At 41.8% G+C, this 288,358-nt stretch overlaps 2 protein-coding genes across 3 annotated transcripts in view; both read right to left on the bottom strand.

The window, feature by feature from the left end:
- PRTG (protogenin) overlaps nucleotides 1–113,570 on the bottom strand; it is a 137,236-nt gene extending 23,666 nt beyond the window's left edge. Inside the window, 11 exon segments of the mRNA XM_075007069.1 lie at nucleotides 30,271–30,459; nucleotides 33,325–33,630; nucleotides 43,403–43,567; nucleotides 52,295–52,542; nucleotides 53,696–53,855; nucleotides 54,441–54,599; nucleotides 55,759–55,896; nucleotides 56,260–56,393; nucleotides 57,767–57,911; nucleotides 111,464–111,766; nucleotides 113,483–113,570. Coding sequence (XP_074863170.1) covers nucleotides 30,271–30,459; nucleotides 33,325–33,630; nucleotides 43,403–43,567; nucleotides 52,295–52,542; nucleotides 53,696–53,855; nucleotides 54,441–54,599; nucleotides 55,759–55,896; nucleotides 56,260–56,393; nucleotides 57,767–57,911; nucleotides 111,464–111,766; nucleotides 113,483–113,570 — 2,035 coding nt within the window.
- A 39,209-nt stretch (nucleotides 113,571–152,779) lies between these two features.
- NEDD4 (NEDD4 E3 ubiquitin protein ligase) lies at nucleotides 152,780–273,556 on the bottom strand. 2 transcript variants are annotated; one of them, XM_075006434.1, is made up of 29 exons: nucleotides 273,435–273,556; nucleotides 253,021–253,094; nucleotides 243,256–243,334; nucleotides 242,156–242,194; nucleotides 231,406–231,459; nucleotides 187,653–187,703; nucleotides 180,578–180,639; nucleotides 179,971–180,073; nucleotides 178,689–178,858; nucleotides 177,230–177,347; nucleotides 176,942–177,109; nucleotides 174,928–174,993; nucleotides 172,846–172,965; nucleotides 170,885–171,091; nucleotides 169,282–169,359; nucleotides 168,509–168,563; nucleotides 168,355–168,413; nucleotides 167,789–167,854; nucleotides 164,417–164,646; nucleotides 163,230–163,351; nucleotides 163,070–163,140; nucleotides 159,825–159,920; nucleotides 158,475–158,548; nucleotides 158,245–158,305; nucleotides 157,268–157,327; nucleotides 157,079–157,186; nucleotides 155,468–155,564; nucleotides 154,552–154,624; nucleotides 152,780–154,474 (listed from the first exon to the last, which is right to left on the bottom strand). In XM_075006434.1, the coding sequence occupies exons 1-29, from the start codon at nucleotides 273,477–273,479 to the stop codon at nucleotides 154,372–154,374; spliced, it is 2,709 nt and encodes a 902-aa protein (XP_074862535.1). In that variant the 5' UTR covers nucleotides 273,480–273,556; the 3' UTR covers nucleotides 152,780–154,371. The 2 variants fall into 2 exon arrangements, with proteins under 2 accessions (XP_074862535.1, XP_074862533.1); XM_075006432.1 differs by lacking the exons at nucleotides 231,406–231,459; nucleotides 242,156–242,194; nucleotides 243,256–243,334; nucleotides 253,021–253,094; nucleotides 273,435–273,556 and adding an exon at nucleotides 220,981–222,862.
- Between the last annotated feature and the right edge of the window lie 14,802 nt (nucleotides 273,557–288,358).

Here is a 288,358-nt window from a genome sequence, read left to right as displayed (position 1 = left end):
TTTTGGCCGCTTCTACGCTAGCAAGTCCTTCCAGAAAATCAGGCCCTCTTCTGAGAGAGCAAGAGGAGCATCCACACACAAAATACGCTCTCTCAAATTCCTTTTACAAGAACGCAGCATTTCTCCCAGAGGCCCCCTTCCTCTCCCAAACAAGGAAGAGCACCTTCTGCCAAAAGAATCTTTTGGAAAAAAGTTTGTGTACCTGCTCCGGGGCCCTTTGTTCAAAGAACGTTTTTCATGATGCCAGATCCCCGGCCCATTCTTTCAAAAAGTGGGGGCTGTGTGGACACTCTCTTTGGAAAGAGCAGATTGCTCTGTTGATCTGCTGTGTTGTGTGTGGATGTGCTCTTTCAAAAAAGATCATCCAAAAGATCATCTTTTGGAGGATCACTGTAGTGTAGACTTGGCTCATGGGTATGGATGCTCCGCTTGTTCTTTCAACAGAGGGCCTGATTTACTGGAAGGACTTGCTAGTGTAGATGTAGCCATGATGTGTATTGATATAGCACTCAGCTGTTTTGAAATAAATCACACAGACGCAACAGAGCCTATTTCGGATTAGAGCCCTTGGACACTATCGCTTATTTCCAAATAGCCCTGATTCCCTGTCTATACAGCCCCTATTCCAAAATATATATTTCATAATAGGGACTCTTCCTCGTAGAATGAGATTTACCAAATTCGAAATAAGCTGGTCGCTATTTCAAAATAATTTGAAAATAGTGGTTACGTTTTGTAGATTCTCACAAAGTTATTTTGGAATAGCAACTGTTATTCCAAAATAACTTTGCTGTGTAGACACACCCAAACGGTACAGCTCAGATAGATCAGCACTGTTGAGACAGTAATATCGATTTGATAAAACTGTTTGACAAATTTTGCTGCAATGGTACGTGTGTAGTACGTAAATTAATGTATCAACTGAGAAAACATTATGGACCAGAGGCTCAGATGATATCATCAGGCATAGCTCCAAAGGTCTCAGGAAAGTTAGGCTGAAGATCTTGTCTATGTATCTGGTACCATCAATAACTGTCAATGTTAAAAGAAAAACATAATCCATATCCCTTCAGTTCACCCTCCGACAAAATTCCTCAGTGAGCCACTAGTGAGATCTGATGCATCCTACAACAACTGGACACTAGGGGGGAGTATTCTCTTTCTTCAGCAGCTGACTGCCAGGTTTCATGTAGCAAAACTACAGAGCTAAATAATATTAACACATTTTAAAATGCATATTTCCAAAATACAGTTAAAATTAAATGCTTCCAATTAAAAGCATACATTATAACCTGACATAACAAAATATTGTGAAAGTGATTAAAATTTCTCATAAGAAGCCTTGGTAACAAAATTTCACTCCTGTACTTTATCTCATGAGATTCCCAAGATAGTGTCATACCCATGCAACTCACAGTTATGTACTAAGCATATACTGTACATAGCTATGGCATATCATTGTTATTGCTATACACCAAGTTTTAAAATCAAGTAAAGGCTATAAGAAAAATCTGACTCTGGGAAGTGTCTATTTTTCCCACTACATGAGCCATATTTGTTCACTATTTCATATAACAGAACAGTCCTGATGTTTTGGCACTGAATGGTGATGGATTATACTGGAGTCCAATGAAAAAGGAACTCTGAAGTTACAGTGCTATTTTCATGTAGAATACATGGAGTCCTAATAATTGCTGAGCATTGTGAAAAGTTAAGGAGACTTGACTTCTCGGCAGTACTGTTACTCTTTAGTATTCTACAGAGTGACTTTTTTAAAGAATAGGTGTTTTGCAATTTACTTAATTTTATCTGTTGACATCTGTTCTGCTACTAGCAAATCTTTCACTTCCATTTTAATGAAGCCCGTTGATGTGAAAATAAGAGTACTTATTGCAAAGTGACAGCCAGCTAAGAATACTTGCTTCCAAAGTATGTCTTTTTAATAACTTTTTAAAAGATTAGATCGAATGGAAACATTTAAAGCTACATAAAATTACTATCTAAATACTATTAAATATACAGAGGCCCAGTTTTCAAACTTAGTCAACTTCTAAATATGGATATTCTAAATGGTACCAGAAAAGCCCTTTATTTTCCACCGATGTAGATGCGTCCCATCTATTAACACAAATAAGAACCAACATGCCAGAACAGACTTCCAGCAATTCCTCAAGATGAACAACATTCTCATTTAATTCCATTGTTTCTAAAACTTTGCGGCAAAGAAAGAAAAAGATACAAGAAGACCTTAGACTGTCCAAAATACAACACTCTTCTGTTGACATTCACTGGCCTCTGAAATGTAAGTTGAAACCCTAGCCAGTTATGGCCATTTTACAGAAGGAAAAAGACTCCCTTTGTTTTGCAGAGGCTTCCGCAAGTGGTAAAGGCAGGAGTCAAGAGGAAGGAATGTCTCCCAGTCCAGCAGGTGGAACCAGCCAGTAAGTTATACCCCTTTATGGCCAGATGGTGTCATCATGCACTCTTTCAATGAATACACTGCTAGAAAGAAGGGTGCAATGAGGGAAATACATGGATGAGAAATCAGAGGATAACAAAAGGCAATTCCTGATATCTTGGCTACTAGTGAAATTGTTAAATTTTGGCTCAAGACTGCACAAACATAAGTCTCAGGAAAGTCATTAAGACTCAAGTTTTGTAACTGTCACTTAATACTTCAGAGACCTTCCACTATATAGATAGATCTTCCATATTATATATAATACATAAAAACATGGAAGGTCTGTGTGTGAGATTGTGCGTGTGTGTATGAAGCATCTATGTATGTACACAAAACCTCTCCCTATATTAAAAAACTACAATAAAGCAACAATAGCAAACAGCATGCCCTGATTACTTTTTAACATTATCCTTTTAATCATTTTTATTCAAATAAAAAAAACTTTCAGGAACTAAATTCATTCTAATGAAATTTTGATAAATTCTCAACTCCTCAACTTTCTTTATTCTAAATATACCCATAGTGTTGAAGATGGAGAGTGAGGAAGAACATTTAATGCACGCTCCCAAGACCAAATGTACTTTGTGTGTTAAATACCCTGCAGGGCAAATGAATGGTTCTAAATCATGAACTTTATAGAGCCATGTTTGCTGAAGTTAACACAGCCAATATTTTGGCTTTCTGGCAAATGCATCATAGAAAGCATGTGTTTACAAACTATTTAGCCGAGGTTAGAAGAGAGTGTAATATTGCAGCCCCTAAAGCCCCTGTCATTGTTTCTTTCAGCTGCTGCATGTTTGTGAAGCTCCAAAGGCCTTGAAAGGAGCCAGAGCAGAGCCAACAGGTCAGGGCTAGATAAAATTAAGAAAGAATCTGAGGTCAGGACCATGAAAGAACTCTCCACCCCCCACCCAGCCTAAGAACAGCGAGTCTACCTCCAGAAGCCTTTCATTCAATATGATAAAGGTTTAAAAGGCGAAAGTGCACTCCAAAAGCTGAATCTGAAATTGAAAAAATAAATCATTCACAGAGACACAACCAGATACAGGAACCTAAAGAAAATAGGGCATTTTTGTACCACTTATTAATGGTTCATCTTAAATCCAAATTCTGGCCACTCCTGTTGATACCTCACAGCTCTGAATGTTTCAGTTCTCGGTAGAAAGGAAAGGCTTTCCTCTCTTCCATCCCCTCTACTCCACAATGAGAATTGTACAGGACTGGTTAAGGACTCAGTCATCATAGTGCTTGAGATTCTGAACATGCCAGCAACTCACAATTTTCAGCTTTTCAGCCCAATAGAGTGATTTAAAAGCTAAGTGAAAGGGGAAGGGAACCATGACAGTGCTGCGTTAGCATGCTAGAACAATTTTAAAACATGTTTTTCTTTCAATTTAAAGGTTTTTGAAAACATTATTTTTCCCTTTAAAGGAGGACAGAACTGATATGTCCTGAGTGTTAAGTTCCAAGGATAAACTTATCTGGCCAAATGTCCATTTTTAAACTTTTGTGCTTTTCCCTTCCTCCCACCTCTCTCTCTCTCCCCTGCACATAGCCCACAGGTCCATTGTTGTGTGGCAGTCCGGCTGGATAGTTCATTGGTCTGGCTTTCCAGGGTGAGTGCACTGCCCCCAAGCCCGTCCTTTCAACACAATAAACTCCAGATAATTATTCAGAGAAGAGGCCAGTAGTATGGGCTGCTGTGACATCTGGGTCATGGCCTTTGACATAGAATCTGGGACTAGCCAAAGTCTGCTCCAAGCAACAGAGGTCCAGGGGAAATATTAAGGGGGAAGGGTGGGAAAAGGAGAGGAGTGAGAAACACTATCCTTAAAAATGCACTTTTGAAGCAAAGCAATGTAAATACAGCAGAAACATATTAGAAAAATAAGCAAATCCATTTGAGATACACAAGGAAAATTCAATGCACAAGGTAGCGGAGGAGACGAGTGCATCAAACACAATAATGAAACACAAATGTTTGAAGTGGTGTATATATTGAGAGCAGTTTCTTTCCAAAATATGCAATTCCCCCTTAAGTTGCCTTCTCATCACTGGATTTCATTTATTTGCATTTTGGAAAAAACTGACTATACATTACTCTAGGTAGCATACTAGATAACATATCTGAGTAAAATCAAGTTATAGCAACCCTATCACATTATATTTTAAACAATCTTCTACGTGTGCCATGTGTGGCTATGTGCAAGTAATTTAACTTATAAATATTTTAATAGTCCAATTTGTGAATTTTAGGGAGGTTTTTCTTTCTTTTTTTCTTTTTAAGAGCATTGGAATCTCCTTCGGTAACTTGAGTAAAACACAGCTCTGTAAATATAAAATGACGTACACTGAAAGATTACAAATTACCAGGATTTCACATCCTAAATAGTTTACATTTCAAATTAAAGACAATTGAAGACGGAACAGAGACTGTCTGTGTTACTCATATTTTCCAAATAACTGAAAAGGAAGTGATACAATTTTTCTTTCTATGACATTGTGAAAGTTTATTTTTGGTAGACTAGACCATATGACAGACCTAAGTCAAATCCACTAAACAGTCTAGCTTTCTGTGGCTTTGGATGGCTCTTGCTTATTTGTCTAAACCTGAAAAGGCTCCATATATCCCTTTTGTAGCTTTGTTCTATCCCCTTGAAGGGCCCCAGGACAAACACCACCACATACCCCCTTCCAGTAAAAACATTACCTCTCCTACTGCCCACAATCAGCAAAGGGGAGAGGGGGCAGAAAAATCCCCTGACTATATTATTTAGGTATCTGGGTTCTGCAGAAATAAGGGATCTGTATCAAGAGTTTCAAAATCTTTATGAAAAGTCTAGACAGAATTAAGAAATTCTAGTTTAGTTTGGTTGTTTTTTTTTTCTTTAGAGCAACATAACATTATTTCTACTAACAACAACCAGTCCTGTAGCACCTTAAAAGACTAACAAATTTAATTTATTTATTAGGTAGTGTGAGGAAGTGGGTCTTATCCACAAAAGCTCATCACCTAATAAATTTGCTAGTCTTTAAGGTGCTACAGGACTGCTTGTTATTTGTGAAGCTACAGACTAAGACACCTACCACTCCGAGTATGTCTACTAGTCATCTGCATATTGTTTTGGATCTATTCCTATGTTTTTATTTTCTATATAAATAAATATAAAAAGAGAAGGGGGAAAGCTCTGTCTCAATACTACTAAATTTTAAAAATTTGAGTAGTCCTAATGCTAACTAGTTTGGGGATCCAGTCTGCAATAAGATTTTGGTTCAGATTCTTAAAAGCCAACTTGAAAGTGATACCACCGGCCAGGACAAATACCTAATTTTGATCTTTTGTACTGGCCTTTTCTTTTGGAAAACCTTTTCTTTTGTTGCTGCCCAGTGGGAGGAACGTAGCTCTGTAAGATGAGAGCCCTGCCTCTAAACCTACCCCCTCAGAGTACAATCAGTTTAATGGAATCATGTAGAAAGAGGCCATCTCTGGAAGAAGAAAGAGGTTAAGAATATCTAGAAGAGTCAAAAGAGCCTTAATTAACCCATATTTCTAACATGGAAACATCTACTGTAGTGAGCCTACTTTGCAATGCTGTGCAATAGTTCAAGCCACATTTAGTGGCTCGAGCAACATTTCATTACGGGATAAAACCAACTAACTAAATGCTTCTATAACCATATTTCAACAGGGACATGACAGAGTAAGGGTTTCCGCTTCTGGATGAGCAGAGACCAACACCACAAATTATTTCCACAACGAAGATCAACCTTTCCCACTAACAAGTAAGGGTTTTGATTATCTGCCCAAACTTCATATTTAGAGAAGACTCTCTCAAAAAAGCACCTGAACAGAAGGGTAAAACTGTGCTACCAAATTTGGTTTAATGTCTGTTTAAGTAAATGTCACGATAACACACTTATACTGATGGTCAAATACACAGCATCATCTTACAAACAATACATTTTTACGCTCTGACAGAGGGAATCTATTCATGGCACCCAAACGTCCCCTGAAGCTATGAAATAAATTTCCTTTCAGAACTAACATTTCTCTGTTGGGCTGTCATGGGCTCCCCATGCCATTTTGACCCTTTTGTGCAGCAAAATGAAAACACCATCTATCATTTCTTGTATTACAGTGACTTCTAGGGGGCGCACAGTTTCATTGCAAAAACATCTGTGTTTAGTGACCCTCACTGCAAATCCTAAGAATTAGGAATTCTGCTATTGCAAGCTTGCTTACAAAATTCAAGAGTTCCAGGTAAACTAATCACAAACAGCACATTTCCCCACCCTCCACTCCTCCTGTTGGGGTGGCACAGACTTTGCCCTTCTGCATGCAGTCCCACTAGCATGACTGGAGCTGCCCCACCAAACGAAGAAGTCACACTGGACCTGTGCTTTCTCCAGTTAAGGGCAAACAGGAATTCCCATGGTTAACTTTCAAACTGCTTAATAAAGCAGGTCGGTAGCAACAGAAAAAGTAGCAATGGATGAAAAACAAACGTATAATCCAATGACCCTTTATTTTACTTATACCAGATATTATTCACACATCTCAGGGCCAACTGCAGATAGCGTTAAATTTTAGTTGTAGGTTTCAATTTGGTGAACGCCTGAAGTCACCTGAAAGTGTTTGTGAAGGGGCCTCTAAGGATGTCACATGCCAACTGGTACTCATGGGTTGAAATTATGTAGCTGGATATCCCATCTGCACATGCAGTATATATGCATATGCAATTTTGTGAACACAGTCACTGACCTGCTCAACTTGCAGATGCAAATTCAGATAATGAAAAATGTGGCCCCTAACTGCACTTAACTTTAGGGTGACCACCTAAACGGTAGCAACAAAAAAGACAAATACTGATCTAATTAAATGTATCTAGGCATTGATAATAGACCAGTCTTGCTTTTAATATAGTTTTCTACTGCAGCTTTAATATTTAATTTCCTCAAGTCAAATCACCTTACATTAAAAATAGCTTAACAGACAGGGGCTGCTTCTATACTAGCAAGTCCTTTCAAAATATTTTTTGAAAGAAGGGGCTCTTTTGAAAAATCCCACAACGCATTTACACACAAAACATGTTCATTTGAAAGTACTTTCGAAAGAACGCGGTGCTCCTTTGGAAGCATTCTTCCACTCCCGTTCCAGGAAGAATGCCCTCTTTCGAAAGACACTTTTGAAATAAAACATGCATAGATGCTCTATGGGCTGCTCTTCCAAAAGAGAAGTCCTCGATGGTGCCTGCCAGCTGGCCCACAGAGACACCTTGGTCAGCGCAAGGGGCGCTCTACGCTCCCTGCATCCAGCTGCATTCAGAGACGCAGGCACCCAGAAATCCAGTGGCATGGCGCTGAGAGCAGGCTAGCAGCACAGCAGGCATGAGCCCATGCAGTACATTCTCTTGCCAACTGTCCAATGCACTGAGCCACTCCACCACCCCTATGGTCAGCAGCCAGGAGCCCCTCAGTGAGCCTGTGGAGAGCTCACAGGAGCCCAGCCAAGGCACAAAAAAGAAAGCCCCGTCTTGGTCAGAGCCAGAGCTGTGGGACCCCCTTGGCCTGAAGGGGGACAAGGAGGCCCTGCTGCAGACGACTGGCTGGCACCAGAACACCACAGCATTCGCCCACCCGCCTGCTGGCCTCACCACCTGGGGGCACCCGCCACCCCTCACCCCAGGCCAAGTGAGGTCCAAAGTAAAAGAAATGAGGCAGGCAAACGTGAGGGCCAGGGATGTGGCCGACCACTTGGAGGCAGCACCCACAAGCTGCCCCCACTACGAGGACGTGGGCTGCCTCCTCAGGGCAAAAGAGGCAGCACCCCACTAATAGTGCTGGACACCACAGGGCATGAGCCGCATCTAGAGGACCAGCCAGAACACTTGGGCCTGACCACCACCCCAGGAGCAGGCACAGGAGCCCACCTCTGAGGACAATGGGTCCCGTGATGGATGCCCATCATCACCTTCCTGTCTGGTTCCTTGAGCCAGGCACCATCCATCAGGCCCTCTGGAGTTCCTCAAGGCACCCTGAGGTAGGTACCGCGCTCTTCAGACACCCTGGGGTGCGGGGAGCTGGCACCCACCTCCACTGGCAGCAAGCCAGCCACACGGCTGCTGTCCCCAGTCTGGATGCACCCCAGAAGACTGTCTCTTCTGGGCTGCGGAGAGAGCTGTGTATGGTACTGAGCACCTGCTCCATGGACAGCACCACAAGCCGCATGCCCGAGGAGGAGCAGTGGGGGCCAGACCATGACTGCCCCCTGACCCATCCACCTGAGAAACCCTCAGCTCCGGAGAACCCCAGGGCCACTTGGCTGCAGGACTGATGGATCATCCCTCACACCGGAAGCATCCACAGGGGGATGTAAGTCCACTCCTCCATCCTGCGCCCGAGCCATGAGTTCCAGAAGACTGAGGCACCATTGGCTTAGCCCGACAAGCCCACACATGTCCATGAAGCATCTTTGGGAGTCCATGAGGGCCTGGAGCACCATAGAGTGGTAGTAGTTCCTGTTGACAAAATAGCCCACGCAGTGGTCTGGGGCCCAGGTGGTGATGTGTGTCCCATCCAGTGCAATAAAACATTTGGGGAACCCCAGCGCAGCAAAAGGCACAAGGCTGGCATCAAGTTCCCTAACACGGACAATCCTCTGCAGGAGGATGGTGTCGATTGCCCTGATGACCTGTGTGGGATGAAGGGCGTATGCACTGACAAGTGTGTGGTGGGGCGCTTCAGGACCCCACCACTTCCCTCCAGGGTCCCTGGGCCCTAAGGGCATCCCTTGCCCAGTAGCCCCGTCCCGCATCCCCATTTTGGGTGTCTGCCCAAGCACACCCTATCTCCATGAGGATGGCCACAAGGGTCACCTTGCCCACCCTGAACTGATGTCCTGTAGACCAGTGGCTGTCTGGGGTGGCCAGGTTCCAGATCGCTATGGTGACCCACTTCTCCAGGGGCAGTCCAGGCTGCATGTGGGTGTCCTGGTGTTGGAGGGCAGAGGCCAGCCAGTGGCACAGCTCTAGAAACGTCCTTGGTCATGTGGAAGTTCCTGAGTCAACGGTCATCTTCCCACTCCACCATCAGAAGCTGGTCCCACCAGTTGGCACTGGTGGAATAACTCCACAAGCGACGGATTGCCCCAGGGAGGGGGCGCAGAGGTTTCTCCATGGAGGCAGCCTGTGGGACTACAGCTAAATGAGTGGCCTCCCAGAGACACTGGAGGATGTTGAGGAGTACCATGGCTAGCAGGCGGACCATGGCCTCCAGGAATTTCTTGCCGGGGAACTGCTGGGGATCCATGGGGGTTTCCACTATGAGTCAGGTCCATGCACGGAGTCTGCTGTGCTGCCGACAGCTTGGCAGCCCTAAGCGCATGCAGGGCGAGGGTGTTGAGGAGGGGCCCTTTAAGAGAGCAGCTGGCTGTGCCCCTGGAAGGCCTTGTCAGCCATGAGACTCCACCCATGGAGTTTCCTGTTCCGTTCTTTCAAAAGAGCGGCAGGGGCTGTGTGGCCACTGACTTTCAAAAGAGCTGATCAAAAGCTCAACCCGCTTTTTGTGTGTAGACGTAGCCAGGGCTGCAAACAACTTGCCTTTATAAGTCTGTTTCAACACAGACTGTTTCAATGCACCCTCCAAAACTTTCACAAATTAATTCTCTTAATTTGCAGAGCAATTTCCACTTACAAGGGTTAATCAAACAGGAAGCAAAGGATCCACACAAGCATTCTTGAACCAGCCATCAGTTATCACCTTCTAAGGATTCCACCCTTGTGCCTCAGGTCAGCAGGTGGTCGTGCATTTGTGTGGTGGGCCCTATGGTATGGAACTCAACCCATCTCGCCCCGGGGATAATCATCTCAATATCTCTCTTCACATACGTATATTGCTAACTCTATTTTTGTTACATTCCTCTTCCCACCTCCTTTCACTTGCCTCTTTTTCTGTAGGAAATACTTTGATGTATTGGCTAGCGTCCCTACCACCTGTACATAATAATTATTAGCCTTTGCTATGTCTCAACAATAATACCCTAACAAAAATACATCACAAAAATAGCCATTTGCCACTAGATTGGAAATAATATCCAAGAAACCAGTAGAATCATCTGTTCTGATGCTATACTCTGCAGCATGTGTTCATATAAGTGCTTCAGGAGGAATATGCACAGGGGAGCTAACAAAGTATGTTAACAAAGAAACTTTATCAGTGCGAAATAAAGTCTGAGATGCAAACACAATTTTGTTTTTGATAGGGCATTTCCAAGCAGTCTTAAATTTGACAGAGATACTTCTCTGGATGGCCAGGGTATTTTTCGCTCTTGATATATAAAAAACATATTAACCTTTCAGAATAAATCAATTAGATCTTAAAACTTGTTTCAAAAACAGGCTTCATCCCTTTGCAAAACCAGGTTCTGCTGTCCTCGGATTATACCCAAGATGAGTTACAGAATTTGTTCTAATTGGTGCAAGAGCTCAAATTTATATTGTTGGTTTTCTGAGTTTTAGTCAAACATGTTGTGTTAGCACACCTTTTCAAAAGTATTTAATTCTGAGCCTTCTGGTCACTCTTCTGGGAAAACTCTGGGCTAAACTTCCTGTGGGTGTAAATTGGCCTAGCTCATTTACACCAGCAATGAAGCTGGCCCTAATATTCTCAGGTGTTCAAATCTTTTCCTCTTCTTTACTGTACAGCAGTTTATCCTCTAAGGCTACATCTGCACTTCTGGGAAGATTACCAGGTGGCATCAGAGATGCGCTAAATAGAACTCAAAATGGAACTCACAGAGCGCCCTGCTGTGACTGATACTCCTACCCCTTGTGAAGAGTCTTGGAGGTTGAAGCAATTGCTCCCATCTACCTCCCACAGTGGAGATAGAGACGAAGCCTAAATTAAGGTATACTGACTCCAACTATGTAATTAACATGGCTAGAATTGTATACATTAATTCACCCTTCCCCTTTGGTGTAGGCCTAACCTAGGCTTTGCTCTAACCATTGATATGCTTCCCCAAATGTTGTGTACATTATTGGATCCAGGGTGTTTCACTGCCTGCATCATCTGGCTTTCCTTCCCTGGTTTCCGAGGAGAAAGATTGCACTTTCTAGTGCAGATAATTAAGCAGCTGTGGAGGAGGTAAGCCCAAGAAAAAGGTGAAAGTGGAGGATTACTGAACTCTGTTTGAATACTATTTAAATAATACCTGCATTTTACATAAGCCAAACGAACAGTTTACCTTTTAGCCCTTCAGCTTGACTACTTTCATGTTTTCTATCAGATACTGCTACTACGCTGATTTGAAAGTATAATTCAGCTCTTCTTATTGTGCATGCTACCCAGGTCCAATTTTTTAAAAAAGTATGTGCATGCTGTTTTGCACTCCTTTACACAGTTGCCAGATGGGTGCACACTACAGGCAGAAAACCTAGGTCAAGGGAGTATGTAGTATGCTACTAAGCACGAGTCAACTAATAGTCCCAGGCTCTCTCTAGATTACAGGAAGTTCTCAACAGACATATTTGTTGGAAGTTCAACACAACTTCTGTTGACAGATCGTGGCCAAGCTGACAACAGGATTGCAGGAGCAACCCGCGCCGTTGACATATAGTAGCCAGACTGCCTGGCCACTGTAACAGAAAATGGTCAACCGGAAGCACAGCAGGCAGCACTGCCTGGTGTCCTAGAAGCCCTCTCTGTCGACAGAAGGCCCCCCCGGAATGTCTAGACTGTCTTTCTATCAACAGAGGTGTTATTCCTCATGGGAAGTGGAGTACAGTTGTCGACAAAAGTGCTGTGTTCCGTTGACTTACTGTCAACAGAACATCTAGGAATCTGAATGCTCCACAAGTTTTGTCAACAAAATGGCTGTTTTGCTGACGAAACCCTCTAGTGTAGGCATAACCTTAGAGGGGGTAGCCCAGCTAGTTTGTAACTTCAAAAACAACAAGCAGTCCTGTTGCACTTTAAAGGCTAACAAATTTATTAGGTAATGACCTTTCGTGCGTCAGGCCACTGCTCACAAAAGCTCATTACCTAATAAATTTGTTAAGTCTTTAAAGTGCTACAGGATTGCTTGCTATCTGTGAATCAAATAATACCTTGTCCTACGTCTCCAAATGTGTTCAACTTCTTTGCTTCGGAAGCAGTTTTGCCAAACACTAAACACAGGATTTTTTGGTGGGGGAAGGTAGGGAGAGAGCACGATGCAAATACTACACTTTTTGTTCAAAACTAAGTTTTCTTGAACCTGTTTCAGGCACAAAAATCAAAGGTTTTGTAGAAAATTGCTGTGAAAATTTTCTACCATCCTCAGCAAAACCACCCTTTCACATTTGCCAAGACTGTTTCCCCTCCCCAATGCAACAGAAGCCAAATTTAAATACATTTTTGTTTTTCCACAAATGCTAAAAACTGCTTCATATAGCATTATTTACACAGTAGATATGATGTAAGAAAGGTATTATTCCAGGCATGCGAACTCCCAGAAAGCATATTTGCTTATCCTTAGAGTGTGTTTGCTTATCACAAAACCTGGGGCTTTTTGCAAACTCAAGGTATTAACTTTCCCATACAATTTTATCACACGTGGTCAAGTATCAATTCCTGGACAACAAAAATCCAGCAGAATTTATCACTGACTAACATTTTGATCACAACATCTGGATTTTAGTTAAACAAATGAAGTTAAAAAAGAGGGGAGAAAATAAGAAATGTAACTAGCTCTATACAGCAAATGTTTTCTTCTGTCCACTCTGAAGTCTCTTTCATGTGCTAATGGTGGCATTTTTTTAAACTCTTCCCCTTTGACTTACTCAGACCTTTGAGGACCTCACACATCTAATGGTTCCTCACATTCACTAAGAACAATGGAGAAAGAGGTCTGGTGGCTGACATGCAGTATGATTAATGGACAATGTTTATTTAATTTCCTACAACAGGAGTTCTCTAAGTCTTCTCCAAGGAGCTGTTGCTTTAAGTATTCTACTAATGAAATCCAATAAATAGTGAATGATATAAATATTTCACAGATATACATGCCCTCCCCTTTAGAAAAACAAATGCACATATTTAAAAGTTTGACTGGAACAAGGAAAGACACTTTTGAAACAGCATTGTAAGAAGTTGCTTCTTTGTAAGAAATGATGAAAAAGTAACTATCATTCACTACCATTTCAATTAGCTTCTTTTAATACGAGGAAGTCAAAGGATGTTAACTATTAAACACTATCACAGGAATGTTTGTTATTTATCAATAGATTAGAGCAGGGAGTTTCAAAATACAGCAATTTAAGAATGCAGTACCAGAGGCGCACACATACATCAACATTCAAGAACTTTTTTAAAAAATCTGTTGAAAAGATATTTAAAATTATTAACTGCTTAAAAATAATCAAGAAATCTCAGTGGTTTCGTTTGAAATGATGATCAGTGTATTTTTTCATGAAATAAATTAATACTCAGCCCAGCAAGTGTGACTGAATAAGATTTGCATAAAGAATAACTGTTACCCTATCAATACAATGCAATATTTCTAGCTGAATTCCCATATGCCTTAATTTTTAAATGTTGGATATCCTAGTATCAGGAATGCTATGTGGCAAAGAGTTTTCTTCAAGATTTTTTGCACTCTCATACTTGCAGAAAATTTTGCATTTAAATACTTGAAGTCAATAGTTTGGCGGCAGTAGAAACCAGTGACTTATCTCCCGGTACAATGCAAGTAACATCCCTTCTCTTCATTTTAAGAGCGAGCCTGTAATCCAGTTCTTCAAACAGTTGCTATACAGTCGGCCTCTCTGTTGTCCCTAAAGAAACAACTGTATCTGATATTTCAGCTGGGATAGCAGCTGGAGGTGTAGGGAAACAAAAAAAACAACAGATCCTCATTGCAGGTAACTTCCCTTCATGCCACTTGAGCAGCTATGTCTCCTGCCTCCTTCACCCATTTTAGTCCCCATGGAATGTACTTTTTGCTGTTGGCATATCAAAGCCTGTATTTCCTCACTGGTATTTTATGGATTGTTGCAAAGCATTGTCACTCGAAATAATGGAACTTCCTTCTTCCTGATAGCTCCCACCATCTGCTCAGGGGGCCTTGCTTAGCTGGATTTAATGCCCTATTTCTTGCTTGAAGTGAAGATGCCCCAGTACAGAAAACTTTTATCCCATGCTGTGGTACAAGTGGTATGTGCTCTGTACACACTTAATGCCAAAGAATTGTGTCCCCTCCCTCCCTCCCTCCCCCCCCTGAAAAATAATCCTTGGAAGTTAAAATGAGTAACAACAAAAATCAGCGCATGTGTAAATGATGACAGTAAAGTTAATCTACAGCTTCAAACTGGAAAAACACATAGACCACTTATTAAATACAAAGAATAAAATCAGAGAATCTCTCCAACACACTGAACTGCCAGTTTTTAAAATAAATTTAAACTGCACAGTTGAGGCGGCAATAAAGCAGCTTTCAACCCCCAAAATAGTGGGTATCATTTACACACACACACAAATCATTTTAGTTAGTTTTTAAGCCGTTCAATGACATTACATTTATTCCAAAGAAGCCTAGAGCTTTCTCATATTTTTAGTGAGAGTTTGTCATGTTTGTCAGATCAACACCCTAATCAATATAAAAAACCCATGATGCTAAATGGAGCTATTACAGTTTTCAGTATTTTATGAATTGGGTAAAATAAAACTTACTTTCAGAAGCAAAATGAAGAATGATGTCTTTGTGGTGCTAGATTTTTCACAAATTCCAAGGTTTAGCATTCTTTACCAATACTAAAATTAATAGCAAGTGTGTAAGAAAGAGTATCTTGTGATTACCCTAATTAAACACTCTTGGGTGATACAAAAACAGAGTAGGTAAAGCACAATATACTTGCTTTTGAGACACATATGCCTAAGTACTCCGAGTATGAGCCAAGTACAGGCACCCAACTAGTCACACAGCAAGGAAAGTGGCCACATCAGTAAAAATCTGGCACTGAGTTGTATAATAAAAATGCCACACTGACAGCTGATGGTTTTCTGGTGTTTGACAGATATGGCTGGAACAAGCTGACATTTAGCCAGGATTCTACCTCCACATCCAGTGGGACAGATAGTCTCACCAGGTCTCCAAGTAAGGTGGGAAGTGGGGGGAAAGAGGTGAGGCCATAGGCAGAAGGGGTGGGGCCCCTGAGCACTGTCCAGACAATAGGGTATCCCACCACACCAGCCCTCTGTGCTTCCCCGAGCATGTTGCATGGCACTCTGACAGAGATCAAAAGGGCCTGGGGCTCCAGCAGTATCAACAAATGGGAGCTCTTGGCCCTGTTGTATTGCAGTTGCCCCCTTTACCCTCTCCTGGCAGCAGGCCTGTCCATGTCATGTAATGGTGGTTAAAGAAACTGGGCCCAATTCAGAACTCATGTAAATGAATGCCATTCCAACAGAGCCCAGCCAAGTGGAACCCAACTACAAGTCTGAATTCAACTCTGTGAGAATGAGACTTAAAGTTCAGACTATATGATTTGTTTTCCCAAGAGAGTGAAGCATTTTAACATTTTAGAGGTTTTTAATTTTGTCATAAGAATGGAACAAAAGAAGTGGTAATTTCGCAAATGACTCATTTGGGAAGTTAAATCTTCCCATGCAGCCTTTTGATACTTAGCACCTGACTTCTGGTGCAAGTCAAATAATAAGTAAAACATGGTGTGAAAGAGAAATTCTTGATCCTTTCCCTTTCCCCACTATCTCAGTTAATGCTTATCCATTCAGGCCTGGTTATGTCCAGTGGCACCAAGAGACTTGCTGGGAAAGACAGGGGGTAGGGATTCTAGCTCCCCCCCTTTTCCCAAGAGGCAGGGCCTTGAGTGGAAGGGGCTGGGACGGGCTAATGACCAGAGCCCTGGACTCTTTCGAATGACTGGGCCCAGAAGCAGCTGCCCTCTTTCCCCCCAACCCCCGTTAGCAGGCTTGGTTATGTCCCAAGAACTCTAGGACGCAACTTCGCATGGACAGCTGGAACCTAACTGGAGTTTTACATATACTGAATGGAAAAATACCGTACAAGTTCGCAAATTCTTGCCACAAAAAAACCACAAAACGAAAAGCTCACCACACCTGATTACTATCTGTATTCAAAACTGCAGCCTCCAAAATGTAATGCAGAAGCATGAAAGGGAGGGAAGAAAGCTTTCCAGAGCACATGTTGCCTCAATGTCTTACAGGCGAAGGAAATATTGTTTTAATAAACCTTTCTCCTTTATATATCTAGTATAGTCTCAAGCTTTTTTTTTTCCCCTTTTTTAAATAAAGTCTGGAGGAAAGTAAAAAAATAAACATATGCAGTGTCTGAGGTTAGAAGACAGGCTCATATTTAAAGTGATGACAGGTCTACAATTTAGGATTATAAAGTAAGGAGTATAATATCTCTTTGCTTGTTGAGGCATAGTATCCTTTTGGGACTAGCTGGATGTTTTATTTTTTTTGTTAATCACACATCTGTATTAAACTACCATAATCTAGGGAGGGAGCAAGAGATCAGAGTCAGCTGAGGCAAAGAGCATCTTTAATGCTCCTTGTCTCCTTTTAGGCTCTCTGTTTTTCTCACAGACTGACTTCTCCCCAACCCCTCCCCTGCCAACCCAGCAAATCCCTTATGTTTTAGCTGATAAGCATAGTAGCAAGCTTGTTACACACAAACAGGAGAATTAATAGATAAGAGGTTTAGTTTAAGGATTTAATCTGGATGAGTCAACAGCAGGCTGACCAGCTGTAAATAGTGGTAATAAATGATAATATTTGTACTGGTCACCTACTGAGCTATTAGCACACTTTCCACTATGCAGCAATGTAAATATGTCTTTTCAATGTCTACACTACAGTATAGACAGTGTGCCAGACCGTCGTTTAGTTACATAACCAACTGAGTAAGTTCTCTTTGTTGATCTTTACTGCAAACCAGTGTCATATGGATAATTTTTTTATTTTTATTTTTGTTAAACAAAGGTGCACTTTGGGCATGTCAATATCTTCACTAGCTATGAAAATCTGGCAATCAGTAGTAGTTACGGTATCAAATTTTAAAGAGTAGCATGTGACATAACTGCCAATACTAGGATGTCATAAATAAGGAAATTCTCTAAGAAATGTAAAGATAGCACTTTCTACTTCATGGAAATATCTCAGACACAAAAATTTTGGGACGGTAAAGAGTGGATTTCACTAACATGAAAGGTATAACCTCTTCTTTTAGCATCTGATTTTCAGATGATCTCTAACTGGTCTGCAACCTGTTCCCTCAAAATTGGACATGAACATTCATTGCTTGGATTTCCAGATGTTTCTAGACACCAAATGGACAATTCTGTGGATGTAAACATACGTGAACATATTTTGATTCCTGCAAAAGTTGGGGTTGCAGTTGAAAATCTGGCCCTAGACTTCAAGAACAATACACTAACAGAGCAAATACTAAGTTCATAAACATGCTATAAAATATTATAGCCATTTCAAGTATTAGTGTCTATGCATATATTTTTATATTGGGGGGGGGCGGGGGTCTGGATTTGAAAAAAAATTCCACTTGTCATCACTTCTTGATTTTTTTCCACTGGGGACAGGTGGGAAAAATAAAAGATGAAAGAAAATTGGGGGAAGGGAAGGTTGTTTCTCACTGAAGTGAACCTTTTTCATTTTTTTGCACCTTTGTTAGCTTTTGTTTTGTGGTTTATTTGGCAATATTATACAGAAAGAGGTCATCAACATATATTTCGGGTCTGGAGACGCCTCCGTTTTAAAGACAATTTTCTCTCATACACAATTTAATAAATGCCAAAACCACATGCCACATTAACTATCACATTGATTTTGTTTAGCTTTCATTTTTTGTTTTGCTTTTATTTACAAGATATTTGATTGCAAAATTGCAGCTGGTTGAACTTCATAAAAATTCAGAACTTTTTTCCTGATCAACACTTACTCCTTTATCTATTCATTCCAGAATGTTTGTACTCCCTTTATCTCCATGAGCAGTGGTACCTTTCTTTCACCAAAAATAAGACTATAAATACGTACAAATACCTTAAGTGAAAATTAAATATTAGAATGTCAAACTTTTGGTAGAATGTGTAATGTAGCAGTTTGGCTGATTCTTTGAAGGGAACCCCTCTCCCTCCAACACAACATGGGCAATCATCATCATGAAGGAAAACTAGCAAATCAATTAAATACTTGGCTAGATCTGATTCTTTTTTTTTAAATACCAAAGAAAGAAAGAAAGAAAAAGTACACCCCTCAAAAAATTCAGGAGAAACTAGTTTTGTTCTCATCACATAAATTTTGTAAAACTTTTAATTTTCATTCTACCTAAAACTTTCTAAATTATTTTTTTTCAATTTTTCTTGTTTGGATTAGAAAAAAAATACATTTGCCATCACTTCTTTATTTTTTTTCCACTGGGAAAGGTGGGGAAAAAATGAAAGATGAAAGAAAATTAAGGGGGAGGGGTCGTTCCTTACTGAGATAAAACTTTTTGCATTATTTTGAAAGAAAGTCTTAAAAATAAATTTAAATTTCTTTGGTCAAAAATCAATTTCTTTTGTCAGAATACAAAATATTTGACAAACATTTTTTATTCTATCCAGACCTTTTTCATCTAAAGAAAGAATGAAACAGTTTTCAACCAGTAATTCTCTGACTGCTATCTTCCATATAGTGTGATGCTGGAACACCTTAAAAAGACTGAAAAGAAAGATTTTGGGGAATCCTCTTTTAAAAAGCCTACATGCACCCAATACAGAAGGAGATTTTTCCAGAAGATTTTCCAGCTCAAGGCTCAGAGACAGCACCAAACAAACACCCAGAGTACAAGATAAATTCCATTTCAAAATCCTCAAATCATGCGGTGGATTCTGTCCGGTTTTAAATCTAAAACCCTTAAAATATGCCCAACTGACAAAACAAATTATGAAGAGTTAATACAGATTAAACAAAGGACAGGAAATACCAAAGGTTCTTCTGGAAATGGGACAGCGTGGTGTTTGGACTCTGCATTGCCCTCAGGGTTTTCAGCAGACCAGTTTTTCTATCTCCTGAGGTCTCTGAGGTGAAAATGATTTTTTACTATATCATCTTGAATGCAGAAGAGACCAGAAAGAACCTAGGACTAGACGTCTTGGCCACTACACATTTGCCTTTGCATTTCTGGTGGTAAGGCCTGCTGATGGGAGGGCCGGTGACAAAGGGGACAGTTCCTCAGGGGCCCAGAGATCTGGCTGCTGCCACTGCTATTTCAGCCATGGTGGCAGCTGGACATCCAGGTCCAGGTCCTGCTGAACTGCTGCAGCAGTGCTGCTCCACGGTTCTGTGAGGCTGTGAGATGGGGGAAGTGGGCCTAGTGCCACGGTTTGAGTGGCACTATTGGCTGACTGCCTTAGAGCCCACCCTTGGCCATGGCCTTTCTGGGGCACAGATCTGGGCTCCCCTCCATTCTTGCCCTGGGGTCCCTGGTGGCTGTTGGCAAAGTTAATATAAAGCCTTCTATCTGCATTTGGTCAACCCAAAGGCCGTGTCTACACTAGCCCCAAACTTCGAAATGGCCACACAAATGGCCATTTCGAAGTTTACTAATGAAGCGCTGAAATGCATATTCAGTGCTTCATTAGCATGCGGGCGGCCGCGGCACTTCGAAATTGACGTGCCTCGCCGCCGCGCGGCTCGTCCCGACGGGGCTCCTGTTCAAAAGGACCCCGCCTACTTCAAAGTCCCCTTATTGAGCTCATGGGAATAAGGGGACTTTGAAGTAGGCGGGGTCCTTTCGAACAGGAGCCCCGTCGGGACGAGCCGCGCGGCGGCGAGGCACGTCAATTTCGAAGTGCCGCGGCCGCCCGCAAGCTAATGAAGCGCTGAATATGCATTTCAGCGCTTCATTAGTAAACTTCGAAATGGCCATTTGTGTGGCCATTTCGAAGTTTGGGGCTAGTGTAGACGTAGCCAAAGACTCTGGCTCTCAAGAGAGTCATTCCTTCCTCTGGTACATCTAGGTAGGGTAATAAGTCAAGAGAAACCATGTAACCCTCTCTGTAGCAAACACTACCCAGGGAAGCTGTTTCATACAACACTGTCAGCCTTACACATAGAAGTTTCAGATAGGCCCTGGTCATACTCTGTACTTAGAACACCAAGCATGTTACAGCTGAATAGTCTTGAAAATAATTTTGAAAGAGTAAACTGAAGATCTTTGATGGGGCGGGGGAAATGAGCTTGTGTGTGTGTCTTTTTCAGTCCATTTCCTTTGTTTTGTTTTCATTGGTTTTCACATTTCACCAGTCCCTTTCCTGGGCTGCATAGCAGAAAGCTTCCCAAATGCCTCTACCTGGAAAACATCTTATCCCCTGACTGCATTTACTCTGAAACCTTATGGAAACAATGGCTGGGGGAGTAAGTTCACAAAGTGTAACAGCCTGAGCTTCTTTAGTACAATTCAGAACTTTCCAAAGCAAGAGGGAGAAAAGGAAGAATTCAAAATAGAGGCAAAAATGCATAGCATGCACCCAAAGTCTGTTCTTGTGGTAAATTCAAACAATAATGTTAATTGTATTTTACGCTGGAAGTAGGAAACAGCCTGCTGCTGAATAATAAATGTCAAGACTTTCAGTATAAGCAAATGTTGACATGAAGCTGGGGAATATTTATTTTTAGAGTGACAGGTGTGGATCTGGTCACAAAGTTTATTTCCATATACATGGTGACTGTCTTGGCAAATTTCCAGTTAGAGGTGATTGGACAGACTTACACGGGGTGGGAGATGTCTGGCAACATATGTAGGAAGCAACGTGAAACTGAGAAAAAAGGAGGAGGGTGAGAGAGGCTTTAATGTGACATTTAATATTCATGAATCCCAACAGGTTTATCATTTAAGTCCTGTTGCTTCTGTTTTGTTGGCATCCCAATTCAAAGTCTTCTTCTGTCCTTCCACCTGGCATGCTTCTGCCACCCACAAAGAACTGACTTTAAAACATTACTCAGTACAGGTTGGACCTCCATGGTCTGGCACCCATTGGACCTGACCCATCGTGAATGAGGGAATTTGCCAGACCAGGGAAAGTCCCCTGTTTCGTACCCTCCAGGTCACAGTCCCTCCCCACTCCCAGCTCTCCTTCCACACCAACTGGCCTCCCTACTAGCAGCTGGCTGGGTTTCCAGCCCTGGTCCTAAACCAGCTGTTGCCAGGCCCGACTCTGGCCCAGTGGGGCTGCCAGGGATAGCTCCAGCTCTGGCCCCAGCCACTTCTGACCCCAGCTGCTCTTGGCCATGCAGACAAACCATCTTGGGCCCCACAGATGCTGGCTCCAGATGGGCTGCGGGACAGCAGTCCCAGCCTCAGGACTAGTGGATGCTGGCTCGGGCCCCACAGATGCCGCTCCAGCCCTGGCCCCAGGATTCTCTGGTCCTGTAATATTTGTGGTACTGCAAGACTATGGATATTACTGGATAAGAGTGTCCGGGATTTGGGAGGTGCAACCTGTAGTCATCATATTACCTCAGCCAACATTCTTCCTGATAAAAGATGGCTCCCTCTGACTTTCCAGTGCAGAATACTCACCTTCACGCACAAAAACAAATTGCTTTCCATGCACTGATAGACTTGGCATCACAGGCAAGGGAGAGGACATGGTTCTTCTATTCTTTGCTCACTTCCAGTGCTTACCCTGCTCCGTGGTACACCCAAACCACAATGGCATGAAGGTGTGTCTGCATTATGGTAACTATACTAACATTGCAACAGTGCCATGCACCATAGTGTAGATGCACCTACACTGATAGAAGATGTTTTTCTGACAGGACAGAAACCCCAGCTCTTTGAGGATTAATAGAAGCATTTTTGTGTCAGCATAGCTCCATCTACATTGGGGGTTAGGTCTCTTGCAGTTGTGCATTTGTTTACTAAAATTTTCAGCGTAGACCAGCGCTGATGTGAAAACAACTCAACTTGGGAATCAAACTCTACTTTTGGAAGAAGAGGAGAGTACCAGGCTGACAAACCCAGCCTCTGCAAAGTGGGGTGGATCACTAACAACCAGGACAACCTCAAGTTAGATTTGTGAAAAATAGGCAGATGAAACTCTAGAGCAAAAAAGAATCAATCAGAAACCACCCTATTCCAGTGGTCTTTAGCGTAATAAGGTGACAGATAATCCACATTCCTGAAAATCTGCATTCCAACTAGGGTCAAAGAAACAAAACAAAACAAAAAACAACCAAAACCCCACCACACTACATCAGTGTTCAACAGTAGCAGGTTTCAAGTTTTGTCCTTAAAAAATAAAACAAAGTCACACCAAATACTGTGTCAGCAAGTTCAGGAAGGTCTTGGAGTTACCTATTTGCATCTGCATTAATATATTGAACCATACACTGTATCAATTGTTAATTAAACAGAAATTTTATGGAAAACATCACAAAAAATTCCCCACTTCAGATTCAAGTAAGCCTTCTAACCTGAAACACTTTCTGCATAGAATTACAAACCAAAAAAGAAGTCATGTAACTCTTTAAAGACTAACAAAATAAATTATTAGGTGAAATTTATTAGGTAAAATGTTGTTAGTCTTTAAAGTGTTGCATGACCGCTTTTTTGTTTTGTGAAGATACGGACTAACAAGGCTGCCTCTCTGTGACCATGCACAGAATTTGTTTTCCTAAAACACTATAAAATCTGGACAATATATCTTCAAATTCCTACATCAATCAGTGTATAAAAAACAGTCCCTCTACAACAGTTGATACTTAAAGGATCTAACTCAGGATTGAAAAACAACCTTCAAGACATATCAGTAACTAGGACGAGACACAGACATAGTTAACATTGTTATTTCAATCCAACAGCCTATTGTTAATGAATCTTAGGTTATTATTTGCTCTACTTTTGTGTTCTAAGTGCACACAATAGGAAAAAGTCAAAAGTTAGAGTTGGAATGAAAGAAGTTTTAACCGTGGTGGGCAACCGGCAGCCTGTGGGCCACATGCGTCCCACTGGGTTCCATGCGGGTTGTGTGAGACATTTTAAACTGTTGCCCACATTCAGGATTGCCAGATTCTTCTGATTTCCATCCACGTAGGTTTTTTCCCCTACTGTGGTTTTACCAAAGTAACATACACAGAAACCCAGGGCATGAGAAGTGAGGTATGTGTTGATTGCACACGATATTTACTGTAAGAGCCATGTCCTCCCTCTGCATCCTATCAAAGTGCTGCTGTGGGTCAATGGGCACATGTATGCAAGCACAATTAGAAAAACTATCCTAGCCCAGGGGACCAAGATTGGTTATAGCAATCTTGCAGCCCACTGAGATGAAGGGAGATCACTCATGCAGCCTGCTCAATAGCCTATGTCGTCCATAACAGAGTTACAATGAAAATTATGTAGCTATTAGAGGTTTTTGAGAGGTTTCCCTCACCTTGTGCCACGAGTCACACTTAATACAGAAAAATTCACAGGAAATTCAGAGGGATGTGCTAAATTTCTAGCATAAGTAACTTTTCCTGTAAATTTTGTGTCATGATCTTCTTGTCTGCAATTGACAAACAAATGTGAGAACAAAATGTATTTGGGATAGAGATCAGTGTGAACTAAAATAAGGAGGCTTATGACAAAGTCATAAGTAACTTCACATGAGTGGCAAATGAAATAGAATTTTATCACCAGACAAAGATGTTTACATGCCAATATAGCTCACATGTGTGGAGATGCACAAACATAATCTGTATGATTTTTCAGTTTTCAAATGCTTTAGGGCATATCAAAGCTGCAAAACTTTACTCACAGCTACAAGTTCTCTATAGGGATACACCCACTGTTTGCCTTATTAGATAATGTCACGGCATCTGATTCCTAAAAAATTCATTGGGTGCTTATTTGCAGGGGGAGGAAAATAAGAAGCAAAGGAAAAATTAAAGTAAGATCTGGGCAGCTGGCAGTCACTCCAAAAAGGGAATCTAGGTGGAGAGAGAGCAAGAAGTTGGGAGTTTGGGGAGCGGGGAGAGTTTGAAAGTCAGCACCTAAACTTCTTAAGAACTGACTGTTGCTCCTGACGTATTAGCAGGCTGCAGAGTTAATTGCCCTTTTATATTCTCTGCTGCTGGTTAAGTACATAATAGCGGGAGATAAATATCACAACATGTATAACCTTCTGTGTGTTCACCTACTTTGGGCATAACCCTTTTATTGACCAATTATGTAATGTACCTGAGACTGCTAACTCTCAATATGCCCTTTTCATGGTCATATACACCTCTAGTTTCCTATCAATGCCTACAGCTCAATTTGAAGATGCTGAAGGTCCTTTAAACTGCTTTTATTTATTGGATCCCACCTTAAAACACATCCTTCAGAGAGACAAATGGTTGAGAGAAAACAGAAGCACTTGCTCAAGCACTGTTGATAGGATAAAAGAAATCATGCACAAAATTGGAGGCATGCAGCTTGTCCATGAGTGCAAACCAAGCGGTTTCGCATCTACAGTAACTACCTGAAATTTGAGCAGAACTATCCTGAGCTTCATCAGCAAGTGTAAAAACTTAAGTGTGAAAAACTGCCTAAGTAAAATTTCACAGGCCAAATGGAAACCCCTTTGAAAATGCAGCAGTCTGTGACTTGGATCTTTCACTTAGATACTAAAGCGGCGAAAAAAAGAAGCATGAAGAGCACGTTCAGTAAGACTTCAGCCACAACTTGCAAAAAATCAACACAGCAGCACTTACGTTGAATCTTCCATGTTGTGGGGTCATAAATTATACATGGGGCATAAAGAGGGAGAGAAAGGATTAATCGATGTGCCCTGAATCTGAGTCACAATGTCACCGATTTTAGATTCTTTTAAGTAAGTTAGAGTGAAGCAGGCCCATGCACTACAGTGACAACATGTACAAATTACAAATGTGAAATTTTTCACCTCTGTAATTTTAAATTTAGGCCACAACCTGGCAAATTACAGACTTCACATGGGCAGATGTGATTTATCTAAGAAGTTTCTTCTCCCTAGATGCTTATTAGTAAATGAAACCATCAGAGATAACACTTTAATGGTTAAAAAATGTGTGTGGGCAAATATTTTGTTTGCATCCATCTACCAAATAAATCTGATCAGAGGAAACTCATTGACTAAGAAATTATATGTGAATAAATGTGCATGTATTTGGAATATGTTTTTGTCAGCTTCATAATGAAATACAAATGAAAAAAAGAATTTCCCTGTTAAGATACAGAAACACCACGTTCTCCTAAATTGTTCCCCATTTTGTGTCACTACTCTGTTAAACAGTCAGCTGCTGTCAGATGCTCTGGCTAGAAGTGTTTGCAGATGGTCAGTTTTCCAGTTAAAGAAGAATGCTTTCCTCAGTCTCTTCCTAAAATAGCGTCTGAGCTGTTCATAGCAGATAAGAAAATCAGGCTATGGTCAAGAGGCTATTTAATCAAGTTAATACCAGTGTCCTCTGGAAGCAGGGCACTTGGGCAGCTGCCCAGGAGAGGCTCAGGTGCAGCCCAACTGATTAGCAGAGTTCTCACACCCACTCTAAGTGGGTAAAATGTGCTTCTACAGTGATTCATGGCCACACAAGCCTTAGTGCACATAACAAAATTTATTCTTCCCATGGATGGAAAAATTAGAGGCAACACTGGTTAAAACTACAAGCAAATTTTGATAATAGAGTCAAGGTTAATTCTCCATCCTGACCAAAGTAAAAGTAAACCATCCTGAAACATTATAAATAGGAAGTGTCAAGCCTTGCAGTGATTTTGCTGATTGCACTAGAGATCACATTTTAAAAGAAAATTTGAATCCCTCTGTCATATCAATCAAAAGGAGGACCTTCAACCTAGGTTTCTACTCAGCTCGTTTGAACTGTATGTTCATGAATGACTGATACCAATTGTACTTATAGGAAGACTGACACTACAGAGATTAGTATTCTGGGGTTTGATTTAGCACATTTAGTAGGAACAGATTAAATCAAACATTCAAGGCAACCCCATCAGGCCTGGTACTCCTCACAGTTGGAAGTAAGGGAAATCGATGGGAGAGTCTCTCCCATCAATCTCCCGCTGTGGGAATGGTGGAGAAAGTCAGAATAAGGTAGGTTGACTCTAGCTATGCTATTCATGTAGCAGGCATTGCATATCGTATGTCAACTTTCTCCCCCGGCACAGACCTGCCCTATAAGTACTATAGGGAAGTAACTGTGGGTCTAATCCAAAGTCCATTAAAGACGACCCATGGGAAGACTAGTTGACGTCAAAAGGCTTTGTGCTGTCTCTGAACCTAATCCTGCAAACGCTTATCAATGCATTTTATGGTACTAATGGGATGGTGTGCGGTATTAAGCAGTGCTCCTCTCTAGTCCGCACCCTCAGGAACTGACTGGTGCTGAACCAGAGAATTTGCCAAACCACAGGAGGTCAATATTTTCTAGCAGCATTACTGCACTTCCATGGCTTATGGGGCTCTCAGAAGACCTTAAGGGGTAAATTACAGCTAAACAAACAGCACGGAACACTGAGAGCCAGGACTGGTGGTTGTAAACAAACTTTATGGAACCACAGGAAACTTGGCCTCATCCAAGATAAGTGGACATCTGGCTAACTAAAATTATGCCACACCAGAGATGTTGCCTGACAAGAGAGAGCCTGACGAGAAGTTCAAGTGCTACAGGACTGCTGGGTTGTTCTGTAGCAAGTATTTACAGGATTTGTCACTAAAACTATACTAGGTTGGGCTAAATGTTAGTAGTGAATACACTGCTAGAAATAGTAAAAAGATAAATCCTACAGCTTTTGTAGTTTCCTCCCCTTGTGCAAGCACCTTGTCTAGGTTGGATAGCATGCATGCTCTGATGATCCCAGGAGCTATGCCATCAGGAGCTTAGTGTTCAACCGAGCCAGAAAGGTCAAGGAGGGAGGAGCCACACTAACCATGCACACTGATCCTCCAGGATTGGGGGTTTGGCTCAGCACTAATAACCTTGACCTAGAAAAGCCCTTTGTTATGGAAACAGCAACAAAGAATTCCTTTTAAACTATGTGTGGCAGCCTTCCAGAGTCACCTATAGCAGCATGTTATGACTGCCAGGGGTGAAAGCAGAAATGAATCTACTGACATGAAGATGGAAATCCTGAGCATCAAGACCAAGACCAGAATTGGGTTCTGGAATGTCCATATGACGTATGAAACAGGTAAGCTGGTCCAGATCACAAAACAAGGTACGTATCATTGGTATTAGTGAGAGCTGAGAGATTGGATCAGGAAAAATGAAGATTAGTACCAGTGAAACCGTCCTTTTTTCTCGAAGGAATGATGACCAACACCAGGAGAAAGTAGCTATCATCCTGAATAAAGCAATAGAGAAATTCTTGCTGGAATGAAGCCAATCAATAGGCAGATGAGAGCGAGAATGAAAGGCAGACATGTAAACATTACATTGATCCAGTGCTATTCCCCAACTAATGAAAGTGAAGAAGAAGAAAAGAAAGATAGATTCTATGAACAGCCTCAAGCTGAAATAAGAAGGACTTGAATGCTAAAGCTGAGAGCGACACTACACACAACAATAGAACCATGGGGAAAAATTGGGTGTGGTATCCTGAATGAGAATGGAGAGAGGGTAGTGGAACTCTATACTTTACACAATCTTGTCATCGGAGGTACGCTCTTTCCTCACTGTGAAATTCACAAGCTAACATGGCATACACCAAATGGTAGATATAGTAATCAGATTGATCACCTGATGATCGATGGAATATGGAGACACTGTTTACTAGATGTCAAGGTGAAAAGAGGGGCTGATGTTGGCAGCAATCACCACCTTGTGACAGCAGTCATAAAGGTTAAGCTAAGAAGCAATGGTTGCAAGTTACCCATGCAGAAATGCTTTGATGTCGAGAAACTATAAGACTCCTAAGTTAAGAATCCTTTTGTCCTTAAGGTGAAAAGTTTCAAGTGTTACAAGATCCTGAAGAAGAAACTTACAGCATAGAAGAAATTAATAAGAAATGGGAACAAATTACAACAATATATGTATGTGTGAGAAGCTAGGACTGTCTAGGTTTCAAACAAAAATAGAAGAAAAAAGTATGGATCATGCCAGAAACATGGAAGGCAATTGATAACAGCCACACCTTAAAGAAGAAACTTACAGATGGCAAATCAGGAATACGTAAAGAAAGATACCATCAGCAATACAAAGAAGCAGACGGGCATATCAAGAAACAGGTGAGAGCTGATAAGAGAGCTTACACAGAAGAACTAGCAGCATAAGCTGAAGTAGCAGCTATTCCAAGAGAACAAAGGAAGATTTTTAAAATCACCAAGCTTATTTGTGGTTAGCAGTAAGTACAATTTAACATGTAGCATGGGAAACAATGATTTGCGCTTTGTAGTTAAGACTGAAGTAAGGCAGGGATGGCTCATGTCCCTGATGCTTTTTAAATTAGTCATAGACTGGGTTATGCAGCATACAACAGACAATGAAGCTAAAGGGCATCAGATGGTCCCTCTTCTCCACACTAGAAAACCTGGATTTTGCTGATGACCTTGTGTTGCTCTCCCATATGCATCGTCATATGCAAGAGAAGACAAATCAACTCTGCACCTTTGGAAAACAGGTCACACTAAGAGCTAGCCAGGAGAAAACAGAAGTCATGACCCTAAACACCGAGACAGGAGAAATCAGTGTTGATCGATGGCCATAACCTACCTACCACAGAGACCTTTACATACTTAGGTAGTATCATCAGACAGGATAGAGGCTTCAGAAACAATATTCAGAGCAGACTCAGTAAAGCCAGAAATGTCTTCATGAGTCTGAATGCTGTATAGAAGTCATCACAGTACAGCATCTACACCAAACTGAAGTTGTATCACAGCTGTCTTATCAACATTTTTAAATGGATCAGAATGCTGGCAGATGAGTGTATGACCTCAGAAAACCGTCAACCTTTCACACCAGAAGCCTTCAGAGGATTCTCTGTATGTTTTGGCGAAGAATAATTTCAAATCAGGGTCTGCTTGCATGGTGCAAACAAAATGACATGGCCACCATCATTATGAAAAGACGCAGGAGATGGAGTGGGCACATGCTCAGGAAAGACAGAAGCTCCATCACAAAGACTGCTGTGTGCTGGACTCCTGAAGGGAAGAGGAAATGAGGACAACTCAAGACAACATGGCGCCAGACTGCTGGAGCAGAAATGAAGAGCATGAATCACACCTGGGGCACTATTGAGAGGCTGTCCAGTGACAAAGAGAAGTCAAGGACCTTTGTTGCTGCCCTACACACTAGTAGGCAAAAAGGACAAACGATGATGATGGTCGTTTCAATTCTAACAGACAGTTACCAAAAAAAAACCCACCACCAATAAAAGTAGGTTATGATTTAGAAAGTAACTTGTATTTCTTATAGGCTGCTGGACAAAATTATTCTTTTAATAATTGTCAGCCTCAAAGGTTCAGATAACCTGGCAAACTTATATTCACAATAATACATGGTGACAAATGTATCTAATTTTGTTTAAAAGGTGGTAATTATACATTTAAGCATTGATTACTTGGACAGCAACATAGTTCAGAGTTACGATTTCTATAACTGGGGAAATCAAGTAGTCTTACCTAATCTTTCTGTCCCATAAGACGCTATCAGTTAAGAAAGCTTTCAGCTCCTATTTCATGTCCTTTGACTTGATTTTGTACCACAACAGTTATGAAGCGTGTCATTTTGCCTGAGAAAGTAGGTGGAAGACAATAAATGCACATACTCACCCAAACCACTGAGAGTATATACGAGGTCACTGGTATCCAGTATAATTGGTCCATTTTCCTGTTGGCCCTCTTCCTTGTAGTACAATTTGTACCCTTCAATAGTCGCTGTGTCTTCTGAGTCCTGATGCCACCTCACTGTAATGGTTGTACAGTTCAGTAGTTCCAAACTCAGCCCAGGAGATTTTGGTGCTAGGGTAAGAAACGATATGTTTGGACACTTTAGAAAGAATTTTTGGAAGCACATTTCTTCAAAATTCAGCATTTTTAGCCCCCAGAGCTCAGAACTAGCGTCCTGGTTCCAGCCCTGCTGTACAATTATGTTGGAAACACATTTCTTTGAAAAATTCAACGTTTTCAGCCCCAAAGCTCAGCTCAGAATGTGGGGGGTCCTACTTCTAGCCCTGCTGTGCAGTTATGTGACTGATCCTGTAAAATGCAGGCCAGCATTAGCTACACCACCCATCTAAAAGTGTACCTATGTGGACTAGCTTGGAGAAAATGTCACTTAGCAGTTTAAAATTTTTATAATGGAGAAATAAACTTTTGGGTACGTCCACACTTATCAGATGATTGACGCACTGGCGGTCAATCTTCTGGGGTTTGATTTACACACCCAGTGGGGCCGCACTAAATGCACTGTCATGGCATCACCATTGACTCCAGTATGCCTGGCAGTTGCGAGGAATGATGGAAGTTACTGGGAGATTTTCTCCCGTCGACCTCCCACTGTAAGGATGGTGGCAAAAATCAATTTTAGCTGGATTTGTGTATCTAAAAATGATTTTACCTCCTACTGTAGACCTGGTCTTTGAGTTAACTTATTTTACTTTTGCTTTCAACTGAAGTCCCCACAAAATGGATTTGGCCAAGCAAAGATTAGGTCCAGATTAAGCTTTGTGCATCTATCTCAAAAGGAGTAAACAGTCACTACTCAAGTTTTAAAATTATTTGGCACTGGAATAACTGATAGATTCCTCAAGAAAGTCAGGCAGAGAAAAAAAAAGGAGGTGGTATTTCATGATACATCAAGATCACATACACTTGCTCTGAGATGCAGAAGGAGAAGAGAGGCAGAGCAGCTTGAAGTCAACAGATAAAGGTGGAAAAATAGAGGTGAAAAGCATGTGAAAGGTTTATTATAGACAACCAGCTGAGGAAGAGGCACTAGAGAAAGCATTTCTAAAACAAATAATAGAAAAAATTCCAAAATACAGACACGGTAATAACGTGGGACTTCAAGTCCCCAGATATCTGTTAGAAAAGTAGAATGGCAAAAAACACAAAACGTCCAATAAGTACTTGTAATATATGAGGACAGCTTTTTTAGACCTGATTCTCACCAACAGGGAAGAATGCCTTGCAAGTCTGAAGGTGAAAGAGATCACAAAATGAGAGATTTCATAATCCTAAGGAAAGGACGGAGAGCAGAAAATGAAAGGACCATGGACTTGCAAAAGAGAAGACTTTAACAAACTCAGAAAACTGGTAGGCCGTCACCAGGGAAGCAAATTTAACAAATAAAGAAGTTCAGAAGAGCTGGCAGTTTCTCAAGAAACAAATACTAAAGGCAAAATTGTAACCTATTGATGTGAAGAATAGAAATGCAAGAAGAATATGGCTCCAGAGGAGCTCTGTAATGACCTACAAAGCAAAACAAAAGTCTTCAAAAAGTGCAAATGTGGGTGACTCGCTACAGTGAAGTACAAAAGAATAACCCTCGCATAAAGGAACAAAAACCAGAAAGGTTAAGACCCAAAATATGTTACTTCTAACAAGGACATAAAAGGCAATAATAAGAATTAAAAACATTAGATGAAAAAGAAGGACATAGGGAAGTGAAAGTCACCTACTCAGTGAGGAAAGAGAGCAAATAACAAGTGACATCAAGAAGCCTGAGGCATTTAATGAAAACTCTACTTCAGTCTTTACTAAAAGGTTTAATGGTGACCAGATTTTGAACAGAAGCAATATTAACAATAGCGGGGGAAGGAATACAAGCTGAAACAGGGAAAGCATGGGTTAAAAATATTTAGATAAGTTAAATGTATTCAGGTCATCCTAGGGCACTTAAGAAACTAGCTGACGCAATCTTGGAACTAGTTGAGTAAGATAGAGGATGTCCCAAAGCATTGGAGAGGGGTAAATAAAGTGTTATCTTTTAAAGAGTGAACAAAGAGGACCCAGGGAATTATAGACCAGTCAGCTTAACTTTGATATCTGGAAATATACTAGAAAAATTATTAAACAATCAATTTGTAAATACCTAGAGGATAACAGACCTATAAGGAACAGCCGGCATTGATTTGACAAGACATCTTGAGGTCCCATCTTGCCCTATATTTCTGTGATTCTAAAATAACATCCTACTTCCCCTCTGCCTCAAACATAATAATTTAATAAATGATTATGTCAGCCAATGCCAAACATGGGGTCTAAGCTATTGCCTCATTAAGTACATTTAAGAAATAAACCTCTACACAAAAGCCTACAAGTTTTTGAATATTGTATTTATGCTTGAGCTGCTTCTGGCTTAGAAACATGGCTTAAAGCCCTTCAAAATGAAGTGTCAAACTTATAAAGATCACATATGAAATGAACGAAGACCAACAGTGGCAGATCAGCTCTCTTCCTTTGACACCATGCAACAGGCCCTACATAGTACTGATTAATTAAAACAGTCATGTACATTTCAAAAATTGTGCCTTAAAAGTAAGACTGATATAAAATTAAGTAATTGATTGAAACACTCAGGAGCTGAGTAGAGATTCCACATACAAAGTGACACTTACCAATATCTGTTGCAGCACTCAAAAACACAAATCAGCACAAAAAATCCCACCTACCCTCTCATGCATCCAGAAAAACACTGTATTTCAAATCTGCACAATGAGGCAGGAAATCATTATCTGAAAGTCTCTAAATAAAAATACATAACTTCTTACAGTGGTCTGGTTCATACTGAAGTCATTTGGACTCTTTCCATTTTCTTTACTAAGATTTGGACCAGGCTCACACTGAACTTTTGTCCAAAGGATTTTAGGAAAAGATAATCACCTTTCACACTTGTGGCTTTGGGGGTCCGATGGGATGTCCACAGAGAGGCTTCTCCCCAGCCTACCCTCGTTGCTGCAGTAATACGAACCAAGTAGACGCTATCGGGTTTCAGGCCTCCCAGAAGATACTCATTTGTGGTCCCTGGAAGCTCTAGAATTTGGATAGTGCTTTCTGCATTGAGGCGAAAAGACAGACGGTACGAGACCACTTGGCCTCTCCTGTATTTGGCTGGGATCGGCAGCCAGGAGATGAGAATATCTGTTGGACTTCGACTTGTCAAACTGATTTCAGGAGCTCTCAAAGGAACTAAAAATAAAAGGGAAGTAAAGTTTTCAAAGCTTAATGTATGTTTGAAAAAAAAAAAACATAGAAGTACAAACCCCTTAAGAAACTGTATTTTTACTGTGCCCTTCAATAAAATTTCCCTGCAATATTATCAGACTGCCAGCCAAAGAAAGTCTGGTGAATCTAATTTATTTTTAAATAACCTGAAGTTGATTATGTTTCTTCCACTTTCTGTGTACAGCAGTAACCAGAATAAACCTGATCCTGGAAAATGTTCCATACCTTCATCTCCTACTAATTTCAATAGGAGAAAATGGCAACAGCATCTTCCAGAATGGGATCAAAAATTAACATATTTTTGTTATGGCAATAAGGTACAGGTTTACTAGTTCACTACATCAGGAATAGGGAGCGTGTCTTTCCGTAACATTTGAGATCTTTGGGGGGAAAAAAAAAACACATTCCACTAAAGCTTAAAACATTTCTCTTCTTTTTTTATATCCTTCTAGTAGGACTAGATTTCCATTCAAAGTTAAAGGACATTCAATGAATTTACAGGTTAGGTCAGGCATGTTAAACTCAAAGCCCACTGAGAGCTGCACAAACAAAAACTGGAGAGCTTTCAGGGCCACCAAAAAATGTACTTTTATCAGAAAGTCATAATTATTTATTATTATAGATGGTGTTTTAGGTATATTTTATAATATTTTTTCAGGCTTTGTTTGAATATAATACAATAATTTTAACTGAGCATTCCTTGTTGTAGTGAGGTGGCTTGTGTCTCTCAACATCCTGGAGAGCTATGCCAGGCAGGAGCTCCAGCTCCTGGAAGAGTCACCCAAACTGGACAGGTCAAAGGTAGAGACCAGACAAATTTAGATCACCTCTTCCTGAGGGTGAAGGGAGTCGGCTTAGGGTTAACAACCTTATCATTAAAAACAAAGTCACAGAAATACCTACAAAGGAACATACAACTACACAAGTCTTGGGACGAGCTGGCAAGCCGCACAGATTGAGTATGAAGCATGGTAGCAAAAGCCAAAAGAAAGCTGCCCTGCAGATGACCCTTCTCTCACCCAGGACAACCACTCAGTTTGATACTTGAAATGTTCGGACAATGTATCAAGTGCGGAAGACAGCACAGATTGCAGTGGAGATGGAACAGTACAAGCTTCCAGGTTTGGGCTTGTGAGAGACAAGATGGACACAATCTGGTCAGCTACACCTGGCAACAGGTGAAACCCTGATCTACTCAGGACATGAAGAAAAAGGTGCACCATACACATTAGGCATCGGCTTGATGTTATCTAGACAGGCACCTGGTGCTTTAACGAAGTGGACGGCAGCATCATCACAAATCATCACAGACAGATTCTACAACAAAATGTGGAAAGTACCGACTGGCCAATGTTATGCACCAACTAATGAAGCAGATAAGGAATGTAAAACAGACTTCTGTGAGGAAGTTCTGTGAACCAGCAAACGAAGACAGATATCTTGATTTTGATGGGCAACTTCAATGTGAAAATTGGAAGCATAAATTCAGGCAGAGAACAGACCATGGGAAAAGAAGACCGAGTAACATAAATGAAAATGGACAGCACTTCAGTGACATTTGTTCTTTCTATGGATTAGTGAGTAGTTCTACTACTCGCCAGAACAGCAATAACAACTGCAGCAATGGCAAAATTAAAACCAATCTGGAAAGACAAAAACATATCCCTAAAGTCAAAAGTAAGGCTCATGCAAGCTCTTGTACACTCCATCTTTTTATATGCTTGTGACACCTGGACTCTGACAGCAGAACTAGAGAGCAAGATCAAGGCCCTTGAAATGAGGCTATACTGTAAGCTTCTTAACATCCCCTACACAGCACATATTAGTAATGAAGAGGTCAGAAACATCATCAACTCAGCAATAGGACCTCATCACGACCAATCCAGAGTGAAAAAGAGCAAACTAAGATGGTATGGACACACAACAAGATCATCAGACCTGTCCAAGACCACACTGCAAGGCACAGTCAATGGCAAAAGAAGAAGTGGCAGACAGAAAAAGCAATGGACAGACAACATTAAAGAAGGGACAGGGATGAACTTTGTCGCAACTCAAAAATTGGCACACGACAACCAAAGATGGAGAGACACTATAAGGAACATTGTCATGAAGGCGCCCCAACGACCTTGGTCAAAGGACTGATGATGATGATGGATTAGTGATAGGTGGTAGTGTTTTTCCCCACACAAAAGGATCTACTTAGGTTTCACCGGACAACCAGTCAGAAAACCAGATGTACCACATCTGTATCAGCAGCTCATTCACGAGATCGATGCAGGACATCTGCACTAGAAGAGGAGTAAATGTAGGTTCAGATCACTACTTGGTCACAATAACACTCAAGTTCATGCTCAAGATGTACACCACAAAAACAGCCAAGCTGGGACTGAGATGCAACATGGAGCTGCTGAAGAATATGGAGACAAGAGCCGTTTCCAAGTGGAGCTGTCCAACAGGTATGCACTTCTGACAAACCTCATCCTGAAAGATGCTCCCGTGGAAGAAACTTGGGAACACACCAAAACAGCCTGGAAAGAGACCTGAGATAGAACATTAGGAAAGAGGACAAGGTGTCACAAAGAATGGATCACAGCAGAAACTCTGAGAAAAGTGAAGGAACAAAAAGGACAGAAAAGCAGCAGTAAACAAGAGCAAAACAAGAGCAGCCAAGGCAGAAGCTCGGAAACTGTATTCAAAAGCCAACAGAGAAGTTAAAAAGGCTGAAAAATGGAACATGAAGGACTTTGTGAAAAACCTTTCACAACAAGCAGAACAAGCCGCAGGATGGAGAAACTTGAAAGAGCTGTATGACATCACATGGAAGCTAACTGGGTCATGACATACAGTAGGTCAGCCACTACAGGATGAGTGTGGGGGTGTTAACAAACACAGGTGCGCAGCTCAGTAGATGGAAGGAACACTCTGAAGAGCTACTGAACCACTTTGTCCACATGAAACCCGCAGAGTTAGCACCTGCAAATATATATCTGCAAATTAACAGCAGCAGACCTACAAAAGAAGACATAAGAAAAGGCATTGCCCGTCTGAAAAGCGGAAAAGTACCTAGTCCAAATAACATCCCTGCAGAAGCAATCAAGGCAGGTAGTGAAACATCAGTCAGCATGATGTATAATGCTGGGCATTCTTGGGTATTGACCCAAGAGTTCTGAAAGAACTCCGATGTGAAATCGCGGAACTAATAACTGTGGTTTGTATTCTATCCTTTAAATCACCTTCTGTACCCAATGACTGGAAGACAGGTAACATAACGCCAATATTTGAAGAGAGTTCTAGAGGAGACCCCAGCTATTACAGACCAGTATGTCTAATGTTGGTACCAGGCAAACTAGTTGAAACCACAGTAAAGATTAAAATTGTCAGATACATAGAAGAACATAATTTGTTGGGCAAAAGTTGACATGGTTTCTGTAAAGGGAAATCATGTCTTACTAATCTGTTAAGAGTTCTTTGAAGAGATCAACAAAGGTGGACAAGGGGATCCAGTAGATATGGTGTACTTAGATTTCCAGAAAGCCTTTGACAAGATCCCTCAGAAAAGGCTCTTATGGAAATTAAGTTGTCATGGGCTAAGAGGGAAGATCCTTTCATGAATTGAGAATTGGTTAAAAGACAGGAAACAACAGATAAGAATAAACAGTAAATTTTCAGAATGGAGAGGGGCAATTAATGGTATTGGCCAAGGGTCAGACCTAGGATTAATCCCATTCAACTTATTCATAAAATTCTGGAGAAAGGGGTAAACTGCGAGGTGGCAAAGTTTGCAGATGATACTAAACTGCTCAGGATAGTTAAGACCAAAGGAGACTGTGAAGAACTTCAAAAGGATCTCACAAAACTGAGGCAATTGGGCAACAAAATGGCAAATGAAATTTAATGCGGATAAATGTAAAGTAATATGCATTGGAAAAAATAACTCCAACTATACAGACAATATGATGGTGGCTAATTTAGCTACAGCTAATCAGGGAAGAGCTCTTGGAATCATTGTGGACAGTTCTCTGAAAACCTCCACACAGGTTGCAGCAGCAGTCAAAAAACCAAACAGGATGTTAGGAATAATTAAAAAAGGGATAGAAAAAAAAAGACAGAATATCTTATTGCTCTTATATAAAACCATGGTACACAGACATCTTGAATACTGCCTACAGATGTGACGGAGAGATAGTTGTGTTAGCTTGTATTCTATCGAAACAAAAAAGCAAGTCATGCAACACTTCAAAAATTAACAGCTATTAGATGATGAGCTTTCGTGGGACAGACCCATGATATGAAGTGGGTCTCTCCCACGAAAGCTCATCACCTAATGAATTATTCTGTTAGTCTTTAAAGTGCTATATGACTTGCTTTTTTGTTTTGATTGCATATGGATGTGGTCACCTCATCTCAAAAAAAATATATTGGCATTAGAAAAGATTCAGAAAAGGGCAACTGAAATGATTAGGGGTTTGGAATGGGTCCCCTATGAGGAGAGACTGAAGAAACTAGGACTTTTCTGCTTAGAAAAGAGATGACTAATGGGCAATATGATAGAGGTATACAAACTTATGAGTGGCATGGAGAAAGTGAACAAAGAAAAATTACTTACTCGTTCCCATAAAATAAGAACCAGGGAACACCAAATGAAATTAATGGGCAGCAGGTTAAAAACCAAATAAAATAAAATTCTTCTTCACAGAGCACACAGTCAAAATGTGGAACTCCTTGCCAGAGGAGGCTGTTAAGGTTAGGACTATAATAGGGTTTAAAAAAAAAGAGTTAGATAAATTATGGAGGTTAGGTCCATTAATGACTGTTAGCCAGGATGGGTAAGGAATGGCATCCCTAGCCTCTGTCAGAAGCTGGAGATGGATGGCAGGAGAGAGATTGTTACCTGTTCTGTTCACTCCCTCTGGGGCACCTGGTACTGGCTACTGTCGGCAGACAGGATACTAGGCTAGATGTACCTTTAGGCTGATCCAGGATGAATGTTCTTATGTTCTTACTTATTTGGGACACCGAGGAGATCCCACAAGACTAGAAACATGACTATTTTATCAAGCTTCCAAAGAAAGGCAACCAGAAGGAACGCAAGAACTGAAGGGGCCTCACGTTACTGTCTATTTCAGGAAAAGTGTTCAATAGGATTCTTTTGGAGAGATGAAGACAGAAATTGATAGCTCAGGGAAGAATAGTCCTGCGTCTAAAGCAAGAGATATTGTACTGACCAAAGAGCAACTCTCTGAGCGATCATAGAACAGTTGCTTGAGTGGAACTCCCCTGCTGTACGTAACCTTCATGGATTTGAAAAAGCCTTTGACAGCATTGATACACTCTCCTCATGGAAACTGCTGCAACATCGTTGCATACCATCCAAAACTGTTAACCTGATCCATTCAATGTATGAACCCTCAATATGCCAAGTTGTTCCCAACTGTGTCTTGACAGAATCCTTTAGCATACTCTCAGGAGTGTGACGAAGGTGCCTACTGTCATCTTTCCTTTTCTTGATCACAATGGATTGGACTATGAGCAGGACAATAGATGGCCATCAACGGGGCATTCAGTGGACACTTCTCAAACAGCTAGAATACATTGATTTTGCTGATGACGTTGCCCTCCTTTCACACCAACATGAATGCACGGAAGAAAAGGTTGCAACACTACACAAAACTGCCTCAGTGATGGGACTGAGCATTAAAAAAGGAAAGACACAAACAACGAGTCTCAACAAGTCTACCACTGCCACCATCATGCTAGAAGGGGATAACCTGGAAGATGTGGAGCTTTGCACGTACTTAGGAAGTATTATGGGCAGAGTCAGCGGAACAAAGAAGGATATCAAAGCTAGGACAGGGAAAGCAACAGAAGCATTCAAGACTCTCATGGAATTCACAAATATCTGCAAAGATGCAGCTGTGGATCTTCAATACAAATATGAAGAGTGTGCTCTTGTGTAGATGTGAGACCCAGTATACAAAAGAGTCTTCAAATCACAAGCTACAGACATTCATAAACAGATGCCTGAGGTACACCTTTCGCGTCAAATGGCGAGACTTTGTCACAGTTGAAGAGCTTTGCATCAGAGCAGGGCAAGCACCACTTCATGTTCAAATCAAGAGAAGAAAGTGGGGATGGCTAGGCCACACTCTCAGAAAATCATCATCCAGCACAGCCTGTCAAGCGCTCACATGGAATCCACAAGGAAAATACAAAAGAGGAAGATCTTGGACAGCGTGCAGAAGATCTAAGGAGACAGAAGGACAACAAATGGGTTACTCCTGGAGTCAGCTAGAATTTCTGTCCCAAGACAGAGTGAAGTGAAGGAGACCTGTAGATGACGTAAGCACCACTCAGAGTATAAGGTTTTAAGTAAGCAAGTCATGAATTGCAAGTTTTTATAATAATTCATAAAATTTGATGTGTAAAATTGTTTGCTTATATATAATTTTTAATTTCAATATAAATGTAAGGTGCTGGAGCAAAAAGGGAAGGAAGAGGTGGTGGAGAAACAGGATCAAGAAGAGAATGAAACTGGTGGAATGTGTTGCTGGACAGATAAAATGGAATAGAATCAGTGGAGATATGGGGAAAATACACTGATGGTATGGAGACACAGTTGTTCAGGTGAAAGGGTTGGAGAGGGTGGAGGAAAAGTAGGATCGTGGTACAAGTGGATGGAGTTGGGTAAGGTGGTAGTGGATGTCAGAGGAGAAAGTGTGGATGAAGGTTTGAGCTAGAAAGTGAAATGAGAGAAAAGATGATTGTACAGTAAGTGGGTAGAAGGGCTGTGGGAGGATGGGGCTGGGTAAAGAGAAATTGAGAAGGGCTGTTGTTGAAGCTGTCCCAGAGGCAGCCGGCCGCACCCAGTCCCAGAGATGGTGAAGCCTGATGCTGAGTAGGAAGAGGTGAGTGGGAGTGCTCAGGCACCGGAAGCAGGCATAGAGCACCAGCAGGTTGTGGCACAAGCCCAGAATGCTGATGGTGGGTGATAAGCAGTGTCCTGAGCTGATAGGTGTTTGGGCTGAAGAGGGGCAGGCTGCTGCCTTTCCAGGAGTACATGGCTCTGGGGCTGGCTGCCCACAGCTCCTTGTGCCCAGCAACAGCTCCCAGTGGATCCTCAGCCCACCACTGTCTGCATCAATGGGAGAAAGGGGAGGAGAAGCTGCCATTGCCCTGGCCAGCCACTTGTGGTTCCCTGTGCAGGCAGGTGGGGGTGGGGCAGCCAGGGTCCCCTGCTGAACACCCAGGGCAGGTGTGCAGGTTGTACTTACTTAATCAATATGTCGTCACGGCCTTGAAAAAATTCAGACGAGCTGCATGTTTGACATGCTTGGTTTAGACTGTATATCTGATGATTTCAGATGCTTGTGAACAATACAGATTCTGTGCAAACAAACAACAAACCTTTTGCTGCTAACAGAATGAGAAAGATACCTATTCCTCTGTTCTTTACTGACAGAAATTCTATCAGGAATTTCAGGAACCTGATGGGTAAAGATCCAATAACTATTTGTGGTTGGGTGACCTGCTCTAATTGCCATCAGGTGAACTTCTTGAAAGCTAAGGAAAAGGCATGTGATGGTCTTGAGCGTAAAATGACATAAGATAGTTCTGCTATTTTGGACTGTCTCTGCATTGGAGTTTTGATTGACTTCTACAGGCCCTGAGAAACTGTGCAAACATGGAGCTAGAGAAGCGACAAGACTGACATTAAGACTTCCAGAAGAAATCTGTTGGTTAGTAGCCAGCCACCATCCAAGTAAAGGAAGATGGTAGAATAGCTTCGTCTAAGCTGAGCTGCTGCTAAAGTGAAGACTGGGAGCTGTAGCTAGCCCAGACAGGAGCACCCCATATTGACATGGGGAGGGATAGCTCAGTGGTTACAGTATTGGCCTTGGAAACCCAGGGTTGTGGGCTCAATAGTCGAGTGGGTCTGTAAAGAGCCTGAGGAGGGTTAAATTAAAAAAAAAGATCTATCAGGAGTATTGATGGGTCCTGCTGTGAAGGCAGGGATACCAGTCAATGGACTCAAACGTTCCTTCTAGCTCTATGATATGTGTATCTCCACAATAGTGGTGGGGACCCTTCACAAATCCCAACAATCATCTGTGAGAGCAGTGAATGGCCACAGGAAAGGATACATCTTCCATGCTGAGAACCATGAACCCTATACTTTTTTCTAGAGATGGTGTTAGTGTAATTAGATGGTATTTCAATTTGTGAATAAAAACATCCAATTGACTCAAGTAAAGAATAGGTCTTGAGTCTTCTTTGCTCTTGGGCAGTAGTAAATAGTTTGAACAGAACCCTCTTCTCATGATAGTCGAAGAGGTATCTGCTGTATTTCTCCTCTCTGAAGAAAAGACTGTATGCCTTGATGCTAGATCCCTTCAATGGTCCCTGAAAAGGTTTGGGGAAAACAGGCTTTGAAGGAGATATGCAGAAACACTTGATCATTCTGATTGGAGGATCCCACTGCCATCCAAGGGTGGGAAAATTCTTCCAGGTATCCCCTGAAATGGAGCTCAGAAAAAAGTGGAGATGGGATCAATATTGATTCGCAACTCCATAGCATCATGTCAACCCTCTTGTTAAGAGTGTGATAGTCGGTAGCTGTGGCTGAAATGGCAGGTGCAGGGTGTCTGCAGCTCAGCATTTTCTGTTATTTGTGAGGTGGCTCATAGGAATGCCAGCTGTGGTAAAGACTTTGTTTTGTAGGCCTGTTTGTTGTACTTTCACTTTGGGGCAGGTGTTGAAGTAGAAGGTGGCCCTAGAGCAGTGGGTCCCATCCTTTTTACTAGTGCAGACCCTTAACCCCACCCCCCGCAAGTGTTTATAGACTCCCATCAAAGCCCATTCCAGCTGCTTGTACACTTGATTAAATGAAAAGGGAAACCATAACATAGGATTTTCAAGCAGCAGTTAATGTTATTGGAAGATATTTAAAACCAATAGATTGTAACTTGGCAATTTATTTAAAACTTATTTTCTGTGATCATTTTTATTCATCTCCCCCCACCCCACGGGCCACCTGAAATACCCTCTCAGACGCCAGATTGGGAACGACTGCCCTAGAGTCTCTCAATGAGTGCAAAAACTCAACCATCTACTCATTCAAATGGATTCGGAGATCAGCACTGCAAGTGCATGCCAACAGACACTACCTGCCCCATACCGCCAGGAGCCACTGCTGGACATGCTGGCTATTTTTAAGAGTGAAACAGGGCCAGGGCAGAGGTGAGCCTGCCTGAGGCCCCATTATGCCACAACCTGGGAGCTACCTGAGGTAAATGGTGCTCATCCAGAGCCCACATACTAAACCCCCTAACCCAGCCGTGAACCCCCTCTTACATGCCAACCACCTGCTCCAGACACAATCTGGAGCACCTCTCACACGCTGAATCCCTTGGCCCAACACTGCACACACTCCCCAGGCTTCTACCAGAGTTGCTGAAAATGAGAGGATGGGGGGCGGTGAGGGTGGATGGAGTTAGTAGGGTTGTGCCTCGGAGGAGGGATGGGAAATGAGGTGGGGGAAAGGATATTTGGGTTTGAAGTAGCTCCTGAATTGCACTTAAATTCAAAAAGTGATCTTGTGTTTGAAAAGGTTGGAAACTATGTATGTACCCAAAATGCCTAATGATGTCAGTGGTGCAGGACTGCCACTTTTACAATCTTTTAAATAAATACATAGATAGATAGGCATGTTTTGCTCTACAATATTTATTTGACTTACCATCTTCAAGGGTGTGCTGAGTCACGTGATCAGACATCTGACTGGCTCCCAGTGGCATGTAGGCCACAATATAAAAGGTGTAATTACTGGCTGGTTCTAAGTCATCAATAATGTAATGAGTTGTGTCATTTCCAATAACCACTTGATACTCCTCATTATTTAAACCTGGAATAAGATACGAGTTAACAGAAACAAAGATTGCCATCAATCTCTTAACACAAAATGATCCATTGCTGCTAGAATTGTGGTAATGCAAGTTAAATGTTTAGAAAGAAAAATGCTACAGTGTCGTTCTTTTCTGAATGAAAGCAACTGTCTTGCAGCAGCACAGGATTTTTTCTGAATAAAAGATGCTGAATACCATTAATCTAACTCTAAACCCTTTCACAAATTAGTCACAACAAACTGCGTCCAATGTACAGTAATACGAGACACGCTCTAATAACCTTATCATCTGTAGCTAATCTTTAATTCTACTTGTTTAGAAGCCAGTGTGTTTTTACAGATCCTTCATATATTACACTGAGGAATGTGAGGGTTCAAGTCTAAAAAAAACCAAACCAAAACAAACAGAAGTCATTTTGCAAAGGATCTCATTTTACCCCTGGGAATTCTATTAATTTTGGATTGACATGAGTTTTTCTTTAATTCAGACAGAAGGCAATGGAACTAGTACAGAATGAACTTCAAAAATGTTTTGCTCCTTAATTAGCTGTAAAAAAATCCTCAGTAATTCATATTAAAATATGCATGGGAATGTATAGAGCAGGCCTTGTCTGTCAGGCTTTATCCTTATACAGAGAAGCTGCAAAGTGGAATAGGCTTGGTGAAAGCTGATGTGCTTAACAAACAATTCACACCAAATGCCTGTCAACTTAATCAAAACTCTGTAAGAGCCAGCCCTCCTCTTTACAACTGAATTTATAAACAAAACGAAAGGCAAATTCCACCATTAAGTTTTCCCACATTTCTGAATTAACTTGATAGCATTTTAATTAGACAAGATTACAACCGTCTCATAACAGACTAGTTAATGGGTTGTTAATTAGGAATTGCATGGAACGATTTCTGACCTTCTAAACAAGATCCTTGAGCTCAAATTAAAAGGACCTGTTCTTTCATTGAATGGATTGCTAGGCCTCATGTGGAGGTCCTAATGAAACAGCCATAATAGAGAACAAGGCTTGCCTTCCACCACAATCAGTATCCCCTTTGTACCTTTTCTAAAGCGCTAACAAGGAATTAACACACTCCAACATGCATTCTCATCAGATTCTTATTCTTCTTGCTACCAGGACACCTGATTTGAATGTAAAATATTCTGCTTTACAAAATACAGAACACACACCTGTTAGTTTCTTCAACCAACTTTATTAAACACTATCCTCTTCAGGCATAAAGTAAGACTGAGGAAGTTTTCAAAGTGCATTTTATAAATGCTAGACTAGTGAAATTAAATGAAGAATGGAGGAATCTTTTGTTTTTAGCCAACTAAAACCTTATGAACAGGAAGAAGGAAATCTTTGGAAATGTATAGGAATAATTGCATTATAAAATATTACTTTTTTGTTAAAAACTAGAATTTGAGATCTTGATTATCTTTCAAATTTAGGACAGATCCATCTGAAAACATTGGATCATTTGGACATTTTAGGACAGGATGACTTGCCTATTTGTATACTAACCATTAATGTGAAATGCCATCTTATCTGTTACACTGAAGGACGCTTAAAAATCTACTACAATATAAACACAAATAAGATAAAAAGATGGTATGCATTATATTGCATGTAAGTGTGGCCCATTTTCCTGTGGGATTTTTATGCCAGTTCACACAACATACAATTTGAGCAAACATAGCAAAAGAAAATCAGAAGAGATTAAAGTGTTTTCATATAATGATTAATTATTTTATGTTAGTTAAGCCTAGAGGCTCCCATGAGCTCAAAGCTGCAAAGAATTTATACAGTAGTGCCCTGATTCTGCAATAATTTACACACATGAGCAACTTCAAGCACATGACTGATCCCACTAAAATCAAGCTTCTGTGAGCCAGTATCAGTACCAAGTTAAGATTCTGTAAGTAAGCATAAGAAACAAGGAGAATGGAGAATGGTAGAATGTGGTAACGGTGATAGTAACACGAACAGACGTAGACTATATATCTAAATGAACAGCATAAAAGTCTTAAGTTTTTATGTTACAAACAAAGAGATGTCAACAGTCTAATCCATGCAGATCAATTCCCTAGCTATATGAGGGTCTAAATGGCTTATCAACCCATCTGATTTTCCTTACCAATAGCCAGCTTATACCTCTGTGTGTGCAGGTTGGGTGCACACAAATATCACAGCTTCCATAAGAACACAAACTACCTAATGTGATACTCATGAGGGCTGAGATTTTCAGAGCAGTTTTTTGGGCTTTGAGTAACATCTGTGATGTGGTGTAACCTGTTCTTAAATGGTTTCATGCACTTTCATGGGGAAGAACAATTGTACGTGAAGCAAGTACAACTCCTAGAAGCCTCTGAAACCTTAACACTTTTCCTATACTAAAAAAAATCTGAATGTGCTTTTTCCGCATATAGCTGCTACCCACTTGGAGCAGAGCTTGTGACTTGAGAGTAAAAGGAACATATTCTACTTCTGTCTTGTTTTCCCATCGCTAAAGTTACCCAGTGTAAATGTCCCAGTGTCAAATTACCCTTAACTGCTAGAGGTTATCTAGTTCAGGGGTGCATAAAGTGCGGTGGGGGGCATGACACTTTGTAACAAGGGTGCAGCGCAATCAGCTCCCCCCACATGGCTTCTGCTGGCTCTGCAGTGCTCTGCTTCCTCATCCACAGCCTCCACCACTGCCATCATCAAGGGGATACACTCTGTCCCCACACCAGGCCAAGAGTCAAGCAGCGGGGCCAAGATGGCAAGTTCCCATTTGGAAAGGTGGCCACATGTCGGCCCCCAGTAGTCCCCTGAGAGGCTGGTGAGGAATGAGTGCTGCCTATGGGGGCACAGGGCTGCTCTCAACCTGGTGACACCGTCACTTTTCAACACTGTGCAACACTGAGTCCCCAGCAAACTCTCTGGGGTCCTCCCTTCAAATAGTCCTCCCCCTTTAGGGCACCCCTGGGAGCACCCCCACTACATGCCTTCCTGTGGTCCTCCCACAGGCTGGGGAGCCCCAGCTAATTGCAAGGCTGAAAAGTGGGGCCCAACGTAAAAAGTTTGCTCACCCCCATCTAGATGAAGGCTAAAGAACAGCCTTCCACGCAACAAGGCCTTAGAGGGCTGAGCAAGCCCTTTGGAAAATTGAACTAAGAGGCTCAGAGGAGCTCAGGGTTCACTAGGATTTCCCAAGGCCACCCAAGTTCTGTGCCATCACAGCAGGTGAGCTTCAAACTCTGGGACATGTTTGACCTCACTGGATAAATAAGAATTTAATTTAACCAGGGGCTGGATAATGGATACACATCTCTTCAAAGAGCTACTCAGCTGGTAGACTTCCTGTACAAATATTCAGTAAGATATTACTCCCCAGTTCCCCGTGACATTACCCAGGCCCTCACAAACTGCAGCAAAGTAGGACATGTAAGTGCCCACAAGATATACAGCACAACTAACATTCATATTTAATTTGAATGAAAGTTGTGTGGCTAGTTCCTCAGAAATTTAGCAAATTTGAAGTAACTTCCCACACTTCATGAATTCTCTCTCGTCGTATCTTTTAAGCATCTTTGCTCCCTAGAAACAAAATCTTATCTCTCGAGAACATCCCATTTTACAAAGGCAACAGCAGTTATTCCTGCATAAGTACCGGAGTAATTATGCTATCCTTCCGGTCTTCAGCCTATCAGATGACAACGATATTCCACAAGGAAAGGCAGGCATCTGCAATAAAGCCCTTTAATAAACTAGTTGCTGAACAGAAGCAGAAAAAGCATTCATTCCATTTCAAAAACTAAGTGACAGAGGGGAAATATATGCAGCCTAGTTCAATCCATGCACCTAATTAATCTGCAAGTCATTTGTTAGACGTTATCATTGTCATGCCCCCATGCTTTATGAAAATTGGCTTATGAATATGAATATGTATAACTCAAAGGTGCTTTATGCAAAACAGTTCATGTAATATACCATACTAAAGTTACAATCTGCTGAATGTGTATATCCTACTTTTGTGCATGTATCATTCTTGTATGTGAAGTTAGAAATATGAACTGTGAATCTGGTTTTAATTCTAAACATGCTCATGGGGGCCTTTAATGATACTTCAAGGAATTTAATGGCTCAGTACTCAAACCAATGAACCACAAATGGTTTTATTTTCCCTGTAACCCTGAACTGTGGTTTGTCCTAGAAAGACATGTGACCATGCTGCCTGGAACTGGAATCCATCCTGAAAATTTGTATTCTTCCATGGGGATAGGAAGACTGAATAAAGGGTTCCTGTGAACCCCACATTTGGCCTTTTCTTCCTCTCCCCCCCACTGGGAGAGACAGAGAGAGAAATAAGCAGGGGAGACAGGTAGCCTTTGATGTCCTGGGAACGCAGGTGTGCTGTCTTGCCCAGCCTCTCTACTATACACAAAAACCAGACAGTGGATGGGCTAGCTAATGGCCGCCCTTCTGGCTGATCTCAGTAATTGACACGCCTTGATCACTTTCCCAGGAAGATTGGGGAATCTCCGCCCATCACCTCCAAAGGTGCCCAATTGTCCACAATTCACAGGTGCGAACTGAGCCTTGCACCTTCCCTGGGAAAACTGGGGTTCAAAACATTCCTCCCATTGGCCACTTAAGACCAGGAAGAAGCGTATGTGACAAAAGCAGTATAAAGGGGCTTGGCAGACCACCCCTCTTTGAGTTTTCAATCACCTACACCTGCTGGTCAGGTCTGGAATTAACTCCCGAGACTGGGGACGCCTGGTTTGTATCTACTTCCTCCCGAGGGATTGAGAGAATCTGGGTCACACTGGATCTAGGAGGCAGGGGTAAGAATTACACCTGTACTAAACTTCTTTCCTATAGGAATTGAGGGAAAGACTCTGGTTCCACCAGGTCTAAGAGGCAGGGGTGAAAAATCACACCTGCAACTTGCCTTTCTTGTGTACACATTAATTGTATTAGTTTAAGCTAGCTAGTTTGTCTAAAACTTTTCTTAAGTTAAATTATGTTGTTTCCCCTTTAAAAACTGTGAGTACTAACTTGTACTTTAATCATTTGTCTTAGTTAAATTGTTTCTATCTTTGTATAAATAAAAAGTAACTGTTAAAGCCTCTCTAAGTGTAATTTTCCTCTTGCTGCTGTACCTGAACCAAACTAAACACAAACCAAAGAACCCAGCCTGCCCTGGCTGCTTAGTGTGGCTGCTGGTGTGGCATCACCCCCTTTGCCCCACCAGACCCTTAGCTGGCACCTGGGCATCGGCTCACATCCTGTCATATGGGAAAGTCTATTTAAAGAATCTAAGTAATCAGGCCTTTGTCTTCAGCTAGTAGTTGAAACTGGCTACCCAGTCTAACAGAATACCCACGAAGAAACCCGGCAACAAAGAACTGCAGTGAGAAGGTGAAAGCAAAGCTGCTGGGAGAAAAAGATCAGTCCTGGCCTGAAATAAGAACAGTTGCTTGTGGTAAAGATTTTCATGTAAAAGGTTTCTTAGTGGATTAGAATCAACTACTTTTAACTACTTTGAGCTGTCTGTTTTCACTTGCAATCACTTAAATCCTATTTTATACTTAAACACTTTTGTTTATTATCAAGACTAGTGTAAATAATTGTTACTGGAGGGACAGGACCATTGTGCTTCTCTCTCTCATTAATAAAGAGGATGAACAACTTCAGGAGCTTTCTGTGTGTAAAACTCTCACACAGGGTGAGATACATTTATTTGGAATTTTTGTCCTTTTTGGGAGGTTGGTTTCCTGGGTGTTGTCAAAGGCCTGATAGTGAAGTTCTTCCAGTGCTGAGCTAGTTTAGTATCTGCTGGGAGAGTGGTTACCCCAACTCTGTGCCTTGGGTGGGAGACTCCTGACCCAGGAAGACAAGATGGTGGCAAGCCCCAGAGGGCAGGCAGGCAGGTGTCAGAGAGTTGATCACCACACTTGGAGTTAACCGCAAGGGAATTTCTGTGATCTAACCCATTGCAATCATCTTACAGTTCATACAAAATCACTTTAAAGTTCTATTGAAAAAAATAAAAACAGGTGACAGTGTCTAGCTATATTCTTCTGCCCTTTTCAATGATCAGTTTTGTATTTAAAATAGAAGGGAGTAACATTCTAGAGACTACAGCAGCCCCTCTACATAATGAGTTATTTTAGCAAATTTTACATCTGAACTCCTATACCAGCTAGTAGAATTGCTGACCTTGACATAGCTTTAGCGCAGATTTTACAAGGGGCAGTGGGCAGTCTGTCTTTTGACAGGAGGGGGTAAAAGGAGAGGAGAACCTGCTCCCATGGGTAAAATCCTATCAAAAGGAAGGGAATTGAGAAAACTGGTCATTAGCTCTCCCACTCTCTATCTAGCCCCTATCGAAGCCCCTTTGCACAAACTCCGTGAGTTTGGGGATCCCCAGTGGAGAGATGCATCCGGAGAAAAGCTACTCACTGTGAAACCACAGGGTCCGCATTATGTTAGGGCATTTTTATATGAACACTTAGCCTATTTCTATACTGCTTCAGAAAGTCGACCTAAGGTATGCAATTCTGGCTATGTGAATAATATAGCTGGAGTCGACATAGCGCAGTTCGAGTTACCACAGGGTCTGCACTGCAAGGGGTCAATAGGAGAAACCTCCCCGCTGACTTACCTTACTCTTCCTGTCAGGGTAGGATAAAGGGGTCAACTGCAGAGCGATCTGTGGTCAATTTAGTGGGTTTTCACTAGACATGCTAAACTGACTGCTGGAAGATCAATCTCAGAGTGTGGATCCCCATTGTAATGTAGTTGAGGCCTTAGCTTGTGGCAAGCTGGGATGTAAATCTACCTTGCACTCACCCTTACAAGCAGTAAGTGCTTGTGTGCACCCTGCTGCAACCTGCACAGAACTTAGGACCTATTTACAATACTGCTTATGTCAGCAAAATTTATGTCATTCAGGGATGTGAACAGTGTGCCCTCTAATTTTTTCCATCCATGAGCAGAATAAAGTTTGTTATGCGCACTAAGGCATGCATGGACGTGCACCACCAACAGAAATGCATGCTGCTGGCTATAGGCTCTCCGCTAGTCAGCTGGGCAGCACCTGAATCTCTCCTGGATGGCTGCCCAAGCTCTCAGTTTACAGAGAGCACAGTGTGAAAATACCACCCTGAGCAACACAAAGTACACTAACCTAAGTGCCAGTGTGCACAGCGCTGTGTCAATAGGATCATTCCTTCCATGCACATAACCTATGCTACCGACAGGAGAGCTATTCCCCATTGGCAACAGTGTCTTCATCACATGCCCTGCAGTCAGAGGTGATGCATGTGGCATGCACAGAGGGTCACATGCACTCCCCCAGCATCACCTCCTCCTCCCCTGCATTCACCATCAACACTTCCTGTGGTGCAAGGCAGTCCTGACTCTTCCCCAAAGCAGCGCAGCCCAAGAGCAGCACATCACTTCCTACCTCTCACTACTCTCAAGCTGTGCCACTCCAGGGAAGTGCGGACTGCCCTGCACCCACTGGAAGCAGTGCAGCATGTTTGTGGGTAGAGGCAGGCAAGGGTGGAGGGCCGTGGGAAGGGAGAAGGAGGAGAGGAGCATGGATGGGGAAGGAAGGGACATGGGTGGAGCAGGGATAGGAAGGGGAAGTGCATGGACAGGGCATGGACAGGGAGGTCACAGGGCAGGGGCACCTGGCCAGTGCTCCCCAAGAATCCCTGCACCAGGCACCTCTGCCTGCAGTAACCCAGTGCTGTAAGTGTAGACATGCCCTTAGTGTTCAGCAAGCTAACAGGAAGCAGATTAGCACTCCAGTATTCATACAGACATGCTCCCATGAGCCCTACTTCTGTGGCGTATACTCCCTAGCACAGGGACCTGTGAGGGAAAGCTGGCAGAGGCTCCTGTTTCCACAGAAGATGAAAAGCCAAAAGGAGAACATGGAGACACCAGGCAACTGTACCAATGCTCCGACCATGAAGGCCAGGCTCTTCATCCAGAAAATGGAGAGGTAAGCCCCATACCCAACCCCAATCTGGCAGAAGTCTGCCATGGTTAAGCAAGCTCAGTTTCCCCACCTTAACCCAGCTGTCCTATGCACTCTCGTGTGGGAGGGCATGATTTATCCCCACAATTAGCATGCAATCTTTGTTCCTAGTAGATGCTTCCTTTGACAAATTACTGGTGAATAGTGATGCTAAAGTTTAACCGGTCAACTGGTAAAAGCCTCACCCTAAACGGATGCGGTTTACCCGTTATGGTTAATCACTACAGGCTGAAGCAGACCTGTGCCCACCATGGGCAAGGGGCTGCTCCAGCCCCACAGGGACACCTTGGGCAGGGGTACTCCAGCTGAGCCAGAGCAGCCCCATCTGTGGCAGCTCCAGAGGGGAAAGAGCAGGTGCTGCTTCAGCCGGGCAGGACTGCCCCTCGCCATGGTGCACTGGGATCGGAGCTGCTCCAGCCTGGCTGGAGCACCCCTGCTCACTGTGCTCCCAGGCCAAGCCTCTACTCCAGCAGTGTTGGAGCACCCCCCACTTGCATCAGCGCCATGAGCCAGGACGCTCCAACTGGATGACGTTGTGCCAGGAGCAGGGTGCTGCAGCCCAACTGGGCTGGAACAGCCTCCCCCTCACCCCCAATTAAACAGTATTTTACATCCCTACTGCTGAAAACCTTGGCGTACACGAAACTGTAACAAACGTTCCACAACCCACTTCAAAGGGACACTGCTTACCTTCAGCCTTCATGTAGTGCACTGAATATGCAATCACTTTGTCTGAATTATAGAGCGGCCTTTCCCAAGCCAGGAGGATTGCTGAACTTGACATAGTTTCAGCATGGACGTTATAGGGAGCACTGGGTCTGTCTTCCGACATAACTACAGTCAGTCTGGCCTGGGACAGGATAGACCCCTTGCTGTTTTCAGCCATGCACTGATAAATGGCATCATCTTCAGGAATGATCTGATTAATCACCAATTTACTAAATTATAAAAGAAAAAGAAAAAATCATGTTCAACGGGAACTTAGTTCAGAGTAATGCAAGCCACAACTTGGCTTTTGTTCCTGCACCATGAATATACTCAAAATAGCTCACACTCCATTTTGTGTTCATTTTTATCAACATTAATTCATGTTTAGTCATAAAAATTTGTTTTTTTAGAGCTCTTCGAAAACTATCATGCCAGCATCCAGACTTGCAATGCTAGTGTTCTACAAAACGAGAGGAGAAAAAGACAAAAGAAAAACAGACAGAAAGAAAGAGGAAAGGGAAAACGAATGGTTCACAAACTTGAATTACTAAAATGCTTCTAAGTAACTTTGTACTCTCTCTTTTGTAACAGAGCATTTTTACCTTTTTTTTTTTAAATAAGAGTTTCTCATGCTAAGTTAATGAAATAGGAGCTCATAGTATTGCACTAGGCTACTACTTTTTGGTAAATTAATAAGCATAAAATAGCTTATACATAAAATACCCCAGCCAAAACCTTGTGTGGATATAGGTGCAGCCAGATTTGTGCTAAACCAATGTACTCTTTCACATCTAGCAGCTCCAGGACCATGACGTTGCCGGATATTCAAATATTCTGCATAATAGGGAAGTATACCTAGCAATGCATAACACTAAAGAAAAACAAGGTTAAATATTAAGAAACAAACAAATGTATACAGAATACTTTATTTACCAATAACAGCAGTATTGTACACTGTAAACTTATACTGTATTTGCTGTTTTTATTTGTATTTACTCTCACTATACTGTACTTTTTGAAAGCGTACCTAAAATTTACTTATGGTTAAAATGCCAGTTATTTGTGTGTTCCAAATGACAGAATCCTGGATATGAAAGAGTCTACTGTAATTCTGAAGTAACTCCAGTAAAGTCAATTAATTCACTCCAGTTTCACAGAGACACAGTAGAGATCAGAATCTGGACCTATGTCGACAGAAGGATTTAGCTGTGGTATTTACACATGAGCTATGTTGTGTTTATTCATTTACCAAGAAATAATTGTCTAGTGTCATCAATAGCCAAAAAAACTTTAATGAACCCAGGAATTCACTTAGCTGAACATGCTTTTTTCCAGTTTAGCAACAATTTATAACTATTAGTTATAATATTATGGCAATCTCACCTGTTGTACATTTTAATTCTGCCATTGGAGTGTATCCTCCTTCCATTTTTCAGCCATGATATTTTGGGTGTCGGAATTCCTTCTGCCTGGCATGCAAAACGGGCAGTACCAGCTCGGGGCCTTGTTAAACTTTCTGGCCATTCCACAAATGAAGGTGGAGCTAAAGTTAAATAATATGCAAAAAATCATAAATACAACAGATCTCAGAGAATAAGCTGCCTCATTATGCTGGCCACATAAAGTACATGTGAATATTGCCACCTGAATAGCAGACGTGTTTCATACGTACATATAGCATGTCTTTTTTAAAGGTGTTTGTGAAGTATAACGTGTAAGTAAAGACTTCCACGTTCATTCACGTATGAGTGCATATAATCAATCATGTTAAGGGCCATATATAAAAAGCTGATCATGAAGCATTCACAAGTTATATATTTATACACGTTATCATTTTTCCCCCTCTTGGAAAATTAATCTTTCAATAGCAAACATAGAAGAAGTTCCATTGCATCTGTCTTTAAGAGCAAACAAGCTTTCATACAATCCTTAAGCTGTGTATGTAGTAACCTGACAAAAGAAGGTGGCCCCAATTCACTCCATTTTGGCTGTGTGACCTTACTACAACCCACACAGACATGTGGGTGTAATGGAGGGAAGAATTTAGCCCAAAAGTATCAAGAACAGAACAAAATTTCACATAGTAGCAGTTTGTTCTGGCACATTACAGTGTTCAAAGAAGGCTCACCTAACACAGTGAGAGTTGCCATTGCAACTGTGAAGTTCCGTGTGCCTGGTATAGTTGCTCGACAGACATACACTCCGGCATGCTGCACTTTCACATCAGAGATCATGAGGTTCCCATTTCCAAGGACACGGGTATTGAAAACATCAATGGACTTGTGGTCTTTTTGAAAGAAAAAGTTCAGTTACAACACTGGTCTACATCAAGTTATATAAATCTGCAGACTGTGCTATCAAAAGCCTCAGGAACTACTCAATGCTCCTGAGAGAGCGAGAGAGAGACTTCACAGATGAGATTTCAGAGATTTCCATTTATTATTTGCTTTGCCTGTGCATATACTTTGTTATTAGCTGGACATCATACACAACCTGTTCTAGCACACATTTGAAATTCTGCCTGTTAGCTGAATTCGGTTTCAGCATCCCATGAAACTTAATGGGTACATTTTTACTTCCTGTCCTTTGGTATTTTTTCATTTCTGTCTTAGCCCAAGGCAGGATTCATCCCAGCTAATGCCCACAAGCTTTTCACAGAGACAAAGAATTCAGCCCGTAGCATGTTATATTGAGAGTGACCCCACGTACTTTCCATAAACTTCTCAGCAGACACACTTTGAAATCCCATTAAATTAACCATCATATTTCCCTTTTTTCCCCTATTTGTTTTCCTGCGTCTCTCCAGACTAATTCAAAAAGACATCTCTACTCATCTATCTTACCCTCTGAAGATGTGAAATACACAAGCACCACTTTTGTTAATTTGTAAACCAAGTCTTCTATGAACATAGTCCTGTACTTCCTGTTTATTAGTAAAATGCATTAGGCATGCATGTGGAAGGAAGAAATAAAACATATTTACAGACAAGTGACACGTGCTTGTGAATATTAATTACAACCAAATCCCACCTCCCCATCCACTTTCTTCACACTCATTCTACTTAGGGACAGATTAAAGCTCAATCAAACTTGAATCCCAAAACCCATCTTGTATATTTCTAAGAGGAAGGTGAGAGAATTTGCAAGACCTTTTGTTTCATAGCACATAACAACTACCCTACCGAGTCTACTCTAGTCACAAATCCACAAAAGGCACCCCATGCTCCACCTTACAATATCATGCCAAGGACAGTGCAGAATTGATTGCAGAAGGCATGAAAATCAAATCCTAAGTGCCAAAAACACCTAGAAGGCTTATTTACAATAATGTAAGAATACTGGACAAAATTATTTTCACTTATTTCACCCATCCTGACCTTTCCCACTAACCTAGGGCATACACAAAGTCCAATCAATAACAAAATTGGTGAAATCTTAATGTCTACCTAAACGACTCCATGAGATGATCGGCTTCGGATTCCCTGTAGCAACACACTCCAAGAGGACAGTCTGATGAAGGGATGCTGTAATGTTCTGAGGACCAGCTATAATGACTGGCTTTTGGAATGGCTTCAAGTCTAAAGCTTTTAAAATCAAAGATGATGCACAGGATCAAATTCAAATCCAATTAAGCAATAAAATACAAAAACTATATGTTAAAAATGAGGCAGCTTAAAGGTTACACATAAAAAGTTAAAATTACGACAAATGCGATGGTGCATTTGCTAGTAATGTGTAGTAAGGAAATGAAAGAGCAAAGTGAGGGAGAGAATTTGTGGGGAAGCAGAGCCATTACTTCCATGGCTCAATAGTTCATTTTCAAAATAAATGCATCAAGGTCAGAGCACTATAGTGCATGCATGTTTGTATCCTTTTGCAGATTATCCTAGGGACACAAGCTATCTAATATGGGGAAAATCTTAAATGAAGGGATATCATCTGGGTACCTGGAATAACACTTAGTGTTGCCTCAACACTCTTCCGTCTATTCACTATAGTTGTAGCAACACATCGATAATTCCCAGCATCCTTCTTTTCCACATTGTAGATCTGCAAAACTCCCGTTGGTAGAGCAGTTATCCTGTCAGGAAAACAAAATACATTATATTTTTCAATGCTCTACTTACGGTGGAAAAAAATAGAAATCACATTTTACTATCTGATTATCTGAATGCAAACACTTAATCCAACTGAAAACGGCTGGCAGGAACCTTACAAAAAAAAAAATATTCTGAATGCATGACTCACCTTTCTGTATTCCTTACTTTCAATGATATATCAGGGAAGTCTGTTCCACTCAGAAACCCCCACTGACGAAAGCCTAGGAATTTACCTGTAAACATCGTTCTGAACCCTTAAATACCAAAACCCTCATTATTCAATCTTTTACTCATAGATTGGTGAGTCTGATGACAAATCATTAAATATTTCCAAAAAATGGACTAGTTTGCAGTGGCAATTTCTGGTTCAAATGAGTATCTGGCATCTAGAAAAAAAAAAACACACTCCATGCTGCCTGTAATTGTATCTATACTTCCAACTCTTCTCCCTCTCTTGGAACTAGGGAAAGGTGAACAGACAACACAAGATAGGTAGTGAAGAAAGTTTGCACGGGGATTACATGCTGCAAAGAAAGAGGTAGGCAGACAAAGGAAAAATGTATCAGGGAGTATGCTGTGAGTTAAGTGATGATCAAGTCAAAGGAAAAGTTCTCCTGAGCAGGAATTTCAACCTAATTTATGCAGATACTATAATCCTTTACCACACTTGTCTGGAAAGGATGCCCAACACCAGCTCTCTCAAAGCAACCCTCATACATACCACTACTGAAAAATTCCTCCAATTCAAAGTGCCTCAACAGCAAATCCTTTCTGCACAGCATCCTATGACCTTTTAGTTTAGTCATCCCCCTAGGCCAATGACTGCTCAAGTCTTTCACTCTACAGACAGTAGCACAAATCTCCTACTACTTTGTTTGATTTAATTAGAAGTCCAATAAATATTTTGAAACTTAAAAGATAAAGACAGGCTTTCTGTTCCTTTGACGACATCTTTGGAATGAGAAAATGATTACATAAGGCCTCAGTTCCGCTGACACTTATTTGTGTGAGTAACTATATGGAAATAAGTAATCTCAATTACTTCAGTGGAACTACTCTCATACATAAAAGCTAGTAACGTGAACAAGTGGTGCCAGGATTAATCAATTACTATGAAAGTGAATTATTCTGGATCGTATGAATTATTCCATATGTCCCAGTTTCTGTTGGACATAACATTATACTGATTGTTAACGATTCTGAGATGTTAACACTGGGGTACAGTGTAGTTAGTGCTTCTTTATAAATAACAGCATTGAAAGGTGAAGATTGTGCATTCATACCACAGATTTAAGCAAGACTCAAAATGAGCACACAGAGTAAACACCATTCTAAAATATAAAAACTGACATACCTGTCCAAGGCCAGAGGTAAGGTTGTTCGATTCACTTCCCATGTGATTATAGCAGGAGGGTTTGCTGTTATTCTACAAGCAAACCGAGCCACTCCACGTTCTTGGACCTCAATTGAAAGTGGCTGGACTTCAAATGCAGAAATGGCTAAAACAAAAGAACGACAACTTAAAATGCTGAAGAAACAAGTTACAAATAAATAAACCATACTAGAATCCAGTGAGGTTATACACCTGATTACTCAATCAATGTATTTGCAGCTTAATTTGAATAAAATACCTAAAATGGTCCACTTCCCTAAATTTCCCTACCCCCATTTTGTATTACTGTACCTAAAAGGTGCACTTTTAGACAAACTTAGTTAAACCAGTGCAAGTTTGCCTCTTGACCCACGTACTATCATTTAAGACTGATTTATTTTGATTTAGCTAATTTATTACAAAAAATACAGTAGAACCCCAAGATATGCGCATTCAAGTCATGCTAATCTTGGGTTAATGTGACACTGAGTGGTGGGGTGCTGGTGCCTCGCCCCTGTCACTCCGATTAGCCAAACTGCAGTAAATTGGAGAGACGGGGGCTGGTGCTGATGGCTGCCTTCCCTCAAGCATGCAGAGTTATACATAGTGACATGTTTCCCCACATCCTCCCTGAGCTGCACCAGTAGGCTTCCCTGGTGGGCTGCATCACTGCCCCTCCCTTCCAGAATCCACACCATCAAGCCCTTCCTGCCCACTTCCTCTTGCCCAAACCACCCACTCCCACTGTGCTCCTGCACCCTCCCCCCTCCTCAGATCCCACACCCCATGCTCACTCCTGCACCCTACCTCCCACCCACACTCTGCATTCCCCTCTAAGCCTACTCGCTGGAAACCCCCTCCCATGCATTAAACTCCTCATTTTTGGCCCCATTTCAGAAGGGCCCCACAAAATTGACTAGCCTGGGTTGGGGCCAACATCTTTGAAGGTGTGGGGGGTTGTATTTTGCTTCTCACATGCATGTGGCCCCTAAACAAGGGTTCTCCACCACTGCCGTAAGTGACGTTTTCTAATCTCTTCATTATTCTTGTGGCTCATCTATGAAAACGTTCCTATTTTTCAACACCCTTCTTCAACTATGGACACCAGAACTGGACACACTATTTCACCAGTAGCAGCACCAGTGTCAAATATAATGGCAAAATAACTACTACTACTTGAGCTTCCCCTGTTTCTGCCCATAAAGGTTGCACGACTCTTTTTGACCACAGCAGCCCACTGGGAGCTTGTCTATTGCTTATTAGCCACAACGACCCCCAAATTTTTGTCAGTCACTACTTCCCAATGTTGCCCCAGTGCAAAAAGCTATATTTATTGTTTCCAGAGGTATTCATTAGCATTTAGCTACACAAAAATGCATATTTTGAATTTTACAGCCAGTTTACCAGCAATAGAGATTGCTTCATTATTTACAGGGTGACCACGGGTCCCATTCTGGCCAGGACTGTCTCTTTTTTAAGCCCTGTCCAGGCCATCCTGACTTTGACAAAACTAGGCCTTTGTCCCATTGGCAACAGTAAACAGGATAAATGCCAAATTTTTCCAAAAAGTACAGTGGGACCCCAGCAGGACACAGAGGAAATTGTGGGAAGAAGGCAGCAGTGCCAGGTTTGAGTGGGATACAGGTTTTGGGAGAGTGGCTCAGGCCAAGTCAGCCCTGAGAGGATGGGCAGCAAGGGGTCTTAGGCCAGTCCCACATGTGGGGGAAAGAGGCAAAGCTTGGGCCAGCCCTGTGGGCAGGCAGCGAGCAGGGGGGCTTGGGCCAGCTCTGTCCAGATGAGGGAGGGGGAAGGGCCCCAGGCTAATGCAGGCAGGCAGTGGGAGTGTTCACATTGACCCCTTGCATTTTATTCTTGGAAACTATGGTCACACTAATTATTTACCAAGGCTCATGACCAAAGCTTGCAGTCACAAATAACTCCTCTCTCTAGGAAATCCATCCATACCTCTAAATACTTGGTTTTTACCAAAGGCAAACGTTCATATTCATAGACAGCAAAAGATTGAGCCCTGGTCAAATACAACACTACCTACAGCCATAAGGATTTGTCCACCAAAATCAGCTTTTTCTGGCTATTCCTTATTGGTGCTCAATGCTGCAATTGTACAACAGAGCAGAGATGAAGAAGAATCCAACATGGCCTCTCCTTTTTCGCACTTCAGTAGTGACAACAGCACACCCAACATGTGAGTAACCTGAGTAGACATACTGCTGTCATGCTAAGAAACGGACTAACCCAGCTACCTCTCTGAAACTCCTAACTGAAGATTTTCAAATGCAAAAGGAAGGTCCTTATTTTAATTTGCATTCATAGCCTTACTGTCTGTGTACTGAAGGCTCTATGTTGTAACAAACGAAAAAATGAATTTGCTTGGTTTCAAAGAATTCAACAGAACAAAGCTATAGATTAAATAACATTACAGATATGACACACCAACAAAATTCAAGGAAGTCTTAAGCTAAATCCATGTTTACATAAGAGTTCATTCATGCAGCTGACGGGTGAGACTGGCCTGATGAAAGAAGAGAGCGAGGCAATCTAAAGTCTCTTTGCTGATAGAACTCCTATTGACTTCAAAGGATGCTTGGGTTGCATAGGAACTGCAGGATTATGCCTACAGTTTCCTGTTGTTTGTTTGTAATATTATTTAAGGAGGGTATTTTCAGGCAACTAAGATTTAGGGTTTTGTTAGAAGTTGTACAATCCACTTGCTCCTAATTTAAAAAATATATTTTCCTAACTTTTTAAAATGCTAGTAACAAATAATGTATTCCTATGCAGCCTGTACATTGTAGCTGGTGCAAGAGAACAGAAAAAGTGAACCTCACAGGAGACACAAGTGAAACTGAGGAAAATGGAAAGCAATGACAAACACAAAGTAAAATGGCATAAATGATGGACTACTAACAGATTTGCCAACTATTTTTTTTAAAATATAATCGAAGGTATGTGTCGGTTACAAAGACATTTTAAGTAATTGTTTTTCTCTAAGTATCTTTTAAAACAAGGCTCTCTGTGAATGAGGTCTTAGGGATTCTAGGTATTATGGCCATACAATAAATTGCACATTTTCACAAGTAGCTTCCTATTTATTAATGTTACAAGGTTGGTTTTAAATTTTTTTTTTTTTTTTTACATCCAATCAATCCAATGCGTTCTTCAGCATTGCTCGATGTCTACTCCTTCCTCTTCTTGCCTCTTTATGCAAATCTCTGATTTCTTCCTAATACTAGACTTATTTGTGCCAGTAAAATCTGTTTTTTTGGAGTCTATTATCTTGTGAAACCTGACCCTTTTGTAACATGCTTGTTTTCATGGCAAGCGCTGATACCAACTCTGAATCCAAGAACAAGTCATTAAAACAATGCTGTTAAGAGAGCTGAGCTCTATAAATTGGACAAAATGTGAAGTCTCAAGATATGTGCATTATTTCTGAAATAACTGGGCAAAATGCAATACATATAAATGCCTTTTTATTTGACATTTCCTCTTCTGCTGTAATGCAATTATTTTGTTCACAGATTTACAGCCAAAAGAAAACTATTACTCCAAGAAGCTTATAACTTCTAAAATGCAGTATCCATCTTACATAGCAAAAATGTACCCGTTAGTAACTGTACTCAGTTTTACAAATTCCAATAGTTTATTTGCTGTGAACTTGTGTTTGTACAACTTCTGTTGAATATGTCTGTTTCTGATGTCAGTCATACTTTGACCTAGGAACCTTATAAAATCATGAATACATACAGGATTAAGAGCGCCATTCTGCAAGGTGCTGATCCCTCTCAAGTCATCACTAAGACAGCTACCAGGAAAATTAGCACCTTGCAAAAAAACAGGCCCTAGAAAAACAAAACAGTACATGGTGTCATGCAGTACGTGGTGTCCAAAAATGTGGATTGGGTTTTTTGTACATGTATAAAGTGGATCCACAAATGGCTGAAGAGCCATTCTCAAAAGAACAGTTATGAATGGTCTGCTCTTAACTTAGAGGGCGTATCTACTGAGGTCATGCAAGGGTCACTCTTGGAGTCCTGGGTCTGGTACTATTCAATACTATCATTAAATTATCTGAATAAATTGGGCAGAGAGCAATTTTATCAAATTTGTGGTTGACACCATGATGACATGGGTTGCAAGCACTTTGCAGGACAGGATTAGAATTCAAAAAGATCTTGACACACTAAAAAATTGTTTCAAATTTAACAAGATGAAAATTCATGAACATGTGCAAAGGTTCACTTAGGAAAATATCAAATGCACACATGGTATAGGACAGTACAACTTGCTCAGGCAGAACAAATGGGGTAAAAAATGAGGGTGATATCATGGTAAGGGTCTACTATAGACCACCAAAAAAGGAAGAAGAGGTCGACGAAGCTTTTTTTAAACAACCACCCAGACATCTGTCAGGAAAATAATACAGCAAGCTACAGGTTTTTCTAACACGTTCTTGGAATACATTGGAGATAAATTTTCGTTTCATAAAGCAGAAAAAGCTATTGGGAAAAGGCTGCTTCAGATCTGAGAATCTGAAAATGGAAGGTAGCACTGGTGAAAGTGACTACAAAATCATAGAGTTCATGATTCTGAGAAATGGCTGGAAAGAAAAGAGCGTAATAAAGATAACGGATTTCAAGAAGGCAGACAATAGCAAACTCAGGGAGTTGGTAGGTAAGTTCTAATGAGAGGCAAGTCTAAGGAAAAAACAGTTCAACAGAATTGGCAGTTCTTTAAAGAGGCATTATTAAGGGCATGAGAAAATTATCCCATTGCAGGAAAGACAGGAAACAAGCAGTTGCATGGCACCTTAAAAGACTAACATTTTATTTATTAGGTAATGTGTTTTCATGGGTAAGACCCACTTCGCCGATTTGGAGATAGGATATATAGGGAGAGACCACCCTTCCTGAACTTGCAGAACTTCAATTATCTGAAACTCCAAAAAAAAGAGAGTCCTATAAACATTGCTTACAAAGGATTAATGTAAACAAATACAAGCATGTAAGGACAAAATTAGAAAACCCAAGTCTCAAAATTAGCTACAGAAAGCTACAGACAAAGGGTAACATTTGTTTTTCTACAAGAACAAGCAAGAAGAAGCTCAAAGACAGCAAAAGCCATTTACTCAATGAGGAAGGAAAAACAACAAAAAATGTAGAAATGGCAGAAATTATAGAGCTTTTTGCTTCAGTTTTCATCAAAAAGTTAGTAACAATTCGATTTCTTATTTAAAGCCAGTGAAAATGACATAAAATCAGAGACTGAAATGGGGAAAGAACAAGCTTAAAATTACATAGACAAATTAGATGTCTTCAAATTACAAAAATCTGATTAAATACATCTTAGAATGCTCAAAGAGATAAAGAGATATCTGAATCATTAGCAATTGTCTTTGAGAAGTCATGCCCTACAGATTTCCTGAATAGGGACATGGGCTAGGAATGTTACTAAGAAGCCTGTCCTCTTGAAGAGGGATCCCTGATCATAGGAGGGGGAAACCCTGCCAAGCTTGTAGCATTTCTCAATACAAGCCACTATCCAGAAAGAAATCCTCTGAGAAGAAATTGGGAGGCCCTTCATCCTGTTTGCTACAGCCACCAAGAGCTGCCGCGACTTTCTGCATGGCTTGGTCCTACCCATGTAAAAAGCCCAGGCTCTTCAGATATCTACAGTACATAAACTGTGCTCCTTCAGGTAGCATGAGGCTTAAGGTAAAAAAACAAGTTCTGAAATATCCTGATTGACATGCAAAAGCGAGACCACCCTTGGCAGGAAAGCCAGATGGGGTCTCAGTCTAACTTGTCCTTGTGGAACACCGTATTTGGTGGGTCCACTGAGAGGGCCCTCAACTCAGACACCCTGTTGGCCAATGTGATGGCCACGAAAAAGGCTGTTTTGTAACTTAGAAACAACAGGAAGCAAGGAGTTCAAAAGGGGGCCCCCGTAAGCCCAGCCAAAACCAAATTATGATCCCAGGAGGGTAAGGAGACCCTCATCAGTGGCCTAACCCTTTCCAAGCCTTTCATGAATCTCTTGACCACGGGGTCTAAAAGAACACCTACAAAAGGCCTGGACCAGGATGAAAGGCAGAAATAGCTCGCAGGTGAGCTTTAACAGAGAACACGGACAGACCTTATTGTCTTAGGTGCCACAAATAATCCAGAATTGCAGGGATTGTGGCCTGCAAGGGAGATAATCCCTTCTCGGACGTCCAAACCACAAACCTCTTCTACTTTGCCAAGTAAATAGCCCTCATAGGTTTCCTAATATTTAAAAGTACCTCCCTCACTGGGTCTGAGCAGGAAAGTTCCATGGCACTCAACCATGAAGCTTCCATGCTGTGAGGTGAAGGGACTGGCGGTTGGGGTGCTGAAGCTGCCCCTCCTCATGCATCAACCAGTCTGGGCATAACGGGAGGGTCATTGGACTGCACACTGACCAATCCAACAGAACCATGTACCAATGCTGCTTGACCTACGCTGGAGCCACCAAGATTGCTGAGACCTGGTTCACTTGAATTTTGAGGAGGAGCTTGTGGAGGAGAGGAACCAGAGGGAACCTATACAGCATACGTCGAATGCATCCACCCAAGACCCTGGACTCCCATTCCTGTAAGAACAAAACATTTGACACTTTGCATTGAGCTGCATTCCACCAGGGGATAGCCCCAAACTCAGAAAATTGATTGCAGCACGTCTGAGTGAATGGAACACTCACGGTTCATGAAATACCTGCTGAGGTGGTCCACTATGGTACTGTGGATTCCAGGTAAATAATGGGCCTGCAAGAGAATTTCGTGCTGAATGCAGAACTCCCATAGCCTGAGGGCCTTGTGACACAGAGGAGAGAAGCGTGCACCCCTGTCTGTTGCTATAATACATTGCTGTCATGTCTGTGCTCACTGACATGCAGTGTCCTGCTAGGTTGTCCCAAAACAGCGTGCATGTCAACCTGATTGCCCTGAGCGCTCTCACAATTGATGTCAAGATCAAGGTCTGAGGCACCCCAGAGAGCCTGAGTCCAGCATTTCCCCAGATGCGCCTCCAGCCCAGCCTAAATCTGACACACTGGTTACCAGGGACATGGAAGGCTGGGGAGGCCAGAAAAGTACCCCTGCACACACTGTCTGAGCATCCAACCACTACCGCATGGTCCGCAACACCTGCTGTGGCAACAGCACTAAGTTGTCAATATCGTCCCTCATAGGGGGGTACTCTGAAGCGAGCCACAACTGGAGGGATATAATCAGAGTCTGGCGTGCTGCACCACAAACATACAAGCTGTCACATGTTCCAGGGGCTTCATGCTACACCTGGCCATCGTGGTGGGGAACTTGATCATGTCATTTATAATGCTGGCCATAGCCTGAAACCTGCGCTCTGGCATGGAGGCCCTGGCGAGCACTGAGTCCAGTTTGGGCCCCCACAAACTCTATTCTTTAAGTGGGGATGAGCATCAACTTCTCCTCATTTACCGGGAGGCCAAGAGTGTCAAAGGTTTGGAGAATGACCCATATGTGCTGATGAACCTGAGCCTGTGAGCTCCCTTTGACTAACCTGTTTTGCAGGTACGGGAACAACTGGATACCATGCCTGCAGAGGAAGGCTGCAACTACCACTGTGCACTTGGCGAAAAACCCTTGGAGCAGTCAACAGGCTGAATGAAAGGAGTGTGAACTGAGAGTGTCCCCCATTCATCACAAACCTGAGGAACCTCCCGTGGGGAGGATAGATGGCGATGTGAAAGTACGCATCCTGTAAGCTGAGAGCAGCAAACCAGTCCCCTGGATACAGAAACAATATCATGAGCCCCAGAGAAACAACGCAAAACCTGATCTTCTTTTACAAAATGGTTCAGGTCTCGCAGGTCCATGATGGGCCTTATTTCCCCCTTTTGGTTTCAGGATTGGGAAATAACAGGAATGAAACCCCTGTCCCCTGAATTGTGGGGGGAATCCTCTCTATCACCCCTCAACTGAGAAGCAACTGAATCTCCTGCCTGAGCAGAGTCTCATGGCCGGGGGGGCGGGGGAGTCTCTGAAGAGGGATGGGAAGAAGGGTTGTAACGAGGATAACAACTGAACTGGATAGCATATCCCCTTTCTACCATGCAAAGGACCCATCGGTCCGATGTTGCATGGCACCAGGCATGGTAGAATGGGGATAGGCAGAACAAAAACATAGGGCATGCTGGATCCCTAATGTGGAGTGGTGTGGCACTCTCGACCACTCCTTCAAATGTTGGACTTAGGCCATGGAGGGAGCTTCTCTTGCCCTTGGCCTTGGAAGAGATGGTGGGAGTGCCTCCTGCTGCACTGACCTCTCTGCCTATTCTGATCCCTAGACTGCTCAGGGAATTGCCTAGTGGGAGGGCAGGAAGTAAAATGCCTACATTGCGTCACAGGGTTTGAAGATCCAGAGACCTCAGGGTGTCTCTGGAGTCTTTAAGGCTATGGAAACTTTTATCACTTTTCTCTGATAACAGGGTTGGTCCTTCAAAGGGCAAATCTTGACTGGTCTTCTGTACTGTGCAGGGGAGGCCAGAGACCTCAAGCCATGCACCCCTTCTCATGACCACACCTGATGCCATGACCCTTGTCACCATGTCAGCAGTGTCCAGGTTGGCCTGCAAAGCTGCACATGAAATCAGCTTGTTCTCCACCAAGGCTATAAATTCAGGTTTGCCATCTGTGGTGGATCAGCTCTGTGAACTTGAAGGAGGAGGCAGCTGTATTATAAAAGTATCTACTCACAGGGGCTTGTTGATTACATATGCCAACTATAGCCCTCCAGTTGAACTCAACTTTTCTACCATACAGGTCCAAGCATTTTGCCACTCTATTTTTAGGCAAGGGCCCCTGGAATTCCCATCCCTCCCTATTGTTGGCTGCATCCACAACCAGAGAGTTGAGTATGGGATGGGTAAAAAGATGTCCATGCCCTGTATTTTTCTTCGCCATGGGCTAGGCCGATTCCGGGGTCTGCCACAGCCCCTTGGCAGTCTCTGTGATGGTCTTAATGAGAGGCAGCACCACCCTAGTGGACCCTGATGAGGACAAAATATCTGTCATTGGGTCAGCTTTGCCCTTCACTTCCTCTGCCTGCACCCCTAAGCACTGGGCCACCCGGTGGTGCAGCTCCACGAGGAACCTACTGTCCTCTAGGACCAGGGAGGCAGAAGACACCCCCACACACAATCGCTTCACCCAGGGAAGACATGGAGGATACTCCTGCCTGCATCAGGCAGCCCACATCCAGGGCTCCTGCGAGGTCCGGTGAATGTACCCTCCGACCCAAGGGGAGCAACTCCAATGCCTGCCTCAGCAACACCAAGCCCACAGTGAGTAGTGCCTAGCCCTGCACTGTGAGAAAAGGAGCCATCTCTGAAGACATCAATGGGAACTCACCAGGCCCCACAGGTGCCAGTGTGGTCTGCGCTATGGCAGACAACACTGAAGTAAAGGGTGTCGAAATCACCTGAGCCAGTGATAACAGTGACAAGGGGGTCTGTGCTGAGGTGACTGATGGTGCCAACGGAGATGGTTCTGTAGGGAGCCGCTGTTTCAATGACTCATCCTGTGGAAGTGCTCCCAGTGAAGCTGACAATGCCAAACACAATACCGAAGGATCTTCTGACACCGACGCCAGCAACAGAGCCTGGGACAGAGGGCGAACAAACTGCCCTCAGCTCTTGGGGCATGCCCACGAAGTCCAGAATGGCCTCTGCAGAGTCAGCTGCCAGTGATGGCCACTGTCTTGGAGAGAAGTGTCGATTCCGCTTGGAGAAAGAGCTGAACAGTTCTACACGAACTGGAGAAGTAGGAGTTGACTCCGTCTCAGAGGCCTCTGATGCAGAAGACCAAGGTGGTGCCAGTCCCAAGGGCGCCTGCGTGAACACCAGATGGGATGGTGTCGGTGCTGGGGGAGCTGGAAGTGTGGTAGATGCACCATCATGAAGGGCTTGCCCCCCAATGGAAGACAACTTGACACATGCCTTGGGGATGTGTTCCTCCTTAACAGGGAAAAAGGCACTGTGATCTGCATGAGGCTTTGTGCCACCCAGACTGCTTCCAGAGTTGATGGTAGTTGTGGAAGGCAGGGCCTGGACCTCCGGACTGATGTCAAAGCCGGACTGTCTCTCCTGCCGTTGCCTGGGAAGTCTCCCTGCACTTGGAAGCCGCAGGAGAATGGTCTGTCATCCCTCTTCTTTTCTTGAGGCAGTGGGGACTGACACTTAAGTCTCCCAGAAGGTTGAGCTACTGGCCCTTGACCATGGCGCCAGGTTCCCTTGTCCTTCGTCAACGCTGTGACCGAGCTTGGTGTTGGCACACTCCACACCGAGGAGGATGTGTTCAGTCCAGGAGAGGGGGATTTCTCAGGCTGAAGAGCTGCCTCCATCAATAGGATTTTGGGGAACTGAGCCCTATCCTTCAAGGTCTGCAGCTTGAAGGACCCTGAAGGTTTTACAGATTGGACAGCAGTTTCGCTGGTGTCTCTCACCCAGGCTATTCAAGAAGACAGAATGAGGGTCACTTTTCTGCATGGCCTTCCCACAGTTAACACAGACTTTGAAGCCTGGTGACCTTGGCATGCCCCGGCACCCAGGCCTCGAAGAGGGGGGAAATGATCACCTTCTTGGGGCCCAATGATCAATACTAACTAATTAACAATTGAACTATTAACTGTTTAAGCTATTAACATCTAATTAGAACTATTTACAGGTAAGATCTAACAGCTACCAGCTAACTAAGAAGATTGCTCACAGGAGTGTTGTGGAGCAACACACACTATGGCAAGAAGGAACAGAGCAGGGAGTGGGACAGGCAGTGCCAATACTGGGTGCTATATCGGTGCCACTCCAGGGGGCAATGACCCAATCTGACAGCTATCAGGAAGAGGAAAAATTTTCCAGCAAGCGCACGTGCGCGCGCACACAAACACACACCCCTACACTGGAATGCACACGAACAAATATTTGAAGAAGAATGTATCATTTTAGTCATGAGAATTGACCCACTTACATGCTAATATTCTGTTTCAGCACAAAGGCCTCCATCTTCCAAGCATTTACACACATACTTACCTGTAAGAACACAGGAATTCCCATTAGCTTTATTGAGACTACTCTCATACTTCAGCTAAGGACATGTAGTGTCTGCAGGATTGATGTCTAAAATTAATTATAAAAGGAATCCTGCCATGGATTTAATGCACTGGTAAACAGACTATAGGGGGTATATTTTCAAAAACAGGTAAAGGATTAAGGAGCACAAATTCCATTAACTGCCAATGAGGTTTACAGTCCTAAATCTTTTACACCTGGAGTCATTGTGCATGTGTGGAAATTGTGACTCCCACAGATTTTCTTTTTCTACCCCATAGAAAAAGAGCTTTCTGACAGGAAAGGAAATGAAAGCTGAGAGAGCAGTCAGGCATCCCCTCTGTGGAGTTTGGGTACTTTATCCTGGGTGCCCAGAGCAGCTGGCAGAGATGTAAATCATTGTCCCAAACAGCTTCATTAGATCCCCTCTGCGGAATCCTATTGCCTCTGTTCATCTAAATTTTCAGAATTTTAAAACATTGTATGCAGAATTGAGGGGAGGGGGTTTTTTAGTGGTTTTGGCACAGAATTCTTTTCAGAGTAAGCTTTCAGGTGCTTTGGAAGATGTCCCCAATATTTATCTGAAATCATTAAATGATCATTTCTCCCAAATATCAAGATATTGAATTTGAAATTATTTTGCTTAACCAAAGTTGGATATACAAAATATCTGTTTAATTACTCAAATAAAACAAGACTGGGTTACTTAGAAAAAGTAAAAAGAGAACATATCAGCCAAAAACCTTAACAAATATTATTAATAAACTGATCCACACACTTGTAAAGAGCTAAAAATGTACTGGTCAGCAAAAGACAGCGTACAAGTATGCATTATCTTTGTACTGTATGACTTGTAGAACAGATTCAAATTAACTAGGAGCCAAATGGCCCTTCAAGACAAAAATCATGCCCAATCTCTGTCATGGTAGATTTGTCCTTGCAGCGGCAGCCTGGAATACTTCCAGAGATTTTATTCAATGTTTTCTTTGCAATTCAATAATAAACTATATGACAGATTTTTATCTCCGGGACACCAACCCTTCAATCAACATGTTAATCCATTTTGTGGTTTACAGATCAAAAGAATCCAAAACATAAAGTTGTTACTTCCTAGAACTGTCAGAGTTTATTACTTCCCCATTCATGAGCACCAGGGTTTCCAGTCTGCAAGCTCTACACACAGCTGGGCACAGCTGCAATGCACCACAGAGTAGAAACAAAATGAAACTGTGTTCCTTTGGTCAAAGTATCAGGGAATAGGGCTTAGATTCAAACAATCCTGCACAGGTGGAAACACCTCACTGCTATGTTTCCTAGAGACCTCTCAACCTGCCAGATTAAGCTTCCTGTCACTAGGTGAACCCTGATCTGTGATTTAATACAAACTGCAGCATTTCCTAGTTGTTTCCCAGTAATTTGCAAATTTAGGTAAACTGAAATATAACTACTGGAAACAGTCATACTCAGTGATATTCCTTGTAAATTGACTTACACAGAAAATGAGGGGGGAAAAGGCGCCATCCCCTCCTTTCCTAAAGGACAACATAAAGGAGATATTCTCTGCAAGTTTATATAGATTGACTCTCTCTAGTCCAGCACTGTATTTTCTGCAACATGACCACTTATCATGGATGTGGTCAAATGTCCTGTGATCCTATAAAGTTTGTTTGCAGCCACCAGTCCTGGTGCTCAGTATTTTGTGCTGTTATTTAACTGTAATTACACCCCTAAACATCTTGTAAGAGCCCAGTAAACAGTGGAAGTATTAGTAATGCTGCTAGACAATAATGACCTTCTGTTGTTTGGCAAAGTCTCTCATTAGGCATCGCTCAGGTCCTGAGGGCCCTGGACTAGAGAGGTTCGACCTGCATTCAGCAACAGGCATGACCAATAAAGTCTGGTGTATGCTTCCACCTGGGGTTTTGAGTGTGCCCAAGTTCTATCTGAATTATAATGGCAATATTTAAATAAGGAAAAGTAACAGAAGTAGCTGTGTTAGTCTGCAATCCAACAAAACAAAGCAGCAGAAATTTAGCACTTTAAAGACTAACAGTGATTTATTCAGTGATGAGCTTTCGTGGGACAGAGGTTCCCAGAGGTTCTGTCCCACAAAAGCTCATCACCGAATAAATCATTTTGTTAGTCTTTAAAGTGCTAAATTTCTGCTGCTTTGTTTTAAATAATGAAAAGTTAATCTCTGCATCAGACATTTGTATTCCTTTGGCATTTAATATCTACCTATATCCTCCACTCCCATGTCAGTCCCTAGGGGTTTCAAACTGTGCTGGTGGTCAGTCTGTTTTCATCTCTTTTTTGAAGCCATTCCAACCCCACTTTAATTATGCCAATTTTATTTCACGTTTAAGTTTTCTTTCTTAAATGTGTGCTGCCCTTCCCAGCAGGTATGCCACAAGCTTCCTTCTCCTTTTCAAAATAAAGACTTTATTAGCAACATGATCAAAACACAGATACAGTATCATATCCCACAACGCACTGCACATATTAAAGGGCGGTGTTATCCAGCATTTCAAGTTCACATATCATTTGCTAGATATGAGTTGCTCAATATTGGGCTCTTGGACTTTCACCATTTAATTAAAATAATCTGGAGGGTTTTTTTTTTTTTTAACCTTTGCAAATATAGCATTGGGAGCCTCAAAGAAGTCCTTTAAAGAGCCACAGTTTGCAGATCCCTGGACTAGAGGAAAGGAGGCTGAGGGGCACAATATTGTCCTCAAAATATGCGCAAGAAATACAGACTGAACAAGTAGTAATGGGCTTTAGCTGCAGCAGGGTAAGTTTAGGTTAAAAGGGAAACATTATAGCCGTAAGAACCATAAGAACATGGAAGAAGCTGGACTTGACACTCATCTATCAGAGAATATTTAAGCATAATAAAATCATTCCTGGCGGGGTGACAGAGAATAGACTAGACACTGGAGATCCTTTCCCGACGAAAATTACTCTGTCTCCAGGAAATCTCCAGAATATTTTTACTAGACTTTTCAAATGTATCAGGGGAAGTATGCTTCCACTGCTGTTACGGCATACTGAGTATATGCATAGTTGGCTTTCCACCCTGCACCCCTCCGTTTTCTTTTACACTATTTTCCTCTGTCTGAAGTCTTATCAGCCTAGTAAGCTGTGCATCAATAAACTCTAAAGTCTCTGTAGATAAGATACTGTGGGTAGCATATAAAGGAAAGGGTCTCTAAGTAAGAAACAAAGAGTAAGAGAAGCAACACTAAGTAGAATATGCAAATATCAGTGGCTGCAGGAGTTCAGTTAGGAAGCATACACCCGCCAAAAAGCGTACACCCGCCAAAATCACCAGGAGCTTAGAATCTTACAATCTTCACTGAGACACATTTTCCCATCTGCAAGGGTGATGCGATTACCTCAGGAAGAAAAGGGTAGTTTTATGGGTGTTCTGCTATATATGTATTCCTTTCAAAGCACAGCAAGTCAAAGTACTTCATTGGTTACTTGAGATAAAAAGCAACAAGAGGATAGAAATCATTAGCTTATATAACTAAAAAAAAAAGAGAAGGGGAGAAGAGGGAAAGAGAGCTGGTAGGACAGTGAGATGCAAACTCCCCCTTTGCCATCTTGCTAACTGTTCAATTTTACAGACCAAAAGAATGTTATCCTTGCTACCTTTTAAAACAATGGATATAGTTTTGTGACAGGTTTACTACTATTTTTAATTTGCCTAAAAATAGCTGAATTCAAAAACACCATATTTATTTTACAAATGTCTGAACTGCATGACCTCAATCATTTCAGAGAAATCTGACTAAATCAAGACACCAGCATTAAAAACAGCTGCGTTTTTTTCAGAAAGCTGATAACTTTGTAGGAAGAGCAACAAAAAAAAAAAAAAAAAAAAAAGATATGAAGAAAGTAAAGGAGGTTTCAAATTAAATGTTCTCTTTTAATCATAAAACAGTTTATAAATCGAGTCAATGGACTCTGTTCCTGTATATAGTTCATGGTATTTATGAAAGTCCCAAGCATACAAATATCCTCATGCCTAGCTGACCCTCCATGCAAGAAAAATCTCTCCAAAAATTGCAAACACTTTTCAAGAATGATTTCCAGTATACTAGCAGATGACAGCTTCTTGAAGCATTTAAAATTCCATGTTTCCCGTAAGCAGCTAAGAGCTCTTCCCTTACACGTCAATTGACTCAGCAGCACATACATAGTAACACATAGTACCCCAAGGGTTTAAGATATTCAGTAATACAGCAGAGGAATACAGCAGATTAGCAGCCTGACTTCAACCAGAATGTACGATCTAGGGAACAAAACAGGCTGCTTTAGTTAATGCAACAGTCCATTCAGATCCAGCCTCCAGGGCCCTAATTGCCTCTAGGGAGAGACTGAATACTTACTCCCATTGAAATTAATGTGAGTGGACAGTGTTTAGTACCCTCAAGTCCTCAGCAAAAAATAAACACTGAGGGTTAAAATTACATTAGAGACCAATGAAAACTCTCACATATAAAACTTGCTTTATGTTTTAAAAATGTGCAATTTTACCTCAAAACATTCGAAAATTCATAAACTAGGAAATTGGATCGTGCCTTCCACTGCCAATATATCATCTTTTCTGCCGTCATCCACACATATTTTACTTTACGGCAGTATTTATTATTCAGTGGAACTACTGTACTGAAAATAAGGTGGATGATAATTCATGAAAGGGGTTAAGAGGCTAATCTTTCCCCACTGGCGTTCTGTTCACAACTAGCTTTACTCGGAAACCAAATCCACGTGATGATTTTAATACAGTCCCTTGTGAACTTTTGCCTGGAATGCAGAACTCCAAGGGATTCAACACAACTGGCAGTATCTGCTCAGCAGGAGCCCAGGGCCAAATTTCTACAGTAGTTGTGTAACCCACATGCCTACTGTGTGCAGATCACTAGAGGCTCATGCACTAAGTTCCAGAAGTCCCAAGTGCAAGTCTGCCAGTGGGTGGTTACAAAAGCAGTGCTGCGGTGCAGTATGAAAATGCACTAATGCCGATATGAGCAAATTTACCAAGTATCTTTCAGCTGTCTCTCACAATGAACACTTTGCCTCTCCCTTTTAAAGCAGAAAGAAAAAGAGTAAACTGAAGCAAGTTTGTGGATGTACTAGCCAGCACACACATTTTGATTATTAATTAGACAACTAGTATACAAAAACACTTTTGCACATAAACCTAATATTTCATCTGGAAACCAGTTAGGAAAGGAGGTGTTTAGTATAGTTCTCCCACAGAGTGGAAGCAGCACTCCAGCTTCAGTGAAAAGAGTACAAGGAGAAACACATCATGCTGGTCTCTAGTGATTTTCACATACCCACAATGAGTAGCTGTGGGAAGCATCACCAACCGGCTCTGATAAAAGGAGGGGAGATCATAACTTCAGGCCCTTTTTTGGGGGGGAGGGGAGGAGAAAACACCCTACTTAGCACTTTACATCAAGCTACGGCACAATCAGAGGCATCCCAGGACATGGAGGCTTTATGAGGCAACCACAGCAGAGATTATCTCATGGACACTTGATCATACTCTTCATTCTGTCATTTCACTAAAGTCCAAGGGAGATGAATGTTTAAGATCTATTGGACCTTGCAACAGGATGCCTTCTCTGAAATGGAACCTGACACCACTATTTAAATCTGGGATCAGCACATTTGGCTCCTTAGGTCTGCTTGACTAAACTGCAGTTTCTTCTGAGGACTGGTCCTCTTAGCAGATCCTAAGCTCTTTCGGGGTGCATTCAGAACTTCATAGGATCCAATTCTTAGTATGTGATGCCAGAACATTAAGCATGATTACAAAACATTTATGCACATTATTTCCTTGCAAGTGAAGATTTTTGAAGCGTATCAATAGAATAGGCTATAGTAAAACCTCAAGTTATAAATCAAATTTTATATACTCAAATTTTCACACAAGTTGGAGTGGGAAGCCAGAAACCAGGCTGCCGGTTGGTTCCCAGCTCCCCACTCCTTGCAGGACCTGGAAAACTAAACAGCCCACTAGGCCTGATCAGTTTCCTAGCTGCTTCTCCCTTCCTTCCCCCAGCAGCACAGCTGTCAGCCTGACAGCCACAGAGCAGCTTCAAGCTGTGCTTAACTCACGTTAAAGCAAAACAAAAAGCAGTCAAGTAGCACTTTAAAGACTAGCAAAATAGTTTATTAGGTGAGCTTTCGTGGGACAGACCCACTTCTTCAGACCAGATGGTCTGAAGAAGTGGTTCTGTCCCACGAAAGCTCACCTAATAAACTATTTTGCTAGTCTTTAAAGTGCTACTTGACTGCTTTTTGTTTTGATAGTGTACAGACTAGCACGGCTTACTCTCTGTTACGTTAAAGCAAGTTACACACAACTTGAAGCCGTGCATTTCAGGGGTTTACTGTACTGTATAGAGGTAAACAATGAATGACTTTGTAGAAGGAAAAAAACTGAAGGAATGGAGGAGAAAAAGAAGTGGCAAAATGAAGAAAAGAGTAGTGTTTGTAAAAGCACAATGTGAAGATTCCTCTAAATACAGTATCTCATCAGCCTGGAGGTGTCAATATTTTGAGAGGTATGCTTGATCTGGGAAATTTTTGCTAGGTGGGGTAATGATGTCTACTCCTGTCGCTTTTGATTTTTTGGACATGGATATGCTTTTTGGTTCCTAATTGTGGATTTTCTTATCACAGAGCAAGACTTTGTTGGCACTTCAGTAAGCCTTTCTAGTACAGGCTGAACCTCTCCAATTCGGCACTTTCTAGTCCAGCAGCTTGATTTTAGTTAGCCAGATGTCCACTTATAATAGGTGTGGCCAAGTTTCCTGTGGTCCTATAAAATGTGTTTACAGCCACCAGTCCTGGCTGTCAGTGTTCTGTGCTGTTATTTAGCTCTAATTTACCTCTACAGGTCTTCTAAGAGCCGAGTATGCAGTGGAAATGTTGGTCATGTGCTAGACAATATTGGTATCCTGTTGTCTGGCACCAGCCAGGTCCCCAGGGTGCCCAACTATAGAGGTTCAACCTTCATTAGTAAAGGTTTAATTCCTCTTCAGGATTTTATCAGATGCTTTTTGAGACATGTGGGGGTGCAGGACTCAGGGCAGGGGTTTGGAGGTATGTGGGGGGGTGCAGGAGTCAGAATCGGTGGTGAGGAGGGGCTCAGGGCAGGGGTTTTGGAATGTGGGGTATGCAGGAGTCAGGGCTGTGGGGGGTGCAGAATTCAGGGTTGAGTGGGGGGGACTGAGTACAGGGGATGGGGATGTGGAGGGGTGCAAGAATCAGGGAAGAGGGTAGGGGTCTCAAGGCAGGGTGTTGGGGGTACAAGGCAGGGGGCTGAAGCCCCCTTCCAGATTCATACCAGGACACTGCTTCCTGTCCCTGTCAGAGAGCTAGAGCAAAGTGCACAGCTTTCCTGGCCCCTGCCCTCCCCAAACAGGGTGAGGAATGCAGCAAACTGTGCACTGTCCCCAGAGGGGAAGAGCAAGCATATCCCTGTACAAATGAGGGGGAAACATCACCTTCTCCCCCCAGCCCACCCCAAAGGGTGCCTAGTGGTGGGAGGCTGGGGCAGACCTGGATGTGTGGTGTGTCTGGTGGCCTGTAGCAGAGCCCTGGGAGCTGGGCTGGAAGCACACACAACCTCCTACAGCAGCCACGCACCCCAGCCAGCTGGCTCCTTCTTACCGGAGTGGCACACCAGGTTACTTTCACCTGGAGGTCAGGTCTCTCAGCATTCACGTAGTTATGCCAATTCAAAGGGCTGTACTCGATTTAGTGATCCCGTCTCTTTTCTGTCTGGTTTTATGAGAAGCAATCCCACTCCAGTCATATCCCATTTTACTGGCACAGCCAGACCCTTACGTTGCTTTAAGTTATAAGAGGACACTACATACCAGATTTGGTGGTCCTAACTCCCACTGTTTAGGAAGAGCTCTTGGACAAACAGACTCACAGATAAACTATCCATATTCAAGAGTCTTATTCTGACTTCCCCTTTTCCTATTAACCCCCCAGGGAGAACTCAGGAGCACGCACCAGGAGGAAACTCAGCAGCTGACTGTGTTAACTGGAAATGACAAACAATATGTTAGCGTTCAGTGTACCTCTAGAGAATGTTTGCTATTTATTAGTAAGTATTTGCTATTCATTGCTGAGACTTCAGAAGATACCAGGATAAAGGCTGACAACAATTCTGTGTCTTCTGAAAATGATATTGATAGACAAGGATGCATTTTCTCTGATTTTACCGGTGTCAAGAGATTTTTGGACTTCAATATTTGGAACACCTGAGAAGCAGTTTCAAAGGAGGTTATTCTAGACAGTATTAGAAAAAAATCCAGGTCTTATGCCTTAGAGTATTACAATTAACTAATAGGGAGGTTAAATGAGACTAAATCAGAACTGATATTACTAACTTGATTTGATATTATCAATAACTGGTGTAGAGTATTTTTAATCTGTTTATTTTAAGGACTTTTTGTTTCCTATTTTAAATCTCTCAGCTAAAAAAGGAGATGAATCAGAATTAGAGGCTCACCACTGAAAGTCTGAATTGATTTCTCATTATTTTGATGGGTTTGAAATGTATCTAGAAGAGGGGAGTCTGACAGTTGTTCTATTTTTCTGAGCAGTGTATTTAGTCAAATGAAAAGCTACATTTCTTTATTTTAGTTCCTCACCATTTTTTCCAAGCCAGACTGCAGATTTTATTGAAATACATTTGGGGAGTGGGAGGGGCATGGGCGGGCCACTTGCAGTCTATATGTACTAGAGGAAATTTAGCATCAATGGGAGTTATGTAAATTGACCAAGGGACGAGTCAAGCCCAATAAGTTTAATGGACATTTTTCTTTTCTTACAACCTAATCCAAAGTCCACTGAAGTCAACTGGTAGCCTTTCCTTTGACTTCCATGGGCTCTGGATTGGGTTCTTACTTAAGAGGTGTTGAATCTCTTGTTACAAATTTACTTGGTCTCTAACCTCTTTTAATAGCAGGTGTGTGTTGGAGTTAGAGTGCTCTGCTGCATATTTGGTTTAACAAATACACCAGTAAAGAGAAATTTAAAAAGCAGTGTAAAATTAGGCAATTGCTTAGTTCAACCTAAAATTCAAATCTATAAAGGTGAAAAACAAATTGTCCTAATACTTGGATAAATAAACAACTGAATTACAAGCCCTGTTTCAATAACATGAAAGATGCCTAAGTACACATATTCAGGCAGATTTGATTATGAGCTTTTTCAGCCACCACAAACATCCCAATCTTCTCAGACATGATTTTTCTCCAAATAATATATAATTTCATCATTATCATAGCTTAAGAGCTATAAAGTACATGCTTGGGAATCTAGTACTCAACAGCAGGTAGTCTACACCAGGAGCTAATTCCTTTGGGAACCTTAGTGCTTTCCACATCATGTTTTCTTTGAGATTTGGGGGAGTTATAAATCTGCCTTACTCATAGAGTTAATCACAGAATGCTTTAATCAATAAATACTGAGGGGATTCCAGATGTAGTAATGACAGAGGATTCTGGCCATCTGCCCCTTCTGCTATCCTCAGTTCATCACCTTTGCCCTAGACCAGCCTTCTCCAGATCCCAACTCACTAAACTAAAGGCTGATCTGCTTCACAGAACTCGCTGCAGTGCTGGCTTCTACTGAACTGTCAATCAATCACATCTGGGAAACCCTACGCTCTGTGAAGTTTGAGACTCCATGGAACTCTAACTTCTAACCCAGATGTCAGTGAATGTCACCATGCACTTAAAATGTAAGCAGAGAGAGCCAAGGCTGAAAACCACCACTCTCTAGAGCAGAGTTTCCAAACCTTTTTGGGACCACAGAACACCAAAGAATAATTTCTTATGAAGAACACCTATGCAACATTTCTTAAAAAAAAAAAAGGGGGGGGACAAAAAATAGCACAAGCAAAGTGAATTAATTTAATCAGGTATTATAGCAATGAAGAGGTCACATTATATACGGTTTTAATAACAGAAAATACATACCATCAGTGTAGTTTTCCAAATTCTTGCAGCACACCTGCGAGTTGTTCACAGAACCCCAATGTTCCACTGAACACAGTTTAAGAAACACTGCTCTAGAGGCCCCAGTGCATCTTCATCTGTGTCTCTTCAACTGAAGCAATTTCAAGGAGGATTTGAGTCTGTGTGTCTTGTATTGCACCAGGAAACTACTGGTTGTTAATAAATAAATCTTAACTGGACTGTGAAAAAAAATCTATGTACAAAGAGATGGGTGAAGAGATAGAAGTAATGAAATAACTAACTAACTATCTATTGAAGGCTCCCTTAGAATTACCCTTGGGTCAATATTATAGCCAGAATAAAACATGAAAAACTCATGGAATAAAGGTTACCCCAAATAAGCCACTAAAGCTACAGGTAGCAAAGCAAACTAGCTGAATGGCTACAGCTAGACTAATGAGTTTTTTACTTACTGTCAGATTTGCATACAAACACTGACTAAGGCCTGGTCTACATTAGGAATTAACTTTGGTGTAGTTATGTCTCTCATTCGTATGAAAAAAATTCACTCCACCTGAGACACGCAGCTCTACCAAACTAACCCCATGTGTGGACCTGTATTAGGTCAACAGAAGAATTCTCCTGTTGGCCTAGCTATCTGCCTTGCAAGGAGGTGAATTACCTGCATTGACAGGAGGTGAATTCCCATCAGTGCAGGTAGTGCCTACACTGAAGCTCTCGAGCAGTACAGCTTCAGCTAAAGCTGTCCCTTGGGTATAGTAAATCAGGGCAACTGCTCCAGGCCCCATGATTTGAGGTCCCTGTGCTTTGGCAAAATTTGAGCAGACAGGTGGGCAAGTAGGGTGAGGAGGCAAATGGGGAGGTGAGTGGCAGGGGGCTGAGGAGACAGGGAAACAGGCAGACAGGGAGGAGGAGCACAGCAGCGGTCAGGTGGATAGGTCTGGGGAGGAGCTGGAGGAGGGAAAATGGACCACGCAGAGACTGCGGGGAGGCAAGCAGTGGCTGGGAAGCTGGGTATTCCGGGCTACACTGATAAGCAGAGAGGCTGATTTGTCCCAGGGCACAGGCACTGAGTCCATGGGGCTGACTCTGGGGCTGACTTCCATGACATCCATGGGGGGCGGGGAGAGAGAAAAAAAGATGGGTGCTGAGTAGCCCCCCTACCAAAACCTACTCCATTTCTGAGGAAAGGCGGATTGTTTAAGAAAGCTTCCTAATCTAGGCAAGAGGATTCTCTAACCCTAATCCATTATGAGGGTGGAGAATGGGCCTTCAGGACAGGAGATCCTTCCTTGCCAGCCGAACAAAACCGCTCTCCTCTGGGGAGGGTGACGAAGTCTGCAAACCCATCTCGGCTTGGCATGCCTAAGGAAGTGACAATCAGGGAGTTCAATCCTGTTCTGCTCTCTTAAGAAGTTTGAAGATTAGACAAAACTTCTGAACCCTAGGTCTGGGGTTGCAATATCTGCTGCAGCAGTATTTGTGTACACTTAAATTACCACTTGAGGTAAGCCAATGGATAGTCCTGGCTTGAATCTTGAAAACTACTTTGAAGACACTTTGCAGAAGAGGGAGCCTGAATGAAGGGACAGCAGGTAAAGAAGGAGGCTTCAGTTCCTCCTCTGTGGAATGGGCAGAAGAAACCAAATTCTAAAATATCCGGCATGGAAAGGAGCCCAGAGGACCATATCCTGCCAGGATTACCAGCAAGGCTATCAACATCTAGGAATTTGTTTACAGGAGAAAGAAAAAAGACCCCATAATTCAAAAAACCAGGAGCCTACAAGCAGATGGCTGAGCCAAGGCATGTCGCCCAGCTCTCAGGTTTCCATGGATAAAAAGACAGGAGTTCCTACCTAAGATCATACCTCCAAATTTGTCTCCCCTGAAATCTCCTGTACAATCTGTTCCTCTAGGATGTAAGCCCCCACTGGAGTGCCATTCCCACCCTATTAAGTGCAGTAGAACTGCATGAGTTCGTGAGGGTGGAAGTCATTCTCAACAGAACAGGCCTACAATGAATGGAAGACAGCCCATCCTCATCAGTTCCCTACAGGAATTTTCAGCTCTCTTTTGCACCACAAGGGGCACTCACATCTGAGACACATGCAGGTGATGGCTCAGAGACACACTGAGCACCCCAGAGATATGCAGGACAACAACTGGGGAAAATCTGCCTACTTGCAGCACCGGGAAGGCTTACGCTTAGCTCTGGATTGGCTACCACCTGCCCACTGCACATGTTAGTAGTAACTATAAAATAGAAAAAAAATAGAATTTGTCATTTTTGAATTTTTTCAGAATTATGTTATGACAGATAGATACCATTTTTCTTGTGATGATTTCTCAATGCTATACAGGAATCTGATTCTTGTCTGCACTGTCAGATGTTTTTAAGGGCATAAACAAGGCTCTGTCATCCTTGTCTATCCTGAGTTACTCTCTGCATGTCCTAGATGTTGTTCAGGCTGAGTCTACGCTGACACTTTACTGTGCTGCAACTTTCTCGCTCAGGAGTGTAAAAAAAAAAAAAAAAAAAACCACACACACACACCCCCTAAGTTCAGTAAGTTATAGTGCTGTGAAGGGCCAGTAAAAACAGGATCCCGGCACTGACAGCTACTTCCCTCATAGAGGTGGTTTACATAAGAGTGCTGGCCAGAGGAGCCATGTGGAGGTGTACAGGGAGTCACATGAACACATATCCCAGCATCGCATGGCCACACTTTCACTTTAAAGCGCTGTTTTAAATTTTAGAAGCGTACACAAAGCCTAAGTCTCATTAGTTCTCGCTCTCTGGGCAGTGTTTGACAGAGAGATTGAACAGCGCACCTAACAATGAGCATGTAAATACAGACAACTAAAACTGCCAATATAAACTTTCCTTTTTGGAAAAGCTGTGGATTTGAATAATTGGAATAAGTGCTCGAGAGGTGGGGGTTAATGCACAGGCCCATTTTTTTCAGGTTCAGAAGACAAAGGCAATCATATAACCATAAAAGGAGTTTGATTTGATGAAGTATGCTCCCTACCTTCTCCCAAATAGGAAACATGGCTATGCAGTGCCATTTTTTGCAGGACATTAAGAAAGTCAGTTTATAGTAACAGAAAATATTTATTAAGTATAATACTGGATGTAGAGTAAGAACAAATACGGTGTTAGTCATAGGATTTTTCTTACTAGAGTTATGTATTTAAGGTTTTAGGCTGATTTAAAAAAAGATCAATAGAAATAATAGAATAACTAATAATTTCCAGAATAATTACAGACAGAATGACACACAGTACCAGTTTAAATTAGTTTGTAGTATTCCCAAAGGATTTTCTAAAAAGTTTGTTGCTGTCTTTGATCACTGAATAAAATTATTTGAAATTTTTGATATTTTAACATATCACAATAAATGAGATCTTAGCCCAGATGAATGTACAAAAAGAAAGAAAGAAAAACAAACCCTGAAACAGAGTCTTACTAAAATTTCCTGAAATAAAAATTAAAAAATTAAGATCCATAACATGAGACTTGAGGAATGATTTAGTCTTTAATGCTTTCCTCTTTCGCACATCAGCTGTTTAAATCCAAATTCAGAATAACCCTGAATGAATACTTAAGTGCAAGATTCATTAGAAATACCTCCAATCTGTTGAATGAGTAAAGTACAAAAATAATACACATATGATGCTGTGTTTTTCCTAATCAAAATTAGTGGTGTTCAACACCACCTCCACAGTAACAGTAATTACTGTAATAATCTCCCCAATTTGCAACTGGCCTGTAAATTACTCAAGTAACTATGTCTAGCATATTACTACACACGAAGGTTCCATGCTTTTATTACTATGCAATAAGATGTATATCACCAACACATTTTCCAACTGAGCAAGCATACGCTTGGGCATATGTCATCACCATAAAGTTCTTATAGCAGAGCCTGCCTTAAAAAATGCATGGATGAAGGATTTTGGCTCCAACCATTCAGAAGATTATTGCTAGTACTGATGACATACACAATTCAGTGGAGTAAGCCAAAAATGAGATTTGCTCGTCTCACTTCATAAGGCATCCCAGCTGGGTTTTTCCCTTCTCAGCTTACTATCATTTGGGCAACAGTGTATGATCACAGAAGTGTGCAATAAATGCTAATACACTTATCAAGTTCCCCTCAGCCCTTCTGCAGACAAGAAATGCAAGAAATAGCATAGAGAAAATGCACAGTAAGCCACATTAAGCTGCTTCAAAGCTGTTCAACTTGTGTGGCTACTGTGCATTCAGGAGAAAGAAGAATTCATGGCTTTCCCCTTTGCAAGGGCTGATTTTCTGTCAGCAGTTTGCCAAGTGATTTTGCCTTCTAGCACTGATGCTTAATCCTACAAGATGCCTTTCTTTGGACTTGTCATTCCGTACAGAATTAATTTGGCTTAATAGCTGGACTGTTGTGAGAGGAATGTTCTCTGCAATTTTATACTTTGGTGCATCAATAAAAGGATGGCCCCACAAGCAAAATTTCTAACATAATACATAGAATTTCATGACTATCCTAATTTTGGAGCACGCAACACAAGAACTGCGGCCAGTTTTCAACTATTCCTGTAAGATTCTCTGGTTAACCAGACGGGTAACTCACAAGGATGGTGCAAGAAACTATACAGCAGAAGTGAGAAAGTATAATGCAAATGAGACAATTTTCATACCATGCAGCACAATTTATCATATTACTCAAAGGCCTTATACTGCTCCCAGTGAAATAAATTAGAGTTTTCCATTGATGCCAATCATAGAAAGATCAGGTCTTATCAGCCTTGTGTGTCTTTTAAAAACAAAAAAATGTAAAGCAACCCATTGTTGGCCACAAATAAAAAGAAATTAAGTTAAAGAGACTGTGCTGCTGTCTCAATACCACACTGCACTCTAACTCAATCTGTCAGTGTATATAGCAGTGCCAGGAACAGTGTATGACAGAAACTGGGAGCTAAGCAGTCCACGGCCATGCAATCCTTCCTTGCCACCTGACTCCTGAGTTTCCATCTACACTAAGATGTGGTCTACACTATAGATCTCTACTGGAAGAGCTACACCGTTTATGTGTGTTAAAAATCCAGAACCTTGAGTGACACAGGCCAGGTCTATGCTACTGGGGCAAATTAATTTAAGACACACATCTCCAGCTACGTGTATTGCATAACTAGAGTTGACATACCTGAAATAGATATTTGCTATCATCCCCACAGTGGGAGGACTTCCCTAACTCCTTGCTGCCACTTGCTCTTTGGAGCATGTGTGTGTTTTTACACACTCCTGAGCCAGAAAAAGTACGAGGGTTGACAGTGGAGCCCTAATGGTTCAATTTAGTGCAGCCTCACAAGGCGTGTTAAATCAAACCCCAGAAGATCAACCGCCATCACTTCAATGTTCTGGTAAGTATAGATGTACCCAAACTTACACCAATCTAACCCCCTTTTCAGATAGTGCTATACTGACTTGGTGAACACCTTTTGGAGAGATGAATTAAACAAGCCAATAGGAGAGCTCACTCCAGTTGTCTTAGAGTATCTTCATCAAAGAATTTCAGGTGCGGCTGTATGGATGCAGTATCTTCAGTGTAGACATGCCCAGAGGAATAAAGGTTACCAGTCCTCACACCAGCAAAGAAAATCTTTCATATAAATGGATTTGGTATTGTCTTCTAGAGCCTTCAAAGAGATATGATCATCAACTACTGCTATTATACAGCACAGAAACACTGCGTCTACATGGCCCCTCCCTTTCAGAAGGGGTATGCAAATGAGTCAGATAGGAAATGCAAATGAGGCACTGATTTAAATATCCCAGGCCTCATTTGCACATTCACATATGATCTGGCTTCCAGAAGAGCCACTTCCAGAAGCCAAAGCAGCCATGTAGACAGGGTTCCTTCAAAAGGAACCCCCCGCTTTTGAAAGAACACTTCTTCCTGAAACAAAAGAAGAAGAAGGGTGCTTTGGCTTCCAGAAATGGCTCTTCCAGAAGACAGATCATGCAGGAATATGCAAATGAGGTACAAGGTAGTTAAATCTGTACCTCATTTGCACTTCCAATCTCACTCATTTGCATGCCCCTTCCAACAGGGAGGGGCTGTGTAGATGCAGCTACCATGAACAGCAGATATTTGAGCAGGGAAGGGCGTTTGCTGAGAGCTAGTTTAGCCAATTCTTTAGATTTTTATCAAGAATCTCACATTATTAATTTCTTTTCTTCAGAAAGCTCCAATTCCTAGAATCCACTGAGTCCATGGCAATCTTAGCTTTGATAGTTTTGGAAAAAAAAGAATATGTCCCAGCCTGAGAATGTACCTGAGTACATCTCAAAGGTCTTTTAAAAAAAAAAAAAAAAAAAAAAAAGAAGAAAAAAAAAAGAAATAGGCAAATAAAAAGAACCCGCAAATTTATTGTTTTTAAACCCATCCCATAATTTTCTTTAACAGTTGGGACTGGCAATAGTCATTCCAATGAGGCTGTGGAAGAAACCAGAACAAGCAATCACAATGTGAACAATATCAGAGGGGTAGCTACGTTAGTCTGTATCCGCATAAACAAGTCGTCGTCCTGTGGCACCTTACAGACTAACAACTTTATTGGAGCATAAGCTTCTGTGGGCAAAGACTTGCTTCATCAGGCTATAAGGTGTTACAGGGCTTCTCACTGTTTTTACAAAGTAAACAGTCTTTTGCTAATACATCATGTTACTATATTTATATACTTAATACAAAATAAATTCAATCACTAAACATAAAATGCTTGTACACATCACAATGTGCATAAAGCATTTAAACCTCCAGCAAACGAGGCCATTTACATCTACTGGGTAAATTTCAATCTCCTTTCTTTCACTCCTCAATTTTCAAGAGGTCATTCTGTATCTTCAATGCAAGGCCATAAACTGAGGCTACTAGGTAATGTTATCTGCAACACAGAGGAGCCGATGATCAACTCTAGAAGGGCATTAAATTATTTCCTAAAAGAACCAAGTACATGCAAAAGGAACTGGCACCTGGGAAAAACGTCTAATTGTTATTATGTATTATAAAATTGCACAAGATTTCCAGGCTTCAGTGAGGGGACTGTCAATGTGCTGAAGGAGATGACAGCATAGTCTGTTACATTTAGCCCAGATTTCTTCACACACACACACACAAAATAATCATAACAGAGAAGAGTTCAGCAAGTAAGGTTATCCCAGAGCATCTTTCTCCCCTACATTCAGATGATATAGCTGTATTACTCATTTATCTCAAGAACCATGAAACTCTTTCGCCCTGAAGAGAGAGAAAGAGAGGCACAGAAGAACTTCAATTTATAAGTTTGTAATTATAAACTTATACTTCCAACAGTAACATCTTGGCTTAAAGCCAGTCAGAAATCCCTCATAATACATTCAATAAGCCAAATCAAAACAATACATAGTTTATGAGTTAAGTAAAAGAAACTTGTAGGTCATATTTCATCTGTTGCAGACAGTTATGTTCATTCAAACAGAGACAGAAGGTTAACTGGAGCGATATGCTCTTTAATGCCTATTATTTCCAGAGGAAGGAGCTAAGCAACATGCTTCATTCCTCAGAAGTTTATAAGGATCCTCAGCAAAATAATCTTATTGCTCATAGAAATAGGACACAGTTGATGGGAAGACTGAGCAAAGCAGCTAACAGTACTGTAGGAGGGTGGAAAGGTATCCCCTGAGATAACTAAAATCATGGAAATCTTTGGCCCCTTTTGTCTCAAAAGACTACGGTAATTGACCTGAAAGTGACAGCAGCAACAGACAAAAGCTTTTTGGAACAGATTGCAGTCCAGATCCAAAATGTGTATTTTAGAAAGTGCTTGTCTGTGCACAAATGCTTGCTTATGAATCAATGTTTAAAAATGCCTCTCACAACACAGGATTTAGCGATTGCACCACAGGCCTTTGTACCAGAAGCTTTTAAGTTCTACTCACAAACTATTTTCCTACTACACAAACACACACGCACGCGCTCTGTGAATTAAAGAAGCTTATTTGTTAGGCATCGTTGTGTTAGACACTATGTTGTTTGCTTTCATTTCAGTTTTCACCCTCTCTAAAATTGATACTCAGTTGCTTTTACTTGCCTTAAGTTTTTCTTTGACATCTGTCAACAACATATCTAAAAGGTGTTGTGGGGATTAATGTTTGTACAGCATGCATTTCTAAAACTGGTTGTGATGTCATGTCATCTTAACAAATGTCTGTCAACCTCCCTGCCATACCAGCTAACCAAAAAAGCAGAGGAAAAACTATATCCATTCCATAAAAATCTATGGACTCTCAAGAAGAAGCCTGGGAGCTCACAGAACAAGAGTCACAGTCTTAAATGAGCTATTGCACTGCTGAATTTGAAGCAATCTGTCCTCTTCATGAGCAACACACCGTGCTGATAAAAACCTAAATCCTTCTTTGATTGAAGGCCAAATTAAAACAGAGCAATGCAGGAACTCTTCTGACCCAAAAGTAATCCACTCAGTCATATAATGCATCCCTTTCCTTTTAGTAAAATGAATAGCCCTCCACAGAACCTTTTTGTCCCTTGACAAGTCCTTGACAGAAGAATGTGAATTTGGACAGTTAAATGAATCAATCACCAGCTGCTTGTGTATGGCCAAGATGGTGAACCGAAAGGCCTGCCAGAGTTCACTGACCACTGGTCAAAGCAGGACAAAGGCCTTGCCTATATGAATAGCCAGCTTTTGGGACCCAAAGGTCAGCCTGCTGCCCTGGAAACAGTCGCCTTTGGTTATTTGAAGTTCTCAAGATATTCTACTGCAGATATTATTGTTTCAGGTGGTCCGCATCTTTTCCTGTTGCAAGGTCATGAAAGGCCAAGCTACTTTTATTTAGGTAAATACAAGACAGTGTAGAATTCACTGGTCACCAAATAAGAAGGAAGGGAATAAATAAAATAACCCTTTGAACTTTTAAAATGAACTCATCCTTCCAACATTCCAGTGAGTACAGCAAATAATCATTGTTTTATAGAGGGGGAGACAAGGACCCAAGATGTTAAGTGACTGGTCCAAGATTACAGAGGGAATGTGGCAAATCAAAGAAAAATCCCAGACTTTGGGAGTCACAGAGTCTAAATTCTGTGCTTCAGCCAAAAGATCAGCTGTCCTAAAAATAAAAGCAGGATTTGCCTGGCACAACTTGGTGGATCTTTAGCTAGCTATGTGCTGCAGAAGCTACAAACTATGAAGCTACAAGCTTCTGAAATTATTTACAAAAGCACTCAGTAATTGGACTGTACCATCCTAGTGTTGCCATTTACAACAGAGAAGGGAAGGAAGGTATTTTGGAAGTGACTAAGTGCCATCCTTTGCACAGAAAAACTGCAGCATTTCTGGAAGGGAACTAAATATGAGAGAAGCAGAAAGAAGGCAATTCAGCACATGAAGGCGTGGGTGAAAACCATGGGAGCTATATGTATTCTGGATAACTACCCCTACACTGCACTGGAGTAATGCATATACATATAGGCTGGGTCTACATGAAGATGTCCTGCCAGCAGCTTCATGCTAATGAGCAGTCTCGCAATCGCAAACTAGCATATTAGCACAGAAGCATGAAATCTCGCTGCCAGCAGTAAAGAGCCCATGTAGATGTGCCTCTGCCAGCAAAAAGCTCCTCTGTCGCCCACCCCTTATGCCTTTTCTACACAGCCCGTTTACTACTAGCAGCACCCTCTGCTGACAGCGAGATCTTGCACAAATAAACTAATGAGAAACCATTTGCAATTGCAAGACGGCTCATTAGCAAGAAGCTGCGGGCAGGACAAAGCCGTATGTACAGTGAGGGAAAACTAGCCATATGATACACAGAAAACCTCTCCTCCTTGAAACTAGTAACATTTGACTCCCCACATGGATTATTTTGCAAATCTTGCAAACTCTCTGGCTACATCTACACTAGCCCAAAACTTCTAAATGGCCATGCAAATGGCCATTTCGAAGATTACTAATGAAGCACTGAAATACATATTCAGCGCCTCATTAGCATGTGGGCAGCCGCAGCACTTCGAAATTGCCGCGGCTCATCCAGATGGGGGTTCTTTTTGAAAGGACCCCACCAACTTCGAAATTCCCTTATTCCTATCGGTAGATAGGAATATGGAGACTTCGAAGTTCTCGGGGTCCTTTGGAAAAGGACCCCCATCTGGACGAACTGTGCGGCAGCGAGCCGTGGCAATTTCGAAGTGCTGCAACCGCCTGCATGCTAATGAGGAGCTGCATATGTGTTTCAGCGCTTCATTAGTAATCTTCGAAATGGCCATTTGCATGGTCACGTCAAAGTTTTGGACTAGTGTAGACACAGCCTCTATGAAGCAATAGAAAACATCAGAGAAATGTACATCTGATTTCTTAAATGTAAACGTACATGCTGTGTCTGCATTTAGGCCCTCACAAAACGTTATAACCATAGCCAACAGGATGCTTAAACACAGTTCATGCCAGCAAGGTGCTAATATGGTTTCCAAAATTCAGGGATGAACTGAACTCTATAAACCAGTTTATAAAACCTTGCTATTGACCAGGAGCTCTAAACCACGTATGCTGGTCAGAGAAAATGTGTTTTACACCTTGCTAGCAAGAATCATGTTAACATGCAATTCTAGCTATTGTTTGAATGGTATTGTATGTATGTGATTAAGTACCAGTCCACTTTAGAATCTTCAATCAAACAGTCAGCAGAACTAAACTGAACCCTTTATTTTACATGGTTCAAAATGTGTATCATTTTTTCCACCAGTGCTGTCTTGTTATTTCTACCACCTGCCTTCTCTGACTGGTTGGCTGAACTCCCTATAGTGTTCAAGTATATAATGAATTAGGTAATTCACTATTGCTTATTTGAATCAATTGACTCTTACACAACAGTAGATAGTTTCCTGGTCAACGTGACTAGCCTAAGAATTTGCTAGCTATATAGTTTGTGTTTGTTTTTATACTATATTGGTCATACATATGAAAACCAAGCCAACTATGTTATAAAACATTCAAAATGCAAAGTCAAGGACTTAAGAGTTAGGAAATGACAAAATTAGGGTTGTCTACGCAATGTTAATTAGTCTCCCTTGTGCATATGAGTTATGATGTCATCTAATGTATGGTCACTTCCTATTTTCCCCCCTCCCACTAAGAATCCCTACCTCATTCAGTGCACAGAATAAATGGTGGTCACTGACTTCACATGTATTTGATATTTATTTTCTCTTCATTGTTTAATGTTATTTACTGACCTCTCTCTATCCTGTTCTGGAGACAGGATTATTAATTTCCCTAGGAGTTTTTCTATGGCATTCAACACTTGTGAAGGATCCAGACACTACCTTATTTTAAACACCCCTAGAAATAAGGGGCTATTATCATCCCAGTTTTACAAATTGGGAAACGAGACAGAGATTAAGGTCAAAATTATCCACTAGTTTTGGCTGCCCAAACTGGGACACCTAAAATTTGCTTGTTCAGAGTTCTTAGCATTATATAGCATTTGATATGGTCAAAGCATAGCTCCCATTGACATCATTTGCAGCTGGTCACCTTTTCTGCAAATCAGATCCTAGGATCCTTAGTTGGACACCAAGAAATGGAAGAACACACATCTGTGAAAATCTTGCTTAAAGTTATTTGCATAATATCACAAAGGAATTCTGTGGCAGAGGCAAGAACAGAATCCAGTTCTCCAAACTGGCATTCAATTGCCTTAACTGTAAAACTATTGTTCTCCTGCAATCTGCTGACTCATTGACTACTGCAGCTTCCAACTTCCTTAACAAATGAGCTAAGTCCTCCAGACAATTATCACCTTCATTACACAAACTTCACTGAGCCCCAAACCAGCTTGTACACTGAATGAGGCTGGAGTCCTGTGATCACGTAAAGAAAGATTGTATCATAATACATATACACACAAGAGATGAAATAAGGTATTAATAAAGGCATTTCTTAACTTCAGAATGCTTGACTTTCCAACCTCAGTCATTTTCTCTTAACCCTGATGTGTGTGTGTGTGCGTGCGTGCGCGCGCACGCACACACACACACACACACATACGACAGACAGCCTGCATAAGGAGGGGTGCAATTTCCTAGTTTTCTAAAAGTAGTAAATTGGAAACACAGCCGAATTTCCATCAAGAACCAAAATACTGACAATTCACATACAAGGGTTATCAGCAGTTTGGAACCTTTACTTCCAGCAAGCAGACTTCTGCCACTTGCGCTCACAAAGTACCTATAGCAGTTGTCATTCTCCATGGGAGCCAGCCAGCACCAGAGGGAGGAGGAACATGTTGCCATTGGGTTTCAAAATTATTTGGTGACAAGATAGAAATGTGGAGCCTTTGGAATCTTGGCTTCTATTGCACGTTCTGGAAGGGAGTGTATTCCAATGGCCACAGCTTTTCCTGTCTCCTGTACCAGAAGCTTGACCTCTTCTGCCTTGTCTTTCTCCAGCTCATTCCTGTCATAGTCCTGTCTCCTTGTCCCAATCTAGTTTCCCCTCATCTAGCCCAGGGGTGAGTAAAGAAGGGGTCAGGCCCCTTCAGTGGCAGGGGGGAAGGAAATTTTGTAAGGAGGGCGCAGCATGATCAGCTGCTGTGTCTCAAGCTCATCCATCTCATTAAAAAGGTTGAAATATGTTAGTTTTATGTATGTGTATTTACATTTATATACCAATTAATAAAGTTTTTACATTCTACAGACATTCTCTTACACTTGCTGAAAAGTTTTTTCCCCTCATATGAACATAAATTTCCATCAGTTTGGATTACACTAGAGAGGTTGGGGGGCCCCTGCTAATTGCAGGGATGCAATGTTAAAAAGTTTGCTCACCCCTGACTAACCCATCCAGGCTCTACTCCTCGGGCTACTGATTCCAGTCCAAACCAGTCTTAGGCTATCTCTACACTACAGCATACATTAGATTCTAAGGTACTTAGCTTAATTTTAAATAGTGAATGTTCACACAACAACTACTGGTTATTTCAATATTAGGGGGCATTATGGCTGATATTCTTACTCTGACAACCTGACTGGAATTAATGAGAAGTTTGAATTTAAGCATTCGGATTAATGGTAGTATGAAAATAGCTTCAGTTTAACCTGGTTTTACTGTCCTCCACAAGAGTCCCACATGTATCCCACAATGCTCCACAACTGTCTGTTCTGGCCACTTTCAGCTCCAATGCTCTCCAGGTGTGCAGGAAGTAGGTAACATGCACATTGTGGCATGAGGGTATGACAGTTCCCTGGTGCACCAATTCGGTGATTAGGCAACAGTTGTATCTAAAGGAAATACTACCCATTAGATCAAATGGAAGGTGTTCTTTCAACAAGGGAAAACCAGCTGAACAACCAGTTTACGTGGTTCAGTCACCTTCTGAAGCCAGCCTATTTGGTTCTCTTTCACCTGGGATTGCCTACACTTCTTGCTTTGCTTCTGAGAAAATGGCAGTTTGCTTCCACAGGAGGGAAATGAGGGCAATGCAATATGAGAAGATGAAATCATATACCCACAACCATTTGCACGGCATTTTTTCCTCACTGCACCAGCAAAAAAAACCCAGAATGCTCCAGGGCTAAAGGAACTGTGGGATAAGTTCCCACAAAGCACTGCTGCAACAGTCAATCTTTGGTGATTTAGTGGGACAGCACTAACTAAACTTTTCAGGGACTTCGTGGGGAGGAGAGGATGCTCAAATTCGACTTTATAAAACCCAGCGTTACAAAATCAAATGGATAAAACCTGAGTTTATCCCATAGTGTAGGCATAGCTTAAGTTCGCCCTCCTGCCTCCATAGCTCTACCCCCCACCCCTGCCTCCACCAAACCCACCACCTCCACCCCATACAGTAACATTCCTTATCTGCCTTAGATACTACGTAATCAAGCCACTACTTAAACTTCTCTTTGGAAACCTGAATATATTGAACAACAACAGAAAGTCAGACACCTGGTATGGAAAACTTCACCCCAAAATGGCTGTAATTTGGCAATGGAAAGAAACAGGGGCTTATAAATAAACAACCTTCATTATATATCAGTCCCATCTATAGTAACAGCAATTACTTTCACCTTAAGAAGAATGAATGATAAAGCAACACAATTTAAGCAACCATCAAGATTTTAAAATCAGTAAATCAGTTAAAATACGTAAGCAAGCTAACTGCTTACTACAAACAAACAGATGTTTTGGAGTCAGTCTATAAGCTGCTGCAGGACTTCTTGTTGTTTTTGATGATACAGACTAACACTGTTACCTCTCTGATAAAAAAGAACAGAGGTCTCCAGTCATTTTTTTTAGAAAAATGTTTGTTTTCCTATATCTGGGTATCATCATGCTTGTACAACTCTTGATACAATTAATGGAGATTTAGCATAAAAATCAGCTGCTGAATATTGCCCTAGTAAAGGTGCAAATGTTTCTTCTTCAGTGGGAGCTGACACTTTGATGAATCTTGATGATGATAGCATGTCGGCTGAGCCACAGGAAGTGTCTGGGACACCTGAGATTTTCCAACTGGTTGCAGAGCTAGTTCCATTGTATTTTAAAATTTAGAAAAAAAAATTAATGATAAATAATTATTACATTGAAAAATGTAAGGTAAATTTCATCAATAATTTTCAAGAGCTCAGATTTCTCAGGTATTCAAATTGAGCTATGCATTTCTTGCTTTCTACTCCTCATTTTAAAGCACAAGGTAGATTACTGTTGTACTATTTTAAAGGCATGATTATTTTTTAAAAGTAGTGACTTGTTTCTTCTTTGCAATCACTAGTAGTAATTAGAATTATTTATATTACACTGCAATTTCTTTTTAAGTTGCTTCATCTTGATACTTTCTATATAACTTCATGCTTTGTCCAGCCTCAAAAACCAAGTGACATGAAGGATTAAGAGAGGAGAATAAAATAAGGGTAAATATTATAGAAATTAAGCTAACCTAAATGCACAGCCTTGGAATACAAGGGAACAGAACCTTTTCTAAATCTGCAGAGTTCATTTTTCATACTTACCATGGACTCTATTTTCAAAGTCACTGTTCGTGCACAAAATTCAATATGTTGTCTTTAAAAAGTCACTAAAAGAAAAATATAGCATGAATAATCCAGAAAATCTTTTTCTATCTTGCGTTAGTGATTAAAATTGGCAGTGAAATTCCTCAAGAAATAAGGGACAAATATGGCCAGTTATTCTTAAAACTGATTAGCTTCTGCATCAAAATTATCAATATTTAGTATGTCACACTAGGTCTTATAATGGCGCCTGTTACTAAATTCGATTTCCTATGCAGAGGAAAGAAGTACTCTACTGTGTTGTAACAACTCATTTGCTTTTGTTTTTAAAAAGATAAACAATCAGACTAACCTAGTTTTTCAGTGCTCAAAGACAAAAAAGCAAAAGGCCACCGTGTGGATTTCAGGGATTCGTCATCTGAAAGCTTTTATTCTTCCTCAGTGAAGGAAAGTTATGACCTTTGACATGTGGCTCTGGTGCCAAAGAAACTGCTCATAAATGTGTGTCACTAAAGAAGCAGAAATCAATAAATTCATTTAATCCAGTGAACTATTAAGCAGTGGGATACAATATATTTTAAAGGGCCAAATGTTGTTAGTTCGAAAAAAAAAAAGTATATTGCATCCATAGACATTTTGGATAGTCACTTTTTTCATGGTAATATAAAATAAACAAACACCTCTGAACAACTGGCAAGTATTTTACTCAGTTATATACTTAATGACTAATTATTTTAATTCGGACCTGAAAGAGTCTCATATGCTGTCTGATGAAGGTTGAATAATAAGAACACTAGCTAGTAGGCCCATATCCTGTTAGCATCCTTAAAATGGCTACTCCAAGAATCAGTCAAGCAAGTGTTATAAACAGGGTCTTTTCGCATTGGGAATACAGGACCAAAATGAATGAGCTTCTAAGCTTAAGAGTCACTTTAAGAGTTAATTTCCATGGATACGTACAAGAAATAATATGTATCCCATCAGCAAATCACTTAGTCTTCCACAGTACTGTCTTTGGCAATGTCAGGTAGCATAAAGGAGATTATCACAGACAGTTGGAGGTAAATATTCAGTGCCATGTGCTGGGAATTAGCCATGGAACTCCCATTAACATTAATAGAACCGTCACAGCTAACTGCCTCAGTATTGTACCAGTGTCTGCTCCTTTGAACATTTAGTGCATCCAATAACACCAGTCATTTAGATATATGAAAGCAACTTCTTCACTCTACTAACTAATTCTAGAAAAACTATCCTCCTGGATATGCTTTTTTCTTGGAGAAGTAAATACAGTAAGCTGGCCTTCAGGGGATACTAGATTATTTAACACAACTTCTTCACAATAAAAATTCCTATTCCTACTTGTGTTGCCCACTGTACGTGGAGATCCACATAGATGGAGTATGACAATTCTCATAGCAAATCAAAATGAAGGAGTTGCTTTCCAGGTACAAATAACTTGAAATAATTTGAGGAATGTCCATTTTCAGCCACAACTGGAGATCAATGATAATTCTGTTCGCCAGCTGTGAGCCAGTCAGTTGCTTATATACACGATTAAATAAAACCACCCTTGTCACATGCTGATATGTTTATAATTTATTTTTTAAAAAGTCTCACCCTTGTAATTTGGGACATACTATGTAAAAAGTTTTTCTCTCTTTCAGCAAAATGACTGATTTGGGTCAGAATGCTTAAAGAATATTTCCAGTTGACATCAATTTGCTGGATGTCACAAACAAATTTAATGAACAAAATGATGCTTGTCAATGGCTTCATAAACTCAATGTATTCTAAAAGAGCATACATAATGCACGTCTGCCTGAAGCATATGTTACAGTTATTAAGGATTTACCAGAGGCTGCAATGCAGAGAGTAAAATGGTAATTTAACATTTACACGAATTAAGTAACGAAACTTCCAATAAATTATCTGATCATTTATCAATACACTAAAGCCTACAAACAAGTGAATCAAAAAGGTCTTTACAACTTTTTTTGGTTAATAAGGAGCTTCACATTTGACTAAAAAAGTGCAAACTACTCCCTTTTTAAACAACATGATAAACACTTTAAATATATAATGTACAGAAAGAACAGAACCCCTCAAAAATATAATACTTGGTAATATCTGGTAATTCTTGAAAACATACATAAAATACTAAGTGACCTTCTCTTTAATTGTAGTCAATGGACAAACAAAAATCTGGGTCTCTGACCTACTTTTGTGAAATCTCACCAAAACAGCAGAATCTCAGCCTTTGAACATATGTAACAGCCACTGAATGACCCTGGATTGTACCGACACTTATCGGTAAGGGCAAAACCATCAGCACAAGCTTCAAAATCACTGAGGGTAAATAGCAGTTTGAAAAATAAATAGGCAGCTTTCTTGAACATTTCTAGGATTAATTCAATAGATGGGAATAATCAAACCTCAGCCTAGATCTTGCTTTTACAGAATATGAAGAACAGCCTTATAAACGTAAAAGAAGCAATATCTAGATTGCTGAGAACGGTTGGCAAAAGATATGCAAATTGCACAACATATTTGCATATCTCCTGCTGATAGTTCTGTCGGGAGAGGCTTTCCCGACATTTGGACAATCCACATGGGCCAAGTGTAGGAGAAAACCCTCCTCCGAGGAGACATCCCCTCTTCCTCATGGAATGAGGATGACTGGGGTGTCAGCAGAATGCTCTCGGAGTGGCAGACTTCTCCTGGGAGATATCTGGGCTCCCAACATAAGCCTGCAGTTTAGGCATAGCCAAAGTTATTCGTTTAGGGGCTATTACACCAAATGAGGTCAACGGCAACATTAAGTTGCAACATTAGGAAAGAGCATAAGGCCCCAATTCAGGAAAGCTGCCCCGTTCAGGGAAACATTTAACCATGTGATTAACTTTAAATTCCACTGAAGTCAATGGAACTTCAGAACACATTTACATATTTTCCTCAATAGGAAGGGATTTCAGCATATGCTCAAGTGTTTCCTTGAATTGCACCTAAGCAATGGTGGAACAAATTCCATGGGTAAAAGTGTTTCTGTTAGTTCGTCAACCTTGAAAGTAGCATTTCCAAGAGAAAAATCAAGAGTTCTTTGCAATGTTGTGTCATCACTATAGATTACTAAATCTAGGAGTAGTTTTTCCAAAATTCATTTTCACTGTTTTTCGCTTTCTGCACTTCTCTCCCATTAAAAAATTGTACACAGTTGCACTTCATTGTACAATTACTGCTTAATTTTACTGCCAAATTCACGCACTAGTACAAAGCAGGACAATATTTCTTAAATAAAATGCATCCTTTTTTAAAAAAAAAAATGAAACTTTCTATTAGTTTTAGGTTTTGTAGATGTATTTACTAAACCTAAATTTAGGGGCAAACATGACCTCAAAGTGTCTCCCTTTCCTCTCACACAGCTCTGCAAATAAAACTGTAGAAAAAGGGCTCCTCCTTCCAACTATTATAAAATGCTATTTCTTAAACTGCTGAAACATCCATTGGGAGAAAGAGAGGCAAGATACCAGCAGTTTTGCAAAAAGCCAAGCAAAGGCCGGACTATGTAGAATATTTGAAAAACCTGACTGCCTGTGGCAGGATTATTCTGCATCAGATATGATTATTTTCCTACTATTTCCAAATTAAGCAGCAAAACAAAAAGAGGCGGAGGAGATTTAAAAAAAACAAAAAAAAGGTGGGGGAAAGAAGCAACATAAGAAAGGAAAACAGAGATGAAAGGATGTTAAACATCTGGCATGGGAACAGTGTTCCAAGTTTTTCCATCCATGTGTGGAATAAAATTTGTTATGTGCACCAATGCATGTGTGGCTGTGCATCACAAATAGGAAAATACGCTGCCGGCTGCAGGTGGCTGTGGGCACTCTGCTGATCAGCTGGGCAGCATGTGAATCTCTCCTGGGTGGGTGCCTGAGTGCTCAGCTTACAGAAAACACTGGGTGGGAACACAGATCAGAAGCAGCAACGAAGGGTCCTGTGGCACCTTATAGACTAACAGAAAAGTTTTGAGCATGAGCTTTCGTGAGCACAGATCAGAAGGAAATTTAGAACATAAAGGGAAAGAAAAGGAGCAAGAAGAGCTGTGATGGAAAAAAATAAAAGGAGAAAGTGAGAATTATCATTTCCTTCCATCAATAAAACTCTTTTCCATAGGACTCCCTTCTTTTAATGAACAAAGGAAATGAGTGACAGCAGCCATGACTTTTTAAGGAAGAGCAGATAGTATCCCCTCTCTGATAGAGAGCCCCAAGAGACAACAGCGGAGAACACTAGGCTGACCACTGGCACCTTAGATTTGCCCAATACTGCCCTGAGGCAGTTGTTTTTCCTCTTCCCAGTTCTTCAGGTACTACTCAGTATCACATGATCAAAGGTGAATCTGGAATGAAAACTTAAACTCTCTTTGTCTGAGAAACAAGATCTTTGGCAGACCTGAACAGAGAAGTCACACAAGGCTGTGAGCTGCAACTCTCTTCAGTGATGTAACTACTAAGAAGTACCCTGTTTGTTGAACTGAAAAGGCTAATAAAACAATTAATAGAAAATCAAATTATTTCCTCCCTCTAACAATTCTATCCATTTTCCTATGATGTTAACAAAAAGAGGTTATTCTTGCATAAGAAAATGTTCGACACATAGAATTACTTTTCCTGAAACAGACACAAATATAATCAATGTGCAAAGGAATCTAATCTGAAGACCAGAGTTATAGAACTGCTTCTGTCATGTAATCCCTTTCACCTTTCGCATTCACCCATCAGAGTGTATAAAGATATACATCACAGTCTCCTGTGAATTAGTTTAACTGCCCTCTAGCTATGTATTAAAGGACACCAGATGACATGTTCAATGCTTGTAATAACTTTGGCGTACTCTTTCCCTCTGGCCAATCTGACTGATTATTTCTTTCAAAACTGTCTTTCAGAGGGGAACATAAATGCACTCTCAGGCTTTGAAAGGACATTACAGTCCCTCAGAATAATATGCCTCTTCTCAAAACAAAGTCTTACTATCATTAGTATCAAAATCACAATTTTAACACTTAGTGCACTAGCCCCCAAACTTTTTCCCCTCACTCCCTTACCCGTAATGGAAACTTTTCATGCCCCACCCCAAACATGCCTTGTCTCTGGAAATGCAATCAGGGCTGGGGGCAAAGTGGAGCTGGATAGCACTCCTTCCCTTCCCCAGCTATCGCCACTCCCCACTCCAAACATGCCTCCATGCTCCCCTGGGGGGCTCACAACCCACAGTCTAGAGACAGTGCCTAACATTCTCTGTTTCTGCAGCCAGTTAGTACAAATTATGATTAGAGCTAAGTACCTCTATCTATTCTGAACACGCTTGGTTCAGGATTTCTAATGTGCATAAAATATCCAAAGCGGCTGCCAAAGTTAGTTTTAAGATGAGCTTCAGAAAAACATCTCTATTTTGGACAGTACTTAAGCACTGGCTTCAAAAGTTTATTCTTTTATTTTTTAAGCCCTGTCATGAACAGAAATGGATGTGCTTTCCTCAGGGCTTTTCTGAACTGCAGTCTTAGCACACAGGTTCTGGACCTGAATAAGAATCTGGGAAATAATAATAGTTATTCTATGGTCATACCCACATTGAAATCAAAGCCAAGCTACAATCCAGTTTTAATTCAGTGTTCTAACCTGGTTTAAACACCCCATATGGACAGGGATTCCGCCCCCCAACAACAGCTAAGTCACAGCAAAGACACCCTCCCTGCTAGTGTCACCAGTTTTCAACAACAACAAATTCTGCTCTACTCTGGAAGATTATACCAGAACCTTACAATTGACAATCACAAACACAGCTGTAGCTAAAATGTACTTAGCATTCTATCACCATCACAATGAAAGCATAATTGTAAAGTACACCCAGGTTCATTTTGTTCTTTTAAAGATTGTCCTTCTAGGGAACACTTTTGGTTAGTATATTTATGGAAAATTCTTAAAATTCCTAAAACTTTTTGTCTGAAGTGAGGAGCTGCGTTGGCTGCGTAAGAAAATTCTATCTTTGCCAACATAAATTTGTCAAAAAAAAAAAAAAATAATTCACGTCAGTGAGCCTGTAAGGGATTGTCAAACTGCATGTTCGTGGTCTTCAAATTATTACCAACAATATATTAATGATTTAATGTAATGTTCAGCATACGCTACAAGACAGTTTCTTCTTTTCTATTCATTTTAGAACCATGCTGTCCAATACACTTGTCATTCACCGTGGTGTGGCGAATGCAGCTCCTTAGAGCTGCACGCACAGAGTGCCCTCTCCCCATTCCACACGCATGTGCCACCACTTGGTGGGACAAACATGTGGCAGCATCAGCGGTGGGGACTCCAGCCCCGGGGTGCAGCATGGCTCCCAGTGCAGTTTCAGCCACGAAGCTTCACACAGTTCAAGGTGCGGCTCCCAGTGTGGCTCCAGCAGCAGCAGCTCTGGTGAGTCAGCTGCAGGTTTTGTTTTTTTGGGGGGAGGTTATTCTGAGAAGGGGGCTATGTCAATCCTTTAATTTATATTGGACACCACTGTTTTAGAACACAGTAACTTCCATCCTCCCATTTCTTCACATACCCTTCTGCCACCTTGTAATCACGAGAGCCTTTAATATCTCATGCCACTGCTGATGGTATCAAAAAATGGAAAGGGTGCACATAACTGTTAACATGCTAATTCCCTGATGGTTTTAACTATGGATTTACAAAAGGGCATCTTCCATCTTACAAACTCAGACCCGTATTTTCTTCCCCATCTCAGCAGCCACTCGCCCATCATAGTTACAGGTGGATTACTGTTTGTATACATGCTAGAAGTATTGGAAAAACATGTATTTTTAGTGCCAGGAACTTTCCCTCCATACCACATAAGCGAGCATATGCCAAAGAACCTACAGTGTCCGGAAATGTCCCAGTTCAACACGATATGCACTACTGTGGATTGAACAAGGAAACAAATACATATTGGAAAAGAACACAGAAAAATATCTATTTGAGTGAATAACAAATAAATAGATCACAGATTTAAATTTGATTTCACATGGCACCTAGCGCTATCTAGAAGTTGGCTGAATAGAGAAAGCAGCACATTTGGAAAAAACACTAGACCTCAGACCATGGGTGTCCAACCTTTTGGCTTGCCTGGGCCGCACTGAGTGAAGAGGAATTGTCTTGGGCCGCATATAAAATATATAATATAGTTAATGTATATAAATCACATAATAATGTTAAAAGTTTACGATCTCGTGGGGCCGCATTACTAGCTGTCCAGGGCCGCATGCAGCCCGCGGGCTGGACACGCCTGCCTTAGACACTTTGGCTCATGATCTCAGCCGCTGGCATGCCTACAGCAGGATTGTCTGGCTACATAGACTCTCTCCTCAGGCCCTATGCTACCAGCACTCCCAGGTATCTTTGAGACACCACCAGCTTCCTGAGAAAGATGCAATTCATTAGTGATCTTCCAGAAAACAACATCAGATCCAGTAGCCATTATGGCTGCACCAACATTCTACACAAAGATGGACTACAAGATGTCAGGAAGATGGACTACAAAGCTGTATCCTGTCATAGAACAGCTGGTTGCTGAACTTTGTAACTTTGTCCCTACTCAAAACTATTTCATATTTGGGGATGATTTATACCTTCACAACAGCAGCACTGGGTACCTGTGTGGCCCCACAGTATGCCAACATGTTTATGGCTGACTTAGAACAATGGTTCCCCTGCTTCTCATCCCTATGTGCTCTTCCTCTGACATCTTCATCTGGACCCCAGAGAAGGAGGCCCCTGAAGAATTCCACAGGAATTCCAACAATTTCCACCCCACCATCAATCTTCATCTGACCCACTCCACACAAGAGATCTTCTCCCTGGACATTACAATGCAAATAAGTGATGGTCACATAAACGTCACCCTCTACCAGAAACCTACAACTACTATACTTACATACACACCTGCGGCTCCCATCCAGAAAACATCAAACAATCCATTGTACAGCCAAGCCCTAAAATACAATCCCATTTTCTCCGATCCCTCCAACTGCATTCTTAAAACACAATACCTCGGGGAAGTGAAGAAACAAGGATCATCTGTTCAATATAATGATCCCTTGCTCTCACAGACAGGGAAGCAGGCCAGTCCTCGCTTACAGACAAACCCCCAAATACATTCACCACCAGCCACACACCCCACTAGCCCAGGAACCAGTCCCTCCAACAAACCCTGTTGCAAACTCAGTACACACATCTAACCTAATGACACTATGGTAGACCCTAACCACATCAAAGGCTCATTCACCTCTACATCACTAATGTGATATATGCCATCAATGTGCTAGCAATATCCCTTTGCCATGTACACTGGTCTAACTGGACTGGTTTTGTGCAGAAGAAAGAACAGTAAACAACAACAGCAGGAAAACATTTTAACCTCCCTGAACACATGGTTAGATTTTTTTTTTTGCTTGAGGATGGCAATTTTGTTTGAAAACAGGCTGCAACATTAAACTGCTGAGCTGCAACTCATCTGCAAATTTGACACCTACAGAAAGGGTGTGACAAGAGACCGGCAATAGAAGGATAGCTCAGTGGTTGGAGCATTACCCTACTAAACCCAGGGTTGTGAGCTCAATCCTTGATGGGGGCAAAGATTGTTTTAAAAAAAAAAAAAAAGACGGTGCTTGGTTCTGCCACAAGGACAGGAGACTGAACTCGATGACCTTCTGAGGTAACCTCTAGCTCTATGAGATGTGTATGTGTAATGGCTCTCGCATTACAATAAGTAATTTTCCACTCTACGTATTCTCACTCCTATTCACATCCACTCTGATTGGATTAGCTCTGATGTATCACTCCCATCTCTGTATCCCTACTACCTGTTTTTTTTTGTTTCATGCATCTGAGTTGCAACTCACAAAAGCATATGCCATGATAAACTCGTAAGTTTTTAAGGTGCCACTGCGCTCCTTGTTGTTTTTGCTAAAACAGATTTACATGGGTACCTCAGAAACTGAGCAAAACATGCTGCAGGTTCCTGACAATTTAGATCCTGAACCTGCAATCTGACTTGCATAAGTGGACTCTTGAAGAGGGATTTTTTTCCCACCTCCTAAGAGTATTCAAACTTCCAAAGCCATCTCTCCCCAACTCACGCAACAAAAAAAAAAATCACTATGTCCCTGCAATTTTTAATCGTTCTCAAAATGACTGAATTAATTATAAAAAATATATTTCATTTTCTTAATGTTTATGTAGTGGAGAATAAATGTACCACAGAGAAAAGCAGTTTTTAATGTTGTGCAGGGGAAGAATGTTTTTTCACTATTTCCCTAAGAAGGCTAAAAAAGTCACCTTGGAATAATTTACCATTAACATAAAGATTTCAGATGTTAACATTTTTAGGCTTTTCTAGTGAGAAAGGTCTAAATAATCTTAAGTACAAGGCAGACCTTATGTACATTGAAAAAATATTCCACATCTGATCCTTCCATGTTATAATTGCACCAAAGTGTCAAAAATACCTTCCCAGCAGGCGCCAAAGAAATCAGGCAGTTGAGGAATAAGCATTTTAAAATAGGGCACTGCACAATGATGGTATTATCCAGATGTCACTTCATTTATCTTCCCTTTGCAAATGTTCATGTCATAAAAAAAAAAATAAATAAAATAAAAAACCACAGAAGGCAATGGGTAAACCCTCCAGAAAAAAGAAAATGTTTTTATTTTAAATTTGCCCCTACCACATAACAAATGAAGAATTTGGTCTTTAAAGACAAAGGAGAATTAACTGTTGAGAGCTTACAGACAGTGGTTGCTGAACCTTCACTAGAAATGTTTGCTTTCTCCTCTCTAACATGACAAAAATTACTTCCCCCTTGAAGTAACCTGATTAGGCTTAATAATGAGAGTAAATTAGCAAGAGTTGGAATGAAGAAGTTAATCATTTTAATCAAGTACTGTTTCCATGTTGTGCTGAAGTTTTAACCCCATCTCTTTCATTATAAGTTGTTTATCTTTTGTAAAAAAATCCTCACATAATTATCCATAATACATATTATGAGTGCAATGAGCAATGCAAAACAAAAAGTTGTTGCAGTTTGACTTCAGATTAGGTCTACCCAAGACTCCACATATCAGCTGCTTTTTAAGCAGCCACACAATACCACTTCTCTCACTCTCCTAATTTTGTGGTAGACACAATCAGATTTTAAAATTGGGATATGCAGCTCCTTAAGATCTTCCTTAGGCTGACCCTGGTAACTAACACTGACCATGCAACCAAACAACCCACACTTGCTCAACAAAATGCTAAGAGCTGACATTGTTGATTACTTTTTCACTTAGGTGGGGATTGCCAGTTATAAAGGCTGAAAGTAATCAATCCCAATTTAACAGCTGGTTCTATTGATGGAATTAAAAAAAAAACAGAACTTAAAAGATTAATCTCCAAAATTCTAGAAATAAAATGCTGCAGATGAAGGCATCCCATACACATTTTTGAAAAGGAAATTCACAACAAGAGAAAAAATATCATATTTCTGCATGAAGATACTGAATCTGTAGTTCTTTTCTGAAGATTCTCTTTTGCCATTGTTTTAAATTATTCTGCACTCCATCAATAGGCCCAGCTGTTAAATTGTGAAGACGTGACAACACGTGTCTAGGCAAACAACTGCTCACAGGTCCTTTTCTTTAGAATAATCAGAGCTGCCTGACAAAAGGGAGCCAAGATGAATGCCCTTTCAACAATTCCTACAAGAATCATAGCAGGAGGAAAAGAAGGATTGTAAGTAGGGAACCATCCCTTGCTTTCGTGCATTGCTTTGCAATAAAAAGTCTTCCCTTAGAACAGTGGCTATACATGGAACTGATGCAGGTGAAAGAGTCCCTCTAGTCACAGCCCTGAGCAACTGCGCAAGGGAAGAGTGGAACCGGGCTACATTTCTCAGGTACATGACGATTTTATTAGCTTCCAGGCAAGCTGCCAATAAAAGTGAGTGCTTCTTTAAAAAGAAGCCTGTAAAGCTATTTACTACTTTATCACCTTAAATGTTTTTAAATACATAACAACATAGCCTTGAATTTACTAAGTGGAAAGGACAGTACACAGCCTGAAATACCAAACTGGGGCATTTTAAACACAAAATCAAAATTCAAAAGTTGTGAAAACTCACCAAAACCACATTTCTATCGGAATAGACCATCACAGCTGTTCTCAAACTGTGGGTTGACACCCCAGAGTGGGTTAGGATGCCATTTTAATGGGGCCACAATGGCTGGCCTTATACCTGCTGCGGTCTGGGCTAAAGCCTGAGCCTGCAACTCTGTGTGGTGCGGCTCAGGTTCTGGCATCAGTCCTGGATGGTGGGGGCTCAGCTCTGCCCTCCCCACCACCTCGGGCAGTGGGGCTTGGATTACAGCTGTCCTGCCTGAGCTAGCCAGGCTCAGATGGATTCAGGCTTCAGACCGCCTTCCTAGGGTCATATGGTAATTTTTGGCAAATGGGTCATGGTGCAAAGAAGTTTGAGAACCCCTGAACTATTGTATTGGCCAGGAAATAAACACAAGACAACTGCTTGGAACGAAGGCATGCACACCACTACACCACCCAGGCTTAGAACCACAGAATCCTAGTGCTGGAAGGGACCTCAGGAGTCATCGGGTCCCGCCCCCCGCCTAAAGCAGGATCAACCCTAAGTAAATCATCCCAGCCAGGACTTTGTGAAGTTGGGACTTAAAAACTTATCGGGATGGAGATTCCACCACCTCTCTCGATAATGCATTTGAGCGCTTCATCACTCACCTGCTGAAATAGTTTTTCCTAATATCCAACCTACACCTCCCATCTCTATAACTTTGAACCACTGCTCCTTGTTCTGCCATCAGTCACTACAGAGAACAGCCTCTCTCCATCCTCTTCAGAGCCCCCCTTCAGTGAGGATGCAGAAGACGACACTTAAGAGTACATCTACAACAGGTGCTGTCTTATTCATTTTTGACAAGCACACTGATTAAAATCCCTGTACTCCGTTCACTCTAGAGCATGTGTGGCTGGCTAAGACCAACTCAGCTAAATCACTGCTGAAAAGGAGGTAAGAAGTTCCTGAGTGCACAAAGCTAATTAGTGCTGGCCTGATGTCTCAACTGGAAAGGATGGATGCATCAATTGCTTTAAAAGGGCTGTACCAAAAAAGCTTCCAAAAGATGGCCGGGGAAGGTTCCCGAATTAAACTTTATAGTGAATCTAGGTGGGAGAATGAGACACAATATGGCTTTAGGAATAATACTGTTCTCATTCTTCTAATACTGAACAAGGAACTCATATTAGAAACAAACTCCTTTGTAATCTTTACCATTGTCAAATTACCAAACTCACTAGCAGGAGGCAAAATACTGAGACAACTGTATTTCCTCCTCCCTCCACAAATATCAAAATCAGACCATCTCAAGAGCTAACCACCCACTTTTGTTCCTAGTGAGGTCTGTTCTTCTAGAGATTCATGCTGAGAAAAACCTATTAATCAATATGTCTGCAAGAATGGAAGAAAAAAATCCCAAACAAACATTCTGCTAAGAAGTCTATCGTCCTAAATATATGTCAGGATTAGTAACTTCAAAGTACTCATATTATCATAAGAGTGTTCTCTCTTCAAGATCCAGCTATCTGCAAAAGCCTCAGTTACACAAGGGTGGTTGAAAACCGTATCTTTTATCCTGTACTTTTGTCTCATCATTTGTCTCTCCCTGTGATTTGTTATTAGTACATGTATGATATGAATAAACTCTGGAAAATGTTTTGAAGGTAGTTTAAATACACAAAATGAAACTACACTGGTTTGGATCACTGTTAATCCAGTCGTAACAATATTTACAAAATCCACATAAAAACAAAATATAAACAACAGAGGAAATGTTTTCAGTATGGATACACATTTGTCAACATTCAGCTTATTGCTGTTTTAAGTAGTCAACATATTTTAAAAATAAAGGCGAAAGAGTGTATTACAAGCACTGGCAAACAGCATTGCCTATTCCCACTGTGACCTGACTGGAAGTAAGTAAGTTCAGACACCTCATTGTACTGGGCAATCAAAATTTTAAACTTATGTAACTGTCACAAAATTTAGCCCAGTAAATTCAAAAGAATCTGCATGTCACGAACTGCAAGTTAACAGGAGATCACTGTTTACACTCAAGAATGAAATCAGAATGTTAAAGACGTGGTTAATATCCAGTCAACCTACTGCTTGTGTAACTTTTCATGCTCATGTAATGTAGAAAAACGTGTTAAGTGTGAAAATTTGTGTTCGCTTCCCTTTGATTTAAAAAAAGCAGGCTTTTAAGATCAATTCAACTGAAGACAACAAGCTGAGAAAAAGGGGTTATCTCAGAATGTTCCAGGCAGTGTATGTGCCCCCTCCATCCATCCTCAGACTTCAATTTCCACCTTTTGTGAAAAGGAAATAAACAATTAGAGTCCAGTCCAGTCACTACTTAACAGCCAGCTTTGCTAACTTCAGAACACAATCCTCCTCCACTGTTTCCTAATGCCAATCCATGTTATCTCATGCCTTAATTTGTTACAACTGATATATTTTCAGACAGATCATACAACTCTGCACTATGAAATTTCATTCCTATTTTAACTTTGCAAGCATTCAAAATCTAGGTTTGGTTACTTTAGATTAGTTCCAAAGGTACCAAAAAAGGCTTTGAGAAGTTCTCCACATTATTCTGCTTTGGTATTTTGTTAAGTGGGAATCCTGCTTGAAATAAGCAGCGGATGAGCTGAACTTTGAATAAACTATTTAATCTTCAGGTATTAGCATTTTACCCACACATGCTGCCTCACAAAGAATTGTGCTGCAAAAGGAACCTCCCCCTCCCCTTCCCCCACACTTTAATTACCCTAAACTGGAAGTCACTACATACATCTGCCAAAAATAATATTTATTTTTACCTAACTGATACCTTAACTCAAGAGTCTCCTTTTTAAAAAGAATAGGGAGATCTTATGGAAAAAACTAAATTAGTCAGATTCTTTTGTGCATGGATGAACAACAGGAAAGCAAAGCCTTGGGGCCTCTGGGGAGGAACCTTGTCCCAGCAGACCTGCTCTGATGTGCTCATGAGATAAGGCTCCATAGTGACACTTAAGGGAAGGCCTGCTCACATTTGAATTTCTGCATTCCTCAAGAACAATTCATGGCAATCACTAACTTTGCAGAGGAGCTACATGAAAGCTTTGGCCAATGAATGAGGGTCATCTGCTCTTTATCACAAGGGTAAACCTCATCCTGGCCAGTTTCTAACCTTTTAACCCTGTGAATTCTTAATTTGCACATGAATAATGGAATTCTTGCCTAGAGTGCAACCTTCAGCTTCCAGTTCCTAACTTTAGAAACCAAGACCTGATCTTCTTGTGTGTTCAGATCTTAAACTCTTGGACAGATTAAAGTTTTAGGTTTCCAAACGCAACACGAAGCATTACACTTCTGAAGCAAAAGATAAGATTTGCTGGTGAAAGCTATGACAGTGCAAAGTAAAAGAACATCCTTGAACCCTGCTGTTATCAGTAGTGAAGACAGCATTTTCTTTTTTCCCCCTCCAAAGAAAGAATGCCCATTTAATGCCTATTCTCCACCTGTTTAATATGTATAGATCATTCTTCACCCTGTCCACAAGATAAAGTCATTTGCTCTTACAGCAACTGAGAACAGCTCTGAAATACAACTGATTTGAACCCCTCCCTGCCACCAAAAATGCCTTTATTTTCATAACTCAAAGCCAGGTTTGCATCCATATTGTAGGGGTTTCAAAATATAACTATATTAGTATCATCTTATTTAATAGGTTAGTAACAGGTGTTAAGACTATACTATGGCTTTAAGGAACCTATTGACACAGTTACATCATGTTTGGGTATTAAACTGTTCATCTTTATACAACTAGCACCTATTACAAACACTGTACCCAGTTGCCTTTTTAAAAACTTTCATTTAGTAAGCCAGCATCTCTTCCAGTTGTGCCAAAGAATACAAACACTTTAAACAAACTAGACAAAACACTTTTTCCAATGCAAGTCATTTTTTATCAAAAAGAAACGAGAAAAGCACATCCAGGAAAATAAGAATGCCATTCCATAACTCAAATCAGTTAGCCACTTTTCCTTTGTTCAAGTCCTGAATAAAGATTCATCACAAACAAAATTACTTTTCTAAAAAAAAGTAATGTTTTAAATGATTATGATATGGTCTAATGATTTAAAACCACTATTTCTTCAAAAAGTTCTGTTTCCTTAATTCAGACTCTAAGAAGAAATTCTAGTCTTATACTAACATCTTTCAGGGTGCATAATGCCATACAACTCTTCTTGCAGAGCCCTGTATAAAATAATGTCCTGAATTTTCTATGAATCTACAGTTCTAAGCAAAGGATTCACCAACTGCTGCTCAATCTAAGCTTTTTCAAAGCTAGGTCTTGCTCCCTCTGCCTGTTAAGAAGAAAACAAACTTCCAGATATGAACCAGGGCAATGTTGTCTTCCTGGGTTTGTAAACACAGGAACTGAAACAATCACTAAAAGAGATAAACTGACTCAATTCATCTCCATGCATAAAAATGCTAAAACCAAATTTAAGTTGCAACTTTGTCACTATTTCACCTCTGACCAATAATCAGCTAATGTATTTTCCATCCATTTCTATTTAAATAGAAGTCTGCAGTGGGGATCAACAGTTGTTTCAAAAGTTAGGAAACAAGGAATTCAGCCTTTGAAAATGTCAAGATGCATATATACCTTCCCCAGTGTCAAATACCCTCCAAACATGCCCCCCACCAAAAAAAAAATCATTTCAATACCTAAAGGCCTGATTAAACTAACCCAAACCTTCTATTCCTGCCATCTTCTATAAAGCAGTTATAGAAAAGACTAGAGCACAATAAAATTGAGGGTGTGTAAATAAATGAATACTTAACATTAATCCAGAAATACTGTAAGAACTATACTAATCAAATTTCAGACTGGGTACCACTGCCCAGTCCTGAATTTAGTTGAAGCTGCCCCCAAAGTTTCAGTAACCAGAAGTTGTGGTGGAAGTGAGTAGAGGAAGGCTTGGATGGAGAAATTAAGATCAGCTTCATAAAGAAAACCAGAGTTTGACCATAATCATACAAGTTATATGTAATGTCTGCTGTGTTGTTTATTTATGAAGAATGTTCTATCAGTTTGCAAGTAAGGTATATACACACGTACAATGTGGAAGCAACCAGATAGCCTAGTGGCAGACCTCTTCGTTATACCGCAGAAGACCTGAGTTCAGCTCCTAGTTGATGTTTCTTGTTCCCAAAACCAGCAAAGGCTAAGAATACTGCAACAGTACAATCAGGGTGGCATATTTTTAAAGATATTTAGGCATCTACAGAAGCAGATAGATGCCCAATCTAAATACATTCAATAATCTGTCCCTCAGTTCCTCGTAGTCATTGCTAGGGGTCTTCAGCAGTGACCTCTGATATACTGGCACAGCACCAGCCAATTCCAGAAGAAACTGAGTCCCATTCATCCTGCCTAAAAGAGTGTACCTGAGTGTGGCCTCACCTTAATAGTTCAAACCTCAGGACTCTTCACACCCTAGAAAAACAGCTACATACATGATTAAGGTTCTCCCCCAGCTTGTGAAACCTTCAGAACTGGTCAACAATTGAAAGCCTGTCTTACAAAGTTTTTATCATTTCATTTCCTTGTAGGCAACACATTTCTAATGTTACAACTGCAGTATTTGTAAAACTATTCTTAAAAAACTTTTTGAAGCAGATTGTGGTAACTTTGTATCACCAGTAGGTTCTACAGAATGTCAACTCACAGGAGAAATCAAGGCAAAACAGAGTACCAAAGAAAAAACAGTCAAGTAGCACTTTAAAGACTAGCAAAATAATTCATTAGGTGAGCTTCTGTGGGACAGACCCACTTCTTCAGACCACAGCCAGACCTCTATTCTGGTCTGGCTATGGTCTGAAGAAGTGGGTCTGTCCCACAAAAGCTCACCTAATGAATTATTTTGCTAGTCTTTAAAGTGCTACTTGACTGTTTTTTGTTTTGATAGTGTATAGACTAGCAGGGCTCCCTCTCTGTTGCCAGAGTACCAAAGTGAATGCCCCAAATAGTGGATCAGATTAACTCCTAGTGTCATGTTAATGGCTTCAGTGAAGTTACTGGGGAGGGATCTGACCCATAATCTCCAATACATAATTAGAACCTAAAATTTTAACAGAAATTAAATCCTTTTGTTTTGTTTTTGGTAAAGTCTATTTAATCTGACATACACAGAGCAATACAGGGTTGTGTTGTCTTCAGGGTAGTGTAGCCACAAATATGAAAACAGATAAGTAAACTGGTAACAATATGTATCTGTAATAAATAAGACATACAAGTGCTAGAACTTACTTGCTAGTGTAAGATGACCCTTTTGACTGAGAATGGCCCCATATTTGTTCAGTGCTAAACACTGATAAAATCCTTCATCAGATGATTCTCCTTTTTTTCCTTCCACCTCACTGATGTACAAAGAGCCATTGGATAAGGTGTAGATATGTTCATTTTCAGAAAGTTTTGCTCCGTTTTTCAGCCATGCGATTGTAATGGGAACTTCGCCACGTGCCTGGCAATCTAAAACCACTGGGTCCTTCCTTGCGACAGTTACATCCTGTGGCTCTTTTACAAAAAACAGTTCACTAAAGCACCATACTCCTAAGAGAAAGAAAACGATTTTGTTTGCATTTAGAGGTATGCAAGCATCATAAGCATAGCTATATTACAGATAAAAGCAGTCTTGCAAAGCATACCACTATTGTACCAGTATGACAGTTATAGCTGGGCTTAAAGGTACTAGGCTCTACTGCTGCAGAACTCAGAAAAACTTTACATCAGTGGATGCAAATGGTCAGGTCCCAAAGAGCTACACAAATATTTGCTTCCCAGTTTAAAACGTGTACAATTATATTCATGGGAAAGCAGGCTTAGCTTTTAAATGTTTGTTATCATAACTAAGAATCATTTAAAAAAAAAAAAACTTCCTTTTCCATCAATGTATCCTGTCTCTGCTTCCCAGCAATCAAGGCACAAAACATTGGATGCTTTCACAATCAGAGTAATAAGGTAATTCTGATACAGATGTGGAATTTTTGTTGGTAAAGTTTCAGCATCATCTTCTGGGGAATCAGGAACACACAAGCTATTTGCTAATTTTACGAGTGTGCCAAAAAGATGGTGAACAGTGTGACATATAAAAGTCTAATTTTACAAGAAATCATTAGCAAAACCCTGTCTTGGGGAGCCAGACGGTTCCTTCCCATGTCCCCAGATGTGTCTAGACCTTCTGCATCTGTTTCCTTGGGAGACCCTTTTTATCTTTTGTGATGGATTCCAGGGGTAGTTTTTGAAGACATGTTTTGGAGGCAGCACAATTTCAACTCTGTTGCCAAAGAGCCTAACTCATTTGCTTCATTTCTGCAGCTTGGCAGAGGTATTTAGAATACAAACAATGCCACTTTCCAGAGTTGGTAATTCTTGCCGCTGGTACCCAGCGGGGAGGAAAAGCAGGAATTAGCAAACTTTTATTTCAGCGTGTGTGTATGGCCAGCTGCTCCAGAAACGCGTGACTAATTGATCGCTTACTGTCTAATGGGGATGGGGTGCTTTAATTAACCAATACACATTTCCTCAGAAGAGCCGCTTTGCCGAGGAAACCCGGTTTTCCCACCCTGACCCCCGCCTCCCACACATGCCTAAGCCAAGATAAAGCGGATGAGTAGCGAAAAGTCCCCGCACGCCCATCCCGCTTCCCCTCCACTGATGGGGGGTAGTTACACAGCCCGGTTCTCTCCGCGGAGCACCTCTGCCAGGGCCCCCCTTGCTTAAGGCAGCGACTCCCGGGCGATCGATTGATTTCTCGGACCGTGATCGATAACCGCCCCCCCCCCCGACTCGCCCGCCGCCCCGCACCCATCTGCGAGCCCCGCCGGCTGCCCCCGCCTCCCCCGCGGCGGCTCCGAGCGCGGGCCGCTTTGATCCCTTTCCCCGGCGAACAAAGACCCGAGCGGGCAGCGCCAGAGCCGGACCCGGGCAACCCGAGACAGACGGAGCGGGCCGGGCGGCGCTAGCCCCGCTGCGGGCAAAGGACGTGCCCAGGGCCGGTGCCCGGAGCCCACCGGCGGCAACTTCCCCCTGCACCGCACCCCCGACCCCCAGCCCGGCCCGGCGGCAGGTACCCGCCCCGCGACGGCCGGGCAGCGAGCGAGCAGCATCAGTGCAACCACGTGCGGCCGCAGCCCCGGCACCCGCCGCCGCCGCCGGGACAATGGAGCCGGGGGTCAGCAGCCGTCCGGCCAGTGCGCGCCGCCGGCGCCGGCGGCGGGATGAGGGGAGCCGAGCGCAGGTCCCCGCCCGGGCAGCGGCCGGACTCACCTGGGACCGGCGGCAGCAGCAGCAGCAACAGCGCCCCGAGCAGCGCGCGGCGGGGAAGAGGCGCCATTTAGCGGGCTCGCCCTGGCATACTCCCCGCGCCCTGCCCTGCCGCGCCTGGCCCCGCGCCGCAGCCGCCCTCCGCCAGGGGACTCTTTCCCTGCGGCCGAGCCCCGGCGCACGGACACAGCGCGAACTGCGAGCAGCCCGTCTCAATGGCCAATGGGGGTGGGGGGAGGACGGGACGGGACGGAGCCTCCCTGAGCGCGCGGCGGCCCCGGCCCTACTTTCCACCGCTCGTCTCCATTGGCAGGAGCGAGGGGCAGGGCCGCGGGGGGAGGGGCGCTGGACAATGCCCCTGGGGCCGCGCCGCGAGCCGGCCTCACGTGCCCGCTTTCGCCCGGGGCCCGCCGGGGAAACCTGCTGCTAGGGTCGGGGGGAGGGCGTCCGGCCGGGCCACGCCTGGGGCTGCTGGCGCCGCGAGCCCGCCCGCCCTGCCGCGCCCACCGGGGCGCGAGCCGTGAAGCCCCGGAGCCGGGGGCAGCCCGCAGCGCGGCGCCCCTTCGCGTCAGCAAGACGAGCGTTCTCCCCCGGGGGCGCCCCGCTGGCCGCAGCAGCCGTGCGAGGGGCCGGGTCAGGGAACACGGGGGAAGTTTCACCTCGCCTCCCTGTCATTCTTGCCCAGATCATGAGCCTCCCCTCCGGGGCTGTGGGGGTCCCGGCCGTGGGAGGGAAAGGAAACGGGGAGGGGCTTCTTAGACCCCTGGGAGCCGCGTTAGCCTCACACGGAATCGAGCTGTGTGGTCGCAGTCGCCATACCCAAGGGAGGGTTTCACCTCCGTATACTACTTGCAAAATAGACTAACATAGTTTGGAGCATAAGCTTTCGCGGGCGAAGACCTGCTTGGTCAGATGCATGAGTCTTTGCCCACGAAACCTTATGCTCCAAACTATCTGTTAGTTCCCACAGGACTTCTTGTTTTTCAAGATACAGGCTAACTCCCCTACGCCTTGGATAACTTCCAAAATGATGCTTCACACCCGCGGTTATAGGCTCTGAGATCCGGTGAAAAGTAGTGTGTCCTAACTCTTAAGCCCCGCCCTATTCCCTACCTTTTAAAATTCAGAAAACTGTCCTATGTTCTCAGAACTAAGAGGTTAGGGCCAGGGCTAAAATATAATTTTTTTGTTCCTAACTTGGGGCTTCAGATACAAACTTCCTGCCCTGTGACACTCAAAATTTACTAAATCAGCATCGGAGGTGCCTTTTATTATTGCCACAGCTCAAGGGTGGGTGGGAATAGGGAACAGCTAGGAAAGAGTGAAAAATCTAGTTTATTGGTTTACCATGGCAAGTGGTGGTGTCCAGGCCTAAAGCTAATAAAAGAGTAATTTTCCATGTTGATAACTTCTGAATTTGGAATGTGTCTAAGAATAATCAGCTTGGCAAATTTAGTACAGGACATGAAATAGATGCTGGAAATCAAGCCTTCCTTAAAAACAAACAAAACAGTAAATGCCCAAGCCCTTTTCCTTTCATGTACAGATGAGAAAAATGTACCAGTTACCAGGAAGACCATCAACAGAAAAAGAAGTGTTGGTTTGTTTTTGTTTGTTTGGAAGACTTGAGAGGATGGGAGAGTGTGGCAAACAGACTGAGCTGCTAAAGGCTTGTCGGAGGCGGGGAGCTTTTTGCAGATTGCAGGAGATCCAGGAGATCAATGCCCACAGGTCTTACCTAATTCCCTTTCCTGAAGTCAAGATGAGAGAGGAATGCCTAGCAAACTGTGGAAGATGCACTTATCCTGCCTGCATGCCTTAAGCCAGGGGTCTGCAACCTGCGGCTCTCTGAGGACTTGCTTGTGTCTCCCAATACAATAATTGCAAAGTTTAAAAACAAAAAAACTCTTCCTGACTATTTTTGATAAATGATGAAAGTCTAAGAGTCCAACAATGAACAACTCCTCTAAACAGCAAACCATACATGATCTCAAAATGTTGAATAACTCCCCTTTTAACATGAGCAGTGCAGTGTGGGCTACGATACTGCGTCTGTTTCTCTCTTATTGCTAGTATAATCTTGATTTTGAGAAGAAAGCTTGCAGCATTCCTTATGTGAAGGGCAACATGCATCTGAAGAAAGAAAAAGTAAAACTGGCATAATTAAAGTTGGTTTGGGAGTGAAAGTCAGGAAGACAGTGGTACAAATACATGTACCACGTGAGGAAATAAAATATGTAAAAAGTTTGTGAATGTCCTTCAGTAAACATGTATCACATCACAAATTATTGTGTGTGCATTGTTCTTAAAATAGGGGTTACAAAAAGTATGGTTTGACATTACTTGACTGTCTTGTATTCATATGCATTGTGGCTCTTGAAGTATTGATTTTGAAACTGAATTTTAAAAATGGCTCTTCTATTTTTGTTGCAGACCCCTGCCCTAGGCTGAGGCTGATTTTTGCTGCTGCACTCTTCCACTGTCACACACAGACTCCATAAGCATTAGATTCTTCTGTGGCCACCTCCATACAACTTCAGGAGTTTTATTGGGAACCCCTTGAACCTGATGAAGTCTATCAGAGGCAACTAATAAAACCTCACAAGGTCTTTGAGGAACTGGCACAAATACATGCTTCTGGAGGCTCATCAGGACCATCCTGACACCCCCACCCCAAACTTTAAGATCACTTGGGATCCTCTATTGCTTCTGTGCCTTAGATGGCTCATTGAGGGTCATCCCATACCCACAAGACTTCAGTTTTAGTTAGCTAGCTGTCTGGTTATCATGGATATAGCCAAGTTTTGCATGGTCCTTTAAAGTTTGCTTGCAGCCAGCAGTCCTGGTGCTGTGTTCTGTGCTGTTATTTAGCTCTAGTTTACCTCTAAATGTCTTCAAAGAGCCCGGTAAGCAGTGGATGTGTTGGTAATGCTGCTAGAAAATATTGACCTCCTGTGGTTCGGCAAATTCTCTGGTTTGGCTATAGTCAGGTCCTGACTACAGAAGACCTGTAAATTAAGGTGATTTTATTAGGTATGAATAGTATGACTTAAGTAGTTGAAAGCGATGACAGATCAAAGTAAGTTTCTAAGCTAAAATAAAACATGCCAGCTAAGTTTAATACATCAAGAGAAATTAATAAAAATCAATTTCTCACCCTCATCCTCATTTTAGGTAAAATTCTTTGAGGTAGAGGTGATCTTTTTTTCAGACTTTGGTCGAATAGCTTCTCGCCTCATTAGAGTGCTTTTCTTTTCAGGCCCTTTCATGTGTTTTCTTGAGATGAGAAGCAGTCTGTGTAGCCAGCTAAAGATAGTTGTTTGTTTCCCATCTCTTAAATAGAATATTCCCCAAGGCAGAAACCCTTTCTTCAATTCTCCTCCCCACCTCTATGGAAGAGTAAAAAACTCAAAATGGATTCCAGAACCAAGTGGCATGGTCACATGCCTTTGTAGGATCACTCACAATCTGGGCTCACAGGATAACCAAGAGTATTCATAGATCATCACCTTGAGCACTTGGCCATTAAGTTCCTTAAATACCACTAGTGGCTTTCACTAGATGAACTAGATTAACAAACAGGTTTACACTTCATATTTCTAACTTCGGATAAAAGAAAGATACATGCACACAAATAGAACACACACATTCAGCTCTTGAATAACAGATTACTTGCCCTGTTTTGCATAAAGCATATACAAACATGCATAACCCAAATTCAAAAACATATTTCCATTAAAAATTAGGAGCAGTGTCATAAAGACAGTTGGAGCACTCTTAAATCTCAGGATTGGGGGTGGCGATAACAAGCCTTCTGGGCATAAACCTTCTGGTAGATGCAAGGGGCCTCAAAAAACCTACACAGACTCATGGATGCACAGGACTGTGCCTCATGATGCTCAGCCTGTGGCCAAAAGGAGAGTGGGAGCTCTGATGGTCATTCTACATTGTGTCTACACTTGCAGTGGTGTGTGGGGTATGTGTAGCAATGAAAGGCACATTGCATCTGTGCTTGTAGTGATAAGGCTACATCAGTGAGCAGCTAGTGGAGAAAGTCCCTGGCAACAAGTAGCAGGACACCACATTGCTAACAACAGCTATACAGTAGATCCCCAAATTATGCGAGGGTTCCATTCCATGCACCCTTGCGTATCCCGAATTTTGCATAAGTGGGGGTATGGCTTTTTCCCTGGTGGAACACATGTTCTGCAGCCAGGGAAGCAGCAGAAAGAGGAGCCCTGGGGTGGGGGTAGGAAATGTGGGAAGATTAAACGTGGTGGTGGTTTGGGGCCATGGGAGGACTAAGCCTGGGGTCAGTTAGGGCTGCAGAGTGGCAAGGGGTGGAGTTGAGCTGGACTGTGCGTGGAGGTGGTGAGCTAGAGCCCTGCTTGGATGGTGAGCCGGGCCATGGGGAGTTTGAACCAGGGCCGCATGTGGGGGTGGCTTGAACCAGAGCTTGGTGGGGGGGTTGAGCTGGAGCCATAGCTTGGTGTGGTGACTGGGGGTTGAGAGGGAGCCACATGGGGGTGGTGAGCCATCAGTGGGGTTGAATCAGGGCCAGGGAAGTTGACCCAGAGTCATGCCTGAAGGGTGTGAGCTAGAGCCAGAAGTGGGGTGGGGGGGTGAGCAGGAGCTATGTGCGGATGGTGAGCAGAGCTGGGGGCGGGGCATGAGCCAGGACTTGTGGGGGCAAGTTAAGTGCAACTGGAAATCGTGCATTTCCAGGGTTTACTGTAGGAATCGGGGTCAGCTGTGTAACAGCGGCGTCCTGTACTCTGGGTTTGCATAGTCTGAGACCTTACTGTACAGAATTGTGGAAGACACTGCTTGTGTGTGTAAATAACATGCATAGCATATTTACTGTAGGGATCAGACATGTGAGACACCTTTACTGTACTTGTGTAAGCAGTGCTTCACTCTCCCCAGTTCTGCTTATACCCAGACTAGCTGGGTATGCAATGTCTGTATTCTACATGCCACCATAACTATAGCTGTAGTCTGGGAAACTACTATCTCTTGACAGAGAAATGAATCATGTCCGTTCATTTTGAAAATTATTTTCCCATGACAATGACAGTGTGTTTTGAATGACTACTGGAAAGTGAATTCGCAGCACAGTGCAATTAGAAGTCTACTATAGCCAAATTCCAAATGTAGTACCAAAACCACTGTCTGATGATCAGTTAGTGTAACAGAATATTTTCTCACTTCAGGGATGAGTTTTCCCATTTATTGTCTGTGTTGAGGCAGAATTAAACATGTTGATATGTGAGTGGGGCTCTGTGACTTGTTGATGTGCAGACTGTTGGGAAACTTACCACCATTGCTATCGTTGACTATCAGTTTGTATAAAAGATGTTATAGTGTGTATCACTGGAGATTCTTAATTCTTGACTTGTAACTTCTCATTACGTATGTGACCTGAATTCTTTGCTCACGCTAAACCTTCACTACAAAACTTGCAAAAGAGTGCATGATAAATCAAAGTGTGTATACAGATGGCACCAATTCGGCTATTTCTCGGTTGAGAGAATTCTTGACCCTTCTCTTCTTCCAGAACACTAGGTCTCTCTTGGCCAAGAAGTCTCCCCCTCGCTTACCCAGACAGTGCACGAGCTGGTGCTGCTAGCAGTTACTTTCCCAGGGGACTCCCCTATGCTGTGCTGTACTGGACTACCAATGCAGCAGCCAGGCCAAATCTGAGTGATGTTGCAACCCCTGTGCCAGTCTGCAACATCATTCACGCACATTAGGTCCAGCTGTTCCTCCAGGTATCAAAATTAAGTTTTGCCAGGACACAGCCAGACCACCACTCTGACAGCAGCCATGCTGATTTAGTACGGGACTGCTACCTAAAAGTGGTCCTCAATTCAGAGACGTTGGAACTTTGAGCTAGTGCTAAAATCTTGGTGGGTAGGATTGGCACACATACCCCAAACTCTCCTAATTGGTGCCACTGATGCGCACACTTTAACACATTCTCCGTTTGTTTGCCTGCAAAATCCAAAGGTACACACGTCCTATCCCTGCTTTGTACATACACAAATACAAAACTCCATACCCCAGGGTCTGTATGTGCTCAGAAGTGAACATAGACATAGAACATAGTGAACAGTTAAAAAAAACTGTGGCTCCAATTGTTTTCAATGGGAATTTTGCTTGTTTAAAGCACAGTCCTATTCTCAATTGTTATGTAAAAAAAGGTATCATCTTACTCAGCAGATCTGCCCTGCATTTGTGTTCACTCTCACAGCTGCTGACATTAGTGACAAGCAAGTTTTAACTGCTTTTTCTTTCTGCTTGCACAGCACGGCTGACACAGCCAAGAGAGCATGAGCTGGGCTATGTTCCTTGTGCTTCATCATCAACAAAATTGTTTACTAAATTTCAAACAGCTATGCCTCTGCAAACCCACAGAAGGCCTGCCCAAAAAAATTGCACCCAGCCTATTAGATGACAGTCTGGTCAAAGTGAGCTATATGCATGTGATCTCCAAGCATTATTATTGTAATTTACCACAAGTAGGAACAAATAACCATCCCCTCAGTACCCACTTACCGCACCCCCTAAAGAATTCTAGCTGGTACAAATGCAGCAGCCTGTCTGTTCACAACACAGGTTATCCTGAATGTTTCACTCTAATCCGCCACACTCGACCCTGAGTGTAACTTCAACGGACTTTGCTGTGTATTCGGTACTTTTGAAAAGCCAGGCTACTGATTAAATTACTAAATCTTTTTGTCTCCAATATTTTTACATTGAAAACTAATATTTTGAAGTGTGCGTATACATGTCTGAACAGATCATCATCACCATCATCATCAACAACCATGGGCTCAGCGCCCGTTGGTGTCTGATGCCTCTCTCACTATTTCCTTCCATCTTTCCCTATCCAGTGCAGAGTGGCTTAGTTTCTGTAGACTAGCTCCACACCAATCTACTACATCATCTACCCATTCTCTGTGGGGTCTGCCTCTTCTATTCAAACCATCCATTATGCCAAATACTAGGGTCTTGATTTTTTGTTTGTCGTTCATTCTGCAAATATGTTCAAATAGTTGTAGCTTCCGTTTTATAACCTTCCACAGCAGGTTCTCTTTCGGCTGTATCTTCCCATATAATTCCTCATTGGTGACATTCTGCATCCATTCTATTCTCAGAATCTTTTTATAACAACTCCTTTCAAACGCCAATATTCTTCTTTTCAAATCTTTCATTATCACCCGTCTCACATCCACACAACATGCTGCTCAATACACACATTTTCAAGATGCCCAGCTTCGTTCTTAAGCTAATTGCTTTGCTTTTCCAGATCTTACCCATCACCTTCAAACTCACTCTTGCTTTCGCTATTTTAGTCGCTATTTCCTTCTTACAGACTAGATCATGTTATGTTGTTCCCCAGATATGTGAACTTCTCTACATTTTCTAGTTCAATACCATCAACGCTGATCTTCCTTCCTATTTCCTTATCTCCAAATACCATTGTTTTTGTTTTATCCATGTCCATAATCAGTCCATACTGCTTCCATTCTTCGTTTAACACCCACACTGCTTTCGCTAGTTTCTCCTCATCTTTCTCAATGATAACTATATCATCTGCAAACCTCAAGTTGTTAATTCTTTTCCTGTGCACAGATATCCCTTCTACCTCTTCCCTGATCTTGTCCATCGCTCTCTCCAGATGTGCGATGAAGATACTTGGCGATATTGGATCTCCTTGTCTCATATGTCTACTTGTTTTAAACCAACTTCCCAACTCCCCACATGTTCTCACTGCTGCCTCCGCATTATCACTGATATCTTTCAACAACTGTATCAGCCTGCTATCCACTCCGTATGACTCCAACACTGCCCAAGTCACTTTCTGATCTATACTGTCAAATGGCTTTTGAAAAATTGATGAAGCAAGTGTATACGTTTCTGTTCTTTTGTCGAGCTCTCTCTGCTATCAGTCTTAGTGCCAATATCTGCTGTATGGTACTTCTATCTTTTCTGAACCCTGCTTGCTCGTCTGCTATGTTCTTCTAGCTGCGATCTTAATCTCTCAGTCAGTATCATCATCAGCATCTTGCCTAGATGACTTGTTAGGGCAATCGTTCCGTAGTTCTTGCATTCCAATGTATTTCCTTTCTTGAGTATTGTCACTAGCACAGATCTTGTCCATTCCTTAGGTGCCTTCGCTTCTTTCCATGCTATATTACGTAGTTGGTGTATTTCCTGAATCATGCTTTCTTCGCCGTATTTGATCATCTCTCCCATGCTCTTATCATTTCCAGGGCTCTTGTTCTTTAGCTGTTTCACTGCTTTTTCTACTTCCTCCTTTGAAATATCGGTCTTGCTCTCGATGCTCAGTGGGGATCTCTCTTTCAATTCTTCAGTCAGTCTCTCTGAGACACTTGGGTCCAACTATGCTGTGTATAGATCAGTGCAATATCTTGTCCATCGCTGCACAATCTTCTTCCTGTTCATAAGCACTTCCTCGTTCTCGTCTTTGAGCACCACCTGCTTTGGTTGCCATTTCCTATTAATATTCCTAATTGTCTTATACACCTCCCTGGTCTTACATTCGCCATAATACCTCTCGATATCTTCACATTGCTCCTCTAACTATTTTTCCTTATCCCTTCTGGCTGCTTTCCTTCCCTCATTGCATTTCTTCCAAAATTGCTGTTCTGCCATCTCAGAAACATCTTTTCTGATCTTCAGCGCTCTTTTCTCTTGAGCCAACTTCAGTGTCTTCTGGGTAATCCACTTCTTATTGATCTTTTCTTCTTCTGGAATAGTCTGCTCAGTTGCCTTGTCTATAGCAATGGCTATCCCTGTGACTCTCTTATCTAGGTCTTTCTCTGTGGCGATATTCTTAATCTTCTTTTTGAGCACTGTTCTGTATGCATTCCCTGTTTCTTCCTCACATAGCCTCGCCACATCTCTTCTTTTGTTAAACTGTGTCTTACATTATCTTTTGAGTTTTATCTTGACGTTTGCGATCACTAGACTGTGGTCTGAGTCTATATCTGCTCCTTGGAAAGTTCGGCACTGCTGTACTGATGTTATCCATCTTCTTACCAAAATCATATCTATCATGTTCTTGGACTTCCCATCATTCAACCACCATGTCCACTTCCTACAGTCCTTTTGTTGGAATCTTGTGTTGCAAATCACCATCTCATGCTCTGTAGCAAACTCTAACAGCTTCTCACCTTGTTCGTTTCTTTCTCCATATCCAAACCTTTCCATGACCCTCTCCCACCCTTCATTATTTGTTCCAACTTTCGCATTCCAATCTCCTCCAATGGTCAACACATCTTTCTTTGGTATCTCTTCCACCGTCTTTGTCAAGTGTTTATAGAATAGCTCAATCTCTTCCTCCATACTGTCTGATGTGGGTGCATACACCTGAATGACTGAGATGTTGAACAGTTGTGCTTTGAATCGTGCAACCATCATTCTTGCAATCACTAGTTTGTATCTGAATAAATGCTTTTCTAGCTCTTTTGCTGAGAAGGAATCCAAGTCCTGCTTCATGCTTCGTTTCGTTTTCTGACCAAATGACTTCGCAACCGCATATCTCTCCTGATCCTGTCCAATGCATCTCCGCCAGTCCAAGTATATCATATCGGTATCTCTCCATCTCCTTCTGAAGCAGCTCTAATTTTCCAGTTGCCCACAGTGTTTGGACGTTCCATGTTCCAATGGATAGAATGTGTGTTAGGTGTAATATTTTTTCGGTAGCCAACTTATCGACCCAACCCCAATCGCTCGACTGGTATCGTGGACCTTGTTTATCCGGGCGATGTCCGAGCCGGCATCTTTTAACATTTGGTTGTACTGGCATCAGATTTCTCTCTTATTGTTTTGACTGTCAGCACATCGACACATCTGACCAACCCTCCTCCTTCACCCAGGCTTGGGACTGGCATGGAGCTCTCAGCAGCTTCATGGCGGAGTTTCTGAACAGATGCATGTAATATAAATATTTGGAAATTATAGTTTATATTTGAAGTTTTCCCCCATCTCTAATTTTCTGATAGGCAATTATTGACTCCTTCTGTCCTCTCATTCATGTGATTGTGCAGCAAGTGCATCAGGAATGCTTTGGACCTGATAAGATACAAGCAGCGTGACAGAAGACCTGCAGACCAACTGTGTAGAACAACAAAAGTATCCAACTAGTTAGAAAGAACAATTTTTTACACTTTAATCTTTTTGCAAATGTTGGGTAATAAGCCTCAAAGAAACACATATTAAGCACAAGCAAAAATTCAGTTCTATTTTGGGGTATTCAGTTGTGAAACCATTTACAGAACTCAAATTATTTTTGCTAAAGTAATTTTTATATTATGCTCAAGTAATATTACAAAAATAAATGAGGAAAATATCTCTCAGGCTTTTTAACATAATTTAGTGGGGGTACTTCATCTTTGGCTCACTGGTAACCATTTCCTGCTGCTTCTTTAAGAAGTAAAATGTTGGCATGGCAGAGTTCATGGAAGCAGAGAAATTTAGATCCACCAAAGTACTACAGTCTGGTTACATTACTGCATCTAACAGTGAATAAGTAATTACAAGGCTAGACATGCCCAGTATTTGCCCAGTGAACAAGACTGGCAAGTATAATAGTGATAAACTATTCCTGTTATTATTGTCATCTATCTGGTTGTGTTTTGTCATGGGTTTCTCATGATGATCATATAATGGGACAGAAACGTGAGAGTTATTTAATCTGATGCACTGTTGGATTTTTTTCGATAGTAAGAAAAATAAAACCACACAGTCACCCACTGTTTATTCTTCAGGAATCAAAGGGAGTTGAGAGAGATGAGCTTCTCAGGACTGGTTCCATATAGGCCCACTTTTATTTCATGCCCTGCATTAAACATATTCTAGATGAGTCCTATGGACCTTCTTCACAGTTCCTTCCTGAAATCAGTCAACCTGTGTATTCCATCATCATAAAGGCCTTAGATGGGGTAATATTAACCCTTGAAAGACTTCAGATTGCCTTAAAGAAAGGGCTGATGCATTTCCAGCAGTTCAGATTGTGTACAGAGGTTGCTTTTCCATGTCCTTTAGAGTTTGTTTCACTTTATAATTCTTGATGTAGAAGAAGGCTGGCCACCCTTTGAAGATTTTTCATATGGATCAGAGGGTGTCCCCAAAGTGCTCCATCAGCCCTCTCCACATAAGGTATCACATGCTCCATCTATTAAAATTGATGGAGAAGTACTGGAGAATTACAACCATTTCCTGTACTAGGAAGTCATCTCTCATCCAAAGTGGATATGAATGCAAAATCCATCAGCCAGTGCAGCCTTTGCTCGTTTATGGCACAGGATTTTTGAAGACTACAACATTTGGACATCAAGTTTCTTGTTTATCAAGCCTTTATCTCCCAGCATAGTTGCATGTGTTTGAAACTTGGACAACCTACAGACATCACTTGAAAGTCCTTGAGAGCCATCACCAACACTACCTCCACAAGTTTTTGGGATCAAATGTAAAGATGGATACACCAGCAACTCCACTGAACTAGTCACATTGCCCAGATACCAGATCATTGTCTCCCAAAATAGGTCCTGTTGTCTCAGCTGAAAGAGGAATACTGTAACATAGGACGACAATGGAAGCTTTATCAGGACTTGCTGAAGGATAACAAATAAATGCAATATTTACCTTGACACTTGGGAGACACTTGGCCAGGATTGCTCAAAATAGAGACAAGTCCTACACTATGGTCCCCTGCATTTTGAACCAACCCGTTGACAAGCTGAGGAGGACAACAGGTGCAGGCGGGAGAAGCTGTCTTCCATTCATGGTCTACAACCTCCTGCTGTACTTGGAATCACCTGTCTTCACTCTAATATAACTTGTGGTTCAAGTATAGGCCTAATCAGCCACCCGAGGAGCTGCAGCTCCCATGAAAGATGATCTTACTCAGCAATGAGTGATGGCCATCACTCTCACAGAGCAGATCTTCCAAATTTTCCTCGTTTGGAAGATTTCTTTATTTATACAACATGCCCCCTTTCAAAGAGATGATTTCATCTTAACATTTTCCATTCAGGATATTAGAAAAGGTTTTCAAGAGATCATACAGAATACATTCATGGAAACCTATGAAACAGCTATTCCAATTTCGAATATATCTTAGCATCATTTTCACCCATATCTTTAAAAGAAAAGCTTGTACATTCTTCGTTAGTGACGGACATGGAGGAAATTCACATGCTACACATTTCACAAGTACCTTAGCATGGTAGTTTGATCTAACAGAAATTCTCATCTCACCAACACATTTTTCTCCATTCTTTCTTGATCATTGCCCTCGTCCCTGTCATAAATGTAGTATGTGCTGAATGATAGCTGCTCCAGGTACCTTCAGCCACTTTCCTGAATAGCATTCTTTGTTAAAAAGACATAGGAAATGGGAAAAACTATAGAACTACTTTGTAGCCAATTTCCTCTCCGATCCAATTGAAAGCTCTTTGGGACAAAGCTCCCCTCCCCCCCCACAACTCTGTGTACAAAGCACAGACCCTCCATGAGTGGAGTTCCTAAGCTACAACTCCTAGAAATAAACAACATCAAGTTCAGGACCCACATGTACTAAATAGGGACCAATCCAGATCCCATTGGAGTCAGTGGAAAGATTCCCATTTCCTTAAATAGGCATTGGGTCAGGACACAGAATACCAGCCATCCACTTTCAAATGACAGTTGAGCAACTGTGTCTTTCCATTAAACCCATCTGGTGAGGGACGTCTCTTCATAGCCTAATTAATTAAATCCCAGAAACCAGAATTACTCACTAATGGGTTAAGGCATAAAAATCAATCAAGGGAAAAAAAAAGACCTCCCAAAGGATAGGAAAGGAGTGCATTAGCTCTTCCATTGGACTGGTTTCCCATAAACTGGGTCATCCACTACTGTACTATTGCTCCTTTTCAACGGCTCGTTCCAGTTTGGTGACCTTTGGGTGTTAAATTGCTGGTAATCATGTATTTAATGCTGTTTATTTAAAAAAAAAAAAAGTCAGTCCTTAGCACTGCCTGCTGCTGCCCCCCGCCCCCCACCACAGAGTGGTGGAGCAGCACTGCCAAGGCACTATGAAGGGGAACAGAGCTCCAGCCATGTGGCTGCCAAAGTAGCAGTGGTAGTGGGCAACACTCTAGGCCCCTTTGAAACATTGAGTCCTGGGGCAACTGCCCCCTTTGAGCCCATTTCTGTCCCCGCCATAGGCGGTCCTGGTCTCTGTACACCAAGCCAATAAAACAGCAGGAAATAACCGATTTTGCTCACAGCATCAAGAACAAACCTTTCCGGTCTGCTTTCCTGACCCAGTAACCTGTTCCCAGGGTCAATCGCATGTTTTTTGCTGCTCCCTCAGACTATCTGTCTTACTCAGACCTTGTCTAAACTACAGAGTTAGATTGATGTCAGGCAGTTTATGTTGACCTAACTGTGTAAGTTGCAATTCTACAACTTTCCTCCTGCCAATTTAATTTACCTGCTACGCCAACGAAATATCTAACACAAAGTCTGTGTAGACACTGTGCTGCTTTTGACAGCCAAAGGCCAGTGCTGCAGGGGACTGTCAGCCCTAGAGTGTCAGGGCTCCAGTTGTCTCTCCCCTACAAGTTCCAGCTTAAGTCAGTACAAGTACTCCTTGTGAGGATGTACTCCACCAACAGAAGGCACATAACAGCACAAGCCAATTTAGTTATTGTACCAGTGACTGTAGAAGTGCTACAGGACTGCTTTTTTTGTTTTGTGAACTACCAGCTACAGTACATATGATGTCAGGGATTACAGTCTTCCCTGAGCCTATTTGTATATCTTTGTGTGAGTTAAACCCACCCATTTATTTTTTCTTTCATGAGGAATCAGATTTGTTTGTTTTCTGGTTTCTTTGGTCAGCATTCATATCCAGAGGCGGTAGCTTTTCAGAAAAATCTATCAGATAAAAAGAAAACATGCACAAAAAGCATTAACCTTGCTCTCTGTAGTGCTGAGTTAAGTGCCATGCAGTGTTGTAGACAAAAAGATTTAGTCTTTAATGTAAGAAGCAAACTTTTGTTCTTGGGGCTGATTCTCACCTGCTGTAATGTCTGAACTCTCACCTTCAGTGGAATTATGTCAATTTACATCAGCTAAGAATGGATGTGCCAACATATTCTATAGATCTTTAAAAATCTATACATTCTTACATTTCTTTCACCCATGATAGGGTATCACTGCCCTTTTTTTCTCAGGGACCCCTTTCGTCTCGCTAGTTCTTATTTTGTGTGATTTAAGATATTGAAACATCATTAGCACATTTAGCCAGTGCCTTGTTTTTCATGCAAACTCATTGTACAATTGCAACTGTATTCTCAGATTTACAGAATATTTGATTAACTCCATTGTGACCCCACATACATATAAAAGGACTTATACTTTCCTTCTGCATGTTTGGTCGTTTCAAAGAACATTTGTTCCTTTTCAAATAGCTCCTTTGAACCTGCATACAGTTACCATCTTTGTTACCTTTTCAAAGGATATTTTCTCCTTCCACGGGTATTTGGGCAAACACAACTTAGAGCCAGGTCCTTTAACATGCTAATTAACTCTCTCTCCAGGGAGTCTTCCTGTACAGTAAAGCCACAATTCATTTACAAAAGGACAGTAGCACAGATTTCATATGGCTATAAACCCACAGAAATGTTTAACTCAGGGAGTAGCTACAATTCTTTGTCACAAAAGCATTCCCACCTTTGGTATTTTGCGTGCTCTTCTCCCATGAACTCACATCTCTAATTTGTGTGTTAAGTAATGTTCAGAGTCATGTTGCCCATTAACTCTCCTCTAAAATGTTTGCAGCATATGGGCAGGCTCCAGCTCCCACTAAATGGATAGGTGCTTTGCCATGACTTCAGCGAGAGAAGGATGAAGTTCCAGATTTTCCATGTTGAAATTAATTGGGGTTAGTTTTTAGGACTTGTTTTTGGATTTTTGCAAGTATATTTGCTTTTCTCCTTAGCTTTGCTGCTGCTCTTGGCAATTTGTGTTTAAAAATAAAAATTATAGCCACTGACTCTGCTGTTTCCTCTGGTACTTCCATTAGGACTTTTGGCTGCTAATCATTGAATCCTTTTGACTTTGCTGTCTAATCACATGACTATCATTGTAAAATATTGCAAGATAGCCCAGCAAGTTTATATTATCCTACCCTAATCCTTAAAGTACACATAGGTTCCAGAGAGGTAGGCGTGATAGTCTGTTTATTTCCAATGGGCTGTCAACAATTTTCATTCCACCATCAACCTCAGCCTGCATCACTCCACACAAGAGATTGCCTTTCTGTAAATTACAATGCAAATAAGTGATGGTCACATAATCACCCTATATCACACACCTACAGCTGCTATACTTACCTACAACCCTCCAGCTTTCATCCAGATAACATCACAAGATCCACTGTCTACAGCCAAGCCCTAAGATAGAACTGCATTTGCTCCAATCCCTCCAAAAGAGACAAACACCTACAGGATCTCTACCAAACCTTCTTAAAACCACAATACCCACCTGGGAAGTGAAGAAAAAGGCTGACAGACCCAAAGACTGACCTACTACAGGACAGATGCAACAAAGAAATCAACAGAACACCACTGGCCATGACCTACAGCCCCCAGCAAAAACCTCTCCAGCACATCATCAAGGATCTACAACCTATCTTAGATGATGATCCCTCAGTCTCACAGCCCTTGGGAGGCAGGCCAGTTCTCACTCACAGACAGGGGGGCTGATAGCCTCTGCCGGCCCCTTGGCAAGGTCAGGCAGTAAAGGGGAGGTGTGCGCTCTTGGAAGGAGTGGGGCCACGAGCAGAAGTGGTGCTGCCAAGGGCAGCCAGTCCTCAACTCCACTCATAATGCACCTTTCCACCACCAGTCCTTAGTTCTGTCTGGAGCATGAGGTGCATCACTCCATCAGTAATTTAAAGGGCCCAAGCTCTGGCTGCCACTGCTGCTACTGTGAAGCACCAAACCTCCTGGGCAATGGTCATCTTTGCCTCCTCTCAGCAGCCCTACTAACGGACACTCCTCCCCCACCAACCTGAAGCCCATACTCAGCACCAACTACACCCACTACAAAAAACACTAACCCAAGAACTAATCCCTCCAGAAAAGAAACTGTTTTCAGCACTCTGTCCGTACCTCTAACCTAGCGACATGATCACAGGACCTAACCACACCAGTCATACCATGAAAGGCTCATTTACCTGCACAGTTACTAATGTGATATATATACCATCATTTGCTAGCAATGTTGCTCTGCCATGGGACATTGGACAAATTGGACTGTCTGCCTGAAAAAGAGCAGATGGACACAAGTGAGACATCGTGAATGGAAAGATACAAAATCAGTGGGAAAGCACTTCACTGCACTGGACACACAGTTGAAAGTTGCCACTCAAACAAAAAAAGCAAGCTGCAACATTAAACTGCTGAGCTGGAATTCATATGTAAATTGGACATCAGAATCAGTCTGAACAGAGACTGAGAATGGCTCTTTCTCATTACAATAATCACACAGAGGTAGCTGAGTTAGTCTGTATCTTCACAGATAAAAAAGCAAAATGACTAACAACATGTTGTCAGGTAACGTCCCATGAAAGTTCATCACCTAATAAAATCATTTTGTCTTCAAAAGTGCTACAAGACTGCTTTTTTGTTTCATTACAATAAGTAATTTTCCCCTTAGATATTTTCACCTTCTTATTGCTATTGGAAGTGGGCCACATCCACCCTGACTGCATTAGCTCTGATGAAGAGCTCCCATCTCTGTATCCATACTGTTTCTTTGACTTCATGCATTCAACAAAGTGAGTTGCAACTCATGAAACTTGACTACTTGACTTAAACCTTGTACTCCAGGTGGAGCATAGGGCATCCACAAGTCTCCTCCACTTAACTCTGTCCTGAAGACAAAACTTCTAGCTGACTCTAGGAGTACCTCAATTGTTCTCCTTCGATCTCAGTAGATCTCCTCCATGTAGTCCAACGTCTTCCTCTTTTGCATTTTCCTTGTGGGTTCCACGTGAGAGCTTGATGGACTATGCTGGATGATGGTTTTCTGAGTGTGGCCTAGCCATCTCCACTTTCTTCTCTTGATTTGAACGTCAAGTGGTTCTTGTGTTCCAAAGCTCCTCTGTATGAATGTCTGTAGCTTGTGATTTGACAACTTTTTACTACACCAGGTCTTGCATCCATACAAGAACACGTTCTTCACATTTGTGTTGAAGATCTGCAGTTTCATCTTTGCAGATATTATTTGAGAACTCTATATGGGATGAGGAGTCTTGAATACAGCTTTGTTTTCCCTGTCCTGGCATTGCTATCCTTGTTTGTTCCTCTGTCTCTGACAACAATATTCCCCTAGTGTGATGGTGGTGGTGTTGGAATGGTTGGATCCTTATTGTTTTGGTCATTCTCTGGTTAATGCTCAGTCCAGACACTGATGCAGTTTTGTCTAGCATTGCGATCTTTTCTTCCATGCGTCTTGCTGGTGTTAACAACATGAATTATGTATTACGAGCAGGACAACAGATGGCCATCGTCTGTGGACATTTTTCAAACAGCTAGAGGACACAGTTTCCTGACGATGTTGTCCAACTCATGAAAGCTTATGGTATAATAAAATCGTTAGTTTTGAAGGTACCATTCATGTTTGGACTCCATGTTGTTTTTTTCATGTACACATAATGGCTCTACGGCTCTGATCAGAAAAGCACTTAAGCATATGCTGGGAATCAGGCTTAAAGGATTCAAAAATCCACCATAAATGAAAGTCCTGTGTTGACTTCAATGGTCTTTGGTTCCAAGATCCAGGGCTAGATTTTTGGAATTATATAGCTGTTTACTTTCACATTTAGGCACCTAGATACCTTCTCAAATGTGATCCAAATAACTTGATTCTGCACTGTATTGAGCACTTTCAACTACCATTGACTTCAGTGGAGATGGGGTACTCAGCATATCACAGCATCATGAAGAGGAATGGACTTAAGCACATGCTGAAATGCTATGCTGAAAAGGGAACTCAGTGGCCATAGAAATTATAAATGTTCTGTTCAATGTTAGAGATGCCTGGATGCCAATGAAATGCATGACATAGCTTGATAAAGTGTTGATCGAGACACAAATTGAATAGTAACTGAAGGCAGTTGAAGAAATGCTGTATTTGAGTATATGCGGAGATATTTTTATTGGCTCAACATTTTCCCTTCCCACAAATAATTTTTGCAGCACTATGCTTTCATATTATTGTCTGTAAACAAAGGTGTCAATAAAATCTAGGACAATCCAGCCCGAGAGAAACTACCTAAAAAAGCAATAAAAATAGGCAATAATTCACCATGTGGTCACCATATAGTACATTATTTGGGTCTTCTAAGCACACTATTAAAATCAGCCAGCTGAATATCTCTTTTTGTTAATGTAATTTGCCATATTGTCAGGTTAACACAACGCTCTGTTACTATAATGTTAAGACTATAAGAACAACCATACTGGATCAGATCATTGGTCCATCTAGCCCAGCGTCCTGTCTTCCAACAGAGGCTGACACCAGCTGCTTTAGAAGAAATGAAGAGAAAAGGGCAATTTATCACATGATCTATACCCCATCATGCAGTGCCAGTTTCTAGCAGTCAGAGGGTTAGTTAGTACTCATTGTTTGTTTTTATATTCTGCTTGTAAGTAGCACATATAAACACATATTAAAATAACATCGACCCACAAGCCCTGTTTTTGAAGAAAAGAAATTTGCAGGACAAGTGCTTAACATACACAGCAAAGCAAAAAGAGATTTGTTCCTGTGGTGAGAGATTGCAGATTTTTTTTTTTCCTGTGGCTGCTGATCTCTCAGCTTCCTTTTCCTTTATCTACAATTTCTTCAGAAGTACTATTAAAAAGAAGGATTGGAGCAGGCTTCCTGCTGGTCTTATCCCATTTCATCTTACACAGACATAAAGAATTGCTGGTCAGGGAAAGGCCACTTGGCCCAACAAGCCTGTCCCCTTAAAGTTTATCTTAATCTCACCTCCTTGCTCCCTGAATGTACCTCACTACAGTACACTCTGTTGTCACAGAGAGAGTGATTACCTCTCAGGAGTGTGAAGATAAACAGATTTGAAGCCTTCAAGGCATGTTCCCAGCACCTCCTCCCCCTCACACACATACACAGATTCATCCTGCTAACTCCCTTGGGTAAAACAAGACTTTTTCCGATGGAAATGGGGATTTTTGAAAAACTCTTGTATGCTGTTAAATGCTCATCATGTAGCAGAGCCTCTCAAAAATAATTTGGGCCTGTCTGTTAAAGGCAACACCTAACTGCAAGGAGTCACAAAGGAGGAGGCCAAACATGGAGGGACACAAAAGCAGCAGCAAGGCACAGTTTTCCCTCTGTGGTGGAATTGCCACCTACATTAGCAACAGTTGTTGGAATCTTATCTCAGCTGGGCTGCTAGATTCATGTTTGGTGGGGGAAGGGGAGACAGTTCGCTTTTTTGGTGCGGGGTGCGGAGGGGAGGCTGTTGCTCTTGCAAGATAGAGCTGTCTGCCTCACCGCAAATTACAGCTACATACAGAGAGTTCTAGAGTTTTGTTGTGAACCATAATGTATCAATCACATCCTTCTCTCAGCAGGCTGGGACTACTATAAACATGTGCAGCAGGTATTTTAGGAGCTCTCTCTCTACTTCTATACTTTCAGATCATGGCTTTTGTTGTTGTTGTTGTTGTTGCTGCTGCTGTTTTGTTTTTTTTGCAGGGAGTCATCATCAGCAGCAGCAGCAGCCATGGGCTCAACACCTGCTGGTGTCTGATGCCTCCCTCTCTATTTCCTTCCATCTTTCCCTGTCCAGAGCAGAGCGGCTTCCTTTCTGTAGACTAGCTCCACACCAATCTACTATATCATCCATGCCTTCTCTGTGGGGCCTGCCTCTCCTATTCAAGCCGTTCATTATGATGAATACCAGGGTCTTGACCATTAGCTCATCACTCATTCTGCAGATATGCCTGAATAGCTGTATCTTCCATTGTATAACCTTCTGCAGTAGGTTCTCTTTTGGCTGTATCTTCCTACATAATTCCTCATTGGTGACCTTCTGGATTCATCCTATTCTCAAGATCTTTTTATAACAACTCCTCTCAAAAGCCAATACCCTTCTCTTTCAATCTTTAGTTATCACCGATGCCTCACATCCGAACATCATGCTCCTGAATACATGTTTTCAAGATGCTCAGCTTTGTTCCTAAGCTAATTGCTTTGCTTTTCCAGATCTTATCCATCGCATTCAAACTCACTCTTGCTTTCACTGTTTTAGTCACTATTTCCTTCTTACAGTCTAGATCATGTCATGTTCTCCTCAGATACGTGAGCTTCTCTACATTCTCTAGTATGATCCCATCTACACTGATCTTCCTTCCTATTTCCTTATCTCCAAATACTATTGTCTTCATGTTATTGATGTTCATAATCAGTCCATACCGCTTCCATTCCCCATTTAACACCTGCACTATTATCACGAGCTTTGCCTCATCTTCCTCAATGATAACAATATCATCCACAAACCTCAAGTTGTTAATTCTCATCCCGTGCACTGATATCCTTTCTGCTTCTTCCTGGATCTTGTCCATTGATCCCTCTAGGTGTGCGATGAAGATATTCAGCAATATTGGACCTCCTGGTCTCATACCTCTACTTATTCTAAACCAACTTCCCAACTCTCCACACATTTTCGCTGTGGGCCTCACATTGTTGCTGATATCCTTCAACAACCGTATCAGTCTGCTATCCACTCTGTACGACTCCAACGCTGCCCAAATCACTTCCTGATCTAGACTATCAAATGTCTGCTGAAAAACGCCAAAGTGTAGATGTTCTTGTTTTTTTATTGAGCTTTCTCTGCTATCAATCTTAGAATCAATATCTGCTGTATGATACTTCTATCTTTTCTGAATCCTGCTTGCTCAGCTGCTAGATGTTCTTCTATCTGTGATCTCAGTCTCTCCACCAGTATCATCATCAGCACCTTGCCTAGATGACTTGTTAGGGCAATTGCTCTTTAGCTCTTGCATTCCAATGTGCTATAATAGGAAGTGGCAGCCAAAGCAGATGGCGATCGAGAGGAGAATGACGAGGTGCTTATGAACAAGGAGAAGTTTGTGCAGCCACGGACAAGATATTGTTCCAATCTGTACAAAGAACAGTTGGATCCGTGCCTCAGAGACCGATCGAAGAACTGAAAGAGATATCAGCGCTGAGCATCAAGCGTGAGACTGATATTTTGGAGGAGGAAAAAGAAAGAACAGTGAAAACAACTAAACAAGAGCCCTGAAAATGATAAGATCACGGAAGAGATAAATATAGCGGAGAAAGTATGATTGAGGAAAAACACTGACTATGTAACATAGTGCTACTGTTGGTGAGATGTTACATAAATTAGCGAAAAGGATGAACAGGAATGTTGCTTTGCTTAATTAAGCCAGCTTGACTACTTCTGAAGGGGAAAATTAATAATTTGGATCATGTCCCCAAGCCCAAAGCAAGCTTATCTTTTGAACTCACATTTTGCTGATTAATAGTGTATAGTTTAGCATTAAATTCACTCACAAGATGGAGTGGGAGCACAACACTCAACTTTCCCCTTACATGCACACACGGGTGCTGGCAGAGTGATAGGCAGGAGGGGGAGCTGCTATACTTTTTACTTGCTGTTAACAAAATTTTCTGTAGGGGATGTACATAGGCTGGTGTGGAGGACAGTCCTGGAGAGAATGATGGCGCCACAGGAGAGCTCACCTGTTTATGCAGATCCAATGAACTTCTATGCACCACAGTCACTAAAGACCAAAGGCTGGAAAATGCATACAGTAGGAAGGAGGAAGACTGTGCACGTGCTGGATCCTCAGACCAGCCCTGGTTTGGGATGGCTGATGTAAGCCTCTCAGCCCCCTTCCTAGGCAGGCTTCACATACATTAAATGAATTTCACCCTAAGCAATACAGATTTCAGCACTGCCCATGCTGAGCCACTAGCACAATCCCTACCGATGGGAATGAAATATGGATATTCTTCGTTGGACCAATTGATTGTCTTTCTGTCATGTGTGATTTTTATTACAGACTTAAATATCCACATATAGCAGCAAAGTTAATAGTAATGGATTATAATCTGTGATCAGCAGGTTAAAAAAGATTTACAACACAAGCCTCAATGGCCCCTTATAGCCCCCCTAAAATCAATAAGTTCTAATTAATATGGGTCAGTTTGGCTCGCAGATATGCTGGTGTAAATCTCAAGTACGGCCACTGAAATCAAGCGTGTGACAGAGCAGAATTTATATGTAAATAATTAATAGTAAAAGCTCCCTGAGTGGGTAAATGATATGCATATAAAATATACATAATATGTGTAGAAGTATACTATGGTACTTGGTGAATATTCTGCCTTAATTACAAGTATGTAGCCAATCGTAAATACTAATGCCTGTTGCAGTGGTTTTTGAACAGAGAGGGACTTTCTACACTTTGGGTGACAGACTTATTTTTTAAACTATATTTATCAAAAAAACAAAAATCAATTTCTTAATAATTAAGAGATTATGGCACAAATAGACAAAAGGCTGCAGGACTTTTTTCTTCTCCTCTCCCTTTGTTATCAATAAACATACAGCGTAGACACTTGGAGGTATGGTGTCAGATTCTGGCCTCCAGAAAGTGACCCACAATTCTCAATCAGCGGCTCTAGTCAGCAGCTTGACCTCTGCCGCCATGGAGCCAGGTTACCAGCCCCTCCCACTTCACAAACCCCACAAAATTTAAGGGGCTGACTGTCATTGGCTGTGTCTCTTCTGGGATGTGGAGCTGTGCTCCCCCCCTCCCACTTTGCTCCAAAGCCTGTGGTGGCTGTTGGCCCTTGTGATTCCTACACAATGTCCTCACAACAGTTCATAGAGCACACGAGAGAAGCGTGGGATCTATCTTTTTCTTGCTGCAGCTGCTGAAGTAGACAGCAAAGATGAGGAGCAGGACTTGGAGCTACTTGGGGCAGAAGCCCTGGACCTCCTCTAGTCCAGCAAATTCTTGTGTTTAGGACCCATCAGGTCCCAACCATCTGGACCACGGAGGTGCAACCTTCCTCCCAACATGGAATACACATGAACAATCACTTGAAGAATAACTTTACCTTTATTTATACCCCTCTCAAGGTCCATGTACAGGATCTACCATGTACTTCAAAGCCAATGGGTATGTGGGGTGTTTTGAAGAGTAGAAAGGGGTAATTTACAGATATTTGCAGCCTCTCACTCCTCATACATTTTAAAGCACCTAGGGCAGGGGTGGGCAAGATCAAGCCTGCCTAGCCCTTTAATCTGGTTCCCCTACAACAGAGTGCAGCTCTGCAGGGGAGAAAGGAGGGCTTCACTCACTGCCTCATGTTTGCAATTAGTTCTCTCACTAGTGTGGAGGCTCGTTCTCTTCATAATTTTGAAGCTACTTCTCTTGCTAGTTTTGAAGCTAGGTCAGTTCTCATGCTAGCTCATTTCCTGTGTTTGATGCTAGCTCTCCCACTAGCCTTGAAGCTAGTTCTCTTGCTTGCTCTGAAGCTAGGTCAGTTTTCACAGTAGCTCCCTGACTGTCTGAAGCTAGTTCTCTCGCTAGTTTTGAAGCTAGGTCATTTCTCTGTGCTGATGTCTGAAGCCAGTTCTCTCATTAGATTTGAAGCTAGTTCCCTTGAGAAGTGTGAAGTTGCATCTCTCACTAATTCTTAAGCAAAGTCAGTTCTCACACTAGCTCCATGCCATGTTTGAAAATACTTCTCTTGTTAGCTTCAAAGCTAGGTAAATTCTCACACTGTCTCCCTGTCTGTGTTTGACGCTTCTTCTCTCGCTAGCCTTTGAAGTTAGTTCTCTTGCTTGGTTTGAAGCAGGATCAGTTCTCATGCTAGCTCCCTACCTATGTTTACAACTAGTTCCCTCAGTAGCTTTGAAGCTAATTCTCTTACTAGCTTTTAAGGAAGGTAAGTTATCACATTAGCTCCTTGTTCATGTTTGAAGTTAGTTCTCTTCTTAGCTTCGAAGCTAGTTTAGTTGTAACACTAGCTGCATGCATATGTTGGAAGCTAATTCTCTCGCTAGCTTTGAAGCTAGTTATTTCCTCTCTGCACCTGCTATGGGGCTCCTCTGCCCTCTGACAGCAGAGCCATAGGGACAGAAGGGGAGAGGGACAATCCATCAGTCCTGTGGTCTAGCCATGGTGAGTTGTACCTCCCACCCCGTGGGCAGCCTCCCCCTACCCCACTGTCTGCTGGCCCTGCAGCCCTGGAGGATCCTGCGCACTGAAGGGTCCCCGTGTGGATGGAACAATGCACTGGGTGCGGTCCACACCCACAGGCATGCAGCTGGTAGTGCTGTCCATGGGAGTGGGTGCTGAGTGCAGCTGTTTACATGGTTCTCCCCTCCCCATGCCCCAGGGTGTGTGATACAACCAATACCTATCTGAGGGTGGAGGGTTCCAGGCTTGATGACCTGTACAGGAGGGAGATCATGAGCATCCTGTCTGTGGGCCCATTGTCTTTGGAGGTTACCTCTGACTCCTCATCCTGGGGGGGCTGTCCAGCCCAAGGGTCCCGGTCAGTCTTGGCTCAGGCACCAGGGTGTTCAGTACTGGGACTGGCTTCTTTAGCCCCAAGGAAGTGATCAAGCTCCTCACAGTGGGGGCAGCTGGTGGGTATCTCTGGCCTTTATGTAGGCCTGCAGCATTTCTTTAACCTTCAACCTGACCCGGTCCACAGAGATGCGCGCGCGCTCCCAGGTCGTCATCGCAGCAGACAGCTAGGTGAATGCTGTGGTACTGCAGTGCTTGCTGGCGGTCTGCAGCAGAACCTCTTTGTCTCCACAGAGGTCAAGGAGGTCTTGCACCTCTGGCTCTAACCATGACAAGGCCTGCTTCTTTGTGCTCTGGGCGGGCTCCTCACTGCTGGCATTCGTGTGGCTTGGGTGGCTGCAGACTGGGTGAGAGTGGGTATGCTGATGCAGGCTCATGCCCACGGTGCTGCTCACACACTCTCAGCTTTCTGCCAGAAGGTTTCTGGATCCCTGCATCTTTAAACATTGCTGGATGCAGGGAGCACAGAGTGCCAGTCATGCTGGCCAGGGTATCTCTGGGCACCAGATGACTGGTACCGTGGAGGACTGTGCTTTTGAAAGAGCAGCCCACAGATCGTCTACACACATTTTTTTTCAAAAATGTATTTCGAAAGAAGATGCTTTTCCTGAAAAGGAAGTGGAAGAGCACTTTTGCAAGGAGCCTTTCAAAATTGATTTAGAAAGAACTCATGTTGTGTGTAGGCACCATGGGATGTTTCAAAAGAGCCCTTTCTTTCAAAAAAATTTTTTCTAAAGGAATTGCTAGTGTATATGTGGCCTTCATGTTTGAAGCTAGTGCTCTTGCTGGCTTTGAAACTAGGTCAGTTCTCACTCTACCTTTCTGCCTATGTTTGAAGCTAGTTCTCTTGCTGACTTGCTCTTGTGCTAGCTTTAAAGTTGGTTCTCTCACTAGCTTTGAAGGTATCTTAGTTCTTATGCTATCTTCCTGCCCACGTTGTAAATTAGTTCTCTTGCTAGCTTTGAAGCTAGGACAATTATCACAGTAGTCCCTGCCTTTGTTTGAAGCTAGTTTTCTTGCTAACAGTGAAGGTAGGTCAGTTCTCTTGCAAGCATCCTGCCTGTTTGAAGCCGGTTCTCTCACTAGCTTTGAAGACATTTCCCTCAAGATTTGAAGCTAGTAATCTTGCTAGCTTTGAAGGTAGGTCAGTTCTCATGCTAGCTCCCTGCGTATGGTAGAAATTAATTCACTTGGTAGCTTTGAAGCTAGTTCTCTTGCTAGTTTTGAAGACAGGGGCTCTACTTGAAAATGGGCTATGTCTGTAGATGCTGTATTTTGAAATAGCTAAATGCTATTTCAAAATGCATTTTGTGTGTAGCAGCATTATTTCAACTATTCTGGAATCTCTCTTCTGGAATATACCCTTAGATTATGGCATAGAGATTATGCTTATAAAGTTGGCAGATGATATCAAACTCTGAGGGGTGGCGAGTGCTTTAGAAAATAGAATTATAGTTTAAAATGATCAGGATAAATTGGAGAAATGATCTAAAATAAATAGGATAAAATTCAATAAGGATAAATGCAAAGTAGTCCATTTAGGAAGAACCAATCAGTTTAACATATATAAAATGGAAAATGACTGTCAAGGAAGGAGTACTGAAAAAAAGGATCTAGGAATCATAGGCTACGTCTACACGTGAAGCCTACATTGAAGTAGCCTATTTCGATGAATAACGTCTACACGTCCTCCAGGGCTGGCAACGTCGATGTTCAACATCGACGTTGTGCAGCACCACATCGAAATAAGCGCTGCGAGGGAACGTCTACACGCCAAAGTAGCACACATTGAAATAAGGGTGCCAGGCACAGCTGCAGACAGGGTCACAGGGCGGACTCAACAGCAAGCCGCTCCCTTAAAGGGCCCCTCCCAGACACAGTTGCACTAAACAACACAAGATCCACAGAGCTGACAACTGGTTGCAGACCCTGTGCATGCAGCATGGATCCCCAGCTGCAGCAGCAGCAGCCAGAAGCCCTGAGCTAAGGGCTGCTGCACACGGTGACCATAGAACCCCGCAGGGGCTGGAGAGAGACCGTCTCTCAACCCCTCAGCTGATGGCCGCCATGGCGGACCCCGCAATTTCGATGTTGCGGGACGCGCAACGACTACACGGGCCCTACTTCGACGTTCAACTTCGAAGTAGGGCGCTATTCCCATCCCCTCATGGGGTTAGCGGCTTCCACGTCTCGCCGCCTAACGTTGAAGTTAACATCAAAATAGCGCCTAGCACATGTAGCCATGACGGGAGCTATTTCGAAGTTAGTGCCACTACTTCAAAGTAGTGTGCACGTGTAGACACGGCTATAGTGGCCTATCAGCTAAATATGAAGCAACAGTGCAACGTTGTTGCAAAAAAAAAAAAAAAAAAAAAAAAAGCGATCATCACTCTGGGATGCGTTAAGTGCTGATTCAGCCTCAACTAGAATACTGCATCCAGTTCTGGGTGCCACATTTCAGGAAATACGTGGAGAAATTGGAGAAGGTCCAGAGAAGAGCAACAAAAAATATTAAAGGTCTAGAAAACATGACCTATGAGGCTAGATTGAAAGAACTGGTTTTGTTTAGTCTGGAAAAGAGAGAAGACAGAGGATACGATAAGAGCTTTCAAGTACCTAAAAGGTTGTTACAAGGAAAAAGAAAAATTACTCTCTCTCTAACGATAGGACAAGAGGCAATGAGCTTAGATTGCAGTGAGGGAGGTTTAGGTCGGACCTCAGGAAAAATTTAACTATTATGGTGGTTAAGCACCAGAACAAACTGTCTAGGGAGGTTGTGGAATCTCCATGATTGGAGATTTAAGAGTAAGTTAGGCAAACACTTGTCAAGTATGGTCTAGATACTACTGCCATGAGTGCAAGGGACTGGACTTGATGTCGTCTCAAGGTTTCTTCCATTATTTAATCCATGAATGTATATAAAGCTTCAGAGAGGTGGCTGGGTTCATCTGTATCGCCACAAAACAAAAAAGGAGGAGTCATGTAGCACTTTAAAGACTAATAAAAGTGATTTTTAAGGTGATGAGCTCTCATGGGAGAGACCCACTTCTTCAGCTCTAACAGCAACTAAGGGCCCTGTGACACCTTATAGACTAACAGAAGAGTTTTGAGCATGAGCTTTCGTGAGCACAGACTCACTTCATCAGATGCTGGTCTTGGAAATCTGCAGGGCCAGGTATAAATAAGCCAGAGCAAGGGTGGGGATAACAAGGTTAGCTCAGTCAGCAAGGGTGAGGCTTACTACCAGCAGTTGATCTGGAGGTGTGAACACCAAGGGAGGGGAAGCTGCTTCTGGATTTAGCCAGCCATTCGCAGTCTTTGTTTCTTCCGCTCTAGAAATTCTGAAACCTAGTTTATAGTGCCCTCTGCTGGCTCTTGTGAGATAGTGGAGGTTCTCTTATGCCATTACTTCACATAGTTATAGAACATTAACTGCAAGCTTGTGAGCTTGATCATTAGAGAAACATAGAATGTTTGATCCAGGGGAGCAGGGGACATACAAACTGCTGGGTAAGGAGCATGCTGCAGAAGAAGAAAAACTGAGCCACTACCAAAAAAATTCAGACTATTTTTTCCAGAGGGTAAAGCCTTAACTACAATGACATCTACTCTACACATGGGTCTCAGAGGAGGCAGATGCCCTGTTTGAACATGAACATAAGCCCCTGGTATTGTCCAAACCAAGTATTCATATTGGTGGTGTTAGGTACAATAAGAGCAGAGTGGCCAAGATTGAGAGCCTACCCAGTGGTACTTAGCAGCAGCCCTACTCTCCCCTACACTACAGCTTCTTTACGTCTTAGGCCTGAGTCAGTTTTTCCAAGGAGGTGAGTTGTTTCTTTAGTGATTTGCTTGCTCCATTTGAGCTCACACTGTAAGAGACTAACCGTGGCCTCATATACTTCCAGCTGTCACATTGGGAGTTATTCTGTTTTAACTTTGCTTTGGTTTATGTTGAGTTTTAGAGCAAGTGATGCAGTGGGGGTGCATACTTTTTTTTTTCCAGTAGCTTTCAGCGATGGACATGAATACCTTAAGGAATGATAGAGCACATTGACAGCACTAAGTAATATTTAGATGGGAAAGAGCAAAATTCTTATCCCCAACTTATTTGTTAAATTTTTGGGTTGTGTCCTTACCTGTCATACAACCATCTTTGTGTACATTTCCCAGGGTTTTTGTTTTTAATACCTTAGTATATTTCAGTAGGACTTAAAGCTGACTAGAAGACAGTGAGAAATGGCACTGCTTCAAGTGCCTCCTGATTGTACTGACTCTCCAAAAGGCTGTGATGTTCTGCAGGAGTATTTCTAACTAAAAGTAACCTCTTTTTAGGTGATAAAGAGTGTAACTATGCCAAAAACAGCCACCTTATTTAGCAGTGATGTCAAAACCTATCAGCTGGTGAGAACTTCCACAATGTTGTCTATGTCAGAGGTTCACAAAGTGGGTGGCAGGCCCCCCAGGGGCCTTGACATTTCATAAGGGGGGGCGCACAGCATGATTGGCTGCTGGCTCTCAGGCTAATCTCATTAAAATGTTGAAATGTTCCTGTTTTTCTCTGTGTGTTCACATTTAAGTATTGATTAATAAAGTTTTTATATTCTACGTATTTTCTGACACATGCCAAAAGGATTTTTTTCTCTCATATAACTTGACTTAAACCCTTGTACTCTAAGCGGAGCACAGGTCAAATACAATTCTCCTCCATTTCACTATCTCGAGACAAAACTTCTAGCTGATTCCAGAAGTACCCTAGTAGTCGTCCTTCAGTCTCAGTAGATCTTCTCCATATTGTCCGAGGTCTTCCTCTTTTGCATTTTCCTTGTGGGTTCCATATGACAGCTTGATGGATTTAGTAATGAGAGGGCCTGAACAATATAGGGTTAACTTTGCTAACAAAGCAAAACTAAGGCTATAAACTAAAGGCAAGTCCTGCTCACAAGAATTTGGCAAAAACAGGGCTGATATTGCAAAACTACACATACCTGGTGGTAAAACATCTTGTGTAGTTCCAGAGATAATGGGACATACTGATCCAGGCTCAGCACAGGGCTGGGATGACAGCATGATGGAGTGTTGTTTGGATGGTGCCACCATCTACAAGGTAAGGGGTGATATCTAACTACATCAAGTGGTGGTAATCTCATTTGTTTAAGGGGTTGCACCTGGAATTTGTAAGAGAGATTTGTTTGTACCTGTGTATCCCAAAAGCATCACTCAGAATGGCAGTGTTGACCAGCTAAAGGGAGAGCAAAACACCCTATCCGCTTATCAGGTTTGTGTCCATTTTCGGAGCATACACATGTACCAAATGTAAAACTGTTGACATCTAAACTAGATATCGAGGGTGTTGGAACCCATGTGTCATTTGACAATAAACCTGGTTCTAATGCCTTCGTACCTTACCTGATTTGTGGTTTTGGGGGCCCTCAGAAGTCTGCAGTGTGGGCTAACTGCGGGCCCTGCATTGCATTCCAAAGGGAGCACATGCACGCAGCCAAAAGTTAACAGAAGGGATCAGAACACATGCTAGAGCACCACACCAATAATAGCATCTGACTGCAATGGACTATGCCAGATGGTGGTTCTCGGAGAGTGTGGCCTAGCCATCGCTACTTTCATCTCTTGATTTGAGCATCAAAGTGGTTCTTGTCCTGCTCTGCTCCAAAGCTCCCCATTTGTGACAAAGTCTTGCCATTTGATGTGATGGATGTACCTCAGGCATCTCTTTATGAATGTCTGCAGCTTGTGATTTGAAGACTTTTTAATATGCCAGGTCTCACATCCATACAAGAGCACACTCTTCACATTTGTTGAAGATCTGCAGTTTCATCTTCACAGAAGCTATTTGAGAACTCCATATGGGATGAAGAGTCTTGAATGAAGCTGTTGCTTTCCCTGTCCTGGCATTGATATCCTTGTCTGTTGCTCGGTCTCTGCCTACAATCCCCAAGTAGATGAACGGCTCCATGTCTCCCAGCTCATCCCCTCCCAGTGTGATGGTGGTGCTGTTGGAATTGTTGATCCCCATTGTCTTGGTCTTTCCCTTATTAATGCTCAGTCCAGTCACTGAGGCAGTTTTGTCTAGTGTTGTAACCTTTTCCTCCATGCTTTCACGTGGGTGTGAAAGGAGAGCGACATCAGCAAAATCGTCCACTGAATGCCCTGTTGATGGCCCTCTTGTCCTGCTCATAATCTAGTCCACTGAGTTCCAGAACAGGAAAGGTGACAACAGGCACCCTTGTTGCACTTCTGACAAAGTGTTTGACTCTTTCCTCTGTCGAGAGTAAGATGCCATTATGAACAACTTGGCACAGTGAGGGATTGTAAATTGAACAGATCAAGTTAACAATTTTGGATGGGATGCCATGGTGTTGCAGCAGTTTCCACAAAATCTCTCTCAACGTTGTCAAAGTCTATGAAGATTATGTACGTATGAACAGAACAGACATTTCCACTGGTTTGGATTACATTAGACAGGTTGGGGGAGCAAAAAGTGGGGCTCACCATAAATAGTTTGCTCACCCCTCACTTATTGCATAGTACTGCAGTCTCATGTACCTCTGGAAGCTGGAACTAGTCAGGAATTGCAGCAGCAGGGTGCTTGCCTGTTGTACTGTAGCAGCAGGTCAGCCTAGTGTTCTTCCTCTCAGAGGGTGCTGGCCTCTGCCAGTGTGAAACACACCTCTATACATTCAAAACTTTCCTGTGTGAAATGCCAGCCATCAAAGTGTGTGATGGCTGCAAAGACTGAAAGACAATGTAACACACTTCAGTCATTTAAACAACAATCATCCTGGTGAACGTCTCAATTAGCAGGAGAAAACATTCCTGTTTGCATTTTTGGCTTGGAACCCCAGCACCTTTTGGGAACCTAATGAGGCTGATGGACACAGATGTGAAACGGACTAAAAATGCATGGCTTGGACAGTCAATTACAGACACATGAATGGGAGCTTCTTAATAGCAGAGATCTCTTAACTGCCATAGCCAACAAGAGTTAGTCCTGGCTCCATGCACAATACTGCCTCTATCACAGTTCAGGGGATGCAGAGTGATTGTTACAGAGGGGTTACAGAGGGGTTGCAGGAAAAATCCCATTTTGGGATTCTAGGCTAGAATAAGCTTTTCTACTTTCTTGCCTGCAAAACTATCACTAAATAAACTCCTGCCCTAGCAAAGCTTCTGTATAAATGCAGTCTGCCTGCATCAGCAGCTCTCAACCTTTCAAGAATCTGATTTGTCTTGCATACTTCAAAATTTGACACCATTTAAAAACTGCTTGCTTACAAAAATCAGACAAATACAGAAGTGTCATAGCACACTATTACTGAAAAATTGCTTATTTTCTCATTGTTACATTATATTTATGAAATAAAATCAACTGGAATATAAAGCTTGTGCTCACATTTCATTGTATAATACATTAATCAGTATAAACAAATTGTATGACATTTTAGCTTGTACGAACTTGGCTAGTACTTTTTAAGCAGCCTGTTGCACAACTAGGCAAATAGAGAGATGAGCAGGGGTAACCAATAGAATACCTCTATATGCCCCAGGTGCACATATACCCCTTGTTGAGAATCAACTGCTCAAGACATATGCAGAAAGCATCTGCTGTGTCTGAAATGTATCAACTAATTTCTGGGCAGGAAGAAAAGACAGTTACCTGTTCCGCAGCTGGTGTTCTTCGAGATGTGTTGCTCATGTCCATTCCAATTTGGGGTGTGCGCCAAGAGGATGACCAGTTGCTGGAAGCTTTTTGCCCTAGCCTGTAGCCTTAGGGTCAGTGCGGCGCCCCCTGGAGTGGCGCCTGTATGGCCACCCATAGATGCACCGCCCGCCCTGCCCCCCGCTCAGTTCCTTCTTGCAGGCTACTCTGACAGAGGGGAAGGCGGGAGGGTTTTGGAATGGACATGAGCAACACATCTTGAAGAACACCAGTTACAGAACAGGTCTTTTCTTCTTCTTCTTCAAGTGATTGCTCATGTGCATTCCAATTTGGGTGAATGCAAACCAATGCCTAGGAGGCGGGGTCAGAGCCCCGAAAGGAGTGCAGGACAGCCCTGCCCACTGCAGCATCTTCCCATGTGTGCTGCCTAACTGCATAATGCGCTGCAAACGTGGGAATGGAGGACCAAGTGGCCGCTCTGCAGTTGTCTTGGATAGGGACTTGGTCCAAGAACACCACAGAGGACACCTGTGCCCTTGTGGAGTGCGCCCTGATCGGCGGAGGGGGAACCCCCGCCAGTTTGTAACACTCACTGATACAGGCTACTATCCACGAGATTTGCCCCTTCATCCTGTCTGCCACTGCAACGAACAGCTGCTGCAACTTCCAGATGGGTTTGGTCCTGTCCACATAGAAGGCCAGTGCCCTCCGGACATCCAAGGTGTGTAGACTCTGTTCCCTAGGGGAGGCACAGGGCTTTGGGTAAAACACCAGTAAGGTGATGTCTTGGTTAATATGGAAAGGGGAGACCACCTTAGGCAGAAATGCCAGGTGGGGTCTTAGTCTAAACTTGTCTTTGTGGAACATCGTATAAATTGGGTCCACCATCAGGGCCCTGAGCTCTGACACCCTTCTGGTTGAGGTAATGGCCACCAGCAATGCCACCTTGTAGGTAAGGAACAATATAGTACAAGAGGCGAGAGGTTCAAAAGGGTGAGCCATCTGCTTAGACAAAACCAAATTAAGGTCCCATGTTGGTGGGGGGGGCGGGCGCTGAACCTGTGGTTTGACTCTTTCCATTCCCTTCATAAACCTTTTTACCACTGGGTCTAAGAAGACCGAGAACCTCCCGTCCCGTGTGAAACACTGAAATGGCTGCCAGGTGTACCTTTAGGGAGGATACTGACAGCCCCGTCTGGCTCAGAGCCAGCAAGTAATCTAGGACATTTGGTACTGGGGCCTCTTCCAGGGACATCCCCTTTTGGGTTGCCCAAATGGTAAATCGTTTCCATTTGGCTACATATGCTACCCTTGTAGAGGGTTTCCTGCTGTTCAGCAATACTTCCCTGACAGGTTCGGAGCAGGCCAGCTCAACCGGTCTCAGCCATGGAGCCTCCATGTTGTGAGATGCAGCGCTTGGAGATTGGGGTGCCCCAGTCTCCCTTCCTCCTGTGTCAGCAGGTCTGGGTGCAGCGGAAGCATCTCTGGGGCGTGAGTGGACATCTCCAAGAGGGCTGCGTACCAATGTTGTCGAGCCCAGGCTGGGGCCACCAGGATTACTGATGCTCAGTCCAACCGAATTTTCAACAGCGTTCGGTGGATGAGTGCTATCGGTGGAAACGCGTACAGCAATGGGTCCAACCAACGGATGCTGAAGGCATCTGCCCAAGAACCTGGATTTTGGTTCTGGTAAGAGCAGAACGTCCTGCCCTTCGCATTGAGATGAGTGGCGAAGAGGTCTACCTGGGGACGTCCCCACCTCTGGGTAACTGAATTCAGTACTTCTGTGCGTAATGACCCCTCGTGGTCCATGAAGGACCTGCTGAGGTGGTCCGCCAGAGAGTTGTGAATCCCAGGCAGGTAGAATGCCTTCAGAAGAATCTGGTGCTGGATGCAGAAATCCCAAAGCGTGAGGGCCTCTAGACATTGATGATGTTCCTTCCCTAGCCCAAATCTGAGGAACCCCCTGAGAGGTTGGTGAATTGCTATATTGAAATACGCGTCCTGTAAGTTGAGAGCGGCAAACCAATCCCCTCGTTCCAGCATTGGGATAATTATGCCCAGGGATATCATACGAAACTTTATCTTTTTTACAAATTTGTTAATTTCATAGGTCCAAGATTGGCCTCAGCCCCGCTTTCACTTTCGGAATTAGGAAATAGCAGGAATGGAATCCCTGTCCCCAGAATTCCTGGGGAACTTCCTCTATATAACCCCCTTTCGGAGGAGGGTTCCTACCTCTTGTCTGAGAGCCATCTTGTGAGAGGGGTCCCTGAAGAGGGACAGGGAAGGGGGTTATGAAGTGGGGTAAGAAGAAAATTGGATAGCATATCACTTTTCTACCGTGCGCAGGACCCCCTGGTCCAAAGTTATGCTGCACCATGCATGGTAGAATGGGGATAGGCGGAGTGAAAATAAACACTGGGCTGGAACTATGGGAGTGGTTGGTGCATTGCTCCCGACCGCCCCGTCAAAATTGGTGTCTGGGCCCGGGAGGGGTTTTAGGGTGGCCCTGGTCCTGTGTCTGGCGACCCTGATGCCTCCTATTATGACGGCCCCTTCTCCTGTTCCCTTCCCGTTGTTGTTGGTGGGGGAACTGTCTGAATTGGGGCCTCAGGTTAAAATGCCTTCTCTGGGTCGACCGTGTGTATAGACCCAGTGAGTGTAGCATGGTCCAAGAGTCCTTCATACTATGAAGTCTCATCAGTTTTCTCTGAGAATAAGGAGGGACCCTCAAAAGGGAGGTCTTGAATGGACTGCTGCACCTCCTGTGAGAGTCCTGAAACCATGCTCCCCTTCTCATGGCTATACCCGAGGCCATGACCCTAGCGGCTGCATCTGCTGCATCTAGGGCGGCCTGCAGTGCTGCTCTGGATATGAGTCTCTGCTCCACTACTAGGGCTGTAAATTCTGGTGAGGAGGCCGGTGGGAGCAGTTCGGCAAAACGGTACGTGGAGCTGGCCGTATTGTATGCATACCTACTAACCACGGCCTGCTGGTTAGCAATTCTCAACTGTAGACCACCTGTGGAGTACACTTTTCTACCATACAGGTCTAGTCTTTTGGCGTCTGTTTTTGGGGGAGAGCCGTTGAACCCCATCTCTCCCTATTGTTCACAGCATCCACGACAAGGGAGTCAGGGGGAGGATGTGTGAACAGATGTTCATTTCCCTGTGCTGGGACAAAATATCGGCGTTCATTTTTCCTTGCCGTGGGCAAGGCTGAGGCCGGGGTTTGCCACATTGTCTTGGCTGTGTTGGCAATTGTCTTTATAATGGGCAATGCCACCCTGGACAGCCCAGATGTTGAGAGGATGCTTGTAACAGGGTCTTTTTCATCCCTGACCTCTTCCACCTGTACCTGCAGACGCTGGGTGACCCTCCTCAATAGCTGCTGGTACGCGCCTCCGTCCTCCAGTACTGGGGATGCTGAGGATCCAGCTAATGCCTCATCTGGAGAGGACAAAGATGAGGTCAATATACCCTCCAAGCCCGCCGGTGCAAAGGGTTCTGGCACTTCTACTTGAGTCCCCGCTGCCATAGTTTGTGGTGCCACGGCTCAGAGCCTGGGGTGGAGGGCCCCTAGCAGTCTCTGGTATGGTGCTGCACCTGGGACAGCACTGGTTCTGTCGGTGCCGGTGCTCACTGCACCACAGTTCCCGATGCCTGTAGGGGCGGCTCCCATGCCTGGGTCGCCTCTAACTGTCTCGGTGCTGACGCTGCCGTCGGTGCCAGTGTCTCTTATGGTGCCGGGAGGCGCTAGGCGCCGAGTCCTGCTCGCAGCACCGAGAGCCCCCTGATGGCAGCGACAGTGCCGGAGTGCTCTGCACTAAAGATGTGGTGTTCTGCATTCCCGCTGAGGAACTGTCCGGGCGCAAGGCTGACTCCATCAGAAGGACTTTCAGCCTTTGCGCTCTATCTTTTAAAGTCCTGGGCTTGAAGACCTTGCAGATAGAGCAGCGCTCCCAGAGATGAGTCTCACCGAGGCAACCCAAAACACTCCTTATGCGGGTTGCTTTTGGCCATACGTTTGCCACATCTTGAACAGTTTTTAAACCCCGGGGATCCAGGCATCCCCTGGTGCCGAGGGGGTTAAAGACCCACCTTGGCTTACCAGGTGCTAAAAAGGCACTATTTACCTACAAAGATAACTAACTAAACTATTTACAACTAATTAAAACAATAAAGGCTACCAGCGAACTCTCAACAAGAGTTAAGCTCCAGCAACCAACAGTGCAGGGAGAAGCAACTGAGAGGTGGGGGGGGGCACGATGATGAGGGCATGCTGCACTCTCCACAATATCATGGAGAACTCACATAAGCCCTTTTTTGCAGGGGTGGGCTACCAAGGCCAGCCCCAGCTAAGCAGCTGGCTGCTGCTGTGCTGCCAGGCACACCAGGAGGGGATGAGAGTCAGGGAAGCCCTCCAGGAGGTCTTTGCAAGGGGGTCCCAGTGATCCTCCCCATGACATCCTCCCATGGTTTCCCCCGCGCTGCTCCCCCACCATGACATCCCCCGCATACCCACCTCTCAAGAGACACCAGAGTGGTGAGCAATAAACACTAAACTAAATATCAGAACTGTCATAATGAAAAGATGAAATAGGAACTATTTACAGCGGGGGGACCAAAAGGGAACTATATACAAGGTGGGGTCCTGGGGTGGGAGTGGGGAACTGAGCTGCACGCTGGCCGCATGAGCCCCTATTGTCCCACATCTGGGGTCCTCATCAGTGCTGGAACAGGGCTGAGACTACAGCAAGACAAGGGCACGTGGACAGGCAGAGGCCTTGGGTGGGGGCAGGAAGGCTGGCTTGCTACAGCCCATACAGACCATGAGCAACTGGCTGAGTTCCAGACAGGCAGCTTAGGGGACGCCGGTCAGGAGCAGGGTGCAGATGCGGGAGTGTGTGGTGAGGGGGCAGGGGTCCAGAGCAGGTGGGCAGGATGGCCCAGGTGAGGGTATCAAGGGTGCCTGACGCTTCACCTTGAGGCCTTCCACTCCATTGCCAGCCACCCCTGCATTTAACTCTTGCCAGGTGGATTTGAGGGCCGTGGTGGTCTCATCTTCATGGGGGCGGCAGTGTGGCCTCCCACCATGGACCCACAGAAGTGGGAGTGCCCCAGCTCCCTTGGCTGTTGGTGCAGGGCTCCCCTGCCTCTGGACAGGGCTTGCTCAGCCCTCATACAGAGGAGCTGTGGAGACAGAAGGGGAGAAAGGGATGACCCATTATTCCCACAACTTGTCCCTGATGGCTCTGCCCCTCCAACCTGTTTGGCCAGCCCCTCCCTCCACCCCGCTGTCCCCTGGCCCTGGGAGATGCAAGGCACCAGGCGTCCCCATGTGGCTGGGGCATGTGCCGGGTGCAATTTGCTCGCCCCACCCAGGTGTGTGGCTTGTGGTGCTGTCCATGAGAGTGGGTGCTGAGTGCCTGCATGTGGCCCTCTCTGTGGCTTGAGGGACATGGCTGTATAGGGTTTGTCTGGAGTGGGGCTGGTGGCCACGTGGCCGGCCCACTGCCTGCTGTGGTGGGTGTGGTTTTTGACTCCCCGTGCCTCGGGGTGTCCAAAACACTGGGTACTTACCAGAGGGTCCCTTGAGGAATTCAGGGGAGGCCTGGGAGGAGGAGGCGGCCTGGTTGGAGGACCCAGAGGGATGGTGATGACCAGGGGCTCTAACATGGGCTCTGGCTCCTGGTACTTGGTGGGAGTCCTGCCCAAGCATCCTGACTGGTCCTCGGCCTCTGTCTCGGTCTCAGACTCTAGCCCCACCATGACCAGCACCACTAGCAGGGGGGCTACCTCCTTTGGCCTGAGGAGGTGGTCGAGCTCCTTGAAGAAGGGGCAGCTGGTAGGTGCTGCTCCCGAGCAGCATGCCACATCCCAGGCATGGCAATAGGCCTGACACAGTTGTTTCAATTTCAGCTATACTTGATCTGGAGTGGAGCTGGGATGCCTCTGGGTGCTCAGGCCAGTGGACAGCTGATTGAAAGCCATGGTGTTCTGGCACCAGCTGCTGGTGTGGAGGAAAACCTCCGCATATCCCCACAGTCCCAGCAGGTCTTTCATCTTGGCCTCAGTCCATAAGGGGACCTCTTTTTTCATCTTTGTCTGATCTCCTAGGAGCCCTCTACCAGCTCAAAGGGGGAGGGGCTCTCTGTGGGGCATGGGGCTCCTGGGTGGGCTGGAGGGAGTGCTGCTGCGGGCTACTTGCCCAGGGGGTCAGCAAGTCTATTGTGCTCCCTGAATGTCACTACAGCTGCCATAGTTGGTGTTAAAACGAGAGGTGGAAAAATACCCAAAACGTTACTTAAGTAAAAGTGCAGCTGCTGTCACTTCTGGGTACTTGACTTCAGTAAATATGTCATATGTATTTATGCGTTTATGCACTTTTACTCAAGTGGTTTTTCAGAGGGACACTGGTAACTTGCACTTAGTTACCCCCCAGAAGCAGCACTTTTACTCAAGTAACTTTTTGGGTACTTTCCCCACCTCTGCTTAAAACTTTGTTGAAGCTCAAAACAGACTATGTTCTTCTATGTCATCAGAAATTGCCACATCAGGTTGGATCTTTGGTCTGTTCAGCCCAGTACCTTTCTAAGATCAATGGAACCAGGATTTTAAACAACTTAAGTCAGTGGCAAAATTCCAGCTGACTACAATGGAACCACAGTTTCATGTGCGTGTAATGGTTTCCTACCTACTCATGCACTTAATGAAATTTACCTAGACTTTTTAAAAATCCAGCCACATTATTTGTGCACATCTTGGAGATGGGGGAAGGACAGTCAAAGCATTTGAAAGCAGTGATTCGACAAGTCTCCTCTAGTGTCTTTTCAATCCATTAATAAGTCTGAAGTGACTTCTCTAAGCTTCTGGACTTGAATTTCAATTCAATGACTCACTTTATTCAAATATTTTTTATTTACTGCTTTAGGATTATTTATGAATATTTTAAAGTATGCAACAATACTACTACATTCAAATCTATACATATTTACTGATATACCATTCCAAGTTTTACAAAACTGCATCTAGATTATCAGAATTTTGTATAAGTTACTTTTATTTACATGTAATACTCAGCATTAAAGATCAACTTAAAGAATAAAATGAAGTACCCCTTAAGACCTATTACATTTGTTACACAATTTACATGTATTTATAGAGATAACCTACACTTTGTTTTTGCATATTTAAAACACGCTGACAATAAAAAATGTTACTGTAATTTACTCAGAGATCATATTCATTAACAAAATGTTGAAATTAAAGCTAGCCAGGCATGTAAACCTATACACATTTCAGAATTCAGTTTAGAAAACCATTTTAACCAGCACTTGCCAAAATAACCAGTGCTGACATGCATATGAAAATATCCCCATGTATAAAACACATTAATCCAACTTTATAAGAGGAGCTGATCTACAATAAGTTACACATTATTGGCTATAACTTTGGTTATACCATATTAACAAATTTGGTTTTTAGACTAACAAAGAAGAAATAAAAAATATAAAATTGCAGCTATAGAAACTAGCATAACCTGTAAACATATTATAGGGCCAAATTCTGCCCCTGTAGTCATATGCATAACTTCCACTGATGTACGTGAAGTTTGCACATATCACATGGCAGAATTTGGCCCATAAAACTCTGTAAACACATCCTTACTGTTTTGTTGTGCAATACTGCAAGAATGGATAAGAAAGGCATTTAACTGTTAGTTTTAGCTAATACTCTGTGGTATTCATATAAATTCTGCTTTAAGATTTATTTTGTTGCAAAAGGCTGAACTGAAAATATTATCCCTTGTTAAAAATCTATCAAAATGTGATGAAAACTTAAGCCAACACTATCATATGAATTGAGACAAAAATGTAATTTCTTAAATTCAGAAATATGCTACAAGTGGCTCTTACAGAAGTTCCCAATTTTGTCAAATTGCATTTTAACAAAAGCAAGGCAGAAAAAGAATTCCGAAAAAAGCCTTATATATGTTAATATTGGGCAAGATGATTTGAGTAAGAAATGCAAATACTTCCCAATGATTTACCCAATATACTGAACAATAAGGTGCTTTGGGCAGATCTGTCAAACAGCCTGAAGCAAGACATTATACTAAGTTTGCTCAAACTGTTTAACCATTTCAGTTACTCTTAAAAAGAGCAGCAATGTTTCAAATTTACATTCTGCAAATGTTTCACAGTTTTACTTTCAGTAGTTTAATGTAGGACAATGTGGCAAATACTGTAAAAGAGGTAATTGTTGAAAGACATTTTACTCTCTGACACATAGATGGGGTTAATGTGCATAACCAAAAATGGCAAAATATATTTGTTAGTGAATTTTTCACACTTGTTTTATGAATTTATACTATGAAAGTTATAGCCAAATAACTGAACGCATCAGTACTTCCCTGGAAACATTTAAACTGTTTGTAAACCATTAAAAAGAAACTGCAGCACTGGAACAACACAGCATGTTCAATTCTGTGGCCTAATCAACCCCATCAAAACCCTGAGTATTTTCAATTGCTATGAGAAGTTTGTCCCATAAATCTTCAAATGACTCATATGGAGGCAAATCCAAACGGTTAAAGCTGGGGAAAAAAAAAATTTTTTTTTGAGCAAAGGTACTTAACATATGAAAAGCTACATCATTTAAGAGAGTATTTACCAAGTATGAGCTCGTGGCAGTTTTTCAGGGGTTCCCCATTGTTCAACTGTAAATAACTGTGGTCCATTTGAACCTACAGGAAGAAAAAAAAATCTTTGAGATCCATTCCATTCTGTGATTCTCACTCACTCACTTTTTTTTTTTTTTGGCTATCTAAGTCTATTCAACATATTGGTCTTGTTTTGCAGTAGAACTGATATCAGAGCACGTTGTGTACATGAATCAAAAGGCAATGTGCGGATGTTCCAATGATTGCTAGATACATAAATATCGCAAGAGATTTTTAAACCAATACTGAAGTCTAGTGGCACATATTTATACTGGTAGTAGTTGACAGATAAATATTCTACAAATAACGTCTTTCACACTAATACGTATGTTAGTAAATCTATACCATATGTGATTAAATGAGACTTCTAACTAGTTACAAATGGCTACTTAATTGTTTAAACACTCAATTTAATTTTTAAAAACTGATACAGGCTGAACCTTCCTAGTCTGGAACTCCTGTCTGGCAGCATTTGTAATCTGGCATGATTTTAGTTAGCTGGACAACCATTTATCATAGGTGTGGCCGAGTTTCCCATAATCCCATAAAGTTTGTTTATAGCCACCAGTCCTGGCTCTGTGTTCTGTACTGTTATTTAGCTCTAATTTACCCCACTTATCTTGTAAGAGCCCAGCAAGCAGTGGAAGTGTTGCTAATGCTGCTAGACAATCTTGACCTCCCATGGCTCACCAAATTCTCTGAGGACCTGATTGGCGCTGAATGAGGGTGCCAGATAGAGAGGTTCAACTTTTATGTAACAGGAATGTGGTTCAAGTCAAATAATGAATCATAACAGTCTGACAAGAAGGCTGTTTAAGATGATTAGCCCAATTAACAATTTGGGGGAATGGCACCATCACAACTCACCATACAACTCAGCAAATCCATTCATAGGGACACGGGATGTGCCTGTGACAAACTGAAGTAATCTTATTCGCTTCTCTGAATCCATCATTAACACTGCCTGTAGAGGGCATATATATTTAAAGACTTAGTGCAGTACTGAAAAATGAAACCCTTTCAACTATTAGCAATTTTATGTGATATACTCTGCTGTTTTTCTACACCTTAAAAGTAGCCCAATTCTCATTATTTTTAATAAATACAGCTTATTTCTCTGCATGCTGTTAAAAAAGTCAAAAAGTCTACATATTTTTGTTCAATCTTTTTTCATCTTCAATTATTTAGTAGCACAGTAAGAGTAGGGTTACCGACTTAGAAGACAGTTAAAATGCTCCCCTCCCAAATTTTCTTTGAAGTGTGCAGATGTTACAGAAAGAAGCCAGATTCCTGAAACTTAGACTATGTCTACACAAGGAATAAAGATGAATTTATTAAAGTCAACCTTATACCACTTGTTTTATGAAGTTGAGGGTGAGCGTCTACACATTTAGAAAGTTGACACAGCATGTGTCTCCATTATGTTTTAAGTTCAACTGTGTCAGCAGTGCGTTCTGGGTACCTATCCCACAGTTCCTGCACCCCCATTGCCTTCTGGGTTTCTGTTCCAGTGTGTTATGGGAAAAAATGCACCTCAAGAGGTTGTGGATGTCTGATGTCATCATACCAGAGTGGTGTTCTCACTCCCCACTCCTGCTGAAAAACTGCCAAATGCATTTTTGCACCACTTTTCTACAGCTTGCCCTGGTACGCAATGTTACAAGGCTAGTGGGCCAATCCTGATAAAATATAAAATGCAGAAATGAAAACGTGAAAAGTTTCCATTTGAAGCTATTGAAAAGTTCTTTCTTTAGTATTGCTGAAATGCTTAATTTTGATAGTGTTATTTTGATTCATTTCATTTTGACACAGCAGCTGTTTGCTGGTGGGGGCAGCCACGTGGTGCAGGGGGCAGCCACAGAGCCCAGGCTGATTCCTGCTTCCTACTTCCTGCTCACCTGGAGAGCAGTGGAGGTGAAAGCAATGGTCAGAATGGACACAGTGGGGGAATTGTGGGATACTTCTGGAGACCAATAAAATCAGATTAAATAACGCTGTGTCTACACTAGCATTAAATTGACCTTATACATTCAAATTTGGACATTATTCCTTGTGAAAAAGCTGGAGTACACAAATTTGACCTTTGGACCCCTTAAAATCGATCTAATGATGATATTTGTCATGAAGACAGGTACATTATAAAAATTGACCTAATTCCCTTAAAATCAACTTTAGGCTCTAGTGTAGACATAGCCTTAAACACAAGAGTTTAATACCTCTTTAATGTAACTACACCAGAAGTAACTATAGTTAAATGTATTTAACCCCAGCAGCCTACACAGCTTTTTGGACAGGATACATATCAATACTGTATTATATTCTTAAACATGTATCATTACAAGGTCTAATGGTCTATCTGTGGCTACAATGTACAAATATTTACTTGTTTTATGTTCCACATGATATAGTTGCACAGCTAATGAAACAGTTTTTAAAATGTAGATATTTTATAAATAGCAAGTTAGAGCTTTTTGTTACCTTCCAAAACCACTGTATAACTTGGTGAGTTACGCTGTAGCCATTTTTGTATTTAGTATTGAGCTTCCAGTCAGCTACATCCACATCTCCTAGTCCACACATTAATAACTACACAAACGAGAAATACCAAAATGTAAAAACAAAACATGGTTCCAACAGAATTTGTTTCCTGTTCCATGATGTACTTACCTCTAGTTCATTTTCATCAAAGATTTTGATTAGATCTTGTGATATTAGTTCAAAAAAACCCTAAAGCAAACAAAAAAAAAATACTGAAAAACACAAGTTATATTTTAACACCCACACTGTTAAGAGTTATATCTCCACAAACCCCAGAACCAGGAACAGAATCCAGAAATCTCAGTGCTGTTTCTGTGGAGTTAATAGTTTTGCTCCCTCGTGCATATTCATTATGTTTGTCTAATTACATTAGATTTCCCTCCCCCTCCCACCTACATTGAATGAACAGGACAGAATGTGCTGAGTCAACAAGGCAAGGTCTTTGTCCACAGAAGCTTATGCTCCAAAATATGTGTTAGTCTATAAGATGGCACAAGACTTCTTGTTGTTCTCGAAGCTACAGACTAACACGGCTACCTCTCTGATACTTGTCAACATAATCCAGCATTCACCTATATCCAAAGGCTGCCAGATTAAAAAGGCTCAAGTGCATATGTACCTGCTCATTAGCCTGTAATGCTGTTTAGCTGCCGAAAACACTGTATGACCAACTTGTTTTTCACAGTTCTACAATAGTTCACAAAGCAGTTTGGGAACCACTGGACTAATAGTTTATAGACTGTCATATGACTAAAACAAAAAAACAAACACATTTTTGAAAGAGACTTTCTTTCTGAAACAAAATGGGAAGAAGGGTTCTTTTGAAAATGGTTTCTTTGCCATGAAGGAGCCCTGTCTACATGGCTGTTTTTGTTCTTGGAAAAGCTGCTTGCGGAAACATGACTGCACGAGATTATGCAAATGAAGCATGAGATTTGTAAATCAGTGCTTTATTTGCATTTTCGATCTCCCTCATTTGCATTCCTCCTCCGAAAGGGGAATGCAGTGCAGATGTAGCCTTAGAGTAACCTAGCCTAAGGATCTTGGTGCTGTGTGCCAAAACGCTTTTCTTAATACTGAATATGAAAGTATTTAGAAATTAATACCTCTTTAAAGGCAGCCATCTGCTTCTGGACTCTGCTTACAAATCTCCACTGAATTACAAGACTGCAAAATAAAATTAAATATTTGTAGTACAAACAACACATACAACATTAAGGTTGCAACTTGCTGCAAGGTAATTAGCAGCTCAGTGAAGTACAAAATTCAGACATTCCAGTTCCTCTAAACACAGGGTTAAGGTGAAGTATGTTTCACAAACTGTCCAAATACTTACTGAATGTAGTCTCGCTTGTTCTTGTTGGTGACAACTATTTCTGATCCCCCGCTCTTCAGCTCATGTTGATGGGTCTAAATAAGAAACACCCTATTACACAGAGTATATGTGCAACAGAATACAAGTGTAAACATTAATCATTTTTAACTCAGTTTAATTCTCCAAAACTAATGATAAATAGCGCCACTCTCTCATGCAACCTGAGTACATACCTTTTCATCATATTACAGGCACAATTCAGTGGTGCCAGATTGCCATGTGAAGCTCTGTTATCTGACTCACGATCACTATCACTGAGTTTGCACAAAAGTTTTCAGCAACATTGTATATTTTTACTAGCTTCACAATCTGCACTTAGTGACTAAACCTTTTCTCTAGAGTGTTTAGAAAACAACCACAAAATGTTTTTAGAACTTTTGCAGGGCACTGTGTAGCAGATGTGTGTCAGTGAATTGGTTTAATATTACTGCATGAGTTGACCTCAATGTCAGCGCCCTGCAAGACTGTCATAACCAATGCAGTCTCCTGGGATAAGGTAGTTTTGCTATCTGTACTTGCACACCTAGAATTTGTGGGGTGTGCCAATTAAACCATAGCAGAGCTTTGACTGGATGTACAGGTAGTGCCTAGCTCTCACAAGTCAGTGTTGTATGCACTCTGCACCCACTTGATATCACATGCCCTTGCTTTTTGTGGGTGTTATTTTAATACCGGTTGGAATGCACTATGGAGATGTAAATCAGCAGAATCTGGCAACCCTATGCATGGGCAACAGTAAACACAATGTCTCACAAGTCCTACACAGAACCTCAATGTGGGCCACAGTTTGCCCACTGACTGCAGTCTTGCAGATTCCCTCCAATGACAAGGTCTGTTCTGTAGCTTTGCTTGTGTAATTCAAAAAAGCATGTCTCCCTTGTCAAGGGAGCCCACTTCTAACAGTATTTTTTTTAAATCTGCCTTCATTTCCGGCACTTCCAGAAACACCACAAGGATGCAGCTTTCATTACAGCTTAAGTGACAGAACACTTTAGAATGTTTATATTAATCCACAGAAACATTCACAACAGCTGTATTTTAAAAAGGTAACTGCTGTTCAATCAAAAGCACAATCTATTGTGGCAAAAGCTTTGCTGAAACAGCCACTTCGCAGTCATTTCATAAAATCAAACTACCTTAGCAAAACACTAAAATGATCGGGTATAAACCGCAGCAACAAGCATGCATGAACTGGCACACAGTTCTCAAGTTTATGTGTAGTTCTCCTATTTGTCAGTCTTGTACAGAGAAAAGCCACTCAGTTCCACAGTACTTCACAAAGTAAAATAAATGAAACATCAGTATACAAACCTGCCCAAAAAGTTCTTCATCAACAACAAATCTGAGATCTAATTCTGCTGGATCATTTTCAAGAATCCATCTCAGAGAACTGTAATATTCACTATCCTAGAAATGAAAGTTGAATGCTTAATGAATAATTATAAAAAGACATTTGAAGCAGAGTGTGCTCTATATTTATACCCAATGTAAATGACTAAAGACTGAGATGCTCATGAAGATCACTGTGAATAGATTAACTTCTTACATTTGTCCAGTTAAACTCACAAATAACTTTAATGAAGACAGTATTAGATGAGTGCTTCAAAAACAGACAACTCAGTTTCTTGGAAGGTACAAATAGTGACAAAGTGCTCTAAACAAAAAAAAGTGAAATTTTAAAATAAAGGAGAAGAATTAGGTCAAAAAGGTATTTTTAATGTTTTAGGCCATACCCTCATTCTTTCCACATTTTTGCTGGAGCTGAAGAGTTACTCATTTTCTTTCATTCACTTGAACCAATTTCCTCAAATGTCAAGAACAGTGGATGGCACCTACTCCATCCTTGCCAATCTCAATATTGTTCTTTACCCATCAGCAGGATGGAGGACTGACCACAAGTTACTCCCTCCCAATAAAGGAAGGTACTGTTCAAAGCACTAGTCACAATGGACATGGAGGCGGGAGAATTAGCTAAACTCTAGTACTTTACTAAAGCCCCAGATTAATTTTAAACTCTAAAATATGAACATGTTTAATCTACTGTTTTGATTCTCCAGTCTCCATGCAGGTGGCTCCTGCTGCACTAGAATTTTTCAAACCTCCTGCAAAATAACATGAGTCTTCCAGTTTGCTATATGAGCTAAAAATCTGGAAAAAGGAGATGGAGTTTGAGAATGTTAGGTGCTGCAGTTAATATTTGGAAATTATGCAAAGAATGCTTATTAGGTATTAAGCTAGAGAATGGTTTCTTACTTCATAGTTTGAAATGCATTTTCCAAACAGATTCCACAGATTCTTGGTAAGAAAATGTCTTATGTGAGAGAGATCAGATTCTTTTGAATGGAAGTGTCCAGAGAGTTGCATATGACCTGAGTACCTTCTCACTCAATGTAAATGAAGGGATAAAGGGTATGACAGCTGCAAACCTCATTCATTTCCACCATCAATAAGGATCCTTTAGGAGCAAGACTCCAATCAGTGGGGAAGGAAGTATTTTTAAAAAACGGAAAATATTTTTTCATACAATTCAGTCAGCCAATCTGTGGAATTTCTTGGGAGAGGATATGAAGGCCAAGACTCACAGAGCTCACAAAAGAGCTATGCAAGTCCTTAGAGAACAGATCATCAGTGGCTGCTATAGCCAGGATAGGAAGGGGTGGTATGCCTAGCCTCTGTTTGCCAGAAGCTGCAGAGGGGTGGATCATTTAAGGATCATCTATTCATTCCCTCTGGGGCACCTGGAGCTGGCCATTGTTGAAAGAGAGGATAATGGGCTGGACAGACCTTTGACCTGGCCCAGTATGGCAGTTCTCATGTTCTTACGAAGGATTACAAATCATTGAACCTGGGTGGAGACAACTCAAAGAATCATATCAACCGTAAGATAAATAACAGTTCTCTAATTCTCTGGAAGACTGTCCATGGATTCCATTGCTGGCAAATAACAAGCAATTGCCAAAGCACTATGGGGTCAAGTGGAGGCCTATTTAAAGAATGCAGAACAGCCTTACCAAAACCAGTTTCTACTCTGGAAACATGGGCTGGTGGTTTGGTAATGACCTACCAAATGAAAGGAGAAACTGGTCCCAGTCTCACAGATAGCTCTTCCTTCCACGTGTAGCAGTCGTGCTAACCTACATAAGCAGGTAGTCTATGTTAAGAAAAGGAGTCTTGGTATGCAAGTGCTCAATGCAATAACTCCTAGGGCCTATATGGACTCTGCTGGCAACCGTGGCACTACTATATTCGGCACCATGCTGTCTTCCTAGAGATTTCAGCATCAAAGTTTTCAGAATAGAAAAAGACAGTTGATGCCAACTTTGATTTCCATGCCAAAGGGTTGTTCTGAGATTCCCACCTTAAAATTCTGGAGAATGGCACCTTAGGAGAGACTCACTATTAACAGCTCAGAAGGGGTTGGGAATCAGCACCTGCCATGATCTTGGAAGTAGACACTGGTACAGACCCAGAGAGACTGCTCGTCAAAAGAATCTAATTTCACGTGGATGAAATGCATAAACACCAAGAATAGAATCTGTATAGACAAATACTCAGAAAAGAAACAGAGGATAATAAAGTTTAAAACTGAACCAGTGAAATATCACCAGTGCTTATATAACATAACATTGTGCTAAGATGTTGCGACCTTACATTTAAACTTTTGATATCTTTCTCTCCTGTACTGCTAGGCAGAACTATAAAGGATCTGTGAAAGTAACAAAGTCAGAAGACGCAACAGTACAAAGAAAAATGAAATCCCCAAATGTGTCAAGTTTTAAGGCAAGACCTTTGTTACTGTGGGAACAAAAAAGATTCCAGGCAAACCATATGCACAATGATCTATTTACAGTATTATTCTGTTTATATTAACTGTGCATATTACACAAAAAATAGTGACACTGAACAGCATATTCTAAACAGAACACTGTTAAATGACCGTTATAGATGGGACCTATCAACAATCTAGATGCTGTTTCTGGAAAAATATTCTTTTTAATTTGGCATCTGGTTCCCAAAGGTGGAACTCACTAAGAAATGAAAATTTAATGTGGGACCTTTGTTACTATGAGAACAAAAAAACTGTAGACACAACATTTTGCACTTATCACATTTATTCTAAGGATCTCAAAGAACTTTGAATTAAGTAATCCTCCCAACACTCTGGTGTGGAAGAAATATACTGCTTTTGATAGTCAGATGGCACCAAATTAGTAGTGAGTTAGGAATAAGACAGGAAACCCAACTCTTGGTCCTCAGTGATAAGATATTAAACAACACAATAGTCATAGAAATACTTTAAGTGAACATCATAGGAGGTGTAAAGTTTTCAGTAGGACTTAAAATGATTTAGTAGTCAAGGTCCTCATGACTGTTGGAGGATCTCAGGCTTCAAAACCACTTATAACATCTATGACAATTTTAACGGGACTATTATGTTTTAGAAAGTGAAGAGCTGAAGATTCAAAAAGTGTACATTTGTTTTAAATATTTACTATTTCAAAATTTACTGTAAATGTGAAAAATTAACATGCACATTGGCAGCAGAATTTACGTACCACAGATTCCATGTCGTGAAGCGTTATGGATTTTTGAAGCATCATCTTGTAAAAAGGTCGAATAAAAAAGCCTTTAAAGAGTAAAGAGCATTCAAGTTAGATGAAGCAAATTAAAATTCAAAACAATATTGATCTGCATATCATACCACTAAATACTAACCATCCAGCAGCTTGCCATGGTAAACGGCCATTCCAGCTACACGTCCTATAAACTTGAAATATGAGAGGTGATCTTCATTGCACAATCCAGAATTTGGATTGATCTGCAAAGTGTAGTTATCCCTGAGGGGAGGAAAACACCACTAGCAAATGTTGCAGTCCATGAACCATCACCACAACAAAGGTTTGAAAAAAAAAAATCGTAGTGACCGTGTCTACACTAGCCAAAAACTTCGAAATGGCCATACGAATGGCCATTTCGAAGTTTACTAATGAAGCACTGAAATACATATTCAGCGCCTCATTAGCATGTGGCCGGCTGCGGCAGTTTGATATTGACACGGCTCGCCGCCGCACAGCTTGCCCAGATAGGGCTCCTTTTCGAAAGGCCCCCAGCTACTTTGAAGTACCCTTATTCCTATGAGCAGATAGGAATAAGGAGACTTCGAAGTAGCTGGGGTCCTTTTGAAAAGGACCCCCGTCTGGATGAGCCACGTCAATTTCGAAGTGCCATGGATGCTCGCATACTAATGAGGCGCTGTATATATACTTCAGCGCTTCATTAGTAAACTTCGAAATGGCCATTTGCATGGCCACTTGGAAGTTTTTGGCTAGTGTAGATGTAGCCAGTATCTCATAGAAAGACATGATTTATATGGTTATTAGTTTTGTGCTAAAGCACACTCTGTGCACACAACTGTAAATTTTATAGAACTGAAGTACTGAAACATTTGTAGAAACTATCAGTGAGTCACAGCTTCACCAAACAAGACATTAAAACTATTTTAATGGGATCAGGGTTTCACCCTGTCTGTTTTGTTTGTTACTATTAACTCTCTTACTTTACAAATGTGCGCAGTCATTTCTGTAAAGTGAGAATGGACACAAGCATTAATTCAGGAAGAAATGCTATCATGTTTGTTCCAAATATAAACCCAATCATGAATGTTAGATGACAGGAACAGAGACGCTGGCTGCAAGCTGATACTTGCTGGGCAAAGGCTATGAAGATTCATTTCAGATTGCCAGTAAAATACAGCACCATGATACCTGCGTCAGAACAGTGTTATGCACAAAAACCTCCTTAAATACTGCAAAAATTATTATTCTTTTAAGTTTATGTAACAGGTTAAATTGAAAACTCCTTTCCCTAACCTATATTATATTTTTGTGAACTGTGTTACTCACGTTGCAGAATATTCAAACAATCCATAATAGGGATTAAACATTTCTTTAGAGAGAAGGAAGAACCATTCCCTGGCCACTCCTCCATAATCTAAGCCTTTTTCACCATCAAACTCAATCCAGAGTCTTGCTTTAAGGACATCTGCTTTCTTTACAGCTATAATTCTTCTATAAGAATCTTCAAGGATTGTTGTTCGGTGAAGTTTCATTTCAAATCTGTTTGGAATATCACTCTGAGAAGGAATAGGAAGAAATAGGAAAACTGAATAATAAACAATGCACTTGCCATGCACAATTCAACAGGGTAAAGTCAAATGATGATATGCATATCACTTCAATAAAGTGGATATGCAATATAACAATTAAACATTTTTATTTCATCTGCCTTCATAAAGCACTTTGCTCACAAGATTTTTCTATGATTCATTCCAATTTCTAGTGTACTGGGACCTTCCTCTCCTCTCGCACATGGCATCCAGACCCATATTATTACATAAATCAAGTTTGTGGCAACTAAGGTAACTTCCAATTCCGTATGGTTTAAATAAGAATGAAATAAAACATTCACAAGGAATATGATTGTCACAAACGGACATGGTTCTGTTGCATGGCTGAGCTCACTACCATTTCCCATATTAGGATCATGTAGTAGTAGTCTGGACTTCCTAGATCAGGTGCACATAACAGAATGAAGCATACTTCCAACAGAATTATTTCATGTTGCTTTTCTTTTCAAAACACATTAACTTCCCTAACCTTCTATGCTATATTGTTTTTATAAGTGAAGGATGTGTTTCACCTCATATTTTTATACTGACACGAAACATTTTCTGATTGTCCACATTATTAGCATGTCAGCCTGTTCTTTCCACTCATTTTTGCTTCCCTGCTCATAAACCATACATTCTGCATCACACTAGAGGGGAAATATTGGAACAATTTTGGAACAGCATTTAGTTTAGGAGTGGGGCTGATTAGAGTAGAGATATGGCCTGATCACTAGCAAAATGTTAATCTTGGTACCTAGAATCAAGCATCGTAGAGGTACTCTGCAACATATTCATTCCATCACCATTTAATATAGAGTAATTTGAAGCTCAGTTTCAATAAACAGTTAACACGGAAAAATTCAAGGGAGTCCACACAAGAGCTACAAGAATGATTCAGCATGTAAAACCGTGCATAACTAAGCTTCTTACAACTCTCACTACTTGGTTTATCTGAGACAGTTAAAAGGTTAGACTGCTGTCTGCAAGTACCTATATAGAGGAAATATTTCTGATTGTTGTTTTAGCACAAAAAGGCATAATGGTATCTGGAAGAGGCAACTAGACAAATAGACTACAGAGAATATACAATTTTCTTTTTTTTTTTTTAAACAGTGAGGGACATTATCCCTGGAGCAACTTACTAGGGTTATGGTGGATTCTCCACTATTTAATTACAGGTTGGATCTCCCTAGTGTTGCACCTTTGGAATCTGACAATCCCAAATGATGGAAGTTGCTGGACCATAAGAGGTTTCCTGCCTCTAGCCTACAGCCTGCTGCCCCTCCCTGCCGCTGGCTCTGCATCAATCCCAGGTAGCACCCCTGTCTCCAGCCCTGACCCCATGGCTGGGATGTTGGTCCCTGCCCCACAGTGCTCCCAGCTCAGCAGGGCTGCTGGCCCTCCTGCCAGCAGGGCTCCCAGCCACAGGTCCTGGGGTCTCTGGTCCTGGAACTTGTTGCGAGACCAGACAGTCCCAGATTTGAGAGGTACAACTTATATTTCAAATCAAGATTGGATATCTTTCTAAAAAGATATTGTGTAGTTCAAACATAAAAGTTAGGGGCTTCATTGAAGCAAATACTGGGGGAGGCTCTACAACCATTAGTTTGCAGGAGGTCAGACGTACTAGATCATCATAACGATCCTTTCTGAACTTACAATTTCATAATAGTTACAAGACAAAAGCTACCAGTGTTCAAGGTAGAACTACTGCAGGGTTACCAGCACTCAATTTCATAAGGAGTGCAGGTAACATGCCCAGTATGAATATCAAACCAGGTGCCCTGATGCCAAATGGTGCACTGGCAACTAATTTCCACTATTTTTCCAATTCTCAACAGCTCACATACAATAAATTTAATTGGTGGGGGTGGAGCAGGGCAGAGCGGGATAGCTTACATACCAGAACTTTAATATGGGTCGGGGATAGCTCAGTAGTTAGAGCACTGGCCTTGTAAACCCAGAATTGTGAGTTCAGCCCTTCAGGGGTCTTTTAAGGGTCTATGGCAGGTTAGATTTTTAAAAAAAAAAACAAACCCTGTTAGGGATGGTGATGGATCCTGCTTTGAGTGCAGAGGACTGGAATTCATGACCTCTTGAGGTCCCTTCCAGCTCTGTGAGATATGTATATCCATGTTTCCAAATATTCCCAAAACAGTCCCTAGTTCAGGACTTGTCTACACTGCAGTTATTTGCCCTAGAGAGATGTGAAAAAAAGTACACTAATATATTGAACACTAACGTTATGTCTACTTCTGGGAAGAATGACCCACTCAAGAGCCATCTTCCAGCATTCAGTTTTGTGCATCTAGTAAAGATGCAAAAAAATCCATCTCTCTGGGGTCAGCAGTTGACCCCTGTACTCCACACTATTGTGTTGAATAAGGGAGGTTGACAGGAGAGTACTAGAGGCTAGGTCTACACTAGGGAAATAAGTCAATTACGTTATGTCTAGTCTAGCTACTCAAATGCTGTAACTAGAATCGCGTATCTGAAATCGACTTACTTCTCTAGTACAGACTTAGGCTAAGTGCCCTATGTAACCCCTGCTGCCACAAACTAAATGTTTCTAAGTGCATCTTAACATACTGCTGGGTCAATGCCAGTCTTGTACATACTGCCAAATTATGCAGTCCACATTTACAAAGAAGTGGGTCTGTCCCACGAAAGCTCACCCAATAAACTATTTTGCTAGTCTTTAAAGTGCTACTTGATTGCTTTTTGTTTTGATTTACAAAGATGAAGCAGGTAGAGATGGGAATAGAAGTTAGTTACAGCTCCTCAATTCTCATGGAGAATCTGCACTATCCCAACTAACTAAACTGGTTAAAGCAGCCTCAGAAGTATGCTTAGGCTAGTTGAGAACCACCAGAACACAGCATGCTCCAGCCATACTTCCTTCTTCCTCTCATCCTTCACTCCTACATGCTCTTTAGGGAAAGAAGGCACACTGGGTTTATGTTCCCTACTGGAGGCCAGGGGAACTGTCAGCTGTCTAATCTGGCTGCTTTCCAGCCACCTGACTAAGCAGTGGAAAACCTGGCCTATTGAAATTATATCTGAATAAGTTTCTCACCTTTTTGTAAAGTATTATTAGATCACTAACCTGCTTCTTCAACTTCTTTCTGAAGAATTCATACTTTCGTTTATAATCCCTGGAGTAAGGCACAGCCTTTGAACAAACAAGTAAAATATACTGAAATAAGATACTGGTTACAAAAAAAATTGAAAACTGAAATTGTCTGAAATTGTAATTTGCAATTAGTATTTCTCAGTTTCATCTGTGATATTATATATCAAAGGTAGATGAAAAATCTTTTAAAGAAAATTTTCAATTTTTGAGAGCTTGTTTTAGGGAATAGATTAAAGTCGGCTTTATTCTGCACAGGACAGAAATATCACACAAACAGAACTGATCAGTAACAAAATATTGCTTAATCTATTTAAGAAATTCTCTGTTTGCTACATGCGCTAAACATTTCGCCTTCATCTGAAGATTATTTTAAGAGATAACAGACATAGAAATACAGATGTGCCTTCATAAACCTGTTAGGTTCAAGCACTACAGAAATCAGGCATTGCAAACTGAATGTTTAACTGGTTATAAAACATTATTTAAGTTCTATTATATTTTTATGAAAAACATGAAAATGTGCACAAAATAAGTCTTACTGGTCCAGTTATTGCTACATTCTGCAATCGAGGATCTTCCCATTGTGTCTTTTTTGTATCTGCAAAATATTTTGTAAGTTAATGTCACTAATTTAGCTGCAATTCAGTAATAAATTACATAGCAACATAAAAAGAGATACTGTATTGTACTTACTATGGTTTATGTAGAATATTTTTCCATCTGTGTGAGTTCTCTCTTCCCATCCTGGCTGTAAGAAGAGTGACATTTTAATACTATTCTTAACCACCTTGTCTGTAACAAGACAGAAAAGCTGTGTTTGCACGGGCACAAGTCTTCGGAATAGCCATGCTAATGGCCATTTTGAAGATTACTAATGAGGCGCTGAATTGGCTATTCAGAGCCTCATTAGCATTAGGACACTTCCAGCGGTGGCGCTTTGAAAGCGCTGCTTTCGAATGCCCGCAGCTCAGTGCAGCTACATGGGGGTCCTTTTCGAAAGGACCCCGCACATTTTGAAATCCCCTTATTCCGTTCAGCTCGGAATAAGGGGATTTCGAAACGTGCGGGGTCCTTTCGAAAACGACCCCCGCGTAGCTGCGCCGAGCCATGGGCGTTTGAAAGCGGTGCTTTGGAAGCACCATGGCCGGGAGTGTGTTAATGCTAATGGAGGCACTGAATATCCAATTCATTAGTAATCATTGGCCTCATTAGTAATCTTCAAAATGGCCATTAGCATGGCTACTTTGAAGATTTGTGCCTGTGTAGAAATGGCCTAAGTGAAATGCAGTATATTTATATATATTACCAAGTTTCAATCCAAAGCCTCAGCAATGGGATTCAAAATTTGAGAGAAGAATATATATTTTATATTCAAGTGTATCATGACTTGTTTTGCACTAAGCTTAGAGACCATTTAAATATTTAAATTAGATCAGCCTCAGACACAAACTAAAAATCTCACTTACTGGCAAGGGGCCTAAATCCACAGGATCTAAAGATGTCCTTTTCCTCAGATGAGCTGGATTCTTCGATCTTGGATCCTCCTTTGAAAACATAATACAACTTTTTTTTAACAAAGAGAAAAAGATTAATTCTACTTTAATGTTTTCTTTAGCTATTGTAATGACCAAGTAAAACTACCCCTACTCAGAGCTAGACAACTAATACACATTTGCCAGTCAAATCAGAGTCACAAGAATTTTCAGTCCATTTGCTTATGGTCACATTTTAAGTTTCCAGGCTTATAAAATGAGAATTTAGATTTGCAACAATATTCGTGATACATATTTAGTTTACCAGTTGAACCAGCTTAACCATTCCACAAAATGTTTTTGGAATGCCTTGATTTTCTGAGTGAAATTCTTTCTTGACCAAGAAGAGACTGTTCTTTATTTTGAATATACTACCTATACCTGAATGTGTGTCTCTTACGTGAAAAGAGCCCTCAGTCACTGTTTGGTAAGGCCCAGATCTTCAAATAGTTCAACCATTCACCAAGATCATTTATATTAAACGCTGAATTCATGGACACCCTACACAATCTGAATTTTATACATGAGGTAATTTACAGTAGCAAGATTTACTGGAGCCTCTCAGGACACAGGTGAAGATGACATCGAGTACTTGAGAAAAAAAATCATGCAATAGCTGGGGCGCACTAGTACAGGTGTTGTTCACTTTCATAGATGATCCTTGTTTTCACACTGTTGATAAGCAATGTGAATGAAGGAGCAAGGAGAGGTTAGAGAGGGAGCACTACTGAAATTTGTAACAGAGATTACATTTACATTCAGAGATTTACTGAAATTTGGTTGGCTGATGGTGGAGGAAGAGGAACAGCTATCTTCCTGCTGAGAAGAGGTGTTCCTGGCAGTTCCTGTTGCACTCCTACATAAGTTCTTTGATGTCCTGTGCTTCCCCAAACTCTCTTGGTGGCTGATGTCCTATGACTTGATGTCCCATTACCTCTACCTAGTTCTAGTGGCAGGGCACGTGATCATGCTCCTGCTTTGGGCCTTTTGTTTCGAAAGGCACCCATGATGACTAGAAAAAGGGAAGAGAACAGCTGTTTCTACATGCTCTGACAGCCAGCCTAGTCTTGTGTGCAGCTGCTGGAGTGCTACTCTCACCTCCACTTACTTATATGTGGAAAGAGTTCTGCTCTGGACTCCATGAGATATTGTGGAGGCAGAAAACATTAGGGAACCAGAAATGTACATTAAATTTCCCCAATATTTCCATTACAGAGGCACTAGGCTCTTTCCTACCCTCTGATTTAGTCATCCCTGATATGTCCCACACAGCCCTCCTCACATTCTTCTTGATCCAGTGGACAGTACACCACCTCCTGAATGAGGAAGGGACATAAATACTATAAATAGTTTACTGGCACAAACACTTTTTGACTAAAAATAGTAACATGTTAAATCTAAAACAGGATAGCCCTACTTGGGAAAAAGATATGGGATGAAATCCTGGCCCCAGTTAATTCAACGGTCACTTTGCCACTGACTAAAATGCAGCCAGGATTTCACCTCAGAAGACTGCTCTGAACTGAAAGCAGGTTACCCATGTAGTAGTTTTGGTATTGTGGTCAATGAAGAACGGTCTCCCATTTGGTGCATGACGAACTTCCCAGCCTTTAGGGAGAAATCCTTGATCTGCTTCAGGCGGTTGATTAGAAGGCTGTAGTGCTGAATCACTTGATGCTGTTGGTGGCTGACGTCCTGTAGAAGTACTCTGGACAGTTGATTGCTGAGTTGTTTCTATTATAGTCTATGGTATATTAGATAAAAAAAAGCTGAAGTTAGGCACAATTTGTACTCAACACAAAATCAATGTTATGTTAAAAATTCATGTTAAAGCTGAAATTAGCAAGGGCTTTTAGAGATATGAATGTAGTGATCCTAATGTTTATTTCAAGAGACATTTATACTTAGGCAATTAGATATATTTACTCAGAGACTTCTATTATTTTTGTTTCTTAAAACTTTTGTTATTCAAATATTTTTTTTAAAATAAGCTTTCCCCACATAATTCTCTCCCGTTACTAAACACTCCATTGTATATACTTAATCAACTAGACATCGCAATCAGGTCACTGACTGAATTCAGAGATACAGGACTATGATTTTATTGCAGGCATGTCCAAATTAGATAAAAGTACCAATGGCACATTGAAAACTTCTGAACTTAGTGAATTGCTCTCAAAATAAACTGTTGTTTCCCTGTTGTCCCCAGGAGAGGATCCTTCTTACTCTTACACGAGATGAAGCATTATTTCTGAAACAGCATGTTTCAATATGACAATCAGCACTGCAACAGGACATCCACGTTATTTCCAATGAGGAATTTAAAATACACACCAATGCTTTTGCTTAAACACAAGAAGTGTTGAAGATGTAATCTAAATCTAGCTTCAAATATAAGTTTCTATGAGCATTTTTGCATTTAACTCTATTGTTCTAAGTCCGATTCTCCAAGCTGTCACAAGGGGGAGCAGTGTACTCTAAACTGGCCTTTCATGTATAATGTTATGTAAGACTGCGACTCCCTTCCTGTAGATAAGTAAGAAAGCTGTTTTAAAACTTAGGAGATCAAAATGCTTTTTCTTCTTGCAGTACCTGTATCTCTGCCTTATAAAAAGATTGCCACCAGACCATTGTTCTGCTACGTAGTACACAGATTTTCTCAAACCAAGCACGAGCAAACCTGAGTGATAGTCACTGATTAAGGTCTCCAGGTTTACTGCAGTCTTCACTTCTCACAATATGAAGATGTTTCAGGGCATGGTTAACTAGCCCATTTAAACATTCTGTATTGCTTAATATATGAGGTTCTCTACTTTAAAATTTATTTGATTAATGTAGATATTTACATCAAAATAACCTTTGCAGTATAGTCAGATTCTCTACATAAAAATTTAAGAAAAGACGACTTTGCTTTAAAAGTTCTTAAAGTAGGTCTAGAGAGGACAGTGGAGAAAAAATGGGTTGTCAGGGCTTCTCACTGTTACCACATATTACAGTGTGAATTCTTTGAGGCAGAGGTTGTCTGTTTTGTGAGGCATCATGCAAATCAAAGGCCTAGAGAGAGGTAGGATGACTAATCGTCCGACACAGTAAAGGATCAGGAACGGAGGCATTTCAACTTGTATAATTAGAGAATTAACTGTTTGTATCCCACTATGGTTTAAGATGCTGAAGGATCACCCTGACAAGAAAAAATTATCATTTACTAATTTTTAGAAACACCTGGGATTTATATACCAGAAGTTTTGAAGAAAAAAAAAAAGAGCAAAAAAGCAAAAATAAATATAACTGGATTAGCATATGAAAAAAACCATCCCCATACCTCTTACACACTGGCCGCTAGTTTTTATAAGGGTTTCATATTTCTAACATTTCATTTCACCAAACTGATCTCTCAACAAGCTCAGTCATTATACATTTACAGAGGTTATTTGATTTGTAGTAACCTTTTCATTCCAGGATATATGAATGAAACAATAGATAGAATGCAAGAAATACCTGTACAACTGGTTTTACCCAAGTAGTAGTTCTGGAATTGTGATCTATATAATATGACCTTCCTTTTTCATCCCGCCTTTCTTCCCAACCTGGAGGTAATCCAGATGAAGTAGGGAGTAACTAAAATTAAAGAGGAAAATATTACTGTATGGAATTACTGATTACCATATATGCTTCATCCATCAGATTTCCCCAAGCCAGAACTTATACTGGGAAAGTTTCTAGTTATTCAGGCATTTAGGGGTAAATTACAGCTAAATAAGACAAAACATAGCCAGGACTGGTGGCTGTGAACAAACCTTATGTAATCACAGGAAACCTGGCTACACCCTTGAGAAGTGGTTGTCCAGCTAACTAAAATCATGCCAGATTATGGATGTTGTCAGACAAGAGAATTCAGTATTAGAGTGGTTCAACCTGTACAAAAGTGCAGTTGTAGTATGGGACCAAAATATAAACATGTTAGAATTGTACTGTTGATAAAGCAAGATGAAATGTAATTTTTTTTTAAAAGAAGTCTCATATGTAAATGTTGAAGTACTTCTCTTCTCCAGCTTATATGAGTTAAATCATTATTACACTAAAAATCTGAATTTGGAAGATGAAAGTCTTTTGTTAGGTCACTGGTCATGCAAGAACCACAAACACTGTTTTGTAAAGCAAACTGACAGAATTTGAAGGACAAAATGTCTCCTAAATTTCCAAGTTTTATCCATTGTAAAAAGAAAAATGGTTTCAGAGAGGTAGCTGTGTTAGTCTGTTTCAGCAAAAAACAACAAGGAGTCCAGTGGTACCCTAAAGACTAAACATAAGGTTCTGTGAGTTACAACTCACTTTGTCAGATGCAAGATGTGAGAGAAAAAGCAACAGATAGGGATACAGAGATGGAAGTATTACATCAGAGCCAGTCCCATCTGGGTGAACGTGGATTAGAAGTTGAGAATACCTAAAGTGGAAAGAAGTGTGTCTTATCCACAAAAACTCATTACCTAATAAATTTGCTAGCCTTTAAGGTGCTACAAGACTGCTTGCTATTTGTGAAGCTACAGACTAACATGGTTACTCCACTGAGACTGTTTATTGCAGGGCTTCTCAAAAAGGGGTCCACAAAGCGAAAATAAAGGTTTCGGGAGAAAATGATGAGGGGTCAGCAATCTGCGGCTCCAGAGCCCCACGTGCCTATAAGGAGTCATTTGCGGCTCTGGATGCTGCTGCTGCTGAAACAGTAGAACTACATTTAATTGGTTTACAGTTGGGCATGGTGGTGGGAGGGATCCAGCTGTTAAACCAACTGAATTTGCTTCCATTATTTCAGAAGAAGTGGGGCAGAGCACTACAGAGAGCCCCTCAATCACAAAGTAGCTGTCAAATGCACAATGGGAGTAGAACAAGGGGTAGCCAATGGCTACCTTGGAGGGGAGTCATATGAGTCCTGTGGTTCCTCCATCTTCCTCACCTTTCATTGGCTGCGACTCGCCTCTCGTGTTGCCACATGGCCTCCAGTGAAATTGGGCCCTCAGAACTAGAATTAGAGGAGCAGCAGTGGCCATGGTAGGTTCACCTGCCATGTTGGGTGAGGTAATGGGAGGAGCTAACTCAGAGGGGTTTAGGCTAGGGGCGGAGACAGGTTAATCCCAGGGGTGGGAGACAGGTTTGGGGCTGAGAGGGGTTAAGCCACATATAAGACACGTTAGGAGTTCTCCAAAATTCTTTTGAGTGTCAAGGTATTGCATGGCCAAATAAGATTGGGAAACGCTGATTTATTGCAATGAAAAAGCCATTCCCAGTTCCTATTCAGACTCATTCTGATGGTGTCAAATGAACAACTTCTTATCCACACCCACCTTTACTGAATTAGCTTTAATTTGACATGCCCATCTCCGTATCTCTACTGTTTGTTTTAATTTCACTTCATGAAACTGACAAAGTGAACTGCAATTCTGGAAAGCTTATAACACAATAGAAAATTGTCTCTAAGATGCCAAATTTTTTGTTTTTCCACGGTAAAAAAGTTTCAAAGCAAACAAATTTTTAGATTCCTATGCTCTACAAAAATGGTGTGGTTTTTGGAATAAAACCTACCACGGGAAGTGCAGGCTGTTCCTCAAGTCTGTATGTTTTCAGGCTACTTCTTCTGCTGAAATGGTCCTTGAAATAAGGGGGAAACAAAAAAAGAAAACAAAAAAAAACCCACTTAATTCCATTTTTGAGGCTGCTGAGCAATGCAACAAAGAAAATACTGAGTTTTCTAGCTAATAGTTTTTTTTCCCCACAAGACAGTGTCTATTTTAAGAGGTATTAACCATCTGTTCCTGGAGACTATTACTACTGTACTTTTGTTCAGAATCTAGTCAGGCTAATGCTAGTTGCAACAGACTGATATATAGGCATTTAAGATTACCAGAGTTGTTACCAGTCACATTAGTATTTAATATATAAAATACAACTGAGCCTTAGGACATAGATAGTCCTGAATTGCTATGGTGTCCTGTGCCTAGGCTCACGCTTGTTACAGGTTAGGGCTCTCACCCCCAGACATGTATTAGGTAGAGGAGTTAAACTACTAAGGAGGCATCATGCAAGTCATACACCTTGCGAGGAAGGCAATACAATTCCAATAGCGATGTTAACCCCGGACCTTCTTCAAGCACATTACTAGCCTATATACCTTCACAAGCTTTGTTTCAACTCCCTTCAGAGGTGGATAACTCCTGTGAAAAGGATGGATCTTCATTTTGTTAGCCTTCTGGAAACTAAAGAAAGTGTGAGCCTCTATTGCTATACCTCTTTTTGGTAGGGAAGGATGGAGGGAGGAAGGAATGTGTGTGCAGAAGACCAAAGATATCTTCACTTTTTCCAAAAAAATTGCTTAGCCATCTCCATCTTTTCCTGTGCAGACTTCACAAGCAGCCACAGCATGAAGTGACATTTTCGCTGCAGACCACAGGATTCTCAACTGCAGGAATTAAAGGCTTGTCTACATGGTGGAGCAATGCATATTACAGGAGGGTGATTTCTAAAGCAAGCTAACACAATGTGTTGCTGATTTGGTGGGCCACAAAAGCCCCGCTTGGTGGCTCACTAAATATTTTAAGTACGTTAAAGTGAATCAGCAGGACCTAACAGAGATGAACTAACATGTAACACGTCAGCAAGCTTTAGAAAAATCACCCATTTAGTGTGTGATAGTCCAATGTGTAAACAAGCCTTAATTTGAGTATGATTGCATCATCTAGAAAAGCAAAGAACAGCAGCGCTGGAAATGCCTGTCTACGGACTCAGGACAATATTTACAGTTTACATTCAGTTCATAATACGGAATGGCATCTTCACAAATCAGAAGACCTAGAGATGAAACTGAAAATTCTAAAAGCCCAAAGTTCTGATGGCTTACCTTGTTGGGTATGGCTTACCTTGTTGGGTATGTTTCTTTCAATAGTATGGGGACTTTTCAAAATGCATTGGGTCACAATAAGGCTGTCTCCAATCCCTCATTTTAGCAGTCTTCATAATGTAAATTATTCCTCAAGTTTACCCCACAGGAGAGCAAAATGCTGAAGTACTGCTATTTCCTCAAAAATGTACTGTGTAAATTTACATAGTGTTCTAGAATTGTCTTTCTATCATACTTTTTGGTGGTATCCTAGCCAGCTAGAATGAAAGCTAGATTTGCAAACTCAAGTAATTCAATGCAGATGCTCATTTAAGTCTCATGGAAAAAAAGTCTTGTTTAACAAAAACTAAGTGGGGAAAAATGAAAACAATATTTTATTTGGCAAGCAGGCCTAGTATATACTAAGATTATCCTTAAGTCTGTTCAACAACTAAAGTAAAACGATGGATGCTGATCGCTTGAAATATTGATTCAAGCTCTAACGAAAGCAAAAACGCAAGCATAAGGGGGGAAAAAAACCACCTAAAAGCTAATGAGGCTTAATATTTCCCTTTTAAAGAGTTTCTCAATACAGTAACTACAAAATGATATTATAGATATTACATAATATTTTGTTGTAAGAAATGTGGGTTAGAATTACCTTTTGGGAAAATAATTTGAAGACTTACTCTTCATGTTAAAACAATAAGAAAAATATCTTACATTGCAAGAATTTGGTTGGCCAGCAGCTGAACTCCCAGACGTAGTAAGTCTGGAATTTAATTCTTCTGCAAGGTTAGACTGCACATCAGAGCTGCTCTGTGGCAGCAGTGTTTGAAGACTCTGATGGCTGTACATAGTGGCCTCATCTTCAGTTATAACTTCCCAGCTCTTAAACAAAAAAAAAAACAAAAAACATTCACAAAGGCATATTTTAGGTTACAAAACTTAAGATTAATTCTTGACTACAGGAAAACATGGATTTGTATTTTAAATCCACACACTTTTTACCTCAGGAGAATCTCTGCTATCTACATTTTCTGCTTCCTCTGATATCTGTCGGCGATGGGTGAATGCATGCTGTGCCTCCAAATTAATACTACCACTGTCAACATCAGCTAGATTGTCCCTGCACAAAATCAGGCAACAGTACAATTGTTATCTTCAACAGTAAAGTTTTTAATAGCCCATGATAACTACAAAAACATTGCTTATAGCTACCTTTGCTAGGAGGATGAGCAGACAGAAGCTACAAAACGAACTAAAGCTCAGTAGAAAGCAGAAGAGTCCATAAAAATAGGGAGAAGGATTTAGAAGTCAAACTGAAGAGTAAATACTTTAAATTTTGTTGAATAGTAACAGCGAGGGAGCTGTGCTAGTCTATATACTATCAAAACAAAAAGCAGTGAAGTAGCACTTTAAAGACTACCAAAATAATGTATTATTATTTATTAGGCCTGTCCCACGAAAGCTCACCTAAAAAATTATTTTGCTAGTCTTTAAAGTGCTACTTGACTGCTTTTTGTTGTACATTTTGTTGATGTGCTAGAAGAAGAGATCACGCAGTACATGAGAAGGATGTTGTCTTAGGCGATATGTCTAGTATAGCCATAGAAAGTCAATTGCAGATATACAATTTTATCTACACCAATTACATAGCTAAAAAGTATATGAGCTGGGCTAACTTGTCTGATCTTCCCTTGTAAAGACAAGGGGAGAGTTTCTAGTACAAAGGTTGACTGCAACCCCAAGAACTCTCTTTCACATGTTCAAACTGGATTGTGGTAGTGTACGGTAAGCCCTTTGAAGCATGAAATGAATTTCTTCCTTAGGCACTATTAATCTCTTTTGAGACTACAAATAGTTTACATCAGGGTTTCCCCAACTTTATATAGTTGGGACCTGTTTTTTTCAGTACTTTTTTTGCATCCCAAAAATATAAAACACATATAAAAAAGAAAAATGAATACATTTTCATTGTTTATTATTTATTCACAATAATAGTACATAGTGATAATCTGTATATTTCCTAAGGACCAGTACTGGGCTGAGGACCACACTTTGGGAAATGCTGATTTACATTATTCCAGCATCTTATTATGGGACTACTATTCACCACTTTGGAAAACTGACTGCATGCCCAATGAGTTAAATTGCTCAGCAGCCAAGGTGTAGTGACCTTTTAGGTCTTTATAGCAGGTCTGCACTATAAATAAAAGTGTTAAATTGGGTTAGCTAACTTGTAAAAGTTACTGGCTGAAACTACAGTAAACTAACATAGTTTAGCTAACCAGACTTTAGAACACACTTTTTTATTTGAAATGAAGACAGAGAAAGATTTAAAATGAATATTTCCACTGACAATTCCTGAGCTATCCAGTCCCTGACTTGCATTATGGTAGAGAATGACAAAAGTGAATTGCTAGTAGCTGCAAGATATACTTTGAATCTTAAAAGTTCAAAGACCTACTGAGCAGTTGGTCTTTTCCATTGTGTTCTTCGAGATTCATGGTTGACATAATAGGTCCTACCAAGGATATCCTGTCTTTCTTCCCAGCCTGAAGGTAGAGGAGGAGATTCCTGCTGCTGCTGTTGTAGCTGACAAGCAGCATCCGGTTGGTCCAATATAATCCAGCCAGGCTAAGACACACAAGGCTAATAACTAAACAATACTTAACATTCATTAGTGCTAAACCTGTAAAAGGAGACATGTACCAGTTTGTCAAGTCACCGCCCTCTCATTCAATCCTGACCAAAAATTCACATCTTCTGCAATAACTATGAAAAAAAATAAAAACTGTCTTCACTCCTGCATTTTATAGTGCATCCCTTAGACATGCAGACTGTGAAGTCTTCAGGACACGGATTGATTTTAGGAATTTTAAGATAACATTTTGCTAGTGTTGATTGCTTGCTAAGTGAGGTATTATAGTGAAACTGATCTGTACCCCCTCCTACAAAACTCAATTTAGAGCTGTATGCACACAGAGAAGTGAAGCAGCAACATTTGTTTTTATTGTTTGTACAACTGTAGCACCATAAGTTTATAACTACCATGTCAGCACATGAATATTTTTTCCCCTAATTTGGCAATAGGAAAGATACTGAATAGATTTGAAAATTAAGGAATTTATACGCAAAGTGCCAGTCCATAAATTTGCAGGTCTATCCTTTTAATTTACGTTTTTTATAACTAGCTGCTTTAACTATACCTTCAGAAGTGCAGTGAAAACAGCTATTTAAGGTATCGGGGAAAGATCTTTACATCGAAATTGGATGTGCTTACTAATAATTAGAAAACAAGATAGCTAAGAAAAAACCCTCTTCCACTGAATGAAGTTTTTGTAACAGAGCAGATCATTACACTGACTGGTGATTTACGAATATTACACTGGAGGATAGAAATACTGAAAAGTGTTATTCCCAAGCAATTACAGACACTAAAGTTACAAATTAACCAATAGTTTTGCTTGTATCAGCATTTGTTGCCTTAGATTTTTATAAGTCATGTTTCCTGTAGAATTACAGCTATATAAAAAGTGAGAAGAAATTTAAATGATAGGTATGCACTGATATTACAATTTAAGGGAAAGTTAAGAAAAACTGGATCTCCTTCTAATCCTTTCTAAAAAGGTTGCTTGCAGGTTCATCGTTTTTGAGAGAGAGATTTTTTTATGTCTAGAATGTTTATTAGACAGAGTTATGAGAAAAAGTCAGCCCATATGTTTTTCAGAGACAAACTGTTCTCTCACCTCTAGGTCTTCCACCTGCTCTGTATTTACTGCTTGAGAACCACCTTTTTTAGGTAAGTAAGTCATTTTTAATCTTAGATGACCTTTGACTCTTGATTTGTGACTGCAGAAGAAAAAAATTGTGGAATTATATTTAAAAGCAAATGATTACTCATTTTGTCATGCTTGTGAAAGATATCAGATATATGAATAACTTTTGGTCAGACTAACAATCCCATATAGAAGCATGCAAGTTGGTTTTAAGATATAAAAATATCTGTATAGTTTATTATTGGCTGTCATCTTAATGGTATTTGTAATCTTTTGTAACAGTTGCTACTGGGATTTATATTTTCAAAATAAAACAGAAAGCTTAGAAATCTTGTAAGTTTGTAACAGAGAAAAAGCTACCTAAAAGACCCATATATTTAATTAGGAAGCCTGCTTAGTTCTACCAAAAATTTTGACAAGGTGGTTGTCTGAATACAATCAGTTTTATCTGATAACCTTGAAAAAATGTTAGTTACCTGGGGTGAGGGAAGTAATGCAACCAAAATCTTCAGTTTACAGCAAATTAAAAGGTTTACACAGGAAAGATAATATTTTAAAATGCTTGATATTTACTGACCTTCTTGGATGAAGAACAAAATCTTTAAAGGTGTATGGTCTCTCCATATTTGGATTTTCTGTCTGGAAGGAAACAACTTTTTTTGTTTTTTTGTTTTTTTCCCAAGTTTAATCTGTAAAATCAAACATTTGCATCTTCAAGAGTATTTGAAATCCATAAGCATTCCCCCCACCCATTCCCCAAGGACAGACATTTTCTTCTTGTAACCAAAATAATTTAATAAAAATCTGAATGTTTGACTCAATAGTAGAGAGTAGCAGAAATTTGAGGTAATTCTGTTTCATCTGGCACAGAAGTAATTTCTTTATTTTTGAGTACTCCATGTGTAAAAAGAGTGCTACACATCCTTCCCCCGACCCCAATACTTTTCATATAAAAAAAGGTCAATTTCACAATTGCATTCCAGCTCTAGTACCAGAAAACACACAAAGAGCAAACAAAATGTTATGATTACTTGCAAGTTTCTGGCTTCTATGAACATAAGTGAATCTGATTTGCAAGAAACCAAAAGGCATATTATGTATTCAGATATAACCTATAGGAAATGTATCCAAGATTACAGGTACAATTTTTTAAAAGAAATTCTATGTACTGATAGATGCAAAGGACCATCCTAAAAATCACCACATCTATTAGTTACTCTAAAAATCACCACCTGTAAGTCACAACTGACATCTATTCTGCAACCAATACAATCGTGTCTGAATGTTACAATGCCATGTGGTAAAAGAAGTGTGTTAGCCCTAACTTGGAACTATTTGCCTGACAAACATTTACTAAGACAGGGGAGAGCAAACTTTTAATGCCCGCCCCCCCCACCTGTCTAATGTAATCCAAAATGATGAAAATTTCAGTTATGTTCACATGAAAAAACTGTCTTTCATGTGTAAGAACATATGTAGAATGCAAAAACTTTATTAATCAGTATATAAATGTGACTACTCAAACAAAAAGTAACATATTTCAAAATTTTTAATTAGATGGATGAGCCTGAGACCCAGCAGCTAATCGCACTGTGCCTCTCTAAGGAAATTTCATGCACCCCCAGCTTTGTGTACCCCTGTACTAAGTGACTGACTACTCAAAATTGCTGGGGAGTCATTCCACACTAGTTAAATAATAAATTTCAATAATTCAGGTCATATTATTGGGGGAGGGAATGTATACATTTATTCTATGTGTACTCCTCTCAGTCAAAAGTGATTTTACATCAGAGTGTCCCATCTGTAAAGAGGAGAGCTATCACAATGCAGTCATGTACTTAAAAAAAAACATACTGTCTTGTGGATCCAAAGGCTTCTGGGATCCTTACTATACTTAGGATGAATGAATATCCAAATAGATCCAGAAACTATACTTGCAATATTCACAGGAAAAGTGTGAAATCTGTACAAAATGCAAACACCACAAGTAACAGATTTCTGGATTATATAACTACCCAGAATGGCAAGTGGTAAATTTTACTAGAACTAATTGACACAGGGGAAGAAACTTGAGTGAAGTTGTCCACGTATTATTTTCACATTACAGTGTATTAATACCTATTTGTAATGCATCTATACATTACTTCTCTTACAGATAAGGAGTATTAAGTATTTGGATGTTGAAACTCCTAAATCAAAGTCATTAAAAAAGACCTTACTGACTCATTAAGAGATTTATATGAACGCATTGGCTATACCTACACTAGCCAAAAACTTCAAAATGGCCATGCTAATGGCCATTTCGAAGTTTACTAATGAAGCACTGAAATACATATTCAGCGCTTACTCCTATGAGCAGATAGGAATAAGGGGACTTCGCAGTTGCCAGGGTCCTTTCGAAAAGGAGCCCCGTCTGGATGAGCCACGGCAATTTCGAAGCGCTGTGGCCGCCCGCATTCTAATGAGGAGCTGAATATGTATTTCAGCCATTTGCATGGCCATTTCGAAGTTTTTGGCTAGTGTAAACATGGCCATTGTTGTTTTTGCATTATAACTTTAAGGGGTCAAAATATGTGGTCCAAGGATACCTACACTTCAATAACTTGAACCAAAAACCTAAAGATTAAAAAGAAAAAAAGTCTCACAGGAAAAAAATTTCTGATTTTTAAATTCTTGGATTCTACCACTACCAAATCTAGGAACTCAGGCAAGATATGACACGTTATACCCAAATCTAAAAGTGTAAATTCAAAGAATTTTATGAATCTTTTGCATTGATGCTCTGAAAGAAAAAAGTGTTCTCTTACACTTCAGATGTTTCAACTACACACACGTGCCTTCTAATAGTATTACAGAGATTTGAGAATCCTACCATAAAATAAATGATCTTAAAATCTTGAAATTTTAGAATTGCAGTCAATTTGAAGGGAAATCATCTTAGCCTAAAACACTATATATAATGATGCATGTCTGTGCTTAACATATGGGAGGGATATCTCAGAGGTTTGAGCATTAGCCCACTAAACACAGGTTTGTGAGTTCAATCCTTGGAGGCCATTTAGGGATTGGGGAAAACAGACATCAGAGATGGTGCTTGGTCATGCCAAGAGGACAGGGGAGTGGACAAGATGACCTCCTGAGGTCCCTTCCAGCTCTAGGAGATGTGCAGCTTCAATATGTACAAGATCAGAATTTTAATCTGTAGGACACATTTCCAGAGCTCTAGACCAAGTCAAGTACTCCACAGAAATCAAAACAGAACATTTTCTGAAGTTACAATATCCCCTGTAATATCGGCAACATTTATATTACAGAATTGCAGGCAGGCAGGCATGAAAATACAGAAGTTGACTAGAAACTATATTTCGTGTCCAAACTGAGAAACAGAAAATGCAAAGAGCATAAAATGTGTAAAATAAGTTAGCTGAAAATAACTTCACATGGAGAACATCAAGAATTAAACAAAACACCCCTTTCAATGGAGCCCCTATCACAGGTCCAAAGCCATTTGTACTAGATCATGATTTCCCAACTTGGGGGAGGGCGTGTGTGAAGAAATTCTGGGGATGGGGTGTGAGGCAACTCAGCCCCCCACTGTTATTGCCCCCACCTCAAGAAGGAGGTGGCATTTGCTTCTGGCTCTTAGCACCTGCCATTTTACTTAGGTGACCTGACGCTGCTGCTATAAAAAGCAGGCAGCCAGCGAAGAACCACGTGGAGCTAGTGGCCTTCTGCTAAGGTGAGCATGGCCTGGGTGGGAGGAGGAGGAGGATGTGTAAAATGGGGGTCTGGGGTTGCCTGGCTCAGGGGATGGGGCAAGAATGGGGGACTGCTGGTGCTTGGCTTTCGGGGAAGGGAGGGCGCAGGGCTCAGTTGGCCGGCCTTGGCAGCATGGGCCTCGGGCGGCTGTCCCCAGCAGCACGGTGCTTGGACTGCTGGCCCTAGCGGTTGGCCTGCGGATCAGGTGGGCAGCCAGCTTGGGCAGCTGGCTGGCTCTGGCAGTTTGGGGCTCAGGCAGGCAGCATGGGCATCTGGTGGGTGGGCAGGTGTCTGGCCCTGGCAGTCTGGGGCTTGGCTGGCTCAAGCGGGCAGCTCGGGCAATGCAGGGCTTAAGCAGACAGATGGCATGGGGCTCATGTAGCTGGTGTTGCACCAGGCACCTGCAAGGGGCCAAGGAAAACTATTTGTGCTTATTTCCAATTTTAAATAAAAAATTTTATATCAAGCTTTTGTGTTTATTTTAAATTATGAATTGAACCCTGTTAAAAGGGGGGTTGGATGATGGTAAAGAAGAGGTGTGGGGGCATGAGGGTTTCTGAAAAATCAAAAGGGGAGCATGATGCCGAAAAGTTGGAGAACCACTATTCTAGATGCTGGACAGACAGAACATACATATGCTTATGCTAGATCCCTGTCTAACATAAAACAGTGTTTTAAAAAAGTGTTAGAAGCCACACTCGACAATGGGTTCAACTTGCATATATGGGCATGTACACTGTGCAGTTATTCAGTTTGCATTTGCCAACATATAGGTTAAATGTTATGAAAGCAGCTGAATTTGTGTATTTATAAGCATTTTCTGGAGTTAAAGCTTTTTTATCTCAAGTTTAGCTACAAATGATGGCAGACTACAGTCAATATCAACATAATGTCACAGTATAACAAACAGGTCTATTCTACGCACATGGAAACGATTTTTAGCTTTCAGATATGTTAGGGCAAAACAAGTTCTTCATACTATTTAAAAGGAATTTATTAGATGAATAAAACAAGTTGCAATTATCTGCTGCAATAAGATCAGAGGGTTTTTCTAGGCAGTACTTCTCTGAAGTATGTAGGAAAAGCTACCGTGTTGAGTCTTTCAGAATATCCAACACCTATTGCCCTGAAATCTCATTGCTTATGTTAAAGAAATGATACTGAACTAAAAAGTAACTTATTAGCAACTTCTGAAAGTAAGCTGCATTCTAGCATCACTTTTTATACATAAATAATCAAATGAAGAAGTCAGACTATAACATGCTTTGTTATAATAAATCCAATTTTACATTCTTGATGTTGTCAATCCATTCTTTACTAGAAGAGCTAGCCAGCAGCTCCTCAAAAAGCAAAGGCCACTATGTCCTATGAAGCACTGCAACTAGTAGTCTTTTACTTTCATCATGGTATTCTTTTGAGAATAGTTTGGTACTAATGACATCTGTAATATATCAGTTATGTGTTTTGTATTCAAAAATATTGATTAGTTTTAATGCTAAGGCTATGCATCTAATGGCCTAAGAATTTTAAAGCTATTTAATTCTCACCTCCTGTGGGTGTGGTATTCCCTTTTTATAGATGGGAAAACAAAGGATAAAGCATGAAAGGGTATACAATAGAACAGGGAGCTAGAACCAGAGAGATGAATCCTGGAAATATATTGTACTAAAAAGTTGAACTCTCTCTAAACAGATATTTCACTTTGCATCATGATATCTTATCTGAAACGGTTTTATTGTCCTTTTGAAGCAGAGGGAAGAATTTTAGGCAAGTAGGAAGCTCTGTAAATAGCTACAGAAAAATTTTTTGTACGAAGATTGTGCTATAGTAACCTAGACAACAGCTATCAATCTAGGTTGATAGGTGTATTTGAGAATTCTCTTTACATTCAGGGTGAACAGGAAAACATTCTATATTTGCTATATGGAACAGATTCCTTTTATTCAAAGGTAACACTTGAAGCACAAGATCTTGAAGCGGTTTAGAACAGGGCTTTAGGATGCTGGTGGAGACAGGAAAGAGGCAAAATCATGAGGAAGAAGGGACTAGGAATGAAGAGGGAAAAGGAACCCAAGAAAGATGAAGTAAAGGCTTTGCTATGCATTTAGAATGCATCTTCTTCTCACTGAAACACAGTGTAAACTGCCAACCTTCTCTTTGTTTGACTAAAGTGGGAGTTCGAGACTCCTATCTTGAACCTGAAAAGCTGCAAAGACCTGAAGCATTTTATAGTCCTCACTGCATTTTGCATTACATTAAAAAAGGTAGTGTCATTACTTCTCCTATTTGTATTTCTATAAACATTAAAACAAATTTTTGACTATACTGGTATAGGAGGTCTAGAATTCTGCTGCCAGCAGATGAACTTGGAGAATGGATTGTTTATTCTGTTCAGGTAGCAGCCTCAGTTAGTGCTGGTGTCTCCTTGTATTTTGGTGGTATGTGTTTGTCAGTCCCCGATTCAAAGCTTATAAAAGAGTAAAAGAAAAGAATACATCAATTACACTGTCAGAGTGACAGCTGGTGAATGTTAATTCCAGTATTTTATTTTAAAAAACTATGTGCATGAGCAAAGGAGTAGGAAAAGAAAGTATCCTGGACATTGAAGAGGAAAGCAAAGACTGAGAATGGAGAACAGAGTTACAGAGGAAGAGGGTGAGAAAAGGTCAAAACAAACAGCCAATCATCAAACAACAATACACGCAATCTCAGCTGGGGAAAAGAAAAGTCTGATATCACTTGTCTCCAGAGAACTGTGGGAACTGCTGCTGGCTGATCAGTTCCTCCTTAATTGGAACGTCTATCCTCCAGTACAGCGTCACCTCAAACACCATACTTCCTGTCTCGTTCTATGTGGCCAGGATAGTGCAAAGCTTGGTTCCTTGCTTTAAGGCCTTCCCACACTGGGAAAATATAACACAGCTTATCAGAGCAGGAAGGAGAGCCCCTCCTCTTGGCTGGATTCTCTTAGTTTTCCCATCTTTAAAATGGCTGCTGCAAGATCTCTTTTAGCAATTTGTGAAGTTTTCCAATCCCTGGATGAAGACACTAAATGCAACTGCAAATGTTTTCTTAAAGCAGAATGGGTTTGTAAATGAATGAAACACATAACTAGATTAGCTCGATAGTATTTTTTACCGTCCTTTGCTACACATTCTCCGAAAGTGGCATGCTAATAAACTGCCTGAAATATGCTAATGAGGCATGGATGTAAATTCCCCGTGCCTCATTAGCACAAGGTCACATCATCTGGATTCTGGAAGAAGCTCTTCCGGACTCCGAAACAGCACGTAAAAGCGCAGCCCCTGGGAGGTCTTCCAGACTCCAAATCACGTGGGGGGGTCTTCTCAGGGACCGTGCATCTACATGCTGTTTTGGAGTCCGAAAGAGCTTCTTCCAGACTCCAAATCATGTGACTTTATGCTAATGAGGCACAGGAAATTGGAGAAAGTAGGAGAAATAGGAGAAAGTGGCATGTGTAGAAACGGCCACTGTATCAGTGTTCTGTATGTTTTCAGCAAAAACACATATTTAAGACATAAAACTGTTTAAAATTAAGAGTAACCAAAAAGTAGGCCTTCTAAATCTCCTCTGTAAGTTACTGAAGATAGAACAAGAAACAGAACAACAGTGAATCTAATCTTACAGAGTATGAACATTAAATCTTTGCTTCTTCAGGAATAATGAGTAAGAGACCTCATTTATTAGTAGAAGCCTATACCTAAGCATAACTTTGTTTAGTTTGCCATTATCTATGTTCTGAAAAAAGATCTGTGCCAAAAGATTAGAAAAGGCAGACTTCAATAAACATTTACTGATACTAAACAATTATTTCAATTAATATATAATTGTATATGCCATCACTATTGCTTTAGGTTATCATAACCACAAACCGGTAACTGATGAAGAGGAACATCCACTTGACCCAGGAAGTCATCTCTGGTCTGTAAACAAAAAACGGAAAGTTTAAAATCACAAGTATGTTATGAAGTGATAAACCTACAACACTGTCTGTAGCTCATGAGAAACACTGCAATGAATCCTAAGAATCTGACGTTATCTTATACAAAGTAGAGTGTATAAAACTCAGATAATATGTTCACTATCCTCTCTTCCAACACTCTTCTCAACTCTGGCATCTTTTATCACACTTAATGGAAGCACTGATTTAAAGGATTTTTGGATGTCAAGCCAGTTTCCTGCTCATCCCACCCACACCAGTAAAAACTTATGGACTGTTAGTATATATACACCAATACTTTAAACAATTGCAGATGGGGCTTATAGCACAGCCTATTAAGGCTTCTTGACACTTCAAATTATAAAACATGATTTTCAGTTCCATCCAAGTTTGCCAAATTTTAACCACATGGGCTGAAAGTTTACATGGCAGGTTTTGGCCTCACCAAACTTCAGCCAAAACAATTCAGCCATTTCTGAGAACGAGGTTAGAGAAAAATATGTTTTACTCACATTAAGTTCCAGTGATCATTTCTTTGAACACTTTTGGAGCAAGGATTTGGAATCTGATACAAAGCCCACACAGTTCCAGAGACATGCTTTTGCCATGCCATGAAAATCCACCCAAATCTGACCCTTTTTTTGTGATGGGGGGAGAGGGGGTAGGAAGGAAGTGGAAATAAAGTCTGTAAAAGCTCAGAGACTATTTTTTAGCAGCAAACATCAACTCATTCTTCAAAGATCATGCTCCTACAACATTCCCAAACATCAAATGAGTTTACTCCCTTCAACCTAGGAATAAAGCTAGACTTTCCTCTGTAACATCTGCTCTGGACTCAGCAATGGAACTGAGATCCAGCAGCCTGTCTTCTCTATGATTTTACTAATACAGATCACCTTCCAAGTGGCACCTAAGTACTATGGAGGAGGGAACTGATTCAGATGCAAAATCAGTTCAAGTCAGCCCAACAAGGAAGAAAAAGGAGTGAGAGTCTGCTGAGACACAGGCTACATCTAAACTTACCACAGAAGATCGACTGCTCAGGTCTGATTTTCCAGGGTGCCGTTTCGCACACCATATGTGAAATGAAGCTTTCTGGGGTTAACATCGACCCTGGAGCTCCTCACAAGCCACAAGAATTCAGGAAGGTCAATGGGAGGAGCACTCCCGTTGGCCTTCTGCCATGAAGACAGGCACAGAAATCAACGACTGAAGAGTCAATTCTAGTTATGCTACTGGCATACCTAAAATTGCCTATCAGTCAACCACCTTCCAGGTGAGTACAGACATAGCCAAAGACTGGATTTTGAGGGGAAGAGTATTATATAGCTTTTGACATGTTCAAGGAGGATCTGTTCACTTCAGTTGGACCTAAAACTGCACAACACTTCTGCAAATCAAAATGCAGGGTAAGATACCAGACGCCCCAATTTTATAAAGACAGTCTGAATATTTAGGGATCTCTCTTATATCGGTGCCTATTACTTCCCACCCCATCCCTATTTCTCCCCATATGTGCGGTCTGGCCACCCTTCCCCAGGGTCTCAAGTTGGGCACCCAGAAAATGAGGTTCACGCAGTTAGTGAGCAACTGTGAAGAGTATGGTTCGAGTGATTTGTTCAACATTATATAGCAACTGTGACAGAAGCAGGGATAGAATCCATTCCCCTAGGTTAGCATTCAACTGCCTTAACCATTAGACAGTGCTTCCTTTCTGTATGCTCTTTCCATTAAAAATAAAAGTAGACCCAGTGTAATGTTAGTCATGTACCATGCCTCTGATGAAGCAAGCATCTACTGAACTGAAATATCCAACAAGTATGCTTCACTAAGCTATCCACGCTTAGCCATGAGAGCATGTGGAATGATGCATGCTGGTTCCTGAAGCAGAGCTCGCCAGCAATTCCCATAAATGGGGCTTGCCTCAGACCTCCCTCCCAAATGGGAAGGTGAGGGAGACTAACCCAGTGTGGAGAACTCACAGCTTATGCAATACATTTTATCTAGCAAAAAGAGAAACAAATACAAGTTTCCATAAATAGTTCTCAGCACAACTACTGAAATGAAAACTGCCCCTTTCAACCAGTAAAATTAATTTCATCTGAATAAACAAAATGATGATTTATATGGGGCTTGCTTTTTATTATTAATGCACCTTTGAATTTCCAATATGTTTTTCTCTAATCTATATTTGATTTTCCAAGAAGTTGGAGAAACTGTACCCATGTCATTAACATTTACTGTAGAAACCTGTAGTTTTTAGACTACAGTATTGCCTTGCAGGTCTGTAATATTAAAAGCACATGGATGTTAGCTCTCCGAGTTTCCTTATTACCGTGGTTTACTATTTTAGCTTCTCTTTTACAGGGACTTTCAAAGGTCAGACGGTGTGACAACTCTCAAAGTTCTAAGTGGAGTAGTAGTGTACTTCCCAAATTCCTGCTCATGGGCAGTTTTTAAACTTGTAGCTAGTATATTATTTAGAGACCTGCACCAAAACCAATTATTTCTCAGATCAGTGGCAAAAATTAAATCAGATAGCAGTGATAAAAACCTACAGAACTTTTCAGCAGAGCAGAAAGTGAGGAAGAAACATCTGAAGTCCCCGTGGAGTGACAGAATATTGAAGAGATAGTTGCTCAACTTAAAAGTTGACCTGAACACTCTCTTGGAAAAACTAAGCTAAAGTTTAACAATGCCTTATAGCTTAGGGAGCCAAAAGATTTTAACAAATTGAATATGCCCATCACTTCAATTTACTGGGCCAAGAGCTCTCAACAGGGAGGCCTGCAAGCAAGACAAAAAGAAGATTCTTTACACCTGATATTAAGTGTAGTTATAACCATGGCGGTCCCAGGATATTAGAGATGCAAGGCGGGCGAGGTAATATCTGTTATTTAACCAATTTATAAGGATGAGAGAAAAGCCTTGTGCCACACAGAGCTCTTCTTCAAAGACTTCCTCTCACCAACATAAATGGATCCAAAAAGAAGATATTACAGGTTGAACCTGTCTAATCTGGAACACTCTTCTGGCAACATCTGTGATCCAGCATGATTTTACTTAGCCAGACAGCCACTTATCATGGGTGTGGCCAAGCTTCCAGTGGTCTCAAAGTTGGTTTACAGTCACCAGTATTGGCTCTTATTGTTTTCTGCTGTTATTTAGCTGTAATTTAACCCTGAATGTCTTCTAAGAGCCCAGTAAGCAGCAGAAGTGTTGGTAATGTGCTAGACAATATTGACCTCCCCTGGTCTGGCAAATTCTCTCATCCGGCACAGGTCAGGTCCTGAGGGTGCCAGACGAGAGAGGTTCAACATGCACCTCACTCAAATTGTATGTTTAATTTCAAAAGCGAATAAAGCAAGGACTACTTTACAGATTTATCCCATACATCCAACACAAAATATTAGTGTGTTGTTTTATGAGTCTTTTATAAAGGGCATAAACCTACATCTGACCCTTCAATAACCACTAATAAAATAAGTTTGAAAAAGCTTCAAAACAGGCTAAAATCAACTCTGACATCTCACTTTACTATAAGGCTAACACATTAGTACAAGAACTGTTTCAGATATGTTCCGTTCTTGTAAAGCAGCTCATGGCGTATTCTTGAAAAACATTAAAGAAAAAGGAAGCAAATACAACTCAAAAACAGTATGAATGCTGTGTTCTTAAAGTACATAAGCTTGTGGAAATCTGCCTTTACTATGAGAAATGCTACCTGAGTTAAGCTGATTCTGGCTTAACGAGGCAGACAAGCAATTTCATCAAAGTTACTAAAGGGCCTAAAAAGACACTGATGACTGAAATAAATTCAAGTAAATCAACACTTATGATTATGAAAGGAAGTGAAAGCTTCTGGCTTAAACTGGCTTACTGCCTAGATCTCTAAAGTGCATTCAGAGATTCACCTCTTAATGAAACAAGCTCCTACTGCAAAGCTTGATAAATACTAACTCGGCCCATTACACTGTGAACTGAAATGACATTTTAGGCAATGTGCTGGATTGTAAGTAAGAAATTACTATTTCCCACCAGACTGTAGTATCATTTTAAAGCTACACCAACTTGAAAATGACAAGTACTAATGAAAATGAGGAATGGATCTTAGGAATTAGGTCACATATATATATGCCGGCACAAATTAGCCACTACTGTCACACTTGCGTGTTGATTTCCAATGTCTGCTTCTGCCAACCAAGACTGCTAAATGCACTGAGCTGTGTGACAGTTTTGCAGTGTGAACCAAGCTATACTTAGAGCCATGCTACAAGAAGGGAACAGGGATGGAAAGCAACATTCTCTGTTCATTCATCTACCAGCAGCAGCTTTCCACATGGCAATCTCTAAGGAGTCATTTTCATTCAATTGTGACTGCCAGTGAATATGTCTCAGAGCATGTTGGATAGGATAAGTCCTGCAATGTGCAGTCAGTCTAAACATGTTTAACCTTCATAGGCTTTACACATTCTTACAAATTTTTAGAAGAGATTTTAAACATTTATGTTAAGTGAAGCAAAAACTTACCAAAATTAGAGGTTTCCTTTTTAGCAAGTCATCTAATATGATTAAGTTTCTGAAACCAAAACACATGAATCCTGCTCATTTTTACACTATTTCTTAGTAAATTATGTGCTAAAAAGGAAAGCCCAGTAATATTAGAGTCAGGCATGATTTTTGCATCTCTACAATCATGTCAGCTGGTCAATGTGGTAACTCTGTGCTACTTAACAAGCCATCAATGCTAAAGACTCACACAATATTACCCTAATTTATAATACCAAGTCTGCTGACTGATCAGTAGTAATTTTGTACAGTTTAATCCTGATTACCAGTTCTATCCTTCCAAAGAAAGGAAATTTTTAAACTGGTATTCAACAGTTTGGTTAAATCCAAGGTCCACTGAAAACAATACAGGGAGAATAACATATTATGCAATAATTACTCCCTACTGAAGCACAGTTCCAATTGTCTTATGTTTCCTTACAGTTTGTGTTTTGACAGCATTCATTGGTACTAGAGGCCTAAAAGCAACAAAATATGTAATATAGGTCAGGTAAATAAAGGCATCACTGGCTGCAGATACCAGGCCAAATAAAATCTAGAGAGCTTTAAGGTGTTTTAATTAAAAAAAAAAGAATGGCTAAAATGTGCGCATCATTAAAATGTCTAATGTGCAATGAGTCTAAAGTCTCTTGCCTAGAATGAAGACAGGTTCAGATTTTTAGCTTTGTTAACTCCCATACACAAATTTTACCTATGTTGAAATCAACTCAGAACAAGTTTTTGTAACTGAAAAAGTTACATTTATACCTAATGTGGGGCTACTCTGTCAACCTCTACCTTTCAAATTTCTGCAGCAATTCCAAAAACTACAGTAAGTGTTGAGCAGCAATGACAGCCGTCATGAGACCCTAAGCTAGGTGGAAGAGAGGCCCAGCACCATGCCCCCAAAAGGGTCAGAGCCAAGGGTGGAAGGGGCAGGGCCTAGAGTATCAACACTTAGTACTGCTCAGACTGTGGTGCTGGACTACCACCCCACCCCCTCAGAGCCACATGGAGTGGCACTGCCATGGCATTTCAAAAGGGACCTGTAACTTGGGCCATGGCCACCACAACTACAGTAGCAGCAGTGGCAGCTAGTGTTCCTGGCCTCTGAAATGTTGGGCCCTGGTGCAACTGCCCCATTTGTCTCCCCTCCCCATAGTCGGTGGGCCAGGATGTTTTTGCAACTGACGGCAGCAAAAGCAAGTCAAGCACAATTGGGATTCAGATATAGGGGTGCTTCTCTGCATGCTAAATTCTTTCTTCACTTACAAGGGGCATGGGCATGGCAGGGTGTGAACACTAAAGCTGAGGGAAATTGATTTATCTCCTGGAAAGGAGTTAGCACAATCTAGTTACATGCAATTCAACTGTGAAACAAAACAGACCTTGATTGTGTCTCCTCTCTCACTTCTATCAATGCCACTGTTTACTTTTAGCTTTAATCTCAAATTCTTTGATTCTCAAGAATCATCCACACTCAACCTCCCCCAAAACAATCTGCTTTCTCCACTATTATTCTGCTGTCAAATACCTACGGATGAAACTCTGGATTTTAGCTGTTTTGAGCTCATACTTACAAGAAAGTTTTAGGTCTCCACAGATTCTGGCACAAGCCTGTAAGACATTAATTCTAATTTTCTCTTTAAAATTCTCTTTTTCAAACACCCTTACCTACATATGTTTACTTAGAATTTTGAAGTTTGTCCAAAATATCCATGAAATGTCCCTTCCCTCTCTTTCCCTTAGACTGGTACGGTCCTATGGGAAGCAAGACTAAGAGGAAAATCAACTGAAGAAAGTTGGCAGTTTTTCAAAGGGACATTATTAAGGAACCAAAAGCAAACTACACTGCTACATAGGAAAGATAGGAATGATGGTAAAATACAGTCTTGGCTTAGCCAGGAGATCTTGCATGATCTCAAAATCAAAAAGGAGTCATATAAAATGTGGAAATTAGGAGACGTTACAAAGGATGAATATAAGCAAACATGTATGCAGGGGCAAGTTTATAAAAGCAAAAGCAAAAAATGAGCTCAAACTAGCTAGAGACATAAAGGGTAACAAGAAGACATTCTATAAATAATAGAAGCAAGAGGAAGACCAAGGATAAGGTAGGTCCACTACTCAGTGAGGAGGGAGAAACAATATCAGGAAACTTGTAAATGGTAGAGGTGTTTAATGATGCCTTTGTTTCAGTCTTCACCAAGAAGTCCAATGCAGAAATGCCTAACATGGTGAATGCTAGTGGGAAGTGGACAGGCTTAGAGGATAAATAAAAAAAAAAGAACAAGTTAAAATTACTTAGAAAAATTAGCTGTCTTCAAGTCACCAGGCCCTGATAATATACATTCTAGAATACTCAAGGAGTTGATAGAGGAGATACCAGAACCTTTAGCTATCATCTTTGAAAAGTCCTGGAAGTCAGGAGAGATTCCAGAAGACTGGAAAAGGGCAAATATAGTGCCCATCATCTATTAAAAAGGGAAAGGAACAATACAGAAAATTAGAGACCAGTCAGTTTAACTTCTGTGCTGGGAAAGATAATCAAGTGAGTAATTAAAGGAATTCATCTCCAAACATCTGGGAGAAAATAAGGTGCTAAGTAACAGCCAGCATGGATCTGTGAAGAACAAATCATGCTAGACAAACTGACAGCCTTCTTTGACAGGATAACAAGTCTTGTGGATAAGGGAGAAGTGGTGCATGTGGTATACTGAGACATTAGTAAGGCATTTGATGTGGTCTTGCATGATCTTATCAATAAACTAGGCAAATACAACTTAGATGGGGCTACTATAAGGTGGGTGCATAAGCATTGTCAGAGAGTAGTTTGTAGTCATGCTGGAAGGGCATAACAAGCGGGGTTCCACAGGGGTCTGTTTTGGGGTGGGTTCTTTTGTATCTTTGTCAATGATTTAGATTTGGAATAGAGAATATGTTTAGTGAGTTTGCAGATGATACCAAGCTAGGAGGTGTTGCAACTGCTTTGGAGGATAGGGTCAGAATGCAAAACGATCTGGACAAACTGGAGAAATGATCAGAGGTAAATAGGGTGAAGTTTAATAAGGGCAAATGCAAGGTACTCCACTAAGGAACGGACAAGCAGCTTCATACATATAGAACTGGGAAGCAACTGTCCAGGAAGGATTACTGTGGAAATGAACTTAGGGGCCATCAGGGACTACAAGCTAAATATGAGTCAACAGTGTGATACTGTTAAAAGAAAAAGCAAACAAACAGATTCTGGGATGCATTGACAGGAGTGTTGAGAGCAAGACACAAGAAGTCATTCTTCTGCTCTACTTAGCGCTCATTATGACTCATTTGGAGTATTGTGTCCAGCCGTGGGCACCACATTTCAAGAAAGATGTGGAGAAATTGGAGAAGATCCAGAGAAGAGCAACAAGAGTGATTAAAGGTCTAGAGAACATGAGCTACGAGGGTAGACTGAAAGAATTGGGCTTGTTTAGTTTAGAAAAGAGGAGACTTAGAGAAGACAGGATAGTGGTTTTCAAGTACCTAAAAGAGGGTTAAAAAGGAGGAGGTAGGAAAAAATTGTTCTCCTTGGCATCTGAGGATAGAACAAGGACCAATGGGCATAAACTGCTGCAAAGGAGGTTTAGGTTGGACATTAGGAAAACCTTCCTAACTGTTAGGGTGAATAAACATTGGAATAAACTACCTAGGGAGGTTTTGGAATCTCCATCACTGGTGATATTTAAAAGCAGGCTAGACAGACATCTACCAGGGATAGTCTAGACAGGGCTTGGTCCTGCTGTGAGGGCAGGGGACTGGACTCAATGACCTCTTGAGGTCCCTTCCAATTGTAGTGTTCCATGATGCTATGACTTTCTTCAACTAAGTCATTTTGCTTCCAACCCTTCAAATTTTCCTCTATCTTCTCCTCTAGTTAAATTTCCCATTTCCAAGCCTCCCTTTTCTTAGCCTCAGTCTTAAAAAGCTTCTCTCGACCCAGCTGGAATCTTATGATGCATTTTCCTCCTTCTTCCCAAAATTCAAGTGCACCCCGACTCAACTTCCTTATCACTATCTTCCAGTGATACCTTTAAATCCCCATCCACTTTAATGCCAGTCTACCAGGTCAGCCCTCAAGGTCATAAACCACTTCAGTTTCTAAACGTAAGCAGTACTTCTATATTCATTTGATCCACCTGTAGCCTTTGGACATTGATCATTTTCCCTGACATTCTGCCTCTGTTCTCCTATTCTTCTGACTAGCAAGCCATTCAACAGTTTAGTGACTGATGAGCTTCCCCTATTCCTCCATCTATTAACATCCTACAAATTTCTGTTCAATCTCACCTTCAGCACTATCAGTAACCTTCTGTGTTAGCTTCTGACTACCCTATATGCCAAAAAATTAAGTGTTATCGCCAATTGATTTTCCCATCTCACATCAAGTCTGATGTCAACATTCAGCCATCATCTGAAACATGCTCTCCAAAAGCTGGCTACCCTGTCCTGACCTCTCTCTTTTAAACGCCAATACCCATAATTTTAGAACTCCCTCCTTTCTTGACTGTTTCCCATTGCCACTGACTGTTGAGAGGCAGTGTTGATATGACACACAAACATCTCCGCCTGTAAGACTTACTGGTACCTCTTCAAACAATCTCTTGCTCCCTCATCAATAATCCTGAAAGTCTCCCTCTTTGGATCTGTTGCCAATTTCGTTTTTTGGTTTGGGGATCTGTTTATAGAGGGAACATTTCATTTTTGCTGAACACAATACTTTAACTTATGATGTTACACCACGATTCTATAACCTATAAGTTTTCCTACAAACAGAAGTTATTACTCATTCATGGAGCCCACCAAAAATGGACAATACTACAAAATGGGAGACCCATGATTTCAAGAGACTCAAATTACTGAACGTATATCATTACCAGTTTTCAGGGCAAAACATTTCTTATTTCACGACTTTGTATGGGGGAAACTTCTTCATCAGATTTCATGTCTCAAGCTTCCCTGAATTTCCAGCTGGAAGTAATACTGCTATTTGTTACACCATAACACCCCAAGCTACTGGGAAAAATACAGCTATCACTGTCGCCTACAAACATTTTTAAAAGGGGGCTAAATACTTATCTCAAATGTGACATGATTTAATAATTTCAATTTCTTGGCAATCCTCAAATGGAGAATGCCTTTCCACTAAACAGGAATGTGGGACAAATATTGATGTTTCCACAACTCTTACCAGCAACGTCTTTTCAACATGTCTTAGTGCTACCCTTTTCATTCACGTGCCCACTCTCCTGTTATTCTAGGCACGCCAGCATCGATAATCAACCTTTCTACCAGCCAGAGATTAAAATCCTTTACTGATACTAGTAGTTTGGAGGTTAAGAGGAGCCCATAGTAATACATGGATCAGGTAGCAGGGGTACTCTTTAGCAACGTGCCTTATAAACAAATCTGACTGCCACAGGCTTCAGAGAACAAGTGCCAAAATAGCACTGAAACCCAGACATCATACATGCTAACATAATACACTGGCAGTAGACTTTAAACAGTTTGTTTAGATATCAGTTTCATGAGCGCTCGGACTCATTTCTTTTAGAAGAGACAGGGAAGGCAGATGCCTGAAAGCAAGAACTAATTTCTTTGCTAACAGAGACACAAAGTTTCTGCTTGCAAACCCAAAAGTATGTAAAACAGAAAATACACTAGAATTTTTCATTGACCAATACCAGAGTTAAAAGCATGCGAGAGTGCAAGAAAGGTAGTCAGCATTCTCAGATAATCCTTAAACGACTCTAATACTATGACAAAGTGATTCTTTCACTTATTTTCTTCCAGTAGCTTTTCTCAAAATCATCCTGAAACCAATACAATTAAACATATATATTCATTCTCTTTCATTGTTTGTATACTCGAAGTTCATATGTCTGAAGTCCTAATTCACAGACAGGCTTCTGGAAATTTCTTCATTTACCATCGTGAAGTGCACAAAATCTGTTTTTAAACTTATATTGGGAGTTGGTTTGTCAAACTGAACATGCCAGGATTGTTCTGAAAGGGCCAGTTAACCACATTTCCAGAAAAAAACCCCACACCTGCACTCTGGCTAATTCCTGTATATTCAAACTAACTTACTAAAAAGCTTCTGTACAAGACCCGAAGTGTTCAAGAGCACGGGATTCTCTTTAACAAAAAAAAAAAACCACAACTTTCCTTACTAAAATAAACATCTCAGTGCTTGTAACAAAGAAAAACAGAAATTCAACATGCTTAGTTTTTTCTGCATAAATATTTGACCGTTTGCACATTAAACTAGCCTTTGCACACAAGTCAATGGCTGTTTAGGAGATGAGGAAGCACACAGTTTTTATTGGAGAAACATAAGGTATCAGAAAAAAAAGCCAAAACAAAAACAAACAGAGATCTGGACTATTGCCACTTAAGAAAATAAGAGCTCAATGGATCCATTTAAAAGTAACATGCTTTTTACCAAAACCTCCAGACATCAGTGTTCCTTCTAAGTCTGACAAGAAAGAACAACTTTTCATGAACCACCAAAGCGGCCCCAGATAGTTTCCATTTCATAAGGCAAATAATTACTTGGTTGACATACACTTAAATTGCAAAAGCTGAACTTTTATAATTAGTTTCATAAAATGATATATGTAAAATTTTATTTATGCAAATTTAAGAAAGCTTTTTACATAATTCACAAAAGCACGTTCAGGAAAATGTAGAAGCCAAAATTGAACTACAAAATGAAATAGTTAAAGATTAATTTTATATGCCATAGTTACTATTCATTAATGTTTTATATCAAATAGGAATGATTTCAAGTCATTTTTACTTACACTGCAGCATGTGCTTGTATAGAGTTTACTTTGGTTGGCTCTTCATAGAGACCTATGCTAAACAAATGCAAACCTGGAAATTCTACCATCTTAGCTTTGCAGTGCTTATATGGAGGCATCTACACTAAGAGATAAAACTGATTAAGTCATTTAGTCTGATTTCTCCAAGTGCCTGTCCTCGCTGTCACTTCTATTAGCTCAGTTTAGGCACCACCAAAATCAACATAATATGGAAATCCTAAAGTCATCATAAACTGACAGGTGGAGCATTCAGTTTGAATTTAAAATTCCAAATGAAGGGTAGTGAGGATGCAGCATGTCTTTAAATTGAATTCATTAGCCTCCACAGATGTCCTGTATGTGCCCCACAATGCCCTACAGTTCTCCACTCTGACCTCTTACATCTCCACTGCTCTCAGGTGTGGAGGAATTAGGCAACAGGAAGACCGTTACAATTTGGCACCTGGAAGCCCATGCTATAGGGTTATGAGAGACTGAAAAATCAGTTTTTCTTTGCTAATAGTGCAGTTGTAGGGTCTGTGGTTCTGTATACCCCTGTTAACTGCCTTTTTTCTGTGCTGCCTGGTACCTGCTGCTGGCCTCCCATACCCTGTGTCTGCTAGGCTGTGGGTGGAAGTTGTGCTTGCTGGTAGGGTGAATGACTTCTTTTCAGCCATTTACATGTTGCCCTGGCCTCCACATTCCCTCCCTTCCCTTGCCCCAGGAGGTGTGCCACAGTCTGGAACATTCCCGTGCCCAGTTGTATCATGTGGCTTGACCCTGAATCAATAGAAGGGCATGCGGCGCAAGGTGCCAGGCAGCTTGCATGAGGGGAGGGTCACGATTTTCAGGGACTGGCTGCAGCCAGGGGTCTTTTCGCCACCCAGGGGACATCTCCCTCAGTGGTTATGATTTTTGGGGCTGGCTGTAGCTGGAGGGCTTTTAGCTGGTTGAGGGAAGTTGCCCTCAGCAGTCACAATTTTCAGGTGATAGCTGTAGCGAGGGGGCTTGCAGCCACCCGGAGCCACAAGTTTCAATGAAGGCATGTATTAGCTACACAATTACCACAGTTGTCAAAGTAAGGCTTGCAGCAGGGAATATTTTTGTCCTAAGGGTCTCCTTGTGCAGGTCCAAACCTTCCTGTAGTCTGGGGTCTTTTAGCTGCCCTGAGCTATAACTGTGAATGAGTCATTCAAGTTTGTGTAGCACCCATGTGTACTTAAACACCCTTAACATGGCAGCGGAAAGGGGAATGAAATGTGGGATGATATATATCTACATCTACTTGTGGGGACAGAATGCAACAGGGCTCAGGAAACTGTGGGATAGGTTCCCACAATATACGACAATAGCACTCGATTTAAGCTACTTGTGTGTGGCAGCAGTATGTAGAATTTGTGGGGAGCATGCGGGAAGGTGAAGATGCTCCAAATTGAATGGATAAAACGCAGCCTTCAATCAATTTTAATAAAATTGATTTTTAATCTTGTAGTGTAGATGCAGCCTATGATGCAGCCTTTTTAGGCGACAAATCTGAGGAACTCACTCAGATTGAAGTGACATTAGAGGAGGTTTTGGAATTAATTAATAAGCTGAATAGTAACAAGTCTCCAGGACCAGATGGCATTCACCCAAGGGTTCTGAAAGAACTCAAATGTGAAATTGCGGAGTTATTAACAGTGGTTTGTAACCTATCCTTTAAATCCACTTTGGTACCAAATGACTGGAAGACGGCCAATATAACACCGATATTTAAAAAAGGCTCTAGAGGAGATCCTGGCAATTATAGACCGATAAGTTTAACATCAGTACCAGGTAAATTAGTAGAAACACTAGTAAAGAGTAAAATTGCAAGGCACATAGAAGAGCACGAATTGTTGGGCAAAAGTCAGCATGGTTTCTGCAGAGGGAAGTCGTGTCTGTCTAATCTATTAGAATTCTTTGAAGGGGTTAATAAACATGCGGACAAGGGGCACCCAGTGGACATAATATACCTAGATTTCCAGAAAGCCTTTGACACGGTCCCACACCAAAGGCTTTTATGTAAATTAGGTGGTCATGGGATAGGAGGAAAGGTCCTTTCATGGATCGGGAATTGGTTAAAAGACAGAAAACAAAGGGTGGGAATAAATGGTAAATTTTCACAATGGAGGGGGGTAACTAGTGGTGTTCCCCAGGGCTCAGTCCTGGGACCGATCCTGTTCAACTTGTTCATCAATGATCTAGAAAATGAGGTAAGCAGTGAGGTGGCAAAGTTTGCAGATGACACCAAGTTGTTCAGGACAGTCAAAAGCAAAAGGGATTGTGAAGAACTACAAAAAGATCTCAGCAAACTGAGTGATTGGGCAGCAAAATGGCAAATGAAATTTAATGTGGGTAAGTGTAAGGTAATGCATGTTGGAAAAAATAACCCAAATTACACGTACTACATGATGGGGTCAAATTTAGCTACGACAGATCAGGAAAGGGATCTTGGAGTTATAGTGGATAGTTCTCTGAAGACATCCACGCAGTGTGCAGCGGCAGTTAGTAAGGCAAATAGGATGTTAGGAATTATTAAAAAAGGGATCGATAATAAGACAAAAGATATCATACTTCCCCTATATAAAACTATGGTACGCCCACATCTCGAGTACTGCGTGCAGATGTGGTCTCCTCACCTCAAAAAAGATATATTGGCATTAGAAAAGGTTCAGAAAAGGGCGACTAAGATGATTAGGGGCTTGGAAAGGGTCCCATATGGGGAGAGGCTAGAGAGACTGGGACTTTTCAGTTTGGAAAAGAGGCGATTGAGGGGCGATATGATAGAGGTATATAAAATCATGAATGGTGTGGAGAAAGTGAATATAGAAAAATTATTTACCTTTTCCCATAATACAAGAACTAGGGGACACCAAATGAAATTGATGGGTAGTGGGTTCAAAACTAATAAAAGGAAATTTTTCTTCACACAGCGCACAGTCAACCTGTGGAACTCCTTGCCCGAGGCGGCTGTGAAGGCCAGGACTCTATTAGGGTTTAAAAAAGAGCTTGATAAATTTTTGCAGGTCAGGTCCATAAATGGCTATTAGCCAGGGATAAAGTATGGTGCCCTAGCCTTCATAACAAGGGCAGGAGATGGATGGCAGGAGATAAATCACTTGTCTTCTGTTCTCCTTCTCTGGGGCGCCTGGCATTGGCCACCGTCGGCAGATGGGATGCTGGGCTTGATGGACCTTTGGTCTGACCCAGTATGGCCATTCTTATGTTCTTATGTTCTTATGTTCTTATGTCAGAGAGATTAATAGTTGCATCTAGGATTGAGCTGGATAGTAAACCCTTCTAAACAGCCTTCATATTGTTCTGACTCAGTGATGTTTCATTCAGGAGAGTGACTAAAAGGCAGGGAATGGCTTTATTCAAGAAGACAGAAGATCAGTGAGATAGGATTCAAAACTGTTTACCAAAATGGTCCCTCAGAAGCATTACAGGACTGGAGGAAAACTGCAGGCTATATTCGGGGCAGTGACCACACAGCAATGCCCTAGACTCTCCAGACCAAACCCTCCCACTCACTGCCCACCAAAAAAACACCCACAAGTCACAAACCCTCAATCTTAGGCTATGTCTACATTGTACAGCTTTTAGAGGCATGGCTATGCTGCTAAAGCCTTGACCCTCTAAGGCACATAGTATGGAGCTCTATCACCAGAAGAGAGCTCTCCTGGCAACAAAATTAAACCATCCTCCCAATGAGGGTTGGCAATTTCACCAGCAGTTCACTCAGCCAACTGAGTGCTGCCCAAACCAGCACTTTTCATTGTTAAAACCTATGTTGTTTGGAGGGTGTGGGTTTTTGTTTCTTAAGGTGTAGTGTAGACATGGCCTCAGTTTGATTTATTTCCCCAGCAGACATGCTTAAAGTACAGAAAAATAAAAACAGACTGCCGGCTGTCACTTTGAGCAGGCAAATTATTTGTGTTTGGGCAACTCGTCAGGCATGACAAACTAGGGAAGCAAAAAGGAAAGCTGGTGGATGAAATGTGCCCTTGTTGCATGGGCTTATAAATAGTTGACATTTGTAGCGTTAGCACAAGAAAAACAGCATCAGTCAAGGTAGCTCATCTGTCATTTTTAAAATATGTTTGGGGGTGCTGAACAAATGGAGGGGGGGCAGCACAGAAGGAGATGAAGACTCTGAAAGGCTCCTAGTTTACATCTGGCAGAAGTGGTTGCAGCTTTGGGATACCTGGGCCACAAGTTGGAATAGCAGTATTTATAAAAAAGATTGTCAAGGTAGTTGTTTACAAGCTGAAGTTCTTGGTATAAGTTTGGCCCTCTGAGTCCCAAGCTGTGTTATCAGTCAGACTCTGGAGGATCAAACACATACTTGCTTTCTAGGTAGACCTCATCCCTGCTCTTCTCATGTTCCTCTCCAAGTATCTTGCTGCTCTTCCTCAGGAGGCTGCAAACTCAGTAATATAACTGTATAATACCTTGTCCAGAGCCTCAAAAATTAGGCAGGTTAGACTTCTACCCTAGCATCACTGGTTTTAATGCAAGTTCTGAGCAGTTTGCTCACTGACTGGTGCTGGTCATCATCCTAACTTTGATACCTTTAGGGAATCCAAGTAGCAATATCCACAAACATATCTTTATTGAAATGATGAGATCTAGGGTCTCCCCATAGCTCTAAATATGGCTGCTCAAGGCACAGTGTAAGGTTGCTGAAATGCAATTGTAATGCCAATACATTTCAATTCAGGAGCCAATGGTCCAGTGCTGGTACTGTGCCAGTTTTCCAAACAGGACAGGGGACCATTCAGTCATCTGGACATCAGAGCAAGAGAGGGCACACAGCTAGAACAATTAAGTAATGGATCCCTGCAGAGCACTGTGGGACAGCAGTTAGAGGATACTAAAAGCGGTGTGCAGCAGCATTGAATACATATGAATTAACTCAATTCACATCAAACTTTGTACAGTTTTAAAGAGAACTCCTGAGTTTGAGATAAATGAAAGATTAGTGCACGCCCCAGAACTGCATAATATATAGGCAGGCATATTCAGATCAACTGGCGTTAGCCCAGACTAAGTCTCACCATGTAGATATACTCCAAGATAGAAGTAATAAAGTCCATGCACCAAAACCCCACTGTACTTTTGGTGGAGGGTCATGTCAACATCAGACATTTCTCTTTAGCTTTTTTGTGTGTGCAACTTGATTGTGACAAGTAACAGCTAGTCAAATATAAAAACATTAACATTGGACAGTAGCTGAAATACTTAGAGTCAGATGGCAGATTCTTATGCAATGCATGTTGATAGATGGAACCTCATCCTTGATAGTTGCTTCAAAAGCAAGGTACCAGCAATTTTACCATCTACACAAGCAACAGTTAGAGATGACTCAAATTATATTCACTAATTCCCACTTCCAAAGATATTTTAAGTGTATCAGTGCTCCACGTAGACCAGATCATATCATCTGCTTCTGCAACTATATATAGCTAGTATTTTTATTTTTATATAGAGCCTATACTTTACAATCATTTTCTATGAATGCTCATATTCAGAGCACAGTAATTTCTTCCCAACATTATTTTTTATTCCAATTAATGCTGTTTTGAGTACCTGTGCAAGTACATATTTACCAGCCAAACAACCTCATTAACATCTTGTTTACTCTGGAAGGTTTATAAGTCAGCTTATTTTCATGAGGAATAGAGAGGGACAGAAGCCAGATATTATTTGAGCACTACAAATATACTACAGGTCAGTAGCTAGCAATGCGAACAGTTTAGTCCTCATTAAATCAACTCCCCCTATGCTGACATGCAGATGTGCCAAATGAGCTACTGTGTGAACGGCCAGATCACCAGGCCTTGAAGCAAGTCAGGATACAAAGGAGGAATTAATTGAGAATTTGGTCCATGTTCCACTGGCCAACACCCAAAAAAAAAAAACCCGAACCAAAACAAAAATCTATTGAGAAAATAGTGCCAAAGATTTGGTTAAGCATAAACTAGAATAGCTTCTTTCATCCTTTCATCAAGGACCACTGGCCCCTTTCATAATTCTTTACACTATTGTAAGAACACTCTTATAAATGCCTGGGTGCCTGTCCAACTCCCTGCAGCTGACTGTGGGCCAGTCAAGGCCTGCAGCACAAACTCCCACAGGACTTGTTCCAAGAACAGGGTATGTTTCAATTTTGCCTTGTTCAACTAAAATACACAGCAGTATGTCCTTTAAAAAAATTAACACCACTGCTAAATCAAATACCATAAAAATTCTTCCCCTAGGGAGAGAATGAATAAACTACATTACAGATGTCAGTCGCACTGCTTAATGTATTACTGTGAGCCACTCATATTACAGTGACGATGGCTGTGTAAGAACCTATTATTGGTGGAGTATGTAGCACGTCCTATTAAAACTGCCTGACATCCTATGACACTTTTTTCAGTGGCTTTTAATTTGCTAAACTGTTTGGTTTTTAGTTTTCCATGCTGCAACGAAATACCTCAGGCTTTTTCAAAGTGTCAGTTAAAAAAGTTTAATCATTCTTGAGAATGAGGTTACAGAAAAATGTGCTTTGCCCATTCTAAAAAAATTCTGTTAACTTTTTCTTAGAAAGCCCTGGCATCCCCATGTTTCTCAGCAGGGGCTTAAACTAGGTAAGGGGGCACCCTTTTGTATCAAAAATATTTTATCTACAAAATACACCCACATTTGTCCAAGACAGATACTCTGGGGAAAATAATGCAGTTCACCCATGCTCAGACTTGCTGAATTTTCACACTTAATAGCCCAGAGGAGCCCATGTGTACAGTTAATGCAACTCAGTCTTGGAAATAGTGGTGCTGGGCTGCTACTACAGAACAGGATTAGGCATTGGACCTGAGAGTAGGAAAAAAAAACTCTTGCCTGTGCTCTCAGTATACACAGAATCATAGGGCTGGAAGGGACCTCAGGAGGTCATCTAGTCCAGCCCCCTGCTTCAAGCAGGATCAACCCCTACTAAGTCATCCCAGCCAGGACCTTGTCCAGCCGGGACTTAAAAACCTCAAGGGATGGAGATTCCACCACCTCTCTAGGCAACACTTCCAATGCTTCACCACCCGCCTGGTGAAGTAGTTTTTCCTAATATCTAACCTACACCTTTCCCTCTTCAACTTCAGACCATTACTCCTTGTTCTGCCATCTGACACCACTGAGAACAGTTTCTCACCCTCCTTTTTAGAGCTCCCCTTCAGGGAGTTGAAGGCTGCTATTAAATCACCTCTAAGTCTTCTCTTCTGTAAACTAAACAAGCCCAAATCCCTCAGCCTATCCTCATAGATCTTGTGCTCCAGACTCAATCATTTTTGTTGCCCTTCGCTGAACCTGCTCTAGCAAATCCACATCCTTTTTATACTGGGGGGCCCAAAACTGGACACAATATTCCAGATGTGACCTCACCAGTGCCGAATAAAGAGGAATAACTACTTCTCTAGATCTGCTCAAAATGCTCCTCCTAACGCACCCCAGTATGCCATTAGCTTTCTTGGCTACAAGGGCACACTTTACTCCTATCCAGCCTTTCATCCACCATAACCCCTAGGTCCCTTTCCATCATACTGCTGCTGAGCCAGTCGGTGCCCAGCCTGTAACAACGTCTGGGATTCTTCCGCCCCACGTGTAGGACTCTACACTTCTCCTTATCGAACCGCATCAGATTTCTTTTGGCCCAGTCCTCCAATTTATCCAGGTCCCTCTGGATTCTCTCTACCCTCCAACGTATCTACCTCTCCCCCTAGTTTTGTGTCATCCGCCAACTTGCTGAGGGTGCAACCCAGTCCCTCATCCAGGTCATTAATAAAGATATTGAATAACACCAGCCCCAGAACTGAGCCTTGCGGCACTCCGCTTGAAACAGACCGCCATCCAGATATTGAGCCATTGACCACTACCCGTTGGGCCCAACCATCAAGCCAGCTTTCTATCCATCTTCTAGTCCAAGGATCCAATCCATATCTCCTTAACTTATGGACAAGAACGTTGTGGGAGACCGTACCAAAAGCCTTGCTGAAGTAAGGTATATCACATCCACTGACTTCCCCATGTCCACAGAGCTTGTTACCTCGTCACAGAAGCTAATCAGATTGGTCAGGCAGGACTTGCCCCTGGTGAATCCATGTTGGTTACTTTTGATCACTATACCCCCCAGCTAGTCTGAGAGTCTGGAGCACAAATTGAACTCAAAATGAAGAAGGGACAAGAGAGACAGACCTGGAATGTAGGACAAGGTAAAAGACAAACTGGGACTGGATACTAGAATAGAAGGGAAATGGGATGTTAAGACTAGAGACAGGAATTGGGATGGGAGTCTCCACCCCTGAGGTTTAAGACAGATTAAGCGAGTATGGAATTTTGGACAGGATCAGGGCAGGTCGTTAGTGCCCATTACAGCACATTCTCCTTCAGAGCATGGAAACAGAATACAGGATTTTTGAATCTCATGATTCCTATGATGTCAGCAAGTATCTGTGAAGTCACCTGGCAAAATGGGTGCCCCATTCCCCTCTAGTGCTGGTCCACATAATAGGATTTCATCCTTGTGAATATTCCATTAGTTCAAGTGGCACAGCGCTGTGTGGTTGAGCTAAAGGTTCTGTGCTAATAAGATATAAGGTGTCAATATGGTGTATATATGATGCCATATGGGATTTGTTTTTTAGTCTGCTATTTCAAATCTGGGAAAAATCAGAGTCACAGAAAAGCTGTATTTTAAAGCACACTAAGGAGGATGCAAAAATCAAGCACTGAAGTTCAAAAATGCCAGAATTAAAATTGCTTGTAGAATCCTAATTCAGACCCCTTGTGCTTACACAATCCCGTTTCTAACAGAACCCCTGCTTCACTGAGTACCCAGGACGGGCCTGTTCTAGGAACATGAGCATTCTGAAGCAAAGGAGACTGTTTTGGGGACAAGTGACTCATTTGTTACAGAAGCTTGAAGACGTGGAGTGAAGGGAATTTCAGGAAAAAGACAGAATGGCTCATAATTAGGGCAGCTGACTATTGCTCTGGAAAGCTCAATTATTGTCCCACCTCTGCCATAGAGTTCCGAGGTTATGCTTAGCATGTCTCTTAAACCAGGTGATCACTGGTAGTCTCTAAATTGTCTCTCTAAATTCCTTATTTTCTGGCTGCCTAACCTGGGACTTTGGAATCTGATCTGTTGAACGTTTAGCAATCACAGCCGCAATTCAAGCCAATGGAACTGTGCTATGAACATATGAAAGGCATATAACAAATAGCAGAAAAATATTTTGACTTAATCTGTGTGTTTAAGTTCTACATCTATCAAATGGGAACAACAGCTCATCTCACAGGGGAGCTGTGGAAAAAGAAAACTGTTTGGAAAGCACTCTTATTACAGGAAAGAGAAGTTACTTAATTTGTGCAGTAACGATGGTTCTTTGAGAGGTGTTTCCCTGGGGGTGCTCCACAGTAGGTTTTGAGCTTGCCGAGCACCACAGCATAGAGACTTTTCTTAGCAGCACTCAGCGGGACTGTACGCACGTGATCCCAACATATAGCATTTGTGCCACTAGGGATTACACGCACAGCCCTGCTCTCACCTGTTACTTCACTGATGCCCTAACTATGTCTATTGCATAGAGTAGAGGGGAGGTGGACAGGATGGTGAGCACCCCTGGAGACACATATAGGCCATATCTACACTTAGGAAAAACTTCGAAATGGCCTCCTAATGGCAAAACTGGAGAATACTAATGAGGCGCTGAAATTAATATTCAGCACCTCATTAGCATCCGGCCAGCTGCAGCACTTCAAAAGCCCTGTGGCTTGTCTACATGGAGTCCTTTTTGAAAGGACCTCCAAACATCAAAATCCCCTTATTCCTATCCACTGATAAATCATAACCTAGGAACTCTATCAGCGGATAAGAATAAGGGGATTTCGATGTCTGCAGGGTTCTTTCAAAAAAGACCCCCATGTAGATGAGCCACATGATTATGAGGCGCTCAATATTCATTTCAGTGCCTCATTAGTATTTGCCAATTTGGCCATTAGCATGGCCATTTCAAAGTTTTTCCTAAGTGTAGATGTAGCTCTAAAAGAACCATCGTCACTGCATGAAGTGAGTAACTTTTCTTTCTTCTTCAAGTGCTGTTCCCGGGGTGCTCCACAGGAGGTGACTATAGAGCAGTATCCCTTAACTGTACAGTGTGTTTTGGTTTGGTGCATGCATTGTAGACAGTACTGCTTTCGCTACTGCCAAGTCTTTGTCTGCATGAGACTGCATTGCATACTGTGTCGCAAAGGTGTGGTTAGAGGACTAAGAGGCTGCACAATATGTCCTGTAACACCACCACCTTTAGGAAGAGGCTGTTGGTGTTGCTACTGATCTCGTAGAATGTGCTCTTGGAAATACCAGCAGTGGTTTATTTTGAATAAAATAGCATTGCACTACCCACACAGATATAAAAGTTTCAATATATCATGGTATCATGTGCAATCCCTTTGACTTTTCCACGATAGCTAAGAAGAGAGTCCTTGTGATTTTGTGCATGAGCAGGTCCTGTCTATGTAGAAGGTTATCATCCTTCTAACATACAAAGTGTGCAGTTTGGCTTCCGCATGGGAAGCATGAGGCTTAGGGTGGAAGGCAGGGAGGATTATAGGTTTGCTGATGTGGAATTGAGCACATAGTTTCAATAGAAAGGAAGGATAGGGTCATCATACCACTATATGTTTGTGGAAGGCTGTGTATGGTGGGGAGTTGGTTAAAGCAGCTATGCTCACCCTTCTAGCTGATATAACAGCCACTAGGAACCGGGCTTTTATTGTTAACATAGAGAACATGTGGCCCTGGACTCGAATGGTGGTCCCCATCAAATGTATGAAGCACAAGTTCCAGGTCCCAAGCCAGACGTATAGATTTATGAGGAGGCATGCTTTGTAAGCCTTTACAAAACCTTTACGCAAATCGGGTGAGTGAATACCAAGAAGCCTTCTAGAAATGGATGGAAGGCTGCGAATCGACAACAGATGGATTCAGAGTGAAGACAGGGAAAGATGAATATCTTTTAGGTATAGAATGTAGTCAAGAATTGTATGCTACAGGACTTTTGTAGATTGTATGCCCCTTTCGGAATACCAGGACAAGAAGCATTTCCACTTGGAGAGGTAAGTTTTGCATGTTGTTTCCCATCTGCTCTGCAGCAGCATGTTTCCTCACTTGTTGTAGCATGTGTCCTCTGGGATCCATACAAAAACCAGGCCATCAAATGGAGGGTATGTGGTCTGGGGTGAAGTATGGAACCTTTGTTTAGAGAAAGAAGTCCAGACATCTGGAAAACAGGTAAGGAGGATGACGAGATAGGTGAGAAAGTAAAGGAAACCAGATCTGTCTAGGCCACGCTACAGCAATGAGGATAATTCAAGCACCATCTGTCTGGATTTTCCTGAGGACGCTGGTAATCCAAGGAATGGGTGGAAAGGCATATAGAAAATATTCCAGGAGAGGAGAAAGGCAGCTCCTAGAGATCTGTGGCCTTTGCCTGCTCTCAAACAATACTGGCTACATTAGGAGTTTTCTGGTGTTGCCAAGAGATCTATGGCTGGATGGCTCCACATCTGAAAGAGATGTTGGGTCACCTCTTGGTGGAGCTCCCATTCGTGGTCCAGGGAGAAATGCCAACTTAGAGTCTATGAGTGTGTTGCTCTTGCCTGGCAGGTAAGCTACTGCGAGGACCATGTTATGCTCAATGTCAGTTCTATAGTTCTATGGCCTCTGCACAAAGTGCTTGTGACCAGGCCCCACCTTGACAATTGATATAAAAAATTGTTGTGTTGTTCATGAGGATCTGGACAGTCTTGTTTTGAATGTGCAGCAGAAAGTGCTTGCAAGTACTGAAAAGATCAGATAGCTAGAGAAGGCTTATAGGTAGTCTCTGTTCTTCCTTGGTCCATCAGTGTTGGACATGATACTGCTGGCAAGGTACTCTACAGCCAAGAAGCGTCTGTTGTAATTTGGGGAGCCAGCTGGGCATGCTGAAATGGGAATCCTAACAGTGTTTTTCGTTCTTGGGTCCACTAGCATAGGGACTACCACCTTTCAAGCCACTGACACCCATCTGTATATGTCACGTCTGCTGAGGGTGTATACGGATGCCAACCAAACACTGAAGGCAGCGAAAATATAGCCGAGCATTGGAGACAACATAAGTAGTGGCTGCCCTGTGGATGAGGAGACAAACACATTTAAGAACAGGAGCTGTAGGACTGATAAATTGTGATGCAAGTCTCTTTATAGCCTCATGGCGTTGTGTAGGGAGATAAGCTCAAGCGATTGTGGAGTCGAGTCAAGCTCCTATGAAGCTGATGCATGTGGTAAGCTCCAGGATTGATTTGGTGATGTTGATGAGGAACCCAAGAGACTGTAGAAGCTGTCTCATTGATTGTACAGCTGCTCTTGCAATGTTTTGTGATGGGCCTCGAAGGAGGTAACTGTTGAGATATGGGAATATAGTGATGCCTTCCCATCTGAGGTGTGTGGCTACTGGTACAAGGACTTTGGTAAATATCCTCGGGGGGCAGATGAAAAGCCAAAGGGATGGACTCTATGATAGTGTTGTGCTCCGAGGGCAAATCACAAAAAGCATCTGTGAGCAGGGTGAATGGTGATATGCAAATAAGTATCTTGAAGGTTGAGGGCTGCAAACCAGCCCCCCCTCATCCACTGCAAGGATTACAGAAGGTAGCATGGTCATTTTGAAGCACTGTTTGCAAATATTTGTTCAACCGCCATAGATCTAGGATGGGCCTCCAACCCCGTTTCCACCCCATCCCCATCCCACATTAGGGAGTGGTATGAGTAAAATCCTTCCACATGATGTTCTTTCAGAACTTCAATGGCTCCAGTTTGTACAAGATATAGTACCTTGAGCCGTAGTAAGTTCTCATGGAAAGGGTCCCTGAAGAGGGATGGGTTGAAGCAATGGAGAGTAGAGGGATAGTATATCGTCGGGCAATGATGTTTAGTACCCATCAGTCTGTGTTTATTAGCATCCACTGATGATAAAAGGGACAAAGGTGTTGGTGGACTATTTGGTAGTTGTGCACTGGAGAGTGCAGGAGGTTCAACGAGCCCTCGACCAAAACTTCAAACCTGCTGTTTCAAGGCCAGTGGAGGAACTGAGCAGTTATTTGGAACTTTGCGCCTCTGATTTCATGGTCTATTGATGAGATTTATAGGACTGCCTTGTGAATGATTGGTCCTTTTGTCTGTGATATGGGCATACTCCCTTTTATGAAACGCAGAAGTGTAAATTCCCAAAGTGCATGAAGTGGTTCGTGTGTCCGTGGCAGAATATAAGACCACATCTGCATTTGTTGCAAAGAGCCCGAGTTTATCAAATGGCCAATCTTCCACCTTAGCCTGAAGTCCTTTCAGAACACCTGCTGCCTGTAGCCATGAGGATCTTCTCATAGCAATGGCTCTGGCGATGGCTCTGGCTGTGGTATCAGCCGAGTCTAATGCCATCTGCAGTGCTGTTTTTGATGCAGGGTGGCCTTCGTGAACTATAGATTTCAGGGTAGGTCTCTTGTCTCCAGGGTAATGAGAAACAGCGTTTAGAGTAATTGTCAAAACCCTGACTGGCTAAATGCACCAAATAATTAGCTATGTGTAGTTGAAGCATAGAAGACAAATAGTTTCTTCTGCCAAATAGCTACAGGCATTCATGCTCCTTGTCAACAGGGGGTATTTTTATACATTGATGAATTTGCTCTGTGGTTGGCAGTATCTACAACGAGAGAATTTGGGTGTGGGTTTAAAAATATGAAGTCCATGTCTTTTGCTAGGACAAAATATTTTCTCTCAGCCCATCTTTTGGTGGATGTAGCTGTGGAAGGGTTTTGCCAGACTTCCTCTGCTGCCTCCATTCTAGGAAAGAGCAGGGCAGCGTGCGTGATCCTAGAGGCATGAACAGCACTCACTGGGATCGCTTAGGCACAGCTCCACTGAGTGCTGCTAAGAAAAGCCTTGTGCAGTGATGCTGGTCAAGCCCAACACCTACCAGGGAGCACCCATGGGGACAGCACTCAAAGAAAAACAAATAGATAAAAAAGTAACAACTCATTAAGACCAAATGGTATTCACTTAAGAATTGACAGAACTCCAAACAGAAAATAGCAGAACTACTGTGGTAAGTAAGTTACTCCTTAAAATCAGCCAGTCCCCCTCCCCCCCTTTTTTTTAAATTAAAAAAGGGCTCCAGAGACAATCGTGGCAATAGGGCTTAACTTGAGTACCAGGCAAATAGCCTGAAGCTATAATATAGAAAGTTATCGATAGTAAACAATCCTCCCAGGCAGAGGAGGACATAATATGTTGTTGATGAGTGAACGTGGCTTTTATAAAGCAAGATCAAAGCTCACTGATCTAGTAAAACTCTTTTTTGGGGAAGCAGCGGGTTAGCACACATGGGCAAGACTAATTAAGTGGCTATAATTTACTTGATTCAGAAAAATTTTGACAAGGTCCCTCACCAAAGGCTCTTATGTAAAATAAGCAGTTATGGGGAAAAAAGGAAAAATCCTCACAGATCTATGAGAAACAAAATGGATAGGAATAAGATGTACATTTTCACAATGGAAAGCGGTAAATAGTGGGGTTCCCTAAGAATCTGTACTGGGCCTGTGTTGTTCAATATAGCCACAAATGATCTCGTAAAACAGTGAGGTGGTAAAGTCTGAAGATTATACAAAATTAGTCAAGACAGTGAAGTCCAATGTTTCCACTAATTTTTTCCATCCCTGTGTTGAACAGATTTAGTTATGTACACCAAGATGAGTGGATGTGCGCTGCCAACAGAAATACATGCTGCCAACTGCAGGCACTTTGCTAATTAGATGGGTGGCATCTGAATCTCTCCGGAGGTGGCCACCCAAGCACTCAGATTACAGGGAACAATGGGGAAGTACCAAGCTGATTACAAGATTCAAAAGGATCACTACATGACCACGCAACAATCTGCAGATGAAATTCAATGTTTATAAATGCTAAATAATATATACTGGAAAACAGTATGCACAACACAATGGGTTCTAAATTAAGTTTCCACTATAAAAACACCTTGTTTTCAGATACTCCATCAGCCTTAATGGTCAACAGCAGCCAAAACAAGCTGTCAGAAACCACTAGGAAAGGGATAGATAAGAGAAAGTGCCAATATATAAATCTATGCTATGCTTATCTTGAATGCTGGGTGCAGTTCTGGACACCCCATCTCAAAAAGGATATATTCACATTAGAAGAAGTACAGAGAAAGACACCAAAATGATAGGGATATGGAAAAGCTTCTATATGAGAAGAGAGAAAAATATAGGCAATATTCAAGTTAGAGAAGAGATAATAGGTCTATAAATCATGAATAATCTGGAGGGAGTAAATTATTTATTCCTTCACAAACCCAAGAAGCAGCGGTCATCCAGTACAATTAAACAGGCAAGAATTTAGAAATAACCATAAAGAAGTACTTCACCAAACATGGAATCAACCTGTGAAAAATCAGTGTTGGGGTCACTGCGAAAGCCAAAAAGACAAACCATTCAAAAAGAATGAGAAGTTTACAGAGGACAAGATCATGAAGTGCTATGAGACAAGATGGTGAGAGATGCAACTGCATGCTCCAGGTGTTCCTAAACCTATCACTATCAGAAACTTGGTCTAGACAACAGGTGATGGATCACTCAGTCACCTGTTCTGTTCATTCCTTCTGAAGCATCTGGCTGTGGCCAGCGGAACAAGAGAGGATACTGGGCTAAATGGACCATTGGTCTGACCTTGTAAGGCTGTTAGTCTCGTGATGGCACCACCAAAAAGCCTGTGAGGAATTAGTAATTCTGGCTTCAAAGTACTTTCTGAATAGCAGCAGTAAATAATTCTTGGGGCTACACATTAACAGTGATGTAAAACAAAACACTTAATAGGCATTCATTGAACAAGCATCAATTGTTCTATACATCAAATAAGGCAAAAATCCACTGAGGGAAAAATAGTAGATGTTTGTGTCCCATTATAAGACATATGCACATGGACAATAGGGCCACATTAAAGTTGCAAAGGCATACAGTTCTCGTATTTGCTGACCTTTGAATGTTTTACTTTGCAACTTTACATTCTTTTAAAAATATAGCTGTGTGTAACATGGAACAAAATTAAAGTTTTTATATTAATTTTCTTCCTGTGCTCCTACTGTACAGCAGATAGGGTTTCATTTAAACTTTAATATGACTTAATAGGAGTTCCACTAATGTATGCTTGCCTATAGCTCTCATTCAGAATTACCCCTTTCTTAAGCATCATGGTCATTTGGATACGTCTTTTAAAATTAATAGTTTCTCTGGGTTTAGCATATATGACTTCAGCTGTTTCACCTAAAGTATATATTTGATATAGGTATCATATGTCTATAGAAACAAAGTGGGTATGATACTCTCTTATTTGCCTGACTCCAGAAGCCAAGACACAATATTTTGAGCTCGAGAGCTCTCTCAGGAAAGGTTCTCTCTTTCACTCACTGAATTTAGCCCAGTAAGATATTATCTTACCCACTCACTCTAATATCCTGGGGCAAACTAAGTTACAGTACTGCAAGTAATGGATATCAATATACACAGAATTTCCCCATTTACCTTAACGCTCCTTGATGAAAATATCTAGGATTGGGTAGGATTATAGATCATAATTTGAATTTAACACCAAAATGAGCTATGAACATTTCACAGGCTGCATTCCCAAAGCAGAACAGTTTGGCATCACAGAGACTTCAAAGTGAGCTCATCTGAAAGAATGCTTAACAGAAATGGATGGCAATTCTTCAGAATGTGGTAGAAAACTGTTATATACAAATGATTCATTTGGAGGGTGGCAGCCACAATCTCACTTGCTTGTTCAACTCAAACTCATTGGCTTTCCAAGGGAGAAAAAGATCTGTGCTGAAGTGTAACACAGAAGTCTGGGACCTGGGTGAAGGGAGAGCTAAGGTAGCTTTAAACCTGGCCTGTATTAGGGGCTAGATGGGCCCGCAGTGTAACAGACAGGCTTCCAAGACTGTTCACATCTCAGCAGCCTACCTGGGCTGTTAGACTGCAGTGCAGCCCAGAATCTCTGCAGTTGTTGCAGCCATGATCCCGTTTGACAGCTTACTCCTACTTTTAACCTCCCTTCCTCCATGCGAGGATTTTTAAAGGCAGTTCTCTCTAAAGCCAGCCTTCTTGACCACATGAAATCTTCCCCCCGGGAGCTTTTAGGGCCCCTTTATGCCTCTCTTGCTCTTTTACCCAATATAAAAGACCTAGAATAGGATTGGGGGACCTCACCCATATCTTCTTGAGCTTATTCCAAGGGCTGGAAAGAGCGAAAAAAGATAATTTTTCTTCTCAGTCCTGAGTAAAAATACATAGTGGAAAAGAACGAGAAAACACTGAACAGATTAAATATTAGAGAATTAGCCCCGCAAAAAAGCTTGTTAATGGCTTTCCAGCAATATAGAAATGGAATGTAGGAAGGAAAAAAAACCCACAAAGAGCTATGTTTTAAGCTTTCAACAGGCATTACATGCTGAAAAACTAAGATATGCAAACACAATATGATATCCATCTCTTCAAAAGTCCAAAAGAGGAGAATGTTGAATGAACTGTAGGGAATGTAACAGTGCCTAGAGAGCATGCAGGAGAAACAAGAGTATGCACAACCTCTGACATGATAGGGGTTGCCCTCCCCTTAAGGGATGACTTCCAGTTGGCTGGGGGCAGTCCAGGCTAACTGATTGGCTCTTGTGTCACTCCCATCCCCTCATTCACCCATATAAATTCTCCCAGACATTTTCAAGAAGTCTCCTGCTGGCTGCCACACACTGAATCCCCTTAATTTATTCTAGACCTGTGTTTTTAAGATGCTGAAGAACTGAACTGTTTTGTGGCAGGGAAGGATCCCCCACGCCATTGAAGCCATATTGAAAAAGATCAGGTAGGCTTTTTTGTGCTCCTTGCAGCATTAGGTACGGACAGGAAAGGAATCAAACTTGAATATTTAACATTAGCAAGTTAAGACCATTAAACTCATCCTAAGTTGTGGCTGATGTCTCTGGTAAATAAGATAAAAAGGCCAGTTCCTGGAAGTAAATTAGACCTGTAATTCTGGTGCTGGACCATGTGACTAGGAATGAGGAAGAGCTTAAGCCTTCCTGGACTTCGGTTCCCTCTTGATAATCTTTCCCTTCCTGCACACAACGTGTAAGGAGACAGGATTCAGCAGTGAGCAGAAGTAGGCTAAGAAAGGCTACTCTGACTTATTGGTTATATAGCCCAGTAGCCCTGAAATCCCACACTGGAACCAGTTACTTGCCAGACAGACATAAAACATGGGCACATAGCACCCTCCTCCAACATTAAATGAAGTCAGCTTCCTGCTTATATTCACCCACCATTTGTTTCCCTGTGTCATCAATACAAGTCTCTTAACAGATAGGAATTTATGCTGAAGTCTGATGCTTCATGTGCATCCTGAGTATGACACAGTTGCTTCAGAAACTTCAGAATCATTTCCACCCAAGTAAAACTCACTCTGGGATTCAGAGGGTTTTTTTTGGTGCACTCTGGTTCACAAAGGTTTGACAGCTCAAATTTAAAAGTTTCCTTCACGCAAGACTAGTTGTAAAAAACCTTTCATGACTCCCTACGTATGAGTTAGGGTTTTGTTTTGTTTTTTTGCTCCTGTAAGCGTTGCAAACTTCAGTCACTAAACCTGGAACTCTGGCAAAATCAGGAAAGTGAAAGTAAAAGGGAAGAATTAACATTATCCTTATTTTTTTATGTACCTTAAATTTCTAACACAGAATTATACTTAATGACTGAGGCAGACTTCCCAGCTTCCTTGGAATGTTCGTGTATTCGAAATAAAAATGGTTGTGAATCTGGAAAGAGCAGTTAACCTGCTATTAGTGACAAACGTAGAAACTGTAGTATAAGCAAACGACAACTGAATGTCCAAAAGAAGCAGACTTGCACTACTACTCTGTTCTCCCCCCTCACAAACTGGAAGTGTACTTTTATAAGAGATCAAGTTACTTCATCTCTCTCCCGCTAATCCCATCCCTTCAAAAAAGCCTAATTCATTATATGAACAATGTAAATCAGGTCAGAGCTTCTACTATAGAATGACTTCCACCCCAATAGGAATTAAAATATCAGGTCATCAAGTCATAGCCATGCAGCTCAATATTGCAAGCAGGGCACCTAATCCTCTCCCCTTCTTCCCCTACTTTGCACAATGTATTGCAAGGTTCCCTTGGTATATTTCAGATAAAGATTAATGCAGAGATGTGGTGCAGCCATTCTCCAATACTGTTCAACTCAAATTTGTTTAAGACCTACTGTCAGATAAGTGAAGTTTTTTCACTAAATTTTAAAAAGCAAACCTAACAAGCTGTTGATTATGGAAAGCAGGAAACCTAATACTATGTGGTTAAAGGCTGGTAGCTAGGCACGTAAGAAAAAATGCATAGACCTTTCACTGCTTCAGACACTAGAGTCTCTAACCAAAGCACTGATTTAATTTCATGACTGCTCTGCACAGATAGTTGACATTACTAAATGCTACTCCCATATCAGTTTGTTAAATTTGAACCCAGACTCAGCATATCAGTATACTAAGCCAGACTAACTGGAGTCAAGAGAAATATTTTGGGAGTAGTTTTTAAATGAGTCACAATATCTTTTCTACAATTAGATTTACTATATATTAACCTATTAGAGGAGAAAAGGTATATTTTAAAAAGACTGATACATGTTTACACTTTAACAGGTTGCAGAATTGTTACAAAGTCAATTCAGTCTGCTCTTTTTGCTTATTTTGGTGAACTGTTTTACAGAACTGTTTGTAAAGCTCATTTTACATTAGAAGGTCAAGGGTCAACTAAGGAAAAAGGTCTCAGTGCATATTGTCTTACACAAAGAACCTGAAACTCACTAATTGCTGCAAATTATATTTAGTGTCCAGTTTTCAAAAACCAGTCATTCTGATTTGCATGAATAAATCTAGGTAATCTGCATGAGCATGAAAAGCGAGCATTTGTGAGCACAATTTAAGAAATACATCCCAGCCCCTTTGAAATTTGGCCATCCAGGATCACAATTCTTGGTTTTAACCACGAATCTTATTATATGCTGAGAAAAAATTCAAGAACTACCTTATCTGTAATACAAACATTTTTCAACAGCAGACCTAAGCTACTTGCTACAAATGTTACCAGAATCACAGGAGGGGTTAATCTGTGAATCTGTCTGCCAGGAAACTCAGATTATTTTCTTTAGAAAACTGAAGTTTGCCTAGAATTTTTACCTAAGCATTTATTTTCACAGGCTGGGCTTTTAAACTTGAATGTGCAATAATTTAATTTAGAACAGCAACAGCTGTAGGTGAAACTCCATGAGAAGCGCCCTTTCAAGAGTTTTTCCATTTTCTCAGTGGGATTTCTGTAATGAGCAGGGTAGACTACTTTTTCTACATAGCAGGGAATGTTTCACAACCACCATACCACTGCAATTTAAATAAGAGTTCCCTTGCAGATTTAAAGTTTTCCAGTAAAATTTCATACAGCCTCTCCCCCAAAAGCACCATACTCCAAAAACAAGAATACACACTGTTAAGTTATGAGCTATTATGATGGTTTTTTGGCCAATGTTTAAAATTCAGACCAATATTTTAAGATTTTTTTTTTAGTTAAGGATACTGACAGTTATTTTAATGAAAAAAATAAACAGCAAGGCTTGGACCCATGTTAGGCAGTAGTCGAAATCAAAGAACTAAAATCTACAGGATAAGACTTCAAGGTAATGTTACAACAAACTTTCCAGATGAATATTAATTGCAGATCACTGGCAACTCCCCTTTCATTTGTATATCAATAAGGTTGTAAAACACTGAAAACATCAATTCACTAAGGCTAGTGTGTACTTAAAACTTCAGTAAAGTTTACACAAAAATGCCTTAATTTTATTCTTGCCAATTTTTGTTCACAACAGTACTATACAAGTCTGAAAATTTGTAAGAACTTCTGATTGACTTAAAGCACCATTTAAACAAATTTATAAACCTATGTTTCTTGTGGCTTTGTCTTAATTAAATTGTATAATCAGTTAGTACAAGAGGAACAATATCTGAAGTTTAGTTCAAAAGGAGTCTTATTACACAAGAAAAGTTAAGATCACAAAACTCAAGAACTAATTTGGACATCAATGATTTTAGAAAAGATATTAAGTTACCGTGCAAAGCTTGGGCTCAACTAGTGGGTTGGAGAAAAAAGGGGGAGGAAACAATTCCTGTGGCTCAGGAATACAGATACAGATGGTATTTTATAGCTGCAGTGCTCAAACACTAATAATTATCTACATAGCAAGTCTCTGCAAAAAACTTTTTAAAAATGTACATACTTTGATTTTACAGTGATCTATTCATATTCAGGCATTTTAAAATCCAGATATTTCAACAAAATTAGTTCTGTTGTGGATTAACATTGGGCAGTTGATGATTTAGCTCAAAATGTAATTTTAAATAAAGGAGAACTTCAATATCTAGATTACTACATAGTAAAATAAACAAATTTATCTGCATCTAAATTAAGTAATCAGTTGTGATTCTGAATTAATATTTGAAATTCAGGGTTCTACTGAGAATTTTCACCTAAAAAGGATATTATGCAATAGAAAAGACCAAATGATCACAGGCTATCATTCTATTACTTCAGATCCACTGGTAAAGAGAGATATAAAGAAATTAGTTTTTCTTTGGAAAAAAAAAAAAAACCTCACCTGGCAGGGACTCCACAAACTGCTATGTGATGATTCCCATTTGCACGTACTGGCATTTTTTTGAAAGCCACTAGTTTTTCCTTCATTTCCAGATGTGAACTGTATGTGCAACTGCGAAGTCTCTGCCTTAGGATACTTAGATTTAAGACTGGATAAACAAGCTTTTTGACAAGCTCCCTCTAATGAAATGCTTCTTTGCAGAATATGATGAGTTGTCCTCATTTGTTTATTTGGTCTTTCTAATTCACTAATAAGAATCTGATACTCAGACTGTTTAGAGGGTAAACATACAGGTGTGCTACATATCAGTTTTAAACGAGGATGCTTTGCATCGGAGTACAAATTTAACTCCCTTTTGGATATCTCTGGACTGCAGCAACCATTAACTGTTTCATCCCTTGATGTAGATTCTTTTTGTTGAGTGAAATGAACAGAAGAGAAGCTATCAGATATTTTTTCATAAGTTGTCCGATCAGCACTACTTGCAGCCTGATTTTTGTTTTGTAATGAACTATTCAAGTAAAGTGGTCTAATGTCTCTAGTTTCACCAGGAGAGCAAATGGTTTTAGACAGTCTAAGTCCATTGACTGCTGTTGAAAGGAACCCTTTAGAAGAAGTTGCTTGATCTTTGTTTTGTGCCAGTTCAGTAGGAGAAATAACTAACTGATGTGACGTTTGATAAGGTTCCCTGCTTGGTAGAGGACCCAAGCATGTTGGAGAAACTGGTGGGGAAGTTGAAGGACTCCTAGGGAAGATTACCAATGATGAAAAACGTTGCAGTGGAATTTTAGTTTTCCTCCTCATTGGCAATTTTACGTGCTCCAAACCATCTTCATCAAAAGTAGTATTTTTACGTCTACATAAAGTTTCCTGAGATATACTGTTCCTATAGGAATTACATTTGTTCGCTGTGCTTCTATACGAAGTAGTACTATTTACAATATTACTACAGACAGTATCGTCACCTGTGGAAAAAGTGCAACTGCTACTGTCACTGATGATACTGTTGCTGTAAGAGTCTCCATCACTAGTGATACTTGTACACAATTCATAGTCACTCCCTGTGCTACCGAAGGATTCACTGTTATTGGCTGTAATACTGCCGAGATTGACATTGCACACGGTCATACTGCTCAAATGGCTGCTACTGTTTAGCATATTAGAACCATAATCACCCCTATTCCTGCAAATAGCATTTGCTTCATTACCAACACCGATGCATGTGTCTTCATTAGCAACTACTCTATCAGACTGAAAAGATTCACTATACCTTCTAGACTGCAAGGAAATCTGCAGCGAGGTGCTCTTTTTGTTCTTTTGCAGTGAAGAAACAGCTGAATGCTGCTGTTGATTAATTATTTCCTGCATTGCAGTTGGAAAGACAGCTTGTCTGGGAGTCAGCTTCATTTGTACAGTATCAGGTGCAGAATTCTGTGAAGGTCTTTGACAATACATATGAATGTTACTATCCAAACCATCTCCAGAGGTTTCTGATAATGGATCAGTATTGCTTCTTCTGACAGCAAAATGCAATCTTAACCGTTGGGCCATTTGTTCTCATTTGCACACATGTTAGCAAGTAAGAATCATAAAGCTCCTTTTGCAGAAAGGCTAGAAGCAGCTGTACAGAGTTGAGAGCCAGTTCAAACGCATCACAAAAATAAGATCCCATTAAAGAAGCAGCTTTTGTCCCTATTTAAACAAGATCCTAACTATCGGATGATAAAAAAGAACCTCCTGAAGTCAGTCAGTCAGTCATTCTGGGATGTCTTACATTGTTCACAGACAGCATGAATTCACTTACAAAGCACTAGATTTCCAACGACTGTCAAGCTCAGCTCAGCTGCAGCACACTGACACACTTTGCCAAAGTTTTTTCAGTGTTCTCTTCTGTTATTTGCATAAATGAATACATCCCAAGAATATTCTAGCTCTTTGAGAGTGAAACAACAATTATTCCTACAGCTACACTAGATGTACCAATGTGTCTGTTCTTTCTGCAGCAGTGTATGACTACTAATATTTTTACCCGCAGGTTTAGAATTACAGGAAGTTGGTAGGACTAAAGACCCATATAACTGAGTATCAAATCTAGGACTGAATTGCCAAATAGTAACCCATGCAAGTAAACTGATGACGTCTGCTTATGCAAAAGCCAATGAACAAAGCTATTTCATACTAACACAAGATTAAAATTAGAGTTATTTTGAGAGAGTCTTAATGACAGCTATTGGAACCACACTTACATTCTAATACTTCACGTGGATTTGCACTCCATGGAATTCTGCCACGCCATACTACTTTGATTCTTGTTTTGAGGGAGATGTAACTGGGTTAAATTAATCCATAAGATCTCTCCTTGTTTACAGCTTTTCACTCAAGACCTTAGCCCAGAGGGTCTTTTCTAATAAGTATATTATAGCCTTTAAGATTAAGGGTGAGATCTGTTAGGGTGGGTTTGTTTTTTTGTTTTTTGTTTTTTTTGACTTTTGCAATTTTTTAGATTTCAAACTCACACACTCAAATTATTGGCCAGCAGTTCTGGAGTATCATCTGGTTATTTCTGAATTACAGAGACAGAGTAATAAGTGTTTAACCACACTTTTGGCATGCAAACTTTAGGTCTGTACCTACAGATTAATATGTGCAAGTACAGAGTTAAAAATCGTATGACGTTTGTCCATAGAGGTACAGTACAGGCTGCATATTTAAAATAACTAATCTATAGAGCACAATTTACAGATGAAGACTACTCTTAAGGCATGTTCTGTAAGATATTGTTTTACAGACAGTAAAGTAACCTTATGCAGTCACAGTCAACTACAGTAACAATATTATACTGCAATTGCTCCTCCTTTATCAAGTCCTTTGAGTGCCACTATGGAAACACAAATAGATTAGTTAAGCTAAAAATGTAATAGTAACTTTTCCCAAAAATGAAAGACTAAAATTACAGAATTTGTCTGGGCATTTGCCATAGCGACAGAAAAAGGAACTTTGCTGGCACCTAGTGGGTCTTTTGGAAAAAGAGTGTCTTGAAGCATCAATAGCAGTAATCACTTGGCAATTAATGTACTTTTAAGCTACAGAAAGGATAATTCATGCAATATTAACAAGGAATGAATTACTGCTGCTTGTAAAGGTCAAAAGGAGAGAACACAAGACCATTTATCCTTCAATAGGTCATACCATTGGATATTTTCTGTTCAATATTTACAAGAGCTGTACTATATTTTTGGTAGTGTGCAGTAAAAATAGCAGTTTTACCCCCTTCTCCAAACAACAGCCAGGACCAAGTTAACAGTACTTTGTTTGCAGGCAACAAGTTAAAAACAAAACAAAAAAAAAAAACAAAAAACCCTACTACTCCAGGGTTCATTTAACCTCATTATCCACATTTTATGGTTAGAAATGCATCAACATGTAATAGGTTACTGATTGGTCTTTATGACTAAAACAGTTAAACTATTATAATCAAGTATCACTAATCAAAGTTACAGTGATGGATCCCCAAAAGAGCTTTTTCCAGTTAGGGGTTCAGAAAGTTATGTATAATTATTAAGCAATACAATTTCTTTCAGTTTCAACACAAAAAAGCAGTCAAGTAGCACTTTAAAGACTAACAAAATGTACTTGGTGAGCTTTTGTGGGACAGACCCACTTCTTCAGACCACAGCCATACCAGAACAGACTCAATATTTAAGGCACAGAGAACCAAAAACAGTAATCAAGATGGACAAACCAGAAAAAAAATTATCAAGGTGAGCAAATCAGAGAATAGAAGGGGGGGGGGGGGTGTCAAGAATTAGATGAAGCCAAGTATGAAAACAAGCCCCTACAGTCACCCAGAAAATTCCCATCCTTGTTGAAACCACATGTTAATGTGTCAAATTTGAATATAAAAGAGAGCTCAGCAGCCTCTCTTTCAAGACTGTTGTGAAAATTCCTCTTCAGTAACACCAAACTCTTAAGTCATTAACTGAATGGCCCACTCCATTAAAATGCTGGCTAACAGGTTTGTGGATCAGGAGTGTTTTTATGTCTGTTTTGTGCCCATTAATTCAAACTCTCTCAGGCAAAAGGGGTGAGGCTAAAAGCAGCCAGACTTCAGTGCCACCCAAACCACACTGTGCCCCCCCCCCCGCCCCAGCCCTTAGAGCCACCAGAAGCACACTGCCTGGGGCTCTGACAGTGATTTAAAGGGCCTTGGGCTCTGGCCACTATAGGCACTGCACTGAAATAGCTGGGCCTGAGTCAACTGCTTGTTTGCCCCTGTCCGCAGACCTGAAGTTACGCAAGATAGCTATAGAAAGTTACCATCTGATAAAATCTTAACAGCAGCTGCAAGAGGAATTATTCACCACAAGAGATAAACTTTAAGCATTGTTTTGCTATGCTAAGCAAGTGATAAACAGTCAGAGGTTTAGCCAGCAAGTTGTTGTTTGAGATTTAAGTTAAGTGTGTCCTTTCACACTAGATAAAGTTTCCTGAATCATGACCTTCCCTGGTTACTTTCAATAATGAAGTGACTTCAGGTCTCACAATCTCAAAGATTTTTGCAACAGTAATGACTATGGTTCAGTGGTAGTTTCCTGCTGCATAGATGTGCACACCATATGCAGGACACTAATTCTTCTACATCAAGTTGTTCTACCACGAAGTAGCAGCCATTGTTACCAGTCAATATCCAGTATTGTTACCAGTCAATATCAGATTGTGAACACGAACTGCAATAGCAAGACTTAACTCACATTAGTTTGACACTTATCCAGTTATGGACAGCAATAACAGCAGTGTATGGCCACCTACAGGTTTCTTGGCTAATCACAGTCAGTCCACTTGGCAATAAAAAAAAAAAAATCCAACTAGTGGGAACAGTTGGACCTCATACAGATCATTGTCTTCTAGACAGCCTTATTTACTTCCTCATATCTAGGGTTACCATATAAAAAGATGACAAGCCTGACAGGGAATGTCTGTATCAGTATATACCAAATCACATTGTAGTAATGTGCTATAGTATACATACACAACATGAGTTGGTAGCTTCTGATACAGAAACACTCCATTTCCGGGGTGTCTTCTTTTTTGAAAGGTCAAATATGGTGTAAACACTCATCTCTCTTAAGACTGTGCCACTCCATGGGCATTTCTCCCAGGCTTGTTTTCTAAGATCACAACAAGGAAGTTCACAAGACAAGAAGTTGTAGCAGCCTGAACGGCTATTCTTGTGATGAAAGATTCCCATAAACTGGCGCTAATAGAAAAATCTCCTTTTGTGTAAGTGATATTTGAATCCTAGACACATGAAGGTGCATGCTGAAAAATAATCTATGAAACTTGTTGCAAATTTAATGCAAGTCTGCTTGGTGTAGTGCTCTGTTCCCCTCTAATATTACTTGGATCATCTAGGGATTGAGGAATTTGTTAGACCCTTAGCGAATAGCTATTTGGCTTTTAAGCTCATGCAATAGGGGCTTATTCAATAAGGTTCAGAAGTCTAAGGTTTGATCCCACCTGACAACAAGCAGCAATTGAGATCATGTGTTCAGCAATAATCTAATTTTTATTTTTATTAAATGAGAGAAGGCATTGAAATCCAGAAAAGGCAACACTTATTAGAAGTACACTGTAGATTAAGTCATTTTCTTTAGTTTTACTGTGAATTTGTCAAAAATCAAATTGCAAACCAAAAAATTTTAACTGCTTTCTTTGACATGGTGACAAGCCTTGTGGGGTGGTGGATGGGGCAAAATTGGTGTATCTTGATTTTAATGAGGCTTTTGATATAATCTCTCGTGTCCTTCTCAGAAATAAAACTAGGAAAATTTAATCAAGATGGAGCTACTTTAAAGTGGATAGAAAACAATTCCCAAAGATTAAGTCATCAGTGGTTCAGTCAAGATGGAAGGGCATACTGAGTGGGGTCCTTCAGAAATTCATTCCGATTCTGTTTAATATCTTCACTGATCTTTATATCGGGGTCAACCACCTTTCCGAGGTGTCTGATCTTTATATAGGGATCAGAGTGTCAATAATACTTCTAAAAGTCATTAGAAGTCCAACTTACAACAGCCTCACTGATAAATTAAGATGCAGAGCTTTATCATTTAGCTGGTGGTTGGTAGCATTACCTGGCCTTTCATTAATCCACATGTGGCATGGCTTTGATCAATCTCCTGGCTGCACGGATGAAGGGCACAGCTGAGCTCGCAACTCACATGCCTATGAAAATCAGCTCATGTACAGGGGGTTGCTAAGCTCTGGTTTAGATAATGGCACTTCTAAAAATTGCAGATAATACCAACCTGGGAAGGTTTACAAGTGCTTTGGAGAACAGGATTAAAATTCAAAATGATCTGGACAAACTGGAGAAATGGTTTGAAGTATGATGAAATTCAAAAAGGACAAATGCAAACCACTCCACCTAGGAAGCAACAATCAATCAGTTGCATATATACAAAATGGCAAATGACAGTCTATGAAGGTGTATTGCAAAAAGGGATTTGCGGTGCAGCAGATCATAAGTTATATACATCAATCAGTGTGACTGCTGCAGCAAAAAAAAAAAAAAAAAACCCACAAAACACCTTTCCGGCTGTATTAGCAGTAAACAAAAAGTAATTCCTCTGCTCTACTCCACACTGATCAGTCCTCAACTGAATAGTGTGTCCTGCTCTGGCAACCACATTTCAGGAAAGACAGGCACAAATTGGAGAAAGTCCAAAGAAGAGGAATAAAAAATAATTAAAGTCTAGAAAACAACCTATGAGAGAAGATTCTAAAAATTATGTTTGTTTAACCTGGAAAACAGAAGACAGGGGGCACGATCACAGATCAGAAAAAGGCACTCTTCCTCATCCAGGAGTGGAAGAGGGCTGCCAGAAAAAGTGATGTGTTCTTCCAATTTAATATCAAAAGAACACATTGTGTGTGTAGATGCTCCGCAGGATTTTTCGAAAGATCCCCACCGTTTTTTTGTATTAAAAAAACAAACAGAACAAACAAAAAAAAAAAACTTGCTAGCCTTAGACATAGCCTTAGTGTTTCTTTCACATGCTCTCACTGTTTTTCTCTGTAGTCCACAGCTCCAGCCCTCCTGCCCAAGGCCCTGCAACTGGTACCAAAACTCAAATTTGGTGTACTCTTACTTCGAAATAGACACTTTTCCTCCTGAAATGAGGTTTACAAAGTTTAAATAAGCCAAACACTGTTTCAGATTTATGTCAAAAAAGTGGATGTGTCATGTAGACACTAGAATAGTTATTTTGAAATAACTTTGCTGTGTAGACCATTATTCATATTTTTAACTAACTTTATATATTAAATATCATATAACTGGAGGGGCACTCACAGCAGTACCTACTCACTATCCCCAGCATTTTTTAACTTAACCTGTCCCAAACCCTTGAAAGTTCCCCTCAAGGATTTAACTCACAACCCTGGGCTTACAAAGCCAATGCTCAGCTATTCCTCAGTGGTTACAGCAGTACTCAGCAACCTTTATCACCCCATAGCATACACTTCAGCACTCATTTCATGTCACACCCAATATATAAAATGCAATCCCAATCCCCTCTCCCAAAGCCAGGCACACCCAGTTCCCTGCTTTAACTCAATCCCCCACCTCTCCTCCAGATCCAGGCACCCCACCCCCCACTCACCCCAACTCGATGCCAGCAACTCACTGCTGCTGCTGCCGCTGCCCCAGGGCTGCCACAGCTGCTGTGATGCACTTCTCCTACCAAGAACTGGAGCACATGCACAATAGCCACAGGTTGGCCACCACTGATTTATTCAATTAATTTTAAACATTTCCCTCCCCCCTCAAAAATTGACAGAGCACTGGCTTAGAGCATTGGCCTCATAAACCCACAGCTGAGAGTTCAATCCTTGAAGGGGTGCAAAGGTTCTGTCTTCAAACTGGCACTCCAAGTGCAGAAAGTGGGGGCTCACAAAACATTAAACACACCTTGCCTATACACAGGATTTACTTGACAACTTCCCAAGGTCACAGATCCCCTGAACCCTGGAAGACAGGCTGCCATCACCCAGATAAAACAAAAAACCCCTTAACCCAGGGAAATACGCCTGGGATAACCCTCCCTCCAGAGAGAGCTCAGCCACAAAAATTAAGTTAGTAGCTGACCTATTGGTCTAAGGCACAGACTCTTCTTAGGACATCGGATCAGATCAATTGCATAAAAGCAGTGATTTATTCACAAAACAAGAGAAAAGAAATAATGGGTTGCAAGCAGAGAAAAATATTTCCCTGGGATTCAGCTTAAAAGTTACAGGGTGAAAATTTGAAGTCAAACAAAAAACAAACAGAAGAAATAACAGCAAACAAAATCAAAGTAGGAAACAAACTGCAGTAGCAAATCCAACCAATTTCAGAATAGCCATAACATGATTGCAGCTAACTATACAGATAGTCCCCAACTTACGAACAGGTTATGGTCCGAACACCTGGTCGTAACTCGATTTGGTTATAAGTCGGAAATACCCTTATACTGTCTTACACTGTCTACTGATGTATGAGCCTCATTCATAGCATCTGATGAAGCGGGTCTCTGCCCACGAAAGCTTATGCTCCAAAATATGTTAGTCTATAAAGGTGCCACAAGACTTCTTGTTGTTCTTATACTGTAATCCCTCAAGCTACGTGAGGGTTGCATTCCACACAACACTTGCATACCTTGAATTTCATGTACCGGGAGGGAGTAGGGTGGGGGGTTAAGCCTGAGGTAGGTTAGGGTGGCAGGGGTGGTGGGAGAGTGTAGTTGAGCTGGGGCTTGCAGGGGATTGGAACCAGGCAGCAGGGGGTTAGGGTGGGAGTGGTGGGTAGGAGGACTGGAGTTGGAGCCAGAGCCCTGTGTGCTGGGGAATGTGAGCTGCAGCTGTGGTGGTTTGGGGCGGGTTGAATTGGGTGAATCAGGGTGGAGGAGTAGAGCCTAATGCACCTGCAGCAGCTGATAGCTGGAGCCCCACAAGCACGCTGGCCACTGAGAGCCCAGCATGTTCTGGGGGCGGGGGGGAGAGGTTAGCTGCGGATGGGGGAGTTGAGCCGGGCAGAGGCAGGATTGAACGGGGATGAACCGGGACAGGAGTGGGTTGAGATGGCAGCATGGATAGAGCCCCTGCGCACATCGGCGGCAGCTACAGCTGGAGTCTGAAGCATGGGGGCAGGGGAGGGGGGTGAGCTGGGGCCACAGGAAGGAGAAGTTGAGCTGGGTGGGGGAGGGTTGAACGGGGTGTGCACCGGGGCAGGGTGGCTGAGTGGAGGGGGTTGGAGCACTGCCAGGAGCTGGAACCCCAGGCACAGGTTGAAGTTGGAGCCCCATGAATGGGGGAGTGAGCTGGGGCCACGGGGGAGGGGAAGGGGTTGAACAGGGGTGCACCAGGGCGGAGTGCTTGAGTGGGGGGACTGTTTGGAGCCCAGGGCGTGTACTGAGCCAGCCGCATGGGGGGGTGTGATCTGGGGCGACACGGGGGTTGGAGGGGAACCCCAGGCATGTGGCTGGAGCCCCCGACTAGGAGAGATGAGGTGGGGCACGTGGGGAGGGGGTGAGCTGGAGGCTGGTTATAAGTACAAATGGGCGTAAATCCATGTGTTCGTGCTTCGGGGACTGCCTATACACTTCCCTTTTACTTACATCTCTATGGCTGACCTAGACAAGGTCAGGATATGTAAGATATTCATTCCAAATTCCTGGAAAACATCTTCTCCCTCCGTCTTTTCTCTGCCTTCCCAGAAGGCAAAAGCCCCATAAAAGTACAACTGTTCTCAGTTCAAAAAAAAAAAAAAGTCATTCCACTCCTATTGTCTCACCTGGGCTCAAGTTACCTCCGGAAGAGATTAACTCCTTCCCTTTCAAGGGTTTGGGGCAGGTTAGCTTAAAAGAGAAAACTAAATTTGGTAAAAAGGCTGTACTTGGTTTGATCAACATATTGAATCCTGACACCAATTCAGGATAATGAACCTTCTGGAGTATATATAATTACAAAGTTCCTTTTTGCTCATTTTAACTATTATCAAATTTGTAGTTTTAATCACTGATTAAAATCACTCTATGTTGATCTCAGACAAATCTTTCTCTAGGCATGCTGGTAGTAGTAAAGCCAAATATTAGATCATTTGAGAGAACTGCCATAATATTATAGCCACTCAAAACTATAACGATAGTCCGTCACGTCAAGACTAATCCATGAAAATATTTCAACAAGCAGATACTGTATATCAAACAATAAATTCCAAAAGTTTTAGTACACAATTACAGAAAGTAGTGACTTAAAAAAAAGCTGTCCTGACACATTTTTCATGATTAATATCCTTATGAAACTGCCTTTTTAAAAAAGTGTCCATTTAAACTTGATTCATCCTTGTCTTTAAGAATAGAAATACTCTACTGTATAATGACCTACCAAACGGTTTTCATCAAATACTTCAAAAAGAAGCCTCTGCTGCTGAGGATTAACCTAGGAAAGAGGAAGAGATTAACAGTTACTACTCAGTCAAGATATTTGGAAAGCTTCAATAGTCATTTTCATTCAGTAGATTTTCTGGAGCTAGACACAGCACAAAAACCTGGCACCAAGAAGAACAATTCTTTATAAAGGAACTTACTAAAACTTCAAATTAATTTACAGTTAAGATACAAGATTAGCATTCTGCATATGCTTTACCTCACTCCACTCCTGTATTAAGCAAATATCAATTCTTCCCATCAGAAGGAAGAAGAAGTAGGGCATCCACAGAGATCGCAAAAAAAGTTACAGACATCTCTTTCTTCTGTAACTGAATTCCCACTGATTGTGCCCCCTCCCATGAGTTGATCTGGTCCCTGAAAATATAGGGACCCTGAAAAGCTTGAAGAATGATATGAGAGGAAAGTTTTTGAAAAAAAAAAATAAAGAGTTTGAGGGGAGGGTCCTGGGCTTTTTCTGTGAACAGACTGTGTTCTCAACTGGCCTGTGATTTCATCTGGTCCCTGAAAATAACACAAGGACAGAGTATATTCTCAAAGTTAGAAGGAGGATGGAAAAGTCTAGGAAGAAAATATCTTTGTCTTGCGTCTTCACTACACAGACATTGCCAACACAGCGGATGGCAGTGAAATCTCATAACGGAAACAGGAATTTCAACTGGCCCTCCACCCTGTTTTTTTTGGGGGGAGGGGGGTGAAGGAGTGAAGAAAGATAGGAAATCGTTAGAAGAGAGTTTTTAGAACAGAAATGTCAAAGCAGCAGGTGTCTGTAATGTACAGCAAGGCTGAGAAAAGCTGTGGTCTCCAGCTGCAGAGCTGGTTGAAATGTTTAAGTAATGACTTAATTCCCCTCCCCCACCCCCCCGAATATCTTAGCAGCCAGAGGAGACTTCCCCCACCCCCCAGCAACAGCAGCCCCCACTGGTCCCTTGCTAGAGGCATGGGGGGTCTCAGTGGGGGGGCCAGCTGAATTAGTCCCCCCCAAAATCTTAGCTGGCAGGGGACTTACCCCCTAGTGGGATCAAGCTCCCAAAAATCTTTTCCTCCCTTGGAGCCCTAACCACGCACAAGCCAGGACATGGTGCTGCCTGGCAGCATGGTCAGCACCGAATGGCAGGCTCGTACTTTATTAGGTTGTGGGTTACCCACGTGATGTGGTTGAGCACAGGAAAGACCCCGACTGTGGGGGAAGGATGGAGATTCATGCACAAATGTAAACAGCTGAGAAGAAGTTTCTTGACCTCTTATGCAAGCACTACCTCCACAACAGCCTTGCTGCCACGTGTTGCAGTGGGGGCAGCAGCTGGCACCAGTTAGCACAGAAACAAAAAATACCAAGTATACAGACAGAACCACGAACTCCGCACCGGGGCTATTTGTAATGGGTAGATGGACTCACAGCAGTAACAGCAAAGAAACAAAAATATTTTTCAGGCTCTCATATAAATGTGAGCCCACAGCCATAGGCTTCCTGGTCCCGATTTGAAACTCGGTGTTCCTGTTACTTAATTCCTGTGCACCTGGAGATCAGTGGGGTCAGAGTGGAGCACTGAGGGGCATTGGGGGTTACATACAGGACACTTCTGGAGGCTAAGAAGTTTGATTTTAAGACATGGCACTTCCACACTGGCCTTTAAATCTAACTTCTGAATTTGAGCTTGATGGTATACCCATCAGGTACTGACACTGAAATATCGATATTAGTGCTTCCTAAATCAAGCTAATGATATTTACAGTGAGGACAGTCACGTAGTAATATTGAGCTAACTGCCTAAGTGTGCTCATCTGAAATACAGAGCTGTACAGGCAAATCTTTCAGAAAAGACCAGAGTAACTCAAGGTTTTCTATAACCTTGCTAAGCCTTTCTGGCATACAAGTGAGTTGTACAGACTGGAAGGATACCACCCCATCCAACAGCATTTGTACTGATACCAGGGTGAAAGTATTCCTGGACGGCAGGCCACTTTTTCTGTTCAAAAACTGCATGTTGACACTTCCATCAAATGTTAGTTCCTACAGTTTTTTTTTTTTTTGAATAGGCGCGCTGTGTATGAAAGCAGACATCCTTATATGGAATAAGATGAAGTGTGAAACATGCTCCATTCCTGTAAAAAGCCATTAGTCTTTCTCAATTTTATCACATTTCTGCTCAAATACTTAAGCACTTTGTTTTAGATTTTAGAAACAACTTGTTAAACAATTAGAGCCTTGCAAACCCGCCAACATAAATGAATACAAATTTTGTATCTGTGCTGGGCTGTACAAATGATTTCTTAAGAACAATGACTTTTCCCATCTCAAATATTCTGTACTGAACTTATTCTATGTAAGCGATCAATCATTTTCTTCAAAACACAACAAAGTAGTATGCAGAACCAGTGCCTGACAGAAACCAGACAAAATTATATTAGAAATTAGGCACAATTTTTAAATGGTGATGAATAGTAACCACTGGAACAAACCATCAGCATCAGTGTTTAAGTCTCTATTTACTTATGTCAGCAAATCAAGAATGGATGCCTTTCTCGATGTTATTGTTCAGTGAAACGAGTTACTGGGCTCAATAGAAAAAAAAAAGTGAAATTTTTTAGCCTATATTATACAGGAGGTCAAACCTGATCTTGGGCTAGGTCTGCACTAGAAGATAAAATCAATTTTATATATGTCAATCAAGTCTATTTCAGCTATGCAATTCTCGCAGCTGATCTAAAAATAGACTTTTACCACTGACCCCACAACAGAAGAGTTTTCTGTTAACTTCCCTTATTCCTCATGACTGCCAGGAGTACCGAGTTGACAGCAGACCCCACGACCGCTCGATTTAACATAGCCCGCCTAGGCGCACTAAATTGAGCCCTGGAAGATCGAATGCCAATGCATTGATCAATAAGTGTTTAAGGTTTGTGTCAAGGTTGATGAGAGCACTGTGGGCTAGGTTCCCACGATGCACTAAGGCAACAGTTGATGTTTGCCAATTGAAGGTGGCAGCAATAGGTCTACTTTGGGAGGAACACATTGGGAGGTAAGGATCGTTAAAATGGAATTTACAAATTCCAGAGTTACAAAAATCAATATAAAGAAATTCAACTTCTCTCATAGTGGAGATGCAGCCTTATATGTGCAATCTTTGTACTTTCTAGAGAGCTATGTATAGTCCATTTGACACTGTCCAGACAGATGGAAAAGCAGGCAGCCCAAAGGATCACTCATTTTTCCCAATGATTCAGAATCTTTGTTAGCATCCACATACTTAGGAAAGAGGGCAAGTAGGATGATGATTCTCAATCAGTTATTACTGATTACTTGTATGGATGTATAAACATAGGTGACTGTCAAGTACAGCAGATCCACTCAGCAGCCAGGAAGGCTCGAGGTCCCCCACCTGCAGCAGTAGGCATGTGAGTTTGTCCCACATCTACAAACTTTGAAAGCATAACCAAAGCCTTCCCAGATCCACTGGAGGGAGTCTGGAACCCCCAAGACTCCCACTTGAGCTGGGTTCTCAAGGCTTCCATGCTCTTGACTCTGTGCAGATAATATTGCCTCAAAGCTGAGAAACTGTAAAGCCTCAAAAGGCAATCTGCACAACAAGTTGTCAGGAAACCATGTAAGCTTCCGATTGAAATGCAAGCAGATCTGAATAAGGGTTCAAACCAGAGATGTTCTGTGAGAACATTCTGCATTCAACAATCTGACATTTTTCCAATTAAACTATTTCATCAGTTTCAATGAAAATTTCTGATCAGTTTTACTGTCAAGTAGGCCAAAACGTTAACATAGGCAACTTGAAGAATCTTATTCGGCACAAGGGTACAAGATTTCACAGAGGAGATTAGAAAGTGTTGAAAGTGCTTCTCTGGATCTCAGGCTATGCATGGTACAATGAAGAATTTTATTTTTGTGTTGGATGTCACAGAAGTTGCCCAAGATAGAGATCTTGTCCTTTAATATTTGTTGATGCTGTAACAGAGAAAAAGTAACCTTACGGCATGCACTACAGGACTATACAACAGCTATGGAAAGAGGTCAACACAAGAATTAAAATTTGTATTTGACTTCAACAGTCAAGCCTCTGCCAAAAGGTATTATCTTGTTTAGCTGCTAGTTGGATTTACTTGGTCCCAAAAAAACTGTTTCCTGAGGGCAGCAATGATAATCAAACTCATGATTTCGCCACAGTGGAAGAGTAGGTTTGTGCCAAGAACAGAATGTGGTATTTGGAACTGAGTAATCAGCCAAAGAAAACAAGAAATTCTGTGGCACCTTATTGACTAACATATTTTGGAGCATAAGCTTTCATGGGCAAAGACCCGCTTCGTCAGATGCATGAGTGGGGGGCATTTCAGAGGAGGATTTAAAGAGGGAGCCCTCTGAACCCCCCCACTTGTGCATCGGACAAAGCAGGTCTTTGCCCACGAAAGCTTATGCCACAGGACTTATTGTTTTTGAAGACGCAGACTAACTCTGCTACCTCTCTGATACTTGTCAACCAAAGAAAGAACAGCCAACTGCTGCGGAGAATAATTACATGAATTTGAAGACAAATTTAATCCTGTTTCTAGACAGTGGATGAAAACAATTCTTGGGATAGTCTCTATCCTTCTTATTCATTTAGATATTTATGTGATTACTATGACTCCCATTCTATCATAGTATACTAGCACAGGACCTTGGATGAGATCATCTAGTTCAGTCCCCTGCACTCAGAGAGACCAAGCATCACTGGATCAGGGGGTGAGCAAACTTTACATCGGGCTCCACTTTTCACCCCCTGAAGTTAGCAGGGGCCACCCCCAACCTGTGGGAGGGCCACAGGAAGGTATGTGGGGATGCTCAGGAAGGGGATGGGAGGTTTGCAAAGGGAATGTTGGGAGGCTCCAGGGTGTGCCCTGAAGAGGGAGGAGTACTCAGGGGGGAGGACTGCAGGAGGCTATGTGGGAAACTAAAGGGGTGCCCCAAACGAGGAGCAGTGGCTTGCGGCGGGGAACATCTCAAAAAGGGATGACCTCAGGGACTCAGCTGTATCACCACCTCCACCTTGTAGCCATTGCCCTTACTGCGCAGCTTGCCATGGAACTTGGTGCTGCTGTAGAGAAGGAAGGGAGGTGGTGACCCTGGGCTGCACCGTGTTGATGAGCAGCGGTGGGCACCAGGCTGAAGGTGGTCCTGCACCCCCTCTTCCCCCCACAGGCAGCAGCACTCGCTCCACACCAGCATCTTGGGGATAGGGTGGGGCCTCGGGTCTGGCAAGACACGGGCTGTGGGGACCAATGGGGCCACCTTACTGAGCTGGAAACTTGCCAGCTGCCCCCACTGCCTGGCTCAGGGCCTCTGCACATTCTAATTGTCCCCACTACCACACTGGGCCATTTCTTTGTCGACACAAGCAGTGGAGTCCACAGGGGATGAAGCAAAGATCTGAGGAAGCCAATCACACTGCATCCACCTTATGAAGTGTTGTGGCCCCTCTGCGGGGCATGCCCCCCCCCCGACTTTGCACACCCTGATCTAGAACATCACTGACGTGTGTCAGGCAGGCAGTATCACTCTTTCTTTGGAGAAATTTAAGACATGCTGTTCTGCTTTCTGATACCTGGATTCTTGCTAACCAACAGCAAAGATGAAAAATCCGATCCATTTTAATAGTCTGTGCAGAAATTAGCTACACTCAGTGTAGTATATGAAGGCAACATTTACAAAGTGGTTTAGAGTCCAATGAGGTAAATAAACCAGCTCCCTATGTAGTGAATATGACTTGTAGTAAAATACTGTAGGTTAAAGCACTGATTTAATTAGAATCAGTAGCCACTTTTGGGAAAAGAGTTAAACATGAGTCCAGGATCTTACTAAGAACCAGCACAGAGTGCATCACTGTGGGTTATCCATTAGTTCCTGTATCTTGCAGTAAACTCACCCACTCAAATCTCCACGAGGAATGCCCTCTTTTGAAACAGACAGAGCTAATACCAGAATTTGCTTAGACTTGTCAGTTTGAAAAGCAGCACATCCCAAACAGAGATTGCTCTTGTTTAAAAAGATTGCTTTTCAAGCCCTTTAAGTAGGAGAAAAAACAAATTGTCATCTACCAACGTACGACAGCAAAAACACTTTTCAGGGGTAAAGGATATATCCAATGTTCCAAGAGAAATGGAATGGAAGACTGATGAAGATTAAATTCCTTGTCTTTCCTTAGTGGAGAAACAAAAATGTTTTCAGAGGATTCCCTGATCTGAAGAAGTTCAAAGAACTCTCTTGCAGAACACATTCATTCAGCAAGCATCCAGTCTGTCAAACTGAACCTCATGTAGGGCTTGTCTACACTAGCTCCCTACTTCAAAGGGAACATAGTAAGTAAGGTGTCGGGAGATTATTAATGAAGTACTGTGCTGCACATGCAGCACTTCATTAAGCTAATTCTCCCCTGTGGCAACTTCAAAGTGTTAAACTTCAAAGTGCCAGCTCGCATGTAGCCGCGGCTAGCCTGCCGGTACCTCGAACTGCCCAAAATTTTGAGGGGTAAAGGGACTTTGACGTTGCCCAGGCACTGCGAAGCACTGGCAGGTTAGCCGCGGCTACACGCAAGCTGGCAATTCAAAGTTTAAACACTTTGAAGTTGCCGCAGGGGAGAATTAGCTTAATGAAGTGCTGCATATGCAGCACAGTACTTCATTAATATTCTCCCAACACCTTATTTACCATGCTCCCTTTGAAGTAGGGAGATAGTGTGGACACAGCCACAGAGTGGTAGAAACTGACCTTGCTTCTAAGAAGGAAATCCAGCAGGTTGAGCTAAATGACTTGAAAATCCACTACTATATCCAGTAAATCACTGCTGTGCATAAAGGCACTAGGTAACGCAGCATGAACTCTACTGGGCCTGTTTACATGTTTGAAAACCTTAGCCTTCCTTGATTTTGACCAACTCCACAAAGTTGTGTCATATGCATATTGTCACCAAACCGTTCTCCCCTTTTCCAAAATAAAAACCAAGTCTTAAAATGAAGCCTTATCACATCGTTAACTTCTTGCCATGATGAAAACTGATATTTTATTCTGATGGTTTTATGTCTTAACCAAGACTGATGCTTAAGTATTACCAGACCTCTTACTCCATGACTATTTAGTTTCTTTAGTTATCTCCTGTAAAAGTTATCAAAACACCTTTTGGAGGTTCAAACAAATATCAGTTGTTCTCCTTTAACACTTCAAACAATACTAAAAAAGCTTAGTGAGGTCAAAATTTTCTTTTGAAGTAGCTGTGATGCTTAGTCCTAGAAGATCATGATCTTGTCCACATTCGACATTGTAGTTATTTAAATCAATGCCATTACACAAAATAGGCTCACTTGTCTCTCAGCTCTCAGGATCATGCCACGAACTTCATTTAAAAAAAAAAAAAAAAAGTACAGGTATTATACTTGCTCCCTTCCCATTCTCTAGTATGGTAGGCTGTTTTAACAATGCTGCACAATTTTGCAAACAGCTAATCCACTTAATTCTTTAATTATTTCAGAAGTCTTGGGTCCTCGTAGAATGATGCTTTTTATTTCATCGATCTGTTCCAGCACATCATCTTTTAATCTCTATAACCACAAGAACAGCTAGGCTCAGTCAGACCCAGGTGTATCTAGCATAGGTGTCCCAAAGGGAATGAACAGATGACATCTCTATCTACCATTCCCACATTTTGACAAACAGAGGTAGGGACTTCATCCCTGCCCATCCTGGTTAATAGTCATTAATGGACCTACCCTCCATGAATTTATCTAGATCTTTTTTGAACCCTGTTTTAGTCTTGGCCTACACAACATCCTCTGTCAGAGAGTTCCTCAAGTTGACCATGCATTGTACAAACTAGTACTTCCTTTTATTTGTTTTAAACCTGCTCCCCAGGCCACTTACCAGAGCAGGGCAAGAGGAACAATTGCACTGAGGCTCGGTGAACCAAAGAGGCCTGGAGCTCAAAGCTATTGCTGCTGTTACTACGGCAGGTGGCGGCCCAGACCCCTTTGAATTGCTGCTGGAGTGCCACTCTGCGCAGCTCAGAGGGCTGGGGTGCAGGCACTGCACCACTGTAGTTAGACAGTGCTAAGGCTAACTAAGGGTGACTGCCTGAAGCTCTGCCCCTGTGAGGGATGAGGAGCCACCTCTCCCCACCACACACATACACCTTCCCCCAGGGGCCTCCCGTGAGTGTTGGCTACACTGCTTCTACTGATTTTAAACTCACTATTCTTCACTCACTTCCTCTACACGCCATGATTTTACAGACCTCCATTTTGTCCGCCCTTAAGCATCTCTTTTCCAAGCTCACAAGTCCCAGTTTTATTAATCTCTCCTCACAAATCAGCCATTCCTTACCCAATCATTTTTGTTGCTCTTTTCTGAGTCTTTTCCAGTTCCAATATATCTTTCCTTTTTAGATAAGGAGATCACTTCTTTGTGCAGTAAACAAAATGCAGGCATACCATAGATTTATATAGAGGCAATAAGATATACTCTGTCTTATTATCTTTCCATTTCTGAATGATTCCAAACAGTTTGTTTTTTGACTGCCGCTGGACACTGAATGGATGTTTTCAGAGAACTACTCCACAGCTCCAAAATCTCTCCTGAATACTAACAGCTAATTTAGTCCCCATCATTTTGCACGTATAGCACGGATTTGGTCTTCCTACATGCATGACTTTGCATTTATCGACATTGAACTTCATCTGTCACTTGGTTGCTCTGTCACCTAGTTCTGTGAAGTCTTTTTGAAGCTCTTCAGAACTGGCTTTGGACTTAACTACCTTGAGCAGTTTTGTGTCATCTGCAAATTTTGCAACCTCTTTGCTTACCCTGCTTTCCAGATCGTTTATGAAGATGTTGAACAGGATTGGTACAGAACTTGGGTGACACCTCTGTTCACCTCTCTCCATTCTGACAGCAGACCATTTACTTCTACCTTTGCTTCTTATTTTGTAACTAGTTACTGATCCAAAAGAGGACCTTCCTTCTTATCCCATGACAGCTTACTTAACCGAAGAGCCTTTAGTGAGTGATGTCAAAGCTTTCTGAAAATCTAAGTCACTGATGGACAACCTGGGCGAGTGAGCGTGCCACGAGTGGCCCTCTCCCTCATTTGCCATAACCAAGACAGTCTCCTGGGTAGTTTTGCTAACTGCGCTTGCATAAAATAGAATTTGTGGGATGTGCACACTGAACTGTAGAAGTGCTTTGACAGGATGCAGAGGGAGTATGACTCTTACAATCAAAGCTGTATGCAATCAGCACACACCTCACTTCAGGTGTGTTTCATTTAAGTAATACTGTTGAAGAAAAAACCTATGCACACAGAAACCAGCAGAATCTGGCAACCTGTGTGTGGGCAACAATACACAAAATATAACGGGTCACACACACAACCCCTCATGGTTCGTATGCGGCCCGTGTTTTGCAGGTCACCCACCACGGAGTTACACTACATCCACTGGATTCCCATTGTCCGCGTACCTCAAAGAATTTTAGTAAATTGGCCAACATGATTTCCATTTACAAAAACCATGTTGACTCTTCCCAACAAATTGTGTTCAACTATACATCTGACAATTCTGTTCTTTACTATAGTTTCAACCAATTTGCCAAGCAGTGAAGTTAGACTTACCAGCCTGTAAATTGCAAGGCTCACCTCACCTCTGGAGCTTTTTTAGAAAATGTTATATTCGCTGACCACTAGTCATTTCATACCTCTGATAGTAAATTAGTGACTCTCCTCAAAACAGTTTCTCAGCAACATACTTATCTTTCTACCTTTTTAATCTTTGGTCCAAGAGGTCCAGCTACTTCCTCAAAAGTTGTCTTGGACCCCCCAATTTCCTTTTTGAGCCCTGCCTCATGAAATGGCATCCTGAAGAGGGGATGGGGAAAAGGCATAGCATGGATCAAGTATCTTTTTCGTATGGTCTACACAGTACCTAATGATTTCTGTTTCTTTGCTTCCTCCCCACTCTCAATACTGAGCAAGCACATCTACCTGCATTTCACCAATTTAACTACAAATCACCACAAATTCAGTAGTTACATACTTTGTATAAATCTGATGTCTGTTATCAAAGTTAATTATTCATGTTTTTCAGTGTCACAATAGTAATACAAAAAACTAACTAATTGACTATAAGCAACTCAAATATTTTGCTTTGAATTGTCTAATTTACTTTGAAATAGACATTTTTAAATTCTGGACAAGCACCCAAGTTAGGAGGGAGTTAAGCAGAAAATTTTAAGATATTGTATGCCCTCTAGGCTGGTATAGTGCACCTAAAAAGATTAAATAAACCTTTAAAGAAAAAAGTAAAACATTAGGTCTATCCTCAGCCAAAAGTAATGCAGCTGCACACCACAGTTACGAAAACTGTCTATTCAGAATACTAAAATTTCTACTTCAATTAAAAATCAGTGCTTAACAACCCACTTCAAATAGATACATCAGAAACAGACTAACTGGTTGTATAGCTATGAGCTTGTTTATCATTCTGTAAATTGCTACCCTACCACAAATAGAATATGCTACAAGACAGTATTTTGAACTACAACACATAAGGTGTCAAAGTACTGTTTTAGTAGTATTAACTGCATTACTAGCGAATATCTCGTATACTGTATTAAATGCTGTAAATTATGTAATAAAACTAATAAAGTCACTTACTCTAAACAAGAACTCTTCATTCCATTTGGGATTCAAGGTCTACAGACAAAGAGACAAAATTTTGATTATACATAGTGTTCTGTACTGTTGTATTGCTTGAAGGATCTGTTGATGTGACAGTCTCAGACATAAATAAGTTCGAACAGTAACAGAGAAGGAGTCGTGTTAGTCTATATAGTATCAAAACAAAAAAGCAGTCACGTAGCACTTCAAAGACTAACAAAATAATTTATTAGGTGAGCTTTCGTGGGACAGACCCACTTCTTCAGACTTCTTAGTCTTAGTCTGAAGAAGTGGGTCTGTCCCACGAAAGCTCACCTAATAAATTATTTTGTTAGTCTTTAAAGTGCTACTTGACTGCTTTTTGTTTTGATAAATAAGTTTTTAAGTTTGGTGGCTCAGGTTCAAGCATTATAGGCCAAAAAAAACAGGCCTGATGCTCTCCTACTGCGCAGTGCAAAAAGGGAGCCAACTCTCACAAATTTGGCTAGATTCTGGCTGGTGCACATGGAAAGGGCGCAGAAAGACTGTCACAACAAGATCCACATCTCTAACTTGAGACGGTGGCAGTTAGGGAATGCACATTAAGTTGGGGAACCGTGACTCCTCTGCATGCTCGCCTCCATATCCAACTGATTTTCTGTTTGTTAGAGACCTTGGGGTTAGTGATCTAAACAACTGCTACTTACCCTTGTATGTGCCCTAGAGGAGCCAACAGCAGCATGGCTCTTCACTGAGCTAAGCTTGAGTTGGAGTAAGGAAGAGAGAGAAAAGGCTAGGATAGGAATGAGTGAAGCGAAGCTGTCTTTCCACTTCAAAGCCTCATTTGCGATGGAACCTCCAAAACGGCCTATTTTTGAGACTACACACCCCTTTTCCATTTCCTGCCATTAAGAAACATACTGAAATCAGGCTTCCAGAGCAATACCACAGTAAAATATAGAACTATGTGCTGTCAATTATAGAATGCTCCTTTATTTGGATACACCCAACTCTTATCCCCGAAGAGATGGGGTGGCAGAGACGGAGTCCTATTTATTCCCATTTTAGCCTTCCAACTGGATTCTTGATAAAATAAGGAAAAAAGAAAGAAGTCTAACCTTTTTAAGAGTTTTTGTTTGAACACTGGTAAAGATTCCATTCACTGGATCATACATTGTCACTTTCACATAAGGATCACTGGAAAACAAAAAAGTGCTGAAGTTAAAAAAAAAATCTCCAAGTGTTGTCAGCATTATTCTTGGTTTTCAAAATGCTTAAGTGAACTAGAATTGTGAAAATTCTTAAAATTTCAAGATCAGAAGGAACCACTTATCACTAGTCTCAACACCTGTACATCAAGACAGAGAACTTAATCAACACACAGCGAAAGCCAGATTATCCGGAATTCAGATAACTGGCACATTCAATTAACTGGCATGTGCTTCACCAGGAGGTGCCCAACTGGGGCCATTGGAGCAGAGCCAGTGGCCATGGGGCCAGGACAACCAGCTACCCCGTCATGGCTACCGACAGTGGTAGGGGGTTGGCTGCTTGGTCAGCATCAGCAGACCTGGTGGACCTGCTCCAAAACCCAGTACATTTGTTATCCAGTTCCACAGAGGTGCTGGATAATAAAGCTTCTACTGTAATACTCTGGTGAATTAGACCACAGGCTTTTAATAAATAAATAAATAAATAAATAAATAAATAAATATTATCTTGGATTTAAAGACTGCAAGTTAGAAAAATCCATCAGGACCCTTAATAAACTGCTCCAATGATTAACTACTTACATTGTTAAAAATGCACAGCTTATTTCTAATCAGAATTTACCCATCGTCAACTGCAAGCCATACCTTTAATCTACTAGACTGAAGTCCATTATGGAACATTTGTTTACCAAATAGGTAATTTTAAAACAGACACCCCTTAATCTTCTCTTTGCTCAACTGAAACAGAGTTCTATATTCATGTTTTCTAATTGGTTTAGTTCTTATAACTTCTCAAAAACCTCCCCATTTTAATCAGCATCATTCTCAAATTGTTGATCACTTGCATGGGGAACAAATGTTACAGCACTATTCACACCATTGACAAATACAGGAATAAATTAACCTCTCCCTTCATACTCTAGACACCCCTTTATTAAGGGAGTCAAGAAATTAACTGCTATTAATCTGTTTCAATCACAGTGTAAAACAATAGACTATCAATTGAAAGTAAATATTTGTATTTTTCTACCTTTTCAAACATACTGGTTTCAACAACAGAATACAAAGTGTACAATACTCATTTGAGATTTTTATTAAAATAGTTCCACTATAGAAATGATAAAACCATTAGGACTTTCCAGTTCACCTCAGACATCTACGGTAGCGCAAACTATATTCTAAAAGTGTAACTTACAAATGTAGATTTGTTTTCAGTACAAAACTGCAGTTAAAAACAAAACAATGTAAAACTTTAGAACAGGGATCTCAAGATCCCAGCCCAGGTGCCATCTGTGGACTGAGCACTTCCCCACTCCAATCTGCAAAGTGGTTTTATAAAGTTATTTAATCAGGGCTGCTGAGTGGCTGGCCTTGGTGGTGCCCGGGGACTCACACGTTCACACAGTTCCAGGCAGCACCCAAACTTAAGCCCCCCGCACTCACATAGTCTCAGGCGTAGAGAACATCTCTCAGTCTGTCAAGATGCACTGGTTGCCTCTGCTGCAATGCAAACCACACGAGTCAGGAACACCCAACCTCAAATGCTTCTGCAGCCAGCAGGGTAGGGCTGGTGAGTTTAACATTTGGTTACCATTGACAGGGGTGGGGGAGCCCAGCACAAGGGCATGGATGTTAACTGGGGTGGACATGGGGGCTGCAGAATCCCAGTGGGGAGCATGCAGATGTTAGCAGGGGGAGGCACTCCAGTGCAAGGACAAGGACTCTGTTTCAGGTCTTTTGTAGGATCTTGGAGACTGGGGAAGATGTTATCAACTTGCACATACTGTATTCCCAAACCCAGGAGTTTAAAACTGATAAATAAGCCTCCTCAACCCCAAAAAAAGAGAATGGATCTTGAAATTATAGATAAAAGTACACTTGGAGATCTTTTTATTTGGCATCTGGTATTTGAGGTCTTTGGGTGAATCCGAGGTATGTTTTCCAGCTTTTCTCAACAAATATGAGACAAATCTTGCCCCCCAAAAAGCTGGGATTCTCTTATATTATTATACATCAACAAACAAAGATAACCCGCTAAGTCAGAGCAACAGTGGTCACAGCTGGTAGTGGTGCATGAGCCAACAGGTAGTGAAATTCCCAGATGTAGCTTATATTTAATAATGTGGTTCAGATTTTCCAGAAAAAATAAAGCCCCAGACAGCCAGATCCTTGTGATCAAATCAGAAGAATTAGCATTGCTGATATCTAGTTTAACAAAATGAGTTAATAGCTTCACAGCTTGCACCTGTGGACCGAACAGCTTTTCACACACCTCCCCCTGGCCACCAGGATGCGCCAGCAGCAGTGTGGAGCTAGCAGCTTGAAATTTCTCTAGCCATGATACATTGGCAGTGATGGTGGTGGGGGCCCCTGGTGGGTTTTAAATCACCTGAGAGCAGCATGTGGGGCTGGGGAGACACACAGGCCAGCAGTCAGATCCAGGATATGTGCATGGGAGCTGGGGGAGGAGAGGGGAAGACTGCATGGAGACTCCCGCTTTCCCCACCCTCCCATGGAGCTCTGCCAAAGCAGAGTGCCTATTGGATCACTAAGAGGATTTGAGGACTGGCACTGGCCCTAAGGCAAATTGAGTTTGAGACCCTCACTTTTAAGCCCACAAGTCCACTTAGTCCTACTTCTTGTTCAGTCAATCACCAAGGAAAAGAGGCTTACTTACATTTATGGGAGATAATTCTGTCCACTTATTTACAATGTCACCAGAAAGCGAAAGGCACTTTTGCAGTCAGAACTGAACCACATATGCTAAACATTTGTATCCCCTTCATGCTTTGGCCACCATTCCAGCAGACAGGTTTCCATGCTGATGGCGTATGATAAAAAAATGTGCTAATTAAATTTTCAGTGCCCTCCTCTGGGAGGGAGAACCTTGTCTCTGGCTCTGTTTTGCCAGCATTTGTCTTAGCACATCTTCATTTTAAGATTAGTTTGACTGCAGATTTGACAAAACACGAAGAGGGCACCAATGTAAGATTTCTAAAGGCAGCTGCAGCACTCAATCCAAGGTTTAAAAATCTGTAGTGCCCACCACAATTTAAGAGGGATGAGGTGTGGAGAATGCTATTTAAAGCTGTAACAGACCAACACAATGGTATGGAAGCTACATAATGTGAACCACTGGGGGAAGAAGAAAAAAAATCTGCTGTTAGCCTCTGACTCAGATAATGAAAATGAACATGCATTGGTCTTCACTGTTTGGACTGTTATGAAGCAGAACCTATCAGCATGGATGGAATGCTGAAGCATGAATGTGGCCAGGGGAGGTGCGTGAAAAGCTGTTCAGTCCATAGGTGTAAGTTGTGAAGCTATTAAGCTTTAGAGCACCTGTCATGCAAGAAATCTTCCAACTCCATCTGTAACAGTGCCACTGGAACAAGAAGTGGAAACACTGTCTCCCCCAAATGTAAACCAACCTGTTTGAGTAATTGTCTGAATAGGGCTGAGTAGGCTCTGAAGTTTTACATTGTTTTAATTCTGAAAGCAGCTATTTTTGTACATAATTCTAAATGAGTAGAACTTTCATGATAAAGAGATTGCATTACAGTATTTGTATTAAGTGAATTGAAAAACGCTATTTCTTTTACTTAAGTACTTGTAAATCAAGTATTTGTAAGTCAAAAATAAAGTGAGCACTGTACTCTGTAGTCTGTGTTGTACTTAAAATCAGTATATTTGGAAATGTAGAAAACATTCAAAAACTATATTAAATAAAGTTAAGCAATAAGAGAATACTATTTATGCAGACATACTTTTGGATTTTTTAACAGTGCAGTTAGTCCCATGATTGATGGCAATTAATTTTTCTAATTGTGCAATTAATCATGATTTTTAGTCACTTGACGGTGCTACAATTTACACATCTTTTATGGATTCCATTATCCTCTGTGACCAATATGTCACTGAGAGCTCATCTTCATCTTATTATTCAGATTATCCACCATGACTCCCAAATATTTTTGGAGAGTTTTCCAAAATTTCCCCATCCTGTAAATGTGACCCATATTCTTTATTTCCATACGTGTGTGATGAATGCCCCCCCATGCTTCATGAAAATTGGCTAATGAATATAAACATGAATAATTCGGAGCTGCTTTGGACAAAATACCTCTTGCAACCTATCCTTTCTAACGTTATAATCTGCTGAACCTGTATAGCCTATTTTTGGTCATGTATCATTCTTCTATTTGAAGTCAGAAATATGAAATTTCAGCCTGTTTATAAAACTTTACATGTGTTAATGACAGACATTCATTGCTGTTCCCAGAACTCTAACAACTAGGTCATCAGCTTTACTTGTAAACAGCTCTTTTGGTTCTGTTAATCTAGAAGGCAGGTGGTGCAAGAAAGGTATGTGACCATACCACCTGGTACTAAAAGCCATTTCGTTCCAGTGTTGTTTTGGGGGGCGTGGGGGAGAGGCATGCTAAACAAAGGGTTCCAACCGGGGAGGTGGGAAGCTATCAGTTTTTATCTTCAGCCTACTTTGGAATCTGCCTAACACATCCTAAGAAGGAAAAAAGAACTGTGAAAGGCTGTTGACCCAAATCATAGAAAACTGCTCTCATCTGAAGATTTTACCCGACATGAGAACAGATTGTACAAGTAAGAATCTGTATGCTGTAAGTCCCTTAGCGAAGTTAAAACTAGCTATGCATTTCCCTTTTATTTTACTTCTGTAACTCCCTGTAATGCTTGTTTTTACTTATAACTAACTACTTAAATCCTACAGGTATTGCTTAATAAAAACTCTATTTAAGCCCAGTGTAAACAGTTATTACCTAGGGAGGGCTACCACTGTGCGTATTTCCCTTTCACTGATAAAGAGCTTAGCTAATGAACCCTGTATGCAAATCTTGTCATGGAGAGCGATTTATTTGGGGTTTTTTTTCTGGGTGCTGTACCCTAGAATTGCATCCTTCCACAGCTGAATTAAATTAGTGTCTGCATTGCTCTGCAGGGAGGTGCTAACGCCAACTCTATGCCTTTTCTGGGAGAGACCAGAGGATCTGGCCCAGGAGGACAGAGGGGTGGGAAGCCCCAGAGAGCAAGAAAGCAGGTGCCAGTGGCATGATAAAAATATTGGGGAACATTCCAAGCAGTCTTCTGAGACCGCACCCCATCACAGTATGCATTTAGATTTAGCTGTACTTAAATGCATTTTGCTTGCTTGCATCAAGCTTACCAACCAATCCAGATCTTTGTTTATCAGTGATCTCTCCTCATTATTTAGCCCATCTCAATTTGTGTCATCCACACACTTTTTCAGCAATTGTTTTCTCTTCCAGGTCATTGATAAAAGTGTTAAATAGTGCTGGTCCAAGAACAAATACTTGTGGGACCCCACTAAGCACTCCCTCTCAATTATTTTTCTGTTTACAATTACATATGGAGTTAGAAGCATTCTAACTATTTAAAGTGTGTCTTGCTAAATTCTGAATTGCTCAGCTTTTAAATTCAAAAATGTGAAATACTGTGTCAAATGCCTTACAGAAGTCTTAAATATTAAATCGCTATTATCTTCAGCAAACTTAAAACTATCACAAGATATTTTTTCAGGATCCATTTCCATAAACGCTTATTGGCTACGTCTACACTAGCGCCAAACTTCGAAATGGCCACGCAAATGGCCATTTCGAAGTTTACTAATGAAGCGCTGAAATGCGTATTCAGCGCTCCGTTAGCATGGGGGCGGCCGCGGCACTTCGAAATTGACGCGCCTCGCCGCCGCGCGGCTCGTCCCGACGGGGCTCCTTTTCGAAAGGACCCCGCCTACTTCGAAGTCCCCTTATTCCCATGAGCTGATGGGAATAAGGGGACTTCGAAGTAGGAGGGGTCCTTTCGAAAAGGAGCCCCGTCGGGACGAGCCGCGCGGCGGCGAGGCGCGTCAATTTCGAAGTGCCGCGGCCGCCCCCATGCTAACGGAGCGCTGAATACGCATTTCAGCGCTTCATTAGTAAACTTCGAAATGGCCATTTGCGTGGCCATTTCGAAGTTTGGCGCTAGTGTAGACACAGCCATTGAGTGGTATTCGTTATATTGCCCTCTAACGCTTGATCAACGGAATCCTGTATCAGTCAGTCCATTATCTTGCCTAAAATCAATGGCACATTACCAGGCCTACGATCACTCATACCATTCTGATTACCCTTTTAAAATATTAGCAGATTAGCTTTTTTTCAGTTCCCCTGGAACTTCCCCAGTATTCTAAGATATATTTAAAAGTCAGCATTAATGGTACAGCAAGTGCCTTGGCCAGCTCTTTAAAAATTCTTGCATTCAAGTTTGTCAGACCTGCAGATTCAAAAAGAAACTAACATTCTCTTGAGATATTAATGAAATGGCAAATCTTATATGATCTGATTAAATTCTCTCCACCACTCCATACAGACCAGAAATATTTACTGAATCTCTCTTCCTTTTCCCTGTTTTCATTACTAATTTTACCATTTCCATCTAGTAACAGTCCAATACCATCGCTAGGATTCTTTTTATTCTTCACGTACTTAATTTGCTATTATCTTTTAAACACCAAAGCCATGTGCCTGCACTAGACAATTGAATTATTCCCATTAATTTTCCACAGAATTAAGCACAACAGATAATATGTGCTCAGTATGTTCAGCGAGGTTAACGCATTCATTCTGTAAAGAACTGACAGAAGATACAGGTTAGTTACACCTCTCAACTACAGAGTCCTGCTCTAACTGTAGCTGTAATATTTCTAGAGCTGAAAGCTTTAATCTTCTGGCCCAGACTGTGGTGTTAGCCAAGCCATAGAGCACCACATTAGCTCATATTTGTAAGGCAGCCCAAGCACTGGCAGAGATGACCAGCTCTCCCACTGCCTCAGTTCTAAATGAGCCAAACATCTTAAAACAGTAAACTGCTGTCATGAAGCCACAACCCTGTGAAACTACTAGCACCCCAAAAGGAGCGGCTAACTTCATATATAAAGCCAGGTGTGCAAGCTCAATATTTTTTTTTGTAAGAAAATCATGACTAACACGTTACTTAGATCTACCCCATATAAAATGAGATCTAGAAAAACCTTTTTAAGATATCAAATCATATGTCCCCTATATTTCCCCCCCCCCACTCCACATGTGGAAGCACTCCACTGGCTTCAAAGAAATAGGCAAATTACAAGAGATACTTCTCAGAAGCCATTGTTCTGATCAAGCAGCACCAGACTCTGAAGAACCAAACTAAACAGGAACTTTAAGACCCATACTGAAACTCCCCCGCTGTGCTATCAGCAATTGGTATTTTATTACTGTCAATAAAAACAGCTTTTACTGGCAATGATGCACTAAATTAACAATAGATTATAGGTACAGCAGTCACTCCACTTTGAGTTACGCATATTTAATAGTAGCTATTCTTTACAGAAGTGATGAAAACAGGTGCTGCGCATAGAAGTTTTTAAAATGCTTTTTGTTTAAGTATTTATATGGATTTCAAGATTGTGAATCAAATTGAGTTCTGCTTAACCTCCAAATGCATTTTAGCAAACCCATTATCTGAATACTTGGAAATTTTTATGCGTACAGATGTGATCAACTGGAATCATAGAATTTTCACAGATAACCAGATAGTTCTACAAGTCAGAGTAACATTCTGCACTCACAGGTCTGACTTTTCAGCAGGCTCCTTATATATCTTGCAAATATAAGAATGTGTTGAGTCTCCATTCCCGGGAGAGAATCAAGAATCTGCTTTATAAGTTGAGAATTCAGAACTGAGGCAAGTTAAAGTACAATAGTTCTCTAGACAAATGGAGTTTTGTTTGTTTTCACGATAGTAAAAATACATCTTAGAATTGCACAAAAAACATTTTAATTCAGCTACCTTGAACAAGTACTGTATCAGTCTATTATACAAAGCCAAAATTTCAATGCTATTTTAAACTGGTTTTTCCCCACTGGATGAATGCCCAAGGAGTTTTGTCCAGATTTAGTACATCTGAACAGTTTTGGAAGAATATTTTTGGCACAATCACGAAAGGAGATGATGTCCAAGTGAATTCCAAGATTGTAATAAAGCAAGCTTTTATTTTTTTTTTTTAAAAAAAAAAAAAAAGTGATGCTTTCACCACCACAATCAAGGTTAACTATGGCTATATACAGAGAAGTATAAAAAGGTACAGTCTGATAATAATATGTCTTCAGTTTAATGTCAGAACAATGCCACATTACATATGGTTGGTGGGGTCCATACAGCCAGCGTTAGTAACACTGTGGCCACGTCTACACAAGCAAGTTCTTCGTAAAAAATCAGACCATTTTTCGAAAGAACACGCAGAGCATCCACACACAAAATGCACTCTTTTGATCCAAAAAATTTAAAGAATACAGCTCTTCTTTCGGAAGCCCTCTTCTGCTCCCAGATCAGGATGAGTGCCTACTTTCGAGAGCTTCTTTAGGAAAAAGCATGTTTAGATCCACTGTGGGCTCTTCCCCCCACCACCAGAAAGAGCAGTCCTTATGGCACCACATTTTTCAATCTCTGGCCTGTTCTTTTGAAAGAGCTGCGGCTGTGTGGACGTTCTCTATCGAAAGACCAGATCATGCGAGATCATGCCGTTTCAAAAGAAGATCTTCCAGAAGATCTCTTCTGGAAGATCATCTTTTGAAAGATTTCTGCAGCGTAGACATGGCCCCTGAGTGTGCCTGAGCAAGTGGCAAAGACATTAATACTGAATGCAGCTACTCATATTGCATGATCCTTTCTAAACTTCTATCTGTGCCATAAAAAAGGCCAATTTCACTGAAGATTACGTAGCACCAGTCTCCAACCCTGTAAGGATTCCCTGCTAATTATTTCCATTAGTTGATAATCTGGCCCTCACTCACAATAAGGCTGTCTAGATTGCTGACAACTGTCAGCAAAAGATATGAAATACGTTGTGCAGTTTGCATGTCTCCTGACAGTTCTGCTGGGAGCAGCTTTCCAGACATTTAGCCCGTCTACACGGGGCCAAATGTCAGGAAAACTCCCTCTGCCGAAACAACCCTTCTTCCTTGTGGAGCGAGAAAGACAGGGATGTTGGCAAAATGCTCCCAATGTGGCAGATTTCTGCAAAGACACCACCAGCCTCCAGGCAGAAGTCTGCAGTTTAGCCATAGACTACGTTATTTTTTAAGTCATTCTAATCATCTCCTGCCCTAAAGAGGCTGCTAGTTTGACAGCCGTGTGACCTGAGCATGTCTGCCTTCCGCAGTCACTCACATCTACAGTGAGTTAGCATATTATCTGCCATAGTCTATCATTTGAATCGGAATAGTTCAGCTCCTGCCAACCCTCAGTGCAGTTGCCAGCTCCAAGCTTCTAAAGCACAAAAAGCACAGGGATTACAGCATTTACAGCTAAAATTTTGAGCTACAATGATTTAGCTACAACCTTACCCACAGAAAAATATGCTTAGACACCTTATTAAGTATTTACTTTTGGGCAAGACATCAGGGATTTTGAAGCTTGGTAGTCTTAGTGAAAAGGGTCAGAGATTGGATAATCAGCATGTTTTGATTGGGGCAGAAGGAAGTTAAACAAGACTTGAAGGTACATTGGTACTAGAGGGGATGGTAAACAGAGTATTATCCAATATTAGATTTTTATCATCAACTCTACCTTTACAGACCAAGCACATACCCTTACCTGGCTCCTAAGATATCCTTTCTGGCCAGACCAATTCCAGCTATAATCTTCACCCTCACAATTTGTGTGTGTTCCTGAAATATAAAATAAAGTTTTCAGCCCATTTATAGTTAGTTATAGTCCATCCCAACCTCAATTTAAAGATTAAAAAACCAACCTTTGGCATGACTGATTTTCAGACTGAAAGCTACACTAATCCAGATATATTTTGATGAAAACCATCCTGAATGTCACCAGCAAATCTGTTCTACTTTTGTCTCTTAAATACTTCTCAACATAGTCAAAACAAAGCTTAGTTAACCTGAATTGCTAACACCCTAACATTATCATGATATGGGTGGGAAACGTCTCCCAGAGACTGTTCTTTTTTCCCCGCTCAATGACCAAAAGAATGGAAAAAGTCTGCTCAACAGGATGGATCAGTAAGGAAGGAAATTTCCAGGGACAGAGGATAACTGAAACAATAAGGGATTGCTATGCACTGAAAACAGCTTCTTAAATTGTATACCTCAACATTACTTCTGAAAATACACTTTTATAGACAACATTTACTCCAAGTAGTAAGTAGAAAAGATGATTAAAGGGTGAAGCCAGATCTAGACTAAGAACTTTTCCCAGTAACATGATTTAGGAGTGTGATTGTCTCCCTGGCAGCCATGCCTAGCCTCTTCTCATGCAGCTGAAGTAGCCATGCTGGGTCGCTGCTCTGTGTGGCCTAGCAGCTGCCCGAGAGCACCTGGATACACAGGCAGTGGTAGAAGCAATGGTGGCAGTGTCCCCCATCCCACTACCCTCCCCCTGAAGATGGGCCAAACAGGCTGCAAACATGCCAAGGGGAGGAACTCTGGCTCGCTCAGCCAGACCTGGGCAACCAGACAGGAGAGACAGGGGTTGAGAAAGATGTTACTTCCACACCGGCAATGATGTAGTCACCAAAAGCTTTGGTGGCATACGATTACCACTGACAGCCATAAAATAATGTGGATGTATATTCACTTTCCGGACTTACCTAGAAATTGATCTGAGTTATGCTCACCCTCTAAGGAAGCTATGACCCTTGGCATTTGCCATGATGAGAGAGTGAAAAAGTGTTTTTCCGTCCCACAATCTCCGTTTGGAGAAGTTTAGTTTTTAGAAAATCACTAATAAGCTTGAAGAGATAATGCTCAAATGGTAAGTCTTGCACACTCAGCCACAAAAGAGGGCAAGCGTATGCGGTGTGGGTCTTAACCAGGCCACAACTTTTATCACTTATATTTCATACAAGGTTCATGCCAAAAGATGGCTCACCACAGTCATTCCCACCTCACCAATCCTTTGCCAATACCTGTGGGCTTCCCCTGCAGAGGGAGCCAATCACCACACTACGACGGTTTATGGGAGTCTCTGCTTGCCCACTAGTTCCACCCACTAGGTTTTGCATTTGTTCCAAGGGCAACAGACAGTGCCCTCACCTTGAAAGGAGATGCCCACTATTTTGCCTCTTGGTACCTGCAGCTTAATTAGTGGATTCCTGCAATGAGCATCTGCCAAAAGTTGTGGCAATTAAATGACTCTCATTGGTCTAAACTCTGACCTAGGAGGGGAGAGGAAGAATTCCACCTGTTCAGTAGCCCAAAACCCAGTGCTTAGGTTTTGCTGCAAGGAAGTTTGGGGGAGGGGGGGGAGAGGAGAGAATCTATAATCAGAATGGGCCAATCTGCTGGTATGGTGGAAAATTTCTTCCCAGCACCCAAAACAGGCAACAATCAGTTTACCATGACAGATAAAAAGGTGAGGAAGCATGAATTGTTAGAAACCAGCAATAGGGAAGCAGCTCTGAACATGACTTATGGATCTAAATCTCATGAGAAATCCGAGACCTTATGGAGATCTCAAGCCTACCCCAAAAGTCCTGTAGAAGCTGGAAATCTGTTGCAGGACCCAACCTATACTGTCCTTGTGCCATCTCCCAATGCAGGAGCCAGCAAAACAAATCCCCAGCTAAGCTCACACTCCCTTTGCAAAGAAAGAACTACTAGTTATGCTATTTTTGCCCTCACACAGGCTGCTTAACATATCAGCTACAGTATTGGACTTAATATGTGGAACTCTTCAATAAGAGACTCTCCTACAAGGAACGAGGGGAAGAAAGCAGGGTTAAGTCGAGAGCTCATGAACTAATGCTAGTTTAACCCAATAAATATCTGAAGTATGTGCAGCAGTCTGAATATACTAGACTGTTGGTATAAATAATGTACAGTAAACCCTCGATATAAAGGACTAATGGGGGGAAAGGGGTGTCTGTTAATGCTGAAAATCCTTTAAATCCAATCCACAGGACCGGAGGCACCTTGCAAGGTTCACTAGGGAGTGCTCCATGTGAGACCTGGGAGAAACACAGCAGGCTCAGGAGACAGAGCTCAGCAGTGGGCTCTTTGCGCTGCTTACAGAGCAAAGCCTCTGGGCTTGCCTGCCAAGAGCTGCTCATCACCCACCGAAGGCCAGGCACTCCCACAGAAACTACGTTTCCCTGGAGGAGGCATGCCTCTATCCAGAGCTCCAGCTGGCAGGACGCCTATCAGCTGTCCAGTACAGGCACCCACCCCACTGTGAGGAAGCCGAGAGGCAGCTCCAGTGGCAGGTGGCACTAGTGGCTCTGGTGAGTTGCCAGCATTTATTTGGAAGGGAGGGTGGGGGCTGGCAGACAGCATCCATTATGTCCAAAGTCCATTAAATCGGGGTCCTTTATATTGTGGGTTTACTGTATTCTTAATCAATCAATAACAGCATTTCATATCATGTGCCGAACAATCCAAGACAATGCACAGTTTATGTAATAGTTCAACAGGCTTCAAGAGTGGGAGGGAGTCAAACTGGAGAAGGCTAGAGGGAAGGCGGGAGCAGGGCAGGGCCAGCTGGAGAGCCAAGGGTGCAGGGAGAAGGGCAGGGTCCGCTGTGGAGTCTGTTTACAAAATGCCCCCCTCCTCCGAAAAATGTTTGGGTATGGGCCAGCCTGAGGCCACAGAAGCGTGTTAACCCCTTTTCAGAGTGGCATGGGGCCAACCAGACAGGGAGCCTGCCATAGTCTCACTGTGCTAGCACCTAGGAGCTGCCCATGGCAAGTGCTGCCCGGCACCCTCAGCTGCTGGTCCTGGGATCCCAGCTGCCTGCTCCACAGACATGGCCCTGAACGCAGGGGATCTGCTCACTGGGGCCAGTCCAGCATCCAGCTCCACCACCAGCTCTAAGGAGAAGTGAGTACTGTACACGGGGCTCAGCATGAGTGCAATTCAGCACCCTCACTCCAAGAATTGTTCCAGAGCCACTACTGGTGGCAGGCTGTACACTAACCCCCCAGCACCATCCTATAGCCAGCACCTGCAGCCACACTCCTGCACCCCCAGCCCTGACCCCCCAAACCAGAACCCCAAATCTCCTCCTGCACTTCAGCCCCACCCCCACCCCAACCCTAAACCCGCATCCCAGAGCCAGCACCCTTAACCCCATTCTGCATCTCAAGCCCCAGCCCTGAGTCCCTTCCCAGGGCCAGCACCCATACCCCTCCCAACACTCTGCCAGAATCCACACCCACACACCCTTCCTGCACCCTAACCCACTGACAGTAAAGGTGAGAGCGGGAGGGAGGGACAGACAGGGATGGAAGGGCCAGGGCCTCAGGAACAGTGTGGAGCACTTCTCATGCTGTCCTCAAAATTCAGAAAGTGATCACATGCATAAGAAGGTCGGGGACCACTGCTGTAAGTGCTCTACAGCCCACCTTGATTCCACAGTGTTCTGTAGCACAGCTGGAATCTGCTACCTATGTTAGAGTGCATTCTTCTTCAACTGCTAAGTGAAACAGAACCCATAAGCACTAACTTTATACCACTGCTTCTTGTACCAGATCACAGGTAACTCAATTAACATATAGTTGTGGCCCAGATGAGCTGTTGAAGAGGCCTGCCTATGTGGTGGGTCCTGGTTGTTCCTGGCACATAAGGGACTGATGGTAGAGCAGCCCACACAAAGTGGCCAGGGTCTGGGCTCCCATTGGCCTACCTCCTGGCCCTCGCGGCACAGGTAACACCTGTGGAGAACGACAGCTTTATAGTGAAGATTACAGTGTACTGACAGTTATGAACTCTGACAGGCATTTAAACATCACAACAAATACAGCACCATTTTCTAGACATGTCTAAGTAGTGAAACGGACAGATATTTGAAAAATAGACGTTGAAGTGTTCTATGTACAGAGTAGAAAATGTTCAAGAAAAGTGCTCTACCATGGGTTACATGTTAGAAGAGCTTTCGCAAAGAGCATCTAGCATAATGTTTTTAACTCAGTAGGCAATGTTCCCACAAATCTGCTCTCTCAATGCTCCCACTACAGAAGGAATACACACAAAGTATTTTAAGTCGTGTAGAGTGGAATAGGGAATTTGGTTTGAAAACATTTAAAATCTAGCATAATTTATTCAAGAACTTTTAAAGCAGATCAGTGTTCAATGCTGACTACTCTGAAGTCATGCACAAATCTTGGTTGGTAATGAAAAAGTGTCTTTGGGTGAAAACACTGTTACAATAAGCCTTGATTTTATGGACCCGCCCCCATTTAGCAGACTTCAGGAACAACGGACAACCCTGTTGCTCCCAGAGTCCACTGGGAGACATAAAATCCTAATTCCCTTCCCCACCACAAAAAAAAAAAAAAAGTTAAGGGACTTACCACCACCATGGCCTGGAGGCACTGTCACCTCCTCCACTGAAACCACATGTGCTCCTCTCACCAGTAGTGAGGTGCATATGCACCCCACCCCTGACTGGAGGAGTGCATGGTGGCAGCAGCAGCTCCTCCACTCACACGCGGAAGGGGAGTGAGAGGGCTGGTGGTTGTCTTGCAGGGGTGGGTGAGCACTAAAACCCTCATTTAATGGACACCCCTCCCCCATTAGTCCATTAAAACAAGGGTTCACTGTATTCTTTTGTTCTAGTCGGTTTTGTGTTTTCTCCCCCATTTACACACGTCAAGAAACAAATACTTACCACACTAACCCTAGACAACACATACTGTTTCAAAACATTATTACAATAAAGGATGTTAAAGCAAAATAAACTGCCCAGTAATTTTATCAGAACTACAATAGGTGACATATTAAAGACAAGAAGAATTCAACTTTATTGTTTTTGTAATTCTGGAATTAAAGTGTTTGATTTTGAACATCTTCATCTCCCCACATGCCCCTCACAAAGTCGACTTACTGCTGCCACACTCAATTGGCAAACATCAGCTGTTGCAGTACAGTCTTCCTTCGCCTTATGAGGGTAATTCATTCCTGAAAAACCCCTCTTAGCGCGAATTCTCGTAAGTCGAAAACGTAATTACCATTAATTTCAACATGAAAAAATTTTATGCATTCCTGAGCCCCAAAATTTACACCCATTTATGCTAAAACACCACTAAATCCCATTAAAATGAACACAATTACTTCAACAGTCAACATTAGTTATCACAACACAACGTAAGGCATTTTCCCTTCATTAATTACTCTATAATATGGCTGTTTACCTGCTTTTGGGGGGCTGTCCCAGGTGCAGAGACAGGGCTGCAAGGGGAATGGAAATCAAAGAGCACCTGGGAGGGGGGCACAAAATGGGGTAGCTGCCCACAGCTGCAGAAGCGGGGCCGGTGCAAGGGGGTGGGCAGGGCAGAAAAGGGCATGGGAAGGCAGCCCATCCTGTGCACAGCTTGGGTTAAGTGGGGAGAGGGCAGTGCCAGGGGCCGGCCGCACAGGGAGCTAGGCAGGCACAAGGGGCCCCTGGCTGGCGAGAGGCGATGCCTCGCTCGTACGGGGCTCCGCAGTGGAGAGGCCCCACCGGCAGCGGCTGATGCGGCAGTGGCAGGTGAGCCAGGTGCTAAATGGGACAGAACGCCACAGGCAGCGAGTGGTGCCCGAGGCACAGCTGTGGGGGGGGGGGGCCCTAACCGCCTGTGGGGGGGGCAAGCAGAAGCAGTGGGGCCGGGACGGGCTGCACGCCCAGCATCAATGTTTTGCAGAGTGGCGTGATCTACTGCCAGGACTTGGACGAGTCTACCTCCCCGCACCGCGCCACCTCCCCCACTGCATGGCCTCTTCGTCAAGACCGACGTGGCCAACTCCATCCCCTCGGTGCTTGCCTACTAGAGCTGCCAGCCTCCACCCAGCCCCGGCCCATACCACCAGGAGCGCAGGGAGCCCGCGACCGCCGGCCGAGCGCTGTCCCCTCCTCTCCCTGCTCCAGAGGTGGGTGCCCACTGTGGCCGGCCACGGGCTCTGGGAAACCATTGCCAGGCACTGCAGAGAGATGCACTGGGTGGGCAGCACCTGCAGGCCGCGGCTCCAGGCAACAGCTGCCTTTCTCCTGCTGCAGGGTGGCCGCGTCCTGCTGAGGCACATGAAATCCAAATCAGTCCTCGTAAATGCGAAGAAATGCCTCATAAGCCGAAGTAGGGGTATTAAATGAAACTCCTTGTAAAGTTGAATTCTTGTAACCCAAATGGGCATATCTCGGGGTATGACTGTAGTGGACCGTGGGAACCAATTCCACAGTTCCCTCACCCTCATAGCATTCTGAGTATGTTTGCTGGTCTTTGTCATCATCTACTCACATTGCTTAACATGGGAGGGAAATGAGGAAAATCCTAATGCCCATTTTTCCCATTCAAAGAAATGAAAAATAAGGCATCCACAGAGATGGCAGAAAAGTTTACAGAAATATCTTTCTTCTGTAGCTGAATTCTCAACTGGCTGTCCACTGAGTGTCACCCCTCACAACACTGCAGTGATCCCTGAAAATAATATAGGGGCCCAGACTGTATTCTCAAAGTTAGAAGAAAGAGGACAGAAAAGTCTAGGAAAAAAAAACAGAATTTTTGACTTACCCCTCCACTACACGGATACTGCCAGCACAGGTGATGGCAGTGAAATATCACACAATGAACTTACAACGCAAATAGGAATCTCAACTAGCACCCTCCCCTCCATGTTTCTAAGGGGGTCAAAGCATGAAGACAGATATGAGATGTTTGCAAAAAGATTTTATAACCGAAATATAAAACCAGCAGGTGTCAGCAATGAAGATCAAGCTCCCAAAAATATTTTTGGTGGATTGGGGGGTTTGGGTTGCTATGATCTGTGGCTGCAGAGCTGGATGGAACATTGAAGTAGAAGTAGTCATCCCCGTGACTATCTTAGCCACCAGGGGAGATTTCCTCCCCAGTGGCAGCAAGCCCCAGTAGTCCCATACTAGAGGTGTGGGCAGCCAGTCGAATTTGTCCTGCTTAAGTATCTTAGCTGCCGGAGTAGACTGCCCCCCAGCGGCAGCAAGTCCCTGAATATCTTAGTCGCCAGTGTGAGACTTCTGCCCAGCAGCGGCAAGTCCCTGAATATCTTTCCCACCCTTGGAGCCCTAAACTAAGGGCTAAGCTAGGACATGGTGCTGCCTGACAGAATGGTCAGCATCAAACATCTGACACATCCTTTTATTGGGTTGGGGGGCTACCCACATGATGTGGCTGAGCACAGGAAAGACCCTGACTGCATGGCACCTGTGAGGGAGGGTAGGGGGTTTGCACACAAATGTAAACCACTGAGAAGAAGTTTCTCAGCCTCTTATGCAAGCACAACCCCCACAACAGCCTTGTTGCCACATGATGTGGTGGGGCAGCAGCTGGCACCAGGCAGTGCAGGAAAAAAAAAAAATGTAGAGACAGAACCACAAACACCCTGTAGGGGATATCTGTAATGGGTAGATGTGCTCATAGTGCTAATTGCAAAGACAGACACACATTTCTCAGGCTCTCGTACAAACATGAGCCCACAGCCATAGGCTTGCTGCTCTCACTTTGAAATTCACAGTCTTACTATTACCTAACTAACTGGACAGCAATGGCCAGAGCAGAGCATCGAAGGGGCATTGTGGGTTACATACAGGGCACCTCTGGAGGCTAAGAAATTTGATTTTAAGACGTGGTGCTTCCACACTGGCCTTTAATCCAGCTTCTGAATTTGAGCTTGATGCTATGTCCCTCAGGTAATCACAATATTATAATCTCGATAGTAGTGCTCCCAAAAATCAAGCTAACAGTATTTACAGTGAAGACAGTCAGGTGGTAATATTGAGCTAACAGCCTTAAATTCATGTTTATCTTGTAGTGTAGACGTAGCCCAAGTCTACACTTTTAACACCCAGGGAGGCTTCAGACCAAACATCTTCACTGAAATTATATGGCTCTACAAGCCCAAGGCAGCTGACCTGGGCTCCGGCTCAAACTCAGTTCCACATAACAAAACTTCACATTGCAGACACAGGGTAACCTTGAAAGCGTATCATTTTCACAAACAGAAGCTGTTCAATAAATTATGTTACCATACCTACCTTGTCTTGCTACCTCATTAAACACAATTAGATGACATGCACTGTATTGAAGATCCCCATACTGCAAGAGTTGCATTCGTTTATTACTAGCATAAAAATATTTTGAAAATATTAATTTATGGAATTCCCTTTGCAGCATGCTTCTTAAGCTTGCACACTAAATCATTTAAGATACCCAAGACCATTTTGAAAATGAACACAAAAGATCACACAACAGGAATTTTTAAGCCTAAGAAAAGTTAGGAAGTGTTTCAAACTTTGTTTCCTCATCTACAGCCACAGGGCACATTAGTTACTTCAAATACCTGACAGTCATAACTGAAAATGACAGAATCAGGAAGCAAAGTGCTAAATCTTCTATACTCGCAAAGACATGCACATTGCTATGATATCCCTTGAGTGAAACATCACAGAGATCAATGAGACGGATACACACCTTTCTAATTCTGTATTGCCTGAAAACACATGGAAGTCTCCATCAATCTTCTTCCCAGAAGTGTTCTTCAGTTTTAACTAATATTTGCAGTGCTTTTATTGTACCAATGTTGGTAGTCTTAGCCCCAGCTGAGTTCCAGCTCCCTCCCTGCCCACCCCACTTTTTTTTTTTTTTTCTTTTAAAGCAGAGCTACTTATTTGTACCTAGCTCTTACATATCTGTAGGCTCTCAATTACTGGAAAATTAGTTAAGGAACGGTGTTATAATATTTGGCACTGGAAACTTGGAAGAGCAATTTTTATTCAGCTGTTGAATATTCATCTGAAATGAATGACTTTTCAAGAGAAACTGTCAGCATTACCAAGTAAGTTAAGATGGAAGCTCAATAAACAGTCTTTGAGGAGAAAGTTTCTGAACCTATGCCTCCATTTCAGGGTTTTTCCAGAAATAACTTATTTTGACATCCTAATTTTGAAACAGTGTTCACACCAGAGAGTCCAATTTCAAAATTATAACGATGGGATGCCTCTGCTCAGGATAAACTGACTCAATTTTGAAATTGAAAGGGGGCCGGGGTCAGCTAAAGTAATCTGTTTTGGTGGAGTTACTATTTTGAGTTAAATGCCCTGACATTCCATAACAAAAAACTTTGCAGTGTGGACACAAGGGATTTTTTCTTTTACAGAAAAAAAGTCCCCCCCCCCCACATACACAGCGTAGAGAAACCCAAATAGTCTTCAGCTAAGTCAGGAACAAACATACATGACATTGTTGTGTTCAAATTTAAAAGAAAAATACAGGTCTTTACACATCACGCAGCAGCAAAAAGCAATGGACACAAGCCAACTTGTGTAAAAGTGCTGAGATCACCACGGAGTGCTAAGACACACTGGTGACCCAAGACACAATCTGACCAACTCCCTGGCTCTGTAAACAGGCAGCTTATCACTAACAAGTCTCAGCAATATGTGCAGCTAGACTAGTGTTACAACACATAGGATTATTCTTAAACCTACCTCATCACCATTTAAGAAATGGCTATTAAGCCCTCCTTACACAAATTTGTGTTTTTTTTTTAAACCTTTTCCACCATTAGGATCCTTAACGCAGCAACTTGTGTTCAAACAGTGTCATTCTGAACAGAGATAGGACACCATGCTTTGAAAAAAAGAAAAAGTGGCCAGCAGGGACTTTTTACTACACCAGTGGGAAAGTTCTGTTAAGCAGTTTTAGTATAGTATCAGCTTAACTTTAAAAGCTCGCTCTACTCATGTGGCATGCCAGTGAACAAAATCATCTGACCCAGCTCTGAAAAGGAAGTCATCTAATAAGTAAAAGGCAGAAACTGACCACTACACATAAGACTGACATTGATTAAATGCAATTAAACATAACTTTGCCTTAGATACAATTGCAGTGGAAAATTAGGGTTCACATCTGCTGTTTCAAAAAAGCTGTCTAGACACCCAGCTGCCAGCAGCACCTTGATGGTCAGAGAATAATAGGAGCTAAGCCCTACAAAAGAACCCAGCCAAGAAAAAAAAACTTCAACAAGAAAAGATCAAAGCCCCATCTGCTGTTAGCTGAGGACCCATGGTCATACTGCATCCTGGGATAGGACAAGAGCTGTGGACTAAAATTTGAAGGCTGCTATCAAATTGCCCCACTCTTCTCTTCTGAAAACTAGATGACCTCTGAGAAGAGGCTCAGAGATATGGGGTTATGTTCTCCAGCTCCCTAATCATTGGTTGCTCTCCTCTGAACCCACTCCAATGCATCCACATCCCTTTCTATACTGGAGGGTGGGGTGTTGCATATCTTAGGTGGACTTTTTCTGGTAGTGTAGAACTGGCCTCAGTTTCACTCTGCAGCAGCCAAAGCTCCCAAGGTGTTTCACAAATCCATAGCACCTGGAAACTCCAGGTCCTCAGTGACAGGCTCCGGTAGCATAGCAGCACCGTGAAGCTGACACTGACATTCTTGTCTGTTTCAAAACAGACCATTTTCATTCACCAGCTGGTCCCTTGTAGGAAATTTTGTTTTTGAAAAACTATGCAGAAGTGTTTCCAAAACTAAGTTTTGAGATTGCTTGGTTTGTGAGAAAAAAAAAAAGTGGAAAAGAGAAAAGTTTTGGTTCAACCCAAATGAATTTTTCAGTCCAGATAGCAAATTTGGAGGGAAAAAACACACACAAAAAAAAAATCTAATTCTTCTCTTGGTTATAGCCACAAAAGATGGGTTAGTAGGAGAGTCATATGAGAATAATCACTTGATTACCAAATACAGTTTGGCCCATTCTACAGTAACGCACAGGAAACTTAAGAAAAGTTTCAGCAAGTTCGGAATAGGCAAAAAAACAAAACCAAAACCAAAACAAAAAAGAGTGGCTCATAATACAAATGCAAATTCAAAATAGCACTGGCAATCAATATTTCCTGACTTTGAATTAACAGGTATAATATACCCTAAAAATACTTAAAGTCAAGCCCACAAAACCTCAGCAGTGCCAGAATTAAGGCTGTCTGTGCAACTTCAACTTGGTACCCTCATGCATATGCAGTATGATGCACTCTAATTACTTGACCACTTTTTTCTCCCTATAGAACCCCAGCTACATTCAGTGCATAAGATGGAGCTGCTCTGGGGAAGAAGCATGGTTATGTAGTAAAGGAGATTGTAGGATCCATGGGTCACTTGCTGCAGAAGTCAGAAGCTATATAATGAATATGGTAGGGGATTGCAGGATGGGAAAAGATGGTCTTATGATTAAGGCAGTTGAATGCTACCAGGAGAACTGGATTATATGTCTGCCTCTGCCACAAAACTTCTTTGAGATGTTAGACAAATCACATCAACCAAGCTTTTCACATGTTCCTCAATTTCTTGAGGTCTAACATGATACCCTATGTTCTGATTTGCAGAAGGGCTGAGCGCTTGCAGCTGAAGTCAACAAGAAGTGTCCTCTGAACATCAAGTCCTATGCAATGCTACATAGTTTAAAAAACAAGAAAAAAAAAATCAAGCCTCAAATTGGGCATCCTAAATTAATGGAAACTTCTGATCTTAAATCAGTAAGCTGTGATTAAATATCCATTCTTCATTTCATAGGGGTGTTTTGAAAATAATGAAGAATTGAGCAGGTTCTATAGTGGTGAGCACCAAAGAACTGCCTATGAGGAAATTAATTCTGTCTTCACAGCAGGGTATAGATAGCATTACATAAATTCCAAATGGGCCACACATTAAACAACGAGTAGAAAATTACTGAATAACGGCTCATTAAATGAGCATTTTGTCTATGCTATGTAATGAATGAGATATGGGTTTTGTGGCGGAAAAACAGTACACTACAAAATAATTAGACTGCATCACAGGCACAAGGATGTCAACTTAAGGTTGGATAGTTCTGTGCATAAATGTCCAGGTCTTTAAAAGCCAGACAAATTCCCTCATGTAACATACTACCACCACACTGGATTTCAGAAAAGCTGCAACCTGTAACCCATGGCACAGACCTCAGACTTGAGTCATTGGTGCAAGTGACAGCCATAACAGGTAGACTAACTTTCATGCAGACATGCACAAAGGGTGATAAGAGACACACTTCATGGGTTTCAGATATTTTCTGACAGTGGAGGAATGCTGAGAGTCAAATCCTGAGTTCCATCCTAGGCTCTGGAAGGGTGGGCACTTCACTAGGTAGTTCTAGCCTCTATTTCTCAGGCTTCCAATTCCAGACTCCTTCCCAAGTAAATCTAAGTCTCACCCCTCCAGACTCATCTACTCAAGTCTCCCTCTTTTCAGGCCCACCCTACTCCTGTGCCAGAACCCCTTGCCCAAGAATTCCTAGTGCCAAGCCCCTGGTTTTGTTTCAGTCCATTCACTCCCCTTCCAGCCTTCCTTCCCTGGGCTCTCAACCACTCTCCACACCCCGACTTCTGTTTACCCAGTCCCAGATCTTCCCCTACATCTGACTGTTAGATCTGTCTCCATTCCTTTCCACTGATTCCTAGACTCTCTGCCCCATGAGTTCAAGTTTTCTAGGCCCTGGCTCCTCACTCAACCCATTTACGCACTCATGAGCTCCACAGACATTTCCATACCAGGATTCCCAACTCATTCTCCTTACATGGCTAATCCCAATTTCCTTCAAGCCTTTAGTCTTGCTCTCTGCCCCCATAGGCTCCTTGCCCCAAACTACACCAGTGCACACGCCCCAGTCTTTCCCCTTGGCTCTTCACAGTTACTGTCTCTTGAATTTAAATCAGACAGCTTCGTCCTGCATGAGGACTGGATCCCAGCTAGCTGGGCAGGGGGGTGGGAAAAGATGGAGAGTAGCAGAGATCACTGAGAGTGGAGGAGGCAGGCTCCCTGGGCCCAGTCCCACCTCAGCCTGTCACAAGAAAACCCTAGCTCTGCTCTGTACTCTTTGGCTGGAATATGCTCAGCCACTCTGTGCATTGACACAATCTAGTCATCAACAGAAGCGATGACAGGCTAGAAGTAGGGATGTAAATATTGGTCAAGACAGTTTTTAAATGTAAAAAATTATATAATTTAACTGGTTAACTGTTGGTGGGTCAAGGTAGTGGGGCTAGGTCCGTGAGGCAGGCTCAGTCGGGTCACTTTGGCACATCCAGGGTTCCACTTGCCAACTCTGGCTTGGAGTCCTGCTGACCCATCACAGGGCTCTACCTACTGATGTGATGTAGCCAGGGCTGCTCTGGCCTGGTACAGCTGGCCATCCACTGGAACCTGGGAAAGGTCTGGTTCATCAGTTACCCAGTAAGCATTCCCATACGCTTAAGGCTTACTGGACGACCAGAGACTTTTAAATCCCTAGCTAGAGCATATTCTGAAGAAAAATCTTCTGATATTTTCACAAAGCTCTATCAATTCTCTACTGAATGCGTACAAACTGCTTCTTCAGAGATTTAGCCATATTTGGGTAGACGTTATCAGAATGGCAAAAGGCAACACATGTTGGTCATAACAGCAACCCAGTTATAAAATATCAGATTATCGCTCCAAGATAGGGAGCACTACACTTTTCCAAAGGAAGTCAGCATTTTTTTTTAAAACATAAAAAACATTATTCCCCAACCCCCATTATCTCATTCACAAAAGCAGCTGAAACATTGTCCCTGAACTTTACACCAAGACAGTTCAATTTGAAGCAGACACCCATGACGGAAAATTTCAGCTCAAAACAGTTAATGTTTGGCAAGCAACCAAGAAAGCTTCTTTTAATACATTAGGGAACCTTAAAAGGCATTGCTATTAGCTCTGCCCATACCAAGGTTATACAAAATGTCACTTGTACACATGCTGAAATAAAATGTTGGAAAGATTTCACAAACCTCATCAGTTGCCTTTGGCAGGTAACTGTAAAACACTAAGAGCAACTGTTTCTCTGCTTCGTAACTGGTGACAGTTCAGACAACTGTGCTGTACAAAACTGATCAGCAAGTATAAGTTTAAGACTGAGTCACATACAGCTCAGATGAACTTTAATACTCCTCCACTTGAGCTGAAAACAATCACCACCACGGGGGGTCCTAATATTGTCTGTGTGAACAAAGGGGCCCAGTCTGGTAGAGTGTCAACAACTTCCTTCAGAATTTTACACCAATAAGCTCCAGTATTAGTTGCACATGCTCTGCAGCTTGCAGGAAAAGCCCCGGGGAAGAAATCAACACTATGCAATAAGTGATACCTTGCAAGTTTATTCTGATAAATGAACACATGTTCTGATTCAGTCACATTTTCCCCCATAAGCAATCCAATATGCTGATTTGTGCGCCCAACTAGCTAAGACAGGTAAAGAGATAAAATATTTTAAATATACATAAAAAGTATTTTAGGGTTTTATGGAAACAAAACATTATGTGTTCTGAACTTGAGTTCAAGCAATCAGAACGCACATCAAACATGTCAGACCATACAAACTTCTCTTCACATTCCCTGGCTCTCAGTGGTAAGGTGTCTCATCTACAGCAAATAAAGAGTGGTGCTGGTGATTTGTTTTTTAACTTTTCATGTAATGACAACTGGAATACTGAGCAAACATCAGGCACAAGAGGACTGAAGTAACCACATGGACTGAGTAGTATTAGTAGTGAACTGTCTATGGATTAAGTAAAAGAGTCTGAGCAGAAGAAATCTCTTTTGCTAGTCAGAAAGAAAAAGGTAGCAGTCTACTTGATTTAAGACAGATCAGACAAGCTAATGGCTTGAGAGATTAATCCCCCCCCGCCCTTTTAATTCTCTGGAACACAGAATATTCTGTTGGGTTTTGGGTACTAAGAACCTTTTAGCCTTACAGGCCTGGGAAATGAACAAACACTGCCAAGAAATCCATGATAAAGGAAAGAAAAATTTAGATGTGAATGCATGAGTTCTAAAAAGTAATGTGAGATGTTCACGAAAAAGCTTTTGTAATTTGCTGAAAACATGCATATAATGAAAATCCCCTTAAAGTGGAATCAAGACTTGAAATATCAAGTGTACGGAAGCAGAAAATGTACCATTTTGTCCAATTAATAAACTGATCCCTGAAATGCAACATGAAAAAAATCAAAATATCTGCTGTTTTGACACCACAGGAGTTCTGTTTTGGAAATTCTGATGAAATACTCTAACTTACAAGCCAAAAATATGTTGTTAATCAAACAAGTAATCAAAAATGTTCTCTCCAGGCCGAACACATAGGAAAGAATTTTGATACATTTCTTTTAATTAAGCATTTTGATATGTTTCTTTTAATCAGCTGCATAGCCTTTACTCATCTTAAAACAATTTCATTCATTCATTTTCAAGGTCTTCGCATAAGAAAAAAAGGGAAGCATTTTGGTTGACTGCATATTCTGGGCAAGCTTCTTTGCCAGCCCTAATTACGTAGTATGTCTACATTCAACATCCAAGGAACAACAACACTTCCTCTTTTCAGCATGTTACTGAGATTGTTCCTGTAAGGTTTAATTTAGGTGCTAGAAGTAATTACCGGTTGGTACTTTAGTTACTGTCACACACACAGAAACTGGCTTATGATTTGAATATGCATAACTCAAAGATGCCTTATGCAAAACATGATGTATATATGTCACTGTGAAAGCTGTAATCCACTGAATCTGTATACCCCATTTTCATGCATGTACAGTTCTTGTATGTGTGGTTAGAAAACTGTTTTTAATTCCAAATGTGCTAATGAGGATCACTGTGTGATACTTTAGGAACTTAATGGCACTGTAATCAAACCAATGACCCAAGAATGGTTTCATTTTTCCTGAAAATGCCAATTGTGGTTGGGTCTTAGAAAGACATGTGACCATGCCTCCTGGTACTAGGATTCATCTTGAATCTTTGATTTTTTTTCCATAAGGATGAGGAGACTGAACAAAGGTGTCACACCCTGGTGGGAAGTCTGCTTTCCATTCCTTAAATGATCAGGTCTTTGTCTTCAGAGGGCCTTTGAAAGGGTCTTGTTCACCCTAAGAGGATACACATGAAGAAACCTGAAAAAAAGCCCTCTAAAGAGCTCTGGAAAAAGACCCAGGCCAGAGTAAAAGGTCAACTCTGACTTGAACCATCTTACCTGAGATAAGAATAACTGCTTAGGGTAAGAATTTCCATTTAACAAGTTTCTTCGTATACTAAAATTAGCTAGCTTTTTGTTTATTTTAAACTTACTTTGATCTGTCTCTTTTCCCTTGCAGTCCCTTAAATCCTACTTTTTATATTTGTTGTTAAAAACAATTTTTATTAAGCCCAGTGTAAGTATCTGTTACTGGGGATTGCAACCATCTCTTTCTTCATTGATAAAGGGGCAAACATCTTTATGAGTTTTATCCATGTAAAACCTTTACATAGGGTAAGGCTGATTTATTTGGGGGTTTGGTCCTCCTTGGGGGCTGTGCTCCTGGGTGTTGAGCCCTTTTATCTGTGTTGATCTGCCAGGGGGCAGTAACCACAACATTGTGCTTCTGGGACAGCACAGCTGTGGAAAGCCTCAGGGAACAGTATCTTTCTTCACTATCGAAAGCTTCAACTTTCAAAAGCAACCTCAGGCAAAGAACACTGTAAAAAATGAACTCCATCTGGGGGTGGAAAATGTACTTCCAAGCACTGCCTTCCTAAGATCCGGGTTAACAACTACAGTAAGAAAAGATGGGTCAACATGAATTTTTAAAACTACATGGAGACAGTAGCCTTTGCAAAACATCCATCCACTTAGCTTGTCTTGTTTCTAGTTCAGTGAGCAGTATATTAAGTAGTTGATGACAAGAGAGCTTTGAGAAGATGTATCAAAGATTACTCATTTATAAAAAAAAACCACATTGAAAACAACACTACGTTTACCAAGACAAACAGTCAAAAGTTAAACACCAAAATTAAGATGGTTTCTCTAACATTACTTCAGTCCCTTTGTGTGTACCCATCATGATACATTTTTTGGTTTCATGACCACACATTACTTTTTCAAAAGGATCCCTGCCTCATTCATCAGTACACAAGACAGACCAGCTCCTGAAGCCAGAGTTGTGTAGTAAAGGAGGTTATTGTCTGTAGGACCCCTTCACCACTCACTGCAGAACTGGAAGGTGTTTAGTGAATAAAGCAAGGGATTACAGAAGGAGTGGGCAACCTAGAGCCCATGGTACAGATTTGACCCATGACTTGCCTGGATCCAGCCCCCAAGGGCTGGAGCTCACTGTCACCATCAGCCTGCTGTGGGAGCAGGGACCGTGGAGCCCCAAGCCTCACAGGCCAGAGTCAGAGAGACTGGCCAGAACCAGCACACAGGCTCTGCCTGACCGGCGGGAAGAAATGGCTCTGCTCACTACTGCATCCATACCCCTGGCTGGGGAACAGCAGCAAAGGGAAGTGATGCCCAGAGATAATTCCCGACACCACTCTGACTGACTGGAATTGCAGCCAACAGGAGCATTAGGGAGCAACACCTGGGCATTTGGGGGACATATACCCCTGGGTAGCTGCACCAGGTTAAGTCCCCCTCACTCCCAGCCCACTTCTGCAGTTTCCCCTATACCCAAAACCCCCGAGCCCACTCCTGCAGCCTCCCTCCCATCCAGATCACCCAACCCACTTCCTGGCAGCCTGCTCCTACATTAGAGCCCTCACATTTGATCCCACCCCAGAGTCCAAGGGGTCCCAAAATCTATTAACCCTGGCCCCCAGGCTGTGAGGCTGGTGTGAAAGGGGAATGAGAAGAATGCTTTTTCCCTTCTTCTGTTTTTCAGTCAGTAACCACAGTGATTTCCCCCCTCTCCCAACTGATTTTCCTGTGGGTCATTGGCCCCCAACCAAAAAAAAGGTTCCCCACCTCTGGGTTACAGAAAGAATCTAGACTGGCTTATGCTTAATGAAGTTTAACCATGCCCTAGAGAACTGAATTTTATCCCTGCCTCCACCACAAAGTTCTTCCATTATACTTAAAAAAAAATTTACTTTAACCAACCGTTTCAAAAGGTAGTCAATAATGATGTGTGCCGCATTTTCTTGCTGACCAACTTGAGACCATGGACCTGAAGCACAGAAATGCTGAGCACTCATAGCTGTAACTCAGGTCAGTGACAGCTTTACTTCAACATATACATGCTGCATTAGAGCCATTCCATACATAGGACGGCTCAGGGCAACTGCTCTGATCCCATTTTAGGGGGCCTTGCAGTCTTGACCACAACCATCTTATGGACAGGATTATCCCCCATATTGATGGCAGCCCATGATACTCAGAGTGGTCTGCAGAGTTTGCCTTTGGGGTCTTGCGGGGGGTGGCAACAGGGGTCAGACATCCCACATTCATGACGTCAGTAGGAACCACAGGAAGTGGAGCAACACATACAATAGCCTGCACTGCTCTGCTTCACCATAGTGCCAGGAAGCAAAATACCCTGGCCCCAGCCCATTACACTGTTTAAAGTAATGACGGCTCAGGACAGTGGAACCGGCTGAGGACACAGCCAGGGCACTTTGCTTCCTGTCTGTTGCAGTAACGTGGAATGAGCCAGTTGGAAGATGGGTGGTAGAGTGGAGCAGGCTGCTGGGTAACTCTGCTTCCCACAGCTCCTGCCACCACAATGTGTATAGGGCACCCCAACCCCCTAGTAATCATTCAGGTGATTCAAGGGAGGCAGCTTCAAGAAAGAGGTATGATAGGAGTGCAGCAGGGTTTTAGTGTGGGCAGGTGGAGCAAGAGTTGTTCCCCCAACTCACACTAAGGTCAGCTTTGTTTGATATAATACCAGGTGCCCTGAAAAAATGTCAGGTTCCGTGTCTCCTATTGACCATTCACAGGTCCTCCTCCCCCCGCCCCCAGGTGTAAAAATGTGGATAAAGTTCTGAACCACTCAGATAGTAAGAAAGGTACATTTACATGAAGCATACCTATCTTCTGACACAAGAGAAGATTCAAAGCAGCTTTGGCAAAACATACCTTGCTGGCTCAAAGACAAAAAAGTGTTGCACATAAAACACAAAATCACTCTGATGGAAACATTTAATCACTACACATCTGAAGAAGGAAAAAAGAAAGTTTTTTTGTTGGCAAGACTGTATGCCATCCTAAGCGCCTCAAGGAATTAATTCCCCCTCACATTTCACAGATATTATATGAAAGACATACCCTTCATTTTATCCACCACCAGAAAACTTAATTGGTCTAACCTTCAACTGAGGCAGTGTAGGAGATAAGTTCGCTAGTAAAAATCATATTTGCTACTACATTCATCACACGCAGCCAAAAGCTACATTTGCTTACACACCATTACACCCTTCGTTGTTACCTTCAGGTTGCCAACTGACCCCCTACGTGTATATAAGCAGCCTGTGTTCACCAACACCTCAAATAACACTACGAACAAAACAAAACGTACAGCCCACACCCACAGCTCCTGAGCACGGTCAGAGAAAACGAGCCGGTCCAGAGCCCACTTCTCCCTCCTCACGCGTGTTTACCGAGCGGGATGCGTGCAGGTGACCGGACTATTGACTTGGCCGAGCGAGGCACTGTCCTGCCCCGCGCGAGGAGGAAAGGCGTCCGCTTTAGCTCAACAGGCCGCAAGCCACACGCCACAACTAACGGCAGGTTAATCGTCGCGCGCCAGGTAATCCCGAGGCCGTTTACGAACAGGAAGTTCCGTTACCGCTAAACGAGGGAGGTGCCCGTGTCTCAACCCGAGTACCTGGCCGCGGAAGCCGCCGCCAGTGACAGGAGACCGGCAGCTCGCGTCCACCTGCCACCGGCGGGGGAACACACGTGGCTGGCGGCGGCAGCAGCCACTCTCACACCGACCGCCGCGGGACTCCTCACACCCCGGCCCGCCCCCTCGCAGGGTTCCTGACGCCAAACCGAGCGGGCGCCGCACACCCCAACCTGCTGCCAACGAGGGCCCAGTCCCAGCCCCTCTTCTGCCCGCCACCACGCTGAGGCCGGCGCAGGCAGGCAGGATCGATCAGGCCCCAGACAGGAGCTCCGACCCCTCAGGCTACAGGGGACGGGGGTGTGCAGATAGCACAAGGGCGGGAATGAGGTGTCTGGAGCCGCATCGCAAAACCTCACCTCCTCGATTGGCAGCCCGAGCACCTCCATGGGAGAGGCCGCCATGGCCGGCCAGGCAGCGGTATCCCGGTCCAGCGGCCACAGCGGCAAGACACACCTTCCTGCCCACGGCGGCCTGCCTGTGTTTACACTCAGCCCCGCCCCGCCGTGGCCAAGCCCCGCCCCAGCCCACAACCCGCGCGAATGACTACTGCCACCAGAGAGCGAGTGCGCGCTCCCGCGACCACTCCGTCCTCCGCCCCCGGAGACAAATAACCCCTCTGATTGGCGTAGACCCCGGACTCTTCTCCGCCCCGGAGACAGATACCCCCTCTGATTGGCGTAGACCACGGACTTCGCTCAAGCCCTGGAGATAGGAACTTCTGATTGGCACGCAGCTCGGTATTCTCTCTGCTCCTAGAGACAAGTACCCCTTCGGATTGGCTCAGAGGAGGGTCTTCGCCTCGCTAATAGTGACAGATACACTTTCTCATTGGCTCCGAGCTCCCTTTCCGATTGCCTCAGACCCTTACTGTCCCTTTGACACATGCTCCTTCTGATTGGTTCAGACATCCTGCTTCCCTCCGCCCCTAGAGACAGGTGCTCATTCTGATTGGCTCAGATCACAGTCTTCCTTCCGGTCTGGGTGACAGATACCCCTTCTGATTGGCTCAGAAACTCCGATGGCTTACAGTCTATTTAAATTCTGGGTTTTCCCTGCGCCTGTCATAGTGACTGGTTGAAGCTGTGGGTCTGGAGCCTGTTGGCGGAGGGCAGAGCCCACCAGCAGGAGCAGGGAATGGGCATGAGAGGACACCACGATTGATGCCAGGAGTCAGCCACAGTATAGGCGATGATGAAGGAGAAGCAACGCGCTGTGCCAGGCAGGCCGGGAAGGGAGGGCCATTACCAGGGCTGAGACTGTGCTGTTTCCCGATGCTTTAACCCTTTCAAAAACATTGCCAGACCTAAAACTGCAAAATGATGAGAGGACCCTAAGGTGTCCTTCATTTGGTCACGGTACCATAATCCTTTCTAACACACAACGGTTCCCTTAGAAGGGTGAACAAGAACAGTTTAGGTTTGGAAAAGTTTTTCAAAAAGCCTTCAGACCTCCACAGCCTCAAGTGTCCTACGGTTGGCAACGTGAGTTCAGATACCTGCCTCCTTTCATGAAGTGTTGAGTCTGTTGAAGTGGATGGAAAAAAAGCAACGATTAGGGTGAGCATGCAATTAATGGCAGGTTTAGCTAGGAATGGATAGCCCAGAGGTTCTCAACCAGGGGTGGGGATCCCACTGGAGAGCTCCAAGCAGGTTTCAGTATGGCCACCAAGAAGGACCAGGGCATTGAATTTGCTGGGCCCAAGGCAGAAAGCTGAAGCCCCACCATGTGGGTCTGAAGCCTGTGGCTCTGAGTCTTGGCACCTGAGGCTGAAGATGAACCTTGAACAATTTAGCTTTGTGGGGCTCCCCTCTGGCAGTGTCCCCAGGTACAGAACAAACAAGCAATCATGTAGCACCTTAAGGACTAACAAAATAATTTATTAGGTGATGAGCTTTCATGGAGCAGATCCTCTTCTTCAGATCCTCCTCCACTGTCCTCTGCTGCCATCGCCCAGCCAGGTCACTCTGCTCCCTCTAGCAGCCCTAACAAAGAGATCTGGCTGGGAGATGGAAGAGTGCAGAGCAGGATGCTGGGTTGCTCCACTTCCTGCAGAATCCCAGGATTAGACTGCTGTCATCTCCATGGAGGCAGAGGTGAGATTCTGTGGGGGCTGGTGAGGAAGGTATTATTTTAATTCCGCTATTCTGTTTTTATGAGGTTTAGGTTTCAAGCCTTCTACTTTCACACTCTGGAAGGGTTCATGGAGAACAAATACTCCAAAACATCTTTAACCTCTGTTTAACAAGTTTTGTTTGTGAGTACTGAATAAGTATTGCTGTAATTTTTGCGGGACCATGGGGGGGATGAGATAAGAACATCAAAGCTGAAGTACACATTTGTTTCCTAAGAAATGTACAATTTCCCAACTTGTTAGCCAAAAATTAATTTCTAGACCTGCTAAAAATTACAACAGGGAAGTTACACCTTAAAGTTTTAAAGGGATGGGATTATTGTTCAAAGACCATAAATTAACATCCCCCAAATTCTTGATCAGACATTCTCCCCTATTAAGAAGGCTGTCAGTGTCCTAAACAAGGGCAGCGACATAGTTAAAGCCCATATCCACAGATGGGCAACTTGTCACCAACAAATCTAAGGTGATTGTTAAAGATGTGTTATGATAATATCTATGGAACGCTATCTCTAGTTGTCACAAAATAATTTTTATCCCGCATACATAGGTGAAGCTAAAGCATTTATAAAATAATTTTAAAATTAATAAAAATAATAATAATTTGTATAGCCAGAGCTGTCCCATCCATAGGGTGGACCAGGCAGCCACCCTTGGTCCTGTGCTTTGTGGTGCTCTGCTCTTTAGTGGCAGTGCGGGGTGTGGAGGGGAAATAATGGTGGCCTAGCACTGGTAGCATGGGTCAGCTGTGCAGCCCCTCCACTCCCTCCTGGCTGTACATTTTCTTCTTTTTCTTGTCTATGGCCCGTCTACACTCAGGACTGCTCAGTCTCTGTTCTGCATGTTCCCTTCAGTTGCTTGATGGGAACCACAGTCTTATTGCTCCCCATTATCTGATCCATAGTGCTGCTTCAGCACTCTGCACAGAACAGGCTGATCTTGCCCCTGCACTTCACCCTTTCAGGCTTGTTCCTCATTGGGACAGGGAGACCCTTCTCTTTAGCGGTGATGGGGCCCTCTACCAACACCGGCCCCCTGCACAGGGACCCCGACAATGTTCCCTGTAAATGTTTCCATCCATATACTGAATATATTTTGTTATGTGCATTGAGGCACGTGTGGATGTGCATCACCAGCAGAAACACATCTGGTGACTATAGGAGCTCTGCGAATCAGCTGGGAGGTATTTCAATCTTTCCTGAGTGGCTGCTCAACCACTCAGCTTGTAGGGAGCAGTGGCTCCCTCCTAGTGCAGGTGAGTGCTAGCTAGTCTCCACTGCACAGCACTGCTGTACCAGTGCCCTGCACCTCCCTCCTCCACTGTCCTTTCTTTCCTTTCCCAGCAGTGGGTGTGTGGGGAGATGTGGTCCTTGTCACAAGAAGGCCACCCCTTATCACCTCCCAGTCTTAGGGTCCCCCTTGCCTTTTTCAGCTCACCAGCAGAAGGCTCCACCCTTGCGATTCCCCAACATGCTGTATGGAGACCTAGGATCCCACAACCTCTGCTAAGAACAATGGCATAGGAGTTCCAGTATCTCCACCAAATTAGGAGCTTTAAAACTGAATTTTTCTAAGTGTTCTAAAATTTGAATAGTTACTCTGAATTGCTTAGACATTGCCTCCTGTGGATGCAGACTCGTTAGTGATCCAAATTTGGGGTCATTTGACCAAGGGACCCACAACAGGCTGCCCCCAAGAACACAAAACAAAACACATTGTTCTCTTCTGTACAGAGAATGAGGTACTAAATGTCTGGATGAATCATAGTGCTCTAAAACCTCCTTGTCTTCATTGAGATAAATGTTGTGCACTCACCCCCACAGCTAACGTAACTAAGGATAACACAAGTGTCAGAGGGGGAGCCATGTTAGTCTGTATTTGCAAAATTAACAAGAATTCCTCTGGCGCCTTACAGACTAACAGGTTTTTTTGGTGCATAACTCTACCAAATCTTGGGCCTTTACCAAGGATAAGTCAATCACATCATTACCCATTAGACAAAAGGAGTTTTGGACTGTATGCCTGCTGGAGGGTATTACAATTTGTGAATCAAGGGTGGTGGCAATTTGACTTTGATGAGAATGTAATCAGTCTTTGTAGGGGAAAGGGCAAATTAGGCATGTGAAGGCGCAGGTGCAGGAGGGAAAGGGAGATACATTGGCAGGGGGATGTACCCCATACTGCAGTCTGGTGGTCCCTGCTCTTGAGGTCTGCAAGGTGGGGAATTGGGGAGGTTCCCTGTGTTAGCAGGAGAGGAATTAATTGCACCCGTAATATGACTGGTTGCTGATTACAGGGGAGGTGGACTGTCTGCAAGTAGATGCAGGTGGATCCAGAAGACCTTCTTGCTTTAATAAAAAAAATGTTAAGGTGATTGGTCTCAGCCCCATTCCTTGACAGCCTCTGTATATAACACCTAACTACACAGAGTAATTAATCTTCACAACCCTGTGCGTGCTAAGTAAAGATCCCCATTTTTGTGTGAACAAACTCAGATTTATGAAGCTTCAGGGACATGTCTGAGGTCACACAACATTACAGCCTACTTGAACCCCAGAACTTCAGATTCCAACCCCTCTGACTACTAGAATATACTCCTTCATTATCAAAACCACTACTGATATATTTTAGAATATTAATTTAAATGATTTTGGTGTCAAGACAAATATTAACACAATAAGGTGACATTGTACCTGATAACTGGTGGTGATGATGGAACTGATGGCTTTTATATATCAGTGCTATTCAATGACAATTGCTCACTTCACTATCTATGTTAGGTACAGGTTGAACCTCTCTAATCCATAACACTCTCACCTGGCAACATTTGTAATCCAGCATGATGTAAATTAGCTGGATGACCACTTATCATGGGTGTGGTCAAGTTTCTGTGGTCCCATAAAGTTTGTTGCCTGTCAGCAGTCCTTGTTGTTAGTGTTCTGTACTGTTATTTAGCTGTAATTTACCGCAGCTGCCTTCAAAGAGCCCAGTAAGCAGTAGAAGCGTTGGTAATGCTGCTGGACAATGATGGTCCTGCAAATTCTCTCATCCAGCACCATTCAGGTCCCATGGGTGCCCGATTAGAGATGTTCAACCTGTACTTAGGTGTCCCCCATTACCTTAGTATCCAATAAACCTGTGTGGTAGGGAAGTGCTACTATCCCCATTTTACAGATGGGACACTGAGGCACAGAGGGAGGGAGGGATTCACCCAAGTTGGCATAAGAAATCTGAGGTAGAATAGGGAACTTAAATGCATTTTTACCAAACTCATTAGCTTATGGTTCTCAACTAATCATCAGGCTGATCATCCAAACAGCCTGCAGTTTCTTTAGATATGGTTTTGCACTTATAATTGAGGTTTTCTATTCTGTGCAGAAGTTTAAAAATACACACTTATTTTTAATTAATAAAGAGTTTAAACAGTTCAGCAGCCTGTTAAGCACATATTCTATTTTTACATAAGATAACTAACACACATGTTAAGCAGTAAATATTTCCATAAAGTCTCATTCAGTTACAATGCAAGAGTAACGGAAGGGAAATTTGAGACACTCATTCACACAGAAAACCTGTATTTGGATAATTTGTCTGCACTCTGCTCTGTTATTATTAAGAACAAATTAATATTTAATCTCATTCCTCTGTCCCAGCAGTGCCTCCCCATCTGTGAGTGGGGTGCCAGCCTTTGGTGCCATCGGAATTATTGTCCCCAAAATGGAAGATTAAAGAACCACAAATTCCAAAACTATTTCTTCTTTCCCATATGCTACTGTTTTGAATTGGTAGACGCAAACATGTGCCCCGCCTTTATGTTTATTTGCTCTCTTCTCAAACAAAATGGTTCTGTGACCTTCTAAGAAACTTAGGCAAGCAGCCTATTACTTAGCAATCCTGATTCATGCCAGCATTTGTGTGTGAACTGAGAAATAATGCTAATATAGGAACTAAACTTCTGGTTTAGGCTTTTAATACAAATAATGAGGAAAATAATCTTTAGAATGGTGGGAGGGAACCAATGGCAATGTTGCAAATAAGTGGGAAAAAAACAGAAGGATGATGCAATAGTAAAGTCTGTTCCATATTAACTGCATTATGAATGTCTTTGTGGAACTGGATCATCTTGAGTAACTGTGGAGGACAGCCTATCTTGTGGAGCAGTTTGAACAGACCATCCCTGCTGACCAAGTCGAAGGCCTTGGTCAGGTCAATGAAGGCTATGTAGAGTGGCTTCCTCTGCTCCCTGCACGTCTCCTGCAGCTGCCTTAGAGAGAAGGCCATGTCAACGGTAGAACTCTCTGCGCGGAATCCGCACTGTGATTCGGGGTACACCCTCTCAGCAATCTTCTGGAGTCTGCCAAGGATGACGCGAGCGAACAGTTTACCAGTGACGCTTAGGAGGGAGATTCCACAGTAGTTGTTGCAGTCGCTTCTGTCTCCTTTGTTCTTATACAACGTTACAATGTTAGCATCACGCATATCCTGTGGAACCTCACCCTCTTTCCAGCACAGGCACAGTAGCTCATGTAGGGGTTCCAGGAGTGTCCCCGTGGCACACTTGATTAGCTCTGGTGGTATACCATCCTGGCCAGGGGCCTTTCCTGCTGCAGTGCTGAGGCAGCGTCAGCTCCGCTGGCTTGGCCACATCCACAGGATGCATGATGGAAGGATTCCAAAAGACATCCTGTATGGTGAGCTAGCCTCTGGCAAAAGACCTCCCCAGTTGCACTGCAAAGATGTCTGCAAGAGAGACCTCAGAGAGGTAGACATTGAGCTGGACAACTGGGAAGAACTAGCAGACGACCGCAGCAGATGGAGGCAGGGGTTACACAAGGGCCTTCAGAAGGGCGAGATGAGGATCAGACAGCTAGCAGAGGAGAAGCGAGCGCACAGAAAGCACACTAAGGACTTGCTAGACACCCACCACATCTGCAAGAGATGCAGCAAGGACTGTCACTCTCGTGTGGGTCTTCATAGTCACAATAGATGCTGTAAGTGAAGTCCTCTATTGAAACTATAAAGGGTGCGATCCATAGTCTATGCAGACTGAAGGATGCCTACTACTAGCATTATGAATGGATACTATGCTGTTATTGAGACTTTTAAATCAAATCTGATCAGGTCTCATCTTTGCTATGATTTAAACCCAAAAGTATCTGAAGTAATTTCTATAGCAATTTCAAAAAATACAAATTTAGTGTCACAGATTCTTGCTGTTGGCTCATTTATGGATCTTTGTTACATTGTGAAGATACTTGAGCGTGATTTCACTGAGAAGTACAACAAAAACCACTCACAATTTCAAAGTGACAGGTAAATGGAAAAATCCATGTGGGGAGGTATTTTTTAAAAGTTGTGAGTTCAGCGCAGTGAATCATTGGCCTGACTAAAAAAATTAAATACTTATTTGAAAGCTTAGTAATCTCAGTTTCTCTAATGTTGTGAGACTGACTCATGAATGAGACAACACTTCACAGTACCACTAAGTGCTCAGAGCCAGGTGTTATTTTTAACCAGCTAGCTAAGTTTTTACGTGCCTTAGGGGAAGTAGTTTAGGGCCTAATTACAAATAGATGAGGTGTAACAGAGAGAGAGCCCCGTTGGTCTGTACTCCAACAAAACAAAGCAGCAGAAATGTAGCACGTTAAAGACCCAATAAACCTTTTGTTAGTCTTTAAAATGCTACATTTCTGCTGCTTTAAATAGATAAGGTGTTTGCCTTGTTTGGCCATGAATAATCGTGAGTATGCAGACGTATAACTTGTGATGGACCCCCACGTCCATGGTCTGTGAAAAATGGTTTAGGAATATAAATAACTCAGAAATGGTTTGGACAAACTGTGTCTTGTAACCTATCAGTTTTAATGTTATAACCTGCTGAACCTCCAAATCCTATTTTTTTGTGTTTGTACCTTTTTTGTAGTTGAAGTTATAAGTATTGTCCACATATGTGTATTCCAAATGTCTGTCTCTCTGAAGACTTCACCGGGATGTGTGACTAAACTCTTGCAAGTGTGTGGTTTGTGAGGGGATAGCAGTATTTAGCTGACAAATGGCCTTAATGAGTTCAAATCCACATCTGAAGAACTTTGCTGTCTACATTCAGACTAGAAAACAGGAAATGGTTGGAAAGGGACAGATGTTCACTCACGTGACAGTCTCCAGATTGGGGTATACTTTTATACAAAAAGAACAATGGAAGCCTTCCACAGGGGCAAAGTGGACCCCGAGGTTCCTCCATCTTAGTCTCCACCCTGCCTCGGAAATTACTTGGCACACCCTAAGAAAGAAAGAGAGAACTTTACTGGAGACCCAGGTCAGGATAAAATAATTTCTGACGCGAAGATTTCACCTCATATAAACAACAAAAAGTCTGGTGGCACCTTATAGTCTAACAGATATTTTGGACCATAAGCTTTCATGGGCAAAGACCTGCTTTGTCAGATGCATCTGATGAAGCAGATCTTTGCCCATGAAAATTTATGCTCTAAAATATCTGTTAGACTATAAGGTGCCACCAGACTTCTTGTTGTTTTTGAAGATACAGACTAACTCGGCTACCTCTCTGATACTTGTCACCTGATATAAAGGCAGCTGTTTAGAGTGAGAACTCGTAAGTAAATAGATTCTTAGGGGAATAGATCTAGAGATGCATTTTCTTTTGTTTAATCTGGTAACTCACTTTGGTCTGCCTATTTTCTCATAATCATTTTAATGATATTATTTTGCTTTATAAAAACTCTTTTGGGTATAATCAAGCCGAGTGTAAATGCTTATTACTTGGGGAGGACTATCACTCTGGATATCAACCTTTCATTGATAAAAGGGGCTTACCTAATCTTTTGCACAGAGAGAGATGGATTTATTGGGGATTTTGATCCCTGCAGGGGGACAATAACTCCAACTGTATGCTTTGACTGGGGAAAACTAAAGGATCTGGCACAGCAGGACAGGGTGGTAGGAAGCCCCAGAGAGTAAGAAGGTGGGTGTGAGTGGCCTAATGAGCCCATCACAAGGGTTCATCCATGGCTGTACCCTGTTACACAACTGCCCATTCACATCCTCCACCTTGTTTGGATAATTACCAATCTGTATTAGACACATATTTTGCTTATCTAACTTGTTGAAAAATCAGGCCTTTATCTACACTGTCTATAAAATGGCTCACCAGCTTCAGAGAAGTATGTGGAGGATTAATTAATTAATTGCACAGTGTTTTTCCATCCTCAGCTAGAAAGCACTATTCAAATATCTCATCTTTAGCTGAAAGATTTTGGCTCTGGGAAGATTCATACACTAATGTTCTCTATATTAGTGCTTGTGATAATATGTCTGGATATTATTAGACAATGAGCTATCTAAAATATAAAAGTTAATTTAGCCTAACAATGATTGAGCATGAATGTCTGATTGCGTTTTGCAGGTACTACCTGAACAGTAAGAGTAGTAAAAAGTTCATGTAAGTTTATTGCTTAATTTTATTCAGTTAGAATGAGATGAGCAATTTGTTTCTTATACAGCGTCTTAGTGACTTGTAGTGCAGTGACTGTAGAGCATCACTAATGACAGACAGGAACCCAAGGACAGCACCGCTAATGACGCAGTGCAGCACCATATTTTGTTATGAGCCCAAGCTTTGAGGAACCTTATTCAGGTGTAAAATACTAGCATTTGACCAATATTTTCTCACCAACTTACATTTGTGCATGAATAACAAGCAGTCCTGTGGCGCTGTAGGGACTAACAAATTTGTTAGGTCATCAACTTTTGTAGGTAAAACCCATTTCCTCAGATGAATATGCATGTACTTGGCAATGGTTAATTCAGCTTCATTTTAGAACTGGTTGCTTTTCTCCAGTAAGTATAGAGCTTATTAAAAAAGAATGAAAAGAAATATTGAACTCTGTTTTCTCCCAGGAAAGCTATTCCTAGACAGAGGACCAGACATAGCTGGTTTGTACGTCTAACATTTCGTTCTCTTCTTCCAGCCACAGTTTAGGCTTTTCCCCCTAACTCCAGTACAGTGCATTGGCCCCAAGATCAGCAAATCTATATGCTAAACCAGGTGTCAGAACCAATCCAAGCAGAAGCTTCATGCATCTGTACAGTACTGCCTCCTGGCCCTTCCCACTGTCTGCTAGTCCGTGATCCCCTATCAAATAATCTGACCATGTCCTTCTAAATTTCCCATGCTTTCCCCCACAAAATATCTTGTAGTAGAAGCAGGCTCTCTGACTAAAGTCACACCCAAACAGATTTAACTTCGACAACAATGTCCTGTAGCCAGGACTGGGTGTGGGAGAACTGGTGCCAATGGCTAAAAAGCTGAGATAGACTAATTCAGGCTTGAAGTAAAGAGTTTGTTTATAATCATGAGGCCAATCAACCATTCGAAGAATTTATCAAGGGTTATAGTGAATTCTCCATCACTGGCACATTTAAAATTAAGACTGGATGTTTCTTCTAAAAGCTATGGCTCATTATACAGGAGGTTGGTCTAGATTTCTGGCCTTTTAATTAATAAAACACTTCAGATTGAAGTTCTTTACCCTAGAACTTGATGCAAAACATAAAAAAATCACATCCCAGTCCAAGATAAAATATTGGCTATATGTTGAGTATTTTCTCAAAACCCTGTGGTTTGAAAAAATGACTTTAGTGCTGGAAATTAATTTTAACAAGGCTCTCAGAACTTCAGAGCTTGTGCTGTTACAAAAATGCAAGTAATTAAGAAGACATTACATACACATGGATGTCTGTGTTGACAGTTGTATGAAAGTTGTTCAAGTAAATTTCTTTGTTCAACTCTCTATGTAGTGTTTTTAAAAATATCCCTTTTAAGTGGATATACCAATGTGCAGCAAGAGGATGATACATCCCATGGTGCAGATGTTGCTCAAACGTGGTACAGATTTGTGTGAATCATCAAGATTGTCATTGTTCTCAGTATTTTATCTTAGAAGGGATGAGGGCTGCCATAAAGATAAACATTTAGATTGCTAAGATCGAAGGGGATACTCCCACGCCCAGCTTGCTTTCCCCTCTGTGGTCCTATGATTAAGACGAACTCTACATGTTACATTAACAAGATGTTTTTCTTTTCATGGCTTTACATAATTTTTACCATTTGCAAATAAATTCAATGTATTAAACACACAATCGAGGGTGGGAGAGGTAGGTTTGCATAAATTTTGTTGGTGCCCAGAGCCTGTACCCCTTCTCTCCTTACACTCTCTCTCCCTCACACGTGCCTGAGGCTCTGGGAGGGAGTATGATTTGGAATGGGGTGCTGGTTCTGGGAGGGAGTTGGAGTTCTGGATGCAAATGTTTTGGGTAGGGATACAAGCAAGGAACACTATTGAAGAAGCGTGTGCTCAAGTTGAGTGAGTGCATAAAGGGGGTGCCAGAGCCTTGGCTAATGCAGATACAAATTGACATTTATGACATGAGGTAACAATTCATGATGAGATCCTTTGAGATGTAATGGACAGGCCTTTCATCCTGTCCTCTACCATCACAAACAGCTGTGTGGCCTTCTTCAAGGATTTTGTTTGCCCTAGGTAAAAAGCCAGCACGCTTCTAACATCCAGGGTATGCAGGGACTGGTCCCTCTGAGATGCATGAGGTTTCAGGTATAACACCAGTCAGCATATGTCCTGGCCCAGGTGGAATTGGGTCAGTACTTTGGAAAGGAAGGTCAGGTGTGGTCCCAGCTGAACTTTATCCTTAAATGAAACAGTATGTGGAGATTCAGAGGTTAAAACCTTAAGCTCGGAGAGACACCTAGCCAATATATTAGCTACCAGCAGAGTGGAGGGAGTTGCACAGAGTTGCCAAGATGATGGATGTTACAGAAACAAGGTAGATTAGGTAATATCTTGTATTGGAACAACATCTGTGGGAGAGACAAGCTTTTGATCTATACAGACCTGAAGTTCAAATGTTTGTCTCTCTCATCAACAGATGTTGGTCCAGTAAAATGTATTATCTCACCCACTTGTTTGTATAAGTATCCCAGGACCAGCATGGCTACAACACCACCATATGCAAGGCTATGGACAGTAAGAATACTGAGTTAAGGAGGAAGCTAGGAGAGATGGAGTTGTGTTTCAGGAAGCTGCTCTTTCCATACAGAGGCTTTTCCAGCTGGGAGCCAATTAACTAAAATAAGCTGTAATGAAGTTACTTGTTTATTTACTCACAAAGAATCTGGAGGGAGAGTCAAAAAGTTTGAACCTCTCAAATTTGGAACTTTCTTCTCCAGCAAGCTCCATAATCCAGCATGATGTTAGTTTGCTGGACAACAACTTCTCATGGGTGTGGCCAACTTTCCCGTGGTCCCATAAAGTTTGTTTCCAGCCACCAGTCCTGGCTCTCAGTATTCTGTGCTGTTATTTAGCTCTAATTTACCCCTTAATGTCTTCCAAGAGCCCAGTGGAAGTGGAAGTGTTGGTAATGTCCTAGAAAATATTGACCTCGTATCATACAGCAATTCACTTGTCCAGCACCAGTCAGGTCCTGAGGATGCTGGACTTGAGCGATTCAACCTGTAGTGTATAAAAAATAGGGTAGCAGAAATAGTTCAGCGAGCCAAGAATGATGATTCAACATTCCAAGACGTAGAAGAAAAAGCCACTGCACGGGGATGGAGATGAGCAATGGGGGAGATATGAGTGGAACCTATGACTGCCTACAAACTGAAGGTGCTTGCATAGATATACAAATATTCCAAGAGGGTGGAGTAGTCTGTGGTATGTGCACTGAGATGAAGGAGAATAAGAAAAGAGGCAACATTAGCAGCAGAAAGGAGTTAATTGCATTTAAAATATATTTTTACATTTATGAGCATTAAAGTATTTATAGAGGCCAATTTGAAAGTTACTTAGCTATCTGGACAGAGACTGGTCTTTGTGTGTTTTCATCCGTTATATTTGGAAAGATATAAAATACATTTTTCAGAATAAAGAGAAATGGAGAAAGACATCCCAGCTCTAATACAATTCCGCAGGAAAGTTTCCTCCAGCTATCTTAACTTCTATACTTCTCATGTATTCTAATCACGCAAACAAGTTCTGTACCTATCCAAGAATTACAAAATGCCAGTAAGTAACAGTGTGCTACATTGCAAACCAACTGTCCACTTCAGAAATGAGACTGCAGAATCTTTAGCACTTAATGTTTTAAATCAATCCTCAGTTGGTGCTGAGTTCATTTATGCCAGGCATGAGTTCGCAAAACAGGTACAGCAAGGAAAACTAGATCTCTGACAAGCTGAACAGGAAAAGCAAACAACTGAGCCCTAACAAACTCAAAAGACATAAGGAAACTGAAAGTAACTTGGCAGAGATAAGGATTTATAAGGAAACTTTAAGTGTTCACAAGTTTCAGCCTATGTCTTTAATTACTAATTAAAAACCACAGCTACTTTTCTTAAAAAGTACAATTCAGACTAGTGCTATTTTTTTTAGTCCCTTGAAGGAACTTCCAGACTACTTAATTCTCCTATACTTTGCTGTTAGAAACATTCCACCCATTTTTCTTTTAATCAATGTATTTCAGTTTTCTAAATTGAACAGTTAGACCATATGTGAGAGGGTGACAGGATTCTGCTTTTAGGAGGGGCCTGGGTCCTACAGGAAGCTGTAGATGAATTCCTGTTAACTCATCAAAGCAGGTGTACTCTTGGGTGACAGCCACACAGCTGGGAGCATTGAAGTTGGCCTCACCCAGGTGAGAATGGGCATGCTGCAGTCTCTTACTTGAGGGTGTTCCACTCAGCTGCACTCACATGGGTTCTGTGCTCATTCATGTGAGGGGTTGGGAATTACTGGGAAATATCCCATGATTGTTCGTGCTGCAGTAAGCTATGGTGTTTGATTTTTTTTCCCAGAGAATTGTGGGAGAACTTGTCTCCGTCCTTCTGACAATTATGGGCAGTCACTGGAGTTCAGTCAGTACTGGAGCAGGTTAGCCTGCATACACAGAGCAAAATAGATCAGTTACTAGCCCCAAGGTCAGCAGTACCAGGACAGGACAGCTAGCCTATGTGTAAAGTGCCAACATCCTTGGGTCAGTGATGTGCGTGTAGGGATGGGAGCCAAGTTAGGAATGACAATGTAAGCGACCAAATTAACTCTGAAATAAAGACAGGCACCTGACTGTAACAGGTGGGACTTGCTCTACAATACAGGAACTGGAACCTGTGAAGAAAGGGTACTGAGGTGGGTATTTATGGTAGCCAAGTCCTGGGAGAATGATACAAATGTTATCTTGTAGGGATATCTAATGAAAGCTGGTAGTAAGTGATTTGAGAAATATTTTGAAATATATACATACCTTTAAAAATACAAAACTGGTGAGGGTGGGGAGACCACTCACTTTAACTAGTATCCTGTCAAGTGCTTATTCTCATTTAGGAACACAAGAATTAACACACTGGGTCAGAGCAGGGGTCCAGCCATCAAGTATTCTGTCAGACAGTGATAGGCTTCAGATTCTTCAGTGGAAGAAACCCTGCTGTAGGCAGTTGAAAGAAAACCTGCCCCCCAGGAAATCTTCTTACTAAACCAAATTAGAGCTCATTTTATGCCCCAAAAGTTGAAGATGAATCATGTCCTTTCCAAAGCCATCATCATGAATGAATACAGGGAAAGAGTTAACCCTTAGAGGTGCTCTTGAGGGTTGTCGGGGTGGGGGTGGGCAGTCAGGTAAGCCAATGAGATGAAGAGAAATTTTTTTGAACTGAGAACAATTGCAGTCTAAGGGGTCTTTGTCTGTGTGGCTGATGCAGAGCAGACAGACAGAAATGATTGATCCTAAGCAGCTGGAATGAATCCAGTAAGTCTCCTGACTGCATCATAATCAGAGCATGGATATGTAAGTAGAAAGGAGATGTTCAGACAGACACAATCAGGTTATGTTTATTTTGGAACTAGTGAAGGCCTCCTCAGGCTGGTTAATGGTTGATTCTTTCCCCTGTACTCTGTAACTTCTTAACTGAATACCAGGGAAGTAATTCTCTGTGCTGCAACAGGAATGTTTTGAGTTGTTTTAATACATCTAGCAACTAAGTATATTTAGTTACTTTGTTGGTATTTTTCCATGTCTTGTTTTGTGAATAGATTACTTTTGTTTAAGACCATGCTCTTG

This window comes from Carettochelys insculpta, chromosome 12 (genome assembly GCF_033958435.1).
Source record: "Carettochelys insculpta isolate YL-2023 chromosome 12, ASM3395843v1, whole genome shotgun sequence".
NCBI lineage: Eukaryota > Metazoa > Chordata > Testudines > Carettochelyidae > Carettochelys > Carettochelys insculpta.
The sequence above is the reverse complement of the archived record's forward strand: the minus strand, read 5'-3'. Positions and strand labels throughout refer to the sequence as shown.

Bases quoted from the DNA above. Each gene is read 5' to 3' on its own strand.
- NEDD4 (XM_075006432.1), bottom strand. From the start codon at position 222,531: ATGGCCCAACGGTTAAGATTGCATTTTGCTGTCAGAAGAAGCAATACT. The intron at 167,855-168,354 runs GTAAGACTTATT...GTTTGTTCAAAG, and splicing joins ATGTAGCAATAACTGGACCA to GCTGTGCCTTACTCCAGGGA. The intron at 159,921-163,069 runs GTACGTAAATTC...TTTCATTTCTAG, and splicing joins TTCACGACATGGAATCTGTG to GATAGTGAATATTACAGTTC.